Source organism: Bos indicus, chromosome 21, assembly GCF_029378745.1.
Source record: "Bos indicus isolate NIAB-ARS_2022 breed Sahiwal x Tharparkar chromosome 21, NIAB-ARS_B.indTharparkar_mat_pri_1.0, whole genome shotgun sequence".
In the NCBI taxonomy this organism is placed as follows: domain Eukaryota; kingdom Metazoa; phylum Chordata; class Mammalia; order Artiodactyla; family Bovidae; genus Bos; species Bos indicus.
The window spans coordinates 57,330,017-57,616,415 of NC_091780.1; the positions used below are offsets into that span (position 1 = coordinate 57,330,017).

General features: G+C 48.1%; 3 protein-coding genes, 1 non-coding gene and 1 pseudogene across 8 annotated transcripts in view; 2 read left to right on the plus strand and 3 right to left on the minus strand.

Annotated features, from left to right (window-relative positions):
* Positions 1-27,237, plus strand: part of SLC24A4 (solute carrier family 24 member 4) — a 194,720-nt gene extending 167,483 nt beyond the window's left edge. For both annotated transcript variants that reach the window (XM_070775573.1, XM_070775575.1), the window contains exons 13-17: positions 8,387-8,553; positions 13,762-13,876; positions 18,152-18,264; positions 18,603-18,668; positions 20,055-27,237. In XM_070775573.1, coding sequence (XP_070631674.1) covers positions 8,387-8,553; positions 13,762-13,876; positions 18,152-18,264; positions 18,603-18,668; positions 20,055-20,207 — 614 coding nt within the window. In that variant the 3' untranslated portion in view covers positions 20,208-27,237. The remainder of the gene's footprint in view (positions 1-8,386; positions 8,554-13,761; positions 13,877-18,151; positions 18,265-18,602; positions 18,669-20,054) is intronic.
* Positions 27,238-55,105: 27,868 nt separating this feature from the next.
* RIN3 (Ras and Rab interactor 3) lies at positions 55,106-191,138 on the plus strand. Of its 3 annotated transcripts, none has more exons than XM_070775576.1 (10): positions 55,106-55,285; positions 96,322-96,529; positions 115,263-115,380; positions 148,332-148,404; positions 155,450-155,541; positions 162,930-164,504; positions 166,980-167,288; positions 180,471-180,602; positions 186,868-187,031; positions 189,971-191,138. In XM_070775576.1, the coding sequence occupies exons 1-10, from the start codon at positions 55,242-55,244 to the stop codon at positions 190,289-190,291; spliced, it is 3,036 nt and encodes a 1,011-aa protein (XP_070631677.1). In that variant the 5' UTR covers positions 55,106-55,241; the 3' UTR covers positions 190,292-191,138. The 3 variants fall into 3 exon arrangements, with proteins under 3 accessions (XP_070631677.1, XP_070631678.1, XP_070631679.1); XM_070775577.1 differs by lacking the exon at positions 55,106-55,285 and adding an exon at positions 71,928-72,308; XM_070775578.1 differs by lacking the exons at positions 55,106-55,285; positions 96,322-96,529 and adding an exon at positions 97,221-98,547.
* Positions 80,583-80,701, minus strand: LOC139178487 (5S ribosomal RNA; annotated as a pseudogene).
* Positions 191,139-201,837: 10,699 nt separating the features above from the next.
* On the minus strand, positions 201,838-237,794 carry LGMN (legumain). Of its 2 annotated transcripts, none has more exons than XM_070775579.1 (14): positions 237,660-237,794; positions 227,389-227,555; positions 216,575-216,672; positions 215,379-215,460; positions 213,933-214,018; positions 212,777-212,852; positions 212,118-212,180; positions 210,766-210,832; positions 209,477-209,595; positions 209,300-209,389; positions 207,021-207,221; positions 204,971-205,141; positions 202,769-202,836; positions 201,838-202,478 (listed from the first exon to the last, which is right to left on the minus strand). In XM_070775579.1, exons 2-14 carry the CDS (start codon positions 227,524-227,526, stop codon positions 202,436-202,438), a joined length of 1,302 nt encoding a protein of 433 aa, XP_070631680.1. In that variant the 5' UTR covers positions 227,527-227,555; positions 237,660-237,794; the 3' UTR covers positions 201,838-202,435. The 2 variants fall into 2 exon arrangements, with proteins under 2 accessions (XP_070631680.1, XP_070631681.1); XM_070775580.1 differs by lacking the exon at positions 237,660-237,794 and adding an exon at positions 228,362-228,547.
* Positions 237,795-276,578: 38,784 nt separating this feature from the next.
* TRNAS-GGA (transfer RNA serine (anticodon GGA)) lies at positions 276,579-276,650 on the minus strand. The gene has a single exon. It is a non-coding gene; the product is annotated as a tRNA-Ser (tRNA).
* Positions 276,651-286,399: the final 9,749 nt, after the last annotated feature.

Consider the following 286,399-nt stretch of genomic DNA (forward strand, 5'->3'; position numbering starts at 1 on the left):
CATACCACAAGTTAACCACTCTAGGTAGTTAATTGTCCACATTATTTTGTTTGAAGTTTTTCATTAGCAACTGCATCTGTTCTTAATTTTTTGCACCAGTATGATTAGCCATCTGTTTTGTTAGAGTTCATTTGTAAAGATTTTTTTTCACATAATTGTGATTTCCTGCTTCAAAAAAGAAATCTAAGAGGGAAAGAAACACCAGCAGCTCTTCTTTCTCTTGCTTATGTTTGCACATCAGAGTACACAGTGAGCGTCTCTCAGATACCCTCGACATTGCACTTGAAGGATGGCAGCTGGTGGTGGTAGGGAGGGGCTCATTGTCAGAGGAGTGTCCCTCAGGATAAACACTGTCACCCTGTAGACCCCCAAACTCTTATCACTTTGCCCCATAAATTAGTCTAGGCTTGATGTTACAGAAATCCAACTCAGGTTGGTTTAAGCCAAAGGACCCACAGTGGCCGATTCACCGGGAGAATCTACCTTCAGGCAAAGCTTGACACTGGGCTCAAGTGGCTGCAAGACCCTGTCCATCTCTCAGCAAGGCTTTCCCCTGCACCAGCTTCATCCTCAGGTAGCTGGCCAAGATGACCACCAGCCGTCTAGGCTTATATCCCACTGGGTTAACCCAGCGTACATACAAGTGGTGCCTCTGGCTGACTGAGGATTGCATTGGGCTGCATGTAGCAGAAAATTTAAGTGACAAAGACTTCACCTCAAGGGGTTTATTTTCAATCACATAGTAAGTCCTGCGATTAGGGAGTCTTGTACTCTGTTATACCATTGGTGTTCCATTTCCGTTCCTCCCTCCTTAGCAGGTGACTTTTGTCTTCAAGTTTGCCAAGTGGCTCCTGTGGCTTGTATGTTCATGTTCCAGGCAGGAACAAGGAGGAAGGACAAAGGACAAGAGGTGTGTCCATAAACCGTCTCTTCTTATCAGGAAGATAGTCACATTTCTGGAAACCCCACCACATAGACATCTACTTACATCTCATAGTCCAGAACTGTTCCGTGGCCACTCCTTCCTGCCAGGAAGCCTAGGAAATTAAGGGTTTTAGCTGTGAACCTACTGTCCAAAGCAAAATAAGGTTCTGTTAACAAGGAGGAAGGGATAATGGATATTATAGACAGTGATTCTCAGCAAAATCCACACACAGGTCTCTAAAGGGGTTATCCACTCAAGCCCAAACCTGTGTAAGCCACTCAGCGGCAAGGGTTGTTGACTTGTGCCCTGGTAGATTCTCAGAACCCAGAATAGTGCCAGCACAGAGAATGAACACACTAAGTGTTTATGGAATGCACGGTTAGCCAAGCTTGACTCGCACACCCCACCCATAGAGCTAGGAAGTAGAGTCGGCCCTCCAAACCATGTGAATGATGTGGCGTGAAGGGCCAGTTCCCTAAAAAAAAAATTAGCTTGCTGTTACCAGTAAGGGGGAATGGATGCTGGGCAGGCAAGTACAATAAATGCCCAGCACAACCTAGCATTGCTCCGGCTAGCCAGTTCTTAGAGATAGCAAACTACCCATCCAGAACTACACTTTTCATTTGCAGACTAACCAAGCCTGAGCCCAGTATTCTGAATCACCGGCCTCCATCTGGCTCTCACACGCCAGGAGGCTCTGTTCCCTGGTGCTGATCAACCAGGGTCCCATCTGGCTCTCTCACTGCAGGAGGCTCTATTCCCTTACCCTAATCACCCATGGTCAAGTACCAGATAACTGGAGACAGCCCTGTCCCCCAAGAACCTCCTGAGATTGTTCAAGCGAGCCAATCCTAAGCCTGCTCACCCTGCCTTGCATTCGCTCCTGGAAACCACAGCAATCATTTCTGTGTTTGGTGTCTTACAGTGCCTGATTAAACAATGTAGACGCTGAAGGCCAGAGGAAGATGGGGGTGGGGGTGGAGGGAAGGGGCACAGCATGATCACTGTGAATGTTTTCCACACTTGGACCATGACCCACAGTAATAATTATCTTGCGCACACACTCACGCACACACACACACACACATATGCATGGATATCTATAAAAAGGAACAGAAGTCTTCAGAGTAATATTTAACTCACTATATACCGTAGCTATAATACTTTTTTCTTTTTAGGGGAATACTAGATGCCACCCACTTAATTGATTTCACAATCCCATCCACTAATGGGCCTCATCCAACAGTTGAAAAAAAGCCGTAGAACAGGTCAAATGGGGCATTTTCTCTTAGTAAACAATTGTGGGCCTTGAGGCCTGCTAGCTGAGTGGGGCCAGATCAGATGTCCAAACCAGATGTGAAATCCGTACTAGGCAAACTGACATCAGATGCAATTCGGTGCCTGTGAAAATAAGACATTATCCTTCTGCTGTGGCATGTATATGTACCTGCAAAGACACTCGTAAGCCTGCCTGGAAGTGGCCAGGTTTACGATTCCCCAAAGTAAATCCTTCCCTTACATGCAGGGTTTTAGGTCATTTATGGGGATGCCCTCCTTCTCTGGCAGCCTGGATGAGTTGGGATGTGGGTTGAAATTTTGGACAAACTAATTAGGAAAGCTTTCTTCTGTTTGTGCAAGGATTACAAAATACAGAAAGGTGTATGTAGAGGAAGATCTGGGAAGATAGATGTTTTTCTAGGTGTAGCATCTAGAATGAATTTGCTGATTTCTAGCTAACCGTATTTTCTTGATTCATAAACAGACTGGATGTTTTTTCTTAGCAAATACGATTTTAGTGACTTAGGAAGATTCAAGCACAGGTGTTCAGAGCTAAAACTGCTATTGCCAGCCTACTTTGCAATTTCTTTTTTATTGAGCTATAATTTATCAACCGTAAAATTCATACTTACAAAGTATACAAGTCAATGTTTTTTTAGTATGTTCACAAAGTTGTGTAACATCACCACCATATAATTTTTTGATTGTTTATTTATTTTTGGCTATACTGGGTCTTCCCTGCTGCACGGGCCCTGCACTGGCAGACAGATTCCTATCCACTGTACCACCAAGGAAGTCCTAGCTTCTTTCATTTCATACAGTGTCTTATAGGTTCATCCATGCAATGTAGTTTCAATGCTTCATTCCTTCTTATGCATGAAAAACATTCCATTGATTTTGTTTATAAAAACATTCCATTGATTTTGTTTATTTTGTTATTTTATTATTTGTTATTTTATTTAAAAAAATGCTACATTTTGTTTATCCATTTGTAACCTCATGGTTATTTGGGTTGTTTCCTCTTTGGGGCTGTTATGAAAAAATGCTGCTATATATATTTGAGTACAGATTTTTGTGGGACGTATTGAGGAACTGCCTACTGTTCCTGCCTCAAACTTCCAAAATAGTGTTGAATAGAAGTTCTAAGAGCAGACATCCTCATCTTGTTGAAGGTTTTCAGCCTTTCACCATTAAATGTGATGTGAAGTGTCGGGTGTTTGTGGGTGCCCTTTATCAAGCTAAGGAAATTCTTTTCTATTCCTAGTTTGCTAAGTGTTTTATCATAAAAGAGTGTTGGATTTTGTATCAATTGAGAGGATTGTGCTTTTTCGTTCATTATTCTGTTAATGTGGTTTATGATTGAATTTCATATGTCAAACCAACCTTACCTTCCTGGGATAAATTCTACTTGGTACTGGTGTATAATTCTTTTTATGTGTTGCTGGATTCAGTTTGCCAGAATGTTAAGAATTTTTGCATCTATATTCATAAGGGATATTGGTATGTAGTTTTGTTTTCTCTTAATGTCTGGCTTTGGTATCAGGGTACTACTGGCTTCATAGAGCAAATTGGGAAGTGTTCTCTCCTTCTTGATCTTTTGGAAAACTTTGCAAAGGATTCATGCTAATTCTTCTTTAAACACTTGGTGGAAATACCCATGAAACCATCTGGTCCTGGCTTTACCTTAAGGGAAGTTTTCTGATTACTATTTCAGTTTCTTGCTATGTGTCTCTTGAGGTTTTCTCTTTCTTTTTGAGTCAGTTTGTTTCTGTCTTTGTGGAATGTTTTTTCTGTTTCACCGAGGTTACCTAGTTTTTTGGCACACAGTTATTCATAGTGTTCCTTAATAATTCTTTTTATTTCTGTAAGATTCATGGTGGAATCCTTCTTTAATTCCTGATTTTAGTCATTTGAGTCTTCTCTCTTTTTTTCTTGGTCACTCTATCTAAAGATTTGTCAATTTTGTTATCTTTTTAAGAACCAATTTTTCATTTAATTGGTTCTGGGATTTTTTTCCTATTTCACATACTTCTGCTTCAATCTTGATTATTTCCTTTCTTCTTTTTTTGGACTTAATTGCCTGTTTTTTGTTTCTTAAGTTGTAAAGTTAGGTCACTGATTTGTGTCCTTTCCTCCTTTTTAATATAGGAATTTATAGCTATAAATCTCTAAGCACTGATTTCACTGCATTCCATATGTTTTGGTATGTTCTCTTTTCATTTCCATTCATCTCAAAGTATTTTCTAATTTCCCTTATTATTTCTTCTTTGAACCATTGGTCGTTTAGGAGTGTGTTATTTAATATTTACGTATCTGTAAATGTTCCAGTTTTCCTTCTGTTATTAATTTCTAATTTCTTTCCAATGTGGAAAGGTTGTAGAATAAACTTTACATGATTTAAATCCTTCTAAGCCTTTGACTGTGTGGATCACAATAAACTGTGGAAAATTCTGAAAGAGATGGGAATACCAACCACCTGACCTGCCTCTTGAGAAATCTGTATGCAGGTCAGGAAGCAACAGTTAGAACTGGACATGGAACAACAGACTGGTTCCAAATAGAAAAAGGAGTATGCCAAGGCTGTATATTGTCACCCTGCTTATTTAACTTCTATGCAGAGTACATCATGAGAAACGCTGGGCTGGAAGAAGCACAAGCTGGAATCAAGATTGCTGGGAGAAATATCAATCACCTCAGATATGCAGATGACACCACCCTTATGGCAGAAAGTGAAGAGGAACTAAAAAGCCTCTTGATGAAAGTGAAGGTAGAGAGTGAAAAAGTTGGCTTAAAGCTCAACATTCAGAAAACAAAGATCATGGCAACTGGTCCCATCACTTCATGGCAAATAGATGGGGAAACAGTGGAAACAGTGTCAGACTTTACTTTTTTTTGGCTCCAAAATCACTGCAGATAGTGATTGCAGCCATGAAATTAAAAGAGGCTTCCTTCTTGGAAGGACAGTTATGACCAACCTAGATAGCATATTCAAAAGCAGAGACATTACTTTGTCAACAAAGGTCCATCTAGTCAAGGCTATGGTTTTTCCAGTGGTCATGTATGGATGTGAGAGTTGGACTGTGAAGAAAGCTGAGCGCCGAAGAATTGATGCTTTTGAACTGTGGTATTGGAGAAGATGCTTGAGAGTCCCTTGGACTGCAAGGAGATCCAACCAGTCCATCCTAAAGGAGATGAGTCCTGGGTGTTCATTGAAAGGACTGATGCTTAAGCTGAAACTCCAGTACTTTGGCCACCTCATGCAAAGAGTTGACTCATTGGAAAAGACCCTGATGCTGGGAGGGACTGGGGGCAGAAGGAGAAGGGGACGACAGAGGATGAGTTGGCTGGATGGCATCTCCAACTAGATGGACATGAGTTTGGGTAAACTCTGGGAGTTGGTGATGGACAGGGAGGCCTGGCGTGCTGCGTCACAAAGAGTCGGACATGACTGAGTGACTGAACTGAACTTAAAGGTATTGATGCCTGTTTTATGACCTAACATATGGTCTACCCTACAGAATGTTCCATGTGAACTTGAGAAGGTGTCTTCTTCTTGAATGTTTTTCATCAGATATGCAAAGTTTTTGAGCATGAGTTCTTCAAGTATTCTTCCTACCCCCTTTTCTCTCTCCTCTTTTTTTTTATATTCTCATATGCACACATTGGCATGTTTGATGCTGTGCCACAGGTCTCTGAGACACAGTTCATTTTTCTTTACTCTGTTTTTGTTCCTGAGACTAGATCTCAGTTCACCTGTCTCTGAGGTCATTGATATTTTTCTTCTTCCTGCACAGATTTGCTGTTGAGCCCCTCTGGTGAAATTTTCATTTAAGTTATTGTACCTCTCAACCCCTCTCAACTTTCTGTTGGTTCTTTTTATAGTTTTTACTTCTCTGATGATATTCTCTGATGAGAAATCATTCCTGTACTTCTCATTTATTTTTAAGACATATTTAAAACTTCTTTGTGCACAGTTTAAATCAGCTATGTTTAAATACAGCTGATTTAAAGCCTTTGTCTAGTAAATCCAATGTCAGAGATACTTTCTATTAGCTGCTGTTTTCATGTGTACGGGCTGTATTATCTTGTTTCTTTGCATGTCTCATAATTTGTTGTTGATAAAAATGCACATTTAAAATAATGTAACGTGAAGTAATAATAAGAAATCAGGTTCCTTCCCATTCCCATGGCTGTTTGTTGTTGCTTTACTATTGTTGTTGTTGTTGTTTGTTTGGTGACTTTTCTAATTCTGTAAAATCTATATTGTTTGTTGTATGACCCCTGAAATATCTGCTAATGATTACAGAGATTTCTTTAGATGCCTGGCTCAAAACAAGTCTCCTTCTCTTTGCTGGGTTCTGTGTGTGTTTGGGGGCACGCCTTTAACACTCAGGCAGTTTACAACTCCACCTTAGCCTTTACTTCTTGTTTTCTCAGAGTCTCAATGTTAGGCAGAAGTGAAAGATTAAGGTGTTCTCAAGTCTTTCCTGCATGCTCAGCTGCCCAGTCCTGTCTAACTCTTTACGACTACATGGACTGGGGCCTACCAGACTCCTCTGACCATGGGATTATCCTGGCAAGAATACTGGAGTGGATTTCCTCCTCCAAAGGATCTTCCCGACTCAGAATCAAATCCGCGTCTCCTGCGGCTCCTACATGGGCAGGCAGAGTCTTTACCACTGAGCCATCTGGGAAGCCAAGTCTTTCCTAAGAATGCAGATAACCCTGGGAACAGCCCTACGCCTGTTATGAACTTTCGTATTCCTAGAACTACCTGGGAGCTTTTCCAAGTCCTCTAGGGATATCTCATTCCCAGCTTTTCCTTTTAAGCTTTTTCATTAACCTATTGTTTGTCCAGCTGTTTTCCGCCACTGCAGGCAGCACAGTTTTCAACAATTGTCTCTGATTGTTTTCAACAAATGCCCTCAAGGAAAAGGCTATTCATACTGGGTGAGCTCTGATTCAGGTAAAATAAAGACACCTTGAAAGCAGGGTCTTCCAGGAAGCCAGCAGACAGGTCAGATAATGCTAGTCCTCTGGGAACAGACTTGGAAGGAACTCTAATCCTGTCCTTCCCCCTCTGGTGGATGCCAGGCTCCTGGTTTTTCAAGACTGCTCCAAAGCTGATGAAAGAAAATGAAAACAAGGCAAGTTAAAACTCTATGAAGTTCACTGTTCTTAATTTTACCCAGATTATTTTCTTAAATAAACACTCCCTGGATGGCTACAAGGCTTTGGTTAATTTCCAGAGTTCTAAAACAAGTTGACTCAGACCATTTTTGCTAATGTTTGCATTGCTTTTATGGAGGAGAGAATTTTCAGAGGTCCTTCCTCCACCAAATCTTTGGCATTACCCACAAGCCTGCTTTGAGCGTGCATGTGCTCAAAATACCCAGTGGCTTATTAAGGATAAGCCACCTATTAAGGATAATTACACTATGCTTGTACTCAGTGGCCACTTCTCCTCAGTTAAATTGTTTGTGGATTCCCTTGGTAGGGGTCAGTGAGGTCATACCTGTCAGCAGAACACCATTTTTTAGTCTTGCATCTGCCACTGGTGGAGTTTATGACCTTGGAGCAAATGAGCTGAGATTTCTAGAGCACCTTCTTTGCCAAGTTCTTTGTGCTGGCTGTTTTATATACATTGTATCATGTCATTTTTGCAACAACCAAGAAAGAGGTATTGTTTCCTTTTAACAGATGAAGAAAACTACTAAAATGCAAAATGCTTAGCATTATGCCTGCTTCACGTAGCAAATATTCCCTGCATCAACTATTGGGTTGTCACTTACATCTGTTATTATCAGAGGAGGAAGTGGAGTTGAGGGGATTGCTCAAGGTCATTTGAATTCCAATGCACGTTTGACTCCAAAGCCTATTCATACTCAACATCCCATTCCAGCTGTCCTGTACAAATTTTTCCAGCTCTGGGTCTCATTTTCCTCACCCTGTCAAATGAAGGATTTGGACTGACAGTGGTTATTCAGTCAACAAGCACTCAACCGTTTTGCTGCGATCACTTCCAGGTTGACAATCCGGAGGCGTGGCGTTCTGTGGAGTCCGTTGCTGGGAGTCATATTCGTAGCATTTTCTTGTTTGGCATGGAAAGTAAACCTGCAGGTAGACTGATGGTGTGTAACCTAGTGTTTCTCCCCCTTCTGGCTCCACCCCACCCCTCTGCAGAGGCAAGAGGGGACAAAGTCAAGTGGGTGTTCACCTGGCCGCTCATCTTCCTCCTGTGCATCACCATCCCCAACTGCAGCAAGCCCCGCTGGGAGAAGTTCTTCATGCTCACCTTCGTCATCGCCACGCTGTGGATCGCTGTCTTCTCCTACCTGATGGTGTGGCTGGTGAGTGGCGGGAGAGGGGGTGGACCGTGCGGACAGCCCCTGCCCGGCACCTGCCGGAGGTGGGAAAGCTAGGATCAAGAGTGACTGCAGGCACTGCTGGATCACCTTCAGCAACTCCCCTACCTTGAAAGACCTTGGCTTATTTCTCAGCAGGAAGGGGTTTCAGCAGAGTCATTTGAAGCTGTGCTGTGTATCGGGGATGCCCAGGTAGACACAGCATGGTCCACAGTGTCCATGGGAGGGAAGGTTACCTTCACATGGACAGCCTGGGACATGCCACCCTGGTGTGATGGGAAGAGGAATGTGGCAGGGATGGCAGACACTCTCTAGAAAGAGCTCTGGAGGGCTAATCACTAGGCCCCCTTCCTTTTCAGCATCCATAGAGGAATGTGATGGAGACTGGAGTCAGAGGGAGACAAACACCAGGCGGCCCTTTCCATAGCCCCTGCCCAGGGATGTTTGTCCCCCCTTCCTATGTCCAGGCACAGATATAAACTTTAGGTAAACTGTTCTAGTCCTCACAGCAACCCAATGGGGTAAGCAGTTTTATTGTGCCCATTTCACAGATGAGGAACCTGAGGCCTAGAGAGTAAGTCATTTGTCCGGTTAGTTAGGCAGTTAACAACTACTGCACAACTAGTTACACAATTACTGAATTCTAGAGTTGGGATTAGAACCCGGGTATTGATCCCCAGAGTCTAGGATCTCAACCACTCACCTGAATGGCCTCTCAGTTTGCTCTTAGAATCTCCAGGAAGAGAGGCTTTGGCCTAGCCCCTCTGGCCCCACATGACTGCTACCTGGGCAAACCTTTCACTGGCTAGGTGGGGCCAAACAGGAGCCCCCTTCTTCTCACTCTGTATATCATCTTGTGGGGTTCCCCCTCTTCCTTTCACCCACCTGGGGAGCCCGTGAACAGCAAGAGAAGCGGGTACAGAACCTCTGCATTTCTATTGTGAAGTTCACCTGCAAGCCACTCACACCTCAGTAGTATCCATGCAGCCACTTCACTCTCCTCCTAACACCTGGTGCCACCTAACACACAGGGCACAGGTGTGTGTTAGCTTCAGAGGCACACGGGCAACAGGCTCTTAACCCAAGAGGAACAGTTTGGCGGGAGAAGAAGAGCTGTGGGGTCACATGGGACTGGCTGTGAATCCTGGTTCTCCCCACTGGAGCCATGAAACCTGGACAGGGGACTCAGCTTCCATGAGCCACAGTTGTCCCCTCTGCGAAATGGACATGATCGCCACTGTCTGCAGGTTATTGGGAGATGAAAGGGTTCTGTTCAGGCATCAGGTGTGAGCTAGCGACATAGCAAATTGATCATAACAGTAAAGATCAGCTATGTTCACCATGACGTGCAGCCGACACTGCTTCCAAGCTTGTTCAGATAGAGGTTTAAATCCCCATAGATGCCAAGGTGTGTGTGTGTGTTTTCTTATGTAGAAAAGAAGTTGCAAATAGCTACTAACAGACTCCCCCCACCACCGAAAAGGATGACAGTCAAAGATGTTGTTGTTGTTCAGTCACTGAGCTGTGTCCAACTCTTTCTGACCCCCATGGACTTTAGCACTCCAGACTTCCCTGTCCTTCACTATCTCCCAGAGTTTGCTCAAATTCATATCCATTGTGTTGGTGGTGCTATCTAACCATCTCATCCTCTGCTGCCCTCCTCTCCTTTTGCCTTCAGTCTTTCCCAGCATCAGGGTCTTTTCCAATGAGTCAGCTCTTGGCATCGAGTGGCCAAAGTATTGGAGCTTCAGCATCAGCACTTCCAATGAATATTCAGCCTTGATGTCCTTTAGGACTGATTGGTTTGATCTCCATCCAGTCCAAGAGACTCTCAAGAGTCTTCTCCAACACCACAATTGGAAAGCATCAATTCTTCAGCACCCAGCCTGCTTTAGGGCCCAACTCTCACATCCTTACATGACTACTGAGTAGGGTTAAAGGCCAGCCCATGCTTACATTTGATAAAAGGATCCAGCAATTTCTTTTACTAAAGTGCATTCCACAAACAATATTGCAAGTGAAAAAAGTATTTCATGACATTTGAGTGGGTGTGAGAATTAGGGAAGATCAAATTAATGAATGTGTGAAATTTTTTCTTCTTTTTAATTAATGAAAACAACAGTATTGTGAAATCAGTTCTACTAATTAGCTGTGAGGTAGGACATTGAATAACATTCCCATCCCCCTCGCCTTGTCTTACAAACCCCATTCCTGCTTCTTAAAAGAGTCTTGGCAGTGGCTTGGCCAGAGTCATAGGAACCACCTTGCTGCGGCACTCTTACCTGTGATTTGGAACTTCAGCTGGCCTCAGTTTCGGGTAATTGAGTGGTTTCCACAGTAGAAAGTGGTAAAGACAACAGTGCCATGTTAGCCTGATTTCTGTGAAAGCAAGATACGCCCGGGGCCAGGCGCTTACTTTCCTCATGGGGGCGCCAGGGAGCACTGAAGTCTCACCTGCCCATCTTTTACACCCACCATCCTTCACATCTCTCACCCCTAAGGCTTTGGGGAAAACGATTCTTGATTGTCAGTATCCAAAGGGAGGGAATCTCAAAAATAAGCCATCTGATGCAGTACCTTTGCCCAACTGGGGAGACTGAGGACCAAAGAGGAGGTGTGACTTCAACAAAGTCAGGTGGATCATCAGCCCAGCTCTGGACTTGGCTCTGCTTCCCTTTCTGAAACCTCAGCATCAGGAGTTCAGAGGGCCCCAGGCTGGAGTCCAAGGATAAGCCATACTCAGGTAGCATCTCTGGTCCTGAATGCTTGGAGTGTGTTCAAGTGTTAGTCACTCAGTCATGACCAGCTCTTTGTGACCCCATGGACTATAGCCTGCCAGGCTCCTCTGCCCATGAAATTCTCCAAGCAAGAATACTGGAGTGGGTTGCCATTGTGTGCACACACATAGAGCCTTCCTTCTGTCCTTCCACCCTCCAGCTTCTTAGCCAGGTAGTCCAGTGATATAAGGAAAGGAAAACAAAGGAAGCATCTTCATTATTGCCAGAATAACCCAGGCTCCTATACTTATGACATCTGGTATCACCCATTAAGAACATGTCAGCCACAGCCAGTGCTTGTGGAGACCTCCCTCTTGGTCAGTGTGGGTTAAGCACTGATACATCAGCTCTGTGGCTTTGTGTCCTCAGTCTTCTCCTTGCACAGCCCAGAGCAGGCCAGTCAGCACACACACCGCCCAGTTCCTGGCGATGCTGAACTGAGCACTGTCTTTGGGGGGTCGAGCATCTCCAAACCCATCTGCAAGCTTTGTCCTAAGAAGGATATTGTTTTAGTCCACAAGCTCTGGCTTCATTCCAGGGCTAAGCTCTGCCCTTGGAAAGCACACTTCATCTGGGCTAATCATTCACATTTTCTGTGCCCCCATAGATTGCAAGATGAGTAATTGAAAGTGAAGGGAAACACACATCTATGGATGTCTCATGCAGCCCATGCACTGTCACCTCATCTTTTCTCTTAATCCTCATTTAAAAGCCCATTTCACAGATGAGGGAACTGAGGCTCAGAGAAGTAAACTAGCTTACCCAACATTTGCTGGGACTGGAGCCATCAGCTGACATGTGAACAACCCTGAAAGATCCTGCTGTTCACATTTTCTAGATGGGGAGGTGAGCCATCTAAGGGGTGTTTTGAGTGAGGTTGTCCAAGTGCTTCTAGGGCTTTCCATTCAGCTGCTGCTCACCATTTCCTGAGTGTCAGGCATTTATTAGAGGAGTTATGTGACCATGCTTCAAGATCATTAAAAGCCTGTATACCCTTCAATCCAGTGATTCTATTTCTTGGAACTTTTCCTAAGGATATAATAGTAAGATGAGAACCCAGAGATGTTCACACAAGACAACATGATGCTTCAGAGGGAGGATATATATGTACTTATGTATGTATGTGTGTGTGTATATATATATAAAACACAAACATACATACACTCACAGCTGATCTGCATTGTTGAATGACAAAAACCAACACAACTTTGTAAAGCAGTTATCATCCAATTAAAAAAGCATGATGGCAAGGTTGGAGTGCAGGCTTTAGAGTCAGAAAGAGTTGGCTTGGAATCCCTGCTCTGCTGCTCAGCGACCTGACGCCCACCTGCATTGTAACTTCTCCCCCTCTGACCATCGTTTCCTTGGGCAAAATAATGGTGCCTCCCTCAGTAATGGGTGGTGCCTAGAGCAGATGAGATTGTGAAAGTGAAACACATGGAAAGGACCTGGTACATAGGAGGTGCTCAGTAAATGTTACACACGGTGATATTTTAAGAACTAAAACAAGCCATTTCCTATCCACCGGTGATGGATGGACAGGAACTTTTACAGCTATTCAGTGGAATCCACGCACCAGTGTAAAATAAGACTGTAGATGATTATTTATGATGGCAAGATACTCACATTGTATCATTGCGTGAAACATATAGTCACAAAATATGTGTTGACAGTATAATCTGATTTCATTTTTTTCTAATACAAACACCAAAAAGAAGGTCAAGGATATATTCTAAAGCCCAGGGATCAAACCCAGGTCTCTCACATTGTAGGCAGATTCTTTACCAGCTGAGCCACAAGGGAAGCCCCAAAATACTGGAGTGGGTAGCCTATCCCTTCTCCAGGGGATCTTCCCGACCCAGGAATTGAACCAGGGTCTCCTACATTGCAGGAGGATTCTTTACCAACTGAGCTGTCAGGGAAGCCCATATTCTAAAGCAGGGGTTTTCAAACGTGGTTCCCAGGTCAGTAGCCTCAGGGTCTCAACCAAATAGGAACTTGTTAGGAATGCAGATTCCTGGGCTTTACCCCAGATCTCCTGAATCAGAAACTCTGGGGGTGGGTCCTGGCGGGTCTTATTTTAATAGCTCACTACAGGATTTCCTACATTTTCAAGTCTAAGACTCACTGGCTCATAAAAAGTGTTAATAGTGGTTGTCTGAAGGTCTTGAGAAATGGTAGGTGATTTTTACTAATACTTTCATTTGACTTTTTTTCTTTTTAAAACAGTAAACCCAGATTACTCATGTAATCTGGAAAAAAGAATACTCAAAAGACAGTTTTAAAAAAAGAAACCATATTCCAGATTTTTCTGTTGGATGCAGGAGTACTATGTTTAAAGTTAAAAACTCTGAGTTGTAAGCAGGGTTTTCAGGGGTGCTCCTCTGTGAGTTGATGTTTCCCCCCTCTTCTGCAGGTGACTATTATTGGATACACCCTTGGGATCCCCGATGTCATCATGGGCATTACTTTCCTTGCAGCAGGCACGAGCGTCCCCGACTGCATGGCCAGCTTGATTGTGGCGAGACAAGGTACGAATAGTGTCTTGGGCCCCCAGCCGTCGGCATTGCCAAGTGGGCCCATCCCCCTGCCTGCGTTACGGTTCATAGCTCTCAGGACTGGTAGTCACCAAGTCCCACCGTGGAGGAAACAGTGATGACTGGAAAGCATGGTATACATTCCATCCATGGAGAGAATCACTACCAAGATCACCTCCTCTAGGCCTCTAGAAGCATCTGTGTGGATGGGAGCTCCCTGGTGCCCTAGTGGTTAAAATTCCAGGCTTTCACTGCAGGAACTGAGATCCCACTAGCTGTGTTGCCAAAAAAAAATGAAGTTGTTCTGACATCACCAATGTGAGTGAGATTGAACAGAGTGGGAGCCCAGAATTTTTATAGCAAATGCACTAATGTTCTGATCCCAGGCAGGCCAAGTGGGGATAGCCTATGTCTCCAACTATTTTCTGATTCCTCTTCAAATTCTAGAACTTATGTAAAGTTATGGTTTGCTTGGTGGATTTTCTTTGGAGCTAAGTGCTTTGGGGGTGAGCAGGCTAAGGAGCAGCGGTATACTCCTCGATGGCAGAACAGAAGGGCTGTGAAGAGCCAGCCTTCCTCTGCTGCTCCTTTGCTACCAGTGAGATAGCATCCATGCCTGAACTTCTACCGACCTTCCTCCGTAGACAGCAGTGTGAAAGTGTGGGAGGCAGGAAGGGCAAATAGTGGAGTGAAATCTCAGAGGAGACAGGAGGGGAGAGAAGTGTCCAAACAGAAAGTGGGTTCAGAAAGGAGGAAAATGTTTTATTTCTTCAAGATGAAAGAAAGCTTGGTTAGTTGGCTGATTGGTCCTGAGAAAAGATGAAATGAGGGGAAGGGAAGGGTGGGAGAATGTTTGGCAGGAGGCTGGAGCCTCGTGGAGAAAGGCGACAGCTGGGGACGGCAGCAGAGGCGGGTGGAATTGAACTGAGTGACCTTTGAGGTGACTGTATTCATTTCCCGGGGCTGTCATAACCAAAGTACCCCAACTGGGGTGACTTAAAACAACAGAAATGGATTCTCTGGTCCTGGAGGCTACAAGTCCAAGGTCAAGGTGTTGGCAGGACTGTACTTATCTGGGGGCTCTGGGAAGGAATCCTTCCCTGTTCTCTGCCAGCTTCAGGGGGTTCCAGGAATCCTTGGCTTGTGGCTACCTCCCTCCAGTGTCTGCCTGTGTTTTCACATGCTGTTCTTCCCTCTGTGTGTGTCTGTGTCCAAAGACATACCAGCCACCGAATTAGGGCCCACCTTAATTCAGTATGATCTCGTTTTAATTGGATCACATCTGCAAAGATTCTATTGTCCAATTAAGTCATGTTCACAGGTTTTGGGTAGACACAAGTGGGGGCTGCTATTCAACCCAGTACAGGGAGGAAAAGGAAAGCCAATAAGCCCTGAGAGCCTGGCTGACATTCAGGGTTGTGAATTTGGGTGGGGTTCCAGCATGAATTTGGAGTTGTACCAGCTCCCAGGACACACAGATGAGTTCATCCAGAGCTGGGGGTGGTTGGGTGGACACAGTGGAAGGTCAAGGGGCCAAGAGAATCTGCCGTTTAAACAACTGGCCTCGGAGTCCAGGCTAGTGGGTCAGGAAAGGGGTCATAATACAAGAAGATTAAGAACTTGGAGGGGAGGGTCCCAGTGTAGTCCAAAGGGGCTCTGTAGGAACAAGAACAGGTGGGGTATCATCTCAGAGTGGCTCCTGTGAAATGTAGAAAGACAGAAATGGAGGAAGGCTGACGTAGGGGTGGGAGTATATAGCTGTCCTAAGGGTGATGCTGATGGGAGTGACAGAGGATCCCGCAGACAACATTAAACATAGATTCTTTATGGCGGAGGATGCAGAAACCTCTGCCCAGGGCCCCCTGCATGAGGCAGAAGCAGTGCAGTGAGCTCTAACATGCAGAGACTGCATCCTGGGCTCCCTAAAGCCTCATAGCCCATAATGTGGTCCAGGCTGGCAGCATCGGCTTGAGAGAAATGCAAAGTCTCAGGCCCCATCCCAGACCCACTGAACCAGAGTCTGCTTTTCAGCAAGACCCCAGCGAGTTGTTTGCTCTTTTTCATCCATTAAAAAATATTTTATTGGAGTATAATCACTTTACAATGTTGTATTAGTTTCTGCTAAACCACAAAATGAGTCAACTGTGTGTATATGTATGTCCCCTCCCTCTTGAACCTCCCTCCCACCCCATCCCACCCATCTAGGTCATCACAGAGCACGGAGCTGAGCTCCCTGGGCTTTGTAGCAGATTCTCACTAGCTATCTATTTTACACATGGTAACAGATACGTGGGCTTCCCAGGTGGCTCAGTGGTAAAGCATCCACCTGCCAATGCAGAAGACACAAGAGACATGGGTTTGATCCCTGGGTCGGGATGATCCCCTGGAGAAGGAAATGGCAACCCACTCCAGTATCCTTGCCTGGGAAATCCCACGGACAGAGGAGTCTGATGGGCTACAGTCCCCGAGGTCACAGAGTCAGACATGGCTGAGTAACTGGGCACACACACAGTATATATATGTCAATCCTAATCCTAAGTATACATCTCGCCAAAGAAGACACACAGATAGCCACAGAGGCACATGTAAAGATGCTCAACATCACTAATTATTAGAGAAATGCAAATCAAAACTGCAATGAGGTATCAACTCACACTGGTCAGAATGGCCATCTTCAAAAAATCAAACAATACATGCCAGAGAGGGTGTGGAGAAAAGGGAACCCCTCTTGGACTATGGTTGGTGGGAATGGAAATTTGAGTCGTGTGCTCTCCAAGTCTGAGAATTGCTGCTGAAAGATTCCTTAGGGGGCTGCACCCACATAGAGCCCAGCATCCAACCTGAGAACACGCTCACTCTTCTTGCCCAGACCCGGGCACCTTGGTTCCTCCTGACCCATCCAGCTAGGGCCTGCCTCCTCACCAGGGACGACTAGCTGGCCCAAAACAGGAGCTGCACGGTCCTGTTTCACAAGATCCCGGGAGACTGGAAGGCGGGTTTCCCAGAGATACTGGCCGCAGTAGGAGTAAGCTGCCAGGATTTTGAAGGCGCTCAGTTAGGTGCCCAGGCAGACAGGGAGGGAGCTGTGAGGCCCTTGGGGAGACACTGTGCTCTGGAGGTCAGTGGATGCCAGCAACAGGGTGGGAGGAGGTAGCCTGGCTAATACCTGGGGGCAGGTGGTCGAAAAGAGGTGAGGCGGTCGTCCAGTTGCTGGTCTGAGTCTCTGCAAGCTGCTCAGTGACCAAGGTGATGTTATGGTTATAGGCACGTGCATTTCAGATTTGTTCTTTCCACGGATGTTTGTGGCCAGATTATGACAGTCGTGTTGAATTTGGGCTAGGGAGCCAGGTTAGAACAGATTTCAGCCAGCATTAAAAATTTGTTTTCTAACTTTTGGTACCTCTCAGTTATTGAGTTCCTAAGATTGTTTGGCTGGTAGGAGACAGGACAGTGGGGCAGGAGGGGGAAGGTAATGACATGGCCCCTCGCCTCTAAGATGCTTCTAGTCTGGCTGGGGGCAAAGAGTCCACTCTTGGGAGACCAACCAGGCCTAAGACCTGCTGCTCTGTCATCCGGGTCAAGTACATGGTGCCATCGCCTGGGTCACAAGTATGCATCAAGGACAAGGCACCCTCCCTCCCAGAGAAGGTGGGCATCCCAAATAAGGAGAGGCACATAGTGGGTCATCCCAGAACACAGGCTGACACCCCTGGCAGGAGAAATAATGAAGGGCTCTGGGTTAGTTTCCTAGGGCAGCCATAATTACCACAAACTGGGAGACAGGAAAACAGAAACCGACTGTCCCACAGTCCTGGAGGCTAGAGGTCAAGCTGTTGGAAAAATATGGTTCTTTCTGTCTGCTCCAGGCCTCTCTCCTTGGCTTGTAGGAGGCAGTCTTCATGTTCGGCTGGAGTTCTCCCTGTGTGCAGGGCTGTGCACAAATTTCCGCTTTTCATGAAAACACCAATCATACTGAATTAGGATTCACCCTCATGTTAACCTCATTACCCCTATCCGATTCTTTGTGACCCCATGGACTGTAGCCCTCCAGTCTCCTCTGTCCTAGAATTCTCCAGGCAAGAATACTAGAGTGGACAGCCATTCCTTTTCCAAGGGATTTTCCCAACCCAGGAATCGAACCCAGGTCTCCTGCATTACAGGCAGATTCTTTACCATCTGAGCCACCAGGGAAGCCCTGTAGAGACCCTGTCTCTGAATAAATTCTGAGGTATTGGGGGTTAGGAATAACCTGTCGGTTGTTCCCCGCAGGCCTTGGTGACATGGCGGTCTCTAACACCATAGGAAGCAACGTGTTTGACATCCTCGTGGGACTCGGCATACCGTGGGGGCTGCAGACCATGGTTGTTAATTATGGGTCCACGGTAAGTTCGTCTCACTTCCTTAGTGAGATGATGCTGGACACTTGTGCTTCACAGGGAGCGAGCATGGTGTTGGCCCTGCAGCTAGGAGCTCCAGGGGGGGCGCTGCCCCATCTCCTCTGCAGGCTGGCAGCCGCTTTGTGCAAAGGAGTCCAGAGCAGCCTGGGGGTGCCTGCAAGAGGCCGCCCGTGTTTGCCTGGAACTCACAGGTGCTTCAGCTGTGAACACCCACCTGTTGCTTCCAGAGGAGGGAAAGGATAAGCCCAAGTGCAGTGGGCTCCCAGAACAGATGGGCCTCTGAGCAGCCCAGAGGTTCAGGGCGTGTGTGTTTATTTCTCCAGGTGAAGATCAACAGTCGGGGTCTGGTCTACTCCGTGGCATTGCTGCTGGGCTCCGTCGCTCTCACCGTGAGTTTTTACAATTCTAGAATGGTAGTTTGACACACACGTGGTTTCCTTCAATTCTGCACAGTCTCTGAATTCTTCCCCTTGGCCGTGAGGGATAAAGCTGAAAAAACATATAAATTCACAGATACCCCCAGACACAGTTTGTGCCAAGAATGTTGGCATCCACCACTACACTTTTCCCTAAGCTGGTGAGAAGTCCCCAGAAGGAGGGACTTACATTTCCTCTCTTCTTCCTGCCCGGTCTGTCTCCCCTCAATGATGCGAGTAGGAGACACGTTCCCCCCACCCCCAGTCTATTGGAGCTGCCTTGGGGGCATGATGGTCAGGGCTCGGGGATGGTACATGGTGACACGGAGGTCTCCTTATTCCACAGGCCCCGAACTGTGGTAAACAATGCCTCGGCTTAGTTTATTCCATCCTTACAAGCACCTGATGATTTTCTACTTTACAGAAGAAATTAAGGCTCGGGAATTAAGTAACTTGTCCCAGATCACAGGGGTAGGAAATGGCTATTTGCCACAACTGTTCTTTCCCATAACTGTCCCATTAGTGCTATTGCTTAGAAAGGAATCCCTTCTTCATGGACCCCACATTTCTAAAACCTTTTAATGAGGACTCATATCCACTCCCTTCATGAAGTCTACAGGGATAGGAAAAGCTGGGATTTGAATCCCAGTTGGTCTGTCTGTAAGGACCCACAGCATTGGAGGTAACTATGATTCAACTCTTGGGGAGCCTTGATTCATGGATAAGAAAGAAGGTAGTTTCAGAATGGAGGGGACACGTGTATACCCATGGCTGATTCATGTCAGTGTATGGCAAAACCCACCACAGTATTGTAAAGTAATTAGCCTCCAATTAAAATAAATTAATTAATTTTAAAAAAGAAAGAAGGTAGTAATAGGTAGGCAAGTATGAAACGAATGTAGAAAGAGGAAGCATTCCAACCCTGTCACACATACACACACGGTCCAAGCTGAAGCTGTCCAGACAGTGGGCCAATGGGAGCCTTGAAGGTTTTGCTGAAGAGGGTTGAGGATGCCAAATTCTAAAGCAAAGGAAGGAGCCAGTGGCAGTCCCCAGTTGTCACTAAAGAAGGCTTGGGAGGCCTGTGCATCCCCAAAAAGGAACGTGCCTACCAGGGGAGGGCCTGTCCCCTGAGGACAGCTGCTGTGCCTGCCTAGAGTCAGCATCCTTTCATCAGACGAGTCTAAAGCCTACAGGGCTCATTCTGATCAAACCAATGATACACCCGGCAGCACCCCTCTGTTCTTGTCCACAGTTTGGAGGAAGTTCTGGGGTTCACCGTTCGTGTGTAATTTTCCAGTAAAAGTGCCATTTATATTTCTCTGCTCCCCGAGCCCAACACTCGCTGTCTCCTTCTAGGTCCTGGGCATCCATTTGAACAAGTGGAAGCTGGACCGGAAGCTGGGGGTGTACGTGCTGGTCCTCTACGCCGTCTTCTTGTGCTTCTCCATAATGATAGAGTTCAACGTCTTTACCTTTGTCAACCTGCCAATGTGCCGAGAAGACGATTAAAACGGAGCCACTGCCCCCTGCGCGGGAGCTGTTCTGGACACTCCGGCGCTGGCGTCCTTTTTCCCTGCCCCTCCCCACCACAGATCTCTCCTGCATCGGCCGCCACCGTCCGTTCTTTCATCCATGGGAAGAAGGCGCCATCGTGGTCTGTGTCTGGTCATGGGCCAGGCTGCGGGCGTCATCCTCCTCCTCGGAGTTCTGCCCCCACAAAAAGGCAAGATTCAGAGGCCGCTGTTGGAGCAGCTTCGCAGACCTCCGAGCCGCCGGCCATAGGGGCGTCGCATGTATCTCCTCTCGGACGCCTGGATCAGAAGGACTTCTGTATGTGGGTTGTCTTTCTGTCGCAAGGCAGCCTCAGAAATGAGGCAGTCGGTGAACACAAGGTCTCCTGGGGCAAGTGCAAAATAGGAGCGTTGTTCTTAAGGGGCCCCTCTGGACCAGAGGGTGTGGGTTCCTTGGGCAGCATGTGCTCCTTAGAGCTTCTGAATCCTGCTGGAAGCACTCAAGGTTTGGAGAGAGCAGGCTCAACCTGTTGGGAGTTTGGGGCCGTGACAACAAACACTCCACCCCTTTTCCTGGACAAATTTGGAAGAATAGAAACAGTTGTTCACAGCAGAAGAGAGAAAACAAGTGCATACTCTTCTCATTTTCATTGATACATTCAGAGAACGAGCAATGACACAGTCAAAATAAAATGTCAGCTATAGATCATCATACTTGAAAAATACCATCGCATACAAAGGACCTTGATGGGGACCAGAAAGGTAATACTTATGGGAAACAAATCCTATGTGTATCATGTTGCGTTGACGCTAAGACGTCTGGTTTGGAACATAGAGAAAGTAGAAGACTAACATCTAAATGGGTGCTAACTCAGAGACACAGTGGAGATAGGGCTTTACAGCCATTCATTCCAGACCTGTGGCCTGGGACGCGCTGTCAGTTTGGTTTTGTCGTTTCTTTGTTAATGCCCTGCCCTCACAGTCACCCTGTTCAAAGACCCAATTGTTTATATGCCCAACAAATTTCATAGCCTGCTGAACTGGAATGCGTGTGCCAGAGGTAATGGTTAATGACAAGAAAAGAGATTTCCTGCAAAACCACCAATTGCTCTCTGGTGAGCTGGAGGCAAGTATGGAAACCGTAACTTGGAAATTTTTAGAGCTAAGGTTCTTGAATCTTGTAGTTTGCTATGCATGAAAGGCCAAAGATGGGAGGTTAATTCAAAAATAGAAACATTAAACAATTTTGACTGCTTCCTAGCTCTCAGATATATATTAAAAAGATTTACGAACACAAACCATTTGTGGTTTCTGAAAAGAAAGCACAATTCATTTTATAGAGAGGTATTCTTTTTTATTTTTTTTTAATGTTTCTATTGCAAAGAGTCTATCAGATTTGATGCACTTTTAATACTGGGCTATTTTGCACAGAAGACTGTATGGGGAACGCCCCCATGATGGTATGAGGAAAGGAGGGTTTTAGTGATTCACTGATAATTAATCATGGGTGATGAGTGTAAATCCAATAGCTGATTCTTTCCCGAGACACAATGGTTGTAACCCGCAGTGGAATCTGTGGCTGTGCTCTCTGTGGCCTCTGAATTTCAGAAGGAGGGCATGTTTAAGCTCGTGTCCCTAAAATTTGCTTAGCATGAGCCTCAGATGTGACAGCCCCATCACCGGGTTTCTATTCTGGATCCCCATCAGTGTTAGTAGCTACACCAAGTTAAGACTTCTCCTTTTGTTTCTCTGCTTAGATTCTCAGTGGTCTTCCAGTTGAGGACAAGGGTCGTTTTCCTGAGAAATTAGCCGAGTGGGCGGCCAGGGAGCCCCCAGGTTCATCAGCACAAACATTTAGACGCAGAGGGTTTCAGAGTTGTCAGGACCACTCTGCCCACAGAGAATAGCCACCTGGTCTCCTCTGTCTTACAGCCTCATCTGGGTTTCAGAGTGCATCTGTGTCCATTTTTGAATCTCAAAACTGCCCTGTGATATAAGTAGGGATGATTATCCCCATTTAACAGGAAGTTCAGTCTTGGAGAGGTCAGGTGACTCTAGGTCAATGGCTAGTAAGTTGCAAACAGGAGCTGAGCCCCAGATCGCCACCCGGCTCGGCCAGTCCAGTGTGTGATCATCCTTGGTCGTGCAGGTGTGGATGTGTCCTTGTCCTTGGGGTTGGCCCTTATTGTTTGAGTCAAAACTTCGTCACATTTCTAACTGACATCTGGATGCTCTGTCTCCCATCCTAATATTTATCCCCATCCTATGTCCCTATTATTTTCTGATAAAGATCAAAAAATATTTTTAGCTAGGCCGTATGGGCCCTGATGAGAGCCCTGCTGGTGTTCCGTCTTTGAATCCCTGTGTAGCTTTCGGAGAACACACCCTCATCACCCACCTCTTCCTCACCAGAGCCCATCTGAGATGATAAATATGCTGCAGTTCCAATTTGAGACAAAAACTAATGTTTCTAGTATGTAGAACAGCCCTCCTGGCTAATCCTCTTATGACTTTAATGTGCCAATGTAACTTCCTTAAAGGATCTATGCATTTATTGTAGCTAGGAAACTATATATATGTCGTAGGTGAAGAAGTCTCTTTTGTAACTAAATATTTTTTCCATTTCAAGTTTAAAGAATTGCTTGATTAATTAGGCCTTCATTTGAAAAATAATGCTTTCGTCACTGAGCAGGATTACTTCCTTTATTTTATTCCCGAAGCTAATTAGCACAGAGTAATTACTCTGCTATGAAAATAGGCAATCTGAAAAATAAACTTGGGTCTTTGAATTGGGGGCAGAAAAATGAACCCATTGTACTCAGATAGAAAACATCTATAAAAGCAGAAGCAGGAGGCTCCTGGCATCTCTGGTCTGGATTTTCCTTTGCCAGCCGAGTGTAGTCAAGGGGAAGGTATGCAGTGTCCTGAGAGCCTGGCCCTAGAGGAAGGCTCTAGGTCAGCTGCAGTGAGAGACTGATGTTAAAGGCAGATCAGAATGGTCTCATTCCCATCCTTCCTGTAACCCATGTCTCCCGACCTCTGTGTTCACCGTCCATAAGCACCGACCTTGTGAGTTTTCCTCTGTTCATTACCTGCTCCTCCTCCCCTCATCCCACCTATTAGGACTCGTTCTTGCTCCTCCAGATGGTGCCTAGTGGTAAAGAACCAGCCTGCCAACGCAGAAGACATGAGACACTCCCTGGGTCGGGAAGATCCCCTGGAGAAGGAAATGGCAACCCACTCCAGTATTCTTGCCTGGAGAATCCCATGAACACAGAGGAGCCTGGTGGACTACAGTCCATGGGCTTGCAAAGAGTTGGACACAACAGCGATAGGGCACATTGCTTCTCCTTGTCAATCTTTTCCTTTTACACACCCAAGCAGCTGAAAAGAATAACCCTTCAGGAGCCAGATAGGTGTGCCCATCCCTCCAGGGATGGAGGGGGGCAACCCCCTACAGACCCTGACCAAAGACCCCCTCCTGGGCTTCCCAGAGTCTAGGTTCTAAGGGAAGAAACTACCCCCACCTTTCATTTTTTTAATTTTTTATAAAGATTTTCTTGATGTGGACCATTTTTAAAGTTTTTTTAATTTGTTACAATATTACTTCTGTTTTGTGTTTTGGATTTTTGACCAGGAGGTATGTTGGCTCTTAGCTCCCCGACCAGGGATTGAACCTGCACCCCCTGCACTGCAAGGGGAAGTCCTAACCACTGGACCACCAGGGAAGTCCCCCTCTTCCTTTTTGGGGAGGATTTGCATGCCTTGTAGCATCAATGGGCGCTCAGCCCTCAGCAAACACTGGGCTCCACACACAGGCTGGGAATCCAGGAAGAATGTGGGCCTCCTGGCCTGATGCCCTCCTTTCCTCCTGGCATCTCCCCTCCCTGAGCTCTAGGGCCCCTCCCTGTCCTTAAGGTGGGGGTGGACAGAGGCAAGATGGACTGGGAGAGGGTCCGTTCTTCCCCTCCTTCCCCAGGTGTGAAATGAGCTAGCGGAGTCAAGGTCTGTAACCGGACAGAGAAGCAGAGACTCTTTGGCTCGGCTAGCACTGCCCAGTGAGCTTGTGGCCCCCCATCCGCCCTGACACCGAGTGGGTCCTTAGGGATTGGGTTTGGCCTGCTCGTGGCCACGCATCCGCCCTGACACTGAGTGCGTCCTTAGGGATTGGGCTTGGCCTGTCTCTCAGCCCCACCTTTCCTTCCCTGGCAGGAAAAGATGGTTGTGCAGCATATATGACAGGCTCTCAGCAAATGCTTGCTGCTTGAATAAACAAGGAACCTGCTGGTTAGGGTGAAAATCTTCAGGAGATTTTCCCCTGCTACTGTGTTTTAAGGGCTTCCCTTGTGGCTCAGCTGGTAAAGAATCTGCCTGCAATCCAGGAGAGCTGGGTTCAATCCCTGGGTTGGGAAGATCCCCTGGAGAAGGGAAAGGCTACCCACTCCAGTATTCTGGCCTGGAGAATTCCATGGACTGTATAGTCCATGGGGTCGCAAAGAGTCAGACACGACTAAATGACTTTCACTTCACTTTCACTGTGTTTTATATGGGCTTCTCAGGTGGCGCTAGTAGTAAAGAACCCACCTGCCAAATGCAGGAGACATAAGAGACATGGGTTCGATCCCTGGGTTGGGAAGATCCCCTGGAGCAGGGCATGGCAACCCACTCCAGTATTTTTACCTGGAGAATCCCATGGTGGGCTGCAGTCCATATTTCCAGGTCCCTCTAATGCCCTCTGAACATCGTTTCTGTGTGAGTCTTCCTCCCCTTGGGGCAGTTAGCAGATGCATTCAGGATCCCTGAGATGGATCACGTCTCAGCAGCTTTGTCACCATGTGGTGCTCATTCCAGACATTTTTGGAAACACTCTCTGGGCAGCTCTTGAGTATCAGGAAGAGCGTCATCCCCCATTTATTCCTAAACCCAATGTGCTGCCCCTCGCCCCTGCCCTCTATGTGGGTTCACCCCAAGCATCTGGGCTCCCCTCCAGCTTTCTCTCTGCAGCTGGTCTCATGAGCCCCTCAAGTGCAAAGACGCTCTCAGGACCTTCTGGGCGCATGTAGAAGGGGCCTATCCTGCACTGTGTCAGTCCTGTGGGCGGTAGAACACGAACACCTTGGCACAGGCCCATCAGGCAGATTTTGTGACTTGGCTCTTGTGGAGCCCCTTCGCCTTGCCGCAGAGAACTGTTCTCCCAAGGGCACAGTCCATTTAGGTTGTTGCATTTGCTTCTTAACAGGGAAAACCAAACTGGGATGCTAGTTTAGTATGTGCTTAATTCCAGACCTCATAGCTAATGGGTCAGTGTCCAGAGTCACATGCTGCCCGACCTCAAGGAAATGGTACCTGCATGAAATCAAGAGAAGAGGTGTTTTCTCCCATCTCGCCACCCAGGAGGAGCTGTTTCTTCCATCACAACAGGGAAGCCAGCTCGGTCGTATTAGAGCTTTGATTATTTTATGGGGGTTTTAAAAAATTCTAACTTTTCAGTTGACCAGTGGTTCCCAGGTTCCTCTGGTCTCTGCTAAATCCTCATGCATTGCAGGGGGGCGTGCTTGGTGTCATCTTTTACCTGCACAAGCTTCCAGGCTTTCCATCACCTCTTACGGTGTTGGCATCCAGTTGTCAAGGTGGTATGTCCTCCACACACTTCATAACAGGGGCTAAGAACTTACCGTCTTCTAGTCTGGGAAAACATCTGCTGCCCGGACACCCTGATACAAACCCAGGGTCATGGGAGGTGGCTCTTAGAGTTAGAAACGCTCCCTGAACCCATGTGAAAGTCAAGCCCTTTCTATGTGGTGTTTCCACCATTAGGCTTATGGGTGTGGGATGGGCTGCTGCTTTATTCAAAGCCCTGTGATACACGCAGGCCTATCCACACCTATTCCCTCCATTGCCAGAATTTAGACAGCTGCTTTTTATGCAACACGTTGGTTGTGACTTACCCACAGTAGCAGCCAATAAAGCCCTTAATCCTGGAGAAAGTGTGTACCCTCCCCATCCCACCACTGAAAAATGTATTTTTTTAACTATTGAAAGTATGCTCAGCTTTTGATTTCTGGGTGCATGGCTTGGTCTGGTCAGCCTTTGTGCATAAAGCAGGGTCCCAGACAACAGAACCCCACACCCCAACTCCAGAAGGTCCCAGATACCTGGGAGTATCCTGATGAACATTAAGTCCCCTTTCAACAGGAGCGAGGCCTTTCTCCCCACTGAAAATGGCTGGGATGTGATCCAGAATGTTTTTCCAAATCAGATGTTCTTGTGGGTTTTTCCTCTGGCCGCCAGGGCATCCCTGCTCTCACCTCCAGAGGTACCCTTCTGAATCCATGGGACACTTCCTGGCACTTTCTCCACCTGCCTGGACCAAGGATATCTGGGGGCCCAGGGAGAGAACTGTGGCTAATCCTCTGTGGCCGGGTCTGAGGGAGCCTCCGTGGGGGGCTGCTAGTCTGGGAGGCTGGGTGTCCAGTTAAGAGCACACGCTCCCTGGTAGGGTGCCTGCCCTCTGTTGGGTGTCTCCTATCCAGCTGCTGCCAGCCCGGAGCAGTTGCTGGGTGTCTGAATACAAAGAGAGCCTTGATTACCTAGAGAGGAAACAGGGCTGCCAGCCAGATGGGGCCGGGCCCATGCACAGATGCAGGAGCTGCCAAAGAACGGTCAGGGGAGGCCTGACCCAGCCCAGGGGCACACAGGGCCATGGGATCTTCCTGGGGCTCAGGTGTGACCTAATAAATAGCAGGTAGATAGAACCAGAGCTCTCATGCCCAAAAGGAACCCCCCTTAGAAACAACCAAAACCCAAAACTTCTGAGGCTGTTACACGTCACCTGCGTGAGACATTTCTGTCATGCCGCCATCTTTGTTCATCATCTCTAACGGGCAAAGCAGGAGCCATGAGCTGAAAAGTTGTAAATAATAAATATATTTGTCCCACTATTTATTTTTTCAAGAACTGTGACCTCCTGCACTGTGAATGCTCTGTGATATGAGATTCTTAGTTTAATAAAACTCATTAAATTTGAATGAATTGCTACTCTTGATTACTAAACACTGGCATGAGTTTATTCTTATTGTGAAGACAAATCTAGAGTAAATACGAACTAAACCTTTATAAGAAATCTAGCAGTCAGTATTGTAATGCAATCTATGAAAATCTGTACACTGTCAATAAAGTAAATGAACACAAGTTGTCTTTCCCTATAGAGAGCTTCCAGTCATGTTTTAATAGAAACATACATATTTGTATTTTTGGAAAGAATTCTTTACACTGGAATAAAAGCCATTTATGGAAACCATTTCTATTTGAATATTAAGAAAAATAAACTTTGAAAAGGATGTGGGTTGGTGCTTTTTAATTATGATTGATAATAAAATGAAGCAGGAAACTCATAACTTACCTTGAAAAATAAAAGTGTTAGTCGCTCAGTCATGTCAAACTCTTTACAACCCCATGACTGTAGCCCACCAGGCTCCTCTGTCCATGGAATTCTCCAGGCAAGAATGCTGGAGAGGGTAGCCATTCCCTTCTCCAGGGGATCTTCCCAACCTAGGAATTGAACCTGGGTCTCTTACATTGCAGGCAGATTCTTTACTATCTGAGCCACCCAGGAGGTCCACATAACTTACCTTAGCAAAGCACAAGTAAATCCAGAATGATCCAGCCTTCTTCTCTTGTCTCATCAGCAAGGCCAACTTTATGGGCAGGGCACCCATGGCGTCAGCCATACAGGGCCTCACACTCAGAAAGCCCCCAGGCTCGGTTGTCACCATCTTGAAGTCTTAAATGATTATTTTAAGGGCACCTCACATTTTCTTTTTTTAAAATTATAGTTGTTCAATATATGTTATAGATGTACAATATAATTCACAATTATAAAGGTGATACTCCATTTATACTTTTAAAATGTTTTAATTCCCTGATTGTACAATATGTCCTTGTAGTACATGTTTTCATTTTGCCCTGGGCCCTGAAAATTATGAATCTGGTCTTGTTCATCAAGAATAAGGTTATGCTATACATAACAGAGAAGAGATTGGTATCCTCAGGCAAAGAACTCTTGCAAGCTAATAAGAAAATGGCAAAAACGTTTCAATAGAAAAATGATAAAGAAAAAGCAATTCTCAAAGCAGCATAAATGGCTAATTAACAGAGGAAATTCAATCTCACTGACCACAGCAGGGAATACATATTAAATACAGTAAAATATGCAGAGACATAGGTCTATAAGGCCTGAAACAAACAAGTTGGGAGCTGGGTCTTCAATGTGCTTCCCCGGTGGCTCAGATGGTAAAGAATCTGCCCGCAATGGGTCTTCAAACCTATGAATGCAAAACTGAATGTGAATGTTAATATTTTTTAGAATAAGAAAAGAAATCACAAGAGATTACATGTTTTTAAAAGTTAGAAAGTCTCACAAATGTAAAAAAGCCAGTAAAAATACAATAGCATTTTTATTAATCACCTAACACTCCTTAATAATAGTTTTTCTACATTTTCTGGCTGTGTATTTTTCATCATCTCTTCATTTGACAGTGATTTTGTGTTCTCATTTCCTATGAGGATAGAAATATAATTCAGTATTTATCCTGGCATGGTTGACTGAAAGGTTTATTTCCAGTTGGAATTAATAAAGTATATAATTGATCAATGTAATCACACAGATTTACTTGCTAAAATTTTTTAGAAAAGAATGTTATGCCATCAGCTCTTGTGTCATGAGATATTGCAATGAGGGGGTTAATTAACCAGAGAAATTCTGGTTAATTCCTTCATTTGAAATGTTTCCGGAGTCCCAGCTGCCTCAGTGCCACCATAAACTTTAACATGCATGTGAATCACGTGGGTGTCTTGTTGAAAAGCAGATTCTGATTCAGCAGGATCAGATGGGGCCAGAGATCCTATATTTCCAACAAGTTCCCAGGTATTGCCAGTGCTGCTGGTCCACACTGAAGAGTGAGAAGATGGATCCGTCCCGGGGCTTCCCAGGTGGCGCTAGTCGTAAAGAATCCACCTGCCAATGCAAGACATGCAGGTTTAATCCTTGGGTCGGGAAGATCCCCTGGAGGTGGTAACTCACTCCAGTATTCTTGCCTAGAAAATCCCATGGACAGAGGAGCCTGGAGGGCTACAGTCCACTGGGTCACAAAGAGTCGGACACGACTGAGTACAAACGAATCAGTCCCGCTCAGAGTATGAGCTGGGCATCTGTGCAGCCTCTCAGACTGTTGTCCATCTGCCACAAGACAAGTATAGAAACTGAGAGTATAAACATTCATGGCAATAGGATGAGTAATTTTATGTCTGTACGTGTTTTTTTATTGCATTTTTCTAGCAATTTTTGTTATACTCATGGAAATATCTGTCCATAATGAATTAAAAATTTTTAAATATTTTTTTAAAGTCTTCCCCACAGGTTCTACTTCAGATGAGAAGTTATACTTCAGATGAGCATTTAGATGGGTTTGACTCTTTTCTGTGTAAAAGTCAATCCACAAGGTACTGTGGCCTTTGACTTGGTAATTCCAGCTCAATCAGCTCTGAGGATCCTGTAGCCTCAAGTTCTTAATTCTCAGTATCTCATTGTCCCTCAGTCCATTTGGCACTGCGTGGTTTACAAAAACCAGTGGAACACAGGACAGTGACAGAAAATATCTCCATTTCACAGATGTAGGAAATGAGGTTCAGAGGGCATGTGTGCTGTGTGCAGGGCCTCTCGTCCACTCACCACAAGAGCCAGCCTGAACAGCCAGGCCTGGGACTGCCCAGACCAGAGAAAGGACAGGGTGGTTGGTGGAATCTTGGAGCTCGTTTCCTAGTTGATTTCACAACTCAGGCTCTATCAGCTTGTTTTTGATGTTTTCTAAAACTTGCTCCAGGCAGTTCCAAGTTCACCATTGCGCTGGTACAGGCAGTCCGATGATCCACTGGTGCGAGAAGCAGGCCTTCTCCTGGGCTTTTGTTGCCCATTGTCTGGTGGCTCAGACGGTAAAGAATCTGCCTGGAATGTGGGAGACTCAGATTCGATCCCTGGGTGATAAAGATCCCCTGGAGAAGGGAACCCACTCCAGCATTCTAGCCTGGAGAATTGCATGGACAGAGGAGCCTGGCAGGCTGCAGTCCATGGGGTCACAGACAGTTGGACACGACTGAACAACTTTCACTTTTTCACTTTGCTAGCTGGTGCCCCCAGGCAGAGCCAAGGGGAGGGGGAGATTCTGACGCCTACCCATCCCCACCAATGAGCTCTCTACTGAGATTCAGCCCGCACCCACTGCCTTTAAGGTCTCCCAACCCACCTCTGCCCGGTATGCGTCTTCAGACCATGCTACCCCCAGGCTCTGGTTCCTCTCAGTCACCCTGCAGGTTTTAATACTGCGGATTACGTCCTTTCTAATAAACAAACTCACTCTGGTTCTCCACTTCTTTATATCTCCCTCTCTTCTCCCGGCATCTCCTCCACCTGCTCCCTAAATGAAAGTGTTTACCTGCATTCCACCCTGAAGCATTTCTTCTACCTGGTGGCTCTCAATCCTGGCTGACCATTGGAGTCATCTTGGGAGCTTTAAAATACAGGACTGTCCAGTCAAGCTGGCCTGGGCATTAGAGTTTTAAAAGTTCCTGTGCTGTGCTTAGTCGCTCAGTCATGTCCAACTCTTTGTGACCCCATGGACTGCAGCCCGCCAGGCTCCTCTGTACATAGGATTCTCCAGGCAAAAATACTGGAGTGGGTTGCCATTCCCTTCTCCAGGGGATCTTCCCGACCCAGGGATCAAATTTGGGTCTCCTGAATTGCAGGCAGATTCTTTATCACCTGAGCCACCACAGAAGCCCTTATTTGCAGATAAAAATCCCAGGTAATTGTAATGTGCAACCAAGATTCCATTGATCCAACTCAACCTTCCGAGACACAGCAATGATTAACAGCTTCACTGCTGTCCCTCGAGATAGATACCGCCAGCCACAAGTTTCTCTGTCCCTCCAGACCCCCTCACGGGCACTTTTCACCTCCTGATGGACTATTCAGCTTCCCAAGTGCCTCATTGTCAGTCTGATTAGAAATAATCCAATTTTTTAAAAATTTACTTTCGGCTGTGCTGGGTCTTCATGGTTGCACGTGGGCTTTCTCTAATTGAGACAAGCCAGGGCTACTGTTTGTTGTGGTGCATGGGCTTCTCATTGCGGTGGCTTTTCTTGTTACGGAGCACAGGCTCCAGGCACATGGGCTTCAGAGGCTGCAGCTCTCGCTCTCTAGACCACTGGCTCAGTAGTTGTGGTACACAGGCTTAGTTGCTCTGCAGCATGTGGGATCTTCCTGGACCAGGGATCAAACCCATGTCCCCTGCACTGGCAGGTGGATCCTTCACCACTGGCCCACCAAGGAAGTCCAAAAGTAATCCAGTTTTTTAAAGAGAGAAATGTGCATAATTTTTTTCATAATAGACCAAAACTTGAAACAGCTCAAATGTCCATCAACAGGTGGATAGAGTAAAAGAGAATATTTAATAACTTATAGAGATGTTGAGGTTATCAATAGGGGGAAAATATTAAATATTGAATTCCAGGTAATGATATCCTGGCTCAAGTGTTTAGGGGTGAAGGATATTGATGTCTGCAACTTACTAAGATACCTGGGTGGGTCATAGACAGACATGTGATACAGTGAGTTTGGTAGTGTTAGTGCTAGATTATAGATGGTGGGTGTATGAATGTTCACAGTACAGGGTGTTTTTTTCTGTATGTTTAAAATCTTTCATAATAAAAAGTTGGGGAAAATCACCAAACTCTCCTCCCACCCCCAATCACCTTTTGCTCTTCCCCAGTATCTCAGCAGTCATCAGCAAAATGTCAGCTCCTCCCACCGCCCCTAGAGCTATCTTTTTGTTTTCTCCCTTGCGGTCATTTTTGCAACTTCTCACTCCCTTTCTGCTCCAGCCTTCAGAGCCCCACTGGCACTGTTTATGTGATCCAGGGCAGAGGCTCTGAGCTGGTCTCCCTGCCTCCACCCTCAGTCCCTTCCCAGTCCAGCCTCCATTCGGCAGCTAGAAGTGAAGTGAAGTTGCTCAGTCATGTCTGACTCTTTGCGACCCCATGGACTGTAGCCTATCAGGCTTCTCTGTCTATGGGGTTTTCCAGGCAATAGTACTGGAGTGGATTGCCATTTCCTTCTCGGCAGCTAGAGGGATCTTCTAATGCAGAAATCTGATTCATCCGTCTTCTAGAACTTAGAAGCATTTTGTTGCTGTTCAGTCGCTAAGTCATGTCCAACTGTTTGCGACCCAATGGACTGCAGCACCCCAGGCTTCCCTGTCTTTCAAAATCTCCCAAAGTCTGCTCAAATTCATGTCCATTGTATCGAAGATGCCATCCAACCATCTGGTCTGTCGTCCTCTTCTCCTCCTGCCCTCAGTCTTTTCCAGCATCAGGGTCTTTTCCAATGAATCAGCTCTTCTCATCAGTTCAGTTCAGTCACTCAGTCATGTCCAACTCTTTGTGACCCTATGAACTGCAGCCCACCAGGCTTCCCTGTCCATCACCAACTCCTGGAGCTCACTCAAACTCATGTCCATGAAGTTGGTGATACCATCTAACCATCTCATCCTCTGTTGTCCCCTTCTCCTTCAGCCTTTAATCTTTCCCAGCATCAGGGTCTTTTCCAATGAGTCAGTTCTTTGCATCAGGTGGCCAAAGTATTGGAATTTCAGCTTCAGCATCAGTCCTTCCAATGAATATTCAGGGTTGATTTCCTTTAGGATTGATTGGTTTGATCTCCTTTCAGTCCAAGAGACTCTCAGGAGTCTTCTCCAGCTCCACAATTCGAAAGCATCAATTCTCCAGTGCTCAGCCTTCTTCATGGTTCAACTCTCACATCTGTACCTGACTACTGGAAAAACCATGGCTCCCAATTACCTCAGACCTGCCACAATGACGTTATCTTCCTCTTTTTCCTGCATGATTCTGCCTAGCCTCAGAGACTCTACTGTTTCCTCCGTTTGAAATGGTTTCCCCACCCCTTGTCCTGCAGAGGGGGGCCCACACTTCTTCTTTCAAGGCCTACCTAGGCCTCCAGGCCAGAATGAATCACTTGCTTCTGTTTGTTTTTTGATTTTTTTAAAGAGAGCTTGGAAACAGGCTATGTTTTTTTGTTTTTTGGGTTTTTTTTGGCCATATCCCATGGCATGTGGGATCTTAGTTCCCCCACCAAGAATCGAACGCACTCGCCTTGCAGTGGAAGCACAGAGTCTTAACCACTGGACCGCTAGGGAAGTCCTCTGTTTTGTTTTTAATTATCTTTTTGTGTGTGTGTCTGTAAGCTTGTTTCAGTTATTGATACTTTTTGACAATTATGCATTTGGAATTTTCTAGAACTGTCTCGGAGAAGGCAATGGCACCCCATTCCAGTACTTTTGCCTGGAAAATCCCATGGACGGAGGAGCCTGGCTGCAGTCCATGGGGTCGCTAGAGTAGGACACAACTGAGCAACTTCACTTTCACTTTTCACTTTCATGCATTGGAGAAGGAAATGGCAACCCACTCCAGTGTTCTTACCTGGAGAATCTCAGGGACGGGGGAGCCTGGTGGGCTGCCATCTCTGGGGTCGCACAGAGTCAGACACGACTGAAGCGACTTAGCAGCAGCAGCAGCAGCAGCAGCAGAACTGTCTCATATACTTGCCCATGGCCTCCACCAACCATTGAAGGTCACCAATTTTGGGGTGTCTGTACTACATCTTTTAGATCAGCCCTTAAAGCTAGAAAGAGCACAGAGTGTTTGGTCACTCCCTGATTTAGTCAGCAAAAATGTATTGAAATCCTGCTCTGCAGCAAGCAAGAAGCCAACTGCTGGTTGGAGAGATGGGAGGCCTCCTGCCTGTCACTTCAAGGGGCCCCCACGTTCTGGGAGGGAGTGAGCGCAGGAGGCAAGAGCACAGAGAAGGGGTACCCAGTCATCCTCACAGTCGGGGAGACGTTGACTCAAGATGAGCCTTCAGGGATAAGGCCAGTCAGGAATCAGGCTGGGAAATATCATATCCACACATGAACCATGCAGAAGGGGACACATTCTAATCACAGCAAACATTTCATGGTTTAAAAAGAGTCAGTGAACAACCAGGAGAAAATATGACAGAGATGTTCAAATATTTTGTGGATGCAAACAATGTTGTCTGCCATTTCAGTAAACCACGAATGTCACCCACACCAATCCAGCCAGCCCAGTGCTGCGCCAGAAGGGGAATTTAGGATGGAGAAAAAACAGGAATACTGGCCCCAGGTAGTTAAGATGCATATCAAAGGAGTAATTCCAATGAGCCCAGATTCTTGCATCTTCTGATATGTAGGAAAGCATTAAAATCATTAACTTGAGTTTGTGTGTGTGTGTGTGAGATTAGCAGTAATCATTTGATGTTCAACTAGATGGGTTTTAGGGGTTTGTTTTCAGCAAACATTTCTACACATTCCGACTCCTCTCTTACCACTTTGGAACAGTCCTCAGAGCAATCTAAGACCGATTTTCTGGCTAGAGTCCTCAGTGCTGTACTGTGCTGTGCTTAGCCGCTCAGTCATGTCTGACTCTGTGACCCCATGACTACAGCCCGCCAGGCTCCTCTGTCCATGGGATTCCGCAGGCAAGAATACTGGAGGGGGTTGCCATTCCCTTCTCCAGGGGATCTTTCCCACCCAGGGATCGAACTCAGGTCTCCTGCATCACAGGCAGGTTCTTTACTATCTGAGCCACCAGGGAAGCCCCATGCTATGCTATGCTATGCTAAGTCACTTCAGTCATGTCCAACTCTGTGCGACCCCATAGACGGCAGCCCACCAGGCTCCCCCGTCCCTGGGATTCTCCAGGCAAGAACACTGGAGTGGGTTGCCATTTCCTTCTCCAATGCATGAAAAGTGAAAAGTGAAAGTGAAGTCGCTCAGTCGTGTCCGACTCTTAGCGACCCCATGGATTGCAGCCTAACCGGCTCCTCCGTCCATGGGATTTTCCAGGCAAGAGTACTGGAGTGGGGTGCCATGCCTTCTCCCAGGAAGCCCCATAGTCCTAAGTTCCCCAAATAAAACGTAACTCAGCTTTTATGTAGTGTTTATTTTTTCAGTCAACACTATCTCATACTGTATACAAAAATCAACTCAAAATGGAATGTAAGACCTGAAACCATGAAACTCCTATAAGGAAGTGAGCAGTGTGCTCACTAAAGAAGACTGTGTGTGTGGGTTCGCTCAGTCATGTCCAACTCTTTGCTGCCCCATGAACTGTAGCCTGCTAGGCTCCTCTGTCCATGGAATTTTCTAGGCAAGAATACTGGAGTGGGTTGCCATTTCCTATTCCAGGGTATCTTCTCAACCCAGGGAACGAACCCATATCTCTTGTATTTCCTGACTTAGCAGGTGGATTCTTTACTAGGGTGCCACTTGGGCGCCCCAAACAAAGAGGACTACATCAAGCTAAGAAGCTTTTGCACACCAAAGGAGACCATCAATAAAATGAAAAGGCAACCTTCCAAATGGGAGAAGACATTTGCCAATCTTGTATCCAATAAGGGATTAATATCCAAAATATATGAAGGATTTAGCAACTCAACAGCAAAAAACCTATATTTTAAAAGGACAGAAGACCCAAATAGACGTGTTTCCAAGGAAGACATACAGACAGCCAGCAGGCACATGAAAAAAAAGTTCAGTCACTATCAGAAATACAATCAAAACCACAATAAGGTATCACCTCACACGTGTTAGAGTGGCTATTATCAAAAAGGCAAGAAATAACAGGTATTGGCAAGGATGTGGAGAAAAGAGAACCCTCGTACACTATTGGTGAGAATATAAATTGGTGCAATCACTATGGGAAACAGCTTGGAGGCTCCTCAAAATGTAAGACTAGAACTACCATACTGCAACCCAGCTATCCCATGTCTGGGTATTTATTCAAAGAATACAAAGACACTAATTCAAAAAGATGTCTATGGACTTCCCTGGTGGTCCAGTGGTTAACAATCTGCCTGGCAATGCATGGAACGTTGGTTCAATCCCTGGTCCGGGAAGCTTCCACCCGCTGCTGGGCAACAAAGCTTGTGTACCACTTCTCAAGCTTACCTGCTCTCGAGCCTGAGGGCTGCCGACTACCGAAGTTTGAGCGCCTACAGCCAGTGCTGCGCAGTAAGAGAAGCCACCACAATGAGAAGCCCGTGCCCCATGACCAGAGTAGCCCCTGCTTGCCCAAACTAGAGAAAGCCCGTACACAGCAACAAAGACCCAAGGCAGCCAAAAGTAATACAGAAATAAATTTTTAAAACATATATACACCCTTATATTCACCACAACATTTTTTACAGTAGCCAAGATATGGAAGCAACCGCCCATTAAGTGAGGAGGAATAAATGTATATATAGGAAAGTGAAAGTCACTCAGTCATGTCCGACTCTTTTCGACCCCATGGATTAGGTCTGCAGGCTAGAATACTGGAGTGGGTAGCCGTTCCCTTCTCTAGGGGATCTTCCCAACCCAGGGATCAAACCTGGGTCTCTTGCATTGCAGGCAGATTCTTTACCAGCTGAGCTACAAGGCAAGCCCAATATATATATATATATATATATATATATATATATATATATATATACATACACACACACATGGATATATATATATATACACATATACAAATGGCAAGATGGAATCTTGCCATTTATGTTATGAATGGACCTTGAGTGTATTACGTTAAGTGAAAGGAGTCAAACAGAAAAAAGCAAATACCATATGATTTCATTCATATGCCAAATATTTAAAAAAATAATAATAATAAATGAACAAAGAAAGCTAAATAAAACATGTCGATGCATTGTCAAATTCTAGCAAGAATCCTGCTAAGTCAGTTTAGCCAGATCCCCCATCCTCCATCCTGATAACTCTTGATATCTGATCCGGTTTTTCATCCCCCCCGACTCCAGGTGACATTTAACCGCACTGCCTGCCTTCAGTAGGAATCCTGTTAGGTCAGCTCAGTCAGAATCCCTCTGACTCCTGATATTTCCTCTTAGCAGTATCCCATCCACTGACTCCCACCCTGCTCCCACTTCCCTTTGTTCTATTCGGATCGGACAGGTTCAAGACCCCACGGTGGTGGTCCTCCTTGAATAAGGCCTGCCTGCTCTTTAACAAGGATCATGAAGACTGTTTTCTTTACCACTCGCCACATGCTGCCTTGGGGCTGGGAGGAGGCGCAGTGCATGATGGTCAGAGCCAGCTATATGGGCAGCAGAGTCCAGGGCTGGGTAGCACAGCCAGGCACACAGAGAGGGTGCACCCTAGATCCAGGAGCCAGAGCACCTCCTGTGGGGCTCCTGACCCACGAACCACTGCTGATGTGGGCCTCAGGGCCACAGAGCTGGTTGGGGTAGGGGCTGAGGGGCCTGCAGGGCCAGCGAGGCTCCCAGGGGCTGGGCAGTGTAGAGGTGCTACAAGCAAGTGGGCACCTTCCCCTGTTCTGGGAAATACCTGAGGCTGGGACCAACCAAGGTACTTGGTCACCCCAGGCTGGGGCCAGGCTCACAGGTGTATGGCCTGTGCATTCACAAAACCCATGCTTAGAAGATCCTACACTTAGACGTTCTTGTGCTCAGTTTAATGTTCTACTGCCATTGTCTTGAAATCTGTATCACTTTTTGAGCCAAGGGTTCACACATTTTCATTTTGCGCTTAGTCCTGCAAATCGTGTAGCCAGCCCTGCCCTAGGCCCAGACCCCTGTGAGGGTCACACTGCAATGCCAGTAGCCGAGGCTTCTGTGGATGACACCCCCTGAAAGGCAGGGACCCCACGCCTTCCTTTCTGGTCCTCATCATCACCTTGTCTAAGGAGGCAGCATTAATTAATAGCAGCTGAATTGAACTCAAACTTCCTTAAACACACATCTTGGCACCCCTGTCAGGGGAAGAGCATGGGGTAGAAGGCACTGCAGAGTCCATGGAGCTGGGCATCCATTCTTCACTTATGAAAATCAGTAAGTGGGGAAGGGGTTCCCTAGTGGTCCAGTGGTTAAGAATCTGCCTTACAATGCAGAGGACACCAGTTCAGTCCCTGGTCTGGGAAGATCACACATGCTGCAGGGTAACAAAACCCACGCACCACCACTACTGAACCTGCATGACCCAGAGCTCAAGCTTCGCAACGAGAGAATAGCCCCCACTTGCTGCAACTAGAGGAAGCCCAAGTCAACAACAAAGACCCAGTGCAGCCAAATATAAACATAAATTTTTAAAAAATTGATAAGGGAAAGAAATAAAAGGGCTTCCCTGGTGGCTAAGAGGGTAAAAAATTTGCCTGCAATGCGGGAGTTCTGGATTTGATCCCAGGGTTGGGACGATCTTCTGGAGGAGGGCATGGCAACCCACTCCAGTATTCTTGCCTGGAGAATCCCCGTGGATAGAGGAACCTGGCGGGCTACAGTCCATGGGGTAACAAAAATCAGACAGGACTGAAGTGACTAAGCACAGCACAGCACAAGGGGAAAAAAAAAGTCAATGAAAGGAAACTGACATCACAAGCCTGCTACTCAACACACAGGGAGCCACCGTCCGTACAATCTTCACAAGCAGCTGTGAGGTAGGCGTCCACCCATCCTCCAGAAAAAGAAACGTGGGCCCAGAGAGGCTAAGAAACTTCCCCAAGGTCACACAGAGGGCAAGAGTGTCACTGAAAGGGAACTGCACTGTGCGGTTTTGAAGCGGCCAGAGCACACATAATCTCAGCACCCACCCCACCGCCCAACATTTCCTGAAGGCAGGGAGTCCACGTTGGGAAGTGTTCTTAAACTGAGGTCCCAGGAGCTTCCTGCAGGGTACACACCCCTCTGGGGACTCTCCCCTGGGATGGCAGCAGAGGCCCAGGCTGGGACTGTGGTCAAGAAGACCAGTGCTGGCTCAGGTTTCTCTCACTCTGACCAACTTGTTGCTAACCCATGATTCTAAAGGACACACCCTGGGTTTTCTCATGAGGAAGGTGCCTTGAGGACACCACACTTGATTTTCAGAGGAAGTAAATAGCCCCAAAGGGAGAAGTGAAATAGAAATAAATCATGGCCTCTCTCCCACATCGTGATAGACCATCTTTTTTGCTGAGCACGCTGTACAGAGGTTTAAGATATGATCTTTGGGACTTGCCTGGTGGCTCAGTGGTAAAGAATCTGCCTGAAATGCAGGAGACCCTGGTTGAATTCCTGGGTCGGGAAGATCCCCTGGAGAAGGGATAGGCTACCCACTCCAGTATTCTTGGGCTTCTCTGGTAGCTCAGCTGGTAAAGAATCTGCCTGCAATGCAGGGGACCTGTGTTCGATCCCTGGGTTGGGAAGATTCCCTGGAGAAAGGAAAGGCTACCCACTCCAGTATTCTGGCGTGGAGAACTCCATGGACTGTCGAAAAGAGTGGGACTCGACTGAGTGACTTTCACTTTCACCAATGCAGGAGTCACTGGTTCTATCCCTAGTCTGAGAAGATCCCACAGGCCTCGGAGCAACTAAGTCTGTGTGCCACAACTATCGAGTCTGTGCTGTACAGCCCGGGAGCCGGAACTACCGAAGCCCCCACTTCCTAGAAACTGTGCTCTGCAACAAGAGAAGCCAGCACAATGTCCGCACCTCACCACAGATAGAGAGTAGCCACCACTCGCAGCCACTAGAGAACAGCCTATGCAGCAACAAAGACCCAGCACAGCACAAATAAATAAATAATAAAATATATTTTTTTAAAAAGATACACTCTGTGCCCTTGAGGCAAAAAACAAATGAGGAGGATGAGCTATGGTGAGCGTTTCCAGCTCCTCTCAGTGGTGGACACTTCAGCTTTCTTAGGCAGTAACTCATTTTCCCCTCATCACTATCTTGACAGCTAAGTAAGGTCCCACCTCCAAGGCCTCTCTTCATACTGCTTTACCTAGGATGTCCTTCCCTTATTTCTGCCTGTTGTAACCTTCCTCCAGAAAACTACCAAAGACCAGTGGCTTAAACAGGATAGGATTTTATTTCTGTCTCGTATAGAAGAAGACAAGGGTGCTCATTCTGGCCTGCTGGGGCACTCCATGGTGCCAGGCAGTTAACCTCTTTATCTGTGGTGGCTCTTTCTTCCTCAGGATATAGATTCTGCCTCATAGCACAAAACAGCTGCCTAACTTCATCTTGACTACAACCTCATGAGAGATCCCAAGTCAGATCAAAGCAGTTAAGCTGCTTCTGAATTCCTGACCCAAGGAAATTGGGTATGATTAAAAAAAAAAAAAAGTTTATTGCTGTTTAAAGCTGTTAAATCTGGGGGTAATTTGTTACACATCAGCGAATAACTAATACACTGTATGTACAGGTTTAGTCTGTTTATTCAACTGTTCTGAGCCCTCAGTCTGGACACCCATGGATGAATCAGACAAAGTGAAAGACTATCACTTGGAACACAAGGACAGGGCAGAAATCATGTCCGTTGTGTCCTCACCCTTGGAGCCCTTTCTCCACCTTAACACACAGTAGGGTCACAGGACCTGGCACACAGTAGGAGCTCTGCTTTCCAGAGAAGATCTTCTACCTCCTGGCTTGCCTTCTAGTGAGATGAGCCAGCTTAAGAGATGATGAGCTGTTAATGCTCCATGGTCTGGCCTCCGGTCAAAAATGTGGATTCGTTTCTCAGAGGTCACTGTTTCAAAGCCTCTTTCCATTCCCTCACTCCCCATGCTGCCAAGAGGAAGGACATGCAAACCAGGCAGGCGAGAGCCTTTCCTGAGCCAGCTGCCTGCAGCTGGAGAGAAGGCTGCATCCTTCAAGGCTCTCCAAGGCCTGCCTCCTCCTTCAGGGCTCCCGGGTCGTCCTTCACTCGGACAGAGAGGCAGCAAAGAAAGAAAACGATCTTCTTGAGAAATGATTCCCCACGCTGAATCTTTATGAATCATACTGTCAGAGCAACTTGAATTATACATATAACTCATGGCTTTGTTTTCTTAAATAATACATAGGCAACACTCTACTATGAATTCCACAGAGCCTATTGACTCTTACAGAATGCTTTCACTGCTTTTCACTAAACTCTTGAATCTGTAACCAACGCTATGGTTGCAACGGATGAATGACAGGAATGCTGTAAATAACACAGTTTAATTTACACTAATGGATACAACCAAAGCAAAACAATAAATATGTAGTCAGAATTGTACTCATTCATTGATGACATGAGGACTTCTCTACATAACTAGACAATAGTTTTTGAAGACTGGAAGAATATTTGCTTAATTTCTTTGTGCTTTTCATAGCATAATGTCTAAAGAAAATACATATTTTCAGAAGTAGCTTTTTTGAAGTAAAATTGACATACAAGAATTGTACATGTTAAAGGTGTATATTTGATGTCAATATATGTAAATACCAATCAAGCCATCACCACAATCAAGATAATGAATATAACAGTAAGCCACATGTAAATATCTCCTCACATATGACCTAGTTTTTCTGGTCATCTCTATGCAGATGCAGTTGACATTGTTGGCTATCTACCCTACATCCGTTTTCTTCTTCCTTCTCTTAATTTTGCTAGGGTTTCAACCGTTCCCCAACATGATCTGAAGGAAGGTCATCTCCAAGCCCAGGACCAAGTGTGGATCTTAATCAACCTAAGCCAACCGGTGTGTGACGTTCTCCTGATGACTCAGCTAGATGTGTGACCTAAGTTGGCCAATCACACTGTAGGACTTCAGTTGCATGCTTTGGAAACAGGTTTTTCCCCTCTCTCGCAGGATGGCCTCATAGAGCATGACGTCAATTGCCATTGCAAGCTGTCTTAGAACCATAGGAGAACCAGCCTGAGGTTGAAGTCAATGCTGAGGAGGCCAGAGCAGAAAGAGGGACCAAACCTAAGTTACTGATGGTAATGTTGAGTCTTTTTACTAGGCAGCATCCAAGATGGCTCCAAATAGTCCTTGCTTGTCTTCATACCTTTGTTTAAGCCTCTCCTGCTGCATGTAGGCAGGACTTACGACTTGTTTCTAAAAGAATAGGGCAATGATGATGATTAGGTGGTACAAAGCTGAGACTTCCATCTTTCTGGCAGACTTTCTCCATTACTTTCTAAGTGTGTACACATTAATGAAACAAGTGGCCATATTAGACATTTCCACATGTCCAAGAATGGACATGAAGGTGGCCTCCAGCCAACAGCAGGCAAGGAACTGAGGCCCCTCAAGGAACTGAGTCCTACCAACAGTCAAGTGAGTTTGGAAGCATACCCTTCCCAAGCTGAGCCTTCAGCTGAGACCCCAGCCCTGGCTGACACCTTGACAGCAGCCTCATGAGAGACCCTTACAGAGGCAACCATCAAAATTGTGCTAAGAATCCAGAGTCACAGAGATTGTGAGATAATAAATATGTTGTGTTAAGTCACTGTTTGAGGTAATAGATAATAGCAATAGAAAAGAAGGCTGTATATTGTCACCATGCTTATTTAATTTATATGCAGAGTTCAGTTCCGTTCAGTTCAGTCACTCAGTCGTGTCCGACTCCAGTGAATATTCAGGACTGATTTCCTTTAGGATGGACTGGTTGGATATCCTTGCAGTCCAAGGGACTCTCAAGAGTTTTCTCCAACATCACAGTTCAAAAGCATCAATTCTTCGGCACTTGGCTTTCTTTATATGCAGAGAACATCATGAGAAACGCTGGACTGGATGAAGCACAAGCTGGAATCAAGATTGCTGGGAGAAACGTCAATAATCTCAGATATGCAGATGACACCACCCTTATGACAGAAAGCAAAGAAGAACTAAAGAGGCTCTTGATGAAAGTGAAAGAGGAAAGTGAAAAAGTTGGCTTAAAACTCAATATTCAGAAAACTAAAATCATGGCAACTGGTCCCATCACTTCATGGCAAATAGATGGGGAACCAATGGAAACAGTGACAGGCTTTATTTTGGGGGGCACCAAAATCACTGCAGATGGTGACTGCAGCCATGAAATTAAAAGATGCTTGCTCCTTGAAACAAAAGTTATGACCAACCTAGATAGTATATTAAAAAGCAGAGACATTACTTGCCAACAAGGGTCCATCTGGTCAAAGCTTTGGTTTTTCCATTAGTCATGTATGGATGTGAGAGGTGGACTATAAAGAAAACTGAGCACCGAAGAATTGATGCTTTTGAACTGTGGTGTTGGAGAAGACTCTTGAGAGTCCCTTGGACTGCAAGGAGATCCAACCAGTCCATCCTAAAGGAAATCAGTCTTGAATATTCATTGGAAGGACTGATGCTAAAGCTGAAACTCCAATACTTTGGCCACCTGATGTGAAGAACCGACTTATTTGAAAGGACCCTGATGCGGGGAAAGATTGAGGGTAGGAGGAAAAGGGGACAACAGAGCATGAGATGGTTAGATGGCATCACCAACTCAATGGACATGAGTTTGAGTAAACTCTGGGAGATCATGATGGACAGGGAAGCCTGGTGGGCTGCAGTTCATGGGGTTCCAAAGAGTCAGACATGACTGAGTGACTGAACTGAACTGAGATACCAGATTCATTTCCCTAATCTGTGCTGTGAGTTATATGAGACAAGATATTTCCTTTGGTCCACTTAGAGTCAAGGTTTCGTAACTCAAACCAAAAAGCATCCTCCTATGGCATATCTCATTCCACTAGTTTGAAATCTCCTCAAGGACAGGCCTTCCATGTCCTCCCAGAGTCTCACTGGTGTCATAATTCGTAGACTGCATGAATTAAAGACATTCTTTTTTTCCCTTAACATTTATTTGGCTGGATAGGGTCATAGCTGAGGCATGAGGGATCTCTTGTTACAGCATGAAGATTCTAGTTTCCTGACCAGGGATTGAACCTGGGCCCCCCACATTGGGAACATGGAGGCTTATCCACTGGACCACCAGGGAAGTCCCAGTTAAGGACATTCTTGACCCTAATTTTAGCTCATCTTCTGACAGCACAGTTCAGTTCAGTCACTCAGTCGTGTCTGACTCTTTGCAACCCCATGAATCACAGCACTCCAGGCCTCCCTGTCCACCACCAACCCCCAGAGTTCACTCAAACTCATGTCCATCAAGTCAGTGATGCCATCCAGCCATCTCATCCTCTGTTGTCCCCTTCTCCTCCTGCCCCCAATCCCTCCCAGCATCAGGGTCTTTTCCAATGAGTCAACTCTTTGCATGAGGTGGCCAAAGTATTGGAGTTTCATCCTCAGCATCAGTTCTTCCAATGAACACCCAGGACTGATCTCCTTTAGGATGGACTGGTTGGACCTCCTTGCAGTCCAAGGGATTCTCAAGAGTCTTCTCCAATACCACAGTTCAAAAGCATCAATTCTTCGGCACTCAGCTTTCTTCACAGTCCAATTCTCACATCCACACATGACCACTGGAAAAACCATAGCCTTGACTAGATGGACCTTTGTTGGCAAAGTAATGTCTCTGCGTTTGAATATGCTATGTAGGTTGGTCATAATTTTCCTTTCAAGGAGTAAGCGTCTTTTAATTTCATGGCTGCAGTCACCATCTGCAGTGATTTTGGAGCCCAGAAAAAATAAAGTCTGACACTATTTCCACTGTTTCCCCATCTATTTGCCATGAAGTGATGGGACCAGGTGCCATGATCTTCGTTTTCTGAACGTTGAGCTTTAACCCTACTTTTTCACTCTCCTCTTTCACTTTCATCAAGAGGCTTTTTAGTTCCTCTTCACTTTCTGCCATAAGGGTGGTGTCATCTGCATATGTGAAGTTATTGATATTTCTCCCGGCAATCTTGATTCCAGCTTGTGCTTCTTCCAGCCCAGCGTTTCTCATGATGTTCTCTGCATAGAAGTTAAATAAGCAGGGTGACAATATACAGCCTTGGCGTACTCCTTTTCCCATTTGGAACCAGTCTGTTGTTCCATGTCCAGTTCTAACTGTTGCTTCCTGACCTGCATACAGGTTTCTCAAGAGGCAGGTCAGGTGGTCTGGTATGCCCATCTCTTTTACAATTTTCCACAGTTTATTGTGATCCACACAGTCAAAGGCTTTGGCACAGTCAATAAAGCAGAAATCACATATTGCTGAAGCCTGGCTTGGAGAATTTTAAGCATCTCTTTACTAGTGTGTGAGATGAGTGCATTTGTGTGGTAGTTTGAGCATTCTTTGGCATTGCCTTTCTTTGGGATTGGAATGAAAACTGACCTTTTCCAGTCCTGTGGCCACTGCTGAGTTTTCCAAATTTGCTGGCATATTGAGTGCAGCACTTTCACAGCGTCATCTTTCAGGATTTAAAATAGCTCAACTGGAATTCCATCACTTTCACTAGCTTTGTTTGTAGTGGTGCTTTCTAAGGCCCACTTGACTTCACATTCCAGGATGTCTGGCTCTAGGTGAGTGATTACACCATCATGATTATCTTGGTCGTGAAGCTCTTTTTTGTACAGTTCTTCTGTGTATCCTTGCCACCTCTTCTTAATATCTTCTGCTTCTGTTAGGTCCATACCATTTCTGTCCTTTATCAAGCCCATCTTTGCATGAAATGTTCCCTTGGTATCTCTAATTTTCTTGAAGAGGTCTCTAATCTTTCCCATATCTGTTGTTTCCCTCTATTTCTTTGCATTGATCACTGAGGAAGGCTTTCTTATCTCTCCTTGCTATTCTTTGGAACTCCTGATTCAAAAAGAAATATCTTTCCTTTTCTCCTTTGCTTTTCACTTCTCTTCTTTTCACAGCTATTTGTAAGGCCTCCTCAGACAGCCATTTTGCTTTTTTGCATTTCTTTTCCATGGGGATGGTCTTGATCCCTGTTTCCTGTACAATGTCATGAACCTCCGTCCATAGTTCATCAGGCACTCTATGAGATCTAGTCCCTTAAATCTATTTCTCACTTCCACTGTACAATCATAAGGGATTTGATTTAGGTCATACCTGAATGGTCTAGTGGTTTTCCCTACTTTCTTAAATTTAAGTCTGACTTTGGCAATAAGGAGTTCATGATCTGAGCCACAGTCAGCTCCTGGTCTTGTTTTTGCTGACTGTATAGAGCTTCTCCATCTTTGGCTGCAAAGAATATAATCAATCTGATTTCGGTGTTGACCATCTGGTGATGTCCATGTGTAGAGCCTTCTCTTGTGCTGTTGGAAGAGGATGTTTGCTATGACCAGTGTGTTCTCTTGGCAAAATCTATTAGCCTTTGCCCTGCTTCATTCTGTACTCAAGGCCAAATTTGCCTGTTACTCCAGGTGTTTCTTGACTTCCTACTTTTGCATTCCAGTCCCCTATAATGAAAAGGGCATCTTTTTTGGGTGTTAGTTCTAAAAGGTCTTGTGGGTCTTCATAGAACCGTTCAACTTCAGCTTCTTCAGCGTTACTGGTTGGGACATAGGCTTGGATTACCATGATATTGAATGGTTTGCCTTGGAAATGAATAGAGATCATTCTGTCGTTTTTGAGATTGCATGCAAGTACTGCATTTTGGACTCTTGACCATGACAGTTGACTGTGATGGCTATTCCATTTCTTCTAAGGGATTCCTGCCCACAGTAGTAGATATAATGGTCTTCTGAATTAAATTCACCCATTCCAGTCCATTTTAGTTCACTGATTCCTAGAATGTTAACATTCATTCTTGCCATCTCCTGTTTGACCACTTTCAATTTGCCTTGATTCATGGACCTAACATTCCAGGTTCTTATGCAATATTGTTCTTTACAGCATCGGACCTTGCTTCTATCACCAGTCACATCCACAACTGGGTATTATTTTATACCAATACATATAACAGAGCAGCGGCTGCGCTTCACTTGAGCAGCCGTGAAGAGACATCCCACATCCAAGGTAAGAGAAACCCAAGTAAGATGGTAGATGTTGCAAGAGGGCATCAGAGGGCAGACACAGTGAAACCATAATCACAGGAAACTAGCCAATCTGTTCACATAGACCACAGCCTTGTCTAACTCATTGAAACTAAGCCATGCCCTGTGGGGCCACCCAAGACGGGCGGGTCATGGTGGAGAGGTCTGACAGAATGTGGTCCACTGGAGAAGGGAATGGCAAACCACTTCAATATTTTTGCCTTGAGAACCCCATGAACGATATGAAAAGGCAAAATGATAGGATACGGAAAGAGGAACTCCCCAGGTCGGTAGGTCCCCAATATGCTACTGGAGATCAGTGGAGAAAACACTCGAGAAAGAATGAACGGATGGAGCCAAAGAAAAACAATACCCAGTTGTGGATGCGACTGGTGATAGAAGTGAGGTCCGATGCTGTAGAGAGCAATATTGCATAGGAACCTGACAGAACAAAGCAGGGACAAGTCAAACAATGACACAGGACTCAGAAATAGAGCAGGCTTTCTCCTTGGTTACAAGTCTGTTTATTTAGACAATAAGAGATTTTTAAGTGCCTGCTGCTTGCAAATCCCTCCACTGAAGATTGATGAGGGGAGAGAAAAAAATTTTTAAAAGAGGGCATATTCCCTGCTCCTAGAGAGCTGGCACTCTCATGCTAAGGATAACAGAGGCATGAGAACATCGTAGTGTCTAGAAATATGTAACAAGTGTGGTTTAAGAGGGTACTTTAGTAGGGAGCATGCAGGCTTCAGAGAAGAACCTGGAGTCAGATGAACCAATGCAGTGACTGAGCAAGAGAGCAGTTCTCTAAGAAAGATCTTGAAAGCTTTCAGTTTCTGTCACAGTGATGAGTGGGGCTGGCTGAGGGCAAGTGGGACAGCAGACAAGAAGCTGCCCCAATAATCCAGATTGGAGGTTGCTTTAAAAGTTTGTTGGGTGTGTCCTCAGCTCACGAGCACCCTTGCTTTCTGAGATTGCCAACCCCTCGAGTCCAAGACGATAATCAGATGTTATCTCCAGAGAACTGGGAATCGGGACCATGGGATGCTCGTCAGTCTCTATACAGGGTTAACTGAGACTTGGAAACTTGGAGGTTGTGGGGCTGTCTGTCTGCAGAGAGGAGGGAAGAAAGATGGGGACCTGCAGAGAGAGGACAATGAGGCAGAATGCCAGAGACTGGGACTAAAGATATCCTGCTTGGTTCTAGGGGACAGAAAATGGTGTTAGTTGCTCAGTTGTGTCTGACTCTTTGCGACCCCATGGACTGAAGCGCAGAGAAGGCAATGGCACTCCACTCCAGTACTCTTGCCTGGAAAATCCCATGGACGGAGGAGCCTGGTAGACTGCAGTCCATGGGGTTGCTAGGAGTCAGACACGACTGTATAACTTTCAAGTAGACAACCTGAGCGACTTCACTTTCACTTTTCACTTTCATGGATTGGAGAAGGAAATGGCAACCCACTCCAGTGTTCTTGCCTGGAGAATCCCAGGGACGGGGAAGCCTGGTGGGCTGCCGTCTCTGGGGTCGCACAGAGTCGGACACGACTGAAGCGACTTAGCAGCAGCAGCAGCAGGACTGAAGCCTGCCAAGTTCCTCTGTCCATGGGATTCTCCAGGCAAGAATACTGGAGTGGGTAACCATTCCCTTCTCTAGGGGATCTTCCTGACCCAGGGATCAAACCTGGGTCTCCCACATTGCAGGCAGATTCTTTACCATCTGAGCCACCAGGGCCAAACATTATCTGTCAGGATCCCATCCCTTCTGGATCCTATGGAATCCCTGTGCACCTGTAGGTTCCACTAGGCACACCTTCACATGAGTCAGATTCACCTTCCTGCCACATGGAGTCTCAGAGTGGCTGAAGGTACAGAAGGTGTGGTCAGATCCTCAGCCAGCATCCATAGGATAACTGGGCTTTTAGAAATGCTTCTTTAGTCAGGGTCATATTTCAGAAATCTGATACAGTCCTATAAAAATCCAGAGTCCCAGTTTTTACTCTTTTTTAAAATTGTAAGGCCCTTTATGCACAGGCCCTCATTCCTGCTGGGCATCTGCTGGGGAGAACTGAGAAGAGGCTGCCACTTCCTCTAGAGCCGGGTTCTTAGGTCACCTCAGCCCCTACCCAGTCGCTGCAGACACTGTGTTCCTGGCTGACCCAAAGGGTACTGATTGATTTTGCAATAATAAAGTTTTTCTCCACCACTTTCAACATATTTCACCAAAGTAACAGGGAACAGAAATGTTGGAGCTCTGGTTGGGGGAGGAGGTCAGAAGAAGATGGAAAAGCCTCAGGAAGACAGCTGCTTTCTGTGTCTATTTTTGCAAAACAAAACTGCCCCAAACATTTTTATTTTATTTCACAATTTTCCCAGTCAAGAATTCAGGTAGGACTTGTCCAGTGATTCTCCTGGTCCATGTGACATTGACAGAGGTCACTTCGTGATATCTGGCTAGCAGATGGGCTGGTCCAGAGGATCCAAGATGGTTTCACTCATCTGTCTGGTCCCTTGGCTGATTTGCCCAAGAGTGCCTGCCAAAGTCCAGTAAGATTTGAGCTCATTTTATCTGATTCCACAGTTTTGGCCTCCCTGACCCCAGTCCTTCCCCACACCCCAGGAGTCTGACCCAGAGGGATTCCACCCCTACAGGGACTGGCCAATAGGCTCCCAAGCCCTCTGGCTTCCAGCTGACTTTAGCAACTGAAGGGACCACTGCCTGCTGGAGGTTAGGTGGAGGGAGATGATTCAGATTATTTATTTTCCTGGCTGCATCCCTGGACTGAGGGTCCTTGGTCTGCTCCCTAGGTGATCATTCTACAGGACAGGACTCTCTGCTTCTGGGTCTGGTAACCACTCCTTCTCGTCTTCAGGCTGAGGAAGATAATAGACCTAAGAGTGGTAGCACAGTCCCTTTTACTTCCCACTACACGTTTACTAAATCCTCCTCATGCACATGCAACTGTAGCCCGCCAGGCTCCTCTTTCCATGGGATTCTCCAGGCAAGAACACTGGAGTGGGTTGCCATGCCCTCCTCCAAGGGATCTTCCCAACCCAGGGATCGAACCCAGGTCTCCCGCATTGCAGGCGGATTCTTTACCATCTGAGCCACCAGAGAAACCCAAGAATACTGGAGGAGGTAGCCTATCCCTTTTCCAGGGGATCTTCCCAAACCAAGGACTAAACCAGTTTCTTCTGCTTCTCCTAGATTACAGGCAAATTCTTTACTACTTAAGTCATCAGGGAAGCCCTACTCAAATTATCCTAATCAGAAGTACCTGTGAGAGCTGACTGATTCATTTGTGCTTAGTCATAGCGCAAATAATTGTTAATACTTACTGAGTACTTACTACATGCCAGGGTCTGTTCTAAGTCCCTTACCTACATTAGTTCATGCAACAGTCACAGAATCCCTATGAGGTAGGCGCTATTACTATCCCATCTCACAGATGAAGAAACTGAGTCACACAGAGGTGAAGTAGTTTGCCTAAGGCTGCACAGGTGCTAAGTGGCAGAGCTAGGATTTGAACCCTGGCCTCCTGAAAGCTAGTGGAGGTGATGGAATTCCAGTTGAGCTATTTCAAATCCTGAAAGATGATGCTATGAAAGTGCTGCACTCAATATGCCAGCACATTTGGAAAACTCAGCAGTGGCCACAGGACTGGAAAAGGTCAGTTTTCATTCCAATCCCAAAGAAAGGCAATGCCAAAGAATGCTCAAACTACCACACAATTGCCACTCATCTCACACACTAGTAAAGTAATGCTCAAAATTCTCCAAGCCGGGCTTCAGCAATACGTGAACCGTGAACTTCCAGATGTTCAAGCTGGTTTTAGAAAAGGCAGAGAAACCAGAGATCAAATTGCCAACATCCACCGGATCATGGAAGAAGTAAGAGAGTTCCAGAAAAACATCTATTTCTGCTTTATTGGCTATGCCAAATCCTTTGACTGTGTGGATCACAATAAACTGTGGAAAATTCTGAAAGAGATGGGCATACCAGACCACCTGACCTGCTTCTTGAGAAACCTATATGCAGGTCAGGAAGCAACAGTTAGAACTGGACATGGAACAACAGACTGGTTTCAAATAGGAAAAGGAGTACGTCAAGGCTGTATATTGTCACCCTGCTTATTTAACTTCTATGCAGAGTACATCATGAGAAACGCTGGGCTGGAAGAAGCACAAGCTGGAATCAAGATTGCCGGGAGAAATATCAATCACCTCAGATATGCAGATGACACCACCCATCTGTCAGAAAGTGAAGAGGAACTAAAAAGCCTCTTGATGAAAGTGAAAGAGGACAGTGACAAGTTGGCTTAAAGCTCAACATTCAGAAAACGAAGATCATGGCATCTGGTCCCATCACTTCATGGCAAATAGATGGGGAAACAGTATCAGATTTTATTTTTCTGGGCTCCAAAATCACTGCAGATGGTGACTGCAGCCATGAAATTAAAAGACGCTTCCTCCTTGGAAGGAAAGTTATGACCAACCTAGATAGCATATACAAAAGCAGAGATATTACTTTGCCAACAAAGGTCCATCTAGTCAAGGCTATGGTTTTTCCAGTGGTCATGTATGGATGTGAGAATTGGACTGTGAAGAAAGCTGAGTGCCGAAGAATTGATGCTTTTGAACTGTAGTGTTGGAGAAGACTCTTGAGAGTCCCTTGGACTGCAAGGAGATCCAACCAGTCCATCCTAAAGATCAGTCCTGGGTGTTCATTGGAAGGACTGATGTTGAAGCTGAAGCTCCAATACTTTGGCCACCTGATGCAAAGAGCTGACTCATTTGAAAAGACCCTGATGCTGGGAGGGATTGGGGGCAGGAAGAGAAGGGGACGACAGAGGATGAGATGGTTGGATGGCATCATCGACTCGATGGACATGAGTTTGGGTAAACTCCGGAAGTTGGTGATGGACAGGGAGGCCTGGAGTGCTGCAGTTCATGGTGTCGAAAAGAGTCAGACACGACTGAGCGACTGAACTGAACTGAACTCCTGACTCCAGTCCCTACTCTTAACTACTCCATATACTAGGGAAGAGTAGTTAGTAACTTTTAACTACTCCATATACTAGGAAAATTTCTGTTGAACAAATATGCTCTGTTTCCTCAAAGTCTGTAATCCAACTCAGAGCATGGTTTTGAAAAATAAGACTGTACTGTGAAATATTTTTCTTTGCTAATCGTCCCCCGAAATTCCACCAAGGTTTGAAGTTAACCTCCTGAAGGTGAATTTCCCCTGCACATTCACACATTCCTCCTCCGGATCAAGCCTATTTGCCCTCATCTGAGTGGAGGGAGGGGAAAGCGGAGGAGCTTGTGCAGGTGAGAGCTACCCTAGGAGGACCCAGAGAGGCAAAGCAGCCTTTTGTCTTTCGGGGCAATAAGTTGAAGTGTTTACCTCTGCATTCCTACAGTCCTGCCACACCTGAACATCCTCCAGACCCAGCTGGGGTAGAAGGTGGAAGGAGGGGCTGCAGTCACGGACAGCTTGGAGTCTTTGTGTGATGGTTAACAGAAACCTGGTGGAGATTTGGCTTGAGTTTTTAGAAACGGAAAGAAAATAAAAAGGACTATATTGGTTCTTATACCTGAGATGTCTAATGATGCTTTAAGCATCTCAGAATAAGACCTCAAAAGATGTCATTAGGGCATAGTCTCTCTCTGCATTACTTTTCTCTCTTGACTGTCTTTTGAGCACAATTTTACCACATGGTGGCTCAAGTAACTACTGGGCTACCCCAACCTTATGTTCTCCCAGGATAAGGCCAGTTTGTGGTTGGGGAGGAAGACTGCTGGCATTTCCTGATAGTGCCAACATAAAGTCCCAGGGAGGGATCTTATTGGCCCAGTTTAGGTCATGTGCTCATCCATGAGCCAATCACTGGGCCTGGTAAGTATAGGGCTCTGATTGGTCAGATTAGATTGGTGTATGTCCTCTAAAGTGGGGGTAGAATCTGGTTATCTTCGCATGAACTTAACTGAGGAGGGTTGACTCCTTAAACGGAAACTGTTAACCAAAAAAGGTGAGGGTAGAGGAAGGAGTTTGCAGGGCTAAACAGCTGGAGATTTTCACTTCCCACAGGAGTCCTCAGATTCACTCCAGGGAGAGAAGTGGGGAGTGTGAGGACTTGAGAGTGAAAAGGGGACCCAGGAAGGAATCTAAGGGCTAGCTTGGCAGAGGCCATGACTAAAGGGGGCTGCTCAGATTCCAGTCTTGGCAACATCCTCCTCCATCAGTTAGCAGCAACAAGGTCAGGGTGGGGCCTCGTCTGGTGTCCACCAGAGGAGTTCTATCTTCACAGAGGAGGTGAGGAGCAGGCCTTGTGGAGGCCTCTGGTGGACATGGTTAGAGCCCTGGAGATGGTTTCATGGCACCCAGGCTTTGAAGAGCTTGTCCTGAGTTTCTCAGACGTTGTCCAGGGAGCAGAGTGAGTACAAGTCGCTGTCACGTCCAACTTTTTGCGACCTCATGGACTGTAGCCCGCCAGGCTCCTCTGTCCATGGGATTTCCCAGGCAAGAATACTGGAGTGCGCTGCCATTTCCTTCTCCTGGGTATCTTTCCAATCCAGGGATCAAACTCAGGTCTCCTGCCTTGGAGGGAGATTCTCTACCATCTGAGTCACCAGGGAAGCCCACCAGGGTGCTGAAGGAAACCTTTATTTGTGGAGGCCACGGAAGAGTGTGGTTACTCGCGATCCAGATCAGCCTAGAAGGACCTGGAAGACTATACTAGGTGTGAGAGTTGGATGGACCCTGGGGCCCAGGGAGCCCTGGGAGTGGCCTACAGGCTTGTTTTAGCAACAGCAGAGGACTAATAACAATGACACCCTGGAGTGCCACCCTCACCCCCTCCCGTTTATACATATCACTTCTACAGATGAGCAAGCAGGGGTAGGGAGGGCAAAGAGGCCTCGCCTCCAAATGCTTTCACCAGAGCCCTGGGCCTCAGTCCTATGGCACCTTACCTTGCCATGTGCCTCAGGCAAGTCACCTCCTTTGTCTTAGTTTCCTTATCTGTGAAATAAAGATGTTAGACCAGAGGGTCTCAATTGGGATGATTGTGGCCACCGGGGGGATATTTGACAATGTCTGGAGACATTTTGGGGTTATTACAAGGAGACGGTGATGCTACAGGCAGAGTGGGCAGAGGCCGTCCTACAAGACACAAGACGGCTCCAACAACCAAGCATTATCTGGCCCCAAATATCAATTGTGCAGAGGCTGAGGAACCCTGCATTAGACTGAGGTCGCTCTGTAGGTCACTCTGTAGTGCTGACCAGTCGCTGTGAGATATTCTGAGGGCAGCCCGGGCTCAGGGGGCATTTTTGAGTGCCCAGGCCTTTAGAAGAGAGGCCTCCTGGTCCCACTAGAGTAGCTGTAGTTGTATTTGTGTAAACTGACTGGCTTTCTCCCTCTGCTCTGATCTAGGCGTGGTACCTAGAATAGGTGAATTAGATGCCTGGCTTGATGGAGGAACAGACTACCTTGTGAGGTAGTGAGTCCACCGTCAGTGGAGGTATTCAAGAGAAGGCAGCGTGGCCACCTGTCAGAGACGTGGAGGAGGCGCCCTGCCTCTGGTCTGGAGCTGTGCTACGGCATTTTGAGCCTGCTTCGGGCAGGAGGTAAAGCGCGAGAGTGCTCTGCGTAGAGCTCTCGGCTTCCCCACCTGCCGGTCCGGAGCGGAAGCGCCTTGCGTCCCACGGGACTGTCCACCAAGCTGCAAACTTTTCTCCAAGTTTTTCTCCCCGGTCTCCGGGAGCCGCCGGAGCGGCGCAGGCAGCACCCCGCGGCTGGGCGCTCCGACCCGACGCCGCCCGCCACAAGGCCCGGCCCAGCCCAGGGGGCGCGGCTGCGGGGTCTTCCGAGGGCCCCCGGGGGTGGGGGTGGGGGGCTCCGGGCCGCGAGCCGCTGCCGAAAGGCTTTTGACAAAAAAAAAAACCCTTGACCACCAAGGCCAACCTCTTCCTGAAAGCCCCGCTCGCTCCGATACAGGAAGTGGAGGGAGCGAGGGCCCCAGAGCGCGGCGGCGGCTGCGGCGGTGGCTTTCCGACTCGGCGCGGGGCTGGCGGCGGTGCCCGCCCGGGCCCTTCCCCAGGGCAGCAGCGGCAGGGGCATGCGGGCGCCCGGGCCCCCGCGGCCCGCGCCGCCCGGCGCCTGAGCCCCTGCCTTCACGGTCCCGGAGCTGCCGGCGGCATGATCCGACGAGCCGGGGCGCCCGAGCGCGCGGACCCCGTGGGGTAAGTGCGGAGCCGCGGCGCCCCCTTCTCCCTCGGTGTCCCCGGGCCCCTCTCGTTCCGCGTCCCTCCCGCCCCCGAGAGCGCTCGGAGCTCCGGAGTAGCGCGGCCGCGGGACTTCGGGGTGTTGGACTGAGACCGAACCCCTGGCCACGGCTCGGGCCGGTCCCCCCGGTACTGCGCGGAAGGGGGCGGCCCTGGTGCCTCTTCAGGACCCAAGACTTGGCGAAACTTTTAAACCCAGATGTTGCTCGCCGGAAAACCGGCCGGCACGTCCGGGGCTAGGTTGGTGGGTATCTGAGGGTCGTCTCTATCTGTCAGAGCCGAAGCGGAGGGGCTGTGTGATCGCGGCCCCCTCCCCGTGTTCTGGTCTCGCCTGAACTTCAGATGCGATCACCGCGGGCCGGGCCCCTCCAGTCTCTCGCGCCCGCCGCTTCGCCTGTGTCCCGCGCGCGTCCTCGGGTGCTGGCGCTCGGCCGCGCGTGGGGCCGAGGACCCGGGTCCCCGTAAGTTTGGACACGCCCGCGGCCTAATAGCCCACCCGCCCGCCAAGACCGGGGACCCACCGGGATCCCCTCCCCCACCCCTCTTTTGGATTCCCGGACAGTGACCTTCGGACCGGCCTTTGCGAAGCCTGGGGCTTGGGGAGGGTCCAGGGCGCACGAACTGCGCGTGGCCTTAGGAATCCCCTACGGGAGGGAGGAGGCGCTGCTTGGAATGCATGAAGCCAAACCGGTTTGGGAACCGGCTTTCGGGAGGGGTCTCCAGCGTCTGGTTTCTTGTCCCCCACCCCAACTCGCACCCTCGGACTTCTGGACATTGCTTAGGGCTGCCCTCTGAAGTAGATTCTTTCGATCAGCCCAGCCCAGCAGGCGCCCAGGGAAAGCTTCAGTGGGTTGAAGAGGTTCCTGTTCAGAGGCAAATTACTGGGCAAACCTCTTAGAACCTTTCTGGGGATGAAGGATGGTGGGCGCCCTGGGGGAAGCCAGGCTCGAGCGACTTCTGTGATGGGCACCCAGTTGCTGCCTGGCCTAGCTCTGTGACCTCAGCTCCGCGGGCCTCAGTTTTCCCCAGTGGTAAAACCAAGCGACGGGCTGTTCTCGGGCAGCCCCGAATTGGGGAGCAGCTGGAGGTAACTGGCCCTAGGCTAGTGGGAGGGGTGTCTCAGAGGAACCGGAGAGCACTAGGTCCGAATGCCTCCGCCCTCCCCCTCCCCCATTTCCGTCCTAGCCTGGATCCTTTCCCTTGGAAGTGGAAAGACAATTGTCATCCGCTGGAGGAACTGGAAATTTTGTTGGGGAGGGCGCCCCCCCAGAACCAAATATCTACCACATCCAGTACTGATGGGTGGACCTAGGAGGAGATTCCCAGGGAGGAAGGCGAGGTGAGGGGCCAGGGTCCCGAACTCTGTGACTTCCTATAATTGTCCCAGGTTGACCTCTCCTTACCCACTTCCTCTTGCCTTTCTCTGTTTATTACTGGGTCAGTTATTAATACTTAACCTCTCTGTGCCTCATTACTTACCTAGAAAATGAAGATAAGTAATAATAACTACCCTTCAGAGTTGTTTTGAGGATTAAATGAGATAATGCATAAGAAGTTTTGCACCTGGGGCGGAGGGCAAACTTTTAATAGTTATTATTATTATGGCTATTATCATTTGTTGATAACCTCTGTTTGCCGATTGCTTAACTAGGATGGGATGGCCTTGGCCTCATCAGTAAAATGGGGGTAATAATAACACCTGCTTCTTAAGATTGTTATGAGGATTGTTATGAGCTATTTAAGTAGCTATCCACAGGCAACCAAGGATTAACACACCAGTGCAAGCTTACTTTAAACTGTGTGGGGCCCATCCATCATAAATAGTAATTGAATATTGGTTTGTTGCTAAAAAAAAAAAAAAGTTGCTTTATTTAAGAGGATCTTTGGAGTTGGAAGAGTTCTGAGATAGTATCTCATTTAACCTTGCCCCCAGTACAGGAATCCCATTGACAATATTCCTGAAAGGTGCTTGCATACCTCCAGTGATGGGGAACTTACCACCACTGTGGTAGTCTTTCCAATAGATATCAGAGAAAATCTGCCTTCTTCTAACTTGTACCATTAGAAACCCTGTTCAGAGGGACCCAAACCTTCTTCACTCAAATACTAGATGGCAGTTCTCAGTCTCACCCGGGCATCCTCTGTCAGCCCCTGAGCTGCACATCTACCCGTGTTACAGTACCCAAAGATGATGAGGGGCAATCATTTTTGACCCCTTACCCCCAGGCCACCCCCAGAGCCTGCCGACCACTCAGGGCTGGCTTCCAAGTCTTTAGCTGAGCTCAGCTTTCCACCCGGCTCCCAAAGCCCCCTCCTCCTCGCTGGCAGGAGATGGATGTCCAGACAGCTAGGGGAATGCTTCCCACCCCACACCCAGGGGCTTGGAGCGGGTGGCTTGGATGTCAGCCCCCTGGAACAGGAGTATGAGGATTTTGGCAAGCAAGCTCCGTCTGCTTCTTATTGGAAACACCAGCTGGGGAGAAGGAAAATGCAGACAGGCTGCCCAGTACTCTGGATGCAGACACTTCTCTTCCTCTATTCATTCAGTGTTCATTCCACAAGTAGTGTCTGCATTAGATGGAGGAGGGGCCCAGCCTTAAACCGAGCCCCTGCCGGCTTGCAGCTGACCTTCCCAGCAGGAAAGACAGAAAGTTAGGGTTAGGGGTATGGGAGCCCAGGGGAGCTGTTCTGGAGCAGGTGGTTAGGGAAGGCTGCTCCAAGAAAACCCTGTTTAGCTGAGATCTGAAGGAAGTGGGGAGAGTGAGTCAAGCCCCTGAGGGGTGGGGGGTGGGGGTGGTGGTTGGTGTGTCTGACACGGGGAGGCCAGGGAGGCTGGAGTGGAGTAGGGAAGAGGACAGAAAAAGGCTAGCCGGTGGGGTACAGGCTTTGGAGGGTGCTCTAGGTGAGAGGGGCCATGGGTGGGGTTCGCAGAGGGGTTACCTGACTTGTATTTGGATTGTATTGAGGACAGATTGTGGGGGGAATAGGGGCAGAAGCAGGGGGGCCCCTGTGGTGGCTGAGAGAGAGGGCTGGAGCCGGGGCAGTGGGCAGTGGAGACATGAGAAGCTGGAGCCCCAGGCTTCGCTGGTGGGTTGGAGGTGAGGTGAGGCTGCTGAAGCTGTGACTGTCAGGCGACCAGACACCGGACAGTGGCGGGGTCACTGGGGATGTGTGTGCTCAGAGCCCATACGCTTTCTCGTGTTTGATAAATTAAGGATCTGTTTAAGATTTTATTTGAAAAAAGAGCCCACTCTTGGAAAAAACATGGCCATCACAGACCTCATCCAGTCCCCTCGTATGACAAGGAAACGGAGACCCAGAAAGAGGAAGTGACTTAACCCAAGATCAGGGGAGCTGGGCCCAGAACGCGGGACTCCTGAGCCTTGGGCCTGCAAGGGGTTGCCAGGGCAAGGCCCCAGGCTTGAGAGAGCCCTGGCTGTCTCCCTCATGCCTGATCCATTGTAGGGGTCCTGCCAAACGCCTCAAGGAGCCCCTCAACCACTTCCAGCGCTAAGGTGGGGCTTTTCCTGGGTGAGGCCCACCCAGAACAGCGTCCAGTGATGAATTCAGGGTCCTAGCTACCGCTCAGCTCGCTGACCCCGGTTTCTTTGCTGTCAGGGGCTGATGCTCCCAGATGGTCCTGGCTGGCCCTTAGCTGGGATGCCCACCCCCTTCCAGACCCTAAAAAAGACTGACCCACAGGAAGCAAATGATACCTCACCAGCTTAAGCAAAAGGTACCTTCCTTCACTTCAGGCCCTGAGAAACCCCAGTGCACCCCTGGGAAGTGGAAAGACACCCCTGGGAAGCACATAGGAGGGCAGGGAGTAGGGGTGCAGGGGCCGCTCAGGATGGGAGAGTCTCAGCATGTTTACTCCTGGCCCCCTTCCCATTATCCCTCCCACTTGACGGGCCTTATCCTGGGCCCGGGTCCCTATTTTGTCATCTTTACTCAGGCAGCAAGTGTTAAAATACAACGAGATCACCTGCATTTTAATCCAAGAGATCAGGAAATCAAGTCAGAAACCAACCAGGAATGGGCTTGGTATTTGAAGGGAGCACCCACCCCCGGCCCCCCTCGGGTCTCCCAGGAGCTCCCTTTTACAGACAGGCATCTGGGCTGGCCTGCGGCAAACACAGTTGGCCTCCCAGCCATGGGCCAGAGCAGAGGGAAGGGAAGAACAGGTCCCAGACAACCACAAACACCGTCCTTCAGACCCGCTCACAGATTCCATCTGTCACGGCGAGATTCTGTCCTGAGAGTCGTCCCTCGGTTGTGTCATCCAGGCAGTGACACATAAGCGGAAGTGGGTGGGCAGCCGGGGAGGGGGTGGGGGGCAGGTTCAGGGGAGAGAAGTGCCCGAGCCAAGACTTTGAGGTGGGAAGTGTAGAGTGGGCCTGGGAGGGAAGGAATCTGCCCCCCAAGTTATCAGGCAGTGGAGTTGAAGGGAGCAGGGAAGGCCAGCTTTGGCCAGGGAGAGGTTGGCAGGAGTATGAAGAGGACTGCTCACCAGGCCCCATTCTTTGCCCAGGATACTCTAGGGGTTCGGGGCACCTGTGTGCCTAGAAAGAGCCCAGTTATGGGGGAGGCAACCCAGAAAAGACCCAGGCCAGCTCTGGATCACAAATAGACATACATCTTGGCTGAAAGAATGAGGTCAGCTGGGTGTACAGGATCTGGGGGGACCCTGGCTGGTCAGGAAGGCTTGTGGTCCACTGAGAAGCTGGGAAAATGATGTGTGTGTGTGTGTGTGTGTGCACGTGTGTATGTCTATCAGTCAGGGTTGCCAAATTATCTTTTCCAGGGCAGCACTGTTCTTATTCTGAGATTAGGTCTTCTTGCTGTATTAAGCCTCCTTTCTTTTATGAAATGATCGGGCACATTGATGGTAGTTGTTAGTTTTTAATGTCTTTTTGTCAAAAGAAGAAGTTGCTGGAGGAAAGTCTGAGAAACACTGCTTGAGCTGCTTCAGTGGAATTTATCCATTTTGTTCCCCCTTCACCCCCTCTCCAGAAGGTCGGCCTGGTGATATGGCTCTTTGCTGATTTTGAAGATGCTTCAGGACCTGCATGCTAAGAACATCAGTAGGGCTGGAGGATATCCTAGGGTCCCACGCTGCTCTGGGGTTTGGGGTTTTTTCTAGGGAGTAAGTCCCTTACTCTCCCTGGGCCTCAGTTTCTCTACCTGAAAAATGAACTCAGTAATCTCTAAGACCCTGCTCTATCTGACTCAGTGATTCCCTGAATTACTGGCCAACAGGCAGCAGAAGCTGGTATCCTGGAGTGATATAGGAGTGCCAGTTGGAGATGAGACAGCTCTTCCTTCCTCTGATGTTTCCTCTGGAACATACTTTCATAAGAAACAAAGACCCAGAAAGGAGACTTCTGGGTCATCACCCTGATCAAGTGCCTGGAAGAAAGTGTCTTTTCACTGGTGTGGGGTGATTTTTGAAAAACTCATTTTGAAAAAAAAGAAGTGTACTGGTTTGGGGAGCCCGCTTTGGGGAGAGGCCCCTGGCTTCCTGGTAGCACTGGCCGCCTGGTCGGTGAGTTGGGAAGGCTCCTTGGAGGGGCTTCTCTGAGTGTGAGTGGATGTGCACGAGTGGGCCCTGCTCTGGCCCGCTGGTGTGGAACCGTGGGGGTGCGGACGAGGTGGCAGGCGGCCTGTTGTCACGGGGTTCCTGGCTGGGAAGGCTGCTCCTGACAGGGTTTGAGAGGGGCATGGTCTGAGGAAGGGCTCAGGACGGGGGGCTGGACAGGCCCTTCAGCTGAGGGAATGGGGTCCCTGATAGGCAGGCCCAAACTCCTCACAGCATCCCCACTGTTGCCCCGACAGAGCCAGGCCGTCCGTGTGCAGGAGGGAGGGGGGCCCAAGGACACACACACACACACACAAACACACGCACACACACACATACACGCACAGTTATACGGTGAAACCAGCCCTTTGCCTCCTGCCAGGGCAACCTTAGAAGAAAGGAGGTGGATGGGTACAGAGGAGGCCTTCCCTTAGCTGGGATGTCTACAGGGCAGTGGGAGGGCCATACTGACCCCATACCCGTGTGGCCGTCAGCCTCAGGCCTTGAATAGAAGGATCTGGAAACCGCCGGCATGACCTCTGCCTCTGTCTCTCCTCACCTGCCAGTGAGGCCCCCCAAGCAGCCGCACGCTGGTCCCGAGACCAGAACAGCCCTGGTGATCAGGAGCTCTGAGAGTGAAGGCAGGGTCCCTTACCCCATCTTGCCCGTAGCTCCTGGGGGTGCCCCTAGCTCAGTCTGTAAATGTTTGAAGACCCACCCAGCCTGCTGTGAAATGTCGGTTCCCTTTTAGAAGAAACGGCCTCTGGAGCGGTTGTGGTCAAGGCCTGTTGCTGCCTTCTGTGCGCGGCACCAGCGCTCGCTCAGGCCACATCCTATGGGGAAATGGCGCCCGCCCGAGGTCTAGGCCCCCTGCCTCCCCTACCTGGAGCCAGGCAGCATACATTCCCCTAGAACCTGGTTCCACCCGCCAGCCTGGAGCCCTGGGAGGCTCAGGATTCCAGGAGAGGGAGCTGGGAGCGGTGAGAGGCTGCCCTAGAGGGGCTCTCCTAGGGGACACTTACCTCCATGAACGTGGCCCCCATTTCATCACTGACTCTGGGATCTTTATCAAAGCCAAGAAGTTTTTATTCCCTAGTTAAGACATGGGACTTCAAATGCCAGACCCCATCCCAACTCCTTGACTAACAACATTCAATACGAGGTGTCAGGGCTGATGAAAGGGCCTGTTTCCTCAAGGCAGAAAGAGAAGTAAGGGGGATGGAGAGGGACAGCCCAGAAGAAGAAGAGGAGACCCCAGGGGTAGCAGAGATACATTCCCCTCCTGCACAGATTTTCCCAGGGCTGGGTTGTTCCCTGGGTTAATAAATGTGCATCTTCACCCACCTCCAGGGACCAAGGAAGTAAAGGACTTTGCATATGAAATTCACAATCTGATGATCTCTGGCTAAAGGAGAAAGCGCTCAAGAAGGAATACACTGGGGATTTCTTTCCCCACCCACCGTAGCCCCAGCCCCCTTAATCTCAATCAGTGACAGAGATGGATACTGTACATTTCCCTGGGGATGCTGCAGTTCAAGGGCTTCCTAGGTGGTGCTAGCGGTAAAGAACCCACCAAAGCAGGAGACATAAGCGATGCCGGTTTGATCCCTGGGTCAGGAAGAGCCCCTGGAGGAGGGCCTGGCAACCTGCTCCAGTATTCTTGCCTGGAGAATCCCCAGGGACAGAGGAGCCTGGCGTCCTGGTGGGCTACAGTGCATAGAGTCACCAAGAGTCAGACAACTGATGCAGCTTAGAACGCACGCGTTGCGGTTCAAAGCAAAGACTTAGCTCTCTACCAGTGGCACCTGATGACAGCATTTGTTATGCTTGCTTTTTTCTGTTCATGTCATTTTGACAGAGCAACTGTCTAAGATATATTCAGGTTTTTTTTTCCCCAATGAAACTATCGGGGAAACCAGTGAAATCTCAGCCATTCTCACCCATCCATCCATGCAGCCAGCTCTCCATCTCTCCATCCCTTTATCCCACCATCTGTTCCCCCCCCATACCCATCCATTCAGCAAATATTGGTTGGACATCTAGGAGTTTTCAGTTCATCTACTTGGGAAAGTAAGCGAAATATGCACTTAATTGTAGGGCACTGTGTACAAAGGTGCTGAGGCTCTGTTACACTTGGCTGTGGTGAGCAGGAAGGACTCCCTGGCAGAGGTGGCATCTGGATTAGGTCTTGAAGGATAAATAGGAATTTTTAAAAAATTATTTATTTGTCTATTCATTTTCAGCTGTGCTGGGTCTTGGTTGCTTTGTGCAGGCTTTCTCCCGCTGTGATGAGCTGGGGCTGCTCCTCGATGCAGAGCACGGGCTCTTCGGCATGTGAACTGGTGGCCGCAGCTCCCCGGCTCTAGAGCACAGGCTCGGTAGTTGTGTGCACGGGCGTAGCTGCTCCACCGCATGTAGGATCCTCCCGGACCAGGGATCGAACCCGTGTCTCCGGCACTGGCAGGCAGATTTCTTTACCACCAAGCCACCAGGGAAGCCCTGGATGAGTGGGATTTTAACTGAAATCGGAAAGGGTATCTTAGGAGAAAAGCACCAAGAGGGAAAGTAGAAAGGACAGGCTGTGTGTGGGAGCTCTGAAGAGCCTCGTTTGGGGACAGGGAAGAAGGGTTCTTTGTGCGATGGGTCTGGAAAAGGAGTCGGGGTCATTTGGCTACAGGTGGAGGAGCTGAATTTGACCACAGGTCTGCTCTGCCTCTTAGAGCTGGGCAACCCCGGGCAAGTCCCTGCCAGGACACCTTCCTCTTCCTCCTCTCCAAGCAGAGCGATGATCCCTGCCTCACAGGGTTGTTACATGAGAGGATGTTCTTAGTTATTTGGGCTGTGAGACCAGGTAAGGGCTGCTGCCTGTCTGTGTATGGTGTGTGTGTGTGTGTGTGTGTGTGTGAGTGAGCCCGTGTGCATACGCATGCTGTTGATTTTCAAAACAATATTTTATATCTGAAGAAGTTCACACATAGACATAAAAAATAGTAAAATGTAAAGCATCAAGCACGTCATTTTTTGAGGCTACCCTAGTCCAGCTGCATGTTTCTTTCATGTGCATCTCTGGTCCATTGTTTTGAGCACTGTGTATTTGTTAGTTTGTGTTCCTCTTTGTTTACTGAGTGTTATTTCCTGTATGTGTTTCTGCATGCTGTATGTGGAGGTATATTGTCTAACTATCATCTTTGATGACCTCATCATATTATGATCATATTAATGGTTGGAGTAGGTATAGACATATGTCAACTTTTTTTTAAAGTTCCCTCTGTTTTAAATGAAACTCCTGAAAACTTTTATGGGTCTAGGGTTTGGGGACCATTTCATTGTCATCTGCCATCATCTTGGAGTATTTGAGTTCAGGGGTGAAGCAGAGCCTGTTGATTGGCCCCCTGAATTTTAGTTGGGTGTAAATTTTTAGGTAGACACATCCCAATTTCCTTTCAGCTAGATGTGGCTATGAGATTGGGTTTGGACAGAAAAATATATGGGGAATAAGGTTTGCTTGGTGATGTCCTTAAAGGGAAGGCTCATGCCCTTCTCTTTTCCTCTTTCCTCTTGGCTGGAATATAGACATAATGGCTGGACTTGAAGCACCCATCTTGCACTCTGGGGTGAATTTGAGAATGGAAGTTATGCAGAGTAGAGCAACAATATAATATATAAGTATAGTAAGGCTCTCAGACATGTTGGTGTGTCATCCCAGCCCTGTATTACTTACTCAGATTTGTGTATGAGAGAGGAATACATATCTACCTTACTTAAATCACTGTTGTTTAAAATTTTCTATCACAGACAAAGTTAATCCTGACACACACAAAAATTTATCCCTTGCCACATGGAACCAGAGTATATGCCAGAAACGCTAAAGCTGCTTTTCAGGGCTACATGCAAGCCTTTATTTCCTAGTGGAGGTGAGAAGGAGGAAAAGGGGCAGAGGGGACAGATGTTTTGCATAGACTAAGACTCTTATTTCAAGGACTACATTACAAACTTGTTTTTCCTATTGGGTGTTTGTGAGTTTTAGATTTCACCAGAAGCTTCAGACTAGTTATTCTGGTTTAAGTTCTGACTCTCAAACTTCACACTTTGACAAGGCTAAATACTGCTGAGCAAGGCAGCCATGTCTCTTCCCTCAGCCTCAGTTTCCTCATCTGTACTTTACTTTTTCCCAAATACGTTGGCTTTTAAAAAATATGTATTTATTGGCTGTGTTGGGTCTTAGTTGCAGCTCACAGATCTTTGGTCTTTGTTGCGGCATGCAGGATCTCTAGTTGAGGCATGTGGGATCTAGTTCCCTGACCAGGGACCGACCTCTGGGGCCCCTGCATCATTGGGAGCCCAGAGTCTTAGCCACTGGACCACCAGGGAAGCCCCCTTCATCTGCGCTTTAGATGGAGAAACTTCCTGCCTGTGCCGACGTTCTGAGATTGGTTCTCCGACCAAACCAGCACAAGAAAGGCTGGGGGCCTGCTCCGAACAGTGCTTGCTTGTATCCTTGATGGCTGCCACCATTCATTCATTCTTTCATTGCTTCTTTATTGAGCACTTACAGGTGCCAGGCTGGGTTTGTGCTGACCGCTGGCCACTAGAGGTCTTGGGTGGTCACCTCACTTCTCTGCTCAGCCTTGGGAAAGGTTTGCCCTGAGATGGCCAGGGCTGGCCTTCCCTTTTTAGGGGTAGCAAAGACCCATTTGGAGCCTGTAAGACCCTGCTCTGAGCTGCCCTCCCACAGCCCAGGATCATGCTGTCCATCTACCCCCAGGTATGGGGAGGCCTCGAGGGCCTTGGTCTAAGAGGCCACAGGTATTATCCTGGGATTGAGCAGAGTGGGCCGTCTTGAAAGGCTAGGCAATTGCCTTTGAGGTAGTTTGAAAGGCAGGCAGGTGGCTTCTTTCCACGAGCCAAAGTAGCCCCCATCCTTGGCCCTATCATTGTCAGGCATCAGAGCTCAGTGTGGGTCTGGTGACCCCATAATCCAGCCCCTGCTCACAGATAAGGCTCAGAGAGGGGATGTGGTTGCCCCAGATTCTCACAGCTGGACCCAGGCTGTTTCCACGGCTTTGTGCAGGCGCCTAGGCTGCTCCTTCACGTGAGGCCCTAGAGGTGGGGGGACAGTCACATCGGCGTCACTGGCTGCCTCTCCCTCCAGCCTCTGGGTAGTGCTGAGCTCTTTCCTGCCTCAGGGACTAAGCATACACACCCCACCTCCAGCCTCCTGCAAAAGCCTTCCAGGCTCTCTAGCCTCTAGGGCTGTTGCGTACAATTGTGCAAGTTGCTCACTGCACAAAGGCACCTGCTGAGAGAGGAGCAAGGGGCCCCTGATGTTTCACTCTCTTGCCAAGCCCTGTGTGATGTCAGGTGTGTGTGTGGGGTGGAGGAGGGGTTGTCTGCATCCATGGGAAGCAAGAAGCATCTTTTCCTAATTTACACAAAGGTACCAGGACGCCGGTCAGCGAAGACCCATCAGCCCTGTCCGAGCCTCACTTCTCACGCTGTCACGGTGTATTCTGTCTCTGTGGCTCTGCTAGACTGTAAGCTCTCAGGGCAGAGAGAGTGACTCCTCCTGACAGGTGTGGTTGCCAGATCCACACTGTCCTGAGCATAGAGTGCTTGACTCAGAGAACGCTCAAGCTAAGCAAGAGTAAGGGCTGGAGAGGAGTGTCCCACACAAGGCTTTGTTGAATGAATATATGGCAGGTTAATGCCCAGGAGAGAGGTGGGGAGGGATTGACCAGGATAGATCAGACCAGGCCTCTGGGAGATGGGAAGGGGCCTGCCAGGAGCTTGCAGAGGAGGCTGTGGGCTATGCAAGCCTGAGCAGCAGAGTGAGGAGCGTAACTGGGCAGGCCTTTGAGCTCAGCTCTGGGTGGGAGGCCCTGAGGGTAGAGGCTGTGGCAGGAGAAACCTGAGCCATGCCTGGCCTGGCCCTGGCTCCACTCTGCAGGGCCAGGGCCAAGCGGGCACAGTGTGGGTATTTGCCAAAGCCCCAGCTCCTCCCCAGCCCTTAGACCCCCACCCAGCCGAGTCCTGGAGCCCCTGTCTAGCTTGCACAGCATTGGTCCAGCAGTTACCGGACAACTCACCCTTGTCCCAGAATCCCCAGTCTTGTGGGGCTGCAGGAGCGGCAGGCAATGCAATGCCTGAACGATGCAGGATGGTCCCCTGGACTGCTGGGGTCCCCGGCTGGCTCAGGGGTGTCCCACACAGACTAGAGCACATCTGGGGGAGCTTTGCCGGGGAGGCGAGAGCTGAGCTGAGCTGAGTGACATCTGGGAGTTTCCCAGGTAGCCACGGGGGATGGGGTAACCAGCATGGCCTGGTTGTAGGTCCACGGCCCAGTGTGCCTGGTGTTTGTGCTGTGCATGGACCAGAGGTGACCTGTGCGGGAAGAGGGGACAAGACACCTGAGGCTCTTAGGCTGGAACCTGTAGACCCTGGAGACTGAGACAGTCTCGTCCCCCCATTTTTAAAGTTGGGCTGTGTATTGGTTTCCTAGGGCGGCTGTGATAAAGCAGCACAAACTGGGTGGCTTACAACAATCAGAGTTTGTTCTCGCCATTCTGAAGGCTGGTGTTCTGATCAAGGTGACGGCAAGGCTGTGCTCCCTCTGAGACTCTGGGTGGAATCTTCCTGCCTCTTCTTAGCTTCTGGTGGCCCTGGCGGTCCTTGGGGTCACTTCACTTGCAGTTGCATCACTCCAGTCTCTGCCTGGTCACTGGGCCATGTCCTCCCTGTGTGTCTTCTTGTCAATCCTCTTCTTATAAGGACACCAGTCATATCAACTTAGGGTCCCTCCTGCCCCCATTCTAAAATGACCTCATCTTAACTTACATTGGAGCTTCCCACGTGGCACTAATGGTAAAGAACCCATCTGCCAGTGCAGGACACCATAAGAGACGCAGGTTTGATCCCTGGGTCAGGAAGATCCCCTGGAGGAGGGCATGGCAACCCACTCCAGTATTCTTGCCTGGAGAACCCATGGACAGAGGAGCTTGGCGGGACACAGTCCATGGGGTCAAAAAGAGTCAGACACGACTGAAGTGACCTAGCACGCACATCTTAACTTATAACGTTGGCAATGACCCTATTTCCAAATAAGGTCACATTCTGAGGTCCTGAGGTGCTGGAGGTTAGGACTTCAACATGTCTTTCTAGGGATACAGTTCGACCTATAACAAGGTAGCATTTATATGGAGTAAGCATCTTCTGTGAACTTTTCAATACATTCTGGTAAACATTGACTGTCAGGTAACCACTACTGCAATCAAGATATAGAGCAGTTCCATCACCTTCCAAAGTTCCCCTGTGCCCTTTGTAGCCAGTCCCTCTCCCGCCCAAACCCTGGCATCATCACTCATCTCCATCCATGAGTTTTGATGTTTCGAGAACTTCACACGCATGCTGCCTTTGAGTCTGGCTTCTTCTGGCTGAAGGCATTGGAGACCCATCTGTGTTGTGTGTCTCAGTATTACTTTCTTTTTATTGCTGAGTGTATTTCATTGTCTGCATGTATCACAGTTTGTTTATCACCCACTGTGCCGCATTTGGGTTGTTTCCAGTCTGGGGCAATTGCGAATAAAGCTGCTGCAAACATTTGTGCATAAGGCACAGGTTTTGTGCAGGAGTCACATGGATTGCTTGCACTGGGCTGCTGTGTGAAGAAGGGCATGGGGTTTGGGGGAGAAGCACGTGGGGCAGAAGCTACTGTTGGGGTCGGGGTGAGCAGAGATGGAGGCCTGGACCAGGGTCTTGGCAGTGGGGATGGGGAGACAGGGCGCCCCCAGAGTGTATCTAGGATGGAACCTGGTGGTGGGTTGGGTATGCATCATGAGGCAAGGAGGCTACCTTTATTACCTCCTGCCAGCCCGCACTGCACCTGCCCAGGAGAAGATGCCTGTTCTGTCCCACCGTGGCTGTCTGGATATGAGAACGTTGAGAGGGGAGGAGTACAGCTTAGCGGTTAGGCCATGGAGCAAACCGTCAAGGTTCCCATTCTGTTCTCCGCCTCAGTTTCCTCATCTGTAAAATGGGGTACTAATAGTTCCATACTCTTAGAGCTGCTGTTGTATTACATGAGTTAATGCATGTAAGGAGCTTGGACCGAGTTTGACACGTAGTAGGTGTTCAAGAAATGTGAACCATGTCCCGTGGTCTTTGGAAAGGCCTCAGTGCCTACCCTCTTGTGCACTCCACTTGTCCCCAGGTCTGTCCTGTCTTGCTGTGAGATCTTGAGCTGGCTCCTTGCCCTCTTTGACCATTGCTTCCTGCATTCATGCAATGTGGAGGCACAGAGCCCCCACTGTGTGCCAGGCTCTGTGCAAAGCAGCATGTAGCCCAACAGCCTCCCACAGTAGGTATTTCATGAAGACTTGGCTGTGGGTCCTGCTTACAATACTGTCGGGGGAGGCTGGTGAGAGGCTCTCAGGACACAGGTTTGGGGACTGCCAGAGGCTCCCCTGCAGCTCCTACAAATACCGTCTTCCCCTTTTCCCCTCCAAATCTGTTCTCTGCTCCTAACAGGAACTGCCCATGGTGGCAGCTGGGGAAGCCTCAGCAGCTATAGGGTGGATGCCAGGTGGGGCCCTGGCCTGGGCTCCAGGGCAAGAGGTATGCTGGGTCCCAGTTCAGATGACACAGCAGCTCGCTCCCAGGCTCTGACAGATTCTGGGTTGTGAGCAGGGTTCATGGCCAGGTGGGCCACAGTGGGGGCCAGCCTAACGAAGGGACGTTTGCACCCTATCCTCATTACTCACAGATTCTGCATTTGCAAATCGGCCTGCTTGCTGAGGCTTATTCATAACCCCCAAATCATAGTGCTTTGGAAGTTGTTTACAGCCCTGTGCAGAGTGATGAAAAATCTGAATATTCTGACATGCACGTTCTCATCTGAGAACAAGGTGCCTTCTTGATTCCGTCCTCGTCGTGGTCTGTTATGTTTTTCGAGTTCTCCTGCTTTGGGTTGATGGTTTCGCTGTTTAAAATGTCCCCCAAGTACAGTGCTTCTCTGCTGTCTAGGGTTCCTGAGGGCGAGAAAGCTGAGACGGGCCCCGTGGAGAAAATAGGGGTGTTAGGAGAGCTTCGCTCAGGCACGAGTTAGGCTGTTGGCCGTGAGTTCAAGGTTAATGAATCAATGATACGTATTAAATAAGGTATCTTTGAATAGAAACACACATAAAACAAGATGTGTCCTGATCGGGGGATGGAAATGTTGTGACCAGCGGTTCATGGGAACCTACCCCTGTGTTTTCCCCAGAAGCAGTGGTTCTGTTTCCACTAACTCAGTGTCTGTGGAGAACTTTGTGGAATGTACCGACCACAGATGCTGAGAGTGGACTGTGTGTGCATCGGGTAGATAAGTCAGTCCCAGTCTCTCCACTGCACTGTCTGAATGTCTCTATCAGCAGTTCATTCCTCCGGATTAAGAAGTGCCCGACTTGTGCATGGTCTGTCTTTAAAATGCATGAGTCCTGGAGGGTAGGCACCATCCCTCTGTCCCCGGGCCTTGGTCCTCTCTCCCTCCAGTGAAATTCAAGGCTTGGAAAGAACAGTTTTCAAAGAGGGGAGCAGTCAGTGCTAATATGTCACATTCTGTGATTCTCACAGAAGCGTCCTTCTAAGGAGCAGAGTTTTGATCGAGGCATAAAAATCGGGGACCTGTGGTATTCATGCTGCTGCTGCTAAGTCGCTTCAGTCGTGTCTGACTCTGTGCGACCCCATAGACGGTAGCCCACCAGGCTCCCCCGTCCCTGGGATTCTCCAGGCAAGAACACTGGAGTGGGTTGCCATCTCCTTCTCCAATGCATGAAAGCGAAAAATGAAAGTGAAGTCGCTCAGTTGTGTCTGACTCTTAGCGACCCCATGGACTGCAGCCTAGCAGGCTCCTCCATCCATGGGATTTTCCAGGCAAGAGTACTGGAGTGGGGTGCCATTAATAGTTACAGCAGTTATGTGAAGCCCCTTTGCTTGTTTGTTTTTGTTTTTTTTTGGCTACACCGCAGGGCATGTGGGATCTTACTTCTCTGACCAGGGATCAAACCTGCACCTCCTGCAGTGGAAGCATGGAGCCCTAACCATCGGACTTCCAGGAAATTCCCCAGGCCCCTTTGCTAAGTGCTGTTTCTCAGCTAATCGTCACAGCCCCGTGAGGCTGGGGTTGCAGCGCCCAATTTACAGGCAGGGAAACTGAGGCTCAGCAAGTGACTCAGTGGAAGCCCTCGGCGCTCCGTGGCAGACTCTGAACCTGAATTCAGGTTTACCCGAGTCCAGAGCCTTGGCCTTTGCCCCTGAATTCCCTGTATCCCTGTGTTGCATCCCAAGATTCCAGGACCTGCTGCGTGTCCTAGATCCAGGTGTGCCTGGTCCTGGACGGGGGGGTGCTGCTGGACCCTCCCCAGGCCTGCTGAACCCCCACAGAGGGGGTGACCTCCTAGCCCCCTCCCCAAGTTGGCCATATATGATGGACCAGGTGAAGAAACTCAGAGGTGCAGAGATGGGGGCCTGGGGCCGCCTTCCAGTCTCTCCCTTGTCATCCACTGACAAAGTCACACCCTGTAACCTCCGCCCTCAGAGTCGCTGTTATTGTTGTTCCGTCGCTCAGTTGTGTCCAACTCTTTGCAACCCCATGGACTGCAGCACTCCAGGCTTCCCTGTCCTTCACCATCTCCTGGAGTTTGCTCAGACTCATGTCCACTGAATCGGTGATGCCATCCAACCATCTCATCCTCTGCCGCCCCTTCTCCCGGAGTTGCTGGGAGACACTTTAACCTGGGAGGGGTGGAGTGTGTTTCTTCTCTCCCCACTCCAGTGCCTCCCAAAGGCCCCCAAAGGTAATGAGCCAGAGGCCTCGGCCTCCTCCGCTCTTGAAAACTCACTGCGGCTAACTTCCCTTATGCTCAGGCATCAGGGACCGTGCACCCTGTAAAGTTTGATGGGGGAGGGGACCCAAGCCCTAAAAAGGGCACAGCCCTGGAGGTGGGATTTTGGGGGCGGGGGTGGGATGTCCATCTTGTTTTGGGAGGTGGGCCTGGGCCCAGGAGGTGTGCTGTCAGACAGCGTCAGGACTGCCGAGCTGGGGCGTGCACAGGACCCCGCAGAGGAAATGCGGTCACAACAGCTGTGAGGTGGGTCGCAGGGTGACTCAGTGTCGCCAGGGGCTGGAGGAATGTGACGCCGCAGCAGCTTCCTGCAAGGTGCAGATGTCCAGAGCCTGCCTCCTGGGGGTGCAGGCAGTGCCCCAGCCGGGCAGCATCAGGGGTTGGGTCAGTGTTCACCCCTGAACCCTGGACAGGCCCTGGGCGTGACCCCACTTCTGGTTTAGAAATGGGGGTTCATTTTGTCAAAGCACACCCCTCTGACTCTGCTCATGTTTCACCCTTCCAGCAAGCCTCTGAAAGAGGGAGGGTAAGTATCCTTTCGCTTATCTCATTAGTGAGAGAACTGAGGCCCAGAGAGGGAGGGAGGCTTGCCTGAGGACACACAGCCAGCCTGTGGCTGAGGCTGGAACAGAGCCCGGCCGCCATTCTGGGGTAGAGCATTTTGGGGTAGAGCATTTCCTGCGCCGCTCAGAGCTGTCCAGCATTAGTCGTGTCCGCAGTGACCACAGACAGAGCTACTGTGAAGCTCCAGATGCTGTCGGCATTTTGTCCTCATCGCGGCCTTTCGGGGTCTGTTCTCAGTCTCATTTTACAGACCTTGAAAGGCCGGTCTCAGAGGGAAATTCAGTCAGGCCCCAGACACAAAGGGTGAGGGAAAGAGAAACTTAAGCTTCTCTTAAGTTAGGTAAGGTCCAGCGGGAAGGTCTGGGTGAGGGCGTAGAGAGCCCGAGTCTCCCCTTCTGGGCTGAGACCTGTCCACCACGGGGCCCCTGCTCCCTCCTCCTACCTCCCGCTCCTAAACCCTGGTCAGGCCTGGGAGTGAGGGTCGTGATCTCCTTTGCATTTCCCCCAGATGATGGGGGAACCGCTGAGTAAGCAGCAGCGGGGCCAGAGGCCAAGTTCACGGTGGGACTTGTGGGCTGCCACGTGGCAGGGGCGATTCCGGAGGGAAGGAGGCCAGCAGGGGCCAAGGACGGGCCTCCCCAGAGCTGACGGGCCTCCTGTTTTCCAAACCTGGCCCACGTGGGGAGGAGAAGACAGCAGAAGGAAGGTGGGCGAGGACCCCGGGAGCTCTGTAGGGACAAGCCTGGGGAGGCCTGGGCTGGGATCCATGTGCAAAAGGGACCTTGACCTACAGCCAGCCGTGGGGGCGTGGGCAGCTCCTGAGAGAAGGGGACCTTAAACCCTGGAACAGATGACCGAAGACATGGTCTTCCTGAAGAACTTTCCAAATTGGGCAATGGCTAATGGTCATAGCACTGACATGTGTTGAGTTGTCTTTTTTTTTTTTTAATCTTTTTTCTTTCTGTCTAACTAAAAACAAATCCCGAATACAGTATATGAATTCACACACACTGAAAAGATTTAAACAGTAGAAAAGTCTAGACCCGCATTGTCCAGTACGTTAGCCACTAGCCTCATGTATCTGTTTTACAAATTAAATTAATTAAAGTGAAGTAACAGTTGAACTTGGCCGTAGTGCAAATGCTCAAACCAAGTGTAGCTGATGGCGACTGCACTGGGTGCAGACACAGGACGTTTCCATCACTGCGTTCAGTTCTTTCAGGCAGCATTGGCTGGACCACGAGCAGGGAAAACCCTGCCAGCTGAAAAATAAATTCTGGAATCAATTTGGTTCCTTTGGACCTGTTTTATGTATTTAACTATGTCTGGGTATTCACCTTTCCCAGACGCAATTATTTCTGGTCTGCCCGGCTCCTTGGCCCTATAAGTATGACTGTAGCCTGCCAGGCTCCTGTATCCACGGAATTCTCCAGGCAAGAATAGTGGAATAGGTTGCTGTTTCCTGCTCCAAGGGATCGTCCTCACCCAGAGATCAAACCCATGACTCCCGCATTGCAGGCAGATTCTTTACCATCCAAGCCACCTGTTAGGCCTCATGAGAATGATATTTTGCTTTTTTTCCAAAAGAGGAAACTGAGACTCAGAGAGCTAAGGGACAGGTTGGAACACATTTGTTTTCTAGGCACAGAGGCCCTTTTCTTCCCTCGGTGTGTTCGGGGTAGCTGAGGGGCAACCAAGCTGGGGCTCTGATGATCTTTTCAACTCCCTGCACCGTTTCACTCAGTTGTATGTGAAGGAGAGACCCTGATGGGCACATTGATCTGGGAAGTCTTTCCCCTGGCCATCTTTTCTTCCATTTTAATTGTTTCCTCTGAAATGTTCGTCCATTATTTTCTGATTTTCATAGTAATACACACTCAGTGTAAAAATTTGGAATGTGGAATAACAGTGTCAAGAAGGAGACAGAAATCCCTCAATCCCAGGATTAAGAACCGCTCATGGACCAGTTTATACTCCCACAGGCAGAGCAGGAGCATTCCGGTTCCTCCATGGCCCCAGTCCTTGGTCATGTAGGTCTGCCTCATGACAACTGTTCTCACAGGCTCCTCAAGTTTTAATTCCAGATTCTCTGATTTCTCTGCTCTTGAGAAGCTTTTCAGATGCTCACTGGCCATTTGGATGGTCTCTGTGTTGAGTGCCAGCTCAAGCCTCTTGCCCATTTTTCTATTTGTTATTATTTGTCTTGTTTTTTCCTTATCAGTGTGTAGAAATTCTATGTATAATCTAGTTCTGAGCACTTTGTGTTACAAGTATCTTCTCCCACACAGGGCATAAATTTCACTGTCTTGATGGTATCTTGATAAACAGTCTTCATTTTAATGCAGTCAAACTTAAAATTTTATTTAAGGTTGAGGTGTGTGTGTATGTGTGTGCACCGTTTTAAGAAGTCGCTTTTCCATCAGATTATGAAAGTATTCTTTATTTTCTTCTAGAAGCTTTTTGTTTGTTTGTTTTGCTTTTTACGTTTTATCAGAACAGAGTCTTCCTGGAACTGATTTTTGTATAAGCTGTGAAGAATGGATCACGTTTATTTTTTTCCCATGCAAATAGCTAGTTGTCTCAGCACACTTTGTTGCAAAGTTTGTCCTTTCTCAGTGTTCTACTGAGACCATATGTACCTCAAGTGACTGTGTTGGGGGATCTATTTCTGAACTTGTCTTGTCTAGTCCACTGACCTATGTGCCTGTCCCTGCCCCAATACCATACCTTCTTCATCACTGTAGCTCTATCATAAGTCTTGATTTCCAGCAGCCCAAATCCTACCCCCTTCTCAAGTATGTCCTGGATGATCTTGGCACTTTTCACAGAACACTTTTGGGGTTCTAATTGGAATTGCACCGATTCGTTCAATCAGTTTGCATAGGATTCATACCTTGAGAGTGTTAAGTCTTCTGCTCTGTGGACGAGATCTGCCCTCCGTCTCTTTCTTGTATTGTATGTTTATAATGTTTAATAATCATACATTGTGAATAAGACTCTGGAGGGATTTCGCAGGGTGATTAAGAACACAGACTCTGAGATGGCCAGGGTTCCAGTCTCAGCGTGCCACTTTCTGTAGCTTCAGTGAGTTGCTTAATTTCTCTGTGTCTCAGTTTCCCCCTCTGTAAAATGGGAGCAATAACCGGCGTTATCTTGTAGGGTCATTTGAAAAAGTCAACTTAGTTAATGTATGTGAAGCAGTTAGAGCAATGCCTGGCACAGAAATCTCTGGAAACGTTATTTATGTTTGAGTAGGTAAAACATTTGCAGGATTCAAAATAAAAATATATATTTTAAAAGTTGTGATTTTTTTCAAATGGTTTAGGATTGAAAGGACATCTTTATAGAGGTTAATGCCGCAGACTGCATCAAGGCTTTTTCTGCACTATTTCAATATTTGCATGTTTCTTGAATGAAAAAAAAAATTAAATGAAATAGCCTTCCCACCTTTGCCCCCCACGTGCCTGTTCCCACCCCTGCCCCACGAGTTGTTAGTTTCTTGTGTGTTCCTTCAGAGTGACTTTTTGCAAATACAAATAAGCCTTTTTTTTTTTTCCAACCAGAGAGCACAGTCTAGACGCTCTTCTGTACTTTGCTTTTGTCACTTAAGGACATATCCTGAAAACCTTTCCGTGTCAGTATGCAGAGAGCTTCCTTGTTCTTTTTCTTTTTTTAAGTTGCATAGTATTTACAGAGGCCTTATGTTTGTTGATTTGTTGCTGTTGTTTAGTCACTAGGTCGTCCGTCTGACTCTTTTGCGACCCCGTGGACTGTAGTCCACCGGCTCCTCTGTCCATCGGATTTTCCAGGCAAGAATACTGGAGTGGGTTGCCATTTCCTTCTCCAGGGGATCTTCCTGACCCAGGGATTGAACCTGCATCTCTTGCATTGACAGGCAGATTCTTTACCACTGAGCCACCCCAAGAAGGCACAGTTCTCTAGATCTGCATGTACAGAACTCAGCTCAGTTTCACATCTGAAACCCCGTTAACGAGAATTTTTTTTTTCAAAGTTCCAAACTGCTTTGATCGTTTTTCAGATGGGTGATATTGTCCCATGGTTGAAATCCAAAAGGTGCAAAAGGATGTACGGTATTTATTTCTGATCGTGCTGGGTCTTTGTTGATGCATGGCTTTTCTCTAGTTGTGGCAAGTGGGGGCTACTGTCTAGCTGCAGCGTGCAGGCTTCTCACTGCAATGGCTTCTCTTGTTTCAGAGCATGGGCTCTAGGTATTCCATCTTCAGTATTTGTGGCTCCCAGGCTCTAGAGCACAGGCTCAGTAGTTGTGGTGCACGGGCTTCGTTGCTCCGAGGCATGTGAGATCTTCCTGGACCAGGGATGGAACCCATCTCGTGCATTGGCAGGTGGACTCTTTACCACTGAGCCACGAGGAAAGCCTGGCATCAGAGCACCTTAACGTGCACGTATCACAGAGATGCACGGGGCCTGTCCATCACCCTCAGTGACTTGGGTTCTTGTCCCCACTGCTTTCAGCTTCAGTCTCAGCCAGAAGTTGGTACCCCAAATTCTGTCTTCTCTAGTAACCACTTCCATGTTCAGTGAAATTTCCCAGGAGTTTTTAAGGGGGCGGAGGGAGGGAGGGAATGTCAGTGCTTTTTCACTGTGTGTGGCTATTATTGTAAGTATTATTGTGAAAAGTCTAGAATGGTGTCGGTCCATAGTAGATGCTCAATAAATTACTGGATGAATGAATGTATGATAATAACCTCAATGAATGTTTGCTGTATGTCAGGCACTACCCTCAACAATTCCGTAAGGCAGTAATGCTTATGTTTCCCATTTTAAATGTGAGGAAATTGGGACAGAATTGTTTGGTCATGTGCCAAGGCCACCATGCTGGGATTCCAACCCAGGCTGTCTGGTTCCCAAGCCCATGCTTAAACTGCTAGTCGACATACCCCTCAAGGCCTAATCGCACATAGCACTGGGGCCAGAATGGGTACCATCACCTATGAAGCAGGTTCTGACGGCAGTGGACAGTCCTAGCCTAGGCTGGGATTGGGGGAGGGAGGTCAGCAGGATGAGCAGGCTGACCTGCCCATCAGGCTGGGTTCAAGGGACTGGCTGGGGTATGGAAAGAGACTGGGACCCGTGAGCCAAAGGTTATAGAGGGAGAATGGAGGAACTGTCTCCCAGTTCTGGGAAGGCTGTGGGCATCAGGCAGGCAGCCCGGAGGGCAGGGCTGGGAGCCAGGTGGGCCTGACACACACCGGGCAGCAGAGGCCTGCAGCACACAGGTGTGGAAAGTTTGAAGGCCGTGGACCCACTCAATCCCTTGATGTGGGCTGTGACGTGCGAGCTGAGACAGCCAGACCTGTTCTCAGCACTTCCGGGGCCCGGAAGACTTGCTTGAGCTGACTTCCCCTCGGTGAGGCTGTGGGCAGGGGCCCTCCAAGTCTGGTCCCAGCTTCCCAGGGGGCACCCACCGAGGGTCGGGGGCTTAAGCTGCACCCTATGCCCTACCTCATCTCAGAAGGCCTTTTGGTCTCCCAGTGAGGAGACACCTAGGGAACTCTCTCACAACAGATCCCCAGTGACTGTGGGAACCCACCAGGGCCTCATGCAGTTATCTGGCCCATGGAACTGGGCTGGAAGCATTGGTTGAGCATTTGCAGATTATATACATGTGAGCGATGCTGATTCTGCGACTAGCTGCCTCTCTTCCGTCTCCACGTGATTCCAAAGGCTGGGCCAGAGGTGGAACCAGGCGGCAGCTGTGGCTCAGCTTTCACAGGTCCAGGAAAAAGCATTTGGTGGAGCGGAAGCCACAGAGAAGCTGGCCTGGCTGCCTACCTTCTCTCAGACTGTCTGCTGGGCCAGAGCCAGTCTGGCTTGGCAGAGAGACTTCAGATGGTATGAGCTAGGGGTCTGCGCATCACGGAATGCATAGTGCTGGAAGGAACCCCAGTCTCAGGTCTCATCCACGCTCAGACAATGCATAGCCCAGTACCCAGCCCGTGGCTGACAACAGTAGGCGATCCCAGCAGACTTTCTCTACCGAGCCTTTAGTGTAATAGTCTGGGCAGCTGCTGCCCATCAACTGGAGTTCACAGGGAAATTCAACCTACTTGCCATTCCAAATCTACAGCAGTCTTCTCATTTTACTGAAGAAGCCGCTGAGCCTGGAGATGGGAAGTGAGTGAGTGGCCAAAGGTCTCAGCGTGAACAACACAACCAGACCATGGTCTCTTGAGTCTGAGCTGTGTCATTTCCTTTGTGTTGTCCCTGTTATCCTGATGAAAACAGTATCTGCATGTAATTACTCATCTCCTAAGCTCTTTTTGTCTCCTTTCATCTCCACATTGTGATCCCAACCTCAGAATTCAAAAGAGTTGCCCATAGTTCCCCAAGAATGTTGTATACGTAGCTGCAGAAAAGCTGAGCTGTCTTAGGTCATGTTAACAGGAGTAGACTATCTAGATTGAGAGAGGTGATGGTCATGCTCCTTTGTGAGCTGCTCAAACCACACCTGGGAGATTATTTCCTAGCTTGAGACTCTGCATTTCAGAGGTAGAAAGACAGAAGGATACTCAGCACACTCAGGAGGATAAAAACAGTACAATGAAGGGGTTCAAAACCACTCCATAATTTATGGTCAGTTGATTTTCAACAAGGGTGCAAAGAAAATTCATTGGGGAAAAAATAATCTTTACAACAGACGCTGCTGGGACAACAGGATCAGTTCAGTTCAGTTCAGTCGCTCAGTCGTGTCTGATTCTTTGCGACCCCATGAATCGCAGCATGCCAGGCCTCCCTGTCCATCACCAACTCCTGGAGTTCACTCAGACTCACGTCCATCGAGTCAGTGATGCCATCCATCCATCTCATCCTCTGTCTTCCCCTTCTCCTCCTGCCCCCAATCCCTCCCAGCATCAGAGTCTTTTCCAATGAGCCAACTCTTCACATGAGTTTTAGCATCATTCCTTCCAAAGAACACCCAGGGCTGATCTCCTTTAAAATGGACTGGTTGGATCTCCTTGCAGTCCAGGGGACTCTCAAGAGTCTTCTCCAACACCACAGTTCAAAAGCATCTCCAAATGCAAAAGGAGGAGGTTGGACCCTATCTCACATTGTATGCAAAAATTAATTCAAAATGGAACAAAGACCTAAGTGTAAAAGAAGAAAACAGGGGTAAATCTTCATGATCTTGAACTAGATGTTGGTTTCTTAGCTATGACACAGAAAGTACAAGCAACCAAAGAGAAAATAGGTAAATTGGATCTCACCAAAATTAAAAAGTTTTGTGTTTCAAAGGACACCGTCATCTTTTCATCAGGAAAATTAAAAGACAACCCACAGAATGGGAGAAAATATTTGCAAATCGAACACTTTATATAAGGCACTTAAACATAGGATATATAAAGAACTTACAACTCAATAATAAAAAGATAATCTAATTCAAAACAGGCAAAGAATCTGAAAAAAAATTTTTCTAGAGAATATGTACAAATCATCAATCATTAAGATTCTCAGTGTAGTTTTACATCAGAGAAATATAAGTCAAAATCACGATGAGACATTCACTGAACTTTTGTGATGATTGTCTCATGATGTGAGTTAGCCAGATCATTATTCTGTACACCTTACACTTATACAATGATGTATGTCAGTTATATTGCAGTAAAACTGGAAGAAAGAAACACAGTGAAATACAACTTTATACCCACTAAGATGGCTATAACAATAAAGATAGCTAATAACGGGGCTTCCCTGGTAGTCCAGTGGCTAAGACTCTGCGCTCCCAATGCAGGGGCCCTGGGTTCAATCACTGGTCAGGAAACTAGGTCCCGTGTGCCACAACTAAGAGTTCTCACACTGCCACTAAAGATCCTACATGCCTCAGCGAAGAGTGAAGATCCCACATGCTACAACTAAGATCCAATGCAGCCGAATAAATAAATAATAAATATTTCAAAATGATAATAACAAGTGTTGATAAGAATGTGGAGAAATTGGGACCCCCCCCTGCCCCGCACTGTCAATGGGATGTAAATTCTTTAGCCATTTTGGAAAAACATCCTGGCAGTTCTTCACTTGCTAAATATAGTTACTGTGAAAGTTGAGCAATTCTTTGTGGCCCCATGGACTAAACAGTCCATGGAATTCTCCAGGCCAGAATACTGGAGTGGGTAGCTGTTCCCTTCTTCAGGGATCGAACCCAGGTCTCCCACCTTGCAGGCGGATTCTTTACCGACTGAGCCACCAGGGAAGCCCAAGCCAACAGTGCCTAGTAGTCCCAGGAGTTCTCCCATCCAAGTACTAACCAGGTCCGACCCTGCTTAGCTTCCAAGATCAAATGAGATCTGGAGCATTCAGGGTGGTATGGCCGTAGACAGAGTTACCGTATGACCCAGCAATTCTAGTCTTAAGTATATACCCAAGAGAATTGAAAACAATGTCTCTACAGAAACTCATACATGAATATCAGTGGCGTTATTCATAAAGGCCCCAAAGCGGATCAACCCAAATATCCATCAACTAATGGGACAAGTACAAATGGTATGTGCATACAATGGAATACTATTTGGTGCTAAAAAGAAATGAAACACTGGAGCTTCCCTGGTGGTTCAGTTGTAAAGAATCCACTTGCCAGTCCAAGAGACGTGGATCTTCTCGGGCCGAGAAGATCCCATGTGCCGTGGAGCAACTAAGCCTGTGTGCCACAATTACTGAGCCTGTGCTCTAGAGCCCAGGAGCTGCAACTCCTGAGCCCACGGGCCCTTGAACCTGTGCTCCACAGAAAAGAAGCCCTCACACCACAACTAGAGAGTAGCCCCCACTAGCTGCAACAGGAGAAAAGTCTGCACAGCAGCAGAGACCCAGCATAGCCAAAAATAAATAAATAGAAAGGAAGAAAGGACTGATGCATTATGTAAGTCATGACAGCGTGAAAGTGAAAGGGTTAGTGGCTCAGTCGTGTCCGACTCTTTGCCACCCCGTGGACTGTAGCCCACCAGGCTCTTCTCTCCATGGGCTTCTCCAGGCAAGATTACTGGAGTGAGTTGCCATGTCCTTCTCCAGGGGATCTTCCTGATCAGGGATTGAACCTGGGTTTCCTGGATTGCAGGCAGATTCTTTACTGTCTGAGCCACCAGGGAAGCCCAGGTGAACCTTAAAAACATGCCAAGTGAAAGAAACCAAACATAAAAGACCACATACTGTGTGATTCCATATGGGAAATATCAGAAGGCAAACCTACAAAGACAGAAAATGGATTGGTGGTTGACACCGGCTGGGGCATTAGGAGGAATTGGGGAATGACAGTTAATGAGGACAGGATTCCTTGTTGGGATGATGAAGATATCCTAAAATGAATTGCAGTGATATTTGCATGATTCTGTGATTGTACTGAAAACTATCTCAGTGTACACCTTAAAATATTACTAGAAAGCAAAGCACTCCGTATGCAAATTCATGGAGACTGTGTGTAAACCAATGTGTGGCTCAGTGTCAGACACAGGGGAAAAGTTAAATGTTACCTGTAGGTGCCATAAGGAGAGGGGGGCTGATCAACCTGGATAAGAGCTGACCCTAGGGCATCAGCGGAGATGTGTTGGCCTTCTCTGCGTAGTTGAAGGGCTGCGTGGGGATGGGGCATGTTGTCCCTGTGGCCTTGTAAGGGGTAGAAAAAGAAACAAGAGGAAGGATTCAGAGGAACAGATTTCATCCCAATAGAAATCGAGGACTGGTTCTCAGAATGACTTGCCCAGTGAGGTAGTGAGCTCCCTCACATTAGAGGTCTTCAAACAGATATAGCTACGTATTGTGATGGTATAGAGAGTTCCCAGTGTTAGGGGAACCTCTGAGGTAGAGGACAGCTGATAGGCTTACAAAGTCTTGTTCAATATTCAGAAATTTTAAGATAGTTGTTAAATCATCGATAACTTCTTATTAGCAATGATGGGAATACTTACAGCCATGGCAATCCTCATTCACTATACGTCAGGACTTTTTTTTTTGTCGTGGACAGGTGCTTAATAGCACGTCACTGATCCAAGCCAGCTGCTCCAACAGGTCTTTTGGAGTGCTTGTTACTCAGCAGAACGTGGGTCCACTCACCCACGTGCAGCGAAGTCAATCTACGAACACCAGCTTGTAGTGAAGGAAAGTACAGCATTTTCTGCAAGTGGCAAGCAAACAGCATAAGCAGTTAGTGCTCAAAAGGCAGACCCGAAGTTCCCAGTGGCTTTCAGGGAGAGGTTTTAAAGGCAATATAAGGTGAGAACAGCAGCTCAGGGACATTCTTCTGATTGGTTGGTGGTGAGGCAACAGGGTGATGTTTTGGGAATTTTCATCAACCTGGTTCCAGCCAGTCTGGAGTCTCTGTGCTCATGGTCAGCCATGTAGTGACCATCCTTTACCTGGGTGGCTGATCTTAGTTTCTGCAGAACAACTCAAAGATATGCATCAGACTGTTCTGCGTATCCCTTAAGGAGGGACTAGGACACTTTTTTTTAATCACTGGACTGCTAAGTTGTCATTGCTTTTCTTGATGGACTGCTGTCCTTTTGCTTCTGCATTCCCTCGCTTCCCTAATTACTGACTACTTAAGTCTGCTCTTTGGAACTCAGGGAAGGCCTAGGAGATCAAAGCCTTTTTCTACAAACAAGAAATGGCACAGCAAGGGGCTTTTGTACCAAGGAAGGCCCCAAAGTGTCCTACTTGGTTTCGGTTCCCCCTTTTCTTCGATAAACCTCAATCCTGAGGGGAACAGGGGCAGGCCAAGAAAAGGAATCAAGTTTTGGATAAAGAGGTTAATCATAAACCCAGTGGGGCAACTCAGTTCCCGGGGGGCTTGGTTTCATGGTCATCCACCCCCAAAATTCCCAGATTCTCCTCCTTCACCAGTGGGTTCGCCTTCCCTGCCCTGTCCCAGGATCTGATGAGCCTTGACTTCTTCCATGAATGGTCGTGAGCTCTTCATCTCATCTAGGAGTTACCACTTAAGTGTCTCCTGTGGCTGAGTTCTTCCTTACCCTGTCCCATGACCTCTGAGGCAAGTGGTGTAGATGAAAGAATTAATCAATAATTGATCTAGGGGCTTCCCTGGTGGCTCAGCAGTAAAGAATCCGCCTGCCAGTGCAGGGGACTCGGGTTCAATCCCTGGTCCACGTGCTGCAGGACAACTAAGCCCATGCACCACAGCTACTGAGCCCACATGCCCAGAGCCTGTGCTCCGCAACGAGAGAAATCACTGCAGTGAGAAGCCTGAACGCTGCAACAAAGAGTAGACCCCGCTTGCTGCTACCGGAGAAGGACCTCGTGCAGCAACGAAGACCCAGTGCAGCCAGAAATAAATACGTCTTTTAAAAAAATAGTTGATCTAGAAAGAAATGAACATTTTTATTTGCACCGACCTGAGCATTATAATCCAGGAGACTGTCTTTCAGAAAGCTCTGAGAATTGTTCCACCCTTTTAGAGGTCAGAGCCCAGGAATGAAGTTTTTGAGAAAAGGCCATACTCAAGTTATTGACAGGTTACACATTTCAGATCTGCACTACAAAGTGTGTAGCGGGTCATGGGTCCTCGTGGCCCCTTACAAAATTAAAGAAGGAATGTTGTCACCTAGGGAGGTTTGCTTAATGGGGTTGAACAACACACACTAAGGGGGAGGGAGGAGGCTCAAACCAGCAAGGAAAACATTTATGTTTAAATTTTCTCATCTCGGGCTTCCCTGGTGGCTCACTGGTAAAGAATCTGCCTGCCAATGCTGGGGACATGACTTTGATCCCTGGTCTGGGAAGATCCCACATGCCTCAGAGCAACTAAGCCCATTTGCCACAACTGCTGAGCCCACGTGCCACAACTCCAGAGCCTGTGCCCTAGGGCCCGTGCTCCACGACAAGAGAAGCCACTGCAATGAGAAACCCCTGCACCGCAGCTATTAATAGAGAGTAGCCCCCATTCGCCGCAACTAGAGAAAACCCCGTGCAACGATGACCCAGCACAGCCAAAAATAAATAGATCGGGTTATTTTAAATTTTCTCATCTTGCTCTAAAATATGAGTTTTAATTTCATCAGTGGCCTAGGCTCCCTGTTTACAGTGGGGGACACTGAGCCCAGGGTGGATGTTTGTTCATAGCACCGGGGCCTCGGAAGGAGTTCTCCCAGCTCCAGATACCTGCCGCCAGTCTTGAATGTTCCCGTTGGCATCTTCATCTTCACCTGTAGTCAGAACTCCAAGCTGTCACTCACTCTGGCATCAGCTGCTGCTCCTTGGCCCAAGTCTTGTGGCTGCCACAGTGTGGAGACACAGTCCCAGTGACCTTCTCTGGCTTCTGCTCTGCTGATGCAGCTGTCAGAAGATTTTCCTTAAAGTCCCCCAGGGCCTGATTCTTTGGATGGACTCATCTTGATTACCTTTCAACACAGGCCCTCAGGCTCCAGAACGGTCTTAAAAATGCCAAAGAAAACAAACAATGGGAGTCATCCCAGAGGAACTGGCCTGGCAGAAGGGACAGGCTTAGGTGTTCTTGTTGCAGAGAAGAACCAGTTCTGACTCCACCTTGGAACCGTTTCTTTGACTTGCTTTTCATTGCTGCTGTTGTTATGTGCATGCTCAGTCACTTCAGTCATGTCCTACTCTTTACCACCCCATGGACTGTAGCCCTCCAGGCTCCTCTGTCCATGGGATTCTCCAGGCAGGATTACTGGAGTGGGTTGCCATGCCCTCCTCAAGGGTGTCTTTCCAACCCAAGGACCAAACCCGAGTCTCTTATGTCTTCTGCATTGGCAGGCAGGGTCTTTACCCCTAGCGCCACCATTATAACAATACATAATGGGCTGCCTCAGAGGACCCTGCCCCTCTGCCTGACTGTTGGACTGTATGTGTGTGTAAGTCACTCAGTTGTGTCTGACTCTTTGCAACTCCATGGACTGTAGCCTGCCAGGCTCCTCTGTCCATGGAATTTTCCAGGCAAGAATACTGGAATGGGCTGCCATTCCTTTGTCCAGGGGATCTTCCCGACCCAGGGATGGAATCCCAGTCTCCTGCATTGCAGGCGGATTCTTCACCATCTGAGTCACCAGGCAAACTCAATTGTTGGACTAATTGTTAGCCTTTTGTTCAGCTTTTAGGAAGATAATCTGACCCTGCCCACCTGTGAACCGCTGCGGGAAAGAAGAGATTAACACACCCCTTCCACAGGCTGGCTGTTCCGGAGATGTTTTGTAAGACTGATGGCCCTTTCTTTGTGTCAGTACTTCACTTCCTCATTGCTTCCCCCTCTCTGTTCTGCCTTTTGACTTTAGTTCCTCACTGCTTCTCTCTGGTTCTATAAAAGAAGCTGGCATCCAGACCCGACAAATGGTCATTTTGAGACATTAATCTGCCATCTTCTCTGTCAGCTGGCTTTCTGATTAAAGGCATATTCCTTGTCTCAACACCTCGATTCATCGGCCTGTCTTGCGGCAAGCAGAGCGAGTTTGGACTCAGTAAAGTCCTAAGACCCCCACTGTACAACGCCTGGGCTTGTGGCAGGTTCTGGAGGACCTTGGGAGAAGATGCATGTTTCTGACATTTTAAAAATAAATAAGTCATTGCAGAACTGGCCAAAGCCTCCTTCACACAGTTCCCAGATTCCATTTTCTTCCAGCTCCTCAGAGGTCACCACTGTCCTGGATTTGGTGTGCCTGTGTATTTACAGAAAACATAGAACTATTGTGTACACTTTTACACTTTATATAAGTGTTTTCATTCCTTCTGTAATTTGCTTATTTTATTCAACATGGAATTTTGTTTTGTTTGATTTTAAAACTTCTTAACTTTTTCTTTTAAAATAACTTCAGACTCCCAGAAAAGTTACTGGAGTAGTACAGTGAATTTCTGTATTACAGTCTTCAGTCAGATTTACCAATTATGAACATTTTATCACATCTGTTGGTTTTCTCTTCTTCAGTTTTTCTGAACTGTGTGAGAGTAAGTTGCAAGCATTGTGCTTCTTTACTTGCGTATATGTCTGTGAATATTTCCCAAACATGGACATTCTCTTACATAACCTCAGCACAAGGATCAATATCAGGAAATTAACATCAATGCAACTGATAGGATTTTGAGATTTCACCCAATAGCAATTGGTTCCTACCTTTTAGCAGCTGTGTGATAGTCCAGGGTGGAAGAATCACAACTTATTTATCATTTTCTCACGTCTGTTTCTCATGGATGGACATTGGTCGTTCCCATTTTCTCTCATTATTATCAATTGTCTCCTTATGCCTGTGTGTGTCCTGGGAGTGGGGCTGCTGGGGCCTGGCTACAGCACCCCTCTTTTAGATTTTGACAGTCTTTCAGAGCAGGTGCAACTGTTTCTGTTCTCATGGGGGTGCTTTTCCTCCTTGGTGTGCTGGTGGCATTCAGGGGGCTGAGCAGTGGGTTCTCACCTATCCCAGGCCATTTCTCATGTTGGCATTCGTAGGAGAAACAGGGCAGGACCACATGTGTGGTTAGGCCAGCTAGAGTGGTGACATATGTGAGGTGTTCTTGGGTGCCAGATGCTGCTTCGTGCACATTACACGTGGCAGGGCTTCCCAGCTCCATTGCACAGATGAGAAAACTGAGGACCACAGAGGTTAAACATCTCACCCTGGGTCACATGGCCAGATGTGGCAGGGCTGGGCCCGAGACTGCTTGAGTCCTAGTTTTCATCATGGGGCTACGTGGAATGTGAAATGACCACCACGTCTCTAATTGTAGTGAGAAAGTGGGTGGGGACAGCCATGAGTGACTGCCCCCCACCTCCCCAGGGCGTGTCAAGGCTCAGCTGGTTCTCCAGGATCAGACACGAGGAAAACACCCCTGGGGCCTCTGGACAGTTTTGCCCCAGCTTGAGAAATAGCTGTCACTTCAAAAGGAGGGAGGCTTTGGACTTCTGGAAGCTCAGCTTGGGCCTGGGAGCCCCACTGGGCAATTCAGTTATGGCTCTTAGAAGCTTGCTGTCAGTCACTCTCGGGATAATAGCAGTGTGCGCATCTCATCCTCTCCACTCCCGAGGGAAACCCCCTCGCCTGTTACACTTACTCCTCATTTCACAGAAGAGGAGACTGGAGGTGAGTGTGGCTGGACAGGCAATTAGAGTCAGTGCAGAGCTGGCTTGGCAGTGTGTGAAATGACCACCAAGCCGGCTCAGGAGATCCCAAAGCCACCAGCTCTCCACCCTACATGCATTTATGTGACAAACCAGTGTAAATCAAACACATTGATTTAAGATGATTTTAATCATAGAAGTAATGCATAATTGGCATAAAAAATTGAAACAGCCCCTCTGTGTGCACTTCTCAGAAATAACAGTTCTTAATCCAGTACTTTGGCCACCTCATGCTAAGAGTTGACTCACTGGAAAAGAGTCTGATACTGGGAGGGACTGGGGGCAGGAGGAGAAGGGGATGACAGAGGATGAGTTGGCTGGATGGCATCACTGACTCGATGGACGTGAGTCTGAGTGAACTCTGGGAGTTAGTGATGGACAGGGAGGCCTGGCGTGCTGCGATTCATGGGGTCGCAAAGAGTCGGACACGACTGGCGACTGAACTGAACTGAACTGAACTGAATGATGTCATACAGAGCCTTCAGGACATTATTTCTGTGTATGTTTATATTTCTCTGTCTCTGTGTTTATATAAATTCCAAATGGGTCCACAAACTTTGCTGCTTCTGCTGCTGCTAAGTCGCTTCAGTCGTGTCCGACTCTGTGCAACCCCAGAGATGGCAGCCCACCAGGCTCCCCTGTCCCTGGGATTCTCCAGGCAAGAACATTGGAGTGGGGTACCATTTCCTTCTCCAATGCATGGAAGTGAAAAGTGAAAGTGAAGTCTCTCAGTTGTGTCCGACTCCTAGCAACCCCATGGACTGCAGCCTAGCAGGCTCCTCCATCCATGGGATTTTCCAGGCAAGAGTACTGGAGTGGGGTGCCATTGCCTTCTCTGCCACAAACTTTAATGAGCACTTTCTTTGCCAAGTACTATAAGGATACATATACATGGGAAGTTTTTAAAGTTTCTTCAAGAACTAGAGTAGTGTAGAGGTTATTATCCCAGACTCTGGGTTCAGATTGTCCAGATTTGAAGCCCAGCTCTGCCACTTAGAGGCTGTGTGACCTTGGGCCTCCCTGATGGCTCAGCAAGCAAAGAATCCACGTGCAATGCAGGAGCCCCAGGAACCTTGGTTTTGATCCCTGGGTGGGGAAGATCTCCTGGAGAGGAAATGGCAACCCACTCCAATATTCTTGCCTGAAAAATCCCCATGGACAGAGGAGCCTGGCGGGCTACAGTCCAAAGTATTGCAAAGAGTCAGACATGACTGAACACACGTGCACAACCTTGGATGAGTTGTTTAACCTTTCTGTGCTTCAGTGTCCTCATCTTTACATGAGACTACCAGGTAGATCGGAGAAGGCAATGGCACCCCACTCCAGTACTCTTGCCTGGAAAATCCCATGGATGGAGGAGCCTGGTAGGTTTCAGTCCATGGGGTTGCTAGGAGTCGGACACGACTGAGCGACTTCACTTTCACTTTTCACTTTCATGGATTGGAGAAGGAAATGGCAACCCACTCCAGTGTTCTTGCCTGGAGAATCCCAGGGACAGAGGAGCCTGTGGGCTGCCGTCTATGGGGTCGTACAGAGTTGGACACAACTGAAGTGACTTAGCAGCAGTAGCATCAGGTGGATATGTTAGTTTCCAAGAGCTGCAGCAGCAAGTCATCACAAACCTCGCAGCTATTAAGAATAGAAATGTATTTTCTCATGGTTCTGGAGGCCAGAAGTTCAAGACCAAGGGGTCAGCAGGGTTGGTTCTGTCTGGAAGCTCTAAGAGAATAGGGCCATGCCTCTCTGCAGCCTGTGGCGGTAGCCGTCAATCCTTGGTGTTCAAAACTCCTAACTCTACTTTCTTCCCTGCCTTCTTGTATCTCTGTGTCTGTCTGGGGGGCTGCTGCATGCAGGATCTTAGTTCCCTAAACTAAGAATCCCTGCCTCCTGCAGTGGAAGCTCAGAGCCCTAACCACTGAAGCCAGAGGATTCCTCTGTGTTTTTCTATGAGAACACCTCTCATTGAATTTAGGGTCCACCCTAAATCCAGAGAGCTTCCCTGGTGGCTCAGACAGTAAAGAATCTGCCTGCAATGCAGGAAAGCTGGGTTTGATTCCTGGGTTGGGAAGATCCCCTGGAGAAGGGAATGAACCCACTCCAGTATTCTTACCTAGAGAACCCCATGGACAGAGGAGCCTGGCAGGGTACAGTTCATGAGGTCGCAAGGAGTCGGACACGACTGAGCAACTAACACTAAATCCAGAATGATGTCATCCTTAATTACATCTACAAAGATCCTTTTTCCAAGTGAGGTCACATTTGCAGGGGCTGGGTGCTAGAATTTGGATCAGTCTCTCTGGGGGACACAGTGCTAGCCACTCCAGTAGGCGTGAGGATGACTGTGTGCCACGGGCTATTGGGGATGAACAGGCACGTTGCTGCCCTTACTGGCATTTCCAGGGCCCGCCCCTCCCACCCTGGCCCCTCCATGTCGTCTGTGTGCTCACCCCCTTGTACGGAGTGATCGGGCCATCCCATGACACTGACTGCTGGGCCCAGGTCTCTTTCTCTCAGTAGACTCACTTGGTCCTGGAGTGGGGGCCCGGTCAGGACTGCGGGTGGGACAGAGCTGGCCTTTTCTCAGTCCTCCCCTTCCATCCCACACTCCCCCGCCATCCCCCGAGTTCCGGCCAAGTCTGCACAAGGGGGCCTTAGTTCTCCTTCCAGTGATGCGTCATTGGAACTTTCTGAGCTGCTTCCCCAAGGCCCACACAGGCAGCCCAAGGCCAGCACCCTTGTGAGCTGGGAACTAAGGGGCCTTCTCCCAGACAGGCAGCATCCAGCCAGGGCCCCGCACCCTTAGCTGACCCCACACCCAGGTGGGCCCCTCGGGTGGCCTCTCCACCCCAGAGCAGGGCTTTCCTTTCTCCTCACCAAGGTTTAATAGGCCCATGACTCAATGCAGGCAGCATGCCAAGGTGGACACACCATGCCAAGTCCCTCCTTCCTCTGGATGCTGGTGAGAAGGTCCCCAAATAAGCCAGGATGCTGAGCCCAGGCCTGGTCCCTTTGGCCCAGGGCAAGGGTTTTTCCTGGTGTCTGGCCACCCTGCACCTGGGTGGGGCAGCCTGGGTGTCCTCGGACAGCCCACCCCTTGAATTGAAAGGCTGTTAGGACTGCTGATTAGAGCCGATCTGTTTCTCCTGTGCAAGCAGAAGGGAAACAAGTCATGGAAGGATTTCTCTTTTTGGTGGAATTGCCCTCAAGTGTCTGGGCTCATTATTTTGTGCTAACAGTGCCATTCATTACTCGGGGTTCTGGTGGCTGCCTTCGCAGAGCCCTCAGCTGGAGCTTGGCTGGTGAGCAGGAGGGTGTGGGTGCTGGGGTGGTTGACTGTGCCAGCAGATGACATATTGGCTGTCGCGTGGGCTCAGTGATGGTCCCTCAAAGTCAGAGCTGGTGTGGCCAAGCTGTTTAATGACCGTGATCATGGCAGTGCAACAGCCTGCATGATGCTGGCTCAGGGTGTTCGCACCTCTGCCATCCTGCTCGAGCCCGACAGTCCAGCCTGGAGCTCCAGCATCAGCTCCAGCATTTAATAGTCACAAGTGGGCATCCAGAGAGCTCAAGTGACCTGAGGCTCAAGGTCATCAGGGACTCAGAGGGTAAGGGGCGTCTTCCTGGCCCCATTACCCTTCCTTACTTGGCTTGGTCAGAGCAGGTGTCCCTGCCACTCTGTCCCTCCAGGGCTCTGCTGCTCCTGTGACCTGGTGCAAGGCCCAAACCTCCCCCAGACTCAGCTGCTCCTTCGCTAACTTATAGTCCTTGCTGTAGCCTTTGAAACTTAGAGTTTCCACTCCAAGCCTCCGATCCTACCAAGCCACCACTTAGAGGGCCCTGAGCAAACCCTTGTTACTTCCACCCTCGACCACCCAGAGGGGAAGGAGAACGTTGAACAACTTGGACAATTCCTGGAAAGCAGCATCTTAAGAGCCTTTGGCCTCTTGAGCATTTAGTCTGAGTGGCCACACGTAGCCCCTTCAGTGCTCATGTCTGGAAGGTTTCTGCAGTAACCCCAGGTCTTATTTGTCTTTTCACCGGCACTAGCTGAGCTCAAGTTATAAAAAGGATCCTCCAAGTTATTTGTTTCTGTGCCCCGAAATTGGCTTTTTTGTTCATGTCAAGCCATGGTTCCCTGGCACTTGAACTTGAACTGGGCTCAGATATTGACTTGGGTCCAAGATGAGTGCAATACACAAAGATGTGCCCCACTCGAAATGTGCTGAGTCCTAAAATCAAGGCTGCAATGTGGGAGAAGTATAGTGAGAAGAGGAAAATAAGAATTCCAATTAGCGAGTTGGAAAGAGAAACAGTAGCTAGCATTTCCTGAATTGTGTGCACTCTGCCAAGTTCTTGACAAATGTCCCATCAAATTTTCACAACTATCCTATGAAGTATTTTTATACACGTGAATAAATGGAAGCCCAGAGAAGTAAAGGATCTGGCCACAGATCACACAAGCCTAGGGCTTGTAGTGCATCAGGCAGCCTTCTTCTGAATGGGCCCTGAAGGATGGGAAAACTTTATCCCCAGTGGTTTGTTATAAAAAATATACTAGACATACAGAAGAGTCAAAATAATTTTGGAGTAAGCACTTACCCTTGATGTTTTTGTTTATTCCTCTGTCTCTCCACCTTATTTTTTCTTCTGCATTTTGAAGAAACTTCTGGACACCCCAGAATATTTAGCACATATATCACTAACTAGAGTTCAGTATTTCTTTATGGTTCTTTTTTATTGTTTTGGTATAAAATTTGCGTATAATAAAATGTAAATATACTTAGCTAAGTGTACCAGCTGAACTTCATATAAATGGATACATATCATATGTATTTTTTGGCATCTGGCTCCTTTCTCTCAGCAGTGTTTTTGAGGTTTATACACGGGATGGTGTATATCAGTGGTTCCTGTTCGTTGTTGAATATTTTCCCACTGTGTGAGGTACCCCTGTCTGTTCATTCTCTGATCGATGGATGTCTGGACCAGTTTGGGGCTATTAGGAATAAAGCTGATATGAACACTCAAGGAGAGGTCTTTCCCTTTTGCCTTTCTTTTGGGTACGTATCTATGAGTGGAATGTCTCAGCCATGGGGCAGGTGTATATGAAAGCTGACTTGAAAAGACTGCCTTTTTTCAAAGTGGTTGTACCAATTTGCATTCCCACCAATAAAGCATGCGTGTTCTGTTTACTTCCCGTCCTTGCCAACATGTGATGTTATCAGTCGTTTTAATTTTAGCCATCCTAGTGGTTGTGTCGTGGTATCTTGTTGTGGTTTTAATTTGCATTTCCTTAATGACTAATGATGTCGAGCACTTTTTACCTGCTTCCTGGACATGTCGTCTTCTTTGAAGCATCCTCAAAGCCCCTTTAGAAAATTAATTTGTGTGATCTCTATCAGATACATGCTTTGCAAATATTTGCTCCTAGCCTGTAGTTTGAGTCTTTAAGGGGTTTTTTTTTTTTTTGAATCTTCTTTTCTTCATGAGGTGTTTTCATGGGCACAGGTTTCAATGTTTATATGACTAACTTATCCATCTTTTCCTTTATGGTTCTTGCTTTCTGTGTCTAGTCTAATAAATGTTTGCCTCCCTGTTGAGAGGAAGTCACAGAGAATCTGGAGGTACTGCAGGTAGACAAAATAGCTGGAGCAAGAGTGTCAAGGGGGGATGTGCAGGTTTGCAGGGGTGGTGGACAGCGGCCTCCTCCTGTGGGCTGGGGGCTCCAAATGGGAATGCCTCCAGTATCAGGGACTGGATTGGACTCTTCCATCAGTGGGAGCCATTGAGAGTTTTAGAGCGGGGCAGCGACATGATCACAAAAGGAGAGATGACACAGTCCCTTTGGTGCTGGAGCCTGGGGCAGAGTTTCTACTTGGTCACCCTGAAAGCAGTAGCCTGTACCTCAAGATGCAGGTGGGACTGCTGGGGGCTGGGGATAGGGGATTGGGTTCATCTCTGTGGGCCCAGAGGCCAGCCAGGCCCCACCACATCTTAACCAGTCCATTTCTTCTTGCCAAGAAAGCCCAGGGGCTGGTGAGAGCAAATTGCTAGCCAGAAGCCCAGGGAAGGTGCTTATATATGTGGATTTAGAGGCAACTCTCCAAGTAGATCCAGAATCCTTAGAGAGACACCCCCCCAGCCCCCTAGTCCCTGACCTCACCTTCTCCCACCCTCACCCTTCTACCTCCTGCCACCCCCAGGCTTCCTCGTGGTTCCTCCTGGACCAGGCAGCTCAAGCCTGCTGCTCGAGGCCTTTGGTGCCCCTGAGTCTGGAATCTTTTCCCCAGCTGTCTGCATCCAGATGTTACTCAGTCTTTTCAATGAGGGCTCCCCTGACCCCAGCCCTTTGCTTGCCTGGCCAGTGCTCAGCACCATCTAACACCGCAGGGCACCCCTTCACCTTGTCTGTGGCCTGACTCCTCTTCCAGAGATGAGGGGTTTTTCTCCTTTTTAAACTGTTTTGTTCTCTGCTCTAATCCAATGCCTGAAACAACATCTGGTGTGTTCAGGCCCTCAGAAAATATTCATAGTATAAATGAATTCAAGGCGAACTTTCTCATTTCTTTCAAAGTTTGTTTGATCTTGGTTCCACAAGAGAAAATGGGGACCCTTGTCCCGAAAGTCCAGGTCCTGCCTAGGCCACCTGGCAAATAGAGGAGTCTTCCAGGCCACTTCTCCCCATTGTACAGATGCAAAAACTGAGGCCCTAAGAGGGAACAGATGTTCTCACAGGCTTCACTAAGCAACCTAAGCCTAGTTAGTGGCAGAGAGGAAATGGGAGCCAATTGCTCTCCCTCCAGTGGCTGTTAGAGTCCTAATTGGCCTCTGAGGGGAAGCCTGGGGCCAAGCAAGAAGATTTTAGGATGATTATAAAGCCTTTTGGTGCCAGAAGATATTTTTGTGCTTCCAAGGAAGGCTAGAAGAACCTAGAAGACCAAGAATGTGTATTTCTGGGTGATTCTGGCCTCCGCTGTCTTTACTGCTTTCCCAGAGGAGATGTGGACCATACTTCGGGGTCTGGGAAGAGGTCATGTCCGAATGAGCTGGGCTGCCCTGCTCTCAAACTCTAAATGAGACCCAATTCCACAGCCTGTAGATGCCCCCCAGCTGCCCCTCCCAGCCCCATGACGCCTGCAGCTGCCTGGACACTCCTGTTGGCCTGGTGACCTGGCACACTCTTATGTGGACCCAGAGGAGAAATTCATAAGAACCCCTGACACACGCAGCTTCCAGGGAGGGAGGGCAGGCTTCTAGAAGGATTTAGGAGTGAGGAGCATCAGAAGAGGGAATTTTCAGTACACTGCCTTTGCTGGATCTCTCACTATACATAACTTTCTAGTCTGGTCTCTGCAAAATCCAGCACAACTGGACCCGTTTAACCTCACTTTCCCAGCCTCCCCACCACCCAGAGAACCACCAGGACCCCCGCCCTCCCCTCTAGGGAATGCTGTTCTCTCATCAGGACTCCTGGGTCCCCCATGTCCTCTGACCTCAGCAAATGGTTCCACTTTTCTGTGCCTCTAGCAGGGCTTATCCTACCCCACCCCCAGGCAGCTCCTTAACAGCAGATGCCACCCTGATCTCTGGTGCCCTTCGCCAGCATCTCAGGGATACAGGATGAAGGAGAGGCACCAGCTGCATCTCCCTGGTTTTATAACTGCCCCTTTCTATCTGATTAAGGTTTTCACCCCTGGGAAGTCCCTGGTGGTCTGGTAGCATAGGACTCCATGCTTCTACTGAAGGGGGCACAGGTTTGATCCCTGGTCAGGGCGCAGCTAAAAAACAAACAAACCCTGAGAGATTTCGTTCCTCAGGTAGCAGGCAAACAGACCACACAGCCCCACCCTACCCCCGACTCAGAATTTGAGGCACCAAGATGCTCTTCCTCCTTTTCTGGAATCAAACTCACGTGCGTGTGTGTGTAGGGGGTCGGGTGGAGCAAGCGTGTTGTGGAGAGCCTGGAATCTCTTGGGCCGGTCCTCTACTTGCCCTGCCATTTCTCAGGCCTGTGATGTTCCTCCTTTCCCAGGGGCCCTGACCTGTTACATCCTCATCCTGAGGATTGGCTGGGAGAGAGACAGGGAAACCTGGAAATGTCTGTATCAGCACATCTAACCGAAATACAACGCAAGCCCCTTATGTAGTTTTACACTTTCTGGTAGTCACACTAAAAAAGGAAAAAGAAAGAGGTGAAATTAATTTTAATGATGTTCTATCTCAGTATGTCCAAAAATGATCATTTCAATACACAATCAATGTAAAATATTATTAATGAACTATTTTGTGGTCTTTTTTTTTTTCATACCAAGTCTTTGAAGTCCTGTGTGTATTTTACACTTACAGTGCGTCTTAGTTCAGACAGCTCAAGAGTTGGTATGACTAGTGGCTATCATACTGGACAGCACAACTGTCTTGATCTGGGTGATGGTTACTTGGGTGCAGACATATGTCAAAGTTTGTCTAATTGTATATTAAAGACTAGTGCATTTTACTGTATGTAAGTTACACTTCAGTTAAGAAGTTGTTGTTGTGTTTTTTTAATTCTCTTCAGGTCTGTGCTCAGATGCCATTGTTTTCATGAACCCACCCTGGGTTGGAATTGGCTCCTTCCATTGCACTGTCCTCCTGCTATGTTAATCTGATCTTGTGCTACAGCTCTTTGTTTCTGTGTATGTCTTACTCATTTTAAATGCCTTAAGGTGAAGATCATGGTTTGTCCATTTTTTAATTCCCCCAAAGGCCCTGGCTATGCAGATGCTGAATAAGCAAGCATGATTTATTCAATCCAATAAGAATTGAATCCCCATTTGTTGTCAAGTCCTCTCTGGACCTGCGTCAGGATGCGCTGATCATTCTATTCTGTTCGCAGTCCTATTCCAGATGTTGGCAAAGGAGAAAGACAGGAAGAGGAGGAGGAAGATGGCGTGGGGCCCGGCCTGCCAGGCACTCTGAAGAACTGCCTTCCTCGCCGGGACTTCAGCGTCCTGGAGAAACTCGTCAAGACATGCCCGGTGTGGCTGCAGCTGGGTCTGGGCCGGGTGGAGGCGGCCAGGATCCTACACCGGGAGGCGGCCGGGGTGAGTGGGGTGGTCTCTCCACCTCGTGGCCGGTGGGCAGGTACAGCTGTAAGGAGCTGCTCCAGCTCCCACGGAAGTAGCTGCCCTCTGCCTGCACGTTTGCTCTCTTCTTAGGATTATCAGCGTTCCAACCAGAACTCAGGATTGAGGGACTGTTGGGCCGTCTGGTTTCTGCCTTGGAGAGCAAGTGTCCCGCTGCCGAGCCTCGGGCAGCGTGGCCAGCGGGGTGTGTCTGGACACTTGGGTGTCCCAAGCAGGACTGGCACTTCGAGAACTCAGCCAGGCATCCAGGGACTAGAGAGTATCAGAGCCCGAGGAACCCGAGAAATCATTTTACATCCGCCTTATTTTACATGTGAGGACGAGGGGCTGTGTGATAGAATTGAAAGGTTTCTCTTGTTTGAGTGGTTTTTTTTAGTGGGGGGGTTTTGAGTCAGGCTCTGTGAGTTGGGAAATGGCTTAAATTTTCTGAACCTCACTTTTCTCTTTGAAATGGGGCCATTAATAGTATTTTCCTCCCCATGGTATAAACATCACAGAGGAAGATAGATAGGTACATGATAGAATATGAGTCAGAGCTCATCAAATCCCACCCACCCTCCACCACCCCCGTACATGCTACTTCCTTTAAATTTTTAAAATTTGTTTAATTTTAAAAGCGATATATATATACATATATATATATATATATTTACTGTAAAAAAAATCAAGCTGGACAGAAATGATAAAGAAGTAAAGTGTCTGATAAAGGTCTTTGCCACCTACTCTTTTTCCACCTACCCACTACACAGAAGTCTTTTTTTGTTTGGGGCTTTTTAAAATTGAGGTGAAATTCACATAACATAAAATCAGCTTTTTTCAAGTGAGCAATTTAGTATGTTCACAAGGTTGTGCAAGCAGCACTTCTGTCTAGTTCCAAAATATTTCATTGCCCCAAGATAAAGCCCCATACCCATTGAGCAGTTACTCCATATTCCTTCTTCCCCTGGCCCCTGACAGCCACCGGTCTGCTTCCAGAAGTCATTTTTGCTGAACGTGTGTGTCCGGTTCATCTCGCGTTCAGACCCCCACATCTGTAATAGCTAGCATTTCCTAAAGGGTGAAAGGGTTAGTTGTTTAGTCATGTCCAACTCTTTGCGACCCCGTGGACTGTAACCCGCCAGGCTCCTCTGTCCATGGGAATATCCAGGCAAGAATACTGGAGTGGGTTACCATGCCCTCCTCCAGGGGATCTTCCTGACCCAGTGATCGAACTCAGGTCTCCTGCATCACAGGCAGATTCTTTACCATGTGAGCCTTGAGGGAAGCCATTCACCAAGCACTTACTGTATTCTGGGCACAGTTTAAGTTCTCCAGTGCGGGTTATCTTCACAGCAGCCCTCTGAGATGGATGTTACTATTATGCCCATTTTACAGATAAAGTAACTGAGATACCATGCAGTTGAGTGTCCCCAGGTGGACACAGTGAGCCAGTGCCCGAGCTGGCATTTGAACCCAGGTGGCTGGGGAGCTCCCATGTACAGGGTTTATTTGACACAGATAGAATCACATCTTTCAGCCATTTGTGTTGTTCTCACCTTCAGTGTGGTGTGCATCGCTACGCTCTGGGGAATAGTCCAAGCTCCTAAACACAGGAGACTCAGGTGGATAGTGGATTCATTTACCATGGACTGGATAAAAATCCATCAACTTGGCAATTGTACCTGAACTTTGGAATTACTGGAACTTATGGAGAAGACAGTGGCAGAGGATAAGATGGTTAGATAGCGTCACTGACTCAATGGACATGAAATTGAGCAGAGTCCAGGAGATAGGGAAGGACAGGGGAGCCTGGCGTGCTGCAGTCCATGAGTCACAAAGAGTTGGACACGACTTAATGACTGAACAACGGCAGCGACAACAACATGAGGCCTCTAGTAAGCCCCACAGAGGCCCCTGCCATAGTGAGTGGGGCCCATAGCGGCCTGAAGACCAAGCAGAATCCGAGGGAGCAAAGGGAGGCTGCCCCCAGGTATGAGGTAGGTGCCCTGTGAGCCTTCCCAGCCCCACCACAGCACCAGATCAGCCTGGCAGGGTTAGAGGGGGCAGGCAGGGAGACTACAGTCCTCAGGAAAACTAGGTTTGTTGTTTCATTCCTCCCCCACCTAAAGGCTTTCCGTTTTGAACTGACTGAAGGCTTCAGAGCAGATGATGAAACTGCATAGAAAATAAAATTGGAGACTCACACCAGCAGGTGTTCCGGTCAGCATTGCCAGGCTGCAGGCCTGGTTGGTTATCCACTCTCCTATTAGGATCTGAGGGGAGGATATAGCTGAAAAACAGGCCCAAGTGCAAGGTTGCAGTGCTGAGGGTGGCCGTTTTCTGGACCTTTCTGGGTTATCAGGAGAGTTGTGTCCAGGCCTGTGTGTAGACGGAGGTGGACCAGAGAGTGAGGACCCATCCCAAGGGGAACTGCATTGGGTGTAAGTCATGCCCACTTCATCAAATGGTTCAGTCCTCAAAAAGTTTGCGATAAACCCTACTCAAAACAATAGTAGTGGTCTGTGTGGAGCATGCTTATTAATGTCAGGCCCTGTACCAAATACAATGAGATTGTCATCTCATTGAATCGTCGCAGCAATCCTGCGAGGTGGACTCTGCCATGATCCTCATTTTACAGATAATGAAACTGAGGCTGGAGGGGAACTGCCCTTGTTTGTGCTTCCCAAAGGCAAAACCTCAAAGGCTTCCCAACCTGAGGGTTTGATTGCAAGTGGTTTATTTGGGAGGTGACCCTAGCGACCACAAGTGGGAAAATAAGACAAGAAAGTGGAGACAGCTAATAAAATCAACCCTAACCCTAATAAAGGGCTTCCCTTGTGGCTCAGCTGGTAAAGAATCTGCCTGCAACGTGGGAAACCTAAGTTTGATCCCTGGGTTGGGAAGATCCCCTGGGGAGGGGAAAGGCTACCCACTCCGGTATTCTGGCCTGGAGAATTCCATGGACTGTATAGTCCGTGCAGTCACAAAGAGTCGGACACGACTGAGTGACTTTCACTTTCACGTTCATGCAGGTTACCCCAGGGCACATGGAGCTGGCTTCTCCTGGGGCACTTTGGGGGCCAGGGCAGAACACATATCTCAAGGTCATTCCCCCCAGAGGGCTGAGGGAGCTGGTGTTATTGACCAACTCCTGAGAGCTGTTGGTTCCAGGCAGTGGGGGGTGATGTTTCATGTTCCAACACCTCCCTTCTGCTCTCAGTATGAGAAGCTCTGACTCTGGCCAGAAATAGCCAGTGGGCAAAGAGATGCCAATCTGGCTGTTGGAAGCAGGGCTGGGGTCTGCTAAAAAGAGTGGGTGGGACCCAGCAGCATCTGCCACTGGAAGTGAAGTCACCTGTCCAGGGTCACATGGGTAGTGAGTTACAGGGCTGAGATTTGACCCCAGTCCTAGCTAAGCCAGAGCACACCCCTCACAAGGGTGAAAGTTAATAGCAGGAAAGAAAAAGAAGTGACTTTCTGAGCTCAACCAATACCAGATGGGTGTGGGTATGAGACATGTACGAAGATGGGTGAACTATGACCTTAAACACGTATGAAGATGGATGAACTTTGATCCTACCACTGTTTTCTCAGAGTGTCTGGGAGGGCGAGTTCTGTGCGTGGATGTGAATGAGATGGCACGGGGAGGAGATGTCTAAGTGCTATGTGAAAGGTAGGACAGCGAGGGACCTGGAAGAGGGAGGGAACATGTCCGGGTGGGCTGATCCAGGCAGACTTCCTGGAGGAGGCAGATGCTGAGCCCTGTGTCCAGAGCCTTGAATCTGATCCCAGGAGTGAGACCACAGGCTACTGTTAAGACCACAGGTTGGGAGCTGGAGGAGGTCAGCTGGGCCCTTCCCACTGCTGCCCCCTTACTGCCCCCTCCGTGGCCACAGGGATTGGGGCAGCCCTGGGGACCATAGAACTGAAGGAGACACCTTCTGTTCACTTCTCTGCCCTCACCCCTTCTTCTCCCCTTGAGCTTCTGTATTTTCAAGCAGAAAGCAAAGCCCTGAGGCCCGTGCCCTGATACAAACTTGTCCCACTTTTACCCAAAGTTGTTCTTTGCATGATCTTATTAGATTCTCACAGTGACTTCTTTCTGGTCCGTGTTATTGGCATTTCCATTTCCAGATAAGAAAATGAAGGCACAGAGAAGTTAAGTCACTTGCCTGAGGTCACACAGCTAGAAAGTGCAGAGTCTGCACGGTGTGATCTGCAGGGATGCTGGGAAGGCCCTTTGCTGTATAGTATCACTCTCAGGGAACTGTCTGAATTTCCATCAGTGCAATGGCTTCATAGTTTTTAAAGATACAGACACTGAATAGCCCCCAGGCTGTGAGAGTTCAGAGGGTCCTCAAAGATCACACGGCCCACGCCTTCACGACACTGGTGAGGGACAGTGCTTCATCAAGTCTGGGGCCAGTGGTCAGGAGACTGGAGATTCCGCCCCTTTGTCCCAGTTATCTGTATGACCTTGACCACATCCCCACCCACTTACCCCCACCCCCGTCGAGTCCCTCCCCATCTCCTGCAGCCTGCGTCTCTGATAAGGTGCTGGGAACATATTGGCCCATTTTTGATTTGCATGGACTCAGAGCAAGGCAGTCAAAAGCCACCTTTATTCATTCTACACCCAAAGGGTGGGGTGTTTTTTCTTTTAGTTTTATTTTAGAAGTCTTCCGTTTACAAAGAAGTTGCCAAGATGGTACAGAGAGTTCCCTTGTGTACTTCTCACCCAGTTTCTCCCACTGTTAACATCTAACATTAGTCTGGTACATTTGTCACAGTTAATGAACCAATATTGCTACTTTATTATTAACTAACACCCACAGTTGTATTTAGATTTCCTTAGTTTTTACCTAATGTCATTTTATGTTTCCAGGATCCCCTCCAGGGCACCACATCATATATACTCGGTCTTCTTAGGCTCCTTTTGGCTGTATGTTTCTCAGACTTTCTTTGTTTTTGACAATCTTGACAGCTTTGAGGAGCACTGGTCAGGCATTTTGTAGAATGTCCCTTACCTGTGATTTGTCTGATGGTTAGACGGGGATTCCCTGCTGGCTTAGGTGGTAGAGTGTCTGCCTGCAGTGTGGGAGTCCTAGGTTCGATCCCTGGGTCGGGAAGATCCCCTGGAGAAGGGAATGGCAACCCACTCCAGTATTCTTTCCTGGAGAATCCCATGGACAGAGGAGCCTGGTGGGCTACAGTCCATGGAGTCACAGAGAGTCGGACACGACGGAGCGACTTCCCTTTCACTTTCACTTAGATGGGGGTATGGGTTTGAGGGAGGAAGATCCCAGAGCCAAAGTGCCATTCTCATCCCATGGTGACTAAGTACGTATTATCAACATGACGTCACTGTGGATGTTGACCTTGATCACCTGTCAGGTTACACTGTGAAGTTACTCCTTCCCCTCCCCCTTCCACACCGTCCTCTTTGGAAGGAAGTCACTCTACACAGCCCACACTCAGGGAGTGGGAACATGTGCTCCCCCTCCCTGAGGGTAGAGCATCTATGTAAATTATTTGAAATTCTTCTGCACAAAGGATTTGTCTCTTCTCCTCTATTTATTTATTCAATCAGCTACTTTATCAGTATGGACTCACGGATATTTATTTTATGCTTTGAGTTATAACTCAGTGTTGTCATTGTTGTTTAGTTGTTAAGTCATGTCCATCTCTTGTGCAACCCTGTGGACTGTAGCCCACCAGGCTCCTCTGTCCATGGGATTTCCAAGCAAGAATACTGGAGGGGATTGCCATTTCCTTCTCCAGGGCTCCAGCGGATCTTCCCGACCCAGATCAAACCTGCATCTCCTGTACTGGATTCTTTACCACTGAGCCACCAGGGAGGCCCAATATAGCCTCAAACTACTATAATTATTTTGTTGCTCAAATTGTTTCAACCTTGGCCACCGGGAGCTCTTTCAGTTGGTTCCTGTGTCCCTTTTGACGAACCCCCATCTTTCTGTGTGTGTTTTACCTATTTGTTTGTTTGGAGCACTTCCTCACTTTCTTACATTACAAGATGCTCCAGACTATCTTATGTATTTCTTGCCCTCGTTCTAGGCTCAGCCATTTCTCATTGGAGAATAATGCTAGAAACTAAGATCTGGGCACTCAGTGTTGCTACTGGAGTGTCATTGCTTCTAGACCTCAAGGTGGTCTTTTAATGAATGAAACCTCTTGCGAGATTGCTTTATGTAGTGAGGGGTTAGCAAGAGTTGCAGTAACCTGAGTTGTGATATGGACCAGCCACATTCAAGGCATCTTCCTCTACTGTGAGCCAAGGATACCAATTCCATTCAATATTAGTTTGGCAAAAGCATCAGCGAAGCCGCTTTTCTCCCCTTCAGGGTGCTAGGACCAGGGAAGAAGACACAGCCAGCAGGTCTGCTGTGTTGCCAAGTACTATCTCTCATCTTTCCAACAGCCCTGCAGAACAGGGGGCGGGCTCTCTATTTTATTTATTTATTTTTAATTTTTATGTTTTGGTCACACTGTGTGGCTTGCGAGATATTAGTTCCCCAACGAGGGATCAAACCCGGGCCCCTGCAGTGAAAGCACCAAGTCCTAACCACTGGACCACCAGGGAATTTCTGGGGGCTCTCTATTTTTATCAGTGAGGAAACTCACTGATAAATATGGCTACTAAGTGATAGCCCTGAGTAATATGGCTACTAAGTGATAGAGTGTGATTTGCACTAACTGCCTTCAAAGACTTAAAAATAAAAAACCACAGTGTCTCAGCCTCATCCCCAAAAATGCAGATTTCTTTGGTTTAGAGTGGGGCTCAGCCATCAGCATGGTTTCAAGTTCCCTCGGTGATTCTGATGTGCAGCCAGGATTGAGAAACCCCGCTCCTTGCCAGGCTACAACCTCATTGTATGTAACGAAGGTGGGCTGCATGTCCAGACTGGGCTTCGGCCGCCGGACCCCCAACCTCCATGAGCACAGATGCCCCTGCATTTGTGGGCTCCACAAAGAACTAGCCACTTCTGTTCCAGCCTTGAAGAGCATGATTGGAAAATTTCCCCAAGCAACTGGAAAATAGTCCTAAAATAACAAAAGTGGAAAAGCAGACAGCTCTGGATTGACCGGGCCAAAAAGGGATAGTAAAAACAAAACCATTTATAGTGTATTTAGCTTTGGATTTTTATGTATTTATTTGGAGAGAAGGAAGGGCATGCAGTAGCTGCGTTCTCTCCCTAAGCATATTCTGTCCCAGCTGTTACTGAAATCAGCTGGTCTTCCCAAAATTCATCATGCTGACTGAAGGTGGACAGGGAGGGGCTCGTATGCTAGCTAGGGGCTCAGCCCTCCTGGATTGCAGTGATTTACCTATAACACTAACCCTGAGTTTTGGAAAGATCCCAGGACACTGACGCTGGGAGAGAATCTTCTAGACAGAAGGAGTCATGGACCCTTCCAGACTAGACTGGAAAAGCGAGCTCAGAGAGGGGAAGTGACTTGCCGAAGGGCACAGCAAGCCAGGGTCAGCACTAGGAGGGACTCCGTGTCCTGCCTCACGGCCCAGGGCTCTGGCCACGACCCTGCTGTAGGCTTCAGGGGATGGGGATGAGCGAATCCTAGCTCTTCAAAGAAAACTGGATCCTCAGAGCATGGGGTGGGCGTGTCACCCACCAGTTTGTACAGTTGGGGGAAGAGGATTCTTCTACTTTTTTGCAAGTTCCTAATCTAGTGTATTGGGGGAGCTGACAAAAGGGGAAAAAATAAAGAGGGAACAGAAGGAGTGGGCTGACTCAGATGTCGGCTCAACAAGGCACCAGATGACGCTTCTACCCGTAGAGGAGAGAGGTTGAGTGAGGACACTGGGGCACAGCAAGCTTTGGCCCCATTTAATCAGGGGAAGCTTTCGGGAGGACTCACCCAGGGAAGGGTCCCAGTGTGGGCATGAGTGTGATCTACTCCATCCTAATAACTCTGGGCACCCCACACTCAGGGATCCTGGAGGTAGACAGAGAAGGCCCCGGGGCCTGGACTTGTCACCTCGTGTTCCCTCTGTGCTCACCTTAAGCTCATCCTTTCACTCGGGGCTGAGACATGAAGTCTGGAGCTGCTAGTGAGGATGTCTTTCCATGTCCAAGGTGCCTGGTGCTCAGCATGTTACCTTTCTGACTATAGAGCTATCCATGAACGAGAGGATGGGAATGCCACCTCCGCACTGCAGGGGACTCTGAGGCAGGTAGAGACACCGTACATTGTGTGCATACTAAGTCACTTCAGTTGTGTCCAACTCTTTGTGACGCTATGGATTGTAGCCCACCAGGCTCTTCTGTCTATGGGATTCTCCAGGCAAGATTACTGGAATGCATTGCCATGCCCTCCTCCAAGGGATCTTCCCAACCGAAGGATCAAACGCAAGTCTTATGTCTCCTGCGTTGGCAGGCAGGTTCTTTACCACTACTGCCATCTGGAAAGCCCCATACCATATACTGGGTGCTTATTATATAGCAGGCACTCTACTGAAGTCACCTGGGCACGTTCAATAATCCTTTGAGGCACTAGGTCAGCTGGGAATGCTTTCAGTTCAGGTAATACCTAGCCTATGGTAGCTTCAACCATAAGGCAACTATTGCTTACCTAATGAGAAATCTGGAGGCTTGGGGTCTAGGGCTAGTTTAGTAGTTAACAGATGACAGTGAGAGACTTTATTTTTGGGTCCAAAATCACTGAAGATGGTGACTGCAGCCATGAAATTAAAAGACGCTTACTCCTTGGAAGAAAAGCTATGACCAACCCAGACAGCATATTAAAAAGCAGAGACATTACTTTGCCAACAAAGCTGTCTAGTTAAAGCTATGGTTTTTCCAGTAGTCATGTATAGATGTGAGAGTTGGACTATAAAGAAAGCTGAGCACCAAAGAATTGATGCTTTTGAACTGTGGTGTTGGAGAAGACTCTTGAGAGTCCCTTGGACTGCAAGGAGATCAAACCAGTCCATCCTAAAGGAGATCAGTCCTGAATAGTCACTGGAAGGACTGATGCTGAAGCTCCAATACTTTGGCCACCTGATGTGAAGAACTGACTCATTTGAAAAGACCCTGATGCTGGGAAAGATTGAAGGCAGGAGGAGAAGTGGACTACAGAGGATGAGATAGTTGGATGGCATCACCTACATGATGGACATGAGTTTGAGCAAGCTCTAGGAGTTGGTGATGGACAGGGAGGCCTGGTGTGCTGCAATTCATGGGGTCATAAAGAGTCAGACACAACTGAGCGACTGAACTGACTGATGTCTTCAAGACCCAAGTTCTTTCCACATTTCTGTTCCCTCATTTTCGAGGTTGGCTTTCAAGGGTCTTGGGTTTGTCACCTTATGGTTACAAATTAGTGGCTGCAGCTCCAGCCATCTCATCCATTCAAAAGCAGGAGGTCATGGGCAAAAGGCTTTCTTCTCTTAGGATCAGTCTTTTTGTCAGGGAACAGATGTTTTTGCAGATCCTTGTTGACCACTCCTGACCGTGAGGGTAGCTAGGGAAGGGAGTGAGTGGCAGAGGTCAGTTACCAAAGAGATGGAGGGGACTGGTTCTCAGGGAACTAACTCACAGTGACCATCACAGACAGGAACTATCATAGTCCCATTTTGCAGAGCAAGGAGCAGCCCTGGAGCAGTCACACAGCTCAGAGTGGCCAACTAAGGACCGAACTCTATAAGTCTGGCTCCAGAACCCGTGGACTGAAGTCTTACACAGAAGGGCCCCAAGGCCCAACACTCTGGATCTTCCCCTTTCTCTCTCTCTTTGCCAGTCCTCTCCTGCACTGTTTTCTCATCTGTACAAGGGGTAAAATATTCTAAACCCCAGGGAAGGAGTTGCTGTGAGGTATTTAAAACCTCCAGCCAGGTGTCTGGCATAGAAACATGATCAGTTGATACTTGGTGGGTTGGCTGGGTTGGAGGATACATAGGAGGTTACAATCCCAGCCTGAAGGTCACTGGCCTTGCATTCTTGTTCTGGCTGTGCCACCAACAAGGATGTCTTTTTGCATCTCTGAGTCTTGGTTTCTTTAGCTGTAGAGTGAGGAGCTGAATACATCTGTAGCTTTCAAATTTTGCCACTGAGCTCTGGGGGCCCCTCAGCAGCACCTAATAGAAGGAAAGTGGGAGGTACCCAAAGGATGAGGCCCCATTTCCTCATACCCCACAGCTATACCATGACCTACTGTGGCATATCAACCACTCCAAGGTCCAGTGGCTTGAAACAGTCACCATTTGACTTTCTCAGGATTCTGTAGGTCAGCAGTTTGGGCTGGGTTCTGCTGAGTGGTTCTTCTGCTGGTCTCTCCTGGGATCAACCAAACAGCTGTAGTCATCTGGCAGTTTGACTAGGTCTGGATGGCCTGAGATGGCCTTGACCACCTGTCTGGCAGGTCGTGCCAGCTGTGGGCTGGGCCTCGTGACTCCAGCAGACTCACTCAGCCTTCTGCATATGAGTTATGGTTCAAAAGGGTGAGCATGGAAGCTGGCATGCCTCTTAGAGACCTCTAAGAGGCCTGGCATGCCTAGGCCTCTTAAGGCCTAGGCTTAGAACTCAACACCACCACTGCTGCTGCATTCTTTTGGTCAAAAGCAAGTCCCAGGCCAGCCTACCAGGTGCAGGGAACTAGATTCTACTTCTTGATGGAAGGAGCTGGAAAGAATTTCTGGCCATTTTTAATCTGCCACATAGATGATCTTTGATTCTGTCTTCCTAGCTCTAGAGAGGGCAATGGCACCCCACTCCAGTACTCTTGCCTGGAAAATCCCATGGACGGAGGAGCCTCGTAGGCTACAGTCCATGGGGTCGCTGAGGGTCGGACACGACTGAGCGACTTCACTTTCACTTTTCACTTTCATGCATTGGAGAAGGAAATGGCAACCCACTCCAGTGTTCTTGCCTGGAGAATCCCAGGGACGGGGGAGCCTGGTGGGCTGCCGTCTATGGGGTCGCACAGAGTTAGACACGACTGAAGCAACTTAGCAGCAGCAGCAGCAGCTCTTTGTTTGGAAAAAAAGATACATAATAATAATCTTATTAATAAGTATCATTTATTTGTCAAATGAGATTGAAAGTGAAAGTGTTAGTCATCCAATGTGTCCAGCTCTTTGTGACCCTGTGGACTGTAGCCCGCCTGGTTCCTGTGTCTGTGGAATTCTCCAGGCAAGAATACTGGAGTGGGTTGCCATTTTCTTCTCTAGGGGATCATCCCAATCCAGAGATCAAATTCAGGTCTCCTGCATTGCAGGCAGATTTCTTCACCATCTGAGCCACCAGGGAAGCCCCTATTTGCAAATAAAAATCTTAGCATCTGGTTTAGTGCTCAGTAAATGGTAGCAGTCTATAATAATAATAATAAGTATCTTTAAGTGCATACTCCGTGCCAAGCATTCATATACATGGTCAACAATTCTCATGGAAACCCTGAGAGATGAATATTATTATACTCAGGCTCAGATGAGGAAATTGAGGCCAAAGAAGTAAAAGTAACTTGCCTACGGACACACAGCTGATAAAGATCAGAGCTGGGATTCAAGTCCCCCCGGGGGTCTAAAAAGTGGGCTGCCAGGGGGTGGGCAGGTAGAAAGAAGTAAGATGGGCTTGGGAAATTTGCACATGGACCTCCCCGAGGGTGCTGGAGTGGGAGCTCTGGATGGCACACCCAGCCCATTAGCCTTCTGGGTGCTCACCTGCAACGACCACTGTGGGCAGCATCTCTGTAGAGGATGAGCAGTGGACACCCAGAGAGGATGAGGGGCAAGGGGAACACGGGCAATTTACTCAGATGCTCTTCTCCTGGTACCAGCTTTGGCTGAACTCTGCTGGGTTTAAGCACAGGAGTTACACCCTAATCTAGAACACTTTGCAGGAGTTACCACTCGGCATATGTTCTTACAGTGAGTCGTATAATGACACTGTTTTTGAGGTTCTGTCTGTGAATACTTCCTGAAAGGGATCCTATGACTAGCTGAGCAGCTAAACCTCCCCAAAGGGGAATGCAGAAGAGACCATCTTACTCCAATGGATAATGACCAAGGCAGACCACTGACCGGGGTTCTGCCTATAGCAGGCTCCTGTCAGCGCCGTCTCCCTCACTGCCATCTGGGCAGGAAGGGTCAGAGGACTCCTTAAGCCTCCTTCTCCCTTCTCCCCGCTAACATTCACCTCCCCAAACCCCTCACCCAGTGCATTATCTTAGTTTTTCAGATAAGAGGACTTGGCCATGGCAGAAAGAAGTGCTACAGGAGGCTCTGTGGGCATGCCAGAAGGGTGGGTGTTGGGCACTCAGAATTGGGAAGCTGAGCCCAGCCTGGGGTACTTTCCACCCAGTCTGCACCCCTGCCCTGCAATGACTAGTTAACACAGACTCGATGGCAAGAGATAAGTGAGATGTTCTCGGTGACACCCAGGTCTGCATCTCGCTTCTGCATTTCCTGTTTGCATGGCCTTGGGTTTCTTTAACCCCTCTGTGCCCTGAGTCTTCACCCATCAGAAGGAATGGTAATAGTGCCTACCTCACCCAGCCATGAGGGAACTGGATGATGCAGGGTGTAAGGTACCTGGTCCAGAGCACAGATGTCAGCTGCTGTTTAAATTTCTGCTCCTTACTTGCAGCTGAACCCCTTCTCAAGGAAATCCGTTCTGAGTCTTTTTCACAAGAAACACATGTGGTAGACTGAGCCCCAGTTCTAGATGGAGCCTGAGACTGGGAGGTTGAGGAATGTAAACCAGCCATGGTCAAGGAAGGCAGAAGCAGATAGAAAATTAATTCTTAGCGAGCATCGGTAGAAACCCTTTTACCTCACTGGGTGCCTCCCTGCGTAACATCTCAGTTACTCCTTCCGACACAGAAGGGCAGGGCTTTGGTTTCATTTCTTGTTTCTGCTAGGTGGTCATGGGTGTTATCCCAATTTACAGATGGAAACACTGACTCTTAGAGAGGCTACGGAATGACCCAGGGCCACAGAGCTCATAGCAGGCTGCACAGGGCCCTCTGGGAGCCCAGGAAGAAATGCAGATGGTAACAGATCTTGACTGTCAAATGTAGATTTGACTCTTCCTGCAGTTGGAGGAGTTCCTGTCAGAGGGCTCTTATCTTCTTTCTTTCTCTCTGTGGAACAGGAGGGTGGAGAACAGGGTCAATGTCTCAGCAGAGTAAGGAAATCTAGAAATAGTTACATGCTGTGTGTGAAAGAGCCAGTTAGGTTGCAGGGTGGCATTGCAGGAGGTCCCAGTTGAAGCTGCCAATGGTGATTTGTCATTGCAGTCACCCTAGGGTGGGATCGGTGGGGGTCAAACAGTCCAGGAAGAAGGAAACCATCAGTAGAATAAGATATCTACATTGGAGCCTTCCCTGGCAGTCCAGTGGTTAAGATTTCGCCTTCCAATGCAGGAGGTTATGGACTCAATCCCTGGATGGGGAGCTGAGATCCCACATGCCTCATGGCCAAAAACCTAATCATAAAACAAACAATATTGTAACAGTTTCAATAAGGACTTTAAAAATGACCCACATCAAAAAAATAAAAATTAAAAGATATGTTGTACTGTGGCCCTGACCCTCCATAGATCTCTCTCTCTTGCTCTCTCTAATAAAAAATTGTCCATCCTTCTGATAGGAATCCTTATTATCTTGTTTCATTTTCGTTTGTTGAAAAAAAAAAGCTGGCTGGTGGCATTTTCCCCAGTGGGTCATGTTTGAAATCACTTCCTTGCCTCCTGTGCCATTCCTGGCACTCCAGGATGGCAAGGGGCATCTCTGCTGTGTACACGTGCTTCTGAACAATGACCTGGGCTTGTGTCTCCTCCTGCCCACACCCCAACACACATATGTACACCACCCTTGTAAAGGGAGCCCTTGTCCTCCAACTAGAATTTATGCTGGTTTGGTTTCAGTTCAGGAGGGCGTCAGCCTTAGCTCCTGCCTGGGCTCAGGGTTGAGGATCCAGCTTTGCTGTCTGCCTTCCCAGGGGCACCCCTGGCTCCTGCTGGGCACCCTTCCCATGCCCTGTGCCTCAGAGCTCCAGGAGGGGAGCCCTGAGTCCAGTTCAGCCTAGAGTCCCTTCGTTCCTCACTTACCCCACCCCTCCCACACACACATTCATTCACACATTGATGCACTTGTGCACACACTCACACACATTCACTCTACTCTTGAACAGTTCTCTGATATCAACTGTCCTACAATTCAATTCTGACACTACCCAAAGTGAACACAGACCCCATAAGTTAAAGGGAAGGTTCCTCCAAAGAAAGACTACTCTTAACTGCAGATGCCAGACACAAATGGGGTCCCCAGGATCCTCACACTTCTGACTTGGCTACAAACATGGCCCCCTCTTTAGATTTGATAATTTGCTAGAAAGATCCAGAGGACTCACTGAAAGCACTATGCTTATGATGACAGTTTGATTATAAAACTCAAGAGCAACTGAATGAGACACACAGGGATGAGGTCTGGGTGGGGAGGGCCACGTGGAGCTTCCATACCCTCTCCCCATGGAATCTGGGCACAACACCCGCCCCACATATCAGTGTGTTCGCGAACCAGGAGATTAAATCATTGCCCCGGACTTGAACTCAGTCTGCAGTCCCCCTTGCCTCCCCAGAGGTAGAAGTGAGTCTGTGGGTTCCAGTCCTCTAATTATGTGACTGTCTTTCTGGGGCAGCCCCTTCTTTAAGGTCCCACTTGAGCCACCTGTTAACATAAACTCAGATGTGGTCCAGAGGGGCTCTTTATGAACTGTGAAAGACCCCCATCATTCAGGAAATTCCAAGGGTTTCTGAATCTCTGTGCCAGGAACTGGGGACAAAGACCAGATGTATTTTTTTATAGCACCCACAGGCTTATTCTCACACACACATACTCATTCTCTCTCTCTCTCTCTCTCTCTCTCTCTCTCACACACATACATACTCATTCTCTCTTTATCTCACACACACACACACACACACATATACTCATTCTCTCTTTCTCTCACACACACTCACTCACTCCCACATTCCCTCACACATGCTGGTTCCCATGAACTTGATAGGTATGAGATACTTGGATCTTGATGAAAGTGAAAGAGGAGGGTGAAAAGGCTGGCTTAAAGTGCAACATTCCATAAACGAAGATCTTGGCATCTGGTCCCATCACTTCATGGCAAATAGATGGGGAAACAGTGGAAACAGTGACAGAATTTATCTTCTTGGGCTCCAGAATCACTGCAGGTCATGATTGCAGCCATGAAATTAAAAGATGCTTGTTCCTTATCCATCTCGTCAAAGCTACGGTTTTTCCAGTAGTCATGTATGGATGTGAGAGTTGGAACATAAAGAAGGCTGAGCTCTGAAGAATTGATGCTTTTGAACTGTGGTGTTGGAGAAGACTCTTTCGAGTCCCTTGGACTGCAAGGAGATCAAACCAGTCCATCCTAAAGGAAATCAGTCTTGAATATTCATTGGAAGGACTGATGCTGAAGCTGAAACTCCAATATTTTGGCCACCTGATGTGAAGAACTGACTCATTTGAAAAGACCCTGATGCTGGGAAAGATTGAAGGCAGGAGAAGAAGGGGTCGACAGAGGATGAGATGGTTGGATGGCATCACCAACTCGATGGACATGAGTTTGAGCAAGGTCTGGGGGTTGGTGATAGACAGGGAAACCTGGCATGCTGCAGTCCATGGGGTCGCAAAGAGTCAGACACAACTGAGCAATTGAACTGAGCTAATGCTAACCTATATCTCTGAAGAGGAGCCAAAGTGACCTCTTTTTTTTTCTTTGAAAGGTGCATTCATAAGGGCAGTTCAGGTCCAAGTGAACATATCAGTTCAGAGATGTTGCTGCTCACAGCAGGCGAGGCTGTGCCAGGAGTGCAGAGAGGCACCTAGAGGAGAACCTGCCTCCTGCTAGGTCCCCCAGGAGGTGCCTTCCAGGTGGGGTGCCGGCACCCCCACCCACCTCCCATTTCTGCCCCAGAAGCCTCTCTACAGCCTTCCTCCACTCACTGGATTCTCAGATTCTCTCCAGCCTGCCCTGTGCGAGGAGAGGCTGGTAACCTCATTTCTAACCTCAGTTCAAGGACTAATGGGTGCCTTGTGTCCCTGCTCCCAGCAAGCACTCTTCCAGAGAGCAGATGCTTAAACCAAGAGACCACCCTCTGTGGGCTGGGTACGGAGCTCAGGATCTCGAGCTAAAGGGCCTGAGCTCAGATCCCAGTCCCATCCTAAAGAGCCTGGCAGGCTATGGTCCATTAGCAGAAAGTGTTAGTTGCTCAGTCATGTCAGACTCTTTGCAACCCCGTGGACTGTAGCCTACCAGGCTCCTCTGTCCATGGGATTTCCCAGGTAAGAATACTGGAGTGGGTTGCCATTTCTTCCTCCAGGGGATCTTCCCAACCCAGGGATTGAACCTGGGTCTCCTAAATTGCAGATAGATTCTTTACCGACTGAGCCACTAGGGAAGCCCCAAGGGGTTACGGTCCATAGGGTCCCAAAAATTTGGACATGACTGAAGCAACTTAACATGCATCAACAATTTAATGACATTGAATTAATAATTCTAATACTATAGCAATATAATCATAAATTTGTTGTTGTTGTTCAGTTGCTAAGTCTAGTCCAACTCTTTGCAACTGCATGGACTGTAGCACGCCAGGCTTCCCTCTTCTTCACTATCTCCCGGAGTTTGGTCACTTTCATGTCCATTGAGTCAGTGATGCCATCTAACCATCTCTTCTGCTTCCTTCTTCTCCTTTTGCCTTCAATCTTTTCCAGCATCAGGGTCTTTTCCAGTGAGTCAGCTCTTCGCATCAACTGGCCAAAGTATTGGAACTTCAGCTTCAACATCAATCCAATAGTAATCAGTTGCAATGGCAGGGAATTTGGAGCATCTCCCAAGAGGTGGTGGGACAGTGCCTTGGAGGGAGAAGGGAAGAAGCGCCATCTCTCTCTTCCTCCAGAGCCTCTTATGTGTGGGGCCATGTACTCTGGAAGTCCCAGTGGCCCTGCTTCCCAAATTTTTCTCAGCATCTTTGACCAGGCTCCTGGTCTTCAGAACTCTAGCCTGGGCTCTTGGGAGGGGCTTAGACCCCTGGTTGAGGTTGGAGGAGAGGGGGGACACAGTGACCAAGTCTTTTCTCAGGAAAGGAAGGACTGACCCTTCCCTGGGGAGAGGACCACTCCCTCTCCCTCTTCCCCAGGGGGACACCATGCCCTGGAGGCTGGGGAGATTCCAGAAGGCCTCTATTATCACCTGGAAGGAGGGATGAGCCTGAGTGGGGCCAATGGAGAGGAAAGAGAACATTTTTAAAACCACAGAGGCTGTGAAAGGAAGCAGGGGCTCCCTCCCCATGATGGCCTTCTGGGGTTGGGGGGCACAGCCCCAGGGTGGCTGTGGCTATGACGGGGGAAAACTTCAGAGTCACAGGCTCTTTAGCTGAGCAGAACGGTCGTCTGGAGAGGAGAAGTAAAAGTGCTACTGCTAAGTCGCTTCAGTCGTGTCCGACTCTGTGTGACCCCATAGACGGCAGCCACCAGGCTCCCCCGTCCCTGGGATTCTCCAGGCAAGAACACTGGAGTGGGTTGCCATTTCCTTCTCCAATGCATGAGAGTGAAAAGTGAAAGTGAAGTCACTCAGTCGTGTCCGACTCTTCTCGACCCCATGGACTGCAGCCTACCAGGCTCCTCCGTCCATGGGATTTTCCAGGCAAGAGTACTGGATCGGGTTGCCATTGCCTTCTCCAAAGTAAAAGTGAGGCATCTGTAAACACACTGGCTCTGGTTTAGACTTCAGGTAATGCTTGGTTACTACAGCACAAATAGGTCCTCAGGGCTCAGGAGCATCATTTACGACTAGAGTAAATCCACAGAATAAGAAAGGACTAGTTCCCCCCATGCGGGATGTGGGGAACAGAGAAGGGCTGCATAGCATGGGGTCTAGAGCGTGGGTATCAGTGACCTAGGCTGAATCCCAGCTCTACCCCATCAGCTGTGAAGCTTTGGCCAGGAACAGCCTTCAGGGTGTGTCCTGGGGCCCAAACCCATACAGGTATTTCCTCAGTCTGTCTTCACACCAGCCCCAAGAGCCAGGTCCTGTTAGGGTCAGGGAGCACCTTCCATCATCTGTGAAGCAGGGATAACAGCAACACTCATGTCACAGGGTTATCGGGAGGATCAAGCAAGTAAACATATGCAAAGCATTCCTAACAGTTGCTGTCACAGCACAAGCTGTATATTAGTTATTTGCTATTTTTGTTTCCATGGGAAAAAAAATAGTGTGACTTGACTAATATCTATGATTGTTTCCAGCCTCCCCTAGAGCATGTGCGCTAGGGTGTGAGTTGAGATTCAGCCGTTATGTCTGTGCTTTTCTAAAAGTAGTCCCCAGATCTCTACCTGTACCAGATTCACCTGATTCCAGACCCAGACCCACCCCCAACAAACCAGCATCTCAGACGGTGGGGACACAGGAATCTGCCTTGATTTAGTTGAACTCCACTTCCATACACAAATGAGAAACCGAGGTTCAAGGCTCCATGCCACATGTGCCAGGTGACACATGGCTCTTGGGACAGAACCCCTACTTGTCCTTGGGAATGCTAGACTCCACCACCCTGCCTCTTGGTTTCTGGAACCTTCCAGATGACTCCCATCTCACAGCTGTCCTTCCAACCTCCTGCCACATCTTTGACTCATGGAGTGCCCTCTTCCTCCATTGCAGACATTCCTGGTCCGCCGGGACAGCAGCTTGAAGCACCTGGTGCTCTGTGTCCACTTCCCTTCCCTGAACGAGAGCTCATCCGAGGTGCTCGAATACACCATTAAAGAAGAAAAATCGAGTGAGTACCATCTTCCCATTCTGCCTCCAACCACACAGCGGCAGCAGATGCTACACCCTGTAACCACAGACACTCCCCTCAGGCCAGAAGGCTCTAAAGTTAGAAGAAGGGGGGAAGCTTTCATCTGCTGAAGTTGTTTGGCTCAGTTTGTTCTGAACTCAGGTTTATCACTCAAAGTCAACGTGTTCGCACTCACCCGTGTCACAGCTCGATGGCTTTGCTTCCTCAAGGCCCCTGTGAAGTTTCCTTTTGTTTAGGTCATGCTAAAGAAAGGGAAGGAAAAGAGGGGAAATGTCTGGGGCCCTGGATCCTAGTGACAGCTCAGCACACAAACTGTGATCTTGGACAAGTCACTGAACCTCTCTGAGACTCAATTTTCATATCTTTCAAATGGACAGAATAGGCTCTTCCTGTGTGTATCCCACTGCCTTTGTGAGGGTCAAATGGACAAGCACTTTGAAAAACAAAAATCCTGTGTGTGCCCAGGGGTGCCAGGAGGCAGGCTTGGGCCTCTGTGGAAAAATGTTTGGGGACGCCAATCAAGGGTTGGTTTGTGTGCAACTGAAAGTGTTTGGGCTTCCCCCTCCTCTCATGCGCCATGCCGGTATTAAGATCCGAAAAGCTTAATTGAAGAAATCTGTAGACTATTCTGAGCACCAGCTCAGGTCCCTTATAAATGGATCCAAGAGTGTGGGAAGCTTTTTATTCTTGGTTAGCAGCAGAGTAACAACAGTTAAACAAAGATAAAATATTTAAGTGTTTAGGATAGAAATACATAAGGTAATCAAATGTTTGCATAATTGAATGTTAAATGTTGTTGTTGTGTAGTCGCTAAGTCGTGTCGGACTCTTTTGCAATCCCATGGACTGTAGCCTGCCAGGCTCCTCTGTCCCTGGGATTTCCCAGGCAGGAATACTGGAGAGGGTGGCCATTTCCTTCTCCACGGGATCTTCTCAACCCATGTCTCTTATGTCTCTTTCATGGGCAGGCGAGTTCCTTAGCATTGAGCCACCTGGGCAGCCCAAATGTTATATACATATGGTACATATTTTTACAAATATTTATTCAATATTTTAGGGTGCTTGTTTCTTAAGAGACACTTGTGCCCAACACTGGGAAGATGTAAGATGAAAAAACAGAGTTCTGGCCTCAAGGCTCTCCCAGTCTAGTTGGAGGGTGGGGGACATGGTGGGTGGGAGAGACACAGACCCCTGCCCTTGCTGTGCAGTGTGACAGTTGTAACTGCACAGGGACCTCCAGCTCAGGAGCACAGAAGCTGCAGACCATTGTGGGAAGGATTCTGGGAGGATGTGAAAGAGAAGGGAATACAGGCTGGATCCAGAAGAGTGAGGATGTTAATTTAATTATATGCTAATTTTCTAGCTCAGAGGCAGAGGAGCATGCAAAAGCAGGGGCAGATTCCTGTTCTTGGCAAACACTGAATGGGTGAAACATCACCTACTCATTTGTGTATTTAACAATTGGTTATTAAGTGTCTCAGCGTGGTGTCGGGAGCTGCTGTAGCACTAGGGACACAGCAGGGAACAAAACACAGGCCCTGCTCTGAGAGAGGAGACGATAAATGAGTAAGTGATGTAAGGTGATCATCTGATGGAGAGCCATGCTATGGAGAACATGTAAGCGGGAAGATTAGCCAGCTGCTGCAATAACAACAAAAATTGGAATAGCTTGAGTTCGATCCCCGGGTTGGGGAGATCTCTTCGAGCAGGAAATGGCAACCCGCTCCAGTATGCTTGTTTGGAGAATTCCATGGACAGAGGAGCTTGGTGGGCTACAGTCCACAGAGTTGCAAAGAATCAGACACCACTGGGCGACCAACACTTTCAAACTCAAAAGTGGCTAGTTCCTGATCATGTGCAAGATTCCTGGTCAGTGGGGAAGGCTCATTCAGGGACCCCACCTTGAGCATGCAGCCTCCAGTTTCCTGTGGTTGCACAGGCATGCATGCTAAGTCACTTCAGTCTTGTCCGATTCTTTGCAACCCCATGGACTGTAGCCTGCCAGGCTCCTCTGTCTATGGAATTCTCCAGGCAAGAATCCTGGAGTGGGTTGCCATGCCCTTCTCCTGGGGATCTTCCGGACCCAGGGATCAAACCCTTGGCTCTTCTGTCTCCTGCATTGGCAGGCAGGTTCTTTTACCAGTAGTGCCACCTGAGAAGCCCTCCTGTGGTTGACTCCATGCCAACCACATGGCATGCCTTCCACATGGTAGGCTGGAAGGGGAAAGGGGAGTCTTGTGGATAGGTCTTACCTCAATGCCTGTAAGTGGGTGTGACACTTGTGCTCACATTCCATTGGTTAGAACGTCCTCACGTGGCCACGCCCAACTGCAAAGGAAACTGGGATATGTAGTCCAGTCATCTGCCGCTGCGGCTGCTAAGTCGCTTCAGTCCTGTCTGACTCTGTGCAACCCCATAGACGGCAGCCCACCAGGCTCCTCCGTCCCTGGGATTCTCCAGGCAAGAATACTGGATTGGGTTGCCATTTCCTTCTCCAATGCATGAAAGTGAAAGGGAAGGCAAAAAAAGCCGGGATCTTGGTGAACTGCTCAGAGTCTGCTCTCTGGGTAAAGGGTAAGGAGTGTGTGGGGTTGTTAATTTATAGAGCAACCCGTAATGACTGCTGTCCTACAGCATCCAGTAGGGATCTCAGAGAAGAAGGAGAATGTTACAGTTTCCCCAGACCAAACATGTTAACTACAGAAGGAGTGAGGTTGTTTGGGGCACCCGGTGGCTACACAGACCCTGGGTGCACTTTTGATCTGGGAAAAAGACAGCCATCAGCCTTCCTGCTTATGGATTCATTTCGTCCTGCTTCTTATGGCGAGTAACCAGGCTTTTGGGGACTTGGCTGCCCAGAGTACCTACAGGAATCAAGTATCTACAATCCTTTAGAAACCCAGGAGCCAATTGCGCTCCTGAATTTCAACACGAACTTTGGGAAAGTAGCTGAAAATGGGGGTGTTGTGCTGAGCCGGTTACACGTCAGCACATGTGCAAGAAGTGGAAGGGGGGAGCACAGTTTCAAGCGCAGGCCGACCAGGGAGCCTTCGTGGAGGAAAAGGAGTTGGGCTGGATGGATGGAATGTCTAGAAGCTCTGCTTTCCAAAATCCTTGGCCCCCGAGCTTCTTTTCCCACCTCCCTGCCCCATCTCCAGGGTAATCACTTCTAGGTCTTCCCACCCCAGTGACAGTCTGGCTGCCCCAGGCTTTTGGAGCTTGGTTGGGAAGCACGCACAAGGTCTAATCCATGAAACCAGATGTCACATCTGGTTGTGTGTCTCATTCTTGAGTAGGAGCCCAAGGAATACGCCAAGGCATTCAGAATGAAGGAAGCTTCCTTCTCTGATTTCATGTCTTCCTCCCGGGGCCACGTGGTAGAATCCATTTTCCATTTTTAAACCTTTAAAAATGTATGCTCAGCTTAGCTGAAAAGAGCATCAAAACCCAAACCAAACATCCTTCGTGAAACATAAATCTTCTAAATCACAATTCGTATCCATTCCCTGTGACTGCACAGATGTCGTCTATAGGTTTGTATGTGTTTCATTTTGCTCTTTTTTTTTTTTTTTAATTTTACTCCTCTGCTCCCCAAACCTCAATCCTGAGGTCTGCCTCTAGAGAAACCAGACAACAGCAAGAAAGCAGCAGGTGGCGTGTTTCTTTGCCACATCGCTTCGCCGCTTCCACCTTTGTGCTGTCTTCCTGTGTGGTTCCTGCTCCTTAACATGATGGTCAAGCACAGACCAGGGAAGCCACACTGCCTGTGTTGGAATCGGAGCTCTGCCTTTAACCACCTGTGTGACCTTGGGCCCCTCGCCTAACCTCTCCAGGCCTCTAAGATGGGGATGATAATGGTGCTGCTGCCATAGCGGGCTGGAAGGAGGAGTTAGTGTATCTGAAGTGCTTAGGGTAGTACCCAGAGCACCCTAGAGGGTAATAACTGTGTTTGTTATTATCACTGTTGTTGTTATTGCTGCTGTTATTAAGGCTCCTTCAGGACTAAGACACAAGGAAGAGTAGACTAAGCCTGCACACTGCGCTCCAAGGCTCTGGGTATATCCCAGCCTGTGGGGCCTCACCGTAGTCCTCTGTGGGAGGAAGGAGCCACCAACTTCTTGCATCCTCCTGTGGCCATGGTGGCTGCGGTGGGGGGTGGCCTGAGGAGGAAGTGGGCAAGGGAAAGGCCCAGAGCCTGGACCTGGGACCTTTTGTTGGGATTCCCCACACAGAACTGAGGCGAAGGAAGGAGACAAGGGGATCCCCCAGGATGTGGGCAGTCGGCCTCATCTGTGGCCCGCCTCTGTTGGCCTTGAACGAGAGAGACCTTTGCAGACCCCCTCTGTGCCTCTGTGTGCTCGGGTCATCCTCTAGTTCCTTGTTAAGAGTTTTTTGGCGAAATCCTGAACCAGTCCGCTCAGGCTAGCTATGCTGTGGTGACAAACAGCCCTGCCCTGCAGAGACTTCTATACCCACAGCACTGCACTCACAGTAAGTGAGTGCTTCTCACTCACATCACGTGTCAGCTGAGACTCTTTACAAAAACATTTCACTCTGCAGTCTGGGCTGAAAAAGCAGCACCCAGGGAGGGGAGGGTGCAGAGGGGACGGAGAGAGATGGCAGATTTATTCAGAGGTGGCAGAAGTCACTTCCCACCACATCTCATTGGCCAAAACAGGTCGAATGGCCAGACTGGACACAGTGGGATGGAAAGTATGATCCTCCTGCCAGTGTGTGACTGGCACGGAGGGGTGGCGGCTGTTTTGAACAACTGTTGTCAGCTATTGCACTCCTGATTCCCCTCTGTGCTGCTCCAAGGTGACACGCGTGTCACCACTTAGCTTCATCAGGGACACTCAGAGGCCAGACGTGTATGTGTGGCAGGTGGTGGCTGAGAACTGGCAGAAAAGACATTGGCTCGGGGGATATAGGAGGCGAAGGGACAGGACACAGGATGGATGGAGGTCTGACCGGCCTCCAGGTGCAGCCTTGCCCCTTTATGGCTGAAATTAACTAGCTGGCTGGGGGACACGAGCTGTCTTTTTCATTAATCTGCACCCTTGAAGATGGCAGCAGTGACACCTTCATGTGATGGCATTTTCTCCTGGCTGATATATAACAGAAAGTCAGTTGGCCCCATCTGCAGAAGCAGAATCATGAGACAGCAGCGGATGGTGTGGTCTGGCCCCTACAGGAAGTGACTGCCCGGTACTCAGTCTGAGCCACTTGGCCTCGTTTCGGGGCAGCCCCACTTCCCTTCTTGCCTATCCCCTAGTCCACACTGACCCCTGGCAATAGAAAGGCTGGCCTGTTGAACTCAGTTAAGATTTCTTCTTGTTTTTGAGCAGATCTCCCACCCTTGGACCTGTGATTTGGGGCCAACTAGTTGAATGAGATAAATACACTTGTGCTTGGGAACAAAGCCCACCTCGGTGGTGAATGTTGTGCTGATTGGTGCTGATGATTATCACCACTGGATTGGGGGGCCTTTCAAACCAAGGAGGGGAGCAGTTCTAGATGAGTCCTCCCAGGCAGTAGAGATCTGTATGTATTGGAGGGCAGAGTGTCACACAAATTGCCTTTGAGGTCCGCACTGAAGATTTGCTTTGGTGCTCTTGGGTTTGACCCTTTCACCAACTGAGCCATTATCCTAGAATGAGATTTCACCTGTATTTCGGCCAAAACATATTAAGTCCATAAAAAGGTAAGGAATGATTATGTTAAAGTCAGGGTTGGTATGAAGAAGGCAAGCTCTTGATATTTTATCAGGCAGGGGGCATTGTATCATGGTGAGTCTTGTGCTTTTGTCAAGGCAAACCTCTTTTGAGATCATGAGCTTTGGAAAGACTGACAGTTCTAGGTTTTTATTCTGTCCCTGGCATCTTCTGACATTAGACAAGTATCTTAACATCTCTGTGCTTCAATTTTCTCGTCTGCAAAATGGGAACATCTGTAGCATGGCTGTTGGAGGATTGATGAGTGAACACAGTAGGGATGAGAGGCAGTGCTGCCTGGCACATAGGAAGTACTCAGCCTCGGACCTGTGATATTGTGACCTACAATTAGAAATATACACGGTTTTCATTCCCATTCCTGGCACAGAGCTCCCTCAGAATTTTCTAAGTAATAAGAGCCATAACTGTAACTTGAGACACATAACAAAGCCTTTCAACCACACCTGAGTTTATGTCAATGTGGTGACTTTGGGAAAGTACCTAAGGATGGGGGTTGGTTGCCAGGAAACCAATCATTCGATTGGAATGTTGGAAATTTCAGTTCCACTCCCAACCTCTGGGAAAGGGAGAGGAGCTGGAGGTTGAGTATCTCTGATGGCCAATGATTTGATCAATCATGTCTGTGAAATGAAGCCTCCATAAAAATCCAAAGGGACCGGGTTCAGAGAGCTTCCTGGTTTGTGAACACAATGGAGATTGGGGAGAGTGGTGTGCTCAGAGAGCAGAGAAGCTCTGGCCCCTTCCTGCATACGTTGTCCTGTGTGTCTCTTCCATTTGGCTGTTCCTGAGTTATGTCTTTTAATACAAACCAGTGATCTTGTGAGTAAATGGGTTTCCTGAGTTCTGCAACCCACTCTAGCAGATTAATTGAACCCAAGTCATCAGAACCTCCGATCCCATAGGTGATTGGTCACAAGCACGGGTAACAACCTAGACTTGTGATTAGTGTCTCAAGTGGGGTGGGATCTGACGCTGGCTCTGGGTACATAGTGTCAGCATTGAGTTAGACTGGGAACTTCCCTAGAGGTCCATTGATTAAGACTCTGCACTTTCAATGCAGGGGGGTGTGAGTTTGGTCGGGGAAACTAAGATTTCACATGCTGCATGGCTCAGCCAAAAAAAATATGTTGTTACATTTTTGAAAATAAAGAACTGAGTTAAATTGTAGGACACCCAGTGGGCGCTGGAGAATAGCTTGGTGGTTTGGAAAGCACAGACTCTGGGCTTGGTGTCAGAACAGAGGTAACTATAATATCCTAGTGCTGTCTCCTGACAAAATGAAGTCATGTATGGGGGAAAGCTGTCACAGTGTCTGAGTGTAGTAAGCACTCAATAAATTCTAGCAGTTATAATTAGCTGTGGGGTTGAGTAACATGCAGCTCAGACCTCAAAACCATCACTTCCTGCAGCGCCGTGCTCTTGCAGGACTCCTCTAAGAAGTTAATTCATTCTTCTTATCTCATATTGGTTATTACCTGTGCAGGTTTTGGCAAAAAAAAAGTAACCGCAGTTTGTATCTTTCTATTTTCAGTAATTCCTCTTTCAGCTTCCAGAATTGAGGTTGGTCTAGGAAAAAATACATCATCAGATAATTGAACTCCGAGAACCTTACTGTAAATCTTTGACTTTGTTTCTTTCTTTTTTTTTAATAGATTTTTGAATCATAGTGGTGCATATTTTTTAGCCTTCTTTTTTCACTTAAACATTTTATTATGAGCTTTCTCTGTGTTATTAAACATTTCAAAGACTTTGCATCCAATGAACTGTGTGCTGAATGACACTTAGGAAGGCTCTGTAAGACACGGCGCCTGACATTGGCCAATGCTGAGCGGACCCACACGCACTTAACCAGAAATGGAAGTCAGATGGTCATAAGAGCTAGAATGTTAGTGTGCACTTTGAGGGCACCAGGAGTTTTATCTGGCTCTGTGGAAATGGAACACCAGGGGAGGTTTTGACAGAGAGGGGAGAAAGATCCAGGCCACGTGGCCTTGGAGGCAAGAGAAGAGGGAAGTGGTTTGTGGAGGGAAGGGAAGTGTCACACTGTCACCAGGCCCCAGAGAGTGGCCTCAGCCTGTGTGTACAGTGACTGCCACCTTCAGGGGCTTTGCAGCTTCAGAAGATGTGTCTGAGAGAGAAGACAGTCCAACTCAGCGGCTTCAGAGAGCCAGGGGCCTCTGCATAGCTACAACCCCTCTTTTTGGGGTGACTCCAGAGGGATCGGGCCCCAGTGCCTCCTGGGCTTCCTGTCACAAGAAAACTATGGGTTTGGATTATCAACATTTGTGTCTGGGGCTCCCACCTTCCTTTCCAGCTGTTTCTGCCTCCCTCTGCCACCTTCCATGAAAAACTGCTCTCGAAATTCTCTAGCCAGTAAACAGATTCATACTAACGTATGAAAGACTAACACCATCATAAAGTAGTGCTCCCAGCCACAAGGGCGTGCATCTCAGTGGGAATAGTTACTGTACTGATATTACAGGGGTGGAGTGCCAGGCATTGGCCAGCAAAGAGTGGGAGTTGGTTTGTCCTGGCCGTCCTGAAATAGCAGAGGAGGGGGCACCTGCTTTCATTGAGGCTCATCTGACCTCCGGCATCCTCCCCATGCCCACCACCCGCCCAGGCCGCAGACTTCCTGTTGAGACTACTTAGGTGGACAGTGAAGTTCTTATGCGTCTGCTGCCTGATGGAGGCAGTTTCTCCCAGGTAACCTCCACAACGAGGCCCCTGGAAGACAACTAATGCTTGCATCCCCATCTGGCGCCGTGCTCCTCCACACTCACTGTGTCACCCCACCTCTGGGCTGTGCTGGGGGGGCTCGAAGCCCTCTCCTCTCAGCCAGTCAGCTGTACTCATCTACAGAAGGGTAGAGCTTCTGTCTGAAACATCTGTGGTCCCCATAGCCTAGCAAAGGGTAGCACCACTGCTCAACCGGTTAGTCACACCTCACACTTGTGCAGAGAGTCTCTAGGACCCAGAGAGTGTGCTTTGGAACCCAATGGATCCAAACTCAAATGCCACCCCTTTGCGTTCATCAGCTGTGAGGGCTTGGCCATGCTACTCAGTCATCCACCTAAATAAGCCTTGGTTTTCTCGACTGTGAAATGACCTCATAATCAGAGTGATGACTAACTGAAACTACATGGAGTCGGTACTCATGAAAAGTTAATTGCCTCTTCCCCTTCTCTGCTCACCTTCACCCTTGACAGAGAGGTCTTGGAGTCAGAAAACCTGGATTTGCGTTCAGTTCTCCTGCTTAATTGGCTCTGGGAACTCAAGCAAGGTGTGATTCCTGGGCCTCACTTTCATCAACCATAAATAGGGTTAAAGATGCCCCCAAGGAAATTGCTGTGGGGAATAAACAAGAAAACATTCAAACATACCTAAAACCTGACAGAGATTCCAGAGCAAGCTGCATACTACTGCATCCGTCCATCCATTCGTTCCCGTGTGTACATAACTAGCAGCTATTGAGCCCTGGGCTCAGAAGAGACCAAATTCTACTCTTAGAAAGATCACTTGGGTAGCTGAGTGGGTTGGAAGAAACAAGGCAAAGTGCTTTTTACAAGTGGCTTTGCAGTTCTCATTGGTGTCCCTGTATGGAGCTTTGCTCTGGAAGGAGTGCCCCCAATATTCAGGACTTCTTCGGGCTTGTTCCAGGGGAACTCAGATTTGAGAGTTCTTTCCCGAAAGGGAAAGCTGATTGTTACCTCTGGACACTTTTTAAAAATTTTATTTGGCTGCGCCGGGCCTTAGTTGCAGTACGCGGGGTCTCAGCTGTGGCTTGTGGGCTCTGGATTCCTGACCAGGAATCGAACTCTGGCCTCCTGCACTGGGAGCACGGAGTCGTAGCTACTGGACCACCAGGGAAGTCCACCTCTGAGGACTTCTGAAGCGCCTCACAGATTTGCCTGGCTCTGGACGCTTCCAGGCAGCCTTCCCACCAGAAAGAGGAACAGCATCAGTGTGAGTTTATGCAAAACCATGTCGGGTGTCAATGAATGGGGTTCTAATCTGGCTCCACCAGTAACCTGCTGTGTTACCTTAAGCATGTCACCCAATGTCTCTGGGCCACCTGACCTCACCAGGCAAGAAATGGACATAAAATGCCTTGGAAAGATGAAGCCCCATACAGAGAGAAGGTGCTCGTCTTGGTTTGCCTGGCCCCAGACATCCCAAGTACTAGGATAAAAAGCCTCACCACAGGTGAGGAAAATACATGTTCAGTGTCCCAGGCAACCCCGCTGGCCACTTGGGAAGCCACAGTATTATGCCTGTCCCATCAACTTTTCCTTTCTGCCCAAACTATTTAAGGAAGCAGTCAGAAGTGAAACCTTCTGGAAAGTTCTGTAGAAATGGACTAGTGACTTCTATGATTTTGTGTGCGCGTGTGTCCATCTCCCTGGATATCAAGGATCTGCCTGCAATGCAGGAGACAGAGGATATGCGAATTCAATCCCTGGGTTGGGAAGATGCCCTGGAGAAGGAAATGGCAACCCACTCCAGTATTCTTGCCTGGACAGAAGTCTGGGGGTCTACAGACCATGGGGTTGCAAAGAATCAAACACGACTGAGCAATTAAACCACCACCAGTGCAAAGAATCAGACACGACTGAGCAGTTACACCACCACCATTTCTCTAGATCTGTTAGGAATCAGAGAATAGTTTGCATTGCTTTTATTGGCAGTCCCAAGTCTGTTACATACATTCTGTTGTGCTTTTTGCTGTCTCGGCCTTGGTTTACACAGTGGAAACTTTCAGGGAACTCGCCGCAGTGGAACTTCCCCTCTTGAGATGTTTCTTTAATGTAGTCGTTGTTTGCAGTTCAAGACTGCCCTGGGAAGCCCCCAGGTGAGACTCAGTTCTTCAATACTAGACCCTACCCTTGAAATCTTATATAGCCTTTGGCCCCAGCTACTGGGGAAACTCCCTTGTACCAGACTGTGTACCAGACTCTCTGTGTACCAGGCATGAGGCCGTCTTCATGGAAGCCATTCCTCGTGTCTTTACCACAGCCCTACGAAGCAGGTGCTAGACCCCCATTTTGCAGCGGAGGGAATTGTGCCCAAGGATGAAACTGGGACTGAAGCCAGGCTCTCAACTCCATGTTCAAAGCACCTTCATCTGAGCAGGTTGCTTCTTGTCTTGCCTCCGTGGTCCTCATGTGCATGGGGCTTCAAGTTAGGGCTGGTGGGGGGCACAGAGAGCGGGGTGTCGAGCAGACCATCATGGCGTATACATGAGAACTTTGAAACTACCCTCCGAGTATGTGAATATTGTTCAGTTGTGTCCAACTCCTTGCAGTCTGTCCAACTCTATACAGTCCATGGAATTCTCCAGGCCAGAATACTGGAGTGGGTAGCCTATCCCTTCTCCAGGGGATCTTCCCGACCCTGGAATCGAATCAGGGTCTCCTGCATTGCAGGCGGATTCTTTACCAACTGAGACTGAGCTATCAGGGAAGCCCACCCTCAGAGCATGAGGCCTGAGCTAAGAGTAGACCCAGGTGCTAATGCTTTATTTTCACTGCACAGAGCCAGAGCTGGAAAGAAAGTAGCAGACGGGGGTTGGGTGGCTTCAATAAGGACAGCTATGGAGAGGAGCTAGTGGGATTACCTGGGTTCATGGCCTGTTAATGGTTCTGCCTCTTGATGACTGTCTGCAGGCGGGCTTGTCTCTGAGCCTCGGTTTTGGTGGGGTGCTGGAGCCAGGTCATTCCAGCCCGTGAGAGTTCACACTGCACATCTCTTCCCAACTCGGTGCTTGAAATCAATGCAGTGGGAGCATTTACATCATGGAAATTGGACTATGTCATAAAACTGGGGCTTTCTTTCCCTGGAAAGCTGGTTGTTAAACATTACCAGCACACCACCGTTCAGTTTCCTTGTCTATAAAATGGGGACGGTGCTGCCAACCTCGTGGAACCGTCGGGAGGGAATGTATGTGTGAGCATTTTGCAGACTAAAGCATGATGTGTTCTGTGTGTGTGTGTAGATATGCTGTGCATATTTATATGTAGTTTGTTATAATTCTCACATGACAATCTGTATCTTTAAAAGTGGTGGGGGGCTGTTTCTTTGCAGAAACAGGAAATGGAATCAGGGAGTGGAACAGCAGGTGTGGCAGAGATTCCCAGAGAAATTGGGTGGATGATGTAAGACTGTAAGCCCATCCCGGGATAATGTTTGAGATTGTGAGGTCCTTTCTGGTGAAGCCTGAGGGGTGGGACCAAAGCCCTGTGGGTCATGGAGAAGACGGGACGGAGCATGTCCCACGGTTTTCTCTGTGGCAGTGGCTGTAGTAGAAAGAACCAACACACAGGCAGACTCCGATGTGAAGTCTGCTTTGTCACTTACTAGCTGGTTGAACCTGGGCAAGCTCCAGAGCCCTTTCTGAGCTCAGTGTCCTCATCTGTGACGTGTGTGTTTGGGGAAACCCGTGGAGAGGGGGCCCGTGGGTTTTGGCACCTGTAGACTGTGTGCTGAATTTGCGTTGGTTCTGTTCTCTCCTGGGCTCCCTCAGAACTCTGTTTTCAGCATCTTGGGATTCCAGGTGAACCCCTGGTTTGCTGAGTATAGGTCAGGGGTTGGTCCCAGAAGCTCCCTTTATGCAGCCCAACCTAGAATGTTCTCTCTGTGACTCCTCCTCTACTGAGTTATGACACGGAATATTTCCTGAGAACTTGGCTAGGAACAGTGAGAGAATGCTAAGGAAGTAGGACGTTGAGAGCAATCATCATTCCCTAAGCACTTTATATGTTTTAATTCATTTAATCTGCACATCAGCTCTAGAATATAGACACAATCGCGTGGCAGGTTGAAGGTGGCTGTGCTTTTTTTGACACTCTTCCCATCAAGAAGTGGAAGCTGTGCCTCTCCCCATGAATCTGAGTCCGCTCGGACTGGGCAACAGAATAAGGCCAAAGTGACACTATGCCAGCTCCATGTGTAGCACTTTGGAGAACTGGCAGCTTCTGCCTGGAGTCTGGGAGCCCTGAGTTGCCGTGTAAGAAGTCTGATGACCCTGAGACCACTGTACTGGAGAAGCCTGGAGACTACATGGACATAGAGAGAGGCCCAAGGGGGCCTGGCTGAGTCTAGCCTTCTAGCTGTGCCTGCCAAGGCCCAGGCATGAGTAAAGGCTTCTCGGCCCCTCTGGACCAGACCGATCCCCAGCCAGTATCACCAGGTGACCTAGTCAGTGCTAGAAGGAGCAGAGGAATCTTCCAGCAGAGCCCTGCCCAAATTCCCAACCGACAAAATCATGAGCTACAATAAGAAGGTGGTTGCTTTATGCCACTAAATTTTGTAAGTAGTTTTTTGCACAGCAATAGATACAGAACAAGTACGATCCCTATTTCATAGCTGAGGATACTGAGGCATAAGGAGGCTAAGTATCTTGCTCAGGACACACACTAGTAAGTGGTGGGGTCAGGATTTAAACCCAGGCAGCCTGGCTCCCCAGCACAATGCTCCCTTGACACAATGCTGTACTGCTCTTGGATTGAAAATAGGGCTCTGCTCTCAGGGAAACTTCTATCTACCTCGGGGTGCAGGGATCACATGCACTATATAAAGAATCACCTGAGACATTCAATTATTCATTTACTCAACTTAAGGCCATTAGGCCCTAGGGATACAGAGATGATGATATTAAGAAAAGGTTAGGATTTTACTGTACTCAGAGGAAGGACCCCTGACCCTGGAAGGTGAGTAAGACCCCACGGCTCACCTCTGGGGAGTGAGGACATGTGAATTGTATCTTGAAGGATGACTAGAAGTGTCCTGTTTGAATGAGGGTGGCAGAACACACGAGGTGGTAGGACAGGACATGCAGGGCGTGGAGTTACAGGATATTGGGATGTGTCCAAGGGATGTGGTATCTGCTGGAACGTAGGGTGTGAGGAGTGGGGGACAGGCAGAGATGAGACCATTGGCCAGAGTGGATCACAGAGGGACATGTATCCATGTCCTGCAGCTCAACCTTTATCCTACAGGCCACGGGGAACCCCGGCAGAAGGGCGTTAGGGGTAGGGGCTGGGTGGGGTGAGGCATGATCTGATGCACCTTTTAAACAGAAGTCCCTCCCCACCGGGGGCAGTGTGGAGGCTGCAACAGGGGAGACCCCAGGGGATCGACACCAGAAGGAATTCAAGTAGGAGGTAGCATGTGGGGCCTGGACCTGACAGTGATGTCAGTGTGGGGAGGAGGGGACACGGCCCAGAGGTATCCAGGAGGAAGACTGACTGCCGATTGGCAGAGCTGGCTGAGGAGGGAAGAGGGTTCTGTGGTTCCTGGGGCCCCTGATGTTGGGAACCTGTGCAGTGTCACCCCAGGCCCAGGGGAAGACTGGTTGGACAAGCAGGGAACACGGGGGGCCACCGTGCCAGGGAGAAAGAAGCCCACCACCACCACCCCGGTGCCTGGAGCAGTGCCTGGCACATAGTAGCTGCTCAGAAGGTACTTGTTGAATGAAAATGAATGAAGCCTTGGGTCCAGGCCTCTGGAGGGAGGGTGGAGCCCGAGGTAAAGCTCTGAGAGTCTCTGAGGGGTGAGGTGCTAGGCCCACATCATCTCTCTGTAGTGGTCACCTCTTGTGGGGTCCAGAGGCCTGTTTCCACCTCTGGGCCTAGAGATCAATCCAGTCTTCTTACTGGCCAGTAAAAATGCCACATGGTAGCCAAAGGGGCCCTTCAACTAGATGACAGGCAGAGGAACCCAAGGCTCTGTGAATCTGCTTGCCCGAGGACACTGAACCCTGACCCTGACCCTGACCCTGACCCCCAGCAGGTCGTGGGAAGGTCCCTGCGCCCACAGAGATGCTCCTCGGGCAGCAGCGCTGGTGTCGCTTCCCCGTTCAGGGCAGCACTCAGCCCTAGGCCTGCGGAGGATTTGGGAAATGGGGGCGGTTCTGTAAATACCATTCCCTTTCCTCCACTCCTGCCTTCAGAACCAACGAGGGAATAAAGGATCATAACCTCAGCTTTCAGCTTTCCTACCGATGGACTGATTGGAAGGATGCAGTTTGACCTACAGCCGAAATCAAGTGCCCTAGCGTCACACCTCTCATTGAATTTGTTCCCTGGAACTGAGGGCCTCCCCTGGCAAGGGCCAAGCCTGCTCCGGGATACTCACACCAGGGCTGGCGAGAAGAAAGCCATGTCCTGAGCCCAGATAGCTGAGTATCTACCAGCAGGTGTTTCAGTAGCATCTCCAAGCGAGAGAAATGTCAGTTGACTCGAGACTGGTCCCTTGTGTCTTTTTATAATTTATTTTTGGTTGCGCTGGGTCTTCAGGGCTGCATGGGCTTTTTCTCGAGTTGCAGTGAGCAGGGGCTACCCTCTAGCTGTGGTGCAGAGGCTTCTCATTGCAATGGCCTCTCTCGCTGCGTCTCCCAGGCTCTACAGCACAGGCTCAATAGTTGTGGCGCCCAGGCTTAGCTGCTCCCCAGCATACATGTGGGATCTTCCCAGATCAGGGATTGAACCTGTGTTTCCTGCGTTGGCAGGCAGATTCTTTACCACTGAGCCACCAGGGAATCCCTGATCCCTTGTTCTTGATTCCATACCCTGTGACTCGGCTGGGACGGGATTATGACTCCTGTGAGGCTGAGGTCCTGGGTTCTGAGTCTTGGTGGACGCTCCAGTCTTGCATTCACTTTCGTCCCAGCACTGATGTCAGGCATCTGCGGTGTGCAGGCAGCTGTAGATGTGGCATCCACAGGGCTCCTGGCTCTTGCCGGTTGTCCTGGGAAGACAAGCAGGTTCACCCTCTGGTGCTGGGTTTCTGAAACTCAGCACTCTTGGTATTTGGAGCTGGATCATTGTTTGCTTGAGTGGTGGTGGGGCTGTCCTGTGCACTAAATTAGTAAGTTTAGCAACATCTTTGGAAAATCCCATGGACAGAGGAGCCTGGTGGGCTACAGTCCATGGGGTCAGAAAGAGTCAGGCATGACTTAGCAACCAAGCAAGCACGGGCCTCTGCACACTAGATGTCAGTGATACCCCTCACCTCACCCCGCCTTGGATTCCCCCCAACAACCTGAGATGTGTCCATGCCCTGCCACACATGTCCTGGGGGACAGATTTGCTCCTGGCCAAGCACACTGCTTAAGGCTGTGCCATCTAGTTCAGCAACCTCGCGCTGCATGAGGCTACTGAACACTACAGATGTGGAGTCTGAATAGAGATGCTGCTGCTGCTGCTAAGTCGCTTCAGTCGTGTCCGACTCTGTGCGACCCCATAGACGGCAGCCCACCAGGCTCCCCCGTCCCTGGGATTCTCCAAGCAAGAACACTGGAGTGGGTTGCCACTTCCTTCTCCAATGCATGAAAGTGAAAAGTGAAAGTGAAGTCGCTCAGTCACATCCAACTCTTAGTGATCCCATGGACTGCAGCCCACCAGGCTCCTCCGTCCATGGGATTTTCCAGGCAAGAGTACTGGAGTGGGGTGCCATTGCCTTCTCCAGAATAGAGATGAGCTGTAAGTATAAAATACACACCAGATTTTGAACACTACATATGAAAAAAAGGACTGTGATGCGTCTCAGTAATTTTTTTATATTTATAGTTTGTTGAAATGATGCTGTTTTGAAAATGTTGGGTTAAATAGGCCATTACTGAGATTAATTTCACTTGTTTCTGTTTACTATTACTAACGAGTATGGGCAAAATTTAAATTGCACACGTGACTTGAATTATATTTCTATGGGATAGCAAGGTCTCAAGAGCCAGTGGCCCAGCACACAGGTTGGGAGCCTGAGCTGAGTCAGTCTCACTTCCGGTCATATCCTGGTACTACTTCCCAGCTCTGTGACCTTTGGTGAACCACTTAACCTCTCTGAGTGTCACAGTTCTCATAAGTGGCAGCCACTTTCTCCTAGACCACAGATAAGAGTTCTGAAACTCTGAGGTGGGATGAACTTTATAAGCTCCTGAAGCTGAAGCTGGGTTGTTTTCTGGGGACAGTGGTTTCTTGCTGGATCTTCCTGTGGCCCTTGGGGCTGTCCTGCCATCAGGGTGGTGCCCAGGGCATGTCCTTTTCCTCCTGTGTTTTCTGTTCCCAGAGACAGCAGCATCTTTTCATGATGGGTGCAAAGACGCCTCCCCGCCCCTACAGCCTGAGCAAAGGAGCAGGTGGATTGCTTTCCCAGCCTTGCAGCTCCTTCCCCATGGGTAACTCAAGCCCCAGGATGGTTAGCCTCTGCTCAGCATCTCCCCCAACCCCTCCCCGTTTCTTCTCCCCCAGCACCTCCCTGTGGCTTTACTCTTTATTTAGTCTTCCTTTACACTTGACAGTTCGCACATCTGTCCACCGTCTCCCCTTCTGTTTTGGCGTCTGAACCTATAAATAGCTCCCCGGCAAAGTCCCATCTGCTCTGTGACAGCTCGTTCTGCATTCCTTTTCCCACACTTAAATCCTCATCGACGCGGTTGTTAAAAACGGAAGTGCACCGTCCAAGAAAAAAGCAGTTTTTATTACAGCTTGGACAGTGTGGTGGCAGAGGCTACAGAGATGGCTGCCAACATGGATTCAGAGGAAATGCTTTCAATAATGGCAGGACCCATCAAGCATATGGTGTGATCCAGGCAAAGCCCTGGATCTGGGAAAGAAGGAAGGCCCGTCCCCTGCTTTCCAGAAGCTTCGGGCCAGCATCAGACCTGTGAACACACTGTGGTGTGGGGAAATGGTGCTCTCAAGTGGAGTGTGTGTCCAGTGCTGGGCCAGAGGGAGAGGAGCTCGTTCTGCCCAGGAAGCCGTCTCCGAGGGGAACCAGGGGCCTGCTGAGTGACAGAGGTGGGGATGTGTGGTCCATGGGAAGGTGTCCCTGCTAGCTGACGGGTGAAGTAGGCACACTGAGAGTAGGTATGAAGCCCTGGCATGCCCCTCCACCCCGCCCCATGTCACTTCTGCTGAGCAAAAGGTGTCTCATTCACCAGGCTCCTGGGGCTGGTGACACCTGGTCATGACTGGGGCTGTGCCCTCAGTCCAGTTACTTAAGCTCTCTGAGCCTCGGCTTAATTTGCTCATAATATGAAAATAGTGGAGTTATGATAGTTAGAAATACAGAGGCTAGCACATAATAGGCATGTGGTAAATGATAGATGATGTTATTGTTATTAAAACTTTGAAAATGATAACCCTCTATTACTAATCAGGAAGCTCAAATCTGGACAAAACCCACACTGTGAAGTTGGGAGAAGGAGGCAGAACAGCAGTAGTCCAGGCTTAGAATCTAGAGTCCAGAGAGTGCCCGAAATCGAACTCTAGGAAACACCCAGGCTAACCCTCTTTCATCAGATGATAATGCGCCTTCTCTGGACTTCTGTTTCCTTGTCTGTGCGATGAGGGAGGTTGGACAAGAGCTGTCTCTAAGAGCCCTTCTGTTCTGGCCTTCAGTGGTTCCCCATCCATTGAGAGGCAAACTTACAGGTACTTGGATCTAGTCTGAGCAAACTAGGGGTCTGGTAGAGAACTCAGTAAGAAGGCATTCCTGCCTTTTTCATCCTAAAATTCTTAAGATGAAATCAAGAGGAGATGGCTCCTTATGCCAAGAACAACCAGCAAAGATGGCGATGACTCATACTGAGGGCTGCAGCCCAGCTTGTGCACTGCCCAGAAGTGCCTGGTAGGATTAAATCCAGCTGGTGTTCTGCTTGTCAGGTTGTGCAGTTTTCGCAGGGCTGCAGCCACCTGGAGGAAGAGGCCCTTCTTTGCTCCCTAGCCAAACCCTGCCAGGGGGCACTGGGAGCATGTGGAAATGGCCCCTGCTTAGACCCCTGACCATGGCTACCGGGTCCTCCCCTGTCCCTTTCCCATTGCCTCTAGTCAAAGGTGCGTTGGGCAACGGCTTGCTGTGCCCCGCATCTAGTCCTGCCCTGGGGTCCATATTTGATGGGGGAGACTGGGGCCTCAGGAATGATGATCTTACACTGAGGCTTCAGGGTTGCTTGGGACTTTACAGAGGGCAGGCCGGTGAATAGACGAGTGAAAAGACCCCAGGGCCAGCTAGTGAACCAGGGGCCAAGATGCCCACCCTGGATCATGAGTAACAGCCAGGGAGACAGAAAGGGAACGATTTTGGGCACGTTTGCTGATCAGCGTCCTCTCCCAGGTCCCTGATGCCCCCCACCTACTCCCCACTAGACCTTCCAGACCTCTGTGTCACCTTTGAGGGAGAGGCTACTAGTCTTCACTCAAGGCCTGTCTGCAGGGTACCGCCACTCAGCCTCTGCACAGCAGGTGCAGGGCCCGAGAGGGCCTCGGTTACTCAAATCCTCCCTTGGCTGTTAGAGAAAGCAAGTTTCAGAGACTTAAAGGCTTTGGTCTCTGGGCGCATTGGGGGTAGAACCAGGAGCTCAGGCCTGGTCAGTACCGTAGGGGTTTGGGCTTTGCCTGGAGTGGGAACAGACATTTGCCCCGCTCTGTGCTCCCGTCCTTGTATGGTCGGGCATCGAATCTGCTCTGAGACCACAGGAGATCGGCTGCCCGGCACGGGTCTGTTTGTTCTCGCTTCTCCAGACAGCTCTGCCCTCTGCTGGAGGCAGAGCTTCCGGCAGCCCTAGTCCAGCAGCCCCTTCCTTCTGGAGGGGACAGGGCTGTTCTCTCGCTTCATGGGTGACCCAGATGCACTGCGGCAGCATCTGGAAGCAAGTGGTTCTAAAGCTGGGCCTGGAACCACAAGGTCCTCTGGACGCCAGAGAAATTGCCACTCTCTTCAGTTCTACCCCTGGGAACAGGGCAAGGAATTCTCAGCTAACAAAGAAGACTGGGCCTGATGATAGTATGAAATAGTCTTTTTCCTCCTCTGTCACGTACTGTCTAGGTCATGGTTCCCATGGCAACTGTGGTGTTGCTGGGCAGCAGAGGTCCCTCCACCCAGAAGGCAACTGTGTGAACTTCCAGCTGAGGAAGGAGCTAACAGGGGTGGGAGGGACATGAAAGAATGGGCATGGTCACTGCAGGTGACCCCCCTTCCTGTTCCAGTTGGAGCCACTCCCCAGCCTCTGGTCATGTTGGCTTTTCGTTCTCAGGCTCTGCACTCCTGACCTTTCCTATCAGGGACCCAGCTTGGCGATCTAGGATCCCTTTCAGGAAGCAGGATCAGAATCTATTAGAATCTGTCTGGCAACCCATTCAGGGTGTTACATTTCAGGGAAGGTGGGCTCTGCAGTGTCACAGAAGTCTTTGAGGTGGGGGCCACTTCCCGGGCCCACCCAGACTCCCCAAGCCACGTGTGAGGCCGTTTTCTGAGAGGTCCGAGATCCCACCCTCCTGCCAGTAGCAATCCTTCCTTCATCCCTCTGGGGACACTTTTTTTTTTTAATATAAATTTATTTATTTTAATTGGAGGTTAATTACTTTACATGGGGACACTCTTATGAGGCAGTTCTCATCCATCTGGGGCCACATTCCCTAAACGTACACACTGAGGCCTTGATACCTGCAGGGCTTTTTCTTAGATAAAAATCAATGAACATCCCTCCCACCCTTACCCAACCACATTTTCAATCCTCAAAAAAGAATGAGCTGGTTGTATTGAACCTCTCCCCCTCAGGAGGGAGTTTCAGATAAGTCCTGTGGCCTAAACCGTTGGCAAATCCCCGTCACCCTGCTCACTTCCAGGCTTCCTCTCAATTTCTAAATCTATTTCCCCTGATTTCCACAGAGCGCGAGCATGATAAATATTTGTCAATGGTTGAATATATAATGTCCTAGCTGAAGAGTAACTCGGACCCAGCCCTTCCAATGAGGGTCATACCTGGAAATTTATTAACGACTCCTGTTGTCAAAAGGAATGTGTTTGAACAGAGATCGCTTAGGTTGACAAGGCCGTCTGCCAACAGGGAAGACAGTTTACATTTCCTGAGTAATCTGTACATTTCACATTCTTTTCATGATGATGATCTTTTCCTCATCAGAGCCCAGGGTCAAGCTTAAGTGAACAGATGCTCACCTTCACTTACCAGTAAAGACGAATCAGACCCTAAAGAAGGCACCTGCCAACAGCCATCTCTGCTTAAAAAGAACATGCTGGAGAGAGGGTTCTCACTTGTCAGTTTCATTCACCTCAGTCACTGGGAGTGTGTGGCAAAATTAAGCCAGGTGTGGCTGATGTTTACCCTTGGACCAACTATGAAGAAAATGCCTGCACAGGAACTGAGGAGTAAGATGGCACAGGGGACTTTGGTCTAGAGAAGAATAATAGCTGGTTAAAGACCCTCTCATACCCTAATTATAACAGTTTGTTGTGGTAGTGGTTAAATTGCTAACTTGTATCCGACTCTTTGTGACCCTCTGGACTATAGCCTGTCAGGCTCCTCTGTCCATGGGATTTCCCGGGCAAGAATACTGAAGCGAGTTGCCACTTCCTTCTCCAGGGAATCTTCCTAACCCAGGGATTGAACCCGCATCTCCTACATTGGCAGGTGGATTCTTTACCACCGAGCCACAGGAAGCCTCTAATTACAACAGTAGATACTACCAAATGCAAAGACGAGTTCAGAGTTCATTAAAGCAGGTTGGACATATAACTATTGAATTATTTACGTGACACCATATGAATGCTTACTATTTCACAAATTTGGACAGTATTCATTTTTTTCTCACTCAAGTAAATATTTGAAAAACCCTGTTCAAGGATGAAAAGACAAGTTACAACTGGGAAAAAATATTTGCAAATCACACATCTGATAAAGGCTTTGTATCTATATCAGAAAAAGAACTCTCAAAACTCAACAATAAAAAACAAGTAACCCAAATAAAAATGACCAAAGGATCTGAATAGACATTTTTCCAAAGTATATATGCAGATAGCCAATAAATCCATGAAAATATGCTTGACGTCACTAATCCTTGCGGAAATGCAAATCAAAACCACAGTGAGGGATACGTGTATATGTATGGCTGGGTCCCCTTCTCTGTCACCTGAAACTATCACATTGTTAATCAGCTATATACCCCGATACAAAATAAGTTAAAAACAAAAACAGTGAGATACCATTGCACACCTGCTAAGATGATTCCAATCAGTAACAAAGTACTAGCAAAGGTGTGAAGAAACTTATTTTTTAAATTTTATTTGTGTGTTTATTTTTGTCTGCACCGGGTCTTCATTGCTGCTCACGGGTCTTCTATGGTTGCAACAAGTGGGGGCTACTCTCTAGTTAGGTGCGTGGGCTTCTCATTGCCATGCCTTCTCTTGTTGCGAAGCACACACTCTAGGGCACGTGGGCTTCAGTAGTTGTGGCTCGGGGGCTCCATAGCTGTGGCATACAGGCTTAGTTGCCCTGAGGCAGGTAGAATCTTCCTGGACCAGGGATAGAATGTGTCCCCTGCATTGGCAGGTGGATTCTTAACCGCTGGACCACCAGGCAATGAACGCCTGTGGAGAAACTTAAACACTGCGAGTGGAAATGTTAAATGGTGCAGAAGCTTTGAAAACCACTCCACCAGCTTCTTAAATATGTAGAGTTACTGTGCATGCTGTGTGTGTGCTCAGTCAGTCAGTTGTGTCTGGCTCTTTATAAACACGTGGACTGTAGCCTGCCAGGCTTCTCTGTCCATGGACTTTTCTAGGCAAGAATACTGGAGTGGATTGCCATTTCCTCCTCCAGGGGATCTTCCTGACCCAGGGATAGAACCCCACGTCTCCTGCGGCTCCTGCATTGCAGGCAGATTCTTTACCGCTGAGCCACTGGGGAAGCCCATAGAGTTACTGTTGCTGCTAAGTCACTTCAGTCGTGTCTGACCCTGTGTGACCCCATAGACAGCAGCCCACCAGGCTCCACCATCCCTGGGATTCTTCAGGCAAGAACACTGGAGTGTGTTGCCATTTCCTTCTCCAATGCATGAAAGTGAAAAGTGAAAGTGACGTCGCTCAGTCGTGTCCGACTCTTAGCGACCCCATGGACTGCAGCCTACCAGGCCTCCCTGTCCATCACCATCTCCTGGAGTTCACTCAAACTCATGTCCATCGATTCATTGATGCCATCCAGCCGTCTCATCCTCTGTCGTCCCCTTCTCCTCCTGACCCCAATCCCTCCCAGCATCAGAGTCTTTTCCAATGAGTCAACTCTTCGCATGAGGTGGCCAAAGTACTGGAGTTTCAGCTTTAGCATCATTCCTTCCAAAGAACAGCCAGGGCTGATCTCCTTCAGAATGGACTGGTTGGATCTTGCAGTACAAGGGACTCTCAAGAGTCTTCTCCAACACCACAGTTCAAAAGCATCAATTCTTCGGCGCTCAGCTTTCTTCACAGTCCAACTCTCACATCCATACATGACTACTGGAAAAACCATAGCCTTGACTAGACAGACCTTTGTTGGCAAAGTAATGTCTCTGCTTTTGAATATGCTATCTAGGTTGGTCATAACTTTCCTTCCAAGGACTAAGCGTCTTTTAATTTCATGGCTGCAGTCACCATCTGCAGTGATTTTGGATCACTTTATTTTGGATTTATTTATTTCCAAAAAAATAAAGTCTGACACTGTTTCCCCATCTATTTCCCATGAAGTAATGGGACCAGATGCCATGATCTTAGTTTTCTGAATGTTGAGTTTTAAGCCAACTTTTTCACTCTCCTCTTTCACTTTCATCAAGAGGCTCTTTAGTTCTTCTTCACTTTGTAGCATAACAGTGGTGTTATCTGCATATCTGAGGTTATTGATATTTCTCCCGGCAGTCTTGATTCCAGCTTGTGCTTCCTCCAGCCCAGTGTTTCTCTTGATGTACTCTGCATAGAAGTTAAATAAGCAGGGTGACGATATACAGCCTTGACGTACTCCTTTTCCTATCTGGAACCAGTCTGTTGTTCCATGTCCAGTTCTGACTGGTGCTTCCTGACGTGCATATAGGTTTCTCAAGAGGCAGGTCAGGTGGTCTAGTATTCCCAAGTCTTTCAGAATTTTCCACAGTTTATTGTGATCCACACAGTCAAAGGCTTTGGCATAGTCAATAAAGCAGAAATAGATGTTTTTCTGGAACTCTCTTGCTTTTTTGATGATCCAGTGGGTGTTGGCAATTGGATCTCTGGTTCCTCTGCCTTTTCTAAAACCAGCTTGAACATCTGGAAGTTCACGGTTCACGTATTGCTGAAGCCTGGCTTGGAGAATTTTGAACTAACACCCAAAAAAGATGTCCTTTTCATTATAGGGGACTGGAATGCAAAAGTAGGAAGTCAAGAAACACCTGGAGTAACAGGCAAATTTGGCCTTGGAGTACCGAATGAAGCCGGGCAAAGGCTAATAGAATTTTGCCAAGAGAACGCACTGGTCATAGCAAACACCCTCTTCCAACAACACAACACATGAACATCACCAGATGGTCAACACCAAAATCAGATTGATTATATTCTTTGCAGCCAAAGATGGAGAAGCTCTATACAGTCAGCAAAAACAAGACCGGGAGCTGACTGTGGCTCAGATTATGAACTCCTTATTGCCAAATTCAGACTTAAATTGAAGAAAGTAGGGAAAACCACTAGACCATTCAGGTAAGACCTAAATCAAATCCCTTATGATTATACAGTGGAAGGGAGAAATAGATTTAAGGGACTTGATCTGATAGAGTGCCTGATGAACTATGAACTGAGGTTCGTGACTTTGTACAGGAGACAGGGATCAAGACCATCCCCATGGAAAAGGAATGCAAAAAAGCAAAATGGCTGTCTGGGGAGGCCTTACAGATAGCTGTGAAAAGAAGAGTTGCTGTAGGATCTAGCAATTCCACTTCTAGGCATACACTCAAGATATGAAAATATATGTCCATGTAAAAATTTGTACACAAATGCCAAGAGCAGTATTATTTGTAGTAACCAAGGGGTGGAAGCAACCCAAATATCTATCAGTGATGAATGGATAAACAGAATGTGGTATATCCATCTAACAGAATACTATTCAGACATAAAGAGGAGTGAAGTGCCACTGATGGCACAGGGAGAGCTACTCAGTCCTCTGTGATGACCTATATGGGAACGAATCCAGAGGAGAGTGGACTTGTGTATTCATGTACGGCAGAAACTAACACAACATTGTAAATCGGCTGTAGGTGCCCAGTCGCTCAGTTGTGTCCCAGCTCTACGGCCCCATGAACTGTAGCCTGCCAGGTTTTTCTGCCCGTGGAATTTTCCAGGCAAGAATACTGGAGTGGGTTGCCATTGCCTACTCCAGGGGATCTTCCCCAACCAGGGATTGAACCCCAGTCGCTTGCATCTCCTGCCTTGGCAGGTGGATTCTTTACCACTAGCGCCACCTGGGAACCAACTATACTCCAATAAAAGTTAACTTAAAAAAAAAACAGTAGTGAAGTGCTGAGGCTGACTCCTGCTACAACACGGGCGTGGACAAACACTGACATAATGATGCTGAATGATAGAAGCCAGGCCCACAGGACCACATGTTGTATGATTCCATTTATACAAAAAGTGCAAAATAGGCAAATCCGTGGGGACAGGAAGTAGATTCGTGGTTTCCAGAAGCTAGGAGGAGGGAGGATTGGAAAGTGACTGCTGACGGGTATTACATTTCTTTGGGGGGATAATGAAAATGTTCTAAAATTGATTGTGGTGATGTTTGCACAAATCGGTGAATATACTAAGACTATCGTGCACTTTAAATTGGTGAGTTGTGTGGTGTGTGAATGATATCTTAATAAAATGGTTTTTTTAAAAATCCAACATTTGAAAACCTGTCCAATTAGAAAACAGGGAAAGACGTGAATAGACACTTGAGCAGAGCGGATGTGCACAGGAAAGGGCGTTCAGCATCTTTTTGAAACGCAAATTAAAGCCACAATGAACTAACACTCGATACCTAGTGGAATGGCCAAAATAAAAACTAGTGAGCACACCCAGCTGGCCAGGATGGGGAAGAAGCTGCATCGCTGCTGCGTAGCTGGTAGGAATGTGAAATGGTACAGCCACTCTGGAGAGCAGCTCAGCCCTTCCTTTGAAAAACAAAGGATGGACTCCCCATGTGACCCAGCAAATGCACTTGGGGGCATATATCCCAGAGGAAGGAAAGCATATTTTCATGCAGAAACATGGACCTAAAAGTTCCACAGCAGCTTTGTGCATAATCACTAAAAACCAGAAATTCCCAGATGTCCTTCAGTGGGTGAATGACCAAGGTACACCCAGACCATAGGTTACTACTCAGCACTAAAAAGGAACTGGGGTATTGATTCACTCAATAACTTGGATGACCCTTGAGGAAATGAAGCAGAATGGGAAAAGCCAGTCCCAAAGAATATGTCCTGTATGACCCCATTTATATGACATTCAATCATGTGATCAAAGAGATAGAAAACAGATTGTGGTTGCCAAGGGTTGGGGTGGATGTGATATGAAATACCTTGATAGAGGTAGTGATTACAGGCAGCTGGGATTTACACATGGGATAAAATTGCATAGTTCTCTACATACACACATTCATATGCACAAGAGCTAGTATAAACCTGCTAAGCTCTGAATGAGTTCTGTGGATCACACAAAGGTTGGTTTCCTGGTTCAGATCTTGTCCTCTAATTAAGCACCCTGATATTGCCATTGAGGGAAACTGGATGAAAAGTGAAGAGGGCCTCTCTGTTTATCTCTGCAACTTCCTGTGGACCTGTATTTCCAAAGAAAACATTTGCTAAAGAAATAGTTACATAAATATTGGAGAGCTAGCGATGTGCTAAGCACCATGCCTGGTGCTGAGGGTACCATGGAGAACTAAAGATATGTACACCATTCCTGCCTTGGCAGTTCATTTGTATTACTGAGTGATAAAATGGAATTTCCTAACAAATGAATCTTCGAACAGCTTTTGGTTCTTTGTGGATTACTCGTTTTGATGTTGAGATTGTAAAGACCAGAAGCCAGGCTGCTGTGCGTGGAGCCGGACTCTCCACCTTGTCTTGACTCAGCCTTGATGGTGAGTCAGGAGGAGAAAGGTTTCTTTTTCTCTAGGCAGCGGCAAGTCCCATTGTTGGCACCTGTTGTCAGCTGGGGACATAGCAGATGGGACTAGCTGGTGCTGTTTTTTCTCCTCACTCTTTGAAAGAGAGATGGTTTAGACGGGGGCTGGTCTTTCCCACTGCTCTTTCCACTGAGGAGGCTGGAGGCTGTACACAGTGGAGGAGTCACCGCTGCTCAAGTTTTCAGAGGGGAGCAGAGGGAGCCGGCATCCTTGTTGGGAACACCCAGTGGGTGACCCGGGGAGCTTGTCAGCCCTTGCGGGGCTCGGAGGGGAACCAAAGTAGCATGAGCCAAGAGGACTCTGGAGACCACTTAGCTCCTAAGAAACATTTACAGAGAAATTTAGAACATTCGAGAAAAATTTAGAGAATCTTCATAGTTTCTCTGCTTACAAATGTCACATATGCTCATTATAAAAGTGCCAGAAAAACGTAATACAGGAAGTGAAATTCAGTCCACGGTGTGTGTATGCATTTTCTTTTTTTTTCTTAATCATGACTTTGTTGAGATGTATTTACTTCATGTAGTCAGCATCATACAATTCACCCATTTAAAGTGTATGATTCAGTGGCCTTAGGTATATTCAGTTGCCCAGCCTACCAGGGTCAATCTGAGAACATTTTCAACACATCAAAAAAGAAGCCTTGTGTTGTAAAATGTGAATGTACTTAGGCCACTGAGTATTCTTAAAAATTACTAAAATGCTAAATTGTATGTTTTTTATAGTTTATGTGTGCTCACTCAGTCGTGTCCGACTCTATGATCCTGTGGACTGCAGCCTGCCAGGCCCCTCTGTCCTTGGAATTTTCCATGCAGGAATACTGGAGTGATTTGCCATTTCTTTCTCCAGGGGATCTTCCCGACCCAGGGATCAAATCTGCATCTCTTATGTCTCCTGTGTTGGCAGGCGGATTTTGTGCCACTGCACCATCTGGGAAGCCGTATCGTGATAGAATACCCTTTTTGCCAAGCATGCTATACAGAGAAGTTTACAGTCCTTGCCTTCAAGGCAAAAGACAAATGAGGAGGATTAGCAAGGAAGCTCGAAGCTGGGTCCTCCTTGCCTGGGGAGAGAGCAGGAGCAAAGGCCTGGAGGCCAGCAATCCCAAGTCGAGGTGTGGCAGGGTTGGCTCCTCCTGGAGACCAGGGAGAATCTGTTCGGGCCTCTCCTGGCTTCTGGTGACAGCTGGCAACCCTTGGCTTTGGCTGCATCTGCCTCCATTGCACGTGGCTTCTCCTCTCTGTGTCTGTGTCCCAGGTCTTCACCTGTTTTCTTACAAGAACACCCATCATTGGGTTTAGGGCCCACCCCAATCTGGTCAGACCTCATGTGGACTTGATTCCATCCGCCAAGACCCTGTTTCCAAATAAAGTCACACTCGCGGGTACCAGGGGTTAGGATCACAGTCTGTCTTTCTGGGAGACACAGTTCAGCCCACAGCAGACAGGTACTTTATTCACTCTGTTATACAGCTGAAGGGGTTTCCCAGGTGGTGCTAGTGGTAAAGAACATGCCTGTCCATGAAGGAGACATAAGAGGCGCAGGTTTGATCCCTGGGTTCAAATGATGCCTTGGAGAAGGAACTGGCAACCCACTCCAGGATTTTTGCCTGGGAAATCCCATGGACAGAAGAGCCTGTTGGGCTACACAGTCCGTGGACTCACAAAGAGTTGGACATGAATGAAGCAACTGAGCATTCAGGCACACATACAGCTGAAGAAACTGAGGTTCAGGGACGCTAAGCAATCGTGATGGAGACATGTTCACACTCAGGCCATTTGGTCGGGGCGCTGCACACACCCACCGGCCCGTGCAGGACACAGGGCTGTCCTGGAAGCTGAGCGCCAACCCACCCTCTGGAACAAAGGCCTGTCTAGCTCTTACTGATTTGCGTTCACCTCTGCTCCAGAACAATGTGAGGCTGCCTGTCGGGGCTCCTTCATGTCCCAGGTGTCCCTTTGGGCCCCTGGAGGGAGGGCATGAGCCACGTGGTGGGAGGCCTGAGACCCTGGCCAAGGCACCACGTCCCCCCTCACCCCGCCGAGGCCTCTGCTCCTCTGGGGTCCCTCTGCCAGACAGACTTTTATGTTTTGAACTGTTTATTCATTTCTGTACTTTTATTCGTTTTTGGCTGTGATGAGTCAGTTGCTGCACATGGGCTTTCTCTAGTTGCGGCGAGTTGGGGCTACTCTCTAGTTGGGGGGCACAGGCTTCTCGTTGCATAGCTTCTCTTGTTGCAGAGCTCTAGCTCTAGAGCGCGTGGGCTTCAGTAGCTGTGGTGCATGGGCTTAGCTGCTCCATGGGATGTTCCTGGACCAGAGATCAAACCCATGTCCCCTGCATTGGCAGGCGGATTCTTAACTAGAATTCTCAACTAGACGAGCAGGGAATCCCCAGTCAGACTTTTAGCAGACATTTATTATCTCCCAAACTGCATACTACATCATGAGAAACACTGGGCTGGAAGAAGCACAATCTGGAATCAAGATTGCCGGGAGAAATATCAATAACCTCAGATATGCAGATGACACGACCCTTATGGCAGAAAGTGACGAGAAACTAAAAAGCCTCTTGGTGAAAGTGAAAGAGGAGAGTGAAAAGGTTGGCTTAAAGCTCAACATTCAGAAAACTAAAATCATGGCATCTTGTCCCATCACTTCATGGGAAATAGATGGGGAAACAGTGGAAACAGTGTCAGACTTTATATTTTTGGGCTCCAAAATCACTGCAGATGATGATTGCAGCCATGAAATTAAAAGACGCTTACTCCTTGGAAGGAAAGTTATGACCAACCTAGATAGCATATTGAAAAGCAGAGACATTACTTTGCCAGCAAAGGTCCGTCTAGTCAAGGAAATGGTTTTTCCTGTGGTCATGTATGGATGTGAGAGTTGGACTGTGAAGAAAGCTGAGCACCGAAGAATTGATGCTTTTGAACTGTGGTGTTGGAGAAGACTCTTGATAATCCCTTGGACTGCAAGGAGATCCAACCAGTCCATCCTAAAGCAGATCAGTCCTGGGTGTTCATTGGAAGGACTGATGCTAAAGCTGAAACTCCAGTACTTTGGCCACTTCATGTGAAGAGCTGACTCATTGGAAAAGACCCTGATGCTGGGAGGGATTAGGGGCAGGAGGAGACAGGGACGACAGAGGATGAGATGACTGGATGGCATCACCGACTTGATGGACATGAGTTTGGGTAAACTCCGGGAGATGGTGATGGACAGGGAGGCCTGGCGTGCTGCAATTCATGGGGTTGCGAAGAGTTGGACACGACTGAGTGGCTGAACTGAACTGAACTGAAACTGCATGCCACACATAGGCCCTGCTGCTGCTGCTGCTGCTGCTAAGTTGATTCAGTCTTGTGCGACCCCATAGACGGCAGCCCACCAGGCTCCACTGTCCTTGGGATTCTCCAGGCAAGAACACTGGAGTGGGTTGCCATTTCCTTCTCCAATGCATGAAAGTGAAAAGTGAAAGGGAAGTCGCTGAGTCCTGTCTGACTCTTCGCGACCCCATGGACTGCAGCCCACCAGGCTTCTCCGTCCATGGGACTTTCCAGGCAAGAGTACTGGAGTGGGGTGCCATTGCCTTCTCCAACATAGGCCCTGAGGAGGGCTCAAGTGTGGGAAAAGCCCTGGCCCTGGCAGGCAGGAGCGCCCCTGGGTGTGGCCTTGCTGTGCTATTCCCACGAGCAGGACGGGGAAGTATGAACTGGGGGCTGGGGGTAGGGCAGAAGAGGCCTGGTTACAAAGAAACAAACATGACCTTGATCCGCCCTTGTGCTTTGACAGATCTACTGTTTTCACAGTAAAAAGGGGACTGGGCCACTATATCCAGAACTGTGCGTGGCCCCAGCCACACAAATGGATGAGCCCTGGTCCTTGCTCCTGAGGAAGGGACCAGAGTGGGCGTAAACTAAGTCTAAAGGAACTGTGGGCTTTATAGAAAGTCGTAGGGGCACAGGAGAGGAAGGGACTGCTTATCTTAAAGGTTTCATCTGTGTCTGCAAAGGTCAGACCACGTCTCAGTGGTGAAGGAAAACTGCTCATTGTTGAGCAGGCCCGGTATAAAGAAGCTAGGCTTTTTGCGTGCATCACCACTAATTCCTCTTGAAGGATTCATGAGAAAGGTCTTAACTCCAGTTTACAGATGGAGCATCCACTCTACCTCTCCCAGCAACCGGAGATCTTTTGATCCCAGCCTATAAATGGCACCCCACTCCAGTACTCTTGCCTGGAAAATAACATGGACAGAGGAGCCTGGTGGGCTACAGTCCATGGGGTCGCAAAGAGTCAGACACAACTGAGCAACTTCACTTTCACTTTCCCTTGGTCAGTTGGTGCTGCTAAGGTCCGTGATGCACGGATGTGCCACTAGGTGGTGCTGTGGACCACCTCATGTCCATTCATTCACAAAGGGTGGTAATTCCATGCCCTGATGTTTCTCTGACTTGTTATTTATGGGCATCTTGCCAGTACCTCCAAGAACTGTAACCTACTTAATGTTTTTCTTTAAACTCTCTTGTAAAATTTTTATATCTATCCTAATGAGAGACCATGATCTCTTTGCTATAAATAAATGATGAATGTAATTCCCTGGTGGCTCAGGCAGTAAAGAACCCACCTGCAGTGCAAACCCAGGGAGATCTGGGTTTGATCCCTGAGTCGCGAAGATCCTCTGGAGGAGGACATGGCAACCCAGTCCAGTATTCTTGCCTGGAGAATCCCCATGGTCAGAGGAGCCTGGCGGGCTACAGTCCATGGGGTCACAAAGAGTCACACAGGACTGAGTGACTAAGCACGATCTTTTTAAAAAAATCATGTTAACTGTTTAGAACAGTGCAGTAGCATATAGAAAGAAGGAAAGTATTAAAATAAAGTTATTAGAACAAAACATGTTGGTTTGCGTATCGTAGATCACCAGTGCAGCAGAATGCTGTCCTAGGCTTTGGAAGCAGGCTGCAGTCAGCTAGACACAAGAGTGCTTAGTGTTGGAAGGGCTCTTCCCTTTGCACGTAGAGGAACTGGGGTACTGAGAGGGGAAGGGGCAAACCCATAGTCATACTGTCTACCTCAAGGTTGGAGCCAGACCTGGGACCCAGCTCCAGCCTTATACCTACCTCCACCCCGTGGATGCTCAGAAGAACCTGAGGAAGTTGGAAATGAAGTGTGAGGCACACATGTTTCTTGGCCCTCTGATGCCCGGGAAAGTTCACTGTGGGTCCCACGTGCAGAGAGCATCACTTGTCGGGTGCATGGGGCCCTGGGATGAGAGTCAGGCGGCGTGGGGGCGGGCGGCTGCCAAGACCCCTGGTGAGCAGCTCAGCATCTCTGGGCCCCTGGCCCTGGTGCTCTGCTGCAGGGCATGGTGTGGTACCATGCTCTCCTCTGGGCAGTTCACCCCGGCTTCGGGCCCTGACTGCCACATCCTGGCACCCTGCCACTCCATGGAGCCACATCCACCCAGGATGGGCTCTCTCTCCCTTAATCCCTCTTCCTTGTCAGAGCTGGAAAATATGGGTGTCACCCTCCCTCTTGGGTTACTTGTGCAGCCAAATCAAGTGAGGTTCTGACAGGCCCAGGGATTCTTGGGCTAAAGGCCAGTGGCCGCACTGGACCAAGGAATCTCCTGGAAGCTAAAGCAGAACAGGGACAAACCATCCTCTGCTGGCCCCCACAGTCCTCAGAATTGTCAAGTGGAGATGACCCTGAATGTTTAATTCGGGACGTTTTCAAGTTCTGCTTTTGCAATCTAGAATCTTCAGTGTTATTTCACTCAAAATGGTGCATGTGTTACTAGTTAACACCAGTTGCTGTAATAAAGAGGCCCCTGAAATCTTGGGCTTCCCTGGTGGCTCAGGTGGTAAGGAATCCGCCTGCAATGTGGGAGACCTGGGTCTGATCCCTGGGTTGGGAAGATCCCCTGGAGAAGGGAAAGGCTACCCATTCTAGTATTCTGGCCTTGAGAACTCCATGGACTACAGTCCATGGGGTTGCAAAGAGTCGGACACAACTGAGCGACTTTCACTAAAATCTCAGGATTAGCACCACAGAAGTTCACGTCTCTCCTCCCTACGGCCCAATGGGCTGCTGATGTATTTGTGACTGCAGCAGGCTGGGCCCTGCAGCAGGTGCCGTGACCCACAAGTGAGCACAGGGCAGACCCACCCTCCCTAGGGACACCCCCTCTCCTCTGACAGGGACACTCATCCAAGCCTCTGTCCTCTCTCCTCAGTACTGTACCTGGAAGGCTCGGTTCTTGTGTTTGAGGACATCTTCAGACTGATCGCATTCTACTGTGTCAGTAGGTGAGTATTCCTCGCCCCACAGGAGGGCATCTCATGGCAACAGATGTGCATGCATCTTGGGTGGGGGCAGGGGTGTCACAGGGGAGCCCCCAAGGGAAGGGTGCAGCCCACAGGATGCAGAGAGGGGGCAGTCCCTTGGCTTCGCCCTCGTACCCATGGAAGGCGGGGGCAGTGCCGGCTCTCCTGCTTTCTTTCTTTAAAGGTCCCCCCTCACCTCCACCTGCCCCCTTGGCTCACTGCCCATCACCATCTTGTCTTCCAGCTTTCACAACAGCTTGGGGTGGGTCCTGTGCTGACCTGACCCGCCCTGTTGGAGGAGTTCTAGAAGGAACTTCCTGTAGGGGCAACAGGAAGGGCTGATACTCTTCATGGGAGAAAGCGTGTGATTTTTGAAGCAGCTGCTGGGTGGAGTGTGTGTCTGTAACCACCCTCAGAACTGCTCTGTTCATTCAGAACTGGTTGCAGGTCAACAGGAATTTAAAAATACATTTTGGTGCCAAGAAGCCAATGGCTTACGCTACAGGGATTTGACCAGGGCTGGGCAGGATGTCTTGGGGCCCGGGGCCCCCAGGCTCACCTCTCCCTGCTTCAAAGAGACCATTCATGCTGCCTTCACTCAACCCAGGACAGCCCTCCCACCTACCAGGACCCTCCTGGGCCCGGTGGGCAGAATTGAGATGCTGATAATAAGATGCTAACCGCTCCTGCCTGTAGGGGGCTCTCCAGGTACTCAATGAGGTGCTAGGGTTTTATATCCGTTATTTTCTTAAATCTTGCCAACAGTTCCACCCCGTTAAGTGCTCTTGTTAGTCCACCACCTCCCCGGGTTTTTTTGACTGCTCTATGCGGGACATGGGATCTTAGATCCCCAACCAGGGATCCAACCTGTGCCCCCCGCCATGGAAGTGTGGAGTCTTAACCACTGGGGTGCTCTTGTTAGTTCCATTTTACAGATGAGGAAGCTGAGACTAGAGAAGTAAGTTGCTCAGGGTCATGAACCTGGTAAATAGCAGGGTGGAGATTCAAAGCGGAGTGCCAAGGCCCGTGGTCTTTGCTACAGCCGTCCCCCTGTGTACATTCTCCAGTGATTCTGATGATCTAGCATGTCCTTCTAGGCCCACAAAGCCGAGCATCAGGGCTCCCTGGCCCTTTGTACGTTATGACAGGTCAGGTTCTCAGAGTCAGGCCCTTTCCTGTTCTGAGAAGTTCTACCTTAGTGGAGATGACAGCCTAGAGTTTGGCCCAAGATAGATGCTTCCAGTGAGTGAATAAATGAATGAATGGTGACGTAATTGCAGAGCTCAGAATTTGAGCTAATCTTTCTGTCTCAACTCTCTCCTGTAAAATGAGAACACCACCCATGCTGTAGATGCTGGAGAAAGAAATGAGATAAAGGGACAGCATAGTACTGACACCCAGGAGGTGCTCTGGTTCTGATTCCGTGGGTTGGGCCACAGGAAGGTGTGCTCGGGTGGTGACGTCATCTGTATGAAGCGAGATCCAGAGCCGTGGTCACCAGACACCACTGTCACCTCCCACCCGCTCCTCCTCTGGCTGCTGTTTCTCCACGTTCCAGAAAAGCAGATGCTTTTCACCTGCCCTCAGACACTCAGGCAACCCACTGGAAGGTCACAAGGCTCAGAGGCTGGAACTCCTGTGTTTGAGGGGAAGGGGCATCAGCTCCAAGGCCACCTCTCGGGAGTGAAAGTTGCCAAGGAAGGGCCGTCGACAAGAGTGGAGAGCCCATTCCTGGCTGTGTGACCTTGGGCAAATCCCCCGACTTTTCCCGGCCCCAGTCACCTCACGTGTCAAGGGGATCCAAGACAGAACCCCAGAGTGCTAGAGCTGTGTTCCTCTGTGAGGTCTGAACAAGCAGCCATCTTCAGAACCAAGTGCCCAGAGGTCACGGGAGGCGAGCCAGAGATGCAGATTTTAGGTGCCTTTGTGTTCCCGGCAGGGCCTTGCACAGAGGGGCGTTCTGAGATCTGCTAAAGCACAAGCTGGAATCAAAATTGCAGGGAGAAATATCAATAACTTCACATATGCAGATGACACCACCCTTATGGAGAAAATGAAGAGGAACTAAAAAGCCTCTTGATGAAAGTGAAAGAGGAGAGTGAAAAAGTTGGCTTAAAGGTCAACGTTCAGAAAACTAAGATCATGGCATCTGGTCCCATCACTTCATGGCAAATAGATGGGGAAACAGTGGAAACAGTGTCAGACTTTATATTTTTGGGCTCTAAAATTACTGCAGATGGTGATTGCAGCCATGAAATTAAAAAACGCTTACTCCTTGGAAGGAAAGTTATGACCAACCTAGATAGCATATTCAAAAGCAGAGACATTACTTTGCCAACAAAGGTCCGTCTAGTCAAGGCTATGTTTTTTCCAGTAGTCATGTATGGATGTGAGAGTTGGACTGTGAAGAAAGCTGAGCACCAAAGAATTGATGCTTTTGAACTGTGGTGTTGGAAAAGACTCTTGAGAGTCCCTTGGACTACAAGGATATCCAACCAGTCCATTCTAAAGGAGATCAGTCCTGGATATTCTTTGGAAGGAATGATGCTGAAGCTGAAACTCCAGTACTTTGGCCACCTCATGTGAAGAGTTGACTCATTGGAAAAGACTCTGATGCTGGGAGGGATTGGGGTCAGGAGGAGAAGGGGACGACAGAGGATGAGATGGCTGGATGGCATCAACGACTCGATGGACATGAGTTTGGGTGAACTCCGGGAGTTGGTGATGGACAGGGAAGCCTGGCGTGCTGCAATTCATGGGGTCACAAAGAGCCGGACACAACTGAGCGACTGAACTGAACTGAAACACCCAGGTGATACAGGCCAGTCCTGGCTTGAGACAGAGCCTGCTCCCTGATGGGCCCTCGGGGCCCCTGTGGCCTCAGCACCTGTCCACTGAGCACAGTCCCTGCAAGAGTGAGGACCAGCCCTGGTTCGGTCACATGGGCTCATGAAGGCCGGTCCTTCTCCAGTGCTCACTTAGGAGCACGTGCTGTGGTCCACCACAGCCCGTCCTTGGGGTGGGAGGGCATAGATTTGGCTTCACGGTGTCTGCCCCAAACCTCACTGGAACTCTCATGCTCCTGGCTGGATGGTAGATGGTGTGAGAGTTCTAGAGAGTCTGAGTCCCATAGTCACCCAGGGAGCTGGTTAACACTTCCAGGGCCCACCCTGGGGATTCTGACTAGCAGGCTGGGAGTGGGGCACAGGAATCTGCATTTATAACACACACACAATCCACATTTATAACACACACACACACAATCTGTATTTATAACACACACACAATCCACATTTATAACACACATGCATAATCTGCATTTATAACATACACACAATCCACATTTATAACACACACACAATCTGTATTTATAACACACACAATCTACATTTATAACACACACACACAATCTGCATTTATAATAAGCCTGTCTGCAAACCAAAGTTTGGGAACCGCTCCTAAGAAAAGGATACTAACAGTTAGCTGAGGGCCCCCGGGGGCATACTTGGAGAGGAGAACCATGGGCAGGGGGCATTCAAGGGCCTCCCCGAAGGAGGAAGCAGCAGGGCAGTGGGGTGCAGGACGGGGACAGGAGAGAAGTCCCGCCAGGGTCCAGTGCCAGGGTGCCTGGCCTCAGTGGATCCCTCTCTCCAGCAGCTCCGGAGCACAAAGCAGACCTTGGGGTCCACCATAAGCCATGGGGCTGGACTTCTGTGCCCCCAAGCCAGCACGCCCAGGCACGTGTGGTGCTCTGTAGGGCCACTGGAGCAGGCGCTGAGGCTCCAGTATGCCAGGACAAGCCTCTGGGGGTCATGGGTGCTGGCCCTCAGGAGCAAACTCCGCAGAGGCTGGACGATGGGTGCGGAGCTGGTAAAAAACACTGAAGTGTCTGGACGGGGCGGCAGCAGTGACTGCTCCAGTCAGCTCTGTGGACCAGGCGTCTGTTGAGTCGGGCTTACACTGGGTGCTGCCCACAGAGCTCTCTCTAACCTGAACGGTGCTGCAGGGTGGGGCAGGGGGTGTTATCACTACAGACCCACTTCATGAGGCTTGTGACCCTTGTCCCATGCTGTGCCGAGGATCAGACCTTTGCAAGGAGCTTAGCAGAGCCCCTGGTCTGGAATGAATCCTCCAGGAGGCATCAAGCATGTTCTTCTTGCTGTTATAAATGAAGATGCTGCAGCTGGAGTTGGCCAGCCTCGGTTCACCCAGCTCAGTTCTGAGCCAGGTCTGAACCCCAGGTTGTCTGACTGCCGAGCCCAGCTGCCTCTGCCCGGCATACAGGGCCAGGCCCGTGGTCCAGAGGACGCGGGTCTGCTTTCTCTCCAGCAGCAGCTTCTCCCCTTCCATGTGCGGGGAGTCTAGGCCCTCTTGGTGAGAGGGGTGACACTGATGGCCAGGCAAAGAAGGGCAGGAAGAGAATTCGGGTAGAGGACACAGCGTGGGCGAAGGCCTGGCAGCGGGCCTGCTGCAGGTTGCTTGGCAATGGCTTCCTGGGAAGAGCTGGACATGTGGGTGGGGGATAAGGTGCCTGGAAGGCCTGAAACGCCGAGCCCAGGAGCTGCATGCAGGGCTTCCTTCCCTGGTGCTGGGAGTTGCTGCAGCTCACAGATGGATTGCATTTGAGCAGAACCACATGGCTGCAGAGGCTGGGAGGCTGAAACAAGGGGAATGTGGATACCAGCTGGGCTCTGCAGCCACCCAGACCCCAGGCAGGGGATGGGGAACCAGGCGGGGTAGGGGCGGTCACTGCAGGGAGGAGTGGGGAGGCAGGAGGAGCCTGGGGAACCGTCGGGGCTCTTATCGTGGGCACAGGCGCATAAGCAGGCGTGATGGTTCCTGAAGCACATTCTACATACCAGATGCTCTGCCAAGCCCCTTTTCAAGGATGGCAAGCTCTGATCCTCAGTACAGCCTGGGGTCAGGAGTCAGTAGCCTTGTGAAATGGGTGCCATTAACCAAAATGAAGAAGTAGGGAGCCCCTTGGTCCTCCTGCCCTCTCTAGGAGGTGGCCAGGCACCCAGTGTTGTGACGAGGCTGTCATCCTCCACTGGGCAGCTGGGGGAGGTGGGCTGGGCCTCTTCTCTGAAGGAAGCTGTTATCACTGTGTCTGGAGCTGCCTTCACAGCCGCCTGGACCAGGAGCCACGGTCTTGCCTTCTGAGTCCTGGTTAGGGGGACAGGGGGACAGAGGAAAGGAGCCTGACCACACAGTTCAGAGGCCCCGAAGCACCCTTGACTGGAGCTCCCAGCAGGAGGGGAAGAAACAAGTTCCCGCTAGGTGCTCCCCTGCTGTGCTGCATGGTTTCTATAGTAACCCCATAAGCGAGCATCATGTCCCCTGTCCAACCAGGAGATGGAATGACACCCACCAGGAATGGCAGAGCTGGGGTTTACCAGTGTCCTCGATTCCAGAATTCATGCTGGTTTTTTCTTTCTCCCTCTCACTTAAAGAGATTCTTTTAATGGAAAGGAATTCATGCTTTCCCCTCTACTTTCCTTTTGAAAGTGGTTGACTTTCAAAACCACAGAAGTCACCCGGGACGTGTGAGGAGATGGAGCCACGAGGCATGGAGGGGATGCAGACATGGTCTCATAGCCTTCCATTCTGGAAGCGCTCCCCAAGTCGCCCCAAAATTTATAGGACCTGGACAGGGTGGGGGTGAGTGCCAAACCCTATGGGAAAGAGAAAGCTAGCCTGTGTGAGCTAATAAGGTATTAATATACATGGTGCCTGGTACTTTTAATCCATGGCCCACAACCCACTAGGAGGTAATAGTAGAAGAAAATGTATTTGGCCTTAGTTTAGGTTCTGGACACAGAACTCTTAAATTCTTGGAATTTCCTGAGTTGACAGGGGTGTCTCTTGTTATTCATAATGCGCCAGTTTCTGTCACACCTGCGTTATGCAAACCCATAAACAGGAGAGGCCCCTAGACAGCCTCAGGATGGGGCTGGTCACCAGGAAGACCAGTGACCAAGGCGGGGAACTTCCAGCCCCACCCGCCCACCTCCCAGCTGATGGACACTTTGAGGCGCCGGGAAGTGCCGTGTCCAGAGAGGCGTGGAGGGGAGCTCCTTGCCCCGACCTTGCCTGTGTGCTTCTTCCATCCAGCTTTTCCTGGGCTGCATCCTTACAATGAGCCAGGAAATGCAAGTGTTGCCCTGAGTCCCATGAGCTGTTCCCAGCAAACTGTCAAGCCTGAGGAAAGGGTCATGAGAACCCCTGACTTACAGCCTGTTGCTCAGAAGTACAGGTGACCTGGGACTGGCGTCCGAAATGGTGGGGCTGAGTCCTTAGCCTATATTAAGGAGTAGTTAGTTAGTGCTAGTTCCAGGCAGTTAGCGTCAGAATTAACTTGTAGGACATCCCTTTGTTGTCCAGAAAATTGTAGGATCGTTTTAGATAACATCCCAGAGGGGATCATAAAGGCCCTCTCTGATCTTTTTCCCCATCTGTACAATAAAGGGGGGCAGGGTGTATAGGCCTCTTCTGGGGGGTCTCTGAAGCGATCCCGGGATGAACTGCCATTCAGACCAAAGGCAGCAGATAGAGCTGGCGGACTGTGTTGTTGGGGGCGCCTGTGTGCTCGACGGAAGCTGTGCGCTCACGGTTTCGGGGGGAAGCAGGAGGTAGGGTCTGTCTGTGCGCCTGCTGCACACCTTAGTGTGGAATGGCAAGGCTCGGAGGGCCGGAGGGGGTGGGTCCCTTACCTTCCCCAGAATAGCTCCTGTAGAGGAAGCTGCGTGGGCTTCCCCTCCACGCACCATCCCTCACCATGACCAAGGAAGGTCTCAGCATCTCTGGGTCCAGTGGAGACACAGGACTGGGACCCGACCGGTTGCTCCCTCAGCCTTAGGACTCCATCCTTTGGCTCCAGGGAAGTTTCCAGTCTGTGGCGATTGCAGCAGCCAGTGGGGTTGCCGGATTCTTCCTCCATGGGCTGTGGATTGGGAGGTGGCGGGGCTGAGACTGGACACACGGAACCCGCCCCAGACTTGACCTCCGACCCCTCGTGTCTCCGCAGAGATTTATTGCCCTTCACGCTGAGACTGCCCCGGGCCATCCTCGAAGCCCGCAGCTCCACAGACCTCGAGATCATCTCCAATCTGGGCCTGGGTAAGTCCCCTCCGGGGTCAGAGCAGGAGACCAGGCTGTAGTAGGACCGGGGATCCCGAGGGGCCTTTCAGGCTGAGCCCAAGCTGGATCCTGAGTCCCAGCTCCCAAGGGACCACCTGCTCCCCTGCCCCAGGTGCCGAGCCCCCCAGCAGGGAGACACTCCCACTTTTCAGAGTGGCTGCTTTAACAGCTGTCAGGGGGTCTCATGCACAGCCTTGCTGGGTCTGAGGGAGCGGGGGCTGGTTAGGGCCCACACAGGCTGACCTGGCGTCAGAATGTGACCTGAGAGAAGCCAAACCAAACACCAGGGTCCATCTCAGCGTGACCGTGATCATTAACTGAAGGTGCCCCCCGCCCCCTTGGCCTGCTCCCTACCCAACCACGTGACTTAGCACACCCACCCTGCCACTTACCCTTCTGACCTTTTGAGGGATTTGGGGTAGGGGGGAGTAAAAGACAAGAGTGTTTCTGATCCCAGCCCTTCTACGTAATAGTAAGAAGAGCTCACACTTCCTGGGCCCTTTCCATGCAATGGGCTTCACTGAGTCAGCACTGACCTCTGACATGGCCTCACCATGCTGGCCCTTTTCTGGAAGCCCATGCTTCCCAAAGCTGGAGCCGCCAGGAAGCCAGGCCGGCCACCCCTGCAGGCCCCCATCTTAGGCAGAGGCCAGGTCACATTATGAACAAAGCAGTTAATGAGTCCTTATCAAGACTAAGCCGCTCAGGGAATATAGTCAATATTTTATAATAACTTTAATGGAGTATCATTGTCTATAAAAATTTTGAATCATGATATTGTGCACCTAAAACTAATATATTGTAAATCAACTAAATGTCAACTTTAAAAAAAAAGAAAACTCAGACTTCCCTGCTGTTCCAGTGGTTGAGAAGCCACCTGCCAATGCAGGAGGTGCAGGTTCAATCCCTGGTCTGGGAAGATTCCACGCGGTGGGAGGGAACTAAGCCCATGAAACCACAGCTACTGAGCCCATGCTCCACAAGAGAAGCCCCTGCAGTGAGAAGCCCGCACACCGAAACTAGAGAAAACCCACACATAGCAACAAAGACCCAGCACAGCCCAAAATAAATTAATTAAAAAAATTTTAAAAGGCCAAACCATACCCAGGAACCTGCACTACATATGGCTGAGCCCACTGGTACATTTTCAGCAGTGCTGGTCAAATGGAAGAAAGGTTGGTGGAGCGGGCAGGACCAAGGCATAGATGAAACTAGAGGCAGACCTGGGATCCGAGGAGATGCCCCTTGGTTCTCAGGCCCATCACTGTCCACCCCCCGGGGGGCCGCTGGACAACAGAGAAAGAGCTGCCGCAAGGCGGCTCATGGTCAAAGGCCAGGAAGTAGGAGGAGTGCAGGCCCTCGGGTTTAATGAGCAATAACCGTGCTCTGACCTCTTCACCTGCGTTGACTCATTAGATCTCCAGACAGCCCAGTACAGCAGGTTGTAATATCGTGATGCCCACTTTATGACAGAGAAAACAGACACGAGGAGTTGAGTGACGTGTCTAGGGTCATGGGATCCACGGAGGGCTGGGTGGTTAGGCTCCAGCCTCCACCCGCCAGCTCGTGGTGCCCCGTCACTCTATCCGGGTTCTCCTAGGTCTGGTTGACCCAGTTCATAAACTTTGGGGCCAGTTTGCAGTTGATGTTGGGAATAAACACTAAGCTTGGGCCTCAGACTTTATACTTGCTGGGCTCTTACTCTTCCAGAAGCTTGGGTGTGGGATAGGTGTGTGTGTGTGTGTATGCTCAGTCGTGTCTATTTGCAACTCCATGGCCTGTAGCCCTCCAGGCGCCTCTGTCCATGGGATTTCCCAGGTAAGAATACTGGAGTGGGTTGCTGTTTTCTTCTCCAGGGTATCTTCCCAGCCCAGGGCTCGAACCCACATCTCCTGCGTTGGCAGGTGGATGCTTTACTGCTGAGCCACCTGGGAAGTCCATGGGATGGGTGAGCGTCTGGTAACTCATACAGTCCAAACGACACCCCTCCCGAGGGCTAAAACGGCAGAGGTGACACTTGCCCTGCACTCTCTTGGCGCTGTCTTGGGTAATCCTTGCAGTCCCATTTTAAAGATAGAAAATCAAGTCTTAGCACGGCCAGGAAACTTGTCCAAGATGCTCCAGGCAGCGAGGAGCACGGCTGGGAAGTACACCGAGAGCTTTCTGACTCCCAGCACAGCTCTCCGCTGCCCCTTGGCTGTACCTCGTGAGCGTCTCAGTTGTTTGTGCAATGAGCAGTTGCTGGCTGACTTTGAGGTCAAGTTCAAGGGCAAGTGAGATGCATGCCCTCCATCTGGGAGGCTTACCACCGAAAGGAGGGTTGGTTTGCAGCCTCACTGCAGGTGGGTTGAGGCAGGTGCCCCTGGGATCCAGTGCCCCAGGGACCCCCAGGTTTCTCTCACCTGGGGATGGATGTGGAAGACAAGCTGCTCCTGTAGGGAGAACCATATTCCTTTCTGGAATCGACAAGCCCTTCTATCCGGGCAAGCTTGACCTCTTGGGCAGGTTGAGGACGTGAGCGGGGAGGGGCCTCTGAGAAGCAGCTGGCAGTTCAGGTCGTGTGTCAGCGTCCGCTTCCTTGAGAAGTGGATTTAAATGAAACCTGAGGACATTGCAGCTTAGGAACCAGAGGGTTCTGATCAGGCCTGGTGTCCCCAAGGGCTGAAGCACAGAAGTGAGGCTCACCAGGATAAGTTTTTCCTGGAGCCGAGGAAGGGCTAATTTTTCTGTTCATCCCCAGAAAGGATAGAGACCCAGAGCTGAAAGGGCACGTCCCATCAGAGACCAGAAGCCTTGGCTCTGAGATGTGCAGACCGCCCCGGCCTTCAGCTGCAGCAGCGGTGACGAATAAGCAAAGATAAGGGCCGGACGCCCCAGGCACGGTGCCCAGCGCATCACACATTCTAAGCAAGGCACTCTGTGGCAAAGAAGTGAAACCAACTCAAAATAGCTTAAGATAAAAGAGGATTTAGTAAAAGGAGGCCAGGGAATCTCCGTGATAGGAGCAGAGGGTCCGCCCAGCTTTGCAGGCAGCGGATGCTCTTCTCCGCACACAGCTCAGCCTCCTTAACCCCTGGTTCCCGCTCCCAACTCCTCCATCCGTGGGGCTCTGACATCTGCCCCCACGTACCGATCTGATGACCTTGTCGTTGGAATACGTTTATGAGGCATTTGTGCTTTCTGTAACTAGTATCAGCAATGTTTCTTTTTCTGGCACTCTACTCACTTTTTACAAAATGAATCGAGTGTCATAAATATCCAGATCATTGCACAAGCCTGCTGTTCAGACAGAGATGATGGTGCTGAAATAGGGTTATTGACTCACAAGCTCAGTACCATGTGATTGCCCAAAATGTTTGCTCCTGAGCTGATATAGGAAAGTCTGAGCCTGGCCTTGGAAAAGCCAGCATTCAAAAGGGTTCTGTAGGTAGAAGCTTGGGACCACAGAATTAACACAGGGAGCAGTTCACTAAACTGCGTGCAGTTAATTCTTCTCAGTACAAAAGGAATCTAGAGAAAGCAAGTTAGACTTGCAGAGGTTCTCAGACATGTTCGCAGTGAGTATATGTTTTATATTTCTAAAATATGTTTAAAAAGAGAATATGTGCTATAACTCTTCCAAGTTGGCCTGTAACTTGCTTTTGCCTTTATGTTATACAATGAGAACTTTCCTAGTTGTCAAAAATTCATTGGAAAGTCCAGTTTGAATGATTGTCTTAACAGCCCACCTTTGGGATATCACAGAAACATTCTCCCACTGATCTCAGACTTTCTAGCAGTTTCCATGGCATCTGGAACACTTGGCTGCCTTTATTCATGCCCTCTTCATTCTGCCAGTAGCCTGGGGTTTCTCAAGTGTGAAACCTTTGTCACACTTGTCCTCAGGGTCTAGAGCCCAGCACCTGGCCTGGCCAAGGCCCTCTGAGGACTATAGGTGTGGACGCCTGGCAGGAGGCATCTCCAGTTGAGACTCAGGAGGCCACAGGGCCAGCAGGACGTCGGCCACAGTCTGGGGGCGGCACACAGGAGGAGAGGGCTCGGGCCCTTAGGGGAACTGCGGCCCCTGAGCCGAGGTTGGCCCGGTGCCACTAGGCGCAGACGCCCACGGCCGCAACCAACCACTATGATTGCACGACAGCCTTCCGCTTCTCCCCTGGCCTTGGCATTCTGCAGAGAAAGTTACCTACTTCCTTTTTTCAAAAAAAAAAAAGCATGAAGACTTGAGTTCCCTAATAGGCCCCCAGACCCCAGGGTGTAGCTCCTTGGATCCCAGCTCTCCCACCTCTCAGAGCGGCCTTGGCTTTGAGGCCTCTGCCCTGCGGGGTGTAACCACCAGGCCTATCTTAGGGGCAGGGGAGCAGTTCCCAGTCACCCAGCCCCTGGACATATTTCCCTGAACCCCACGTCTCTTCCACTTGTGTAGAAATGCAGATCTGAGTGGTGGAAAGTGTGTTCTTTTTTCCTTTGTGATGCCCGCCCTGCCGCCCACCTGCCGCCCACCCCCATGCCACCCCTGCCCCCCGCCACTGCTGTCCTGAGGTGGGTGGTCTGGCTGGTGGTCCATTACTTACAGAGCTCTTTGCTCTCCTTTTTGCCTTTCACCTCTCATTTTCTCACTTCTTTACTCCTTGTCTTTAGACACCCTCCCAGGCCCAGGCTGAAACCAGAGGACAGTCCTAGGGTTGGTCTGTCTCATCAGTGTGCACCAGGGCAGGGGAGCCAGGGGAGTGTAGGTGTGGCCTGAAAGTGTCAGGAAAGCTCCACCAAACTGGTGACATTTGACTTGGGTCTTGAAGGTTGAGTAGGAAGGAGTTTGCCAGGTGGAGAGGGTAGGAAAAACATTCGAAGCAGAGGGAACATTAGCCAAGACCCAAAGGTGGAACTGCCCATGGCGTGTTCAGGAAGGAGTGAGCAGCAGAGAGACTGGGGTGGAGATTCAGTAGGTGAAGGTGTAGAGGGTTGGATCCCACAGGGGATGAATGCCAGGCTAAAGGCTCGAAAGTGATTCTGAACAAATAGCAATCAAGGGTCTACGATATGCCCAGTATAGAGCCACGAGGAGTAGAATTGGAGGCAGAGTGGGGACACGGAGGCAGGCTATGGCCATGATCTGGGTGAGCAGTAATGGGCATGTCCAGGCACAGGTGGGCAGTTCTGTTGATGGCCTGCCCTGTGACTTGTACCTTCTCCCGAAGGGTCTTTCAGGAACTTGGAGATGAGCCTTGGGAGCCTCAGCTCACCTATGGGGCTGCTGCCCAGTCCCTTCATCAGACTGGCTGCCTGCTTGCTCCTTGCTAGGAAGCCTTCCAAGAAGACTGTGCAAAGTACCCAGGAGAATGGACAGGTCACGGAGGGGTCAGTAGCTGCCCAAGAAAGCAAAGCACAAGGCACAGGCGGCCATGAGAAACAGCCCTCCCCCCCACCCCTGTAGATGATGGGAGAGCTTGAAGACACACCCTCCCATGCCGGGCCCCCTGTGTCCTCAGGGAGTGACTGGCAGGGGCGCACATTGGAAAGTCACATGAAAGTTTGTCATCTTTGATACAGTGTAGACATCTGGCCGAAGCACTTCTAAACATGGAGTCTCTGCCCACTGAGGGGCTGCACCATGAGCCCTGCTCTGCTCCTCTGCGATGGCCCCACCCCAGAGGGATGCACACGGCGCTCTCTCAGCTTCTCAGCAGCCCTGCTGTCCTTGAATTACATATCACTCACCTTGATCGGGTTTCTGACCTCCTTGGCCAGCAAGCTGGTGAACACCTACACCCCTGAGAGTGCCTATCCCTTGGGATGAACACACACACACACACACACACACACACAGCTGCCCTCGGTTCCCTGGGTTCCCTACTCCTCGGCCGTCTTGCAATGTCTCCTTTCTTCCAGTGTTGAGAATCTGTTGTGTTCTTACCCCGACCCTGGCTCTGGGGTATACGCCACCTTGCCCCTCACTCAGGCCAGGAGAGCAATAGGGATGGGAAGTGTCACAAGTTCTATGAAGGGCGGCCACGCATGTAACACATCAGCCCAGCACCCGGCCTTCAGAACTAGTGCGACCTAGTTCAAACCCCAGCGCCTTCATTCCCCGACCTGGTGACCTTTCGTCTCTCTGGGTCTCTTGTCTTCATTTGTCACATGGGGACAACCTGAGGACTTACACCCGAGGCCTGTGGTCAGAGACCCTGAGACAGTAGAGCAAGCAGCCCACACACCCAGGATCCAGCACATGTTTGTTCCTGGTATTGTCTTTGATGCTATTTTTGGTAATTTTCTTACTGATGACTCCTTCCCGGAGGTAAAGAGCCTTGGGTGAGAGACTGGAGGCCTGGCCTCATTAACAAGGAATTGGCACTATCGATCTCTAAAATTAATAGCTTGGACAAGACCTGGGTTCCCTACTCCTCTTCAGCAGAAGGGACTGCTTGAATGAGTTCGCAGTGACCTGCCAGCCCTCTGACCTTGTTCTCAAAACGTGCCCCTGGGGCCCTTCTTGGAGCATCCCAGGCTTTCATCAGGTTCTCCAGAGGGCTTGGTACCGAAAGGTCGGGACCTCCTGTGATCTCATCAACCCCCGACTTGAACATCCCATGCCCCTTACCCAGAACAAGCCTGGCTCTGACCATCAGTACCTGGAGAGGGAAAGGCCTGCTCTGCTGGCCTCAGCCATGGGCTGAGTCAAGAGAAAGGCGTGTGCTGGGGGCTCAGCAGTGCAGGAGCTCAAGCTCTCCAAGCTGAGGGCAAGAGGGCATTTTCCTGCTTTAGCAGCTAGATTGACCAGAGGTGGCATCATTTTGCAGTGGGCAGGCGTTCCCCACCTTGGATGGTCAGGTCTGAGCTCACTGGCCACCATCCATAATTCATTATTCCTGCTGTGACAACTGCAGTGGCCAAAAACAGGCCCAAAGTCCCTTCTCTGTTGGGACCCCATTCTAGATCGAGGCCTAGGAAGGTCTGGAGACTTGCCTTAGAGCCCCCGACTGGTCAGCAACGGGAGCTCTGGGCTTCGTCGACTCCATGTCCACACGTCCCTGCGCCCCAGGTCATGGGTGCCCCTCGGGCAGCTCTCACATGCCAGGGGACAGGACCGAGGTGCTGAGCCTGTCGCCAGCACCGTCCTGGCCCCACCCCGGCACTGGCACCGCAGGGGAGGACGGCGTGGGGCTTCCCCTCCCGAGGCAGGAAGTGGTGGGAGAGGTTTAAAACAGTCCAGGAGGGGAAAACAACCTTCAAGCGGGTGAAGCAAACACCTCGCCGCCGGGCCCTCCCTCGGCCCTGCCCCCACGCTGCCCGCAAGCACCACCGGGTCCGGTCCACGCAGGGGCCCGGCTTCGGGGACTGACCGCCTCTCCCTCTCTCCTCTCCGACAGGCTTCTGGGACTCCTCACTGAACCCCCGGCGAGGAGGTGGGAGTCCAGCGGAAGCCCCAAGAGACCCAGCCCCCGGAGCGCCCCCCGCCTCCAGCCTCAAGTCCACCGCCCATCCCGAAAACTGCTCGTGTGAAATCGAGCTGTCCATAGGAAACGGCCGCCTGTGGTTTGTGAATCCGATCTTCATCGAGGACTGTGACCGTGCCCCGCCGGCCGACCAGCCCCCCGCTGGAAGCTGCCCCTCGCGCCCGGCGCCCCCCACCCCTGACGCTACCTCACCCACCTCCAGGTGGGCTCCCCGCCGCCCTGCGCCCCCTCCCCCGCCACTCCCCCTGCACCCCCCGGGCTTCAGCCGGCCTCCTCCTGCTGCTCCTACCCCTCCGGCCAGTCCATCGCCCAGTTCTCCCCCGGCGGCGGCTCCCCCGCCTCCAGAGGCTCTTCCGCCCTCACCCCCAGCATCTGCCCCCCACTTGGCACCCCATGCCCCAGGCCCTCCGGGGCTTCCAAGCCAGCCACCCATGACAGCCTGTGAGAGGCTCCCGCGCCCCCTCGCAGGCCTTGACCCCCTCAGGGAGGAAGAGATGAAGCCAGGGGCAGCCGCCAGCCCCTTGAAAACCCCCGCCCCGCCAGTGCCCACGAAGAAGAGCCTCCCCGCGGTTCCCCCCAGACGCCGCATCTCGGAGAAGGTCTCCCTGGAAGACCAGAGCGCAGGGAAGCCGGACAGGGGGGCGGCCGCAGAGGGGGACCCGGGGGGTCCTTCCAGGGCATCCCCGCTCCGCCTGCCTCCCCTGCGGACCTCAGACACCCCCGGGGACAGGCCTCAGAGAACCACAGAGCCAGGCCAGGAAGCATCAGCCCAAGCCAGCAACCCGGGCAGCGCGCCAGAGCCTCTGAGGAAGATCCGACAAGCCCCAGTCCCGCCTCCCAGGAAGAAACGGGTCTCCCGGCAGCTGGCCTCTGTCCTCCCAACTCCCCAGGAGACGGCCGAGCTCTCCGCAGCAGGGGAGGCCCCCGAGAAGCCCACGCCTGGTCCCCCGCCGGGAGAGATCCAAGGTCCTGCCTCCCCCGCTGGGGGTAATCAGAGCCCGCATGCCCCAGCAGGGGCCCGACCCCAGAGCGCTCCAGAGTTCAAGGGCTCCCTGGCCTCCCTCTCGGACAGCTTGGGCGTGCCTGCCTCGGCCGCTGACCAGGACTCGTACTCGACCAGCAGCACGGAGGAGGAGCTGGAGCAGTTCAGCAGCCCCGGCATGAAGAAGAAGCCGTCCATGATCCTGGGCAAGGCGCGCCACCGGCTGAGCTTCGTGAGCTTCAGCAATGTCTTCAACGCCTTCCTGTCCAACAACCGCAAGCTGTACAAGAAGGTGGTGGAGCTGGCCCAGGACAAGGGCTCGTACTTCGGCAACCTGGTGCAGGACTACAAAGTGTACAGCCTGGAGATGATGTCCCAGCAGACCTCCAGCACCGAAATGCTGCAGGAAATCCGCACCATGATGACCCAGCTCAAGAGCTACCTGCTGCAGAGTACCGAGCTCAAGGCGCTAGTGGACCCTGCCCTGCACACCGAGGAGGAGCTAGGTCGGTCCCGGGCAGGGCTTGGGAGCGGGCGGGGGCCAGGGATGATCCCAGACAGTCCGCCCTTTCCGTGAATAACCGCTCTACTGTTCTGCCTCTCCCTTCGGAATTCGGCCCACGGACCCAGATAGATTGGCCCGGCCCCCACCTTCAGGATGCTCCTGGTTTCATTAGGGAGACGAGTCGCTAGGAGCGATTAGTGGCATAAGAAGCAGTAACATGTGAGGCTATTGAGGGCCAGAGGCCGTCTCTGCAGGAGACCTGGTGGCTTCAGAGATAAGGGACCTGAGAGGGCACCTCTTGTTTTGCAGATGAGGGGAAAAGCCCTGGAAGGGGAAAGCTCTTGGCCAAGGTCACACAGGAGCCAGGAGCAGTGGGGAAGCTGACCGCAGGTCTCTGCCTCTGAGTCACCACACCTCCAGCGGCAGAGGCTCTGAGGACTTGGAGGGACAGACAGCAGTGGGGTGAGAGAGGCAAGGGCAGCTATGCGTTCTCCTGTTGGCGAGGCTGGAGAAGCAAAGGAGAAGAGGTTGGCTGTAGGATGAGGACCGAGACAGCCAGAACCCTCCCCAAGCCCAGACATGGGCCAACTCTAAGCATGCATAGCAGGGACTGACCTCTGCTGAGACTCAGTCATGAGAACAGAGGCTCCTCCCTCACTCCCAGAGATAAGGCAGCTTAGGTGTCTCTCTTCAGGGACAGGACTTGGGACCTCTGCTACCAGGGCCAATAGCCGAGACCACCCCCACCACCCTACCCCAGAAATTGAGTAGAGCCAAAAAGACTTCCCAAGAATATTTCACTATTGTCAATCAAAGCTGAGCATTGCCTTGGTATCAAGTTGACCTGGGTTCAAATCCTTGCTCAGCCCCCAACTAACTGTGACCTGCACCAGCAGAGCCTAAGTTGATCCATCTTTTGAGTAAGAATTATGACATGTATGTTGCAGAATGCTGTGAGATCAGAGATGAGTAGTTCTCACTCTACTAGCTGATCAGGATGCCTCTTGGATAAGATAGCGTTTGAACAGAGGAGGAATAAGCCATGCAAATAGCCATGTGCATTCCTCCAGGCAAAGGGAATAGCAGGTGCAAAGACCCTGAGGTAGATGCAAACCTGGCAGGTTGGCAGAATAGCAGGAGGGCCGGGGTGGCTGGAGCAGCCTGAACACAGGGAGCAGGCAAGGTAATGAGTGAGAGGGTCACAGGGTTAGAGCACAGAGGGGCTTGTGGGCCATGGAAAGACTTTGGCCTCTTTTGTGCATGAAAGAAAGAGAGAAAGTGAAGTCGTGTCCGACTCTTTGCAAGCCCGTGGACTGTAGCCTGCCAGGCTCCTCCGTCCATGGGATTCTCCAGGCAAGAATACTGGAGTGGGTTGCCATTTGCTTCTCCAGGGGATCTTCCTGACCCAGGGATTGACCCTGGGTCTCCCGCATTGCAGGCAGATGCTGTAACCTCTGAGCCACCAGGGATTGGGGCAATTACAGGGTTCTGAGCCCTGGAATATCTTGATCAAACATAGCATAGCACGATTATGCTGGTTGCTCCGTTGCTATTGCTGCTGTTAAGTCGCGTCAGTCGTGTCCAACTCTGTGCAACCCCATAGACGGCAGCCTACCAGGCTCCGCCATCCCTGGTATTCTCCAGGCAAGAACACTGGAGTGGGTTGCCATTGCCTTCTCTGTTGCTATGTTGAGTAAAGGACTAAAAGAAGCCAGGGCAAGAGACTATTAACATAAGTCGGGTAAGAGATAATGACGGCCCAGGTCCAGGTGGTAGCCATGCAAATGATGAGAAATCAGGTTTTGGCTATACTGTATTTTTGAGACTAGAGGCAAATGGATCTCGTAATTGAAAAATACATATTAAGAATAACTCTACTGGGACTTCTTTGGCAGTCCAGGGGTTAAGACTCCATGCTTCCACTGCAGGGGGGCACAGGTTTGATTTGTGGTTGGAAAATAAAGATCCCAACCTTGTGGTACAGCCAAATAGTAATAATAATTATATATACATATATATAATTTTTAAAAAAGAGTAACTCAGTTTTTAAATGTCAAACATTTACTACATTTGACATTTGACACTTTTTAAATGTCAAACATTTACTGGGCCCTCAGGCCCTCCAGGTACAGTTGCACAGGTTGTAGACTGCACAACTCCCATGTGAATAGGACCCTCTCAGATTGTATACGAATAGGCAGCCCTATGAGAGTTAAATCTGTGCCAAGCTCTGAAAAGTATTAGGATACCACGTATGGGTCCCAGAGGGCTCCTGTGCCCTTAGCATTGTGCCTTTCTGTTGAATGTACTACACAGTCTCACCTGGCAGAACTGTGGGCCGAACCTGCCAGGGCTGTGAGTGTGTCCTTCCAGGGACCAGGGATGGGGAAGCCACACTGTTGGGCAACAAGACCTGGGGGCGGGATCCCTGCTGCTGGTTTCCTCACCCCACCCTCTGGCTCTCACTCACCTATAGAAGCCATTGTGGAGTCTGCCTTGTACAAGTGTGTCCTGAAGCCCCTGAAGGAAGCCATCTACTCATGCCTGCACGAGATCCACAGCAAGGACAGCTCACTGCAGCAGCTCAAGGATAACCAGCTGGTTATCCTGGCCACCACTACCACCGACCTGGGCGTGACCACCAGCGTGCCAGAGGTGCCCGTCATGGAGAAGATCCTGCAGAAGTTCGCCAGCATGCACAAGGCCTACTCGCCCGAGAAGAAGATCTCCATCCTGCTCAAGACCTGTAAACTCATCTACGACTCCATGGCCCTCGGCAACCCAGGTAGGTGGGCAGCCGGGAGGGGCCCTGGGCTGCGAGTTCTCTCTGGGTCCCTGGACGAGCGATGCTGTGTGTGGCTGTGACCCCTTCCCCTCAAGAACTCCAGAGCCATTGAGAGGCACGGGAGAAGCTGTCCCAGATTCAGAGATCTGTTAGGGTGGGAGTAGTGGAACTCTTGGGCACGTCCTGTGCTCCCTGGGGGCTGGGAGGAGACCCGTGATTGGCAGCCACACTGGAAGCAGGCAAGGAATCCAGCTCACACTGTGCCTCTGTATGAATTAGGAAAAGGCACTATCTTTGTTTCCTAGGGCTGCCGTGACAGAGTTCCACAGACTAGTGTCTTAAACAACAGAAATGTGTTGGCCCACAGTTCTGGCGACTGGCATTTTTGATATCAAGGTATCAGCAGGGCCCTACTCCCTCTAAAGGCTGTAGGGAAGGATGTGTTCCAAGCCTCTCCTCTAGCTTCTGGGAGTTCTTGGCTTATGGCAGCATCACTCCAGCCTTTGCATGGTGTGTTATCTGTGCGTGTGTCTCTGTCCAGATTTCCCCTTTTTATAAAGATGTCAGTCATACTGGATTAGGGGCCCACCCTCCTCCAGGATGACCTCATCTTAACTAATTATATCTGCAAAGACCTAATGTCCAAATAAGGTCCCCTGCACCGAGGCCTAGGTCTGCAACATACGGATTTGAAAGAACACAGTTCAGCCCTTAAGGGCCACAGAAATCAGTTACAGAAGTCAGTTGGGCATTTACCCTGATCTGGTCAGGTGTACCTGAGCTTGGTTGGGCTGGCTTGAGGGTCTGTGTGAGGGGTCACTTGGAGGCTGGCTGGGCTAAGATGGTCCTGCTTATAGGTTGGGTGGTTGATTGGTTGTTGACTGGTCTGAAAAGGGGGTGACTGGGCCACCATTCTGCAGCAGATTAGCCCAAGCGTGTGCCCACGGTGGTAGTTGGGATCCAAGTGCAAAGTCTCTCCGTCTGGACTTGAACTAGCACAGTGCCACACTGAACCATTTCACTGACTCACTGAGTCACAAGACTAGCCCAGATTTAAAGGGTGAGGAATTAGACTTCCCTTCATGCTGAGAAGAGCTGCAAAGGAACAAAGCAAGGAGTCCAGATGCTAAGAAGGGAATCACTGGGATCACTTTTAATCAGTTTACCACAGCGTTGCTCCGGGCAGACAAGGACAGGCATCACTGCACTGTGGTGCACACCTTAGTGAACAGAATTGTGGCTGCATTTCATCCCCTGATTACCCCTTCAACTGGATGTCCTTGTACAGTAAGCAACCTGTGTAACTGTACATGACAGCCATGGAAAGGGAGAATGAAAGGACTGTTACCTCTGTAGCCATACAGATGGGTTCAAATTCCTGATCTGTCACTTACTACCCGTGTGACCTTGAATGATTTACTTAACTCCTTTATAGGACCCAGTTCCCTCATCTCTGGAAGCTGTTTTACAAAGAAACTCAGACCCCTAACATTTCAGAAGCCACACTTGGTCACTTGTAAATATTAGAAATAGCATGTGTAAAATGTCAGCCTGCCACACATAGTGCCTAGTGGGCTTGCCCAGTGGTGGCTGTTTGAAGGGTGGGGTTATCCATCTGTCTTGGAGAAGGGCAAGCCAGTATGGCCACAGACCAACAGAAAGCGTGTGTGTGAGACTGGGGTATGGTACAAGGTTATGTCAGAGCTCTGAGCCTCAGTTTCCCCCGTGTTAAATGGGCCCAACTAGAATCACTTTATGGGGCTGTTGTGGGAGTTAGATTAGCCTGCAGTTTGCACGCAGACCAGTGGCCGGCACTTAACAAGGACAATTACCTCCCCCCGCCTGAACTCATTTGGGCAGTCATTCTCCCTGCCGTGCGGGGGCTTGGGGCAAAGTCAGGGCCAAGGGCTCTACAGACCCTGAGATGTTATCAAGGAGGCAGCTTTGGGCCTGGAAAGGGCAGCTGCATCCTCAGCGAGTCCCCCGTTGACTCAGAAACCTTTAGCTTAAACACCAAGTGTCTTGGCAGTGACTTCAAACACCATGAGTTTTGCTGACAGTGAATTTACTTACTGAAAACTTAGCAGCGGGCAGGGAATGGGGGAGGGAAAAGCTAAATGTGAAGGAGAAGAAGGACAGTTGCTAGAGAGACGCAGTCAGAGTTCAGCCTGGAAAAGACCAAGCAGAACAAGGATGCTGAGAGCTTCCTTGTCCTCAGCCTTTGCTGGCGGGGGTGGGGCTGGGGGTGCAGGGAGACGAGAATATCCCTGCTGATTGAGAAGCCAGCTCCAGGCAGAAATTCAGGGCGGGTTCATGGCTCCGTGTGAAGATTCCCCACCGGAAACAGCTCCACCGGGAGCAGATGGCTTTCTGTTCGGGTAGCCATTGCTGCCTGAGCACTGGCCACTGAACCAGTGGACTTTCTGTCTCCCCTGCGCCCTGAGCAGGCCGGGGCTGCCCCACGTGGGGCCTCAGCGTCTTCACCTGGGAGGATGCAGGTGAAGAGAAGAGCAGGGATGTGGGGGGTTCATTCAAGGACACGCGTTGGAACCCAGCTTCGGTGCTGGACTTGAATCTCATGGGGCCTCTGCTTGTGTACAAAATGTAGATGATACGCCTGCCTCTCGGGTTGCCATGCAGGGCACTGGGAGAGGACCTGGAAATCACCCGGTTGGTCAGGCTCCAGGGAGGTACTAATCTTCCAGAGCCTCCATTTTTTCACTTACAAAGGGGCTGGGAACATCTCTGGGGACTGTGGTGAGGCTCAGATGCGACCAGATATGTATGTGAGCGTCCAGTGGATGAGAGGTTGCAGGAATGGCTGCCTTGTCACCAGGTTCCCCTAAAACGTGGAGGCTGAACCCACTCAGTGGTTTCCAAGCTGGGTTCCAGGAGGCACCCCAGGGGCCACCAAAGGGACATGAGGCTGGGCTTGACCCCAGGCAGCCCTGCTTGTCCCTGTTTTACACACAGGGTTCCATCTGGGATTCTGTTTGAAATAACCGATTCTACTGCTGAACTTTTTAGTTTTTAAAAAAAAATCTTTCATTTGGAAATAATTCCAGACTTCAAGAGCAGGAATAGTCCATTAAAAGAGAAACATCCGCATACCCTTTGTGGACTGCTAATATCTTAAACATCATTTGCTTTATCATTTTTACTCTCTGTGCATATGTAATATTTTCCTGAATCATATGAGGGTAGGTTTACATACAGCTTGGCCCTTTACCCCAAATACTTCTAAAAATAGGGGTATTCCCTCACACAACCACATTAAACTCGTCTGCTTCATAATTTTACATCAATACAGTGCTTTTCTCCACGGCACCTTCTGTACTCCTGGCAGTCAGTGATCTGACGGGGCTTTCTTTACCACTTCCTCCTCCAGCTCAGGATCCAGGGGGAGGGCAGGGATCGCATTTCGCTGTCTCCTTTAATCTGGAACTTCACAGCCTTTCTTTGTCTTCTGTGACATTGACATTTTTAAGGAATACAGGTTTCTCTCCCCACCCCCCACCTCACTGTTTCTTTGTCATGAAAGTTCCTCATTTTGTGTTTGTCAGATGTTTCCTCATGAGTAGACATTTTCAGCCAGATCTCTTAAATTCTCTTCTGACTTGAACCTGCCGTGATCTTAGGACCAGGCCCTCTACCTCGGGCCTTCTGCTCACATCCACCCCAGCTCCCCACCTCCTATCCCACCCCGACTCCCCTCATCCCCATCCCCATTCAACCCAGAGGCTTCCAGCACCTTGCTACCCAGAGTGTTGTCCACAGACCCACAGCGCCCCATGGAAGCCCTGGGAGCATCAGCGACCCTGTGGAGGGCACATGTCCAGCTCGGGTGCTGCTGGCCTTCACCACTGACCTGCTCTTAGCAGAAAAAAGCCCTTCTCCCCATCACGCCACATCCCCTACACCACACCCTGCCCCAGCCCCTCGAGTCCAGGGAGGAAGCTCCACCCACCTGTCTTTCCCATTACACAATGCTGGCAATAGTAACTCGTACCCGCAAGGCATGGCTGCTGGCAACGTGCTGGGACCGGGTGGCGGGGGTGGGGGGTGGGGGGGGCGGCGGGGGATGGAATGGAACTTGCAGACATGAGGCCTGGGATCATGGACCAGGCTTTCTTTTCCAGAAGGCAGTTGCTTTTAATGCCCGTGATATGGGCCTGGATTCAAGGCTGGGATTTCCTCACTCCAGAGCCTGTGCCTCCAGCACTGTGCCTGGCAGATCCTGGGAACAGATCCCAGAACTCATAAATCCCCATCAAGTACTTCTTCCAATGAAGCTGGTTTAGGGTCCGTGTCAGGCAGAGAGTGGCAATGGCACCCCACTCCAGTACTCTTGCCTGGAAAATCCCACGGACGGAGGAGCCTGGTGGGCTGCAGTCCATGGGTCACGAAGAGTCGGATGCGACTGAGCAACTGCACTTTCTCTTTTCATTTTGACGCATTGGAGAAGGAAATGGCAACCCACTCCAGTGTTCTTGCCTGGAGAATCCCAGGGACGGGGGAGCCTGGTGGGCTGCCGTCTATGGGGTCGCATAGAGTCAGACACGACTGAAGCGACTTAGCAGCAGCAGCAGGCAGAATGGAGAGTTCACGGAGACAGATGGCTTTGGACCGACCTGGCCCTCCTTTCTGCAGCCAGGAGCAGACTGCATGAGGCCTGGTGAGAGCAGTTAGAACTTATAGAATCATCCCTTCCATTACTTTGATAAACAAGCGGTCGCCACCTCTTCAGCATCTAAGACCAGACATTCAGGACTGACCTTGCTGTTGGGAAGAAATAGCTTCAAGTCCAAGAACTCCTCCACAAGAGGAGGGGGAAGGAAAGAGGAATACAGTGTATGCAAATATAGGGACTCTTTCTAAAAGAATACAAAGAACCTTCTTCTAATATAGATAAAGAACAGGCAGCATCCCAGAGGGCAGTGAAGGCCAGCCTGCTGCTTTTTCCTCTTCCTTCAGTAGTCTGTGTAGCTGGTTCAGGGAGACCCCAGGTGTGTGGGACAAAAGGCCCGTGACATCTACCGAGGGTAGAGAGGACAGAGAAGGAGGGCAGGCTGTGGGTTTTTAAAAATCTATGTTTAAAAGCCTAAACTGATTTCTAGTGACAAATGTCACTAATCGTTTATTATAGAAAAAGATGATTAGTATTGTGATAGATTTCTATCTGGTCTCTTTGAAATAGATATAGACAGGTAGGTAAATAGATAATTAATTAAGGAAATACTTTCTGCTGTAACAAATAAACCCTGCAATCTCTAACTCAATACAAATTTATTTCTCACACATGTAGGTCCAATTGGATAGAGGAGAGGGGAGTGGGCTCCACGCCATATAGTCATCCAGGGATCCAGGCTGGGGGAGGCTTTCTAAGTCCCCTAGGCATTGACATGCAGGTAACAGAAGGGAGACACATGGACAGACAGAGAAGCTATGTGCCTGGCCTGGAAGCAAAGAACAACCTTGTTCTTATGCCCCACAACAGAAATGGGGTTCAGGACCTCTAAGATGTCATGTTCTGAGGATTGCGTGCTAAGTCACTTCAGTCGTGTCTGACTCTTTGTGACCCTATGGACCATAGCCAGTCAGACTCCACTGGCCATGGGATTCTCCATGCAAGAATACTGGAGTGGGTTGCCATGCCCTCCTCCAGGGGATCTTCCCCACCCAGGGATTGAACCCGAGTCCCTTATGGTCTCCTGCATTGGCAGGCGGGTTCTTTACCATTAGTGCCACTGAGAATTAGAAGCCACATTACCCTCCTGTCTTGTATAATAACCATGTCTAACATTTCTCACAGTCCAGTAACCCAGCAGGTACCATGTTCGTCACTTTCTGTCTTATTTGGGCTTCCCAGGTGGCTCAGTGGTAAAGAATCCACCTCCCAATGCAGGAGATGCGGGTCAATCCTTGGGTAGGGAAGATCCCCTGGAGAAGGAAATGGCAACCCACTCCAGTATTCTTGGCTGGGAAATCCCATGGACAGAGAAGCCTGGAGGGCTACAGTCCATGGGGTTGCAAAGAGTTGGACAGGACCGAGTAAACGACAACAATAACATTCTGTCTTATTACTGAAATATCACAACCACCCACATGAGGCACGGATGCTGTTGTTATCCCCATTTTATAGTCAAGGAAATTGAGGCGCGGCGAGGTTGAGCTTGAGCTCACTTGAGGGTCACAAGTGAGTGAGCGGGTGAGCACTGACCCTGGGACTTGGATCCAGGTCCTGTGCTAACCTGCTGTGTTCCCCTGCCTCTCCAGGGTACCCTCAGGCCAGAGATGACCTCAGAGAGGCCACACGTAATTACAGTAGCCTCATAGGCTTTCCAGCCAGGCTGGGACTTTCGGCTTCGGGTCTCTGCACCCACAGCCTGCGTGGTCGACTGCCTTGTGGGCTGAGCTCCCTAAAGAGGAACTCAGGAGGCCAGAGCGATTTCCTCAAGGATGTGGTGTTGCTCAAAGCAGAACTGAGACGTAAGCAGCGCCTGCAGAAAGCGCAAACAGCCTAACAGGGTCGCTTTGGGAAGCTCAGTGTGGGAGAGGCTGGCTTCTCGTCTCACGTCAGCCACAGGCTACAGGGAACCTCCCTGCCTGGGGCTCCAGCTCTGTCGTCTGTGCAGCTGGGAGTTCAGACTGGACTGATGGTTTTCAAACTGGTTCCAGAGAACTCTCGAAGTGCTGGGGACATCTTGCAGAGGAGAGGAAATAGGAGGCCAGCCCTGCTGTCCGACTCTGATCAACCAGAGAAGCCAAGTCCTGTATAAAATGCCCCTTAACCAAAGGCTTCCACAGCAAAAGTTTAAAACCTCCTTTCTAGATGCTCTCGACTTCCTGCCATCCTGTGTTTTTATCAGATAAATTCATTCATTCAACAGTTCAACAAACACTTACTGACAATATGAATGTTAACAGGAAAACCCAGCGCCTGTTTTTAGGATGATCACAATTCAAGTGGAAGACATGGAGCATTCAGCAGGTGACAACTGTGCAGTGAGATAAATGATGTTCATTCATTCATTTAGCAAATGTTATTTATTCGGAGAAGGCGATGGCACCCCACTCCAGTGCTCTTGCCTGGAAAATCCCATGGACAGAGGAGCCTGGTGGGCTGCAGTCCATGGGGTCGTGAAGAGTCGGACACAACTGAGCAACTTCACTTTCGCTTTTCACTTTCATGCACTGGAGAAGGAAATGGCAACCCACTCCAGTGTTCTTGCCTGGAGAATCTCAGGGACAGGGCTCGCACGGAGTCGGACATGACTGAAGCGACTAGCAGCAGCAGCAGCTGTTGAGGGGGCCTCCCAGATGGTCCAGTGGTAAAGAATCCACCTACTAATGCAGGAGACACAAGAGACCCAGGTCCCGTCTCTGGGTCTGGAGGATCCCCTGGAGTAGGAAGTGGCAACCCACTCCAGGATTATTGCCTGGGAAATTAACATGGACAGAGGAGCCTGGCAGGCTACAGTCTATGGGGTCGCAGAGAGTCGGACACAGCTGAGCGCTCACACACTGTTGAGGCATTGGATATACATAGGGAGCACAATATGTCCCTGCCCTCATAAAGCTTTCATTCTAGTGGGAAGAAACAGATAATAAACAAGGAACCAGTGCTTCCTGTTTCCTTGGAAATATGCCATCAGTGCTGAAACAGGCTATGTGAATGAATAAAATAGGCTCCAGGGTCTGGGGAGTGTGAAGGAGTTTGCTGTTCTGGGTTGGGTCATCAGGGGAGGCCTCTCTGAGTTAGTGTGTATTTGTTTTTCCATTTTCTGCAATGACAGGGCCAGCAAACCCGTTATAAGGGCACTGAACCTAATTGGTGGGGAGTGAGGGTCTTGGGTTAAAACCTCCTGGAGGAACGAAGTGGCTTCAAGTGGGAATGGTACTGGAGGGTTAGGGCCAAAGCAGGTCACAGTCATGAGCTGCCCCAGGATTGTTGCACAGCCACTCACTTTCCATAAGAGCCCAGTCAACACATTTCGAGGGGCAGTTATGATAAGGTGATGTATTCTTTCCTCTTGATCGGGGTCTGCAGGCCAACTCTGGCCCACCACCTGGCTTTGTAGATAAATTGGTATTGAAGCAGCCACGCCCATTCATTCACGTAGCATCTCTGGCTACTTTCTATACAATGGCTGAGTCGGATAGTTGGGACAGAGACCATGTGCTTGTTGTTGTTCAGTTCAGTTGCTCAGTTGCGTCCGACTCTTTGCAACCCTGTGGACTGCAGCACACCAGGCTTCCTTGTCCTTCACTATCTCCTGGTGAAGAATATCTCCTTGGCTCAAATTCGTGCCCATTGTGTCGGTGTTGCTATCTAACCATCTCACTCTCTGCTGCCATCTGGCCCACTAAAATAGTAGAACTAAAATATCTACTGTCCAGCCCTGTACAGGGCTTCACAGGTGGTACTAGTGGTAAAGAACCCGCCCACCAACGCAGGAGATGTAAGAGACTCAGGTTTAATCCCTGGGCGGGGAACATCCCCTGGAGAAGGAAATGGCAACCCGCTCCAGTATTCTTGCCTGGAAAATCCCATGGGCAGAGGAGCCTGGCGGGCTACAGTCCAGAGGGTCACAAAGAGTTGGACACGACTGAAGCGACTTAGCATGCACAGCCCTTTACAGAAAAAAATTTGCCAACTCCTGTTTTAGAAAATGCTTCCTAGAAGACAAAACTTTGTCTTTAATCCAGCCACTCATTCGATGTCATCAGGGCTCTGAGTCACAGACTAAGTTTTGTTATTATTAATATCTCTGGTTTGCAGATAAGAAAAGTGAGGCTCAGAGGGCATGACCCCAGAAAGCACAGCTGCTTAAGTAGCTGAGACGGGGGCCTTCTAGTCCTCATGGCTTGTGTGACCCAGGTGTGCAACTTCAACGTGTTTTTGTCAGAGCTCTTCTACAAAGTCTCCCGGCCGATGAAAACATGCCTAAGACCCCCAGCCAGCTCTTCAAAATGCAATCAGTGCCCCGCAACATCTACAGATGGAAAACAGATGTGTCTTTGGCAAAAAAGAAAGCCAGAATTAGCAGGAAATGCAGGCTGCAGCCCAGCGGCCCTTTCAGAGGCACAGCTTGATGGACTGATCTGTGATCCACGCGAGACAGATGTTCTCATCACAGGCCAGTTGTTTTACAACCGTGCCCCCGGGATCTCAGTCCTACCGCTTGAGGCCCCGCTGTGTACAGGGCTGAGCCCCGAGCCCAAAGCCTTGGGCTCCAGGCTTTTAGGAAGGAGAATGCAGCACTAACTATCTCCAGGATATTGGCTGGGAGCCAGTGCCTTTAAATGATGCTTAAAAGTTGTGTTTGTCCACAAGGAGCTCTCAGGTCAGGGAGCCTGTGTGGTTATTTCTTACTACATCAAAGAAGAGAGACCCAGATTCTACTGACCAACCGTGGGACTTGGAGCAAATTTCTGTATCCCTGACCCTCCGTTTCCTAATAATGAGGTTGGACTTGAATCCAAAGCTATTGGTGTGCTAAGTCGGTGATGGCACGAACCATCTCATGGAAGCTAGTCATGTGCGTCTCTTCCCTGCTCCATGTTCATGTTGGTAGCTTGAAGTTGGCCACTGGGGAAATCTTTATGCCATGAAAATTGGCAAATCCTGCAAAGCAGAGCTTTTTTCTTTGGAGAACCCCTTGTTAAGCATTCCCAGCACACCACTGTCTAAGGCCATAATAATGGATCCTAGTAACCTCGACCATGACCCCAGCTGTGGGAGAACAGAGTGGGGCCTGGTGGGAGGACACGTGGGGCCAGCGCACTGTCGGTGTCCTAGATTCCAAGCCCCGTGCTAGAGACTGGAAAGGCCGTGATGGGGCAGAGGCTCAGAGAGGTTAAGTGATCTGCCTAAGCTCACACAGCCTCCATCCCTGCCTTCAGGGAGCTCACAGCTTACAAGAAGGGCAGGCTCTGAAACAGTCAAGGGTCTGGGCACTGGAGCAGGGACCATCTATTGAGGATGTGGGAGGACAAGAAGTTAGTGAGGGAAAGGAAGGGAGGGCGGCCCAGGCAGAGGGAACCGTGTGTGAAGGCGCAGGTCATTGAAAGCGCCCGTAGCGTTCAGCTGCAATTCAGCACAGTAGGGTGTTCTTCAGAGTGTGGCAGTGGGTGGCGGAATGTCATCCTGAGTTCCCCCTGGTGCGGGAAGGACTCCTAGAGTCTGTGCAGAGGCCCGTCTGAGTCGGCGCCAGGCTCGGGCTCTGAAGTCTGGCTGGGAGCTCAGCATTCATTCATTCACACTTACCCAGCACCATCTCCTGCACACACCCTGCCTCTCGTTGCTCTGTGCATTGGGGAGACAGAGAGGAAGTTGCTCATGGATAGTTGGAGGGACAGACAGATACGAGGTCTAAGGAGTCCCGTGCAGTGGAGTGGCTGAACACAAAATCATGGGAACCAAGGAGATGGGCCCCAGAGCCCTTCCTGAGGGTCAGCCGAGATTCTCAAGAAGAGCGTGGGGACAAGGAGAAAAGGGCAAAGCCCGGGGCCGCAGTCCGGAGGGTTCCTCCCCCTTCTCTCTTAAGTCCTCAGACCTCGGGCCGGAGCTGGACAGTCCTGGCTGAATGTCGCTGTCCTCTCAAGCGGGTTTTCTCACCTTGGCGCTGCCGACCTTTGGGGACTGAGTAATTCCTTTCTATGGAGGGCTGTTCTGTGCCCTGTAGGGTTTTTAGCAGCATCCCTGGCCTGTACGCCAGTAGCAAAAACAATGCCAGACATTGCCAAGTGGCCCCAAAGGGCAGAATCTCCCTGGTTGAGAACCACTGCTCAAAAGCAAATAAGCTTTCCTGATTATTGTGTTTGGCGAGTTATCATTGGGTTGGCCAATAAGTTCGTTCGGGTGTTTCCCTACCATCTTGTGGCCAACCCAATAATACAATACCAAGAAAAAAAAAAATGATATTCTTGGAGGCAGAGTAAAATTTCGGTCAGCATGAGTTATAGGTGAATTCCAAAGGGCACAGGACTGTTTCACATCCGTGTTGCCAGACCCACCTTGTTCCCTAATTCATAAATCAAACAAGAAAAGAATCTCCCGTGTTCCGAGCATTCTAATAATTAAATTATCAACATGAAAACCAACTCCTGGCACAAAGTACTATGTCCCCTGGAATTCTAAAGTTGTGTCTCAGGCTCAGAAAGGTTATGAAAGAAAGACTTTCTCCAAAACTGACTGATCCTGTGTGCAGAGACACGGGAATCTTGAAAGATGTGATCAGAGAGCCTCCGAACACAGAGCTGGAAAAAGAGGAACAGTGTTCTTCCTTAGTGGGCATTTCCGTGGAGGTGGTGTCGGGGCAGTCCGCTGTGATTCATTTCATAGAATTCTCACCAAAACCTCATAGGATGTCATGCTGTCTGTGTGAGTTCACATTGGGCCAGTAATGCAGGCTCAGAGGGGTAGGGCAATTAGCTCAAGGTCACACAGCTGGTAAGGAGTGAGATTCCTGCCCCGAGTCTGACTCTGCTTTTCAGTGCTGCGTGTTACCAACTCCACCAACCAGTTCATTTTACGGGTAGAAAAACTGAGGCCACCTCAGAAAGCAGAACAGAGGTGCCAAGAATAGCTCACTTTTCCACTGCACCCTGTGGGTACTGAAGTACTCTTGTATTCTCTTTCTAATTTCAGTCTCTCAAAAACCATGACAGGCCCTCAGGGCATCTTGTTAGGCCCACCTCCACCTCGCTCCTTCCCCAAGGCATGTCAGGAGCTCTGAGCCCAGGAACACTTTCCACAAAGTGTGTGTGTGTGTGTGTGTGTGTGTGTGTGAGTCAGTCGCTCCGAGAAAGCACCTTTCAAGGCCACCACACCCTGACCATTCAGTTGTGTCCGACTCTGCGACCCCATAGACGATAGCCCTCCAGACTCCTCTGTCCATGGGATTTCCCAGGCAATAATACTGGAGTGGGTAGCCATTCCCTTCTCCAGGGGATCTTCCTGACCCAGGGATCAAACCTGGGTCTTCCGCACTGCAGGCAGATTCTTTACCACCTGAGCCACCAGGGAAGCGCCGCCCTCCCCCGCCCCGCCTACACAAAGCAGGAGTGATGGATTATTCCTTTCAGAGGTATTTATGTTTTAGAAGAAACCCTCAGGAAAGGGTACTGCTTAACCCAAAAGAGGGGCTTCCCACAGAGGTGGCTAAGCGGTAAAAGGATCCACCTGCCAATGCAGGAACTGCCAGAGAGGCTCAGGTTCGATCCCTGAGTCAGGATGATTCCTTGGAGAAGGAAATGGCAACCCATTCTAGTATTCTTGCCTGGAAAATCCCTGGGACAGAGGAGCCTGGAGGGCTACAGTCCATGGGGTTGCGAAGAGTCGGACAGGACTGAGTGACTAAACGACAGCAATAACATTCTGTCTTATTACTGAAACATCACAACCACCCACATGAGGCACAGATGCTGTTGTTATCCCCATTTTATAGTTAAGGAAACTGAGGCGCGGCGAGGTTGAGCTTGGGCTCACTTGAGAGTCACAAGTGAGCGAGCGGGTGAGTGCTAACCCTGGGACTTGGATCCAGGTCCGGTGCTAAACTGCCATAGAGGCTCAGGTTCGATCCCTGCATCAGGATGATTGCTTGGAGGAGGAAATGGAAACCCATTCCAGTATTCTTGCCTGGAAAATCCCTTGGACAGAAGAGCCTGGCAGGCTACTGTCCATGAAAGAGTCAGACATGACTGACCACATAGCCCCAAAGAATGCAGGTTGGAGGGGGAGCTTCAGGCCTCGTGGCATCTGGTGGAGGGAGGGCTTCGCTTTTGCAGGGGAGACGTGTGGTCACAGAGACAGGGAGCCTTCCCAGAAGACCTGAGACAGACAGCTGCTCCTGGGTGGGTCCGTGAAGTGTGACGTGAACTTGAATGAGGATGGCAGAGGGGAAGAGCTGGCAGAGGGGAAGGGGCTGGTCTTGCCCACCCAGTGGAGGGCGCCTTTCTCGGTTCCTTCTTCCGAAACCCAGACTGTGTCTCAGGCCTTCTGACTAGGCTGATCTAGGCTTGCCCCGTGTCCTGACAGTCAGGAGAAAACACAAAGGTTCCTCTTCTGGGGTGACCATCACCCACCCACCCAGCAAACCACTGATCCTTGCCCTGGGCAGGGAGCAGCTCCCAAGGAGAGCCTCGCACTCACCACCTTCCGCCTCCTTCCTCTCCCAGGGAAGCCCTATGGGGCAGACGACTTCCTGCCGGTGCTCATGTACGTCCTGGCCCGCAGCAACCTCACAGAGATGCTTCTCAACGTGGAATACATGATGGAGCTCATGGATCCCGCCCTGCAGCTGGGGGAGGGTGAGTCACTGTGCCAGACCCATCTCTGGACCCCCGGGGCCTCTCGCCCACCCCTGACCCAGCCACACCAGGGGCTCGCTGGGCAGCTCAACCCAAACCTCCTGCATACCAGATTCCTGGGGCATGACACGATACCTAACACATTCCCGGTCCCGGGGGAGCTCACAGACTAGCAGGGGAGCTGCGCCAGTAAAGAGACCTCATCATCGAGGCTTGTCAAGGGAGGCCCTGAGGGTACCAGAGCACGGTACTTAGTCTGTGCAATCAGAGAAGGCTTCCTGGAGGAGGTGATGTCTGAGCTGAACACTGAAGGATAAACACCAGTCAGATAAAGAAGGACAGAAGGCCATCTTCGCACAGGGAACAGCCGTTGCTGGCAGTATAAACAATAAGGGAATGATGGTCAAGTTCTTAAGGCTGGCCCTGGGAACTCACAGGCTTCCACTCATCCAGTTCTGGCAGGAAGAAAGTGATGCTGTGACAAGAGGCCATGAACTCTCCTGGAGGACGAGGGTGGGAGCGTAATTCGTCCCACCCTCACTTTCCCTTCCCTTTCCTCCTTCCCACCGCTTCCTTCCACCCACTTAGCCTCAGCCACCCCTCCACCAAGAATCCCTGAGGGGCAGCCAGCCCAGATAGCAGATCCAAGGGAGCCCCAAGCCGCCCTCTGAGACATCACCCCCAAAGCGTGGAGAGACTCTCAGGCCCCAGTGGCCCCTTTGGGCTTTGTGGTTCTTGAGATAAGCTGGCCCTCTTTGCATCTGTTTGCCTTTTTAGTCTGTGTTGGTCTCTGGGGTGACAGTATGACATATCTAGTCCTGTGAGTTCTTGGCAGCTCAGGGGAGCGTGTAAAGCCACTGAAGATTGGCCCAGCCCCATGGACTGTTGTGGGGGTCTTAAAGACAATGGCAGGGAAAGCCCTTTGCAGAGTGGAAGGATGGGGCAGGGCTCTGGGGCTCTGCACTGGGTCTGAGCCCTGGCCGGCCAGTTCCCTGGCAGTGGTCAGCCATGCCCTGGCCACAGTGACCCCTGCTCCATCCAGAGCCTCAATCTTCGCTGCCAAGCAGGGCTCCACGCCAGGCATGGTGGCACACAGTAGGGCCAGGCCAGAGACATCCTTGATCCAACTACCCTCTACTTATGGACATGAACCCTCCCACCTCAATTGTGCCATAACCTCCTAGGATACCTTCTTTCTCTTCCTGAAACCCACAAGGGGTTCGGGTGGGAAAGCTGAAATCCTGTGGTCAGGAGAGCTAGTCTGTTTGGGGGCTTCATTAAGTTTGTTTTTTTTTTAACTGCAGTATAGTTGATCTGATCTGATCTGATCTGATAGTTGATTTACAATGTCTTGTTAGTTTCAGGTGTACAGCAAAGTCGTTCAGTTTTATGTATTATTTTTTCAGATTATTTTCCATTATAGGCTATTACAGGATATTGACTAAAGTTCCCTGTGATATACAATAAATCCTTGTTGCCTACCTATTTTATATATTCAGCGACATGAAGTATTTTTGAGACAAGCCAAATACAAATAAATACACAAAGATCTTAAACGTTTCACAGTTTCTGACCCAAAACACTGCCTGGATACCCTGCACACTACTCCTTTACAGACTTAAGAGTCAGGGCCCCCTGCCCCACCTCTGGCACCATGGGGAAATTTCTAAGGAGTTCTATGGGGTGTTTGCTGGAAGGAGAAATGGCAGGAAGTAGACTGGGGGGCGTGTGTGCCCCCTTGCCCCTCTCTCTGTTCCTACTCCCAAAGCCAGAGTGGGAGGCTCTGCATCTAGGACAGCCCAGCCTTACAGGTGCTGGACTCTGGCAGAAGGACAATTTGGGGGCCTCCAGAATGGGTAACCCAAGTCTGCCAGTCTTGATGGAATGACTTCCATCTAGATGTATCTGGGCCCCAGAGCAGGCAACAGAGCACCAGGGGATGTGGGGGGAGGTTCCTGAGTTTCCCCAGCTTTACTCTCCTGTCTTCACCGGGTGGTGGCCCAAAGGGTGCTGCACATCATCGAAGCCTCTGAAGTTCAGTAAAAAGAGGGACTTGCCTGGGAATTCCCTGGTGGTCCAGTGGTTAGGACACCACGCTCTCTCTGCCAAAGGCCCGGGTTCAATCCCTGATGGCATATCCCCACCCCTGGTGCTCTGCAGAGTCAGACATGCCCGAACTAGGAGCAGGCTCCAGGAAGTCCCTACTCTTGAGAACTTCAATTACTCCATATGGCTCAGGGGTAAAGAATCTGCCTATAATGCAGGAGACATAGGAGACCTGGGTTGGGAAGATCCTCTGGAGGAGGGCATGGCAACCCACTCTAGTATTCTTGGAAAATTCCTGGAAAATCAAATGGACAGAGGAGCCTGGCAGGCTACAATCCAAAGGGTTGCAAAGAGTTGGACACGACTGAGCAACTAAGCTCACACACACACACACACACACACACATGCACACACATACAAGAGGAGAACTAACACAGAGTATAGAAAAGAACAGTTTGGAGGCTGGATTTTGGTCCCAGTTCTGCCTCTGATTGGCTGGAGATCTCAGGCAAGCTACTTCTGTGGCTTGGGAAAGAGATGGCATGGGACTAGATTTGGGGTTTTCAGACCATCTGGGCACTCCACCCTTCTGCAGAAGCAGATGGGGGCAGGAGGAGAGGTGGAACGGGCTTCCGCCTTCCTGTATTTCACAGGCTGAACAGACAGATCTGAACTCATCAGAAACCTGTAAGACCTTCATGTTCTTCCAACTGGTTTCACATGCTGTAATTTGGCAAAAACCAGAAACAGAGTCCCACTTTCTTGTAGCAGGCTTTTAGACAGTGAGAGATCAGGGACTTCCTGTACGAAGTAGAGAGTACTTGGACACTGGGCCGATGGAACCCTGGCCCCTTTCTTCCCTCCCACCCTCTCTGCAGCGTCCATCACTCTGGGCAATTACAGGACTGATGGGAGACCCATGCAGCTGCTAGGAACCTGGCTGGAGTCAGCTCAAAATACAAACTCTCCCAGAAGCACCCTCATAGATTCCTTTACCCACATCCCCTCTGCACATTGGCTGACAGCTGGCCATGCTGAGCTAATAATATCTTAAGAGAGGCAATGAGCTTTTTCCATCAGTAGCACACTCTCCCTAAAGAGAACTGCCCAGCTCCAAAACTCACGTGCAGAGTCACCTGCCACCTAGTGGTCATGGTGGGAACTGCAGAGGACCCCAAGTCCAAGATTAGTGGTCTAGGAGAGCCAGGAGGCTGTGGAAAAGCAGGTGGTGAGCAAGCAGGAGTGTGCTGGCAGGGCTAGAGTTCATCCCTTTGCCCAAGAAGGTGGGGAACCTCCGGAGCACCTCCCTTAGGTCACCTAACCACCATGTGTTACTGAGCACTGCACTTTACGTGTGTTCCTTTCTTTTCACTGCATTTGATGGGATTTGTGGATGAGGAAATGGAAGCACAGAGAACACTAATTCACCTGAAACACAGGACTGCCTGCTGAAGGCTGAGACCGGACCCTGCTCTGTGGCCCCAAATCTGAACATTCGCAGTCAGTGCACTACAGCCAGTCGCCCCTTCCCAGCCAGGGGGATGTGATCACCACGGGAAACACAACCGTGGGGAATGCCAGCTAGAGGACTGGGACTCTTGGCCAGCAAGGGCTGGAGGCAGCAGGCAAGTCTTCCTGGAACACACAGGCTTTGAGCTGGGCTGGAATAGGAGGCCCATGGGAGGTCTACTAGCCCTTCTCTGATAAGGGATGCTAAGCCAAGTTCCGTGTTGGCCTTGATATTGTTTTTGTTGTTGTTGAGTTGCTAAGTTGTGTCCGACTCTTTGTGACCCCATGGACTGTAGCCCTCCAGGCTCCTCTGCCCATGGGATTTCCCAGGCAGGAATACTAGAGTGCGTTGCCATTTCTTTCTCCAGAGACTCTTTCCCACCCAGGGATCAAACCTACATCTCCTGCATTGGCAGGCGGATGCTTTACTGCTGAGCCACCATGGAAGCCCTGGCCTTGACACCTATTTCAAAAACTGTCTCCTTCCTGTATTGCCATGAAAGGGCGAGTGATCCTGTGGCCACAAACCCCTTTATCTCATCCCCTACTCACCCCAGGCAGGCTATGAACTTTTCACATATTGGTTGTGGAATTTGTAGCAATATGTAGGCAGCTTCATCCAGTGTAGCAGTTAGGAATGCTTTGGGCTACAAATAACTCACTACGTACCTAATAATGGTTTAAATCAGAGTAAGGGACTGGTTTGTCTCTTGCATCAAGAAGTCCTGGGGTTGGTTTTGTTTGGTTTTGTTTCCATTTGTAACTGCCTTATTGAAAAGCAAGACCCCTTCCATTCCGGGTCTCCTCATATTATAGGTGTTTCCTGCCAAATTGGGGGGATTATTTGTATTAATTTTGTAATCTGTGACTCTGTACTGTTGAAGGTTTCTCAATTCTGTGGGGTCTCCTTAGAATGTATGTGACTTTTCATGTCGCAATATCACACAGATGAGACAGCCCAAATTTCACTAACAGCGCTCTGAATAAATGATCTGAATGAGAAAAAGAAGTCCTGGGGTAAGCAATTGATAATGATGGCAGTTTTTAATCCCTGCCATCAAGAAATTGTAGACCCAGCTCTTTCCATTGTTCTTTAGGATGTGAACCTTTGTCTTTGTGACTATCACCTCTGATCACAAAACAGCTCCTGTGCCTCCGGGCTCACCTCTGTGTTCCAGACAGGAGGAAGGGAGGAGACAAACCAAAATCTGACAAGATGTATCAACTAAGTCTGTCCCTTACTAAAGGCTTTCCTGGAAGCCCCACCCAGGGACTTCCACTTATATCTGTGTAGCAGCCAGAATGGGGTCTCTTGTCCTGTACCTCAAACTGAAAGAGATTCTGGGAAGTGAGCATTTTAGTTGTGTTACTTACCCCAAACAAGTAGAAAGAAAGTGAAAGTGATGTCGCTCAGTCGTGTCCGACTCTTTGTGACCCCGTGGACTGTAGCCCACCAGGCTCCTCTGTCCATGGGATTTTCCAGGCAAGAGTATTGGAGTGGGTTGCCATTTCTTTCTCCAAGGGATCTTCCCAACCCAGGGATCGAACCTGGGTCTCCTGCATTGCAGGTAGACCATTTACCCTCTGAGCCAGCAATTAATTAGGAAGAAAAAGAAGATGAGATTTGGGTGGCTCACTGGCAGATGACCCTCATGTCAAAAATCACTGCTCTGCTCTGTAATGTTCAGTCCTTGGGTCTGGCGGATTCCCTGGAGGAGGGAATAGCCACCTACTCCATTATTCTTGCCTGGAGAATTCTACGGACAGAGGAGCCTGGCAGCCTACAGTCCCTATAAGGTTACAGAGTCGGACATGACTGAAGCAGCTTAGCACACATGCACGACATATTTCAAAAATTAAATTACCTTAGGAAACATTAGGTATTAGGAATATGTATGAATTAAAATAAAAAGAAACGGAGAAATGAAGGATGCAAATTTTTAACTTTCTTTAAATTATTAAAAGTTGTGTGTCATCATATAAACATAATTAACATTTTCTCCACATATTTTTTAAGTTTTTTTTTTTAAATAAAATGTATATGACACCTACAGAGAAAGGTCTCCTGCCCACCCATGTCTCCAAGGCACTGCTTTCCCCACTCTAAAGACATCCATGGCTGTTAGTTTCTTGAGTATCTTTACATTTTAAAACTAAAAACTCACTTTAAAGCATCAGTTTAAAAATAAGCAAGGACTGCTGCTAAGTCACTTCAGTCGTGTCCGACTCTGTGTGACCTCATAGACGGCAGCCCACCAGGCTCCCCCGTCCCTGGGATTCTCCAGGCAAGAATACTGGAGTGGGTTGCCATTTCCTTCTCCAATGCATGAAAGTGAAAAGTGAAAGTGAAGTCGCTCAGTTGTGTCCGACTCTTAGCGACCCCATGGATTGCAGCCCACCAGGCTCCTCCGTCCACGGGATTTTCCAGGCAAGAGTAAAATAAGCAAGAGTTGCGTCCTAAAGGGGAGCCAATGACAAGCTTTGAGCAGAGCCGTACAGCTCAGGGCTGGACTCGAGGAATCTTTTGATTCTGCGGGTCTGAGTCTCAGCAAGTGACCAAACCACCTGGCCGCAGGCGCCTCGGGCCAGCGGCGGTGGGTGGGGCTTACAGAGGTGGGCGGGGCGGACCAAGCCGGGACCAGCTCCCTCCGGTTGCGTGTGGGTGGAGGCGGTGGTTCAGGCTCCGCCTCCACACCCTTGCCTCCTGCAGGTTCCTACTATCTGACCACCACCTACGGGGCCCTGGAGCACATCAAGAACTACGACAAGATCACGGTGACCCGGCAGCTGAGCGTGGAGGTGCAGGACTCGATCCACCGCTGGGAGCGCCGGCGCACGCTCAACAAGGCTCGGGCCTCCCGCTCCTCCGTGCAGGTGCGGCCTGGGACCGAGAGGGTGGGGGGGCGGGGGCGGGGGTACCTTGCTCCCAGACCATCCCTACTGCCTGCCAGTTCAGGAGCAATGGCACTGAGCCCCCAGCCTGCCATTGTGCGCCGGGTTAGGGGCTGGGGATGAGAAGTTGAGGGCTGGAGAAGAGAAAGGTACCAGCGAGCATCGGCGTTTCAGTTGGGCACACAAGATAGAGCTAGGAAGAAGGAGACCTTCACCCAGCATTCCTCAGAGTCTGTGATGTCCGAGCAGGCTGTTAGGGCCGGAGATGGGACCAGTGGTTTGTCCCAGTTAAAAAGCCCAGGAGCTGATCTGCAGCCTTGCCACTTGGTGCCCAGACAAATGCAGCAGCTGCGAAGGGTCCCCCTGCCCCTAGCCTGCCCACAGCCTGCCCACCTCCAACCCACCCACCCATCCTTCCTCACTTCTGTCTGTACAGACTCAGTGTTCAAAAGTCACTGGTGGCCAGACTCCTGCCCCACCCATCCCGTTATCCCACACCTCCAAGGCTGCATCAGATCAGTTCATTTCAGTTCAGTCAATCAGTCATGCCTGACTCTTTGTGACCCCATGGACTGCAGCATGTCAGGCTTCCCTGTCCATCACCAACTCCTGGAGCCTACTCAAACTCATGCATCAGAACAGCTATGAGCACGCTGAGCTCGACTCCCTAGGGCTTAGCCTCTCAGCTCATGCTGGTCCATCTCCCCTTCCTCACCAGCTGCCACTGCCCAGCCTCAGTTTCTCCAACAGCCCCTCCTCTGAAAAGCCTTCCCTGCCACCCCCCCCCCCCGCCTGCCCCCTCCCCACTCCCTATGGCATGGGTTAGAAGTGCTTCCTGCTGCTGCTGCTTCTGTTGCAGCACATACACCCTGTACTGTAACCATCTGTGTATAAAGCTGTAACCCTGAGAGAGCAGGCCCTATTGCTCACATGTCTCAGGGCCTGGGACAGAGTGGGACTGGGGAGTATGCACAATGGCAGGAGTTGGGACAGTGAATCAAGCTTCACAGTCCAGAGCTGTGAGTAGGTCTCCAGACTCACTTCCCTGGCATCTAGGGCACACTGGACCTGAATCCCATGCCTGGCTGCTTTCCACATGCCCTTTCTATAACTGGGAGATCCCAGGCCTGGGAGGCAAGAGGCTCACAGTATGGATCCAGCTCTGTACTAGCTTGCTGTGTGATCCCAAGCCGTGTCTAACTCTCTCTGGGACGCAGTTTTCCTGTCAGCCCAGGGGGGGCTCTGGCCCATTTGAGCTCTGCCTCCCCAGTACATGTTCTAACATCAGCCAAGCTGATGTCCCTCCTCCTCTAATCAATGGTGTCTTGATAATGTTTAGTAACTGGTTCTCTGGGGAGAAAGAAAAAAAAAGGCTCTGATCTTTGCTTCTGTCAATTTCCATGGTATTACTATAAATACTGCCACTGTGGCTGATTCCAAGCTACTAACTTGGCATCGTGGAACTTGGAGTTGGGAAGAGATGTACACAGTTGGCTTTCTCAAACTGGTATGAGCCAGCATAAGTTGGCGAGTGCAGCTGCAGCACACCAGCATTCCCTCCCGCCTTCTGGGACAGCTGCCCCTCCACCAACTCTTGGAATGTGAGCGCCCTTGGTCCAAGGGTGACCCTCTCATTCCTTCCTTCTTGCTTCTACCTCGTGGATTCCCAGTGCTGAGCACCAGTGCGTGCCACTAAGGAGGCAAAGCTCAGGAAGAGGCTTGGGATGAGACTTATCAGCACCGTTTCTGGGGTCTGAGGACAGCACCGCTGTCCGCCCCCTTCCCAGTGTCCTCTGCACCGCACACACTAAATCCCTACCCTCAGGAGAGAAAGCCCAGAGCCTGAGAGTCATCGGATGTCAAGGACTCTGGGGGAGGCCTGATGGTGGCTGAGGAGAGCATAGGCAGCCACTGAGACCCAGGGAAGCGGGCTGGGCTTTCCCCTCCCAGGAAGAAAAAAAAGAAATGATCCCAGGGACTATTGACACAGAGCCTGGCACCACTCTGTAGTCATTAATTATCTCCATTCTGAACTAGGCGGCATCAGGAGACCGCTGTGCTGTCACCATCCTTCCCCCGCACACACACTTCCTGCCCGCCCTCTGGGCCCTTGGGAGAAAGGGGAATCTTCTAGGCTCTGAGCTAGTTTTCTGTGCTCCACCCCCAGGCACAGAGAAAGGACTGCTTTTATCCCCAGTTAACAGTAGTGGAAATGGAGACCCAGAGAAGTCAAGGTCACACAGTGAGTGGGAGCAGATTCAAAGCCAGGCAGGGACTCCTTCCACGGTCTCTGGTGGACTCAGGTGTGAGTGTGCTGTTTTCTGCAAACACTCCCCATCTCTTTCCCCCAAGTCTTCTCCCCCGCCCTTCCCTGCCAGCCTGCTCCTCCTGGGAACACCACCCTCCCATCCCCAGGCCCCTCCAGCCCTAGGGCCTGAACTGTTCAGCCTGCCTTAGCTGCTCCAGCTGAGCCATGGAATTCTGGGGTGGGTCTGAATCTTTGATTTTATTTATGCTGCCCCGTGTGCCCAGCAGAGTGCCTGGAATGCAGGGGGACTCCTGGAAGAAGAGAAAGTGAAAAATAGATTTTTTCAATGACAGCAAGCCCGTGGACTGGCCACCAGGGGGCGCGCTCACTCCTTGTGTCCAGACCAAGCGACTGACCTAGTGAGAGCTGAGGCTCAGAGAAGGAGGGTCTTTGCCTGAGGTCACGCAGCAGGGTCAGCCGCCGGTACCCCGACGGCCAGCCTCACGACCCCTCCTGCCATCCATCCGCTGTCTATGGAGAGGAATCGGGGGACCCAAAGAGGACAAGGCCACGCAGCTTCTCCTGTCCAGGCTCCCAGCATCGGGGCAGGGGTGAGACAGGACGTGGGCTTGGCCCCGTGGGTAACCATGACCCCCTCCGTCTTGCCTTGCAGGACTTCATCTGCGTGTCGTATCTGGAGCCGGAGCAGCAGTCGCGGACACTGGCGTCGCGGGCGGACACGCTGGCCGAGGCGCTGTGCGCCCAATGCGCGGAGAAGTTCGAGGTGGTGCAGCCCCAGGACTACCGGCTCTTCGTGCTGGTGGACGGCCGCACCTTCCAGCTGGCCGACGAGGCGCTGCCACACCGCATCAAGGGCTACCTGCTGCGGAGCGAGCCCAAGCGCGACTTCCACTTCGTGTACCGGCCCCTGGACGGCGGCGGGGGCAGCGGAGGCCCGCCCTGCCTCGTGGTGCGGGAGCCCAACTTCCTGTGAGCCTGGAGCCACGGCCCCTCCGATGGCAGTGTCCACCCAGGCGGGGACACTGGCAGACCGGCCCGCACCCTCGACCCCCACACTCACACTCAGACGTACCCACTCACACATGCACACGCACCCACTCACACATGCACATGCACAGACACATGCGCGTGCGCACTCAAACACACACTCCCAATAGGGATGCCCACACGTTGCCCCGTGCTTGCAGCCTACTGAGCGCACCTCGGCCACCGTGGCATGGCCCCGGCGTGCTCCCAGTAGAAGGGCGGGAGTCAGGAGAGGCCACGTCCTTCATTAGGCAGAAAGGGAAATGGAAACTCAGAAAGAGAAAGGACCCTCCAGCCCCCTGCAGCACACAGAGCCCAAGCTCGGCCCCTGTTCACACACAGCCCATCAGGCCAGTCCGTCTGCCCCGCGCCCCCACCCCCTGCCCACCCGGATCCCCAGCCTGATCCCCAGCCTTTCCCCGGGACCGTCCTCAGGAGGAGTGGCCTGGCCACAGCTGCCCCGCCCCCATGGAGCTGGAATGTTTTGGACCCGCCCAGCATCTCAGGAGCATCTCAGGGTGCGTGAGGAGACAGGCCCCTCACCCCTGCCTCAGAGCCAGCCTTCAGCCATCAGCACTCTCCGTGCTGCTGGTAGCTTCCCAGCCCCTCCGGAAGCAGCCAGGTGTACACTGGGACCTCCGAGCGAGGCCAGCTTCACAGCTACGTGAACGAGCCCAGCCTTGGCCACAGGGGACATTGTTCAGGGCCCTCTCCTTCGTGGGCACCCCAGGACTGTGGCATTCATGGCAAGAGACACTGTGTGGGGAGTGTTTTAATAAAAGCCCTTTTGAAAATGGCATCTTCTTTTCTCAAAGGGCTAGAGCTCTGCTCAGGCAGCCTAATCCCCCTCCAAGGTAGGGTTCAGAAAAGCACCTCCTTTCCACTGAGCACCCTATTTTTTTTGACAGAATCTGTAGGTTTCTCAGGTGGCACTAGTGGCAAAAAACCGGCCAGTGCAGGAGAAAAACACGAGTCCAATCCGTGGGTTGGGAAGATCCCCTGGATGAGGGCATGGCAACCCACTCCAGTATTCTTGCCTGGAGAATCCCCATGGACAGAGGAGCCTGGTGGGCTTCAGTCCATAGGGTCACAAAGCGTCTGACACGACTGAAGCGACTTGGCACACGCGCATAGAATACTCTCAGGGCCCTGGGCCCTGTCTGCCCCTCAGCCTGGTCATTTCCTCTCTTCCTAGCATCCACACGTCCATCATTCCTGCCTATCACAGCAATATCATTCTGTACAATCTTTGCCTGGTCAAACTCCTATCTATCCCTCAAAGCCCATCTCCAGAAAGCCTTCTCTAATTTCCTAGGCTGCTGGCCAGATAATCCTTGTCCATGTCCTCCAGCCCTGTGGGCTCATCTCTGTCACAAGAGATAGCTCATCCAATTGCATCTGTCTGTTGATACTTCTGCTTTCTCCACCAGATTTGGACCCTTCCAGTCTGTGTCCTCAGCATTGATTAAAAATATGTGTTTGCTGAGTGCCTGTTCAATGTCAGCACTCTTCTAGGCCCTGGGAGACAGTAGAGAACAAATCAAAGTGCACATGCAGCCCCAGCATTCATGGCAGTGAGCTGTGCCCACAGGCAGGGCAGCTGGACTTCCCTGAATTATATTGCTGGGAAGCAGCCAGCTCATTCAGCTGATCAACAAACATCTGTCTGACTGTGGCTCCAGGCCAGCCCTGTGGCAGATGCAGGGATGGCTCCAGGATGCAGCCAGCCAGCCCTGGACTTTGCAGGCCGGGGATCTTTATAACAGACATGAGGAAACAGGCAAATACCCAGAAGCTGAGGTTAGCCAGCCATGATCCCAGGTTGCTCTTCCCTCTGCCACACCCCTGCCCACCCCCTGGCACAGACATTGTCCCCTTCCTAATCTTCCGATGCTCCCTACAGCCCGAAGCTGAGCTGGCTGTGCTGCCTCGGGTCCCCAGTTGTAAGGCAGGGTGCCCACTGCCTCTCACTAGGCCTGAGACTGGTGGGGATGGGTCAGATGGAGGTCCATTTACCCAAGCACCCTCCTGCCAGTGGGGCCCAAACTTGGGGTGGGGTTGGAATTCAGAGGGTGGATTGGGCATCGGTCCAGCCCTGGCAGGGGGCAGGGGGATCTTCTGTCCAGCTCCCAGGGGGCGGGCAGAGCCAATCAGTGACCTGGACCAGGGGCACCACTGTAAGAACCCCACGTGTGCGTGTGCGCGTGTGTGCTCGAGCGTGGGGCCCCTCCCGTCAGGACAGGCCAGAGAGCAGGACGGGTGGGGCTACCTGGATCCTGTGGTCTGGAGGCCTCTGTCCGCAGTGGAGTGTGCGGGCCTGATCCAGGATCAAGAAACAGGGCCGTGCAAGTGCTGAGCCCTCATGAGTGCCTGGAACTGGTCAGTGACTCCTCTTGTGGAAGGTATTTACGGACGAGGAGGTGAAGGCTCAAAGAAACGGGGAGAATTGGTCTGCTCCGGTGACCTTGACAAAAATACCACTGATGGGCCAGCTTAAACAGCATTTATTTTCTCACCGTTCTGGAGGCTGAAGTCCCGAATCAGGGCTGATTTCTCCTTGGCTTGCAGACAGCTGCCTGCCCACACAGCCTTCTTTCTGGGCCTGAGCACCCCTAATCTCTTCTTATAAGAACGCAGGTCCTATTTGGAGCAGGGCACAGCTGTGTGACCTCACGTTACCTTTAGTAACCCTTTAAGGCCCTGTCTCCCAAATGCGGGCACATTCTGAGATGTGGCTTAGGGCTTCAACACGTGAACTTGGAGGGGACACAGTCTAGCCCATAACAACAGGGTGACTTGCCCAAGGTCACGCAGCTGGTTAGAGGCCAGAGTGAGGTTTGAACTCAGAGCTGAACTACCCCCAAATTCAGGGCTCTCTTTACCCCACACGGCACCCCAAGTGACCTGTTTGTAGAAAACCAAAGTCAGATGAGCCTCACCTGCCAAATCCACTCCTGAGCTTGCCTGACGCCATGGTGAGCATCACAGGGCTGACTTGACCCAGAGGTCCAATATGCAAGTGAAGTGACCTGGCTCCTCCACGGGCCCCAAGGAATCAGTGTGTTGGAGGGTGATGGGTCACAGGCTGTGGCATAGAACAGGGGCTGGGCATTGTCTCATCCCTGGCGATCGTGTCCTGTGCTCTTGGCCAGCTGGCTCCCTCCCTCTGCTTTTACTGGCCTCTCCCCTGGGCCAGTGGTGTTGAGATAAGCTATGAGAACATCTGCAGAGACCAGGACATGGCCAGGCCCTACAGCTCCTCTGTCCCCAGATCCTAGCAGTGACAGCTAGGTGCAAAGCCTTGCCTGTCATGAGCAGTCCCAAACCCGCCCTGCAGACACCTGGCCCATCATGGCCTCAAAAGACTGCGTTCCCCTAGTTAGGAGCAGGTTTCCGCTGGGGAACAAGGGAGCAGCCTGCAGAGGAAGTGGGCAGAGAGAAGCGGGGGCCCTAAGTGGGGGAGGGAAAGAGAGAGGCCGAGAGGGTCTTGTGGGTGCAGAGGAGATGCGCCCCCCCTCCCCTCCCCCCACAGATCATTTCGCCAGTTTGCAGATGTGGGCACTCTGTGGGCACTCTGCGAGCACTCAGCTGGCCTGAATCCAAGAACTGGCCACCTCCTGCTCTGCAGAGTCATCTGGCCTGGAAAGCAGGGAGCAGCTGGGCAGGAACCAGGCCCTCCCTTCGCAGGAAGGTCATATGGAGCCTGGCTCTGGGGAGGAAAGTTCTGACTCACAGTGGCCATGGGTTGCCTCAACCCCAGTTGTCACGCTATTTGCTGGAAGACAGAGGTTTCCTAGGAATGCCCTTCCAGGAAACATCTCTTTGCAGCTGACACAACCTTAAGCCAAAAGGGAACTCAAATCTGGCTTCAAAGTTGGAAAGTTCAGCTGGAAGGCAGGAGGAACCTCAGTTGGTTGTCAGGAGACCTGGGTCCCAGGCCAGCTCTGAGCCCTCAGCGAGATGCTTCACATCTTTGGCCTCAGTATCCCTATTCTTAAAATAAGAAGGATTCTTCCCCCATCTCCCAGGCTTGTCTCAGGGATCACACCAGCTCTCAGGTGGGAGCAGACAGGCAAAGCCTCAGATCTTTTGGTAGAGGGAAATAAATTCAGAGTTAGACATAAGGGCAAGGAAGTTGTTCATAGCCAAGGTTCCATGGCTGAGGGGACCGGGGAGCTGAAACCCAGGCTGGGCTTCACTTGTCACCTGGCACAGGACCGTGTCCACCTGGAGAAAGGGACACCTTTTCCACATCGTCATATGGTCTATAGCAGGGGTCCTCAACCTCCGGGCTGTGATCTGACAGTACCTGCTGTCAGATCAGTGGTGGCATTAGATTAGAAACAAAGCATGCAATAAATGTAGTGCCCTTGAGTCATCCCCAAACCATCCCAACCATCCTCCCTATCCCCGCTCCATGGAAAAATTGTCTCCCATTAAACTGGTTCCTGGTGCCAAAAAGGTTGGGGACCACTGGTCTACAGGGAGTCCAGGTGAATGCACTCCTGGGGGCAGCTCTGCGTCATTTTGGTTCAATGAGAGCAGGCAGCACAGGATGTGCCTGAGGGAGTGGAGGGCATGTCACCCACCTGGAGGAAGCAGATGGCTTCCTGCCAACGAGGATGCCTGAGGTGGGTCTTGAAGAATGCAGAGTTGGCCTAGAGCAGAAGGGAATCGAAGAACCCCTGAAGATTTCTGGAACTCTCCACGGTGCCCTTGCATGTCTGGTGAAGACTCATTGACAGCTTCTATTCCAGACTATCTTAGGAATGTTTGGCTTGGGACTTCCCTGGTGGCCCAGTGGCTAAGCCTCTGAGCTCCCAATGCAGGGAGCCTGGGTTCGAGCCCTGGTCAGGGGACTATATCACACATGCTGCAAGTAAGGATCTCGCATGGCACAGGAAAGATTAACGATCTGGCTGGAACTGAACACAGTGCAATAACAACAACAAAATAATATTTTTAAAAAAGAGTATTTGACTAGCCTTGGAGGATACAGTTGCTTCCTCCTGGAAAGAGGGCAATTTTTTTTTTTTTCCTGACCAAGATAATAAACTAGTGTCTCTCACTTTGGAAGAACGTGTCTCCTCCGACAGGGCCAAAGTGGGACAGGTCTGCTCACAACCTTATTCCTAAGCCGGATGTTTCTCAGCCTGATCCAGACGCACTGTGTGCAGAGCATCTACCAGGGCCCAGCTCCGCGTGCCCCTCAGGGCACTCGGCAGGCCAGGGGAGCCGCAAATGTGAAGCACGCGTACCTGTGTGCTGAGGTTATGAAGTCCCTGGTGGTGGTCCCAGGAGCTTCAGACCTTCTACCAGCACGTATGACAGGGTGGCAGGTGACCTTGTTAACGTGCACATGGGGTAAAATCTCTGACTCTTGACAGTTTTTGACAAGGAAGATGGAAGAAAGTGAAAAATCACAGAAAATGAAATAGGAGCATGCTGTATGCAGAGTCACCGGTCATTAAAAGATCGGGTGTACATAAAGCCTGAAGCAAAGAGTAGTGGGAGGTGAGGCCAAAGGGGTGGCTGGTCAGGTCTTTGAATGGCCCTGGTTGGCAGCACAGCGAGTCTGGAAATTCTGCACCCACATAGAACAGAACTGGAGGCGCTGGGCTGGAGGCAGTAATAGTGAGCACTCCTAGCATTTAGACTGTTGTCTTGAAAGACAATGTCTCATGAAAAGACGCCAGAGTTTCCTGGAGAAATAGCTGATCCCACCTTTGGGACAGGAAATGTAGAATGAAACATTCTGATACACTAGATAGGAAGGAAGCCGTGGAAGTTTCTTAGCGTCATGTCAAAGGGGCTTGGGTTGTTCAGTCGCTAAATCATGACTGCATTCTCCTCTGCCTACCTCCCTGCAACCACTAATCTACTTTCATGTTGTTCAGTTGCTCAGTTGTGTCCAACTCTTTGTGACCTCATGAACTGCAGCACGCCAGGCTCCTCTGTCCTTCATTATCTCCTGGAGTTTGCTCAAAGTCACATCCATTCAGTTGACGATGCTATCCAACCATCTCATCCTCTGCCGCCTGCTTCTCCTCTTGCCTTCGATCTTTCCCAGCATCATTTTCTTTTCCAATAGTCGGGGCCCGTCACATAAGGTGAAGATGAGATAAGAAGATGAAGAGGAAGATAAGATGAAGATAAGAAGATAAGATGAGATAAGAAGATAAGAAGAGGTGGCAAGAATACACAGAAGAACTGTACAAAAAAGATATTCACGACCCAGATAATCACGATGGTGTGATCACTGACCTAGAGCCAGACATCCTGGAATGTGAGGTCAAGTGGGCCTTAGAAAGCATCACTACGAACAAAGCTAGTGGAGGTGATGGAATTCCAGTTGAGCTATTTCAAATCCTGAAAGATGATGCTGTGAAAGTGCTGCAGTCAATATGCCAGCAAATTTGGAAAACTCAGCAGTGGCCACAGGACTGGAAAAGGTCAGTTTTCGTTCCAATCCCAAAGAAAGGCAATGCCAAAGAATGCTTAAACTACCGCACAATTGCACTCATCTCACACGCTAGTAAAGTAATGCTCAAAATTCTCCAAGCCAGACTTCAGCAATACGTGAACCGTGAACTTCCTGATGTTCAAGCTGGTTTTAGAAAAGGCAGAGGAACCAGAGATCAAATTGCCAACATCCGCTGGATCATCGAAAAAGCAAGAGAGTTCCAGAAAAACATCTATTTCTGCTTTATTGACTATGCCAAAGCCTTTGACTGTGTGGATCACAATAAACTGTAGAAAATTCTGAAAGAGATGGGAATACCAGACCACCTGACCTGCCTCTTGAGAAACCTGTATGCAGGTCAGGAAGCAACAGTTAGAACTGGACATGGAACAACAGACTGATTCCAAATAGGAAAAGGAGTACGTCAAGGCTGTATATTGTCACCCTGCTTATTTAACTTCTATGCAGAGTACATCATGAGAAATGCTGGACTGGAAGAAACACAAGCTGGAATCAAGATTGCCGGGAGAAATATCAATAACCTCAGATATGCAGATGACACCACCCTTATGGCAGAAAGTGAAGAGGAACTAAAAAGCCTCTTGATGAAAGTGAAAGTGGAGAGTGAAAAAGTTGGCTTAAAGCTCAACATTCAGAAAACGAAGATCATGGCATCCAGTCCCACCACTTCATGGGAAATAGATGGGGAAACAATGGAAACGGTGTCGACTTCATTTTTTGGGGCTCCAAAATCACTGCAGATGGTGACTGCAGCCATGAAATTAAAAGATGCTTACTCCTTGGAAGGAAAGTTATGACCAACCTAGATAGCATATTCAAAAGCAGAGACATTACTTTGCCAACAAAGGTCTGTCTAGTCAAGGCTATGGTTTTTCCTGTGGTCATGTATGGATGTGAGAGTTGGACTGTGAAGAAGGCTGAGCACCGAAGAATTGATGCTTTTGAACTGTGGTGTTGGAGAAGACTCTTGAGAGTCCCTTGGACTGCAAGGAGATCCAACCAGTCCATTCTGAAGGAGATCAGCCCTGGGATTTCTTTGGAGGGAATGATGCTGAAGCTGAAACTCAAGTACTTTGGCCACCTCATGCAAAGAGTTGACTTATTGGAAAGGACTCTGATGCTGGGAGGGATTGGGGGCCAGAGGAGAAGGGGACGACAGAGGATGAGATGGGTGGATGGCATCACTGACTTGATGGACGTGAGTCTCAGTGAACTCTGGGAGTTGGTGATGGACAGGGAGGCCTGGCGTGCTGGGATTCATGGGGTCACAGAGTTGGACACGACTGAGCAACTGATCTGATCTGATCCTTTAGGATGGACTGGTTTGACCTCTGAAAGGGCTTGGGAGTCCACCTTGGGAGTTCACCAGGACTTCCCTGGTGGCTCAGCTGGTGAAGAGTCTGCCTGTAATGCAGGAGACCTGGGATCGATCCCTGGGTTGGGAAGATCCCCTGGAGAAGGGAAAGGCTACCCACTCCAGTATTCTGGCCTGGAGAAGTCCATGGACTGTATAGTCCATGGGGTTACAAACAGTTGGACACAAATGAGCAACTTTCATTCATTCAGCCAAAAATGGACAACTTGAGCTTCAGTAAAGAAGTGCAGTGGATCAAAACTCAATAGAAATATGTAAATCCTCTGGATCTGGCTGCTGATTTGTAAGAGACTTGGGCATCAGAAAGACATGCTGAGCAGCAGCTTATGTATGCAATCAGTGAAGTCCAGACTGAGAAACTCCACTGATCTCCAGCCTGGACTTTTTAATGGAAATTGGAAGGGAAAAAAAAAAAAGATGAGAGAATCTGTAGAATAAAAACTGTAAAAGTGTCTAGGGATGCCCACTTGTCCTAAAACCACAAAGAACACAAGGAGGGTGGTTACTTTGGGAGGGAGGAGCTATGACTGGGATGGAGTACAAGCAGGGGCTTCCAGGGTGGCCAGTGTGATGGTTAATTTCGTGTGTCAGTTTGGCTGGGCCACAGTGCCCACATATTTAGGCAAACATTATTCTGGATGCTGTAGTGAACGATTTTTTTGGATGATGTCAACATTTACATGAGTAGACTTAGAGCAAAGCAGATGACCCTCTAAAACATGGGTGGTGGTGGTGATTTAGTCGCTAAGTCGTGTCCTACTCTTGTGACCCCATGGACTATAGCCTGCCAGGCTCCTCTGTCCATGGGATTCTCCGGGCAAGAATACTGGAGTGGGTTGCCGTGCCCTTCTCCAGGGAATCGAACGTGGGTCTCCTGCATTGCAGGCATATTCTTTACCAACTAAGCTATGAGGGAAGTCCATAGTAATGTGGGTGGGTCCCGTCCAAACAGGTGATGGTCCTAGAAGTGCAAAGACCTTCCCTGAGCAAGAAGGGATCCTGCCAGGGGGCCTTTGGCCTGGACTGCAGTTCCTCCTCTGGGTCTCCAGCTTGCAATTTTCTGTTTACCAAGCCTCCACAGCCACTGATTCCTTCAGGTAAATGTCTCTATATGTGTACACATCCATTGCTTCTATTTCTCAGGAGAATCTTGACTCATGTATCTGGTAAAGTTCTATTTCTTGACTTGGATTGTAATTACAAGGGTATTTCATCTTACCATTCATTAAATGATGAATTTAATGAATTTTCTGGATCTGCTTTTATTTTATAGTGAAAATGTAAAGTATCCTTTGTATGAAAGTGAAAGCAAAGTTGCTCAGTCGTGTCCGACTCTTTGCGACCGTGGCCTGTAGCCTACCACACTCCTCTGTCCATGGGACTTTCCTTTGTACATAGGTACGTAAATATGTAGAAAGGGGGATTCTAATGATGAATACAAACTGTTATTTGGGATTTGAAGGGGTGGGGGAAGGGGAGTGGACATGTTTTGCTTTGAAAGTTTCTGTACCTCTTACGATAGAGCATGTTTTGGATGTAACTAGGGAACAAAACGCTGGTCCTGGTTGTGACACGCAAGGAAAGGACACCTTTCTCAGAAATCTAATAGAAAATGGCTTAACCCGAGGGATGGAGAGTTGCTTCTGCTGGGGACCTAAGAACCACAGGAGGAGGAAAAAAAGTCAAGGCAGTGTGACTTAGGAAACTGCCATTTATTTGAGAAAATGAACAAGCCTCTTTTAACCTCTAGAGCTGTGAACATTCAAGTGTCTGCACTTGTTAAATAGTTAAATATATTTTTGTTCTACAGGGAGGACAAAGAAAGACAGGGAAGCAGGGTTACAAGCGTAGGTAACGGTTCTAGAAAAGAGAAGAATAGAGTTTTTCCTACCTGAATCTTGAGGTCTTTTAAGAGATTCCTTTTAAAAATTCTACTTTTTGAACATCAGTCAGCCCTCAGGGTTGCCCATTCTTGAGCTTTAGTGATAAACATTTCAACACCATATGCTTCTTATACTTGTTAAAACCCTCAAGCTCCCCTAGATTCGTAGGACAGTAAAAGTTCTTTATCCTGGTCACTCGATTGACTGTATTAAGAGCCTCTCAGAGAAAGGATAACCTGATTAAAAACGGGCCCATTAGAAACAGAAGCATCACCCTGGAATTAACCCTGTTTAACAATATCTCCACTTTCAGTCTCTACCTCCAAACTTTAAAGGCATCTATCACTGCTAAAGAAGACACAACGTAAGTACAGGTGGTCAGAAGTGTCCTGGTTTAGTGTTCCTTTTTTCTTTGTTCTCTATTTAAAACAGCCATCTAGCTATATGGCTTAGTTTTAAAAATGTTACTGAAACATAATTAGCAAACCATATCATTCCATTTGTTGTGTACAAGTCACTGGATTTTAGTACATTCAGTGTTGCATAACCAACTACTATCAGCTTCCAAACATTTTTCATCACCCCCAAAATAATCCACATCCCCATTGCTGCTGCTGCTGCTAAGTCGCTTCAGTCGTATCCGACTCTGTGTGACCCCATAGACGGCAGCCCACCAGGCTCCCCCGTCCCTGGGATTCTCCAGGAAAGAACACTGGAGTGGGTTGCCATTTCCTTCTCCAATGCATGAAAGTGAAAAGTGAAAGTGAAGTCGCTCAGTCGTGTCCGACTCTTAGCGACCCCATGGACTGCAGCCCACCAGGTTCCTCCGTCCATGGGATTTTCCAGGCAAGAGTACTGGAGTGGGGTGCCATTGTCTTCTCTGACATCCCCATTAGCATTGACTGTTTCCACATTTCCTCTCCCCAGTTCCCAGCATCATGCATCTACTTTCTGTTTCAATAGACGTGTTTATTTTGTACCTTAAATATCTGGTGGCTCAGATGGTAAAGCATCTGCCTACTATATGGGAGACCCAGTTCAATCCCTGGGTCGGGAAGATCCTCTGGAGAAGGAAATGGCAACCCACTCCAGTACTCTTGCCTGGAGAAACCCATGGACGGAGGAGCCTGGTAGGCTTTCTGTTTCAATAGACCTGTTTATTCTGGACCTTAAATACAAGTGGAATCATGTAATACAGGGGTCTTAGGTAACCGGCTGCTTTCCCTGGGCTAAATGCTGGAGCTGTATCACAGCTTCATTCTTTTTTGTTGCCGCATAATATTCTACTGCCTGGGGAGAGTTAGTGCTCCTTTTAAGAGTCTTTCACAAAGCTTGTGGGACACCAGGCCAAGAGAAACAAGGGTAGCACAGGCACCCTCTGCCCTCAAAGATAACCTCCCAGACCCCATGTGCGGTGTATATGGCAGACCCCAACACGTGCTGGAAAAGATCCAAGGGAAATGCAAATGCCAACAGACAGAGGAGAGCAGGAAGCTGAGGAAGACAGGGCACATTCAGATACACCTTGAGGATGGGCCAGACGGAGGGGCAGGCACTCCAGGGCACAAGGCACAGCAAGGAACACAGGCACAGGAGGCCGAAAAGTACAGGAAGTTGGGGGAGAGGGGAACTGGCAGGAAGAGCCAACCAGTGGGACGGAGAAGGGGATCGGAGACAGACAGACAGGGGGAGGGCTTCACCAGGAGGGGCCAGGAACATAAACGAAAACGCTGGGGACCTGAAATTAATACTCAGGTTCAGTGATAAATCTTTATTTGTTAGACTTGTCCATTACTGCCAAATAAAATATAAAAGCAATCCAAAATTATGCTATTTTCTAAAAATAGTTTTCCATTTGGGGTTTATGTCCCTCTTCCAGAAAATCATGTGAAGACTTAAGAGGTTCTGATGTCAGATTCCTCAGAACAAAGACTCTTTCACTGGCTACATAAATCCCAGTGAACTTCTCACTCCTTAAACGTCAAGGGCAAAACACCCTCTTAAAAAGCAAATACACCCTTCTCAACACAAATCTCTGGGCTTTTCAGAGGATTTGGGCTTCCCAGTTTGGGAATTTGGGCTTCCCAAATTTGGGCTTCCCAAATCTCTGGGCTTTTCAGAGGATCACACAGGACCTGTAGGTGCTGGGGGAAGTAGGTAAAGGTGAGCAAGCCATCCTGGGAGAGGCCTGGAGCGTGGCTCCAGTGGCCTGACGGCATCCCAAGAAGGACACAGCCGCTGGGGCTGGGGGAGCAGAGCCTCCCGCAGGCTGCAGCTCTCCAGTCTCTGATTAGCACACATTGTAAGGGATGGTGATCACATTCGGTAAAGCTTCAAGGAGGCAGTGTTTCAGTAGTAGCCATGGCACACCTTGTTCATGGACAATTTTATTCTGTAAGAAACCGGAAGGAGGAGGTGGTGAGCCGGAAGTCGTTCAACTCGGAACAAATGAAGACAGAGAGAACCCGCCAGGGAACAGGGAGTCGTGTATGACAGACCCACCCAATCCAGCACCCCTGGGGATGCATCTGTCTTGAATTCGTCCACAGTGAAAGGCAGAAGCAAACTACCCACGTGGAGAAGGGGACAGCAGAGCTGCATACACCCTTCTACTTTCAGAAAGACCCCACCTCCTCACCTTCCCACCCCCACTGACCCTTTAAATGCCAAGTACCGGCTTACCTGTCAATTGGATAAGGGTTTTCACAAAGGTTGACAAGCACGTACAAATGTCTCAAAGCATACTCGTACTAGAGGAAAACAAACCAAAAAGACACGATCAGACATCATCCCTTTATAACAGGATCAACTCCTAAGTTGGGAATATGTACAGCATCTAGACCAGTGGTTCTTGGGACTTCCCTAGATGTCCAGGGGTTAGGATTCTGTGCTTTCACTAATGAGGGCCCAGGGTTTGATCCCTGGTGGGGGAGCTAAGATTCCATGAGCCATCTGGTGCAAAGCCAAAAAAAAAAAAAAAATTGAGGCCAGTGGTTCTTGACCTTTACTGAGTCAGGGATGCCCCCTCCCCAACTCTGGATGATCTGGTGTGATTTACAGACCATTTCCCAGGAAAAATGCACATGTGCAGGAGATGTGCAGCACTCTGCAACAATCCTATAGCTCCTTCAAGTCCAGGTAAGGATTCCCGGATGGGAAACCCCTGGCCCTGCTCCCCTGTCAGCTCAAACCTCCTGGAACCCTGGCTTTTGGTCTAGAACAACTGACGAGGGAGACTTATGGTAAGTGAATGCCAAACCAGATGGCAGCCAAGACCGAAATAACTTGAAAAGCACTTCAAGGGAATCTGCTACCTCACAGGAGGAGGAAAGAGGAGATTTGCTTTCTGTGATTCCAAGGGGCAAAAAAGTAACATCCGATGATAAAGTATTTTTTAAAAAATGGAAAATTTTAAGTTATTAAATAAAGAGACTGCTTTGTTAAACAAATGAAAATTAAAACTGAGATCCTCTTAATAATGGAGAACCATCTTCTGAGTATAATATTTCCAGGTGGCTCAATCTGGAAAAAAAATCTGCCTGCCAATGCAGGTAACTCGGGAGATGCCGGTTCGATCCCTGGGTGGGGAAGATCCCCTGGAGAAGGGAATGGCAACCCACTCCAGTATTCTTGCCTGGAGAATCCCAAGGACAGAGGAGCCTGGCAGACCACAGTCCATGGGGTCACGGCCAGAAGTATCTGAGGGTGATCATGGTCTGCATATCACAGCCCAGACAGAACTTTCTGCAATGATGAAAATATTCTATAACATTCTCAATTCAGTAGCCGCTAACCACATGCGGCTCCTGAACACTTGAAATGTGGGTACTGTGGCTAAGGCACCGAGTTTTACATTTTGTTTCATTTTACTGAATGCACATTCGTGTTTAAGTAGCCACCCACAGTGAGGCTAGAGACTACTGTATCAAAGAGCACAAGTCTAAAGCAGGATTTAGCAAACTCTTCTGTCACGGGCTGGATAGTAAATATCTGAGGCTTTGTGGGCTGTCTGAACTACTCAACTCGGCCTCGCCATGAAAGCAGTCAAGAGATTCTGTGTGACTGAGTACAGCTGTGGCTGTGCTTCAGTTTAAAACTTTATTTATAAAACACACAGCTATGGCTGCATTTCAATAAAACTTTATTTATAAAAACAGGCTGTGGAGGAAAAAAACTCAACAGTCTGTGGGCAGGAATGGGCCTGTGGGTCACAATTTGCGAATAACCCCTTCCTTGAAGGATCCAAGCATCACCTAAGTACTGACCAAAGCGGAGGGGTTTTTAGGTACCTTCCAACCCTGACATTCTACAATCTGCAGAAACCAGGTACTTTCTTCTCCAAGCACCAGGGCCTGACTTCAGCAACAAATCTTGGGAAGAGGTCAGAATAAACCCAAAAGGGAAAAAATCTGTGTGGCTGGTGTGAGGGGCAGGGGTAAGGGTGGAGTTTGGCAAGGAAAGCACAGTATGAAGACAAAGAAGTCCTCTTCAAAGGCCAACAGAAATGGGAGATGAATCGTCTATAACTGGTAAACTCTCCCAGCCAATGGGACAGTTAAGAGTGTCTGGGACTAAGACTGGGACCAAGACTGGTTAGTGAATTTGGACGACCTTGCCCCTCTCACATCCCACCAAAGCCACAGAATGGGTCTGCTGCTGTTTCCTTCTACAAGACGGAAGCTTCTACAAGACGGAACCTTCTACAAGACGGAACCTTCTACGAGACGGAACCTTCTACAAGACGGAACCTTCTACAATGCACCTGGTGTGATACCCGTGGACCATACTAACTCGGGTTTGGAGTTGAAGGTGCAGAGGAAGGCCAAGATAGTTGCCCATGGAAACCGGGGAGCAGAGGCCAGCGGCCCCAGGGTCTGGGCTTACCGTGGGGTTGTGCCAGTTGAAGCAGTGTGAGCGGAAGTGCGACACGGCCGTCTGGTAGCATGCGTGCTCTGTGAGCGGGGCTCTCTGGGACAGGAGTCTGTCTACCTCGGCAGCGGAGCCCGAGACCAAGGTGACGATCTTTCGCACTGACTTCTCAATGATGTTCCTGGCCTGTGAAGCGACATTTTTGTCTTTTTACTTAACACAGTCTCTCTTAGAACCCTGGACTGGTTAGATGCTTCTTTCACACTGCCCCCACTCCACTATGTTCAGAGATGACAACTGATGCTTTCTGCAGCAAAAGTTGTGCACGCAAGGCTTCTTTATAGCTAGAAACCTCCAGAAATACCTTGCCTCTTAGAGATCTTCCGGCATGGTGGGAGCATTTAAATCTAAATACCTGAAGGGCAGGTATGGCCCAGACTGAGGCGGCGGGGGTGGTGGTGGGGGGCTGCATAGAAATTGTGTCCCAAAGTAGACTGTGGTCCCATAAATGGTGCTGTGTGTTCACAGGTACCTCTGTCTGTTCTAGAAACCAGCAGATGCTTAGACAGAATGACACAAAGGGGGTGGGCATCGTTTTCTTCCCGGATCATGAAAACCAGCATCACAAAGGGGCGGCTGCTTCCACATCAACCAAAACATACGGTCGAGTCCCCTGACCCTCCCATTCCCCAGCCGGGGTTTGTTCCATTCATGCCGAACGTTCCCCGCCATCTGTGTTTTATACCAGCAGTTTTCAATTTGTCGTCTAGGACCACGGGGGTCCCCCAGATTTCTTGGAAGGAAGACTCCATAGGAGTCTTCATATGTCCTTACTTTCTCAGCTATGTATCTGTATGAGGCTACACTTTCTTTATATATTTCAACCAGAACTACAGAGCCCAACAGAGTGAATGCAGACACAGGAACAGGGACCAAGCTATCTTCTATTAGGCTGGGCACAAAACAGATTTGCAAAAACATGTTGTGATGCCAGTCTCCTCACTCATATTCTTTTGATCTTAGAAAATAATTCTTTCTTATAAAAAGTATATTAACACAAAATGGGTTTATTATTATTTCTAAATGAGTTAATATTTTACAAATCTCAGTATTCATTTCTAAAGCAGTAAATACTGATATAACCCACATAAGTAAAAGCTCTTTGGGATCAATACCTTTAAGAGTGCAAAGAGATCTAAGAGGAAAAAAATACGAGATCTGTTGTATTACACTGTGATAACAACAACAAAATAAACCATCCTGGGGTAGCTAACTCAGAATCATGAGATATACGCATTTAAGACAGTTTACATAGATTTTTTTTTTTCTTTCTTTCTTAGAAAATTCAGGCCGTGTCCCAGCACATCAGTCTCTGGACTGTGCTGACTGTAGGGTGGGGTGGGGGGAGGGGAAGTGGGGTAATGGGCGAGGTGGGCAGAGTCAGCACGGCTGGCTTTGTTGGAAGGACAGTCAGCCTCTGCCAGGCATCTTGAGAGTACACGCCTGGTGGTTCTACTCACACAGCTCGAATTTCAAAAGAAATTCAACCAGTTCCAGACAAACTGACGAGCTATTGAAAACCAACCCAGTTATCGTAGAAGATTGCTCAAGTATTTTAGGAAGAATTTGGGGAAGTGACTATGATTTCCTAAGCCAGCAGAAATTTTTTGTGGACTGGACTTTTTTTTTTTTTTAATATGATTAGCTACTAACTCACCAAGCAGCAGAGTAAAAATGTCTCCTAAGCAACCAGGGGTAAATAAAGAAACATCCATGTGCTTTGGCTTCTTGGCAGAGACAGGTCCCCTCCTTTTGCTTCCTGCTTCAAAGAGCTCAAGGCCAGTTTATCAAGGAAGAATAAAGCTGGCCACTCTCCTGCTCATTTGTGTCCATTTCACACAGTAAAGGAAGGTTTTGTTTCCCATATACTCCCGTGGTAGGAGGAGGGCGACCCCAGAGCTCCGTCACCTGGTTCCCACCAACATGGAACTACGGTCAGGAGGCAGAGATGGGGCTCACGCACGCTCCACGGCGAGGCTGGGGCTGCAGCTTCGCTGCCACTCACCTCCAGATGCCTGTCGATCTTCTGGACAAGACGCCTGGACTCCTGCAGATCGTTGGTGCTCATCAGCTTCCTTTTCATGATGCTGAGCGGCACCTCGGGGCTTGGAGTGAGGTCAAGGCGACTGACGGCGGGCAGCGAGATGGGAGAGCTAGCTTGGTGTTTCAGACCCTGAAACTGCATCAGCTTCATGGCAGAGATGGACTGGGGAGGGAGAGAGTCGGTTTGAGCGGGCGGAGCAGAGGTGCCGAACATACCCCGGTCCTGGAGTCCACAGTTCGCCCCACGTGGTTTCGGGACCACAGGAGGGTCACAGCCACAGCCTCAAAGCTTGAGTTCAGTCCTCAGCAGTAGGCAAGGTGATGCATTTGAGCACCTGAAATCCACTGACGATGAACTTTGAAGATGCCTGGCACCCTTTGCAGCAGAACTGCCCCAGTTCCGCCGAGCTTGGACCAGAGTCATTTCAGCCACAGGTGACGCTGGCTTGTGTCACCACCACCCCCACACTCACCTGCCTGCCCCTAGTGACAGAAGGAAGGAAGGACGATGCAGAGCATCTGGAGGGTTAGAGCTGACGTCTGAGTCTACTGAGATGGGAGAGCTAAAGCCACAGAGTGGGGGGCAGACTTGGCATCAGGGTCTAACAAGTGGGCCCGACTGCCTGGCTCTGTCTGCCCACAGAGGTCACTGCAGACTGGATCCCAATTAAGAGGAAAAGAAATGCTGCAAGCAATCATGTTCCTAAACCAAGCAACACGAATCACTAATTACCAAAACACTAATTTAGAAACAGTTCTAAAACAAAAAATAAAACACATGTGTGCATGCTAAGATGCTTCAGTTGTATCTGACTCCTTGCAAGCCCCTGTACTATATATAGCCTGCCAGGCTCCTCTGTCAGTGGGATTCTCCAGGCAAGGATACTGGAGTGGGTTGCCATGCCCTCCTCCAGGGGATCTTCCCAACTCAGGGATCAAACCTATGTCTCTTTCGTCTGCTGCAATGGCAGGCAGGTTCTTTACCACTAGCGCCACCCGGGAAACACAGGCATACATATATAGAAATATAAGGCTTAGAAAAGATCCTTCAGGGGACCTCCATGGTGGTCTAATGGTTAAGACACTCCCAATGCAGGGGGAATGGGTTCAATCCCTGGTCAGGGAACCAAGATCCTGCATGCCAAGTGGCACAGTCAAAAAATCAAAATCTTTCATACCTCCTCAACCAAGAACAGACATGGCCAATGCTGAGGAAACTCCAGAAAGCAGAAAGCCCAGGGCAGAAGAGCTGCTGCTGGTACCTTCCCCTCCCTCCAATCCCTCAATGAAGCCAGGGTGGTGCCATCTTTGACCCTGCCTCCCCCAAGTCACCCTTCCCTGGCTTCTCTCCACTTCTCCCCTCCACTACCCACCTCTCAAAAGCCTGACCAGGCCCACAGCCTCCTGAGTGCATGTCTCATGGCCTGTGACTGGCTCCAGGGCCCTCCCATCCACACGCTGCCCAAGAAGTGCTAAAGGTAACAGCTGGACTGACGGGCTCACCAGTTCTTCTAGAAGGCCAATGCTTATATGGGAGGAATTCCGCTGGTGAGCTCTCAGATGGTGGCAGGCCACTGGAGGGGATCTGGTCATACAGACTACTGGGAGCGCCCCCCACCCCCATCACCTCCTCTGCACATCCCAAGGGCTGGCCCCACAAGCGGTACTTGAGGCCCAAGCCTTCAGCAGCCACCTAATGTGACCTCCGTCAGGATAGCCCTGATGGACTTACCTATTTGACTACCTAGGTCCTTTCACAGCTGGAGGGGATAAACGTCTCTAATTTAGAGCCTACGGGGCAAGATAACATCCTGCAAGTGCAGGAAGGCTGGACACATCCAGGGTGTGGGGTTCCAGGGAGCAAAGCCACAACACTCGCAGGACGAGCTTATTTGCTAACCTCTCACCAGGCACTAGGTCTGTGTTTAGTGTTGGGGATGTGCCACCAACTTTGGGCTCCCAATCACCTTGCGTGCTAGGGCTCTGACCAAGGAGGAGACGGAGATCCAGAGAGAACAGGTAGTTGGCCCAAAGCCTCAGAACTTTGTGAGTTTGAACCTGAGTCTGATTCCAAAGCCTGGGCAGACTCTCCAGAACAGAGTGGCCGTGAGAGGCAGAGCCATCCCTGCCTCAGTCATTCCTCACCCGCCTGCATCCCGGTTCTCTTTGCCGGGGGATGAACGTTCCCGGTGAGTCAGCCTAAGACTTGGGTGTTGTCAGGCCTGCGAGGGCCCTACTCACCTTGTTCCCATACTGCATGACGTGGCTGGTGTTGGTGTGGGATTTCACCAGCTGGTACTGCTTGTGGAGGGTCTCTTTGGTCAAATCCTCCTGCAAAAATGCAAACGTTTCAAGCGCTCTGACCATCACAGCTGACAGCTAAGCCTCCACTGAGCAGCTGGCCCCCTGACGGCTCACCACATCTGAATCTTCCATCCAGTTGACGCTGTACCAGTCCCCCAGGAACGTGGACCGCTGCTCATCGTAGTAACAGGCGTAGGACGACTCCCTGGGGTTGGCAGCCGTAGTTGCATAAACTGCAAGGAATTAAAGGCACCTTTCAGGAGTGTTTTATCCTCGGCTGTCTGAGGATTCCCCTAGAAGCTTGAGTTCCCCTCCTTTCCTGGTGCAATCAAAGCACGTCCCCTGTGATCAGCTCAGGGAGGACAGGGAGACCTCCCTACCTCCAGCCCTGTTCACTCAGTTACAGTAACTCGTCTAAAATTAAAGCTGAAGAAAGAGAAGCCAACTGATAGACACTTGTTACAATGAGCAACCAGGCATGCTTAATGGGACATCAAGCTGTTTTGGAAAAGTGCTAAAAGATCAGAATAGCTGAATCTTGAAGGATATGGACTTGATTTCATTTCCAGAGAAAAAGAACATTTACTAATATTAGAGAAACATTTAGGTTGACTGAATCTATGAGCTACCACTTACTATCTAGCTACCATGGACTCAGAGCTATGCTGGATAAATGTCATCACTTAAAATGTAACTCTTCAAAAAAAAAAAGTGTAACTCTCCCAACAGACACTATCTTTATTCCCATTTTACAGATGGGGATAACTGAGAGTAAAAGGGGATAAGTCATCTTTCCAAGACTAATAGCCAGCAAACAACACATTGCAAATGACAGAGGCCAGTCCAGAGACTATAATTTTGGACTTAGGTAGCCCTACTAGACGGAGAAGGCAATGGCACCCCACTCCAGTACTCTTGCCTGGAAAATCCCATGGATGGAGGAGCCTGGTAAGCTGCAGTCCATGGGGTTGCAAAGAGTCAGACACGACTGAGCGACTTCACTTTCACTTTTCACTTTCATGCATTGGAGAAGGAAATAAAAACCCACTCCAGTGTTCTTGCCTGGGGAATCCCAGGGACAGGGGAGCCTGGTGGGCTGCCATCTATGGGGTCGCAGAGTCAGACACGACTGAAGTGACTTAGCAGCAGCAGCAGCCCTACCAGAACCCAGCAGTGCAGCACAGAGCAATATCACGTCACCCCCTGACCATTAATCCTCCAGGAATAGAAGCCCAGAGCTGCCCACAAGTATCCCCCTACTTCTGGGCACCAGGCTACCCTAGGCCCTTGCTTCTGTAAGACACTTGGTTCTTCCCATAGGCAGAATCAGCAAATGTCCATTTTTACTGCAGAACACAGTGCTCACCCAGCCCAGCTCAGAGGTTAGTGTGCCCACCACCTACCATTGATGTCGGGTGGCAGGTGGTTCATCATGGACCCAGACTCACAGGCCTCAATGTAGAACACCATCTAGGAGGCAAACGAGACAAGTGAACTCCCCCTGACCAGGCACAGACCTCTCACCAAGGCCACTTTGGCTCTGCCACTCTCTTGACCCATTTCTCAAGAGACTTTCCCTTTTGGGAGACACCTGTGCTGTAAGAAGCTGCTGCCAGAGGCTATGGATGCTGTTGTCATACAAACCAGAAGGACTTAAATTTGTGTATGGCTAGTAGCAGCAGTAGTAGTCGCACAGTCTTGTCTGACTCTCTGCAACCCCACAGATTGTAGCCTGCCAGGCTCCTCTGTCCATGGAATTCTCCAAGCAAGGATACTGGAGTGGATTGCCATTCCCTTCTCCAGAGGATCTTCCTGACCCAGGGATCGAACCCAGGTCTCCTGCATTGCAGGCAGATTCTTTATCATCTGAGCTACAGGGAAGATCCTTGTGTGTGGCTATAAAATAAGATGATCTATTAGTTGAAATAATGCAGGGAAAATGGAGCCATACATGATGCTAAGGAAAACTGATTTTCTATCCAATGCAGGGTACAATTTTCAGAAGCAAAACACGTTACTCACACTAACATGCCAGAGCTATGGAGACTCCATACAGGGTGCAAAAGGGGCTAGAGAGGGCCAAAGGGAGAATAAGGTGGTATTTTCCTCCCCAACTGCCCCAGACTGGTGACAATCCTAGAAAGAGCAATCTCCAAACTGTGGTCCCTGGACTAGGAGCATTGTTGGAAAAGCAGACCTTCAGGCTTCCCCCCAGAAACACTGAGCCAAATGCTGGGGTGGGGTCCATACTGTGTTTTATGTTTTTTCAATTTATTTATATTTTTGACTGCCCTGGGTCTTTGTTGCTGTGTGGGCTTTCTCTAGTTAAGGTGGGAGGGTGTCTCACTTCAGTGGCTTCTCTGGCTGTAGAGCCTGGGCTCTAGAGCGCAGGGTGGCAGTTGTGGCACACGCACTTAGTCGCTCCCGGGCACGTGGGATTGTCCTGGACAAGGGAGCAAACCCATGTCCCACAGTGGCTGGCAGATTCTCAACCACTGGACCACTAGCAAAGTCCCCACACTGTATTTTAACAAGATTGCCAGTGATTCTGACCTAACAGCTGAAGCTTTAGAATCACAAAAAAGTTATTCCTGGGAGACCAGACGTCAAGACTGACATAAAGGACACCTTTTCCAAAAAAAAAAAACAAACACAGCCAATCCAGAGTTAGAAAGCCCATCACAGCACCGTGGGCTCTGCTTCCACTGCCTCCCTCACATCCCTTCCCCAAAGCTGCCCCAAGCACCAACATTACCTTTTGGTACATCTTGTGTTCGTACATGTAACGGATGGTCTCATTCAGGTCCTTTACATGAAGCTGAAAGGTAAGAATATGGACACTCAGACCAAACACATCAAGAGAAACCATGTGCTGGATAACCCACTAATCAAGCCCTAGTGATGCCTTATAAATTCTTATTTAGAAATCCTTAGAGGTAATCATGGTGCACAGCATCACCCCAGAATGTCATCAAGGGCTTTGTTTACATGCAGAGGTACTTCCTCATCACTTTGTCCGGAGCACTCAGGGGCTGTGTTCTATGACTGCATCTCGTGCAAGCACCCAGGTTCAGGGACAGCGACTGATGTGATGTCAGCAGACACGCAGGGAAAACTTGCCAGAAGAGACGCCTCTGGACAGATTTCAAGCTGCTAAATGCAGCCCCACACTCACCAGCCGCATACAAACCACCCCGTAGGACATTAGAGACACACATCACAGGTGTACTGCCAACTTCGAGGTTTTGTTTCCATTCTCCCTGCTTGCCTTTTTTTTTTTTGGCTACCCTTCTCAGCTTGTAGGATCTTATTTCCCTGACCATGGATTGAACCCAGGCCCTTGGCATTGAGAGTGCAGAGGTGGAACCTCTGGGAGTTCCCCACAGCTTGTTTCTAAAACATTAAGAAACTCACATCTTCATTAGGAAACACCAGTATTCCAGTGGCTCCATGATCCGTGAAGTAAACGAACACGTGGTCCCTGGGGCCACTGCCAAGAGATACACATCAAGCATGAGAGTCGAAGTGGGCCGTTTCCTATTTCTGCCTCCGTGACTCTGAAAAGTCACTCCAATCAAAACACTTAAGGAGAAGCCTGAGGATTAGTCTCCCAACCAGGTGGGAGGAGGAGCACAAGAGACCGCTGTCTGGCTTGCTCCCTTTGATCCCACTGAGTGCTACTCTGAACCAAGAGGCATATCCCAGAGCCTGGAAGGCCAGGACTCAGCAGACAGCCCAGGGTGATCGGGAGAGTGGGGGCCTATAGCCACTGGGCCTCATCCCAGGTGGCCACACTCTCCTACCAGATATCCCCCAAACGAGTAAGGGAGCCAGGACACGCCACCAAACGTGGTCCTGCAGTTCCAAGTGCCCTCCAGGGCCCTTGGCCTGCACACAGCCTGGGATGCCCACTGGTGCTCCCTCACTTGAGGGCCCTGTTCCAAGATGGCAGAGATGTAACAACTCACTGGAAGCAACCTGGTTCATCCCGCTCAGACGTCCCTCTCTGCTCTAACTCACAGGAGCTACTCGAGCAGCACCAGCTGCCTAGTATCTGAGACTCTGAGGCCATGCTCCCGAGCTCCCTGACATCACATCAAAATGCTTCATAAAGAGATGCTACACGGGACATTCCTCACCCACAGAGAGCAGGGCAAGCACCAGGGTGAGTTGTCCCCAACACGGAGATTTATCAATGTCCTCCTCCCGCTGGGCTGACCTGGCATCAGAGCACAAGGTCGTCGGGAGGCTGGGTGGGGGTCCTTCAACCTGACTGGCCACAGAGCTTCACGCTGGTCTCAGGGTGTTTCGATAGACTAGCAGCAGGTTTAAGCGATGGGGAACATTTCATTAAGAGTAACGAGGGACCCTGGATCATAGGGTTAATTTGTTACAGAAACGGCTGCTGAAAGAAGCCACAGGTTCTGTGCAGGCTGTCAGGACAAAGGTCCCCACGTTGCAATCTCTCACCAGTAAACAGGCCAGAAGCAAGAACAAGGCCTGTATGAATTCTCGATTCTGGAGTACCAGGTCATTCAGAAAAAAGGGACAGCCATATAACAGACGTTACCTCTTTAAGACCTTTCCAGATCCTACGCCCTTCACTGCTTCTGCATCACCTCTCAACACAGCAAGGAAATTCTTCGGGGTGACATCCTACGAAAAATTGGGAGTTGAAATCAGATGTAGCAGTCACTTTAAATCAGTGAGAGTGCTGAGTCTGTAGCAGAGGGCCCAGGCCATGACCATACACCTCCAAGGCTTAAGGATGAAGGGCAAATACATCCTTCAAAAAAATCTGCCACCAAGAAAGACCCAGAGCAAGGTCAGTGTTCCCGGCGCGTGTGCATGACCTTGTCTCAGGCATCGTCTTGTCTTTGGCTGATGCCGTTCAGCAAGCCTGCCATTTCTTCTTGACCATTATAAAGTCCAGGTGGAAAAACCCAAAGATGTTGGTAGGGAGGGACAAAGAGCAGAGGAAGAGCATGTGGCCTCAGAGAGACAACAAAGATGGAGACGGAGACTTCAGTGCCGACCTTTGCAACTGGCCTGCCTCCTCAAAGGCTGAATCCCAAAACACCCCTTAAAGGCGACTTTATAAAATGATATCTGATTATTAAAAAAAAAAAATTACAGAAAAGCACAGAGGAAAGAACATAAATCACCAGAAATTCCACCACCTACATTTTGGACATTTCCTTAAATAAATCTATGGAAACAATTTCATAAAAATGGGATCATCTATGTTAGATGAATGATGTATCTGATTTAATTGTTCTTGAATTTAAAAGAGAAAAATAAAACTGGAAGAACTGCTAAACTTCATAGAAATGTTTCTCTCTCACAAGGAACATTAGTTCCTAAAAGATTCCACTGAAATTAAGAAAAAGAGGGTATGAAATCCAGGAGGCTAATGAAATTACGGTGTTTTCAAAAATGTGTCAATGTACTGCGTTGGCCAGAAAGTTTGTTCAATTAATGAATATGTTGTTCAATAAAGTTCATTGTGAAAATGGAAAATGTCTTTTAGTTTTACTTAAAACCGAACAAACTTTTTGGCCAATCAATTCGGACGACTTTCAATCATTGGAAGTGATATACTATTATAATAATGGTGGAAAACTATCTCAGCAAAATCCAGAGACACTACTTTGTACCAGGGCTGGCATTTGAGAAAGCTGATTTTCAGAAAAGGACACAAATAATTTATAATCAGATTAGTGGCAGTATCTTAAGAAAATCAGGTATTACAGAAAGAAAACTACTGAGATTTAAAGTATAATAAAACTAGAAATAAAAGATTGGCAGACTACCACTAATACTTTTTTCTTTTTCTCTCTGCTTTCTTTCGAAATTCACAGAAATTATGCCTCAGGCACAAATCTCAATATAAACATGAAACGTTGGCCAGAAATCCGTCTAATGAGGTCCTGATTCCAGAAGTTCAAGAAAGAGGGGAAAACCATCATTGAAACGAAGCAGACCCCGCCGGCTCCGACCCCGCGCTCCGCCTCACCTCGCCCGTGTAGTCCTTCAGCACGCCCTGGTACACGTCTGAGCCGTTGGGCCTGTTGATCACAATTCCCGGGGTGGGATTGCTGAAAATCAAAGGATGCAATGAAGCACACAATTTGATGTATCTCTGAAATCTGCATCTTCATAAATATGTTCCGGTTAAGCGTAAAAAGACTAAACAGCCATGACTGTCACAGACACTTCTCATCACCCACCCAGGTCCCCAACATGTGGTTTTAGTAGCCCGAGGGTCTTGGGGTCCCACAAGTCTTGAGCTCCCGGCCGGAGCAGTGAAGGGCTGAGCTCTGCAAACCGAGGACAGGAACCCAGGCCCTCGTGTGCCTGGCCTCCTGCTGGATACCAGCTTGCATCTTGGAGGAGAGATCTCATCAAGAGATCTCTCAGAGAAAAACTACTTTCAGAGAGAGAACAGAAAACAAGGCTTTGATGCAAGAGCTTAGGCATTAAAGCTCAGAATGGGTTAGGAACCATCATGTGATCGTCGGAAAGGCCACAGTTGGGAACTGAGGAGCTGGGAGACTAGAATGGGTTAGAGTCCTACCCGAACCTGCTGCTGCTTTTTTTTTTTTTTTTTTTGGCAGGGGGAGGAAAGGGTGAGCCACTTGGCTTATGGGATCTAGTTCCCTGACCAGGGATTGAGCCCCCTGCACAGAAGTTCAGAATGTTAACCAGTACACCACCAGGGAAGTCCCCCACACCTGCTGTTTCTGATCTCAAGAAATCAGATAAGCAGGCATAAGAGAACGGTTTATAAAATTAAATTCAGCAATTTTTTAAAAAAGGAAATAGGTATAGAAAGAAGGGTGGGAGGATCTAAGCTACAAAGGAGCCTCCTGTGTACAGGCCTCCAAAGCGCCCTGGCACAGAGCTCAGGAACGAGCACCGCAGAACCTAGTAATGAATTAGTTCTCCAAGCCGAGAGGGAACTCATGCTTTAAAGCATTGCAAAGCCCGAGCCTCAGCACCTTCACCACCATTTGCTATGTCCCTGTCATTGCTGGGTTCTACCAAGTTATGGTCAAAGCTCTACATGAAATAGGTGGGTGGAATTTCAGCTGGGAGTCAGCTTACATTCTAATGTTAGGCTGCCCAACCAAGAATTCCTGAGAATCCATGTGTATTTTTTAAAACGCTCTAAAGTTCCTCACCATCAAGTTCAAAGCCCTCCATACTCACTCTTCGGAGTTGGCGATGTCGTCATACATCATCACGATGATCTGCTCATCAGGGATCCCGTTTCGGTGAACGATCTGGTAGGCGTGGCATGCATCTGCCTGGGAGAAGGGGTTTTGTCAAGTGTTAGATTTTGTCCAGAAGAAGCCAATTTGAGTGTTTTCATGAGCAGCGTGTTCTTTCTCATGGAAGACGTGCTGTGTCCCACTCCTTATTGGTCAGGTATTTAAATCAGTTTAAAACACATTCATTTATCTTTTTCAGTTCAATTTTTAAAAATCCACCCTTCACCATGAAACTCTCATCAGGCAATTAGTATAACATGTGGACTACTCTCACACACACACACACAACTACCACCGCCACCCACCACCACCACATCTGCAGGAAGCAAGGGCTTTTGAAAGCCCTGAATAAGTTATTTTCATTTTCCACACCATAGAAAAGTCTCCTGAAAGCACTGATTTAGGGCTGAAGAACAGAATGACAGAATGATGAACCAACAGATTAAAAGCTTAGCGGTTAGTTCTGCATCACACAGGACTCTTCTGGTTCCAGTAACCTTAACCGCTACAGTTGCTGTTCAGAGAACTGAGTGAAAAACTCAAAAATTCAGCTCAGGAGCTAAAATGAGGAATGTGTTCTTTAGTTTAAAAAAAATAACAAGGGTGACCATAGTAAAGGTAAAAGAAAAACTTTGCTAATGAGATTCCTTGTCCATAAAAAGGCCAAGACAATTTTTGCTTCCTTTTTCAAATGATACAGACTACACTCCATGACATGGAAATCATTTGAGGACAAAAGGGGAAAACGTTACCTAACTTTCTGCTTTTATTTAATTATGTCTTTCCTAGGGCAGAGTATAAAAGAAATGCCGTGCCCAGTTATTTGCTTCTGTAAAGAAGAGGGCTTCAGAAACTGGATGTCCACAGATCATGTTCTAAACAGCTCTTAGCAGAGCAATTGAAATAAAGCTCACACACCACCAAACCCAGCATTCTGCCTGTACATGTCCCAAACAAACGGACTTCATAGCAAAAATGGGTGCTCAAAATACAGTTGCTAAATGTTGTGTGGGTGAGTCCAAGACCTGGCATTCAAGAGCTATTAGATGAATAGATAACTGAATATGAAAACTCATACATTTATGGACTTTGTTCTACTTGCCAGGCACTATGCTCAGACTTTCTAGGTACCATCTCATTCAATTCTCATCACAACCCTCTGTGATAGTGATTCCCATTTCACAGTGAGGTCCTAAAAGCTGAGGGAGGGGAGGTGACCTGTGCAAGTCACACAGCTCAAAGTGAAAGATCCCAGGCATCCTGACTCCAGAACCTGATCTTGCTTTCAGAAAATACAGAAAAATAAACTGTCTGATGTTCATGTAATGGGAGTACCATAAAGATCACACAAATGGAATACCTAAAAATGAATGAAATACAACCCATGCTTCAAGATACATGAATCTCAGGAACATAATGAGAAAAAGAACAAATGATAGAAAAAAAATATTCACTATGATTCAGTTCAATTCAGTCGCTCAGTCGTGTTCGACTCTTTGCGACCCCATGAATCGCAGCACGCCAGGCCTGCCTGTCCATCACCAACTCCCGGAATTCACTCAAACTCATGTCCATCGAGTCAGTGATGCCATCCAGCCATCTCATCCTCTGTCATCCCCTTCTCCTCCTGCCCCCAATCCCTCCCAGCATCAGGGTCTTTTCCAATGAGTCAATTCTTCGCATGAGGTGGCCAAAGTACTGGAGTTTCAGCTTCAACATCAGTCCTTCCAATGAACACCTAGGACTGATCTCCTTATGATTACATTCATATAAAGGTCAAAACAGGCTAAAGTAAACATTATGTTGCTTAGTTAAATACACAGATGGTAAACTCTAAAACAAATCTAAGGAACTTGCCCTCTGGCAGGGTGAAGACTGGACCAGACAGGGGACAATGTACTAATAATTTTCTTTTTCTTCAGTTGGGGACTGAGAGAGTCAATTCCTAGGCAGGTTGATAAGAAGTCCGGGGGTCCCCAAGGAGAGAGGGGTCTGGAATTCTCAAGGAGGAGAAAAGGACAAAGGTTTTTTCCTCTAAATTCCTCAGTCTTAGTCACATAAAATGGTTTTTATTTTTAAGCCTGGAACTGATGATTATATAACAAACAACTCAGTTTAAACTCTGTGCTAGGGATTATATAACAACAATGCATCCTGCTTGAGGACAATTTCTCCTTCCTGAAAACCTTCTGGCTAATCCTGTTATCTTAAAATGTAAATTATGGGAGTGGGTTTAGTAAGATCTTTACTCTCAAGACTCTTGAGAGTCCCTTGGACTGCAAGGAGATCCAACCAGTCCATTCTGAAGGAGATCAGCCCTGGGATTTCTTTGGAGGGAATGATGCTGAAGCTGAAACTCCAGTACTTTGGCCACCTCATTCGAAGAGTTGACTCATTGGAAAAGACTCTGATGCTGGGAGGGACTGGGGGCCAGAGGAGAAGGGGACGACAGAGGATGAGATGGCTGGATGGCATCACTGACTCAATGGACGTGAGTCTCAGTGAACTCCGGGAGTTGGTGATGGACAGACAGGCCTGGCGTGCTGCGATTCATGGGGTCGCAAAGAGTCGGACACGACTGAGCGACTGATCTGATCTGATCTTACAACCTCTAGACATTCTTTTGATTCATTGTAATAACTTAATTAAAAGGTATTTAACTCCATTGCTAACACTAGCTAGGGGGCACTCTTTCTGCCCCCTTCTGATGTTTCTGTCAGAAGCTTTCTCTATCTCTTTTATACTTTACTAAAAATTACACAAAAGCTCTGAGTGATCAAGCCTCATCTCTGGCCCCAGACTGAATTCTTCTCCTCCGGAGCCCAAGAATCCCAGCGTCTTTCGTGGTTCAGCAACAACATTTCAGTACAAAGTACATAGGTATTCGTTTTATTATTATTCTTTACATTGCAGGCACATTATATACATATTTGTTTTCTATTTCATAAGAAAAAAAATCAAACCAATATTATGTCAGATTTAACCTTCTCAATGAAATTGGAGTAAGCAGGCACACCTACCCACTCATCTCAGTGCAAAGCAGCCTATTATTTATCTCTCCTGTTAGACACCAAAAAGCAGGTTCACCAAAAAACAAAAACAACTTAGGAATAAACTTAACAAAAGAAGTGCAAGACTTGTAAACTGAAAATTATAAAACTGCTGAGGAAAATTAAAGATCTAAATACACAGAGAGATATCTCGTGCTCATGGATTAAAAGACATACCACCCTTAAACTTTTTAAAACACTAGCTCAGTTGGTAAAGAGTCTGCCTGCAGTGAAGGAGACCTGGGTTCAATCCCTGGCTCAGGAAGATCCCCTGAAGAAGGAAATGGCAACCCACTCCAGTATCCTTGCCTGGAAAATCCCATGGACAGAAGAGCCTGATGGGCTGCAGTTCATGGGGTTGCAGAGTCGGGCACGACTGAGCAACTAACAACACCAGTGGATAAGACTCCACACTTCCAGTGTCTCCACTGCAGGGGGCATGGGTTCGATCCCTGGTTGGGGAACTAAGATCCCGCATGCCGTGCGGTACAGACAAAAGATAAAAGAATAAAATTAAAATACCTCTCCTCTCCCCCTCAAAAAAATTTTTAAAAAACTGATCAGCAGGGATTTCCTCAGAAATTGACAAGATAATGCTAAAATTTGTACGTAACTGCACTAGTAAAAAAAATATATATATATATACTGAAAAAGAAGAAGAAAGCTGGAGAACTTTCACTTCCTGTTTTCAGAACTACCCTAGGAAAGGAGAATCTTATCAACAAATGGTGCTGGGAAATTTTGGATATTTACATGCAAAAAGATGATCTTAGACTCTCACTTCACACCATATATGAAAATTAACTGAAAATGAATCATACTTAAATTTAAGTGTTAAAACAAAATTTTATAAGATAACACAGGAGAAAATTTTTGAAATCTTGAATTGTAATTGCACAGATGTCATAGATATGACCCCAAAAGCATGGTCTATAAAAGAAAAAAAAAAAAGATAAACTGGACATCAACAAAATTCAAAATTTTAGTGCTTCAAAAGACACCAGTAAGAAAGTAAAAAGATAAGCAACAGAGTGAGAGCAAAGTGTTTGCAAAACATATATCTGAGAGAGAACTTGTATGTAGAATGTGCAGAGAACTCTTGTACTCAGTAAAACTGGTTCAATCAAAAACAACTGATAAGCACATAAAAAGGTGTTCACAATCATTACTTATCAGGGAAATGCAAACTCAAACCACAGTGAGCTACCACTTCACAGCAGACAGACAATAACAAGCGTAGGTGAGGATAAGCCAGGAAGCTTCATCCATGCTGCGTGAATGTAAAATGATGCAGCCATTTTGGAAAGTAGTTTAAGTTTCTTTAAAAGTTAAGTATAAATTTACCCCATGACCTGGGAATTCTACTCTTAGGTATCTGCCAGGAGAAACAAAAACATTTATACACACCAAGATCTGTACTCAAATGTTCTTAGCAGAATGCTTCAAATGGGCAAAAGAAAAAAAAAAGGAAACAACCCAAATATCCACTGAGTGGGAAACAGACAAAATGTGATGTGACCACACAATGGAATGCTACTCAGCAATAAAAGGAATGAAGCACTGACACGCGCTATACAGATAAAGTTTAAAAACATGGCCTTAAGAGAAGCCAGACACAAAAGATCACGTTGCACAGCCCCATTTATATGGTATGTTCAGAAAAGGCAAACTTACAGAATGACAAAGTAGACTAGTACACTAGCAGCTGCCTCCAGCTGGGCACTGGAAACTGGCTCAAGGGATCTTACTGGGGAGATGGAAATGTTCTAAAACTGATTTATGGTGATGTGTGCACAACTTGCTAAATGTAGTAAAACATCACTGAACACTGAAAATGGGTGAATTATATGCAATCTGTAAAATGTGCTTCAGTAAGACCATATATTTTAGAAAATACATTCAGCCTATCCTGGTAGTGCTCCCCTACATTCCTGGGCTCCTCACCACCGTCTTGACAGGCAGACTCTTTTATGTCCATTTCACAGATGGGGACAGGCTCAGGAAGGGCTCAGGGCTTCCCCCACCATGCCTCATGCTCTGCCTCCCACACAGAGGTCTCAAAGCCAAGCAGTGATCCTCTCTTGGGTCCTTGGAATTACTTGGTTTCCTCCCAACCTACTCAATTCAAAGGGGCTTTCGGTCCGAGTCAAGCACTCACTAACACCCAAAAGAAATAAATGTAAGGTTAAGCCAAGTCAAGTGACTTGGAGACAGTGCTAAAGGTTACTTGAATGACTTTCCTGGAGCATGTCTTATCTCTGTGCATTTTTTCCCTTAAAAACAGAAATGCCATGTGAGAGGAAGGTGTTGAGCAAGACTTGATATTGAGGGCAGAGCCCTCTGGGCCACTGAACAGAGACTGCTGACTCAACTCTCAGCGTAGGGAGATGGGATTACTGACACATCCCATGATTTCCTGGTGGAGGTCACTGTCCAGTCACTGATCATGCCGCCCCACTTCAGGCTAACTGTAAGCTAACTAAGGGCAACCTGGGCAACCCAGGTTAACTAAGCTGACCTGGGGCAAAGGCAAAGGACTTGTTCTTGAAATACTTGGCGTCACTGCCAAGGGGCCCACCTTCAAGCCAGGCAGGGGCTGGCAAGAGTACATGGGCTGCTCATTGAGAGAATATGTATAGTACCCCTTCTTGGCACATGCTCTGAGCACTGCTGAGGCTAAGCCCTGAGTCTGGGCATTGGGCAAGGGTGAGGGGGCTGCTAGCTCAGCTGGTAAAGAATCCGCCTGCAATGCAGAAGACCCCAGTTCAATTCCTGGGTCAGGAAGATTCACTGGAAAAGGGACAGGCTACCCATTCCAGTGTTCTTGGGTTTCCCAGCTAGCTCAGCTGGTAAAGAATCTGCCTGCAACATGGGAAACCTGAGTTCGACCCCTGGGTTGGGAAGATCCCCTGGAGAAGGGAACAACTACTCACTCCAGTACTCTGGCCTGGAGAATTCCATGGACTGAGCAACTTTCACTCACTAAGCCCACCACCACCTCAGATTTTCCAGAGGAGAATCAAGAGGTTTGGAGTGAGATTACATCATTTGTTCAAACTAACACACCAGATTCGGGAAGAACAGGAATTACACCTGGGGGTCTATGCAAGTCCACAACTGACAGTCCCGACCGCCCGGCCCAGCATCTGGCTTGTACAAAGACAGCCCTCCTGGGCTAACTGCATTCCCCTAATTCAGTCCTGCTCAGCTCTGCTCTCCATCTGTTTCTTTTCTTAAAATATAAAAGTGATACTTTGTAACAAGATGGATTAACTATAAAAACATTATGCCAAGTGAAAGAAGCCAGACACCAAAACCTCCACATTGTATGATTCCATTTATGAAGTTTTTGGAGAGGGCAAGACAATAAAGGCAAATGGCAAATCCTTGGGTGCAGGAGGCTGGGATGAGTACAGGCACGGGGGAACTTTCTAGAATGATGGGTATGTCCTAAAACTGAACTGTGGTAACACTTGCACAACTATCTGAATTTACTAAAAATCACTGTACTATGAGATAGGTGAATTGTATGGCATGGAAACATACCTCTTCAATAAAGCTGTTTCTAAAAAGTGGTAATTACACACACCCTTAAATATATAAAGTGAAAGGTGGTCATTCACAAGTGTAATGACTGCCACTAGACCCTCCATCAGCCTATTCTTTCCTCCCAACTTCAACATGTACAAGTTCTGGACTTTTCCCTCTCCCTCTCTGCCTCCTCTTGGCCCCATGGATGCTCATAAGGAGGCTCCTGAAGCCTTCCCAGGAAAAGGTGGCACTCCCTTCCTCTCCACCACAGCCCCCAGCTCGAGACCAGCAGAGGGGAGGGGACGTCAGCATTCTCCCAGCTCCTCACCTCTTCTGTTGCCAACATGTCAGACCTTCTCCTTCAGAGCCCCACTGCCCAGCAGTGACCTCAAAGCTCCCCTCAAGCCCCTTTCTCCCAGTGACTCCTGGCTCACATCTCCTCTCCTCCCAACACCCCCCCCCCCCCCCATATCCCAACATCCTCCTAATGCCTTGTACAATGGTGAACTTCACCTTCAATCCACTTAATTTTCCTTCTCGATGCACTGAGATCTCTGTACTGAAAGAAACCTTCCTCTAGTCCCATTCCTCCCCTGGTGACCTATGTTCTTCTTTCTCCCCATCACAAGCCTGTCGGAAAATTAGCCAGTAAATAACATCCTTTGTGTGGTTTGCACCAAGGGACATCTTCCTGTCATCCATGCATTGGAGTCTGGCTCCTGCCTCCACCACTGCAGGAATTTGTCCTCCAAGACCTTCCAAGCCCATACTCAAGATGCAACATATCCCACTAGCATCAGCCCAGACCCATCAATTCCCTCACTGTCATCCATTCATCCCAGCCCCAAATGGAAAACAGAGAAATCCAATTCAATGTAACCAACACAGGTTAAATAACCATCATAAAGCATATAAGAACGCTCTGCAACAATCTAACTGTGCCCAGTATACTAATCTTCCCTAAACAAATTTGTGATAACAAGTGCTATGTTCACTCAAGGAAAACGTAAACCGTATAATATCATATATGAAACGAGTCGCCAGTCCAGGTTTGATGCATGATACTGGATGCTTGGGGCTGGTGCACTGGGACGACCCAGAGGGATGGTACGGGGAGGGAGGTGGGTGGAGGGTTCAGGATGGGGAACACGTGTATACCTGTGGCAGATTCATGTTGATATATGGCAAAACCAATACAATATTGTAAAGTTAAAAAATAAAATAAATTAAAAAAAAAGTCTCTGCAGAAAAGAAAAAGTCTGTGTAGGTTCCATGGGAAAAGTTCTTTCAAATGCTCTTTGTTTCCCCTCACACTTTTAATTTTTTATTTTGTATTGGGGTGTTAACTGGCTATACCTCAAACGCTCTTTTAACGCTCAGTCTCTAAAGTCAAGACAGCAAGTGTCAGCAGTTGGCCAAGGAGAGAACTTGGCCAGCAGGGATATGAACCGAGGCCAACCATGATTCAGCAGCCACGCTTCCTCTGCCCATCTTTAGCACCAGCATCCGCCCTTCTTTAGGGACAGAAATTCCAGTCTGTGCCCACTTCTTTTTGCTTTACTTGCTTCATTCCATTTTGATATGAAGTAGTTTACCCAGGGAAACTAGCAAGACTTTAAAAAAATTTCCTGGGAGCAAAGGGTAATCAGATACCTACACTGAATAATGTTTAACCAATACAGGGTTTTTAAAGTTCGTTATATAAAAACCAGGGTGTCTGATGAAGCAGCCAGTCTGCTATCAGTGACCCGTATTTAATACCCCATCTTTCTGACTCGTGGTGAGAGGCAGAGGAGAAAACTGAGCTGGGTAGTTAATACTCGGATTAGTCCTCTTTCACTGGGTCAGGTCTGTGTGTGTGCTGTGCTTAGTTGCTCAGTCGTGTCCGACTCTTTGTGACCCCATGGACTGTAGCCCGCCAGGCTCGTCTGCCCGTGGGATTCTCTAGGCAAGAATACTGGAGTGGGTTGCCATGCCCTCCTCCAGAGGATCTTCCCAACCCAGAGATCGAACCTGGGTCTCCCGCATTACAGGCGGATTCTTTACCATCTGAGCCACCAGGGAAGCCAGGGTCAGGTCTGGGTGAAGTATTAAAAAGGTATACTGCCAATGAAAATAACTTTTTAATCAAGCCAAGTTTCCTATTCAGCTAGCATATAAAAAGCATTCAAGAACTAAGTCATTCAATAATCATCAAATTATAGAGCTGGTAGGGAGTTCACCTAAACCAACCCCTCTTTAACAGATCATGAAACTGATATCCTGGGAGCGAAACACTCACGAGGCAGCCCTGTTAAGCCGTCACAAGCACAGATGCCAGGTCTAATCTGGCAGCCACTGGCCACACTTGGTGACTGAGCACTTCAAAGGTGACCAGTTGAAACAGAAAGTAAACATAAATCGGGAAAAAGAACTGGACCGACGGCACATAACCCCACAGTGGGGGTCAAATGCGTTTACTTATGACTGCCTGTGCATCTCGTCTCTGAGAACTGAAAGATTCAATGACTTTTTTAATAACAATGTTATGAAGGTATATAATTCACATCACACAAGTCAACCTTTTAAATATACAAGTCACTCGTTTCTAGTATGTTCACCAAGTCACGCAACCACCACCATTCTCTAATTCCAGAACCTTTTCATCAACCCTAAAAGAGACTCCATACCCAGTAACAGTCATTCTCTGTCCGCTCCTCTGCCTAGACCTGGTCAACTAACGAATCTACATTCTGTTTTTAGAGCTTCCTCCGCTAGACTTCCATCTATAAAAGGAATCCTGTGGTCCTTTGTGACTGGCTTCTCTCACTTAGGATAATGTTTTTAAGGTTCAGCCCTATTGAAGCCATGTATCCGTCCTTTGTTCTCTTTTATGGCCAAATAATAACACCTTGTGTGGACAGACAATACTTTTTGTTTATCCATTTACTGGACACTTGGATTGTTCTTACTTTTAGGCTAATATGAATAAAACTGCTATAATCATTTGAGTACAAGTTTTTTTGGGGGGACGTACATATTCTTTTTTTTTCTGAATATATACCTAAGAGTGGAATTGCTGGGTCATACGGTAACTCTGTGTTTAACCTTTGAGGAACTGCCAGACTGTTCTCCAAAGCAGCTACACCATTTTACATTTGCACCTGGAGGCTGCCAAATGTAGATTCTTTCCTCTCTAATTTCTGCCAGGCTGGTTTGCTGAGAGTGCCAGGAAAGAAGAGGAGGAAAGGGTGAAGGCAGAGCAGCAGGGCAGGGGTGTGGAGGGCAAGCAGACTTGTGACGCTGCTTCCAGAGTCCTGTCTGCACCTATGCGGCCTCACGCGAGCCACCTCCGGTCTTCAAGTCTCAGTTTCTTTATTTACTAAAATGAAGGCGCTAGACCAGTAGGTCTCAACTAAGGACATGTGGCAAAGTCTGGAGACAATTTTGGTTGTTACAGTAGCTGGGTGATGCTCCTGGTACCTAGAGGGCAGAGGTAGGGATGCTGCTAAACATCTTACATGCGTAGGACAGCCCCCAACAGTTAAGAATTACCTGGATGGACCCAAGCGTCAACAGTGCCAAGGCTGAGAATCCCTGCATTAGACTGAGGTGACAACATACGGGCCATTCTGAGGAACAGCCAAAATGGTTTCCAAAATGACTGTACCACTTTATAATCCACTCAGCAATGGGGCGGGGCTGGGGGTGGGGTGTGTGTTCTGCTCTCCACATCCTCATCAACACCCTAATTTTTGCCAACCTAAGAGGAACATCCGTTCTACTTACAGTTGCTGGGGGGAAGGGATAGTTAGAGAGTTTGGGATGGACATGTACACATGGCCACATTTAAAATGGATACCCAACAAGGACCTACTGTATAGCACAGGGATATCTGCTCAATGTCACATGGCAGCCTGGATGGGAGGGGGGTTTAGGGGACAATGGATACATGTGCATGTATGGCTGAGTCCCTTTGGTGTTCACCTGAAATTATCACAATACTGTTAATCAGCTATACCCCAATACAAAATTAAAAGTTTAAAATAAATAAAATCTTGGTAGCTTCTACTCCATCCCAAAGCAAAACCAAACCAAAAAACAATAAATAAAAAGTCTCTTCTAATAACAATGTCCAGGGTTGTTAACAGACTGCCAGTGTCATACGGGAAGAGGTGAGTCACTTTCTTACCTGGTGCCTGTAATTATACCAGCCGTTTGATCCTGCGACGATCACCACCCAGTGCTTGCCTCCGTCCTCAGGGTCCTCCAGGGGAGCAGCACCAGTTCCCAGGACCAAGCTGAGCAACACGGTGACTTCCCAAATCATCCTGCCCCCGGGAGTTCCGCTGCAGAAATCTAGGAAGACAAAGGCAGAGTCAAGCGAAAAAAGAATGACAAAAACAGAAGAACGCTACTGGCCCCTAAGACAAGACCACAGAAGATGGGTCAAAAAGATAAGATTATTTGGTCACCAGACAGAACACGCCGAGGATAAAACTGATGTCAGAGCAGAATTTCATTCTCCTCGCTGCTGCCACTTCCCTGGAGTGGAGCAGAGGGCTGCCCACAGCGCCTCCCCTTCACTACGGGCTGAACTTAGGAGAATAAACCCAAGAATATCGAGGAAGCTCTAGGGGCAACTTTTTAAAGCTTTTGTCACAACTTGGAATACGGAAAAAAAATTCACTGACAAACTTCACTGTGTCGGAAAAATATCTACCACATACTATGAACTGTTTTAAGAAAAGAACAGACATAGAATGTGTGCATAGCAAAATGTGGAAGGCAGACAAAATCTAACAGTAGTTACTCTTGGGTGGTAGATGGGTAGAATTAAGAATGATCTTTCTTTTTGTCTCTCTTTACTACAAATAATATATATTACTTATACAACAAAGCTTGTAAAAATTCAACATACACTTGATGTAAATACTGAGGGGCAATTTATGTGTGTGAGCTATCTGGGTAAGCTATCGTCTAACACTGGCAATTTATGTGTGTGAGCTATCTGGGTAAGCTATCGTCTAACACTGGCAGCCCAAATGAATGTCTTTGTATACTGCTTACAACCCATTTACATTATTCCGTACAAGAGGCTGGGCAAACATTTTAATCCTTGTTTCACTGGGTGGGGAGGTTGAAACAAGAGAGAAGTGACTTACCCAATATTCACAGACAGTCAGCACTGGCCACAGCCCAGAACCCACGCCTTCTGAATTCCTGGCCCACCCTTTCTGCTACATGGTTCTGCATCTCAAGACTTTATTCTTAATGAACTACACGCCCAATCTTACACTTCACGGCCAAAACTTTAAAGAGAGTTTTAAAGCACAAAAGGCAGAACTAAGGCCGAGTCCTGGCCACCCTGAAATTACTCAGACAAGTATGCTATTTTAATGCCCTGTGTTCTGACTATGTTATTTTTAAAAAAGCCTTCCTATGGCAGAAGCCAGGCCTGCCATTCTGAGATAAGAGGAAAAACAGTCGTTGAGACGTAGGAACTCGGAACAGAACAGTTGCAAGGCTAACCTCTGCCTCTGATGCTTTTTGACAAAACAGTGCTCATTTACTCACTCATTAATGTATTCACTCATTCATTCACCTACTCAGTCAGAGTCTCCTGAGCTCTGACCCTGCCAGAAAAAGTGCTGGGGGCTGGGAACGCAGTAGGGACAGGACGAAGCCTCTGTCCTCAAGGACTGCAGAGCCAGCTAAGGCATGAAACACCTCAAAGTCTAGGAAATCATCCTCAGCATCTGTGCCTAAGACTGTGCTAAACCTCAAAATGATGGGATTTCCTTCCAAGTGAAAAAACAGGAAGCCCTGAGTCTGGTACAAGTTTTAAAAAGTAAAGGCACTTTGGGCCAGCACTTCTCCAACTATACGCCCAGATCGCCTGGGGGGCTTGTTAGAAGGCAGAGTCTGACTCAGTAGGCATGGGCAGGGCCTGAGACTCTGCATTTCTGACAAGCTCTGGGTGATGTCCAGGACTACACTCTAGTCAGCTCTGCCCAGAAGCTCAGCTTCCTAGTCAAGAAACCGTACTACTCTATCCCCGCAAGACTTCTCCCAGGAACTCAATTTTTCACATGTAAGACTTAAGAATCTGAGGCGGGAGGACTTCCCTGGCAGTCCAGTGGTTGAGATTATGAGCTTCCCATGCAGGCGGCAGGGGCTCAGTCTCTGTCAGGGAACTAGGATCCTGCGTGGTACACAGCATGGCCAGATAACAAGATAGAATCTGAGTTGGTGCTAGATCCAGGTTTCTTCAGCTCCACTACAAAGTCATGGATGCATGGGCAACTACAATGATGTGCCCCAGATTTGATTCAAGATTGCCTTGAAATGGTCAAGATGAGTCACAGATGAGGGCAGTGGACTTCCCAGGCCACCCAGCCCCGGAACCCGCTGGTCTATTAATACGTCCGTGTGTATGAGAGGATGTTTTCTCATGTCCACTTGACCTGCCCAGGGCTCACCGAGGGATAATAAAAGGGGAAGTGATACAAAGGTATGAATCAGCAGCAGTGAGGTCAGGCAAGAGACTGTCCAGCTCCCACCCCCAGAGTTCTGCAGTGGCCCCCACACTGGAGGGGAAGGTGAGCCAGTGATACTGGAGGTCATGCAACCAGCAGCCTCCTGGCTGCAGGCAAGCCTCCCAGGAAGCCTTCTCTTGGGGCAGGGGTCAGCAAAGTCTCTGTAAAGGGCTGGAAAGTAGGTATTTTCAGCTCTGCAGGTCAAGTCATCCCCATTACAACTCTTCAGTTCTCCCACTGCATCACAAAGCAGCCAAAGACGGTACAGAAACCAGTGAACACGGCTACATTCCAATGAAACTGAAACAGGTGGTCTCTGTGGCCCGCCCTCAGGAGCCAGAATGTATTCTCAGCCCACAGGACAGGTACAGTCTGGGGTTTTTATTATCTTTCATCAACAATCATAAAATAGGCTCCCTGGTTTGCATACCATGCTTTCTGAGTCTCTATCACGTGACTCAGTCCTGAAGAGGCTGATCTGTCCGGAGGCTCTAGTGCCTGACTTCTTCTTTTCTGTCTTCTCTTTTCTTTTCTTTTTTCTGTTGTGCCTCATGGCATGTGGGATCTTAGTTCCCCTGACCAGGGGTCAAACCTGTGCCCCCCAGAAGTGGAGGCTCAGAGTTTTAGTCATTGGCCTGCCAGGGAATTCCCCCTTTCATATTTAAATAAAATATACTAGAGTTGAATGGTTGAGCTGCCTGAGCAACAGAATAGACGCCACCAGCTCAACTGCCTAAATCCGCAAGCAAACAACACCACCAGGGTATTTTTACAAATTCCAGTTTACTTTTCATTCTTCTAAAACACTAGCAAGTTACTCTTATTCATACACAGGGGACATTTTCAGAGTTAACATTTGGCGATATTCTTGTCTTTTTTTTTAATTATTAACACAGAGTTGTGGTTCCTTGAATACAACACCAAGTTACAAGCCTCACCATGTGACACCGATTGGGAAATGCCACTTAAAAAACACGTACATTAATACCGTGGGAACAGTATGGGGCCAGGGGCGAAGGAAAGACGTGAAGTAATACAATCCTTCCATCACCCTTAGCAATGAACACGTCTCAAAACAGCACGTTTCAGATAGCAATTTCCTGGTCAGCGCTATTCTTGACAAGTCGAGAGCAGGAAAACAAAGTCACAAATCATCTTGAGGCATATCTATGATTCTTGTTTCAGCAGAGTGAAAAGTTCATGAATAAAAAGTAAACAAGGATCTCTGGGACCTCCCTGATGGCTCAGTGGTTAAGAACCTGCCTTCCAATGCAAGGGACGCAGATGTGATCCCCGGTTGGGGAACGAGGATCCCATACGCTGCAGGGTAACTTAGTCCACAGGCTGCAACTAGATAAGCACCTCAATGAAGACCCAGCGCAGCCAAAAAAAAAAAAGTAAATGATCCCTGCCAAACTGGCCCAGGAAGACCGCTATTTCTTGCCCATGGCGCTCCACGGCCCCAGTCACACGGGCGCCGTCTTCTACTTCTTCCTGTCTACTCATCCGTCCAACACACAGGGCCTGAACACCCACCAGGTGCTCACAGAGACTGAACAGGGAGCCAAACTGGCGAAACCCTTCACAGAGCTAACATTCTAGCAGGAAGAGACAGGTTGTGCGGTGGTCATGAGAGCTGGGGAAGAAATAAAAGCAGAAGAGGAAGTCCTGGTGGGAGTGTCGAGTATCGTTTTTTCAAAACGGGAAGATTTTAAGAAGGTGAAGGAGCTCACCCATTTGTAGCAGGAAAACCCCAGAGGCAACATAAATGGTCATTTACGGGGGTTGTCTGTTGTTGTCCAGTCGCTAAGTCATGTCCATCTCTTTGCAACCCCATGGACTGTAGCATACCAGGATCCTCTGTCCTCCACTATCTCCCAGAGTTTGTGCAAATTCATGTCTACTGAGTTGATAATCCTATCTAACCATCTCATCCTCTGCCACCCCCTTCTCCTTTTGCCTTCAGTCTTTTCCAACATCAGGGGCTTTTATCAAATAGGGTACTATTTAGCAAATCAATTATGTGTGTGCGTGTGTGTGTGTGTTAGCAGTTCAGTCATGTCCAACCCTTTGCGACCCCATGGACTGTAGCCCACCAGGCTCCTCCGTCCATGGGATTTTTCAGGCAAGAATACTGGAGCGGGTTGCTGTTCCCTTCTCCAGGGGATCGTCCCAATCTAGGAGTCGAACCTGGGTCTCCTGCATTGCAGGCAGACTCTTTACCATCTGAGCCACCATGGAAGCCCTAAATCAAATATAATACATCCTTATAATGGGATACAGTGACAACTTTAAAAGAAAAAGGTAGTTCTTAAAAGTGCCGAGAGTGGGAAGGCCTCTGAGAGGATGCTCAGGGGTATGTGTTTAGTCTGCTAACCATTTGCAGGGAGAAAATGACCCAGGGAGCTGTTGCTCTAACCAGGGGAGACAGGAAAGTCCCCAAGAGTGTTCTGTTGTTGCTATGCCGCACAGGGAGGGAGGGCGGGATATGGGTCGGTATCTATGAACCATGGAGTGTGCAAGACACTTTCCCATCCTCACAACAGCCTGTGAGCAGGCTCATTACCCGCTTCAGCTGAGACAGACTAGCAGAGGTAGAGAAACTTGGTGGAAAGTGGTACTGCCGGGTGACACACTGATCTGCTTCCAAAGATTGCTTCTTCTATTACACCACCTCGCTTGTCACACCAAAAAAGCATTGTTTTTGTGAGTATCTCAGAGGCCCTGTAACCATAGGTGGGAGGGCTACACCCCACACTCTGGGGCCTCCAAGTTTCCTCCAGCAGCAGGATACCCAACATGCCTGCTCTTCATCACCCCACTACTTTAAGACACTTATGGGTAATTGGTTATAAAAAGGTCTTAGAAGAAGAGCCCATCAAAGGAGAATTTGAACCACACAAACTGGTTGGACAAGAGCCCATCAAAAGAGAACTTGAACCACACAAAGTGGTTTGTCAATGGATAAGCCTTTACAAATGAATGTCACCAGCCTCCAATGCCAAGTCCTCGATGCTCCCACTGGTCCAGCGACCCTCTCATGTTACAGGGCTACATGAAGTCACTGATTCAACTGAAGGACTCCACTTCAGGCAGTACCATCAAGTGGGGTCAGATCCAATAGGGGAGGTTTGGGACAGACCCGAGTGCACACACTAGATCAACTGTCAGCAGCAATAGAAGTAACAAGGCTACAGTTAGAGGACCATCTAAATAGCAGGATCAAATTCAAATCCAAGTCTGACACCAAAGCCCAGACCTTAACCACCCCCGTGACCTCCCACATCAGCCCTGTACTTGCTACTTGCTCTGGGTTAGAGACAGCGAACCATTAAAGCCAAGCAAAGCAGCTGGGCAGACAATGACATCTGTAAAGAGACTTCCAAACCTACAGGTTTTAAGATCGTGCCCTCTGTTCTTTGTGGGCGTACAACAAAATCATCATGCAAGTGGTCCCTGGCTGATAACATGCAAAAGAGACAAGGACAGGAGACAAGGAGCCCTCTTTTACCGAACTAAAGTCAAGTTCCTCTGAGCCCTCCTCCCGACAAGACTTTGGCCCACTGAGCCCAGGTTTAGCAAGAATCCTGCAAGGATCTCCCATCTTTGGCCTCTAATCAAGCTCCTCTTAGCAATTTTTCAGCCATTGACCCTCCCACTCTGCCTACTGGCAATAAATCTCAGTTGTCCTTGATGTATTTGGAGTGGAGCTCAGTTCTATACGGAAGTCTTTCTCCTCTAATACAACAGCTAGAATAAAATCCATCTTGTCATTAAAAAAAAAAAAAAAATGGTTACATTACATGGCACGTGGGATTTTAGTTCTCCAACCAGCGATCAAACCTGTGCCCCATGCACTGGAAGGACAAAGTCCTAACTACTAGACCACCAAGGAAGTCCCCCGTCTTGTCATTTTTAACAAATGTCAGGTGAAATTTCTCTTTAATACAGGACAGTTACTAAGTTACTACTGGACTAAGTTCCTAAGTCCAGGGAGACCCTGCCTCACCTTAATTGTTCATCTGTCAAATGGGATGATAGAACTAAATTATTAAGGGCCTATTCAGTTCCCATATCCTTTGATTTTCTGTTTCAAGAGTAAAATGGAAAAAAAAAAAAAAAAGAGAGAGAGAGAGAGAGAGAAAAGAAAATCCAAGTAGTCTGATCTCAAATCTCAAAAAAAAAAAAAAAATGGATTTTGTCCAAGTGAGAGAATCAATGTTTTTTCATAGGGAACATTTATGATTCAGTAGCAAAGCACATTCTAGATTAGAGCATGTCCTTCAAAGTTACCTAATTCTGATGCTATGGAGGACTTCCCTGGTGGCTCAGTTGGTAAAGAATCTACCTGCAATGATTCTATGGAACTTTTTCCCCCACAACTCTGTAAACTGTAGATACTAGAAATGAAAATAATTATTGTCTAAAAACATGCAAATGCATTCTATTAAGTGGAGGTGCAAGTGACTCCCCCTTTGAAAGAAAGAAGCCAGGTTGCCCATTGCACATTTCAGTATTTCTAATCTACAAATGTACTTTGTACTTGGAATCTCCTTTCAACTGACAGTAATATATACAGAGTGATGTTGTTGTTCAGTCACTAAGTCACGTCCGACTCTGCAACCCCCTGGACTGCAGCTTGCCAGGCTTCCCTGTCCTTCACTACCTCCCAGAGTTTGCTCAAACTCTTGTCCACTGAGTCAGGGAAGCCATCCAACCAGCTCATCCTCTGTCGCCCCCTTCACTTTTAAAAAATTATCTTTTAACATTTCAAAATGTACAAGCAGCTGTAACATATTTCAAAATACACATAGTCAAGAAAGATTTTTTTAATTTACTAATGTCTAGAAGAATTTGATTTTTGGTTAATGGTTTTTCTACATTTTTATTTTCACTGCTTATTTGGCATTTGAATTTCTTTAAGTTTCTCCCAAATTACTATTTTTTGAAATCTAGGATTAATAATAGTTTGTAGTCTTTCCCCAAATGAATGAGCATGACTTTTATAACTAGATGTAAATTCTTAATTTTAATTTTGTTACAACTTATATTTTAAGAAATTGAAGGATACACGTTAAACTACAGAAATGTACAAATATAATATAAAATACCTGTTACCGTTATACAGATCAACTGTTAATATTTTGTAAATCTGTTAACCCTCTTTCCCCATAAACAAATAAAACATTACAGATAAAACAGTCCCCCATTGTCCTGTCCCATTCTCCGCATACCACAAGGTAACCACTATTGTAAATTATTTCATTCCAATCAATTTATTATACTTTAAAATACATATATCCACTTTATAAAAATTCTCCTACTAACAAACATGTAGGTTGTTACCTTTTTTTTTTTTTAACTATTAAAATGTTGCAAAAGCATTCTTATACTCATTGCCTTGTAAGCAAATGTCTCTCTGGTACTTTAGGAGTAGAACCACTGAGTCTTAAGATATACCTATTTTGCTAGCAGCTGTACTGTCCTATGGAGAAGGCAATGGCACCCCACTCCAGTACTCTTGCCTTGAAAATCCCATGGTTGGAGGAGCCTGGAAGGCTGCAGTCCATGGGGTTGCTAAGAGTTGGACACGACTGAGCAACTTCACTTTGACTTTTCACTTTCATGCATTGGAGAAGGAAATGGCAACCCACTCCAGTGTTCTTGCCTGGAGAATCCCAGGGACGGGGCAGCCTGGTGGGCTGCCGTCTCTGGGGTCGCACAGAGTCGGACACGACTGAAGCGACTTAGCAGCAGCAGTACTATCCTAAGATATACTTCCAAATATCTGATATCTTTCAAACAATTGATACTCTTGAGAGTAACAAAGTTCATAATTTCTACTCTGATAGATATAAAGTGATCTAATTATGAGTTGACTCATTGGAAAAGACTCTGATGCTGGGAGGGATTAGGGGCAGGAGGAGAAGGGGACGACAGAGGATGAGATGGCTGGATGGCATCACTGACTCGATGAACGTGAATCTGAGTGAACTCCAGGAGTTGGTGATGGACAGGGATGCCTGGCGTGCTGCAACTCATGGGGTCGAAAAGAGTCAGACACGACTGAGCGACTGAACTGAACTGAACTGAATTATGGGTTTGATCTCTATCTCCTGGATTACAAGATAATTTGAGTCATATGTCTAATCATCCAGATTTCAATATCCTTAACATTTGTGATGATTTCCTCTTCATAAAATGGGACTCAAATTTTGGCCTAAAGCAATGTCTGTGGTTTAAAGAAAGAAAAAAAAAAAAAAGGCTGGTCATTTCCTTAAAAAAGATAGTCATAGGTGGAAAATTCAAGAGACAGCATTCACCTCAATATATTTTTAATGAACAATACTAGGTATGGTGTTCACTTACTTAAGAGTTCACAACCTTTTACTCATCTCTCCTCTCATTCAAATGCAATTGTCTTTAAAATCCTCAGCAATTCCCCTGGGAATTACTGCAATGAGCTCCCTGGTGTGGCCTCTTTCCAACACTTTTCCACATTAGAGAGTATCTAAGATACACACTGGGCTTCCCTCGTGGCTAACTGGTAATGAACCTGCCCGCCAATGCAGGAGACTCGAGTTCTTCCCCTGGGTTGGAAAGATCCCCTGGAGAAGGAAATGGCAACCCACTCCAGTATTCTCCCTTGGGAAATCCCATGGACAGAGGAGCCTGGCTACAGGCCATGGGGTCACAAAAGAGTCCAACACAACTTAGCAACTAAACAATAGCAACAACAAAGATACACATCTACTAAATTCGGTTTCTAGGGCTTTCAGGGCAAAATCCAAGTCTCTTATAAGCTTGCAAGATGCGCCTCTGTTTTCCACTATCCACATGAAATCCCTTGCTCCAACCAGGCTCAGGACTCCGGGTCCAAAATCAGTGCTCTTTTCCTGCCTTCATCATGCTATTTTCCAGGCGAAAGGCTCTTCTCTTTCATCGCGCTAGCTCCTGCCCATCCCTCAAACTCCATTCAATTATTCCCTTCTCTGCAAAGTCTTACGTCTTCCCACAAGCAGGGTTAGATGCTGCCCCTGGAACACTGGAATGGTTCACGATAAACTGCCTCTCCCCTTTATGAAATAATCCCTGCTTAAAAAACTTAGTAAGGCTCAACCAATGTTTGCGAACTAATGCAGTAAAGACATTACTGTCTGGAGCAAAGACAGCTGGGCCATGCCACTCACTACATACCACAGGGCAAGTCTCAAACCATGAACATTTATTTTCACAAAATTTCTTTCTCCCAGCCCCTAGATTCTTGGCACTGAATACCACGTGGGTAAAACCTCAACTCTAATAGAAGTAGGGGATCAAATCCTGCTAACTTTCACTTCCATGGTTCATGTGAATCATCCTGTTAACTCCCACCAGCTCAAACCTGTGAGAAGTGGAGCTTTTATGATTTCTCAGAAGGGATGTTTTTATACCTTTGGGTATATTTGCTGTTGTGGTTAACATAACCCCTTCCCCCTTAGGCTACCAAGAACTAACTGGAAACAGATGAAACCTCAGCATTACAAACCTCAACAACCTGAGTTGTTTCTAGATTGTTAAGACAGTACACAAGAGACCCCCTCCTGGCATTCCCTGGCTATAGGACCTTAGCAAATGTGCTCTCAGCTCGCGCCTGTTTCTCTCTGCTCTTGGAGGAGCCTGGGCTTCCAGCCAGAGCTCGCTCAACAAAAGGAGCCCCAACTCACCAACCCCACGGGATGCAAGGCTGAGAGAGCTCATCGGAAGTCATCCTTTGCCGAAAACTCCCTTTCTCCCGATGAGAAATGGATTTACTCAAAAAAAAAAAAAAAAAGGCCGGGGAAACTGAAAATCCCAGACATGAAGCCAAGATCTGCGGCCGATGGGCGACCCTGGTCTGGGGCGTTGGGCCGGGCCCCAGTCCCCTGCCAGGGATATTGATTACCTGCTGCGGGACCGTGGGAACTCCTCGCGGTGCGCAGCCTCAAAGAAGTGAGCTGCCGGCGTCCTCCCTGCAGAGATTGCTGAGCAGGGTCCTAGCTCCTTGCTTTGAGGGTTGGCTGCGCCGCGGCGATTGGCCGAGCTTCGGGGAGGAGCGTCTTCGAAAGCCAATGGGAGGCGAGAACGAGACCGGAGAGTCGCAGAAACTACAAGTCCCAGCGAGCCCTCGCGGGGCCTTCTGATCCCAGAAAGCAAAGGAACGCAGGGAGGACGGTATCCAGAGAATTAGGGCGGGATGGGGTGAGGGTGGGAGGGTGGTTCTGACGTGTGTGGAACCAGGGGCGCAGTGATTCCCCGGAAGGATCGATCCCCAGCGCCCTAAGCCGTTTAACACTCCGCTTCTAAACTTGTACACAAATTAGAACCACATAGGGTAGTAGCTTCGTAGGTACTGATGCCTCTGCCTCTCCCTAAAGATTTTGGTCTGCCTGTGGCCTGGGTTTTGGAGTCTTTAAAGAACCCCAGGTGATGGGATGTGCAGATCCGTTTCATCCTGGTAACAACCCTAGGAGAGGGAGGCACTGTTAATGTCATCCCAGCTTTACACACGGGGCAACTAAGGAAAGTTATGTCAGGGAGGTTAATTTTCGGAAGATCACATACCTCTGAAGTGGCAGAGCCAGAATTCGGAGCCAGGCAGTCTACTTCCAGAATCCGGTGCTTTTTATCCGTATGCTACTTCTCAAACGTTTGGTATTGTCTCACAGGGAGAGAAAAGTAAAATACTATACATACAAGTACCATGGTATGGAGCTCAGAAAGTTGAGTTGAATGTAGTTATTATAAGTCCAGTACTGCCCAAGGACATCGAGCACAAGATATTGAGACTTACATTCATGGGTTCTCTCGTCTCATCTTTTTTGTTGTGACTGTGTTCAGTTCAGTTCAGGTCAGTTGCTCAGTCGTGTCTGACTCTTTGAGACGCCATGAATTGCAGCATGCCAGGCCTCCCTGTCCATCACCAACTCCCTGGGTTCACTCAAACTCATGTCCGTCGAGTTGGTGATGCCATCCAGCCATCTCATCCTCTGTCGTCCCCTTCTCCTCCTGCCCCCAATCCCTCCCAGCATCTGAGTCTTTTCCAATGAGTCAACTCTTCACATGAAGTGGCCAAAGTATTGGAGTTTCAGCTTTAGCATCAGTCCTTCCAAAGAACACCCAGGACTCATCTCCTTTAGAATGGACTGGTTGGATCTCCTTATAGTCCAAGGGACTCTCAAGAGTCTTCTCCAACACCACAGTTCAAAAGCATCAATTCTTTGGCAATCAGCTTTCTTCACAGTCCAACTCTCACATCCATACATGACCACTGGAAAAACCATAGCCTTGACTAGCCAGACCCTTTGTTGGCAAAGTAATGTCTCTGCTTTTGAATATGCTATCTAGGTTGGTCATCACTTTCCTTCCAAGGAGTAAGCGTCTTAATTTCATGGCTGCAGTCACCATCTGCAGTGATTTTGGAGCCCAGAAAAATAAAGTCTGACACTGTTTCCACTGTTTCCCCATCTATTTCCCATGAAGTGATGGGACCAGATGCCATGATCTTCGTTTTCTGAATGTTGAGCTTTAAGCCAACTTTTTCACTCTCCACTTTCACTTTCATCAAGAGGCTTTATAGTTCCTCTTTACTTTCTGCCATAAGGGTGGTGTCATCTGCATATCTGAGGTTATTGATATTTCTCCTGGCAATCTTGATTCCAGCTTGTGTTTCTTCCAGCCCAGAGTTTCTCATGATGTACTCTGCATATAAGTTAAATAAGCAGGGTGACAATATACAGGCCTGACGTACTCCTTTTCCTATTTGGAACCAGCCTATTGTTCCATGTCCAGTTCTAACTGTTGCTTCCTGACCTGCCTATAGGTTTCTCAAGAGGCAGGTCAGGTGGTCTGGTATTCCCATCTCTTTCAGAATTTTCCACAGTTTATTGTGATCCACACAGTCAAAGACTTTGGCATAGTCGATAAAGCAGAAATAGATGTTTTTCTGGAACTCTCTTGGCTGTGTTGGCTTGTGTAAAATTAGTTCCACCACTGTTGCAGGAAAGGGGACCCCTTCAAGGGCCCGAAACTGGGCTCTTGCCTAACACTCAGAAATGAATTGTCCGAGGAAACACGTCTGCTGACAAAGCAAGAGATTTTATTGGGACAGGGCACCCGGTTGGAGAGCAGTAGGGTAAGGGAACCCAGGAGAACAGCTCTGTCACATGGCTTGCAGTCTCGGGTTTTATGGTGATAGGATTAGTTTCTGGGTCATCTTTAGCCAATCATTCTGACTCAGTCCTTCCTGGCGGTGCACACCTTGTTTAGCCAAGATGGATGCCAGAGAGAAAGATTTTGGGAGGTGGACATGTGGTGTCTCCTTTTGACCTTTCCCGAACTCTTCCGGTTCAGTTCAGTTCAGTTCAGTTCAGTTGCTCAGTCGTGTCGGATGTTTTTCTGGAACTTGGTGTGATCACTGACCTAGAGCCAGACATCCTGGAATGTGAAGTCAAGTAGGCCTTAGAAAGCATCACTACGAACAAAGCTAGTGGAGGTGATGGAATTCCAGTTGAGCTATTTCAAATCCTGAAAGATGATGCTGTGAAAGTGCTGCAGTCAATATGCCAGCAAATTTGGAAAACTCAGCAGTGGCCACAGGACTGGAAAAGGTCAGTTTTCATTCTGATCCCAAAGAAAGGCAATGCCAAAGAATGCTCAAACTACCGGACAACTGCACTCATCTCACATGCTAGTAAAGTAATGCTCAAAAGTCTCCAAGCCAGGCTTCAGCAATATGTGAACCGTGAACTTCCTGATATTCAAGCTGGTTTTAGAAAAGGCAGAGGAATCAGAGATAAAATTGCCAATATCCGCTGGATCATGGAAAAAGCAAGAGAGTTCCAGAAAAACTCTTCTGGTTGGTGGAGGCTTATTAGTTCCATGTTCCTTACTAGGACCTCCTGTCGTAAAACAAATTATGCAAATAGTTTCTATGGTGCCTGGCCAGGGTGGGCAGTTTCAATCAGTGTCATTCCCCTAACACCACCACAGTTTAACTTAGGCCCTCAGCAGTGAAAGCAGAGTCCTAACCACCAGACCACCAAGGAACTCCCTGATATCCTTTTATATATATATATATATATATTTTAAACTGCAAATCTTGGGTCTGTGTACTACCCTGGGCCTACTGCCTATTTTGTGGATAAAAGTCTAGAGGAACACAGCCACACCCATTGGTTTAGGTATGACTCTTTGGGAGAACAAGGCAGAGATGAGCTATTATAGGAGAGACCATGTGGCCCACCAAAGAATCTGTATACTGTGTGACCATTTACAGAAAAAGCTTACCCACCCTGAGTTAAGTACTTGGCCCAAGATCACAGCTTGGAAGTGACCAGGGCTTCAAGTTCAGGTCTGTCCAAGCCCAAAGTCAGTTCTCATGACCACTGTGCTTTCACAGTCTTCCTCAATCAGATCAGATCAGATCAGATCAGTCACTCTGTCGTGTCCGACTCTTTGCGACCCCATGAATCACAGCACGCCAGGCCTCCCTGTCCATCACCAACTCCCGGAGTTCACTCAGACTCACATCCATCGAGTCAGTGATGCCATCCAGCCATCTCATCCTCTGTCGTCCCCTTCTCCTCCTGCCCCCAGTCCCTCCCAGCATCAGAGTCTTTTCCAATGAGTCAACTCTTCACATGAGGTGGCCAAAGTACTGGAGTTTCAGCTTTAGCATCATTCCTTCCAAAGAAATCCCAGGGCTGATCTCCTTCAGAATGGACTGGTTGGATCTCCTTGCAGTCCAAGGGACTCTCAAGAGTCTTCTCCAACACTACAGTTCAAAAGCATCAATTCTTCGGCGCTCAGCCTTCTTCACAGTCCAACTCTCATATCCATACATGACCACAGGAAAAACCATAGCCTTGACTAGACGAACCTTTGCTGGCAAAGTAATGTCTCTGCTTTTGAATATGCTGTCTAGGTTGGTCATAACTTTCCTTCCAAGGAGTAAGCGTCTTTTAATTTCATGGCTGCAGTCACCATCTGTAGTGATGGTGTAGAAAATAAAGTCTGACACTGTTTCCACTGTTTCCCCATCTATTTCCCATGAAGTGATGGGACCGGATGCCATGATCTTCGTTTTCTGAATGTTGAGCTTTAAGCCAACTTTTTCACTCTCCACTTTCACTTTCATCAAGAGGCTTTTGAGTTCCTCTTCACTTTCTGCCATAAGGGTGGTGTCATCTGCATATCTGAGGTTATTGATATTTCTCCCGGCAATCTTGATTCCAGTTTGTGTTTCTTCCAGTCCAGCGTTTCTCATGATGTACTCTGCATAAAAGTTAAATAAGCAGGGTGACAATATACAGCCTTCACGAACTCCTTTTCCTATTTGGAACCAGTCTGTTGTTCCATGTCCAGTTCTAGGAGCATAAATGTTATGTGCCAGGTGTGCGGGCTTTAGAAACATTCACAACCTAAAAGTTGAGGATTATGCTTTATTCAGTGGGAATTTTTAATACTTCGAGTCCGGGGGATAGCATCTCAAGTAACCCTGAGAGAAGTGCTCCAAGGAGGAGCCAGGCTATATAGAAGTTTTGCAATAAAGGACAAGTAGTCTGAACATAAAAAGGTTATTGTTAAAGAAAACCAGATAACCCAAGTTAAGGAATTTAGCACTTTACTAGGTATGGGAAGATGCAAGCATCTGGACTCACTGAAATCAATCCTTTGATGTTGCACCTCACTCAGCACAGTATACTGTTTTTACATCCTGAGCTTCCTCGGGGCTCACCATAGGGAGTAGCTGCTGTCTGATGTCTGCTAGATGGCAGGTATTTTTTCCTTCCTGGGTTCCCTCAGGGCTCACCAGCTCACCATATGTAGTGGCTGCAATTGCTGGTGACGTGACATCCATATTTACCCATGTGTTGTGTCAGGAAATATTCCATTTCTCAGATGTAACTGAGCATGGAGAGAAATAGGAATCTGTTCCTTACACTTGAGAACTTACTGTCTAGTAAGAGAGGCAGAGCATCCTTAACCACTCCCTCTGTTCACCCAGAATAAATGGCAACCTCCGGCTGGTTACGTTTTCACACTTGAAATGGAATGAATGTGGTGGCTTGGTGCCAGGCATGTTTAGGCAAACAAAGGGCCCAGGGTAGTCCCCCCAGTCTTCCTCAGCAGCAGTGTGGGCTCAGAGCTCAGAGTTGAAACAAGAGAAGGTGACTGAAAATTGAGGGATCCCTGGTGTTGGTCAGATGAGCCTCAGAAGATGCTGTAAGGTGGCTAACCTAGGCCAGCTATGGGGAGGAGGCTGAGATGCAAGAGGCTTGGCATGGGAACTTGTACATGGTGTGCTCTCTCATCAAGTTATCTGGATCCAAATTCCAGTGTTACCACTTATAAGCTGTGTGACCTATGCAAGTCACTTAGCTTCTCAGTGCCTGGGTTTCTTCAACTGTCAAACGGCAGGGCAGGGGGCAGGGGGAGGTGGGGAAGAAAGCACCCAGACTTCCCTGGTGGTCCAGGAGCTAAGATTTCACACTCCCAGTCTCCCAATGCAGAAGGCCTAGGTTCCATCCTTGGTCAGGAAACTGAATCCCACGTGATGCAACTAAGACCCGGTACAGCCAAATAAATAAATAAAAGAATTTTTTTTTTAAAAAAAAGAAAGAATAAACAGTACCTACTTCATAAGGTCTTTCTGAGAATTAAATTTATTAATCCAGTACTTAGCACCAAGTAAATGCCCTATTAATATTAGCTACTCACTGTGTTAATAAGATGCCTGTGGCTGCTGAGCTATGAATTAAGACTCCCAATGAGGAAAAGAAGATGGGGATCTGAATTTCAGCACTGCCTGGGCTCCTGTACCCCCTCACAGAATGTCACCTAGGTAGGGGGTGTGCTCTGCCAATGGGAAGCACCAGGAGCAGAGGTCAGCGCTGAAACAGCACACAGGCGGCAGGAAGATGGCAGGGCCCCTGTGGACACATGGGCATGGGGATCTCCCCATCAAATGCCCCTGGCCAAATTATCACGGGAAAAGTCACCATCAGGGGACTCTTGCCACCATTCCATATAAGCAGAGGTTAATGAGGCTCAGCCGGATATGGATGTGGTGGATAACTGTCACCACAGATAAGAACCATGAGGAACCACGGCAGGTTCAAAGTCTTTTCTTATCTAATGATGGGAGATTAAGTAAGAGATTATGATTATAAAACAACAAGAGCTGGGGAGAGTGTGAAAGTAATCGGTTAGGTCTAGAGCAAGTTTTGTCAAGGCTGTATATTGACACCCTGCTTATTTAACTTATATGCAGAGTACATTATGAGAAACGCTGGACTGGAAGAAACACAAAAGCTGGAATCAAGATTGCCGGGAGAAATATCAATAACCTCAGATATGCAGATGACACCACCCTTATGGCAGAAAGTGAAGAGGACCTAAAAAGCCTCTTGATGAAAGTGAAAGTGGAGAGTGAAAAAGTTGGCTTAAAGCTCAACATTCAGAAAACGAAGATCATGGCGTCCAGTCCCATCACTTCATGGGAAATAGATGGGGAAACAGTGGAAACAGTGTCAGACTTTATTTTTTGGGGCTCCAAAATCACTACAGATGGTGATTGCAGCCATGAAATTAAAAGATGCTTACTCCTTGGAAGGAAAGTTATGACCAACCTAGATAGCATATTCAAAAGCAGAGACATTACTTTGCCAACAAAAGTCTGTCTAGTCAAGGCTATGGTTTTTCCAGTGGTCATGTATGGATGTGAGAGTTGGACTGTGAAGAAGGCTGATTGCCAAAGAATTGATGCTTTTGAACTGTAGTGTTGGAGAAGACTCTTAAGAGCCCCTTGGACTGCAAGGAGATCCAATCAGTCCATTCTAAAGGAGATCAGCCCTGGGTTTTCTTTGGAAGGAATGATGCTAAAGCTGAAACTCCAGTACTTTGGCCACCTTGTGCGAAGAGTTGACTCATTGGAAAAGACTCAGATGCTGGGAGGGATTGGGGGCAGGAGGAGAAGGGGACAACAGAGGATGAGATGGCTGGATGGCATCACCAACTCGATGGACATGAGTTTGAGTGAACTCCGGGAGTTGGTGATAGACAGGGAGGCCTGGCGTGCTGTGATTCATGGGGTCACAAAGAGTCGGACACGACTGAGCGACTGAACTGAACTGAACTGAGAGCAAATTTGTCAATGCTTCTCAGCATTAACATATTTGAGGCCCAGTTATTTTTTGTTGGTGGGAAGGTGGGCTTGTCCTGCACATTTTAAGATGTTTAGCAGCATCGCTGGCCACTACCTACCCAATGCTAGCAGCACCCCTCTCTCAAGTTGTGGCAGCCAAAGATGTGTCCAGACTTTGCCCAACGTTTCCCCCATGTTGAGAACCTCTAGTTTAGAGAGAGAGCGAGCTGCATATAGCATTCACTCATTCCATTGGATGTGATGGCTAAAGGCCTAGATGGTGAATCCAGACCACCTGGGTTTCAGTTCCCTCTCCACCACTTCCTGACTGTGTGATCCTAGACAAGTGCTTCACTTCTTTGTGCTTCGTAGAGCTGTGGTAAAGATAGAATGAAATAACATGTGCTGTGTGCTCAGTCTCTTCTGTCATGTCTGACTCTTTTCGACCCTATGGACTGTGGCCCGCCAGGCTTCTCTGTCCATGGGATTCTCCAAGCAGGAATACTGGAATGGGTTGCCATGCCCTCCTCCAGGGGATCTTCCTGACCCAGGGATTCAGCCTTCATCTCTTATCTCCTGCATTGTCAGACGGGTTCTTTATCACTAGTGCCAGCTAATGAAAAAACTTAGTTCCGATTCCAGCCAAGTGTCAGCTATTCACTGAGTACATGATAAGTGCTGGGCCCTAGCCTGAGCCCCGAGGGTCCCTACATTCAAGTCCTCCCACCACAAACAAACTGGACTTGTTTTAAGCTTAAATATTTCAATGAAAGTATAACATGCATAGAGGAAAATGCACAAATTATAAATGTACAGCTCCGTACATTTTCACAGAGCAAATACATCCAGGTAACCAGCCCCTGGATGAAAACCTGAGCTTGGCCAACACCCTAGAAGACACCCTTAGGCCTTCTTCAGATGGTCTTTTTTTTTTTTTTAATGGTCCATACCCTCCCTTCCCCTAAGCATTTTTTTTTTTTTTTTGGTAACAACCTAATTTTGTTTGTTTGTTTTTATTTTTTGACTGTGCTGCATAGCATGTAGAGGTCTAGTTCCCTGACAAGGGATCAAACCTGTGCCCCCTGCATTGGAGGCTCTGAGTCTTAACCACTGGACCGTCAGGGAAGTGCCTCCCCTAAGCAGGTAATTATGCTGTTCCCTCTGGCTCCTGACTCTTGTTTTTACTCTGACCAAGTACTGTTTATTCTTTTTTTTTTCCATTTTTTTTTTATTGTAGTAAAACATATATAACATAAAATGTGCTTATTTTAACCATTTTCATATGTGCAGTTCAGGGGCATTAATTACCTTCACGTTGCATGCAACCCTCACTACTCTCTATTTGCAAAACTTTTCATCTTGATTTTCAGCTTAAAAACCATCCCATCCTTCCAGAACAAAATTCCACTGGCTCGCATGGCCTTTCTCCTACCTGTCCCCATGACCTCATTTCCTGCCACATGAGTTACTCCTCTCCAGCCTAATGACTTTCTTACCTTTGTGTATGCAGCTCCCTCTTCCTGGAATGCCCTTCCCCTTCCAGACATATAGCTAGCTTCTGCTTAAATAGCACCACCTCCTCAGAGATGCCATCCTGGGCCCGCAGACCTATAATAGTCACACAAACCTCCACCATTCCCTAGCCTTTTACTTTGCTTTACAATCTCACTTTATATATTTGTTAGTAAGTTTCCTGTGACTCCAGTAAAATTTAAACTGCTTGAGGGACTTCCCTAGTGGTCCAGTGGCGAGGCTTCCATGCTCCCAATTCAGGGGGCCCGGGTTCAATCCTTGGTCAGGAAACTAGACCCCAAGTGTCACAGCTAAGACCTGGTACAACCAAAGAAATAAATATTTTAAAATAAATACACAAGCTGCTTGAAAGCAAGACCCAGTCTATCTTATTTATTTCTATATCCACAGTGCCTAAAAGCATAAGCTGTCATGTAATAGATACTCATTAAATAAATTTATCAATTGAATTAAATGACAGTTAAATGACAATTTAATCAACTGAATTAAATGATAAATTAATTTAACTTATCAATTAAATTAAATGATACAGATAAGTGCTGTTTGCTGTGCTCCTTTACTCAGGGGAGGCCCTGTCTCTTCTTGGTTGTTTTTTTTTTAAGGATTTCCACTCAAACAATAAGCATTTATTTACCTGTATGATAGGCAGTAGTCTAAGAATGACCCTCATTTAAGTCTAATCTGCTCCTCCTTAAGTATGTGTGAAACCTCTGAATATGATGAGATATTATTCCTGTGATTATGTTATATGGCAAAAAGGAGATTATCTGGGCATATGAGCATAGATGTGTAGGAGCCCTTTAAAAGCAGAATTTGGTCTGGCTAGTGCCTGGAAAATCCCACGGACAGAGGAGCCTGGTAGGCTGCAGTCCATGGGGTCGCAAAGAGTCGGACACTACTGAGCGACTTCACTTACCCTTTTCACTGTCATGCACTGAGAAGGAAATGGTGACCCACTCCAGTGTTCTTGCCTGGAGAATCCCAGGGACGGGGGAGCCTGGTGGGCTGCCGTCTATGGGGTCGCACAGAGTCGGACACGACTGAAGTGACTTGGCGGCGGCAGCAGCAGCAGTGCTAGAGAAAGTTGTTGGCTTGAAGGTGGAAGGGCCACCAGCATTCAGGCAGGTTGAGGAGCTGAGAGTGGTCTCCAGCTGACAGCCAGCAAAGGAATGAGGACAGCATTCCTACAACCACAAGGAATATAATTCCGTCAACCAACTGAATAAGCTCGGAAGTGGATTCTTCCCCAGAGCCTCCAGGTAGGCATTCACACCAACCGACATCTTGATTTCAGCCTGTGAGACTCCAAGTGGAGAACCAAATGGAGCTCACTGCTGATGGCCACGAGGCTACTAAGTTTGCCCTTTTCCAGACACTGTTTGAGAAAGAGAGGAGGGAATAAAAAGTTTGTTAATTAGAATGCAGAGTCAGCTCCTATGACAAAGACCAAAGTGACAGTGACACTAACAAGATAGTTTGTCTTGTGAAACACAAGTGTTGGAAGTCCAGGGCTGATAGATTGCCTGGTGTTAGGGACCCAATTTCCTTCTGTCTTGAGCATTTCCATTCCTGGGTTGTTGACTTTATCTGGTCCAAAGTGGCTCCACACCATGTCATATTCCAGGCACCTGGCTGGAGAATGTACATGTACATTGGCCAGAGCTGAGGCACATGGTCATACCTGGCTTCAAGGGAGGCTTGGAAATGCAGTCTTTAGTTGGGTAGCCACGAACCTGGCTAAAATTCAAGAGTTCTATTGCAGGAAGTAAGAGAAAATGGGTATTTGGGGATATCCAGCCATTTCTGCCAAGAAGACAGCCTGAGAAACTAATCAGTTTCCCCCCCACAATCTGAAGGAAAGTGACTTAAACCAGAGAGGATCAAATCTGAGAAGCCTCTAACTGGCAACTTTAAGCCATCCCTTGCCCTTTCTCCTGACAAAGATCCAGTTGGAGGAAGTAGAGATGTGGGTTCGATCCCTGGGTGGAGAAGATACCCTGGAGAAGGAAATGCAACCCACTCCAGTGTTCTTGCCTGAGAAATCCCATGGACAGAGGAGCCTGGTGGGCTATGTCCATGGGGTTGCAAAAGAGTCAGATATGATTTAGCAACTAACAGCAACAACAGGACCTGTTAACAGAGTTTATCATTTAGTGCCCTTTAAAGGATTAATTAACTAATAAAATCTATGGAGTAGAGGCTGTAACTATTTCCATTTTACAAATGAAAAAGTGAAGGCTCAGAAAAATTAAATAAATGGCCCAAAGTCTATAAGGGAGTTTAACCTGGAGAGCAGGGGTTAGGAATCAAGCTGATCTGGGGCTTTTCTCCTCCAAGGATGTATCAAGGTTATCTTCATTACCTGGTGGGGTATGCTTTTCAGAAGGACCAAGGTAGGAATGCCTCTTGATGAAGGTGAAAGAGGAGAGTGAAAAAGCTGGCTTAAAACTCAACATTCAGAAAACTAAGATCATGGCATCCAGTCCCATCACTTCATGACAAATAGTTGGGGGAGAAATGGAAATGATGACAGACTTTATTTTCTTGGGTTCCAAAATCTCTGTGGACAGTGACTGCAGCCATGAAATTAAAATATGTTTGCTTCTTGGAAGAAGAGCTATGATAAACCTAGACAGTATATTAAAAAGCAGAGACGTCACTTTGCCAACAGAGGTTTGTATAGTCAAAGCTATGGTTTTTCCAGTAGTAATGTAGGGACGTGAGAGTTGGACCGCAAAGAAGGCTAACCTCTGAAGAATTGATGCTTTTGAACCGTGGTGTTGGAGAAGACTCTTGAGAGTCCCCTGGGCTGCAAGATCAAGCCAGTCAACCTAAAGGAAATCAACCCTGAATATTTATTGGAGGGACTAATGCTGAAGCTGAAACTCCAATACTTTGGCCACCTGATGGGAAGAGCCAACTCATTGGAAAAGACCCTGATGCTGGGAAACATTGAAGGCAGGAGGAGAAGGGGGCAACAGAGGATGAGATGATTAGATGGCATCACCAACTTGATGGACATGAGTTTGAGCAAACTCTGGGAGATAGTGAAGGACAGGGAAACCTGGCGTGCTGCAGCCCATGGGGTTGCAGAGTCAGACATGACTGAGCGACCAAACCACAGCAACAAGGTAGGAATTCTGACTGTTCTTTTTTTTTTTTGGCTGCCCTAGGTCTTAGTTGTGCCCATGGGCTCAGTAGTTGCGGTGTGCAGGCTTAAATGCTGACAAGTGGGATCATAGTTCACCAGCAGGGATTGAACTCGCATTGCATGCATTGGCAGGGGAATTCTTAGCCACTGGACCACCAGGGAAGTCCCCTGACTGACTTTAATAGAGTAGGTTCTTTAAGGGGAAATACTGAATTATATAAATGAACATGTGCGTGTATGTGTGCTAGTAAACACAAGGCTTATTGTGAAATCTGTGACCCACCCAAGGGAAACCCACAGTTTTTCAGACTCATTTCTGGCCACATTGTATGTCACCATCATATCACCACCATATCACCACCATAGTCCTTTTTTTTTTTCACTTCCACTTTTTTTTTCTTCTCTAAAATCACTCTTTTAATGTAAAAACATGTGCATGGGAGGAAAAATCTTGGTTTTGTGGAGTCAGATTCAAGAGCAATGCGATGTGTCTCAGACCACCAATGCGGAAACAAATATGTAAAGATCCTTTGTATCAAAGCAATGCTGTGGACAGTGAATCACCTGACCCTTTAAAGATGACTTTCCATATAATATTTTGCAAAACAAATCAGGATATACTTCGAAGACAGGGACAGTCCGTAGGAACTGTCATAGATCGGTTCCCCAGAGCAAAGCCTGAGAAGCGATCCTTGTGCAAGTGTGTTGTTCAAGACGTGTTCTCAGGAGGAACCTGCGGGGAGTGGGGGAAAGGGACAGGGCAAAGGAAGGAACTCCACACAGATGTGGGTTCACGAAGAGGTGATCTTCAGCCTGATCCCATGGGGATCTCTGAAGCACACTTGGTGCCAGAAAGGTTGTCCCACCCAGAGGCAAGTGGGCTGAGCTGTTATATGCCCACATTGGCCAATTGTCGGTCATGAAGAAGAGTATAAACTCCTGGGCATCTCTTGATGGGGGACAGCTTCCCTTCACCAAAGGCAGAGTAGGAACCAACCTAAGAAAGATGCAGAGTGAGTTCTTAGCAGCCAACACCTGGGAGCTCATTGGCTGAGTGAGGGGATCCTAGGCAGGGCAACAGGAGCCCTACACTTGAAACTGTCACAGCTTATGCATAATACTTAAGTCAGGTATATATGACAGTCTCTCGGTGTGCTATTCTGTTTACTTATTTATTTAGGTTATTTTTTTAAATGTGTTGTATCTTTTTAAAAATAATATTAATTTATCTACTTACTAGTATTAGGCTGTGCTGGGTCTTCCTTGCTGCACGGGATTTTTCTCTACTTGCAGCAAGTGAGGTTATTCTCCAGTTGCATTACACGACCTTCTCATCGCTGTGGCTTCCTTTTTTGTGGAGCACAGGCTCCAGGCACACAGGCTCAGTAGTTGTGGGGCACCAGCCCTAGAGCACAGGCTCAGTAGTTGTGGGGCATGGGCTTAGTTGCTCCATGGCATGTGGGATCTTCCCTGATTAGGGATTGAACCCATGTCTCCTGCATTGGCAGGTGGATTCTTTGCCACTGAACCACCAGGGAAGCCCCTATTTTGGTTATTTTTGGTAAACTTTACTTTTTAGAGTAGTTTTAGGTTCACAGCAAAATTGAGAAAAAAGTACAGAAAATTCCGTATACCCCAACAATCAACATCCTGCACCAGAGTAGTGCTTTATGACAACCAATGAACCTACACTGACGCATCATTATCACCCAAAGTCCATAATTTACATTAGGGTTTACTCTTGGTGTTGTGCGGTCTATGGATTTTGACATATGTGTGGTGATATCAATCTACCATTACAGTATCATACTGAAACCATACACAATGGTTTCACTGCCCTAAAAATTCTCTGTGCCCTGCCTGTTCATCTCTCCCTCCCCTCAACCCTTGGCGACCACTGATCTTTTTTTATAGTCTCCATGGTTTTGACTTTTCTAGAATGTCATTTAGTTGGATTCCTATACTATGTAGCCTTCTTTCACTATGTAGTGAAAGAAATATTGGTTTCTTTCTCTTAGTAATATGCTTTTTTCCCCGTATCTTTTCATGGCTTGAGAGTTCATTTCATTTTAGCCCTGGATAATATTCCATTGTCTGAATGTACCACAGTTTATTTATCTGTTCATCTACTGGAGGACATTTTAGTTATTTCCAAATTTTGGCAGTTGTAAGTAAAACTACTGTAGACATCCATGTGCAGACTTTGTGTGGACATAAGTTTTCACTCACTTGGATAAATATGAAGGAGTGCAATTGCAGCACCACACGGAACAAGTATGTTTATTTCTGTGAAAAACTGCCAAATTGTCTTGCAAAGTAGCTATGCCTGTACCATTTTGCATTCTCCCCAGTGATGAACAAGAGTCCTTATTCTACATTCTCACCAACTTTTGGTATCTTCAGTGTTTGGGATGTTGGCCATCCCAATAAGTGAGTAGTGATATCTCATTGTTGTTTTAATCTGAAATTCCTTAGTGATACATGATGTTGAGCATCTATTCACATATTTACACGTTATCTTTATATCCTCTTCAGTGAGATGTCTGTTCAGGTCTTTTGCCCATTTTAAAACTGGGTTGTTAATTTTCTATTGCTAAGCTTTAAGAGTTATATCTATATACTAATAAAGAGTTATATAGATATCTGATAAAGACTATTATCCTCTTTATCAGATATGTCTTTTGCAAATATTTTCTCCCAGCCAGGGATTGGAATAGAATGGGGAACGACTGCTAACAGGTACAGAGTTTTCTCTTTGGCGTGACAAAAATGTTCTTAAATTAGATATTGGTGATAGGTACACAACTGTGAGTATATTAAAAACCACTGAGGGAATTCCCTAGTGGTCCAGTGGTTAGGATTCCACCCTTCCATTGCAGGGGTCATGGAGTCAATCCCTGGTTGAGTAATAAGACCCACAAGCCGTAAAAGTGAAGTTGCTCAGTCATGTCTGACTCTTTGCGACCCCTTGGACTGTAGCCTATCAGGCTTTTCCGTCCATGGGATTTTCCAGACAGGAGTACTGGAGTGGGTTGCCATTTCCTTCTCCAGGGGATCTTCCCGACCCAGGGATTGAACCCAGGTCTCCTGTATTGCATACAGATGCTTTTACCCTCTGAGCCACCAGGCATGGCCAAAAAAAAAAAAAGAGGGACTTCCCAGGTGGTCCAGTGGATAAAACGTTAAGCTCCCAGTGTAAGGGGCCAAGGTTCAATCCCTGGTCAGGGAACTAGATCCCACATGCAGCAACTAAGAGTTTGAATGACAAAAGATCCTGCATGCCACAACTAAGACCCTGTGCAGTCAAATAAATAAATCTTAAAAAACAGATATCTAATTTTGGGAATTCTCTGGCAGTACAGTGGTTAGGACTCTTCTCCTTCATTGCTGAGGGCAAGGATTCGATCCCTGGTTGGGGAGCTAGGATCCTCCTAGCCGTACTGCACAACCAAAATCAAAACCAAACCAAAATCAAAAAACTTTGTACAAGTTTGAATTGTACAGTTTAAAAGAGTAAATTTTATAGTATGTGATATATATCACAATAAAGTTTTTAAAAATTTGTGTTCTAGACCTAAGAGGTATAAAAATTTTAATCGAGTATTTTTATAGTCATTTGTAACAAAATGTTGGGTTTCAGGTCAGAACATGACTTCCATACTTACATAACTTTAGTGTCCCTCTCCCTCTTTTTAAACTTTTTTAAAATTGAAGTATAGTTGCTGGATAATATTATATAAGTGACAGGTGTACACGATAAAATGAGTATTAGTCACTCAGTCATGTCCAACTCTATGCGACCCCATGAACTGGAGTCCACCAGGCTCCTCTGTCCCTGGTGTTTCCAGGCAAGAACATACAGTATTATATAAGTTATAGGTGTACAGTATAGTGAGTCACAATTTTTGAAGGTTATACTCCATTTATAGTTATTATAAAATATTGGCTCGATTCCCTGTGCTGTACAGTAGATCCTTATAGCTTATTTTATGCAAAACAGTTTGTACCTTTTAATCCTCTTTGCTTATACTGCCCTCTCACTTTCCTTCTTTCCACAGGCAACCACTAGTTTGTTCTCTGTATCTGTGAGTCTCATTCTTTTTTGTTATATTCACTAGTTTGTTGTATTTTTTAGATTCCACATGTAAGTGATATCATACCGAATTTGTCTTTTATCTGACTTATTTCACTTAGCATAATACCCTCTGAGTCCATCTATGTTATTGCAAATGACAAAATTTCATCCTTTTTTTAAGGTTGAGTAGTACTCCATACATATATATGTTTTTGTTATTTATTATATATGTTATATATATGTGTGTGTGTGTATGTTGTTGTTTGGTTGCTTAGTTGTGTCCAACTCTTTGTGACCCCAGGGACTGCAGCATACCAGGCTTCCTGTCACTCACCATCTCCCGGAGGTTTCTCAAACTCATGTCCATCGAGTTGGTGATGTCATCTAAATATCTCACCCTCTGTTGCCCCCTTATCCTCCTGCCTTCAATATTTCCCAGTGTCAGGGTCTTTTCCAGTGAGTCAGCTTTTTGCATCAGGTAGCCAGAGTATTGGAGCTTCAGCTTCAACATCGGTCCTTCCAATGAATATTCAGGATTGATTTCCTTTAGGAATGACTGGTTGGATCTCCTTGCAGTCCAAGGGACTCTCAAGAGTCTCCTCCAACACCACAGTTAAAAAGCATCAAATCTTTGGTGCTCAGCTTTCTTTATAGTCCAACTCTCACATCCATACATGACTACCGGAAAAACCATAGCTTTGACTAGACAGACCTTGTCGACAAAGTAATGTCTCTGTTTTTTAGTATGTTGTCTAGGTTGGTCATAGCTTTTCTTCCAAGGAGCAAGCATCTTTTAATTTCATGGCTGCAGCACCATCTGCAGTGATTTTGGAGCCCAAGAAAATAAAGTCTGTCACTGTTTTCATTGTTTCCCCATCTATTTGCCATGAAGGGATGGGACCAGATGCCATGATCTTAGTTTTCTGAATGTTGAGCTTTAAGCCAAATTTTTCACTCTCCTCTTTCACTTTCATCAAGAGGCTCTTTAATTCCTCTTCACTTTCTGCCATATGGGTGGTGTCATTTGCATCTCTGAGGTTATTGATATTTCTCCCAGCAATCTTGATTCCAGCTTGTACTTCATCCAGCCCAGCATTTTGCATGATGTACTCTGCATAGAAGTTAAATAAGCAGGGTGACAATATACAGCCTTGACGTGCTGCTTTCCCAATTTTGAACCAGTCCATTGTTTCATGTCTGGTTCTAACTATTGCTTCTTGACCTGCACACAGGTTTCTCAGGAGGGAGGTAAAGTGCTCTGGTATTCCTATCTCCTTAAGAATTCTCCACAGTTTGTTGTGATCCACACAGTCAAAGACTTTAGCGTAGTCAATGAAGCAGAAGTAGATGTTTTTTCTGGAATTCTCTGCTTTTTCTATGATTCAGCAGATGTTGGCAATTTTATCTCTGGGTCCTCTGCCTTTTCTAAATCCAGATTGAACATCTGAAAGTTCTCAGTTCACGTACCGTTGAAACCTCACTCGGAGAATTTTGAGCATTACTTTGCTAGCATGTGAAATAAGTGCAATTGTGTGGTAGTTTGAACATTTTTTGGCAATGCCCTTCTTTGGGACTGGAATGAAAACTGACCTTTTCCAGTCCTGTGGCCACTGCTGAGTTTTCAAAATTTGCTGGTATATTGAGTGCAGCATTTTAACAGCATCATCTTTTAGGATTTGAAAGTAGCTCAGCTGGAATTCCATCACCTCTACTAGCTTTGTAGTGATGCTTCCTAAGGCCCACTTGACTTCGTATTCCAAGATGTCTGGCTCTAGGTGAGTGATTATCGTGGTTATCTGGGTCATTAAGATCTTTTTTGTACAGTACTTCTGTGTATTCTTGCCACCTCGTCTTAATATCTTCTGCTTCTGTTAGGTCCATACAGTTTCTATCCTTTATTGTGTCCACCTTTGCATAAAATGTTCCCTTGGTATCTCTAATTTTCTTGAAGATATCTCTAGTCTTTTCCATTCTATTGTTTTCCACTATTTCTTTGCATTGTTCACTTAAGGCTTTCTTATCTCTCCTTGCTATTCTTTGAAACTCTGCATTCAGATGAGTATATCTTTCCTTTTCTCCTTTGCCTTTCACTTCTCGTCTTTTCTTAGCTATTTGTAAGGCCTCCTCAGACAACCATTTTGCCTTTTTGTGTTTCTTTTTCTTGGGGATGATTTTGATCACTGCCTCCTATAAAATGGTATGTATATACATCCATAGTTCTTCAGGCACTCTGTCTGTCAGATCAAATCCCTTGAATCCATTTGCTCACTTCCACTGTATGATTCTAAGAGATTTGATTTTGGTCATACCTGGGCTTCCCTGGTGGCTCAGATGGTAAAGAATCCACCTGCAATGCCGGAGACCTGGGTTTGATCCCTGGGTTGGGAAGATCCCCTGGAGGAGGGCATGGCAACCCACTCCAGTGTTCTTACCTGGAGAATCCCCATGGACAGAGGAGCCTGGGGTACGCTCCATGCAGTCGCAGAGAGTCAGACAGAAGTGAGTGACTACGCACACCATATAGCATACCTGAATGGCCTATTTAAGTCTGAATTTGTAATAAGTAGTTCATGATCTGAGCCACAGTCAGCTCCTGGTCCTGTTTTTGCAAACTGTATAGAGCTTCTCCATCTTCAGCTGCAAAGGTGTGTGCATACACACACACACACACACACACACACACACATCTTTCTTCATTCATCTGTTGATGGACACTTCAGTTTCTTCTGTATCACTTTCTCTTTTAATTTACATTCTCTGATTTTATGCATCCTTAAAAGCTACCTTCCATCCTTTCTGGAATTAAGACTAGACGTAAATAAAGAAAGACAATGCCTGATTCATCTTTGCATTCCTTGAGTGCTTGATCTTTGAGGGTCTGGACATTTTCACAAGTGCCTTTGCAGTATATTTTCAGCAGCAAGAGTAAAACTGAGACTGTGGTGCTGAGGTCCAGCCCTAGGGGTTGCAAGTCACAGGTTCATTCAGCTGAGTCTTGGGGAAGTACCCTTCTTTACCAGCACAAATGGTCAGCATCTCCTTTGGCCAATAAGCCCTTCTTAGTCATTTGGCAGATGTACTTCACTGACTTTGACTGTCATGTGACAGTGTGGGCTAATCTGTGTCACGTCACTGATCCAGACTAACTGAGCTCAGTGGAGCCAGGCATTTTGCCTAGAACTATGTCCTGGTTGAAACCTCTTAATGTTTTGACCTGCCAAGAACGTCATATCTTGGTTTGCACTGATGGGAAGATAGATAAATTCTTCACTTCCTAGAATTAGAAGGGGCCTTGGAGGAGATAGTGAGAGTAGAAACAAAATGAACTACCCAGAGACTGGCTCCGTTCAGTTCAGTTCAGTTCAGTCCCTCAGTCATGTCCGACTCTGCAACTCCACGAACCACAGGACGCCAGGCCTCCCTGTCCATTGCCAACTCCTGGAGTTTACCCAAACTCACGTACATTGAGTCGGTGATGCCATCCAACCATCTCATCCTCTGTCGTCCCCTTCTCCTCCTGCCCTCAATCTTTCCCAGCATCAGGGTCTTTTCAAATGAGTCAGCTCTTCACATCAGGTGGCCAAAGTATTGGAGTTTCAGCTTCAACATCAGTCCCTTCAATGAACACCCAGGACTGATTTCCTTTAGGATGGACTGGTTGGATCTCCTTGCAGTCCAAGGGACTCTAGCTAGGCAATCTTAAATGATAGTCCCAGTGCCATAGGCCTCTAGCCCATTTTCATCATGAAAATGAGAGGGCTGACTCAGGGATCCCTAAGACCTCTTGCAGCTATACTGATTAGCTGGTATACCGTTTCCAAACTCTTGGATTTCACAGATCATTACATTTCCCGCAGACTTTCCAGAAATGACACAGGATGTTTACTTACTGCTTACCAAGGAAGGACAATAAAAAACCAACTACAATTACTGCCATTTTCTATCACATCACTTCCAGAAAGAAAGGATATATAAATTAAAAAAAAAAAATAGTGAGAAGTAAATAATCTCAGAATAAAAGAGTCTTTGTTAAGGAAGGGGACTGACAGCTTTACCTCAACATGTGCACTGTGTACTCTTTATGTCTTTCTTGTTCTTAAAAACAGCTTTATTGAGATATCTACATGTCATACAATTCATTCATTCTAAATGGACAACTCAATAACTTACAGTAAATGTAGAGAGCTGTGCAACCATGCCCACAATCTAATTTTAGAACATTTCCATCATCCTTATGCCTATTTGCAGTCATTCTCTGTTCACAGGACCAGGGCCTAGCAACCACAAATATACTTTCTGTCTCTATAGATTTGCCTTTTCTGGATATTTCTGGCTTCTTTCATTCAACATAATGTTTTAACAGTCCATCATGTTGTAGTATATCCCAGTACTCCATTGTTTTTTGTGGCTCAATAATATAATATTCCTTTATAATATAATATAGTATGTGTTACGAGGATATATACACATTTGTTTGTCCGTTTATCAGTTTTGGACATTGGGTTGTTTCCACTTGTTGGTTATTATGAATAGTTCTGCTATGACCATTCGTATATGAGTTTTTGTGTGAACGTATGTTTGCAGTTCTCTTGGGTATAAACAAACCGACAAGTGGAATTACTAGATGTGATGAGCAGAGTGCACGTGTGTGTGCCAAGTCGCTCAGTCGTGTCCAATTCTTTACGACCCCATGGACTGTAGCCTGCCAGGCTTCTCTGTCCATGATATTCTCCAGACAAGAATACTGGAGTGGGTTTCCATGCCCTCCTCCAGAGGATTTTCCCAACCCAGGGACTAAACCTTTGTCTCTTTCATCTCCTGCATTGGCAGGTGGGTTCTTTACTGCTAGCACGACCTGGGAAGCTCCAGTAGGCAGAATCAGTCAGTTCAGTTGCTCAGGCGTATCTGACTCTTTGTGACCCCATGGACTGCAGCTCACCAGGCCCCCCTGTCCATCACCAACTCCCAGAGTTTACTCAAACTGATGTCCATTGAGTTGGTGATGCCATCCAACCATCTCATCCTCTGTCGTCCCCTTCTCCTCCTACCTTTAATCTTTACCAGCATCAGGGTCTTTTCAAATGAGTCACTTCTTCACGTCAGGTGGCCAAAGTATTGGAGTTTCAACTTTAATAGGCAGAATAGTTGTCCTCCAAAGATGTCTATGTCCTGATCCCTGGAATCAATGAACATGTTTCCTTACGTGGCAGAATAGATTTTACAGAGGTGATGAAGGATCTTGAGATGGGGAAATTACCTTGGATTATCAAAGTGGGCCCAATATAATCACAAGGGTCATATAAAGGAAAGAGGGAGGTAAAAGAGACAGTGTCAGAGCATACGAAAGACTCATAGCATACGAAAGACTCATCTGGCCATTGCTAACTTTGAAGATGGAAGAGTCCACAACCCAAGAAAGCCAGGCAGCCTCTGAAAAATCAATGAAACAGATCACCCCTAGAGCCTCCAGAAGGAATGTAGCCTGGCAACACCTTGATTTTAGATAAGTGAGACCTGTTTTGGTCTTCTGACCACCAGGACTATAAAAGAATACATTTGTGCTGTTTTAAGCTACAAAGTTAGTGGTAATTTGTTACAGCAGCCACAGGAAGGCAATGGCACCCCACTCCAGTACTCTTGCCTGGAAAATCCCGTGGATGGAGGAGCCTGGTAGGCTGCAGTCCATGGGGTCGCTAGGAGTCGGACACAACTGAGCACCTTCACTTTCACTTTTCACTTTCATGCATTGGAGAAGGAAATGGCAACCCACTCCAGTGTTCTTGCCTGGAGAATCCCAGGGACGGGGGAGCCTGGTGGGCTGTCATCTATGGGGTCGCACGGAGTTGGACACAACTGAAGCAACTTAGCAGCAGCAGCAGCCACAGGAAACTAATACAGTAGATCATAAGCTAATCCTAGCTCTAGTTTTGGGCTTTCCTGATGGCTCAGACAGTAAAGAATCCGCCTGCAATGCGGGAGATCTGGGTTCAATCTCTGGGTTGGGAAGCTGCCCTGGAGGAGGGCATGGCTACCCACTCCGGTGTTCTTGCCTGGAGAATCCCCATGGGCAGATGAGCCTGTGGGGCTACAGTCCATGGGGTCACAAAGAGTCGGACACAATTGAATGACTAAGCATGCTGCTGCTGCTGCTGCTAAGTCGCTTCAGTCGTATCCGACTCTGTGCAACCCTATAGATGGCAGCCCACCAGGCTTCCCAGTCCATGGGATTTTCTAGGCACAAGTACTGGAGTGGGGTGTCATTGCCTTCTCTGATGACTAAGCATAGCACAGCTCTAGTTTTACATCACTAACGGACTAATTTAGGGAGATATTCAGAGAAGGCGATGGCACCCCACTCCAGTACTCTTGCCTGGAAAATCCCATGGATAGAGGAACCTGGTGGGCTGCAGTCCATGGGATCGCTAAGAGTCGGACATGACTGAGCGACTTCCCTTTCACTTTTCACTTTCATGCATTGGAGAAGGAAATGGCAACCCACTCCAGTGTTCTTGCCTGGAGAATCCCAGGGACGGGGGAGCCTGGTGGGCTGCCTTCTATGGGGTCACATAGAGTCGGACATGACAGAAGTGTCTTGGTAGCAGCAACAGGGAGATATTGGTGGTTGGAATTAAGAGCACGATTTGCCAGATGTGTGGGTTCATGTTCCAACTCGACTACTTACTTGATGTGATCTTTTTAAAACATAATAAAATTTAATTAATTTATTCTTGGCTGTGTGGAGTCTTGTTGCTTCACAGGCTTTTTCTCTAGTTGCGGAGAGCAGGGGCTCTCTAGTCGTACGCAGGTTTCTCACTGCGGTGGCTTCTCTTGTGGAGCACAGGCTCTAGGGCGAGCGGGCTTCAGTAGTCGCTGCACGTGGGCTCAGGAGCTGCGGTTCCTGGGCTCAGGAGCACCAGCTCCGTAGCTGTGGGGCACAGGCTTAGCTCCTCTGGAGCATGTGGGATCTTCCTAGATCAGGGACCAAACCCGTGCCTCCTATATTGGCAGGTGGATTCTTTACCACTGAGCCACCAGGGAATCACCACTGTATGTGATCTTGAGTGAGTTTTCTTAACTTTCCTGTTCCTCAGTTTCCCCATCTACAAAGTGAGGTTAATAATAGCACCTTTCTTACAGTCTGTTATGAGGATTAAATGACTGGGACTTAGTACAGTACCTGGTATATGGTATATACAGAATTATTTTCTATTATCATTATTTACATTGTCTTCCCAGAACAAAGGACCAGCTATAGCCTGTCCCAGAAATGAAACCAAAAATTTGCTTAAACCTTTCAAAAAACTGTCTCCCCCGCACCAAAACCTCAAAGTTCTTAAGATCAGGTTTCCCCTAGAGTGAAGATAATAGTTTCAAGAAAGTCCCCTCCCTGGAAAATTATTTTTGAGACAGCTTTGTCCGGCCTCCTAACTGAAGAAGACAATGACGTTCTACCAAGATGTTCTTGGCAGAGCTGGTTCCCTCCACCACATCTTGCTCAGAAATCCCTGCTTGGTCCACGGACAACTAGCTGTTATGTGTTTTTATCCAGTCCCTCAAAACATTGTGAACAGTTTGCAAATTTTGGCTGAATACCAAATGAATGCATGAGAGTTGAGCAGAAGAAATCTATGGTTTCTACTTCTGGTGAAATTCTTTCTAGAATAAGTGAAATCCCTTTCTGACTTTTGGATGTAGAATAACTTTGGAGGTGATAAAGCCCAGGGCCCTGATTTTGCCAATGAAGAGACTGAGATACTAAAGGAAACATGGCAGCTAAGATTGTACAGCAGGTTAGCCGCGAAGCAATCTTGAACATAGCTCTTCTGGTTTCTAGTCCAGATGCCTCTCCAGATGTTACACATCAGAGTATAAGATTTGGGTCTGAATCTGGGCTGATCTCCAGCCAGCCCTGAAAACCGCTTGTTAAATCAAGTTCCTGGTATCATAGTGTCTCATTTTCTTATACTTTCTTTCCCAAATAAAAATTCTTCTCCAATTTTGGTGTTCAGTAAATAAAAGAAATGCTATCAATATTTTCTCTCCTTACATCTTTATACAGTCCCAATGAGCATGAAAAGACATTGGCAAAAGTCAGTGTTATCTTTGGCCTGTATCCCAGAACTCGTGATTTCCCCAAACTAAAGATGAATTGCATAAATAGTGAGACCTGCTTGTGACGTTCAGCAAAGCACACAGATAGTAATTAACATGATTTCAAAAGTAAAAATAGTTAACCAGGGTTCCTCTTTTTCTTCTTTCTCTATAACAAAGCATTTGGTTAAAAGTGAGATTGCTGAGTGAGGAAATTAAAAAAAGAAGCAGTAAATGGCTAACAAAGCTTTGTACTCAACAAAAGACTACCAAAGAAGTTCATGCTTTCATAAATGAGTGAACATACCCTGAATCGATGGAAAGTATTGCAGAGTTGTGAATAGATTCAACACTCATCTGCTTAGAGATGCTTTATGTTCATAAACTCCCAGGGCTTCTTCTTGTTTAGTTGCTAAGTCATGTCTAATTCTTTGAGACCCCATGGATTATAGCCTGTCTGTCTATGGGATTTCCCAGGCAAGAATACTGAAGTGAATTGCTGTTTCCTTCCTCAGAGGATCTTCCTGACCCAGGCATCGAACCCACATAACCTGCTTGGCAGGCGGATTCTTTACCACTGAACTACCAGGGAAGCCCTTCCTTTATCCATTCAGAGAAAGACCTCTGGTATCTTCATACTAGTTCTGCTCCTGAACAAATGCTCTTTTGTTACAAAAAAAAAAAAATTCTTTACCCAAGTCCACTCAAAGATCTCCCTATTTCAAGCACTCTGGCATATATTTGGATCTTATTTAGTTACACTGACTAGGAATTTTAGTACAATATTAAATAGCAGTGAGTATCCTGGCTTTTTGAAAACATAATTCACTTTGTTATTTTGAAATATTTCAAATGTAAGACAAGACTGTACAATAACAAATGCCCATATATCCACATTCCAGCCTTAACAAATGATAACATCATGTCATATTTGTTCTGACTCTTAAAAAAACTTGTATCTGAAGGCCCCTCTGTACCTGCTTCCTCAGCCCAGAAGTAACTACTGTTATAACTTAATGTTTATTATTCCTGTAAACTTTTGTACTCTTGATAGGCATGTATACATCCATAAAAAGTATGATTAAAAGAATGAAGAAAACAAATGCATATTATGTGAAAGCAGCCAAACTGAAATGTCTACATACTGTATGATTTTAACTATAAGACATTCTGTGGTTTAGTCACTAAGTCATGTCCAACTCTTACAATCCCATGGACTGTAGCCTGTTAGGCTCCTCTATCCATGGGATTTTCCAGGCGACAATGCTAGAGTAGTTTGCCATTTCCTTCTCCAGGGGATCTTCCCAACCCAGGGACTGAACCTGGGTCTCCTGCACTGCAGGCAAGTTCTTTACTGACTGAGCTATCGTAAGTCATTCTGGAAAAAAACAAAGATATGGAGACAATCAAAATATCAATGGTTGCCAGGGTGGGGTTGGGGGAGGTGAAAATGCAGAAGCATAGAGGATTTTTTAAGGCAGAGAAATACTCTGGATGATACTGTATGATGGTTTTAGGTCATCATACTTTTGTTCAAATCCATAGACTATACAACAACAGAAGTGAATCTTATGGTGAACTCTAGATTTTCAGTGATTATGATGTGTTGGTGTAGGTTCATCCTTGATAAAAATATACTCTTCTGGTGACTGATAATGGGGGAAGTTATGTATGTGTGGGGACAGGGGGTATATGGGAAATCTCTGCCTTCCTCTCAATGTTGTTATAACCCTAAACCTGCTCTAAAAAGATAAAAGTCTTTTTACAAATGACTCAAATTCATTCCTTTTGATGGCTGAGTAATATTCCATTGTATATATGTATCATATTGCAGGAACTCAGCTCAGTGCTCTGTGGTGACCTTGATGGATGCAGTGGTGGTGGGGTGGGAGGGAGGCTCGGGAGGGAGGGGATTGTTGTTGTCTAGTTGCTCAGTCATGTCTAACTCTTTGCAACCCTATAGATTGCAGCATGCCAGGCTTCCAAGACCTTTACCATCTCCTGGAGCTTGCTCAAACTCATGTCCATTGAGTCGGTGATGCCATCCAACCATCTCTTCCTCTGTGGTCCCCTTCTCTTCGTGTAATCATTCCCAGCATCAGGGACTTTTCTAATGAGTCAGTGCTTCTCATCAGGTAGCCAAAGTATTGCAGTTTCAGCTTTAGCATCAGTCTTTCTAATGAACATTCAGGGTTGATTTCCTTTAGGATTGACTGGTTTGATTTCCTGCAGTCCAAGGGACTCTCAAGAGTCTTCTCCAACACCACAGTTCAAAAGCATCAATTCTTCAGAGCTAAGCCTTCTTTATGGTCCAACTCTTACATCCATATACAACTACTGGAAAAACCATAGCTTTGACCTTCGTTGGCAGAGTAATGTCTCTGCTTTTTAATACACTGTCTAGATTTGTCATAGCTTCACTTCCAAAGAGCAAGCATCTTTTAATTTCATGGCTGCAGTCACCATCTGCAGTGATTTTGGAGCCCAAGAAAATAAAGTCTGTCACTGTTTCCATTGTTTCCCCAACTATTTGCCATGAAATGATGAGACCTGATACCATGATCTTCGTTTTTTGAATGTTGAGTTTTAAGCCAGCTTTTTCATTCTCCTCTTTCACCTTCCTCAAGAGGCTCTTTAGTTTCTCGTTGCTTTCTGCCATAAGAGTGGTGTCATCTGCATATCTGAGGTTATTGATATTTCTCTCGACAATCTTGATTCTAACTTGTGCTTCATCCAGCCTAGCATTTTGCATGATGTACTCTGCATATACTTTAAATAAACAGGGTGACAATATTCAACTTTGACGCACTCCTTTTGCAACTTTGAACTAGTCTGTTGTTTGGTTCTAACTGTTACTTCTTGACCCGCACACAGGTTTCTCAGGAGGCAGGTAAAGTAAGGAGAGAAGGGATATATGTATGTATATAACTGATTCACTTTGTTGTACAGCACAAACTTAACACATTGCATAGCAGTGATACACCAATCAGGACCTAACAGAAGCAGAAGATATTAAGAAGAGGTGGCAGGAATACACAGAAGAACTATACAAAAAAGATCTTCACAACCCAGATAATCATGATGGTGTGATCACTCACCTAGAGCCAGACATACTCGAATGTGAAGTCAAGTGGGCCTTAGGAAGCATCACTATGAACAAACCTAGTGGAGGTGATGGAATTCCAGTTGAGTCATTTCAAATCCTAAAAGATGATGCTGTGAAAGTGGTGCACTCAATATGCCAGCAAATTTGGAAAACTCAACTGTGGCCACGGGACTGGAAAAGGTCAATTTTCATTCTAATCCCAAAGAAAGGCAATGCCAAAGAATGCTCAAACTACAGCACAATTGCACTCATCTCGCATGCTAGCAAAGTAATGCTCAAAATTCTCCAAGCCAGGCTTCAGCAATACGTGAACCGTGAACTTCCAGATGTTCAAGCTGGTTTTAGAAAAGGCAGAGGAACCAGAGATCAAATGGCCAACATCTGCTGGATCATGGAAAAAGCAAGAGAGTTCCAGAAAAACATCTATTTCTGCTTTATTGACTATGCCAAAGCCTTTGACTGTGTGGATCACAATAAACTGTGGAAAATTCTGAAAGAGATGGGAATACCAGACCACCTGAGCTGCCTCTTGAGAAATCTGTATGCAAGTCAGGAAGCAACAGTTAGAACTGGACATGGAACAACAGACTAGTTCCAAATAGGAAAAGGAGCACGTCAAGGCTGTATATTGTCACCCTGCTTATTTAACTTATATGCAGAGTACATCATGAGAAACGCTGGGCTGGGAGAAGCTGGAATCAAGATTGCCGGGAGAAATATCAATAACTTCAAATATGCAGATGATACCACCCTTATGGCAGAAAGTGAAGAAGAACTAAAGAGCCTCTTGATGCAAGTGAAAGAGGAGAGTGAAAAAGTTGGCTTAAAGCTCAACATTCAGAAAACAAAGATCATGGCATCCGGTCCCATCACTTCATGGCAAATAGGTGGGAAAACAGTGAAAACAGTGTCAGACTTTATTTTTCTGGGCTCCAAAATCACTGCAGATGGTGATGCAGCCATGAAATTAAAAGACGCTTACTCCTTGGAAGGAAAGTTATGACCAACCTAGACAGCGTATTAAAAAGCAGAGACATTACTTTGCCAACAAAGGTCCATCTAATCAAGGCTATGGTTTTTCCAGTAGTCATGTACGGATGTGAGAGTTGGACTATGAAGAAAGCTGAGCACTGAAGAATTGATGCTTTTGAACTGGGGTGTTGGGAAAGACTCTTGAGAGTCCCTTGGACTGCAAAGAGATCCAACCAATCTATCCTAAAGGAAATCAGTCCTGAATATTCATTTTAAGGACTGAAGGACTGAAGCTGAAATTCCAATATTTTAGCTACCTGATGCAAAGAGTTGACTCATTTGAAAAGACCCTGATTCTGGTAAAGATTGAAGGCAGGAGGAGAAGGGGACGACCGAGGATGAGATGGTTGGATGCCATCACCGACTCAGTGGACATGAGTTTGAGTAAACTCCAGGGGTTGGTGATGGACAGGGAGGCCTGGTGTGCTGCAGTCTATGGGGTCACAAAGAGTCTGACATGACTGAGTGACTGAACTGAATTGACCTGAACTGAATCTGCTTACTGTCTCTGTAAAATTGCCTATATACATCACATAATGGAATCATGCAATATGTGTTCTTTTTGACTGGATTCTTTAAGCACTTAGCATATTTTCAAAGTTCCTTCCCACGTAGCATGTATTCGTACTGCATTCATTATTATGGCTGAATAACATTCAATTGCATGGATATGCCACGTTTTAAAATCCTTTCAATGGTTGATGGACATTTTGGTAGTTTCCAGTTGTCTCTTATAGGTAGTGCCGTGATGAACAGTCATGTACAAGTTTGTTTGTCCACTTGTCTCTTATAGGTAGTGCCGTGATGAACAGTCATGTACAAGTTTGTTTGTGGAAACACATTTTCGTTACTCTTATTTGTACACTGAGGAGTGGAATTTCTGGGTTATTATCGAAACCCATTTAGTTTTCTTGTAGCTCTTTTTCTTTTTTTCTGACTGCTCCATATGGCTTGTGTAATCTTAGTTCCCCAACCAGGGAATGAACTTGGGCCGTGGATAATGAGAATGTGGAATTCTAACCACTGGACCTCCAAGGAATTCCCCCTTGTAGCTCTTTTTGTTCTTCTGTGGGAATGTGCTGTCAAATTACTTTGCATTAAAGTGACTTGATATAGTTTCTGTTTGAGTGCTTATGCCACAACTCAATGTATAGATGTATTTTTTTTTTCCTTTGGTATGGGGGATTTATTTTTAAACAGTTTTGTTTTATATTTATGTGAAATATTCATATGGATTTCCTGCCTACCTTCTTTGCTTCCTTACTTAATAACCCAGCTGAGAAGTGACTGAACAGGTCCAAGTGAGGAAGGGAGCCAAGTTTGGAGGTGCCTTAACAGCGATCAGGGTTCATATAAGACTATAGGCCCAGGACTTCCCTGGTAGTCCAGTGGTTAAAAATCTGTCTTGCAATGCAGGGGATGTAGGTTGGATCCATGGTTGGATAACTGAGATCCCACATGCCTTGGGGCGCCTAAGCCCACACACCACAACTACTGGGCCTGCGTGCTCCAGAGCCCATGCAGCACAAGTAGAGAATCCATGCATTGCAATGAAAGATCACATGATGCAACAAAGATCCCTCATGCTGCGACCAAGACTTCATGCAGGCAAATGAATGAATAAATATATTTTAAAAGATTATGGGCCCAGCAGGTCAGTGCCCTGGCAGTGGAGTCTTTGGCAAAGAAAGTGGCCGAACTGGGCAGTGACAAAGCAGGGTTGGGAGATTACTTATGTAAAGTGGGATTGAGCAAATACGTAAGTATATTGAGGATAATACATAAGGGAAGGCAGGTTTCTCACTGTCAGAGGGGAGAATTAGAAATATGAAAATGGGAAGTTTAGAATGAACCTTATGCTGATGGATTGGAATTGGAGGTATTGGTGTCAACTGATGGTTTTCAAAATACAAATATGTAGAAGTAAATAGCAAGTAACAATGAACACACCTCATCCCCAGATCTTGGTTTCTAAATCCTATTTTTTCTAGAAAAATGAAAAATTACTGATTTTAGAAGGGCGCAGAGAGTATAAGATGAGCCTGAAACATTTTGTGGCTCCAGAAAGAAAAGAGATGCTCTAAAACTTATAGAGACATTGCAAAGGACAAAAAAGTCAGATTCTTGGCCAATTTGAACATCAATACAGTTAATAAGAGTGGCAGATTATATTACATTGAATAAAACAGGAATCTATGCTTCTACATTGATATCAATAAAAGAATGAAGTGAAAAGAAAGCACTTACAGTAGAATGCTAACTAATAAATGTAGAAGGAATAATGGAATAATCAGAAAATCATTATTTGGCGATCATCATAGCAATAATTGGGGCTTCCCAGGTGGTTCAGCGGTAAATAATCTGCCTGCCAAGCAGGAGATGTGGTTGGGAAGATCCTCTGGAGAAGGAAATTGCTATTCTTGGAGAAGGCAATGGCACCCCACTCCAGTACTCTTTCCTGGAAAATCCCATGGACAGAGGAGCCTGGTGGGCTGCAGTCCATGGGGTTGCTACGAGTCGGAAACGACTGAATGACTTCACTTTCACTTTCCACTTTCATGCATTGGAGAAGGAAATGGCAACCCACTCCAGTGTTCTTGCCTGGAGAATCCCAGGGACGGGGGAGCCTGGTGGGCTGCCGTCTATGGGGTTGCACAGAGTCGGACATGACTGAAGTGACTTAGCAGCAGCAGCAGCAGCCCATATTCTTGCCTGGGAGATCCCATGGACAGAGGAGCCTGGCAGACTACGGTCCATGGGGTTGCAAAATAGTTGGACACAGCATAGTGACTAAACAGCAGCAATAATACTAATCAATTTAGGTAAGACACATCAGTTCAGTTCAGTTCAGTCGCTCAGTCGTGTCCGACTCTTTGCGACCCCATGAATTGCAGCACACCAGGCTTCCCTGTCCATCACCAACTCCCGGAGTTCAATGAATGTTAAATCTAGCAGATGAACATAGGTTGAGAAATTTACATAGGATATTTACATAGTCTTGAAGTACCTCCCCACAAAATAATTATTTACTCTAAAGGAAAAACAAGTAACTTCATGATGGAGGATCTTAGCAGAGAACATTGTCTTTCACTATGAGAATGGAGCTCAACTTTCTCAGCTACCCAGCTGATGGCCTTTTGGGTGGTTTACAGACTTTTCCTATCATAAATAATTTGCAATGAATATTCTTGTATATGTCTCCTTTTGTATTTTTCTCTGGGCATTGTTTTTGCAAGGTAATTTGACTTCAGGACCCCACCCAGATAACTTTGCTTAGGATTAAGATGATTCATTCCTTTTTTTTCTTTTTAATTCATTGAGCATTGCTCTAGGTGCTTCTGAGTTTGGAAACGAATAAGAAAGCAAATTTCTTGCTGCCATGGGGCTTGCCTTCTAGTGTTGACATGGAAATAGCAGAATAAGGGAATGGTGAGTGATTGGTGACTGGACCATCAGGATAGGGAGGCTGAATGAATTCAGCAGATTCCGTGAACATCTCCAGGCAGAGGGAACAAGTGCAAAGGCCCTAAGGTGGGAGTGAACTTTGTACTTTACTCTCCTCTATGGAAGAGGCAATGAAATCAGCTGAGGCTCTGCTATTGGTGGAGGTTGCTTGCAGCCTGTGGATCCAGTACATTTTTCCCTGAAGAGCTCCCTTCACCAAGTGCATTTTCATAGGATTTCACAAACCATCCAGGGATGAAACCGGACCCTTCATAAGGTGAACAAGATGCTTCTTGTCTGCTCAATGCCTGTTCCGTGGCTCCTCAGCCAAGATTATGATTCCTCCAGCATGCTCAGAATTCTTTCCCAGCACTGACTCACTCACCCCTTCAGCAAGCCTGGGAAGGCAGGAACCCAGGGAGTAGGAGACAGAGCTGGGTCTGCACTGGGATTTCAACCAGGGTTTGGATGAGATTTCTACTCTACAACTCGGCTTTAGAGCCTTCGTGTTCTGCCTTGTGTTCTCTAACAACATCCATCACTGAGTCAACAACCACCATCTCTCCCCATTATGGTCTTTTCTGACATCAGAACCAAACTCCTTGCTCCTGACTCATTGTCAGTTTCTCCGGCACAAATGCCTGTCATGATTCTCAATAATTCCAGTATACCCATTGCTAGTCCTTCCAACAAACATCCTGAACCCATATTTCTATGTCATATCCTAAAGAAGATTGTGTCATTACCAGCGTATCAGTCTGCTCAAGCTGCTACAACAAAATATCGTACACAGAGTAGTTTAAGCAATAAAAGTTTATTTTCTCATAGTTCTGAAGGCTAGAAGTTTGAGATCAAGGTACCAGCTGATTTGTTTTCTGGTGAAAGCGTTCCTTCTGGCTTGCAACCATCTCACCGTATCCTCACTGGGTGGTGACGTAGGGTGGGGAAGGAAGAAAGAGCACTCTCTAGTTTCTTGTCTTATAAGGATACTAATCTTTTATCATCAGGGCCCACCTGTATGACCTCATTTAACCCAAAGTAACTCCTTACAGGCCCTATGTCCAAATATAATCACATTGTGGATAAGGGCTTCAATACATGAGTTGGGGTGGTGGGGACACAATTCATAGCAACCAGAAACTCCCAATCCTCCACAACCTCAATGTCAAGCACCCCTTTCTCCACCACTTCTTCCTACCTTCCACTTCATTCTCTCCAGGACCTCAGCCCTCACCGTCCTTGTAACCCTCCAAACTCTACAATCCATTTCACTCACCATCTTTCCCTGTCTGCTACTTACCTCGTGCCCTCACACCCATTAAGCCACTTTAAATTCCATGACCACTTTCATAGGCTCTTTCACTTCCTCACGTTTGCTTAGCTGAACATGGCTAATCCATTGTTTCCCCTGCTTGGCCCAGGGCTTATGAGGCAGAAGGTCACTGCAGGGCATTCTGTAACCAGGCTGCTATAAATTCACGACCTCCAACTGTAAGTGGGCCCTGGAGATTGTCCAGAAATCACCCAAATTCTGATATTTAAGTTTCCGGTCTGCCAAGTGGTGCTTTCACATTCTCTCACTCCTAAAACCCCATGACCTCCTCCGCAATCATCTTCAGTTGGTAATCTCATTTCCTATTTTTCTGAGAAAAGTGAATCCCTGTGAAAAGAACTTCTGCAAGCATCCCCAGCACATCCACCCTGCTACCTACATCTATGATTGCACAGTCTGCTTTGCTTCCTGTTAGGACGTGCAAACAAAGCAAGAGCAAACAGCATCTCACCCTCCATTTAAATTTACCGACATTAACCCGCAGCAGCTGCTAGCTAACAGGGCACTTGTACTTCAGACAAAGAGATGATGGCAATAACAGGATGAAGCACTCTGTGCTGCAGACAGAGGAAATTAAAGATGACAACAGGCTGCTCTGTGCTTTGGACAAACAGGTCCTTAGATGGTCTGATGCATTTCAGGGAGAATTCTTATGAACCCCGCCTCTTACACCTTTTGTACATAGAAAGGCTCATAACCATTAACTTGAGATACCTGTTCTTTTTGACTAGCAGTAACATTTTGCCAAGATGTATGCTGACTGAGTGTATTCCCTCACAACAAAAATCACATAAAAACTAGCTTTGCCTTGCTTCTGTTAAAAATTACTTAGCGTCCGAGGTCAGGGGCGGCAACGAGAGGAGTTACCCCGCGTCTGAGGTCAGGGGCGGTGGCCGGGAGGAGATACCCCATGCCCCTAAGCCCGAGGCCAGGGGCGGTGGCCGGGAGGACCAACCCCACGTCCAAGGAGCCGTGGCTGCACGGGCGCAGGAGGTCCTAGAGGAGCTATCCCATGTTGAAGGTCAGGAAGGGCGTCAGTGAGGAGATACCCCTCGTCCAAGGTAAGGAGCAATGGCTTGGCTTTGCTGGAGCAGCAGTGAAGAGATACCCCATGCCCAAGGTAAGAGAAACCCAAGTAAGACGGTAGGTGTTGCAAGAAGGCATCAGAGGGCAAACACACTGAAACCATACTCACAGAAAACTAGTCAATCTAATCACACTAGGACCACAGCCTTGTCTAACTCAATGAAATGAAGTCATGCCCGTGGGGCAACCCAAGACGGGCTGGTCATGGTGGAGAGATTTGACAGAATGTGGTCCACTGGAGAAGGGAATGGCAAACCACTTCACTATTCTTGCCTTGAGAACCCCATGAACAGTATGAAAAGGCAAAATGATAGGATACCGAAAGAGAAACTCCCCAGGTCAGTAGGTACCCAATATGCTACTGGAGATCAATGGAGAAATAACTCCAGAAAGAATGAAGGGATGGAGCCAACGCAAAAAGAATACCCAGCTGTGGATGTGACTGGTGATAGAAGCAAGGTCTGATGCTGTAAAGAGCAATATTGCATAGGAACCTGGAATGTCAGGTCCATGAATCAAGGCAAATTGGAAGTGCTCAAATAAGAGATGGCAAGAGTGAATGTCGACATTCTAGGAATCAGCGAACTGAAATGGACTCGAATGGGTGAACTTAACTCAGATGACCATTACATCTACTACTGTGGGCAGGAATCCCTCAGAAGAAATGGAGTGGCCATCATGGTCAACAAAAGAGTCCGAAATGCAGTACTTGGATGCAATCTCAAAAATGACAGAATGATCTCTGTTCGTTTCCAAGGCAAACCATTCAATATCACAGTAATCCAAGTCTATACCCCAACCAGTAACGCTGAAGAAGCTGAAGTTGAATGGTTCTATGAAGACCTACGAGACCTTTTAGAACTAACACCCAAAAAAGATGTCCTTTTCATTATAGGGGACTGGAATGCAAAAGTAGGAAGTCAAGAAACACCTGGAGCAACAGGCAAATTTGGCCTTGGAATACGGAATGAAGCCGGGCAAAGACTGATAAGAGTTTTGCCAAGAAAATGCACTGGTCATAACAAACACCCTCTTCCAACAACACAAGAGAAGACTCTATACATGGACATCACCAGATGGTCAACACTGAAATCAGATTGATTATATTCTTTGCAGCCAAAGATGGAGAAGCTCTATACAGTCAGCAAAAACAAGACCAGGAGCTGACTGTGGCTCAGACCATGAACTCCTTATTGCCAAATTCAGACTTAAATTGAAGAAAGTGGGGAAAACCACTAGACCATTCAGGTAAGACCTAAATCAAATCCCTTATGATTATACAGTGGAAGTGAGAAATAGATATAAGGGCCTAGATCTGAAAGATAGAGTGCCTGATGAACTATGGAATGAGGTTCATGACATTGTACAGGAGACAGGGATCAAGACCATTCCCATGGAAAACAAATGCAAAAAAGCAAAATGGCTGTCTGGGGAGGCCTTACAAATAGCTGTGAAAAGAAGAGAAGCGAAAAGCAAAGGAGAAAAGGAAAGATATAAACATCTGAATGCAGAGTTCCAAAGAATAGCAAGAAGAGATAAGAAAGCCTTCTTCAGAGATCAATGCAAATAAATAGAGGAAAACAACAGAATGGGAAAGACTAGGGATCTCTTCAAGAAAATCAGAGATACCAAAGGAACATTTCATGCAAAGATGAGCTCGATAAAGGACAGAAATAGTATGGACCTAACAGAAGCAGAAGATATTAAGAAGAGATGGCAAGAATACACAGAAGAACTGTACAAAAAAGAGCTTCACGACCCAGATAATCACGATGGTGTGATCACTGATCTAGAGCCAGACATCCTGGAATGTGAAGTCAAGTGGGCCTTAGAAAGCATCACTACAAACAAAGCTAGTGGAGGTGATGGAATTCCAGTTCAGCTATTCCAAATCCTGAAAGATGATGCTGTGAAAGTGCTGCACTCAATATGCCAGCAAATTTGGAAAACTCAGCAGTGGCCACAGGACTGGAAAAGGTCAGTTTTCATTCCAATCCCAAAGAAAGGCAATGCCAAAGAATGCTCAAACTACTGCACAATTGCACTCATCTCACACGCTAGTAAAGTAATGCTCAAAATTCTCCAAGCCAGGCTTCAGCAATATGCGAACCGTGAACTTCCTGATGTTCAAGCTGGTTTTAGAAAAGGCAGAGGAACCAGAGATCAAATGGCCAACATCCGCTGGATCATGGAAAAAGCAAGAGAGTTCCAGAAAAACATCTATTTCTGCTTTATTGACTATGCCAAAGCCTTTGACTGTGTGGATCACAATAAACTGAGGAAAATTCTGAAAGAGATGGGAATACCAGAACACCTGATCTGCCTCTTGAGAAATTTGTATGCAAGTCAGGAAGCAACAGTTAGAACTGGACATGGAACAACAGACTGGTTCCAAATAGGAAAAGGAGTTCGTTAACGCTGTATATTGTCACCCTGTTTATTTAACTTCTATGCAGAGTACATCATGAGAAATGCTGGACTGGAAGAAACACAAGCTGGAATCAAGATTGCTGGGAGAAATATCAATAACCTCAGATATGCAGATGACACCACCCTTATGGCAGAGAGTGAAGAGAAACTAAAAAGCCTCTTGATGAAAGTGAAAGTAGAGAGTGAAAAAGTTGGCTTAAAGCTCAACATTCAGGAAACGATGATCATGGCATCTGGTCCCACCACTTCATGGGAAATAGATGGGGAAACAGTGGAAACAGTGTCAGACTTCATTTTTCTGGGCTCCAAAATCACTGCAGATGGTAACTACAGCCATGAAATTAAAAGACACTTACTCCTTGGAAGGAAAGTTATGACCAACCTAGATAGCATATTCAAAAGCAGACATTACTTTGCCAACAAAGGTCCGTCTAGTCAAGGCTATGGTTTTTCCTGTGGTCATGTATGGATGTGAGAGTTGGACTGTGAAGAAGGCTGAGCGCCGAAGAATTGATGCTTTTGAATTGTGGTGTTGGAGAAGACTCTTGAGAGTCCCTTGGACTGCAAGGAGATCCAACCAGTCCATTCTGAAGGAGATCAGCCCTGGGATTTCTTTGGAAGCAATGATACTAAAGCTGAAACTCCAGTACTTTGGCCACCTCATGCGAAGAGTTGACTCATTGGAAAAGACTCTGATGCTGGGAGGGATTGGGGGCAGGAGGAGAAGGGGACGACAGAGGATGAGATGGCTGGATGGCATCACTGACTCGATGGATGTGAGTCTGAGTGAACTCCGGGAGTTGGTGATGGACAGGGAGGCCTGGAGTGCTGTGATTCATGGGGTCGCGAAGAGTCGGACATGACTGAGTGACTGAACTGATCTGATCTGACTGTGTCTTAGTTGTGGCTCCTGGGATCTTTGATCTTCGTTGCAGCATGTGGGATCTAGTTTCCTGACAAGGGATCAATCCTGAGCCTCCTGCATTGAGATCGAAGAGTCTTAGACACCGAACCACGAGGAAGTCCCCTCCCTGCCTCTTTGGAGCAGTTACTCAGAGCTATCCAAGAGGCTGTCTCCCAGGCTACAGTCCTTAGTAAAACCTGAATAAAACTTGACTCACAGCCCTCACACTGCATTTTTCTTTCAGTTGACAGGTGGACAGATTGTTCATGTTCCTAGCTAAGGCATCCATTCCACCCCCCGACCCCCGCATGCCTTATGTGTACCATCCCCTCTCAGCAAATCAAGGGCATGGCTTCAACTTCCCTCTCTCTTTTGGATTATCATTTTTTCTTCCTCCTTTGGAGTTTTCTTGGAAAAGAGAAAGATCTGTTTTTTCTCCAATCTAAAAAAAGAAAAGCAGGGAAAGAAAAAAAATCATCTCTTGACCCCACCATCCCCTGTAGAAGCTGCCCATTTTTCTTTTCCTTGACAACAAAATTCCTTAGAAGAATGATCAGACTCATTCTTTCCAATTTCCCATGACCCCCCAATTTCTCTCTAGATAGATAGATAATAGATAGGTACAATGGAATACCATAAAATAATGAAATTTCCTCATGGAACAATGTGGCTAAATATTACACCTTATGTTGACAAAATGAGCCAGATACAGGAGAAAGCATACACAAAGACTCCGTGGATGTAAAGTTCATAAACAAACAAAATTAAACTAGATGGTTCAGTTCAGTTCAGTCGCTGAGTCGTGTCCGACTCCTTGCGACCCTATGAATCGCAGCATGCCAGGCTTCCCTGTCCATCACTATCTCCCAGAGTTCACTCAAACTCATGTCCATCTAGTCGGTGATGCCATTCAGCCATCTTGTCCTCTGTCATCCCCTTCTCCACCTGCCCCCAATCCCTCCCAGCATCAGGGTCTTTTCCAATGAGTCAACTCTTCACATGAGGTGGCCAAAGTACTGGAGTTTCAGCCTCAACATCAGTCCTTCCAAAGAACACCCAGGACTGATCTCCTTCAGAATGGACTGGTTGGATCTCCTTGCAGTCCAAGGGACTCTCAAGAGTCTTCTCCAACACCACAGTTCAAAAGCATCAATTCTTCGGCGCTCAGCTTTCTTCACAGTCCAACTTTCACATCCATACATGACCACTGGAAAAACCATAGCCTTGACTAGACGGACCTTTGTTGGCAAAGTAATGTCTCTGCTTTTGAATATGCTATCTAGGTTGATCATAACTTTCCTCCCAAGGAGTAAGCGTCTTTTAATTTCATGGCTGCAGTCACCATCTGCAGTGATTTTAAGTGACGTGAAGTCTCTCAGTCGTGTCCAACTCTTTGTGACCCCATGGACTGTAGCCCACCAGGCTCCTCCCTCCATGGGATTCTCCAGGCAAGAGAACTGGAGTGGGTTGCCATTTCCTTCTCCAGGGGATCTTCCCAACCCAGGGATCGAACCTGGGTCTCCTGCATTCCAGGCAGATGCTTTAACCTCTGAGCCACCAGGGAAGCCTTTTGGAGCCCCCCCAAATAAAGTCTGACACTGTTTCCACTGTTTACCCATCTATTTCCCATGAAGTGATGGGACCAGATGCCATGATCTTTGTTTTCTGAATGTTGAGCTTTAAGCCAACTTTTTCACTCTCCTCTTTCAATTTCATCAAGAGGCTTTTTAGTTCTTCTTCACTTTCTGCCATAAGGGTGGTGTCATCTGCATATCTGAGGTTATTAATATTTCTCCCGGCAATCTTGATTCCAGCTTCTCCCAGCCCAGCGTTTCTCATGATGTACTCTGCATATAAGTTAAATAAGCAGGGTGACAATATACAGCCGTGACGTATTCCTTTTCCTATTTGGAACCAGTCTGTTGTTCCATGTCCAGTTCTAACTGTTGCTTCCTGACCTGCATATAGGTTTCTCAAGAGGCAAGTCAGGTGGTCTGGTATTCCCATCTCTTTCAGAATTTTCCACAGTTTATTGTGATCCACACAGTCAAAAGCTTTGGCATAGTCAATAAAGCAAAAATAGATGTTTTTCTGGAACTCTCTTTCTTTTTCAATGATCCAGCAGATGTTGATCATTTGATCTCTGGTTCCCCTGCCTTTTCTAAAGCCAGCTTGAATATCTGGAAGTTCAGGGTTCACATATTGCTGAAGCCTGGCTTGGAAAATTTTGAGTGGTATAGCAATGCAAATTTAAGGGTGCCAACTGAAAAAAAAAAAAAAAAGCACAGTGTGCAAGTTATGCATTAAGTTTTATTTGGGGGAAAATGATGACTATAGCCTGTGAGACAGCATTTCATATAGCTCTGAGAAACTTCTCCAAAGAGAAACAGGGGAAGGTCAGTATACATGTGATTTGGGTGAAGGGGAAGTACATGCAATCGAGCACATATTTTTTGCAGAAGGTTACTGCTAGTCACAAGAAGCAGACATCACCATGAAGGATTTCAGTGCTTTTCTAGATATCAGGAGGTACAAGAATCAGGCTCATATTAATAAAATTGCCCCCTATTTGAGACAATTTTGAGAAAACTTGGCTCATATTAATTAATAAAATTGAAATATCTGAAAATATCTATCTGAAGACCTGTTCTGCTAGTTTTTTCTATAAGACAGAGTACCTCATTTTTGCTCTCTACCCTGAACTCATTTTGTGAGGTCCTGAAGTCAGCAGGTACAGAGGCTCATAATTTTAATCCTTGTAAGGGTAGATGGCCAGTGCCAATTTGTAGGTGACAGGGGATAGACCTTTCTTTGGTGTTCTGAGACCCAATTTCCAGTGCCTATGGAAAACACACACACACACAAACACACACGCACACACACACACACACACACACACACAACCTAAGAGCTGTGAGCTGGGTTTCATTCAGGGTTTCACTGAGGATGGTAGCCTGAGAAACACCCTCTTGATATCTCTGAGGATCTGCTCTGCAAAAGTAGGGGCCAGTGTATACATGAATTTTTTTTTGTCTAGGAAAAACTGAAGTCAAGCAAACATCTTGGTGAAGGATTACTGCTCATCAAAAAGAACAGGAATCTCAAGTTAATGATTTTAGTGCTTTTCTATGTATGAGAAGATGCAAGAATCTGTGGTCACTGAAGTTTTTCCTGAGCTATGTGTCTTGACTACACAGGGGCCTGTTCTTAACTATCTGGAACCTCATCCTGTTTATCCAAAGCCTTGGATGCCTCACCTGCTTTTCCATTCTGATTCCCCTCAGGGTGCACAGTCAGTGAGCGCCCGCAGTGGGCTGTGAATTAACTCTTTGTATAACTGGAGGATGGGTGACAGTCTGTTCCTTTTTCTACACCAACATGGGAGCAGGTATTCCCCGTGTAACAGACGGTTCTCAAACACTCACTGGGTGTCCTGGAATTCAACTCAATTCTGGCACTGTCTACCTGAAAACAGCATCAGACTCCACTGGTCAAGACTTCAGTCCTACAAGACTGCCCTTCACGCACTTCAGCCCCCAACTTCAGAGACCAGTCACAAGTCCAAGTTCTTATCTGTCTTAGCTTCTTCTGACCAACCAGCTAAAGACTGGAGCTTCCAACACCCTTTCGTGGATTTCAGATGCTAGTTGCAAGTCCAGGTTGTTAAGTGGACTTCTTAGGAAACTGACAACAAATCAGAGGTTTTCAAAATGCACTCCTTGATAAATTTGCTAGAATTGTAGCAAAAAGAGGAACCCCTTCCAGGGCCCAAAAGTGGGCTCTTGTCTAACACTGAGAAATGAGTTGTTCGAGGAGACACACATGCTGACGAAGAGACTTTATTGGGAAGGGGTGCCTGGGCGGAGAGCAGCAGGGTAAGGGAACCCAGGAGAACTGCTCTGCCATGTGGCTCACAGTCTGGGGTTTTATGGTGATGGGATTATTTTCTGTGTTGTCTCTGGTCAATCACTCTGACTCAGTCCTTCCTGGTTGGGTACGCATTGCTCAGCCAAGATGGATTCTAGCAAGAAGAATTCTGGGATGTTGGTAGGACATATGGACTGGTGTCTTCTTTTGAAAGAAAGAAAGTGAAAGTAAATTTGCTCAGTCCTGTCTGACTCTTTGAGATCCCATGGACTGTAGCCTGCCAGGTTCCTCCATCCATGGGATTTTCCAGGCAAGAGTACTAGAGTGGGTTGCTCTTTCCTTCTCCAGGTGATCTTCCAGACCCAGAGATCAAACCTGGGTCAGGTCTCCTGCACTGTGGGCAGACTCTACCACCTGAGCCACCAGGGAAGTCTTGTGTCTTCTTTTGACCTTTCCCAAGTTCTTCTGGTTGGTGGTGGCTTGTTGATTCTGTGTTCCTTACCAGGACCTCCTGTCGCAAAATAATTCATGCAGACGGTTACTATGGTGCCTGGCCAGGGTGGGCAACTTCAGTCAGTGTTTCCCCTTACAGAATGGCCCACAGAGAGACATGTTACTTACTAGATCACTAGTTTATCGTGAAAGGGTGCAACTCGGGAAAAACCAGATGGAGAACTGCGTACGGTATTACCAAACCTAACTTGCATCTGCTCGCCCACTATGCAGCATGGCCGATGTACTGACTGACACCAGGTTATAGTGAAGCAAAGTCAGCATTTATTGCAGGGCCCAGGGCCAAGCTCATGCTCGAAAGACTCAAACTCCTCCGTGGCTTCCAGGGAAGGGGTTTTAAAGGCAACTTTTGACGTGAGGGCTGCAGGGTGTATGATGTTTTTCTGATTGGTGCTGGTGAGGGTGGTGTTGCAAGAATCTTAATCATCCACCTCCTGGTTCAAACCAGTCTGGGGTCAACATGCTATGGTCAGCATGTGGTCACCATCAGTATGTTGAACAGGGGAAGAGTGGGTGGGGGTGTGGTGGGGTGGGCTCTTCATTTCTGCAGAACAGCTCAAAGATATGTGTCAGATTGTTTTATATATGTATCCCTTGAGGAGGAACTAACACTGTCTCATTGCTATTGCTGAACTATTGTTTCTTGATTGTTTTCCCTTTGTTTCTGCATCCCTTCACTTCCCTAATTAGTAACTGCTTAAGTCTGCTCTTTGGAACTCAAGAAAGGCCTAGAAGCCTTTTTTATACAAAAAAGAAAGAGGGGATACAGAGCGGCTTTTTTCTGCTAGTCACAAGGAGCGGACATCACCATGAAGGATTTCAGTGTTTTTCTAGATATGAAGAGATACAAGAATTGGACTCATAAAATCGTCCCCTGAAAATATCTATCTGAAGATCTGTCTTCAGTTTTTCTCCCTGAGCACAGAGTGCCTCATTTCTGGCCTGAACTCCTTTCAGGGGGTGTTAAAAGTCAGCAGCTGCAGCAGCACATGATTTAATCCTTACGGAAGTAGGCAGCGAGTGCCCACGGCAAGTGCCAACTTGTGATTGACAATATCAAGATGTACGCATACAATACATGTTCACATAATAAAAACCACAGGGAGGCACCATTAGACACCCGCCAAATTGACAAAATTTGTGAGGTTGGACAAAACCATCATTTTAAATACAAAAAGGAATTTAAAAAAATTTTTTAAAGTGTAAGAAATCTGCTGATGGCAAGGTCAAAACCAGATTCCAGAGGCGAATGAGCCTTGAGGTTAATGACTAAAACTGACAGAAAGAAAACATGCTCTGGGCAGAGAGGTAAAAAGATCCTGGGAGAACTGCAGCCTGTGGCAGCCCTCATGGGGCTTCCTTAAAGTTTTTGCTCTATGCCACCCCCCTGCCCAAAACAACTTCTGTCCAGCTCACCAGAGACCTCCACACTTCTAAATCCATTAGTCATTTTCAAGATCTATCATGCTTGATTGCTTATCTTATCATGCTCATCATGCTTGATTGCTCACAGAAATTTTTTTGATGTGAAATTCACATAACATAAAACTAATAATTTTAAAGTAAAATTCATGGCATTTAATACACATAATGTTGTACAAGCACATCTCTGTGGAGTTTCAAGACATTTTCACCACCCCAAAAGAAAACGCTCTTCCCAAATCAATGCTCACTCCCCACTCCCCACCCATCTGCTCTTTGTCTTTATTTACCTGCTCTGCGTATTTTCTATATATGCCATCATGCTCTTTCCCCACAATTTGATGCAGCCGATCACTTCCTCTTACTTTAAACATTTTCTTCATGAGGCTGCTAGGATCCCCATGCTTCCTGGTTTTCCTTACCCTGATCTCTGAACATTGGAGGTCCAGAGCCCGATACCTCTCCTTGTCTCTGTCCCTACTTAGTCCCTGACTGACTCATCATGGTTTTGTTCCATCCATGTCTCTCCAGCCAGGACTCTCTGCAGAACTCCAGACTCACACATCCTATTGTCTACTTGACACCTCTCCACTTGGCCTGTCACACTTGTCCGGATCAAGACTGAGCCCCTGACCTTCCCCATCAAGCCTACTCTTCCGATTCATGTCAAGTCCTTCTTCGAAGTCCTCCAGCAGAAAACCTTACAGCCTTCATCCTTGACACTTCTCTTTCTTTCCTTAAAAAATGTATATTATTTATTTATTTAGGCTGTGCTGGGTCTTTGATGCTGGGCATGGGCTTTCTCTAGTTGCAGCGAGCAGGGGCTACTCTTTGTTTGGTGCATGGGCTTCTCACTGCAGTGGCTTCTCTTGTTGCTGACCACTGGCTCTAGGCACATGGGCTTAGTTGTTCCGTGGCATGTGGGATCTTCCCAGACCAGGGATCGAACCTGTGTCCCCTGCATTAGCATGTGGATTGTTAACCACTGGACCCCCAGAAAGAGAAGTCCCTTCTCTTTTATTCCCTACATGATCTGTCAGCAAAATCCTACTGATTCTCTTCAGAACAGCTCTAGAATCTGACCACTTCTTGTCACCCCCACAGCTATCATTCTGGGGTGGGTGCTCTCCTTTCTCACCAGGGTTGTTACGGTTACCCAGAAACTGTTGTCCTGCTCCTGTCCTTGGTCCATGTCAATCCATTCTCAACACATCATCCAGAGGGACCCTGGTTGTATTGGTCAGGGTTCTCCAGAGAAACAATATGTATGTGTGTATGATAAAGATATGGAATTAATTCATGCAGTTATGAAGGCTTGAAGTGCTGTGATCGGTTGTCTTCAAGTTGACACCCAGGAAAGTCAGTTAGCTTTTCAAATGCTAACTGCATCTGGAAACACCCTCCCAGACACACTCAGACATAATGTTGAGCCAGGTATCTGGGCGTGCCCTGACCCAGTCATGTGGACACATAAAATGCACACTGAATTGCTAAACAAGTTAAAGCATTTCTCTGCTTAAGATTCTCTAAGGTCTTCCTAATGCTTTTAAGATAAAATGCAGAATTCTCACATGGCCTAGAAGGACCTGTATTATCTGAGCTCTGCCTGCCTCTCCACCCTCACCTCCAGCATCTCTGCCCCTTATGCCCCTGCAGTCCTGGCTCCCTTTGCCCCTGACCCATGTCTCGATACTCACTCTCCCTTCTGGCTGCAACACTCTTCTTTTTCCCACTCTGTATCCTCTGGGCTCACTTCTTTATCTCCTTCAGGTCTTAACAGAGCTGTCACCTCATTCAGCCTTCCCTGACCATCCTATTCAAAATTGCAACTTCCGTTCCAAACACCACCCCCTCCTTCCCTGCTCTGTATTCCTCCATAGAACTTATCACTGTCTCAGATGCCAGAATTTGACTGTCTTCTCTCATTAGAATATAACCTTGGTCTCTTTGGTTCCTATCCCCAGCAACTAGATTTGTACTAAGCGCATGTGAGAATGTTAGTCGCTTCAGTTGTGTCTGACTCTTTGCGACCCTATGGACTGCAGCATGCTAGGCCTCCCTGTCCCTCACCATCTCCCGGAGTTTGCCCAAGTTCATGTTCATTGCATCGGTGATGCCATCCAGCCATCTCATCCTCTGATGCCCTCTTCTCCTTCTGCCCTCGATCTTTCCCGGCATCAGAGACTTTTCCAATGAGTTGTCTGTGTGCATCAGATGACCAAAATACTGGAGCTTCAGCTTTAGCATCAGACCTTCCAGTGAAATTCAGGATTGGTCTCCCTTAATGCTCAATAAATATTTGTTGAATCAGTGAATGAATTTTCCAAAAGCTAGTTTCAAGAAAGAAAAGGAGTTTGTACTGACCAAGAGAAAAATTTCTTATTGTTCATAGAAAGGAGAAACTTTCAAGAATTCCACTTCTAAGTCTCTGCCTTAGAAACCCCACATGTGTTCTTGTAAGAGAATGGCACGATCTTGTGAATTCAGTCCCAGACCTGTGTGTGCTCCTACCCACCGATAAGATGGACATAAGACTGGTCACACTGTTGCAGGAAGGGAGACCTTTCCTAGGGCCCAAGAGTGGACTCTAGTCTAACACTCGGGAATGAATTGTCCATGGATGGTCACACTGTTGCAGGAAGGGAGACCTTTCCTTGGGCCCAAGAGTGGACTCCTGTCTAACACTCGGGAATGAATTGTCCATGGAGACACATGTGCTGATGAGAGACTTTACGGGGAAGCGGTGCCTGGGGTGGAAAACAGCAGGGTAAGGGAAGCCAGGAGAACTGCTCTGCCATGTGGCTTGCAGTCTTGGGTTTTCGGTGATGGGATTCATTTCTGGGTTGTCTCTGGCCAATCATTCTGACTCAGGGTCCTTCCTGGTGGTGCGAGCATCTCTCAGCCAAGATGGATTCCAGCAAGGAGGATTCTGGGAGGTTGGTAGGACATATCAATTGGTGTCTGTGTCTCCTTTCTCCTTAGGACCCTTCCCAAATTCTTCTGGTTGTTAGATCCGCATTCCTTACCCAGGACCTCCTGTTGTAAGATAAGTCATGCAAGTGGTTACTATCATGCCTGGCCAGGGTGGGTGGTTTGAGGCAGTGGGGGCCACAGGGCTGAGTAGATTGAGGTGTGTTCACACACCCAGACTTACTCATTAACTCACCAATTTAGTCATTCCTCAGGTCTCCCTGTTTATAACTGTCAGTTACCTTATCTATCCACACAGACTTTGAGCTCCTTGAGAGCAGATGTCATGTCTCTTTAATGCCTCGCTGTGCCTGGCGTAGACTAGACAACTCAACAAAGATGGAATGGGTGGGTGAATGAAAGACAGTGGGCAGAGTGAAAGAAGGCCAGAAGCTGGGGCGTTCACAAGGCTTGTCTTCAGAATGGTGGGGACACCTGTCTGGACAGAGCAGAGGGTATCTACTGGGGAAATAACATTGGGTGAGGGAATCCGGGCACTGAGTCCCTGCTAGGCTGCTGCGTTCCCTAATTATGGGAGAATAAGCCAGTTGAGAGGGACATGAGTTGAAACAAGCACACATTTATTTGGCTACCCCACTTGTGTTCAGATGGCAAATCCCCAAATCGTGACTAACAGTCAGTTTACAAGGAAATGATATCAAGGACCAGCTGTGCCCCCTTCCTGGGCACCATCACGAGGCTCGGGCATCCTTCTCTCTTCCTCTGCCCTCTGTGACCAGGGACCCCCACTCACTATCCCTCCATCCTGAGACCGTCACCTCCATCTCAGCCTCCTGGCTCCTGAGGCAAGGGGGCTGCGCTGGTCCTGCCCCTTGGTCACTCCACCAAATTCGCACTCAATTGCAAAGGTGATGTCTCCCCTGCAGAGTGGTAAAGACCCCTCCTCTCAGACCTAGGGAACTCCACCAGGCTTTTCTATGCTTGTATGTCAGGAATGCCTCCAGCACTGCAGCAGAAGCTACCACCTCCATGTCCCTGGGGTCCTGGAAAACCACGTTGGGTAGCTACTTGAGATGAGTGTGGGGAGGAAGGTGGTAGATAGGCCTTGTGGTTTAGGCAGGCTGGCATGGAGGGAAAAGGGAGACCATGGCAAGACCCACATCTTCATTCTGGATGGAACTAGGACTTTAGATGTGGACTGTGGATGGAGAAGAATAAGTAGAAGGCCATGCAGGGGAAAACTCAGAAGGACATAAAAATCATGCTTACCATTTATTAAGTCCTTGTTGTGCGCCAGGCATTATACTGGATGCTTACATATGCAATAGATTCTGTCTGAGATATCTGCCTATCTCATGGAAACAGCGCCTCTAATCCACAGGGTGGGACCACTGCATTCATTCATTTAACAAGTATGAAAGCACCTACCAAGGACTTCCTGGGTGGCACAGTGGTAGAGAATCCGCCTGCCAATGCTCTTCCTGCTTGAGACGCAAGAGACACGGGTTCGATCTATGGGTCAGGGGGATTCCCTGGAGAAGAAAATCGCAGCCCACTCCGGTATTCTTGCCTAGGAAATCCCATGGACAGAGGAGCCTGGTGGGCTACGGTCCATGGGGTTGCAAAGAGTCGGCCATGACTGAGCATGCACACGCAGAGCAGAGAAAGAAGCATCTACCAAGTAGAAAGCCCTGTCCCAGATATTAGGTACACAGAGAAAGACAGATGTGGTCTATGCCTTCATGGAGGGGAGATGGACACTAAGTAAATAAACAACTGGACATATATACACACTATAAAAATTATTATAAATTTGCATAATTATAATTGTACAAATTATACACAATGAAATTAGCATAAATATTATAAAGGGAAAGAATGAGGTACCATGTGGAGAACAGCAGCTAGCTGACCCCGAGTGGCCAGGGAAGCCTCCAGAAGGGGAGAATTTTATACCAAGACCTGAAGGATGGGAGGGAACCGGCAATATGAAGTGGTAACTGTGGGTAGTGGGAGAACAGGGGACATGTGGAGAGGAAATTTCCAGGCAGTGGGAACATCAAGGCCAGTGTTCTTGAGGGTAGGATGGCCGGACGCTGTGAGTCTAAGGAAGAGCAGTTCTAGATGGAGATGGCGAGGGTAACTTGGGCCAGATCCTGCAAGGCCTTTGCTGCAGCAGAAATAGAAATGAGACTTTTCTCATAAATAAGGGAATAAGAGAACAATGAACAGGCTGGAGAAACAGCTTAAACAGGACCAAAAGAGTTAAGCAACCTTGGTTACTCTTTCGCTGTTACTACTAACAAACACACGTAGCTAGACTGCTCCTTCACCAAGCTAATCACTCTCAGAGTCTGTGAATTCTATCCTGCACTTGGCATTCTTTTCCCCCACACCTTCAGAAGGAACGTCACGAACAGATCACTGCAGAGAGGACCAACCCCAGTTATGCCTGATGCCAGCTGTGGCTGTTTTGAAATTTTGCAAAAGAAACAAGAATGCAAGCCTGTCACTGCCTTGAGCCTTATTTCCTTCTCCAGACTGCCAGCCCTGACTATAAAATTTCTCGCTAACTCCTCC

Excerpts from the sequence above, each read along its gene's own strand:
- RIN3 (XM_070775576.1), top strand. The coding sequence starts at position 55,242 with ATGATCCGACGAGCCGGGGCGCCCGAGCGCGCGGACCCCGTGGG. Across the intron at positions 96,530-115,262 it reads TACACCGGGAGGCGGCCGGG|ACATTCCTGGTCCGCCGGGA; the intron begins GTGAGTGGGGTG and ends CCTCCATTGCAG. Across the intron at positions 187,032-189,970 it reads CCTCCCGCTCCTCCGTGCAG|GACTTCATCTGCGTGTCGTA; the intron begins GTGCGGCCTGGG and ends CTTGCCTTGCAG.
- LGMN (XM_070775579.1), bottom strand. The coding sequence starts at position 227,526 with ATGATTTGGGAAGTCACCGTGTTGCTCAGCTTGGTCCTGGGAACTGGT. Across the intron at positions 212,853-213,932 it reads TCTGGAAAGGTCTTAAAGAG|TGGCCCCAGGGACCACGTGT; the intron begins GTAACGTCTGTT and ends ATCTCTTGGCAG. Across the intron at positions 209,390-209,476 it reads GGATGGAAGATTCAGATGTG|GAGGATTTGACCAAAGAGAC; the intron begins GTGAGCCGTCAG and ends GCATTTTTGCAG.